The sequence below is a fragment of the Schistosoma haematobium genome, chromosome ZW (assembly GCF_000699445.3).
Source record: "Schistosoma haematobium chromosome ZW, whole genome shotgun sequence".
NCBI lineage: Eukaryota > Metazoa > Platyhelminthes > Trematoda > Strigeidida > Schistosomatidae > Schistosoma > Schistosoma haematobium.
Window position 1 is genome coordinate 68,352,619 of NC_067195.1, and position 288,358 is coordinate 68,640,976.

General features: G+C 35.8%; 10 protein-coding genes across 20 annotated transcripts; 6 read left to right on the forward strand and 4 right to left on the reverse strand.

Annotated features, from left to right (window-relative positions):
- Positions 1 to 1,590: 1,590 nt before the first annotated feature.
- Positions 1,591 to 32,960, reverse strand: KEAP1 (Kelch-like H-associated protein 1). Its single transcript, XM_051212123.1, has 7 exons — positions 32,919 to 32,960; positions 29,428 to 30,466; positions 18,629 to 18,975; positions 15,107 to 15,190; positions 9,804 to 9,925; positions 4,459 to 4,635; positions 1,591 to 3,612 (listed from the first exon to the last, which is right to left on the reverse strand). The coding sequence occupies exons 2-7, from the start codon at positions 30,409 to 30,411 to the stop codon at positions 3,476 to 3,478; spliced, it is 1,851 nt and encodes a 616-aa protein (XP_051072264.1). The 5' UTR covers positions 30,412 to 30,466; positions 32,919 to 32,960; the 3' UTR covers positions 1,591 to 3,475.
- Positions 32,961 to 38,090: 5,130 nt separating this feature from the next.
- MS3_00001248 (uncharacterized protein) lies at positions 38,091 to 44,366 on the forward strand. The gene is made up of 4 exons (XM_051208725.1): positions 38,091 to 38,254; positions 38,302 to 38,356; positions 38,393 to 43,792; positions 43,937 to 44,366. Exon 3 carries the CDS (start codon positions 39,016 to 39,018, stop codon positions 41,182 to 41,184), a length of 2,169 nt encoding a protein of 722 aa, XP_051072265.1. The 5' UTR covers positions 38,091 to 38,254; positions 38,302 to 38,356; positions 38,393 to 39,015; the 3' UTR covers positions 41,185 to 43,792; positions 43,937 to 44,366.
- A 13,489-nt stretch (positions 44,367 to 57,855) lies between these two features.
- Positions 57,856 to 74,879, forward strand: ASTE1_5 (Protein asteroid 1). The gene is made up of 3 exons (XM_051212124.1): positions 57,856 to 57,934; positions 63,617 to 63,904; positions 72,425 to 74,879. Exons 2-3 carry the CDS (start codon positions 63,899 to 63,901, stop codon positions 74,555 to 74,557), a joined length of 2,139 nt encoding a protein of 712 aa, XP_051072266.1. The 5' UTR covers positions 57,856 to 57,934; positions 63,617 to 63,898; the 3' UTR covers positions 74,558 to 74,879.
- Positions 74,880 to 92,090: 17,211 nt separating this feature from the next.
- Positions 92,091 to 127,637, reverse strand: B4GALT4_2 (Beta-1,4-galactosyltransferase 4). 5 transcript variants are annotated; one of them, XM_051218835.1, is made up of 9 exons: positions 122,567 to 122,707; positions 120,416 to 120,501; positions 109,857 to 110,031; positions 104,828 to 104,858; positions 103,360 to 103,760; positions 101,013 to 101,200; positions 96,395 to 96,622; positions 94,992 to 95,142; positions 92,304 to 93,133 (listed from the first exon to the last, which is right to left on the reverse strand). In XM_051218835.1, the coding sequence occupies exons 2-8, from the start codon at positions 120,481 to 120,483 to the stop codon at positions 94,998 to 95,000; spliced, it is 1,236 nt and encodes a 411-aa protein (XP_051072269.1). In that variant the 5' UTR covers positions 120,484 to 120,501; positions 122,567 to 122,707; the 3' UTR covers positions 92,304 to 93,133; positions 94,992 to 94,997. The 5 variants fall into 5 exon arrangements, with proteins under 5 accessions (XP_051072267.1, XP_051072268.1, XP_051072269.1 ...); XM_051218839.1 differs by lacking the exons at positions 92,304 to 93,133; positions 122,567 to 122,707 and adding exons at positions 124,826 to 124,880; positions 127,428 to 127,637 and having other exon boundaries at positions 94,835 to 95,142; XM_051218836.1 differs by lacking the exon at positions 94,992 to 95,142 and having other exon boundaries at positions 92,091 to 93,133.
- A 2,845-nt stretch (positions 127,638 to 130,482) lies between these two features.
- Positions 130,483 to 133,140, forward strand: MS3_00001249 (uncharacterized protein). The gene has a single exon (XM_051208726.1). It carries the CDS (start codon positions 131,390 to 131,392, stop codon positions 131,960 to 131,962), a length of 573 nt encoding a protein of 190 aa, XP_051072272.1. The 5' UTR covers positions 130,483 to 131,389; the 3' UTR covers positions 131,963 to 133,140.
- A 22,675-nt stretch (positions 133,141 to 155,815) lies between these two features.
- MS3_00004238 (uncharacterized protein) lies at positions 155,816 to 185,360 on the forward strand. The gene is made up of 16 exons (XM_051212125.1): positions 155,816 to 155,902; positions 157,811 to 158,007; positions 158,039 to 158,233; positions 159,667 to 159,769; positions 160,600 to 160,700; positions 161,809 to 162,110; positions 164,602 to 164,850; positions 165,510 to 165,660; positions 170,299 to 170,631; positions 171,402 to 171,576; positions 174,095 to 174,318; positions 175,605 to 175,955; positions 180,662 to 180,787; positions 181,577 to 181,738; positions 183,558 to 183,805; positions 184,766 to 185,360. The coding sequence occupies exons 2-16, from the start codon at positions 157,825 to 157,827 to the stop codon at positions 184,866 to 184,868; spliced, it is 3,006 nt and encodes a 1,001-aa protein (XP_051072273.1). The 5' UTR covers positions 155,816 to 155,902; positions 157,811 to 157,824; the 3' UTR covers positions 184,869 to 185,360.
- Positions 185,361 to 192,768: 7,408 nt separating this feature from the next.
- Positions 192,769 to 194,568, forward strand: MS3_00001250 (uncharacterized protein). The gene has a single exon (XM_051208727.1). The coding sequence runs from the start codon at positions 193,069 to 193,071 to the stop codon at positions 193,528 to 193,530; it is 462 nt and encodes a 153-aa protein (XP_051072274.1). The 5' UTR covers positions 192,769 to 193,068; the 3' UTR covers positions 193,531 to 194,568.
- An 892-nt stretch (positions 194,569 to 195,460) lies between these two features.
- On the forward strand, positions 195,461 to 235,167 carry MS3_00004239 (uncharacterized protein). 3 transcript variants are annotated; one of them, XM_012943911.2, is made up of 14 exons: positions 195,461 to 195,580; positions 195,616 to 195,708; positions 195,741 to 195,903; positions 199,176 to 199,326; positions 201,016 to 201,085; positions 202,507 to 202,649; positions 203,541 to 203,584; positions 205,219 to 205,585; positions 211,217 to 211,436; positions 219,245 to 219,466; positions 220,465 to 220,691; positions 221,142 to 221,301; positions 228,152 to 228,301; positions 234,884 to 235,167. In XM_012943911.2, the coding sequence occupies exons 1-14, from the start codon at positions 195,533 to 195,535 to the stop codon at positions 235,067 to 235,069; spliced, it is 2,244 nt and encodes a 747-aa protein (XP_012799365.2). In that variant the 5' UTR covers positions 195,461 to 195,532; the 3' UTR covers positions 235,070 to 235,167. The 3 variants fall into 3 exon arrangements, with proteins under 3 accessions (XP_012799365.2, XP_051072276.1, XP_051072275.1); XM_051212126.1 differs by lacking the exon at positions 203,541 to 203,584 and having other exon boundaries at positions 205,196 to 205,927; XM_051212127.1 differs by lacking the exons at positions 199,176 to 199,326; positions 201,016 to 201,085; positions 202,507 to 202,649; ... (6 more) ...; positions 228,152 to 228,301; positions 234,884 to 235,167 and adding an exon at positions 198,133 to 198,510.
- Positions 235,168 to 241,758: 6,591 nt separating this feature from the next.
- Positions 241,759 to 254,218, reverse strand: MS3_00004240 (uncharacterized protein). Of its 4 annotated transcripts, XM_051212131.1 has the most exons (5): positions 250,700 to 254,218; positions 249,452 to 249,555; positions 247,291 to 247,439; positions 245,929 to 245,995; positions 241,759 to 242,189 (listed from the first exon to the last, which is right to left on the reverse strand). In XM_051212131.1, the coding sequence occupies exons 2-5, from the start codon at positions 249,453 to 249,455 to the stop codon at positions 241,801 to 241,803; spliced, it is 609 nt and encodes a 202-aa protein (XP_051072280.1). In that variant the 5' UTR covers positions 249,456 to 249,555; positions 250,700 to 254,218; the 3' UTR covers positions 241,759 to 241,800. The 4 variants fall into 4 exon arrangements, with proteins under 4 accessions (XP_051072280.1, XP_051072278.1, XP_051072279.1 ...); XM_051212129.1 differs by lacking the exon at positions 249,452 to 249,555; XM_051212130.1 differs by lacking the exon at positions 249,452 to 249,555 and having other exon boundaries at positions 241,759 to 245,170.
- A 963-nt stretch (positions 254,219 to 255,181) lies between these two features.
- Positions 255,182 to 270,324, reverse strand: STX5_1 (Syntaxin-5; the record flags this gene model as incomplete). Of its 2 annotated transcripts, none has more annotated exons than XM_051212132.1 (6): positions 269,667 to 270,324; positions 261,427 to 262,234; positions 260,005 to 260,991; positions 258,358 to 258,459; positions 256,937 to 257,348; positions 255,182 to 255,563 (listed from the first exon to the last, which is right to left on the reverse strand). In XM_051212132.1, the coding sequence occupies exons 1-3, from the start codon at positions 269,774 to 269,776 to the stop codon at positions 260,641 to 260,643; spliced, it is 1,269 nt and encodes a 422-aa protein (XP_051072281.1). In that variant the 5' UTR covers positions 269,777 to 270,324. The 2 variants fall into 2 exon arrangements, with proteins under 2 accessions (XP_051072281.1, XP_035587426.1); XM_035732410.2 differs by lacking the exon at positions 255,182 to 255,563 and having other exon boundaries at positions 256,890 to 257,348; positions 260,005 to 260,358; positions 260,665 to 260,991.
- Positions 270,325 to 288,358: the final 18,034 nt, after the last annotated feature.

Here is a 288,358-nt window from a genome sequence, read left to right on the forward strand (position 1 = left end):
CTCCAATCTCTGGTTTCTTTAATCGCGCGGAAGCTAACCAGGTAATTTGCACCTATGTGAACGACTCAGTGCAATAGTCAATGACTTTATGATTTGGTTTCACGTACTGATTTCGTCATCCCATGTTTGGAATAGGACCAATAAAATAGCGGAGTGTATACATATATCATACAACTGTTTTTGAACCTAGTATACAACAGGAGTGTCATACACTGTTCCACCGGCCTTAAAAGCTTTAATAAATCTCTAATTTCCATTGAGATGTCGTGGAGTTTCCCTTTTCACGAAAATTAAGACAACAATCCACCAACGATATTGGATAATGATCAAGCCATACCACAAACAATTAAAAACCCGAACCATTGAATCTCAACTCGGTTATTTAGGAATATTATGTTTTCTGGAACTCTACATATTTCTGCGTTCAACTGCACATTATATCATGGTTGATATATTGTACAAAAGACATTTCGACTTCATTTTAAGAAACTAGATGCGTACATTTTTACTCTGAAATAGGTTGATTCGGTAAAGTCTAAAGACACTTGGTAGGTAGTTCGTTACTCCTTCTCAGTAAAAAGATAATAGGGATAAAGTTTTACTTAAGGAACGAATCGATTAGTGTATGAGGAGCAGAAAAATTACTTTCGTATACTTTTAAAAAACTATGAAAATGACAGCCGAAAATGTTTTCTCCACCATAAAGTAAAAATGAGTGTTCAAAGTATAAAATGACCAATTGTGTCTGTTTAGATTGTATATAATACGAAAATCGACTTTCCCATCCGTAAACTCTCAATTCTGAAACAAAATTTAATCTGATGGTACTAGATTTAATGGGTAAATCTATTCATTTATATAAATACCAAGTAATTTTACACAATAACTGATGTTAGTTCTTGATTAAAAACACAACCCTAACCCCCCAGCCCTTGTCATAAATACCTAACTCTAACTAGGAACATTATGGTAGCTTAAAAATTCGTACAGGTCCTTACAAAGATTTGAAAGGTTGAAAATCTATATTCATAAAAATGAGATTATATGTCGTTGTTTTCTTTCTCGATTTATAGGCAGAATAACCTATAGAGAATATCAATAGATTGACTGATTACTTAAAACTGTTTTACACACACATATGGCCATTATTTTCTCTTCTATAAAAAATCCATTTATATAAGCTATTTTCTGATTGACTGGAAATTCATCGCAGTTATGTTAAGATGGTCCTCAAAGTATATAAATATATATTTTTATCATTACAAGAATTATTTACTTTAAATATGTATAAATGGAGATCTTGTCCAACATTGGTGACCTCTTATATTAACTCCAAAATAAACACAGATTATATTGATATTAATTATCATTGTAGAGTGTAAACATTTAATTAACAGATAATTCATTGTAGGCAATTAGCCCAATAGGAAATTTACTATCCAACGAGATATTTCTCAACTTATCACTTATTATGTATTACTGATTTCATTTCTAACTTTTGTCATTCATTGAACAACAAAATCATAATACAGTATACATAGATGAGAACGATAAAAATACAGCCTCATACCAAGACATTTTACAATAAATCTTAAGTTAATAATAATGACAAGAAGAAATATGTGTGATGTAAAGATTCATGTGTTAAATATCTCGCTTACACAGTGATCTCAGGAAAGATATCCGACTGCAGGGTCAGTAGTAAAACTCGGTATAACAGATACATCGTGTCAACAAAATCGTTAAGTGGAGCGTTCCAAATCGTTTAGGTAGGACCACTTTCAGGATTGCAAGTACGCTTTTCTGATATTTAGCTCAAGACCTAAACCTGAGGTTTATTGCCCAGTTCTTTAAACTATCTATAATCACAGTGCAAATCAATATCGAGTCGTTCAAAGTGGTGGAGACTTCATTCCAATAAATTGATCATCATCAAAGAAGAGACAAACATGACATAGAATAACAATATTCAGTGAACATTTCCGGTAAATCTAAAAGTTATCCAGTATATCAGAACAAGAAAACGTATCATGGATAATTCAAAAGGAAAAAGCAACCAATCAAAAGTCGCCAGCAGTTTGAACAAACGGCATCAACCAATTTAACTGATCAACCAAATTTGAACCACGTAGAAAATAATTTCAAAACTCTAAAATATGCACTCACTAAATGTAGAATTACATTAAGCATAGTGGCTAGCTTAATTCGTCACTGAAACGAATGCAATTACCCAAACATACAAAGTACACTAATTAAAAATCACGGTATAGAATTACGAACACCAATCTAAAACAAAATCCATCATGTCAGGTCGATTGACATTTCCAAATTCAGAACAAACAAAGCAAAGTGCATATGTATCTTCTTGAACGTTTTTAAAAAGAAAGGGAAAAGCTATGAAATATTGAAAATATTTTTTATCATTTACATTCACAAATATTAACTGTTTATTCCAGAAAAGCAAAAACAGACGCCATTTTATGAGTAATAGTGTCAGTAGTAGTATCAAGTTAAAATCTTCCCCCAACAATTTAATGGATATATATATGACAGAAAACTACATTTTAAAGTTTCATATACACAATACTAATACTAGTAGTAGGTTGGGTTTAAAAAAAAGACTAACAAGATACACACACAAGACAAACAAAACAAACAATGCAATTAATGTACAACAGGTTCCAAAGAATACTTTAAAAAATCAAACAAATATCAATATAACATTTTTTATGTACAGAAAATGAGGAATTAGATCCCCTATACTATGAAGTCAAGAGAATGACGGAATAAACACAAGCACCTATGTGGATGCATGTACGGACAGAAAAGGGCAAAAGAGAGTGGATATATATAAGTACAATATGCAATATTATTACTATTGTTATGATTAATATTATTGGTAGACATGGGCATAGTAAATTTTTAAAACTGTAAAAAGGGCAAACAAGTTTGAACATATATTTTACAATGAGATAAATTTATGTAGGAGAATATCAGGAGTAGAACTAATGTACAATTTAGGTTAGTTTTCATTCGTTCAGTATCACATATAGACATATATACGGAAGAAACAGTGAAATCGCTAATTATATTCACAATCTTTATGACTATTATTCTGGATGAATAAAAAAGGAAGGAGAAAAACAGTATAAAACATAATTGGTTAGCATTGTTTTAGTATTTTTCATAGTGAAATTATCAATGAGTTTAATTATTACTACGACTAGTACCTTAATTACAGTATTTGGTAAGCATGATAGGGACTAGAAGGAGTAAGGACGAGCAGGGAGGGAATTGAAAGGTTGATAGTTATATATTGGCGCTGATAAACAGAAATAGACAAAAAAGTGGGTGAAAATCACAGAGTGTTCTAACGATCTTCTCTTTATCTCCTGTTTGTTTGTTTTCTCTGCACATCCCAATGTAAATGAGGAAATATCTCTTTTTTGACAAAAACAAAAGTTTACATTGTCAATCAAAATGATGGTCCGCGACTAACTACAACTGCATGCCCAGATTTACCACAATCCATAAAAGTTCGTTCAGTCCATTGATCTTTAATTGGATTATAAACTTCAACACTGGCTAGAAATTCGCTTCCATCGTAGCCACCTAAACATAAAAATGCGAACAACGAGAGCACTTAACATTAATAATAATGATCTTTAAGAGAACAAAGAATGCATCAATTTTGATAAACAGAGAATTTGCATTTGTCAATTTCAGGACAACTTATAGTACTGGATGAAACTCGATTTACATATCAGTCTTTTAGTTCAATCTGGAAAATGAGCCACGCTACTTACTCACTATAAATTGATAGACTCAGAAAATTCCTCGAAAAAATCTCAAAGGAGCCCTGAAAACTCTGAGAAACATTGTATCTAATCAGCATTGAATAAGAGTTTCTAGGATGCATCTAGAAAGTGAAGAGTCACGTGTCACATTTCTGAATGGATGATTACCTATCCCGTTACTATGTTTAGTAGGGTTCCAAAACTTTACAGAAGCCCGAGACCATCTGAAATGTTATAAATACCCCCAATTTTCTGTACACAAACTAAACTTGGAGTAGAGCATTCTTTCCGTATTTCGCACCTTCTATCTCGTGTTCAAGTTATCGTGTAGAGTTAGCCTGCAGTTGTTAGAAGAGTTTAGGAAACTGATTCAAACGTTCACTCCGAAGATTTATCAAAAATGATAGATGTAATATTACAAAGGAAGAAGAAAAAGGCATGACACTATTTCCTTGAAATGTAGATAACATGTAAGACACAAGTTATGCAGGACACTTAACGGTCTAAGACTTGACCATCGGACTTAATCCTCAGCCAAAACATTAAACATATAAATGAATGAGGAAATGTTATATAATAATAATGACAATAGTAACAATAAAATGTGATATTATTTTAAAAAACAAACTTTATTCATCTATTCACATATTCACCAACTCACCAAAAACCCATATTTCATTTCCCCATACTGAAGCACTTAACGCTGATCTTGGATGTAGCATAGATGCACAGTATTCCCAACAATTTCTTTTAGGATCATAACGTTCCATTGTATTTAGCTGACTACAGGAATCATATCCACCAATTGCATAAATGTATTCACCGAGTGCAACAACACCTTTAAAAATATTTCCCAAAATATATATATATATATATATATATATATATAGAGAGAGAGAGAGAGAGAGAGATAATATTACGCAATCACCTTCCAATGACAGTAGTGGGTATCTGTCTAACAATCAAGACACGGTTATCCTTGAAACGTAGAAGTCTGAAGGAAGTCTTTTACGAAATTTGAAGTAATTAGTGCCTTTGATGAATTTCGAAGACGAAGATTATCAGAACTATGTGATATATTAGCGCAACACATTTCGAACAATTTGATCATACATATACTTGTTAAGAACATTAATATATGAAAATAAAAGGTCAACTAGACTAGAAATTGAGGGTAAGAGAAGACGATGATAATAAAGAAAATAATGTGAAAACAATTTGAAACTTCATTACTCTGGATAATAATCTAATATTACCAGGGTAGGTTTAATGTGAGAACAAACTGCTTTTGAATACACAGAGGGGGTATGAATTTTCGTATGGCTAATGCTTCAATAAACCTTAGTATATGCACTTCTACACTTTCGTACAACACCACAAAACCGTATTAAGATTAATCTTACGACCCGTTTCAGATCGGATTGTTCGAAATGTATTGCCCTAACATATCACATAGTTCTGATAATATTTGTCTTCTTATTATGCCATCGAAAGTAGAAGTCTGCGTTAAGACCTGTTCTCAGAAAAACATTGTAGGAATACCTGAGTCCTAAGACTGTCGTTGTAGCTTCTGACTAGTACTCCGGAAGCTGTATTGTATTTTAATTCAAATTTCAAAGATATTACGTTAAAATTCACTGGTTCTTATCATCATTCATAATGACAACCTAGGTCAAGTTACAATAATCCCCCCCAAATGCCCTGGTACGGCCGAGAGTGGAGAGAGTCCGCTCTCCCTCAAAAAATGCTCTCACATGGCCACGCGTATATAGCCTCTACCAGGGAAGTTCTACTCAATGCCTTCTCGCGGCATTACTCTTGTTTACGTAATTGAGAGGAAGAAAAGCGAATGTCCAGTGCTTTAACCGGGTTGGTGGACATGGAGAGTCCACCTAGGGAAGTTCGAAAACCCTGATTCCGAACCAGTGGTGCACATGGGCTCCAGTATCCTGAGGAAACAAATGTCGTATGAAACAATTGTTGGTCACCGGCTACCATGTAACTGCACTCCTTACGATGCTCCACTGCCTTGTAGATCAGACCTTCAAGTCGAAGGCTCCGGGTGTGGCCCCGTAAAAAACCACCTGCTTCGATTTGGGCACTCGGGAAGTATCACAGCTCTCACACAAATCAAATGAGATTTGTGTAGTGCATATCTATTTGGTGCATTCTTGTACCAATATCTATGTGATAAAATAAATAAATAAATAAAACAATATCCAAAAATGACTAGACAACTGTTTAGTGTAGAGTAGTACATAGTTCTTTTTACAAATAATAGTCTTAACTTCTACACGAATATAATTCTTATTTTCTTCAAAAATTTCTAAAAATTCTCATCATCTAATTACTATGAAGTAGTCACTAATTCACCATCTGAGGAAACGTCATATAATAATAAACTATCATGGACTACATAATTGGCTGAACTTAGTTAAACAACCATTGGATAGCTAACTAACATCAGCTCATGATGTCATCGATGTAAATCTAACAATCTCCACAAATCCCGTATGCTGATAATAGTAATAATCCTGTTCCAGGAATTCTGAAGAGCTACGACTAATGGAGTTAAATCATATCAAGTAAAAGATAGTTATTCAACAATGATACTAGATGATCACAATATCATGAACTGATTGAAATTTGCAATGTACACTCTTGGATGGCAGCAAAGTGAACTAAAAATGATGTGCTCGTCGTATGTTTAATAGTAATAATAATCAGTTAGTTTGTTGATTTAAAATACATTGCCACAATGAACTAAACGCTTGACTATTAATATCCTAGAGTGGGTTGGGGATTATCAGATAAATACTGATGTTATCGTTGAAGATGTTTCTTGTTCTTCGACCCAACATTTTTTCTGGGACTCAGTCAATACTTTTAACTAGTGGGACCAAGCCATATTGAGGGTGTGAGGAAAGTACTGACCGAAGACATTGGAAGATAATCGTGTGCTGTCATTGACTGATTGAAGTTAGACTTGTACACACTAGACCTCAGTTCAGTAGTCTAGAGGCTAAGTTTTTGTGCCCAAGACCAAAGATTTTAAGTTCGGTTCCCGGTTGCGGAGTCGTGGATGCCCACTGTTGAGTCCCGTACTAAGACGAAACGGTTGTCCAGTGCTTCCATTTTTTCAATGGTGGACTAACTTTGATCGGATCATGGCTTCAATGAAATATTTTTAATTCTTCGAACAATGGATTTAATTGGAAAAATCCGCTAATTTCCATAGCTTTGACCAGTAAGTTTAAATAAAGACAAACTACTCATAGGAAAGCGGGATATATGAAATGCATATTGAACAAATAATAGTGATAATGACAATAATAATCAAAGTAAAAATAATAATATGAAAAATGTTTTTTACACAGTATTTTTTACGACAAAACCGTTAAACTGTCATCCTATTTTTTCTAAATAATAAACTGTATTTCGTTTATAACAGCCGAAATATTCCATATAAGCATTCTACTAAACTGTTACGTATGTTTTACACTACTAACGGTAGGGACCATATGATAATTAGACAAATCAATAAATAGACAGGGACTGGTATTATCAGACAGACATTAGTATTGTTAAAAAGAAGTTATGAAAAAGATAGGACAACGACAAGAGGAAAACCAGACAGAGAATACCAACATTGTTGATCTGGTGAGAAAAGAGAACAGATTGGCAACATACATAAAACAAAACGGGTTGATAATACCAATCTGGAATTGGACCCAGACACAGATGTGTATGTGTGTGTTTATGTATATGCATACATACATACATACGTACGTACAAGTAAACGATGTTGATAATGACTACAACAACGACGAAAAAACAATAATCATAACAACAACAAGTCTTTAGAGCACAAAACAACTGACAGTCTGTCTACGGATAATAGTTTTAATTATAATAAACCAAATACAGTCTACGATGATTTGGATGAAAAGAGAAGTTAATTATCACTATTAGGCGAAGTAGATAATTATTAAATGTAAATAACTGTTAGGTAGATAGACAGCTAGGCAAGTAGACGAGAGACCAAATGGATAAATAGATAGACAGGTAAAAAAAAAGTTAGACAATCTCTATTTTTTACTGATACACACAAGTGAATACGCACAGGATTTCTCACATTTTCTACTTCTTTACTACCTGCTGATATATAGATATACGTGTACACATACGATTGAAGATGTTGTGCTATTACAGATAAATGCATAACATAATAAGTTGATAAATTAACAAAAGTCAAAATCGACATGAATATCAAAATAATTTAGTGAGAGAAAAAAAGAAAAAACAAAATCTAGACAATTAGGCTACGTGTACCAGAAAATAATGAAGATTCTTTCTGAGATGTAGGCATAGACACACACGTGCATAGGAACGTAAAGATATACAAACAGAGAAGTCAAACTGCGTAAACGAATTATTCAACAGAAAGAAAATAACAAGTATCAGTAGAAAGAAGAATAGCAAACAAGATCAATGAGAAGCGAAGATTAAGTCGTGACGACGTGAAAAATGTGTATGAGTCAATGCATTTAGCTGAGTCATACTGTCTTGCTCTGTTGACTGGTTTAAACACAGTATGGTCAGAAATATTGATTTGGACATGTCTAATAAACAAAATGAGTATGCTGTCTAAAAATGAACAAACTATTGTGTTGGATAATAATAATGAAACGTGACTTATTATAATTCCCTATATACATATGACAGAAGCTCAGTGGTTATTCGAGAAACTTTATTCCAATCAAAAATCAGTTGACCCAATGAAACGTTATTCTATTCTTTTATTAAGAGGAAAAAACTCCGTTTTGATTGACATTGAACTGAATTTATTTATTTTCCTTCAATGTTATTCATTAAAAAGTTTATGATTATTATTAATAGTAATAATAAACTGAAATATACTTAACTATGAGATTCAAAAACACCAATGACACAGAACGCTTTCAGTAAGAAAGTTGACATTTTAGTTTTTCTTATTGTCAAATAACTTCTTGGTATGGTGAACGTAAAGAGGATCATCCTCGGTGTATTCATTATTGATGAGCTCCAAACTCTTTATGCTACCTTAATACGGAATATTCATCCAGTGATCAGAATAAAGTCATTTGTACAACAAACTGATCGACCAAAACAAAATCTGACATATCAGATAATGATATTTAAAAGTTTCATGTTAAGTTAAATGAAGAAGCGTGGGGTCAATTTATAATGAGTAAGTAGGTTAATCATTTAACCATAGCCACCGTCTACCTGTTCTCATATAGGGATTAACCTACCAACACAAATGTCTGAATGATTGATAAAAAAAATACTCTGTCCATTATCTAGAAATATATCCACCTACACAGTTTAATTTTCTTTATTTCTGCTGTGCTGATTATGACGTTTAAAAAGTTTGTATATTGTAACTGAATTGTAAACTATACTATAAACTGTTTAGTATACCTTTTACCAACATGATTTAATAAGTAAACCAACTGATTAACCAATTCCTAATCATGTAACACTTCAAATTAACCTTAGTGATAGCATGAAAAAAAGATATAACTGGGTAAGAAATGTCAAACTGATGGACACATGATTTACCATGTAGATGCTATTATACAAAAAAGCATTACCAACATACATACACCAGAGAGAGAGAGAGAGAGGTAAGAGAATTGTGCACAAGACAGTGAAGAAAGACAGAATGAGACAAAGCATTCAAAAGAATACTTTGTTAAAGATGGGAGGAAGGACAACAAAAAAGCGACGAAAATGGAACATATTGACGAGAAAACAAGTACACTTCAATGAGGAAAATCGAATTGTATACTAATATTTTACTAACGAAACACTTCTATCCCTCCCTCGCCCTTTCTTAAATCACTGACAGCTATTCGACTGACCTCATAAAATCAACATTTTAAAAACTTAGACAGGATTAAAGTCTAGTATAAAATACGTGAATCTTATATATACAAAGTAAATAAGTAACTCCAAACTTACCTGCACCAGATCTAGCTCGATTTAAACAAGCTAACTCTTCCCAATTATCTTTTTCCGGATCATAACGTTCAACTGTATTCAAACGTTTTTCACCATCAAAACCACCAACAGCGTATAATAAACTAAAAATATTTTTAAGAAATAATATGTAAATAACACCTACTCCGTTCAATAAATATGAGAGGAGATTTACATATTTCTTATTTCTGTACTAATTCTACTATTTTACAATCTAGAAATTGATAGTGCCTTAAAAAACTTTTAGACTCCTTACAAAGGTGGAGTAGAGATGTTTTCAGCCCTTGTCAACGATTTAGATTGATGAACAAATAGAATAGTGAATAAACACCAAATTTTGAGGAAAACTTTCAGAAAACTCATCAAATGTCGAGAGCCACTTATAAAACTTAACCTACCGAAGAAAAAACTCATTTTAAGTAGGTCAATAGTTTTAGTAGTGCCTAGTCCTACGTTGTAGCTGACTGGCTGGTGGGTGTTGATGAAAACTGGAAGGATAATGCAAGATTGAAGTGTTTGTTAAGAAGGCAACTTGAAAATCGAACTTCTGAAGATTTTCCAAGATGGTTTACGAAGTCAGAAAGGAGACAGTACAACTATGTAGTAACAAATAGGAAATATTTTAAAAGGTAAGGTTGGTGTATTTTATATTTCAGAACCATAATTCACGTTTTTAGTAGATAAGGTGTACATAATGACTTATCAGAAACCTTTATAGTTTCATCGATCCATCTCATTTTAGTTTTTAATTGGAGTACAATTTAAAAGAAATAATAATTAAACAAATAATATTAAATTTGATCTTCTAAATAAGATACTCATTGTTACGGTTTTTAAGCGCGAATCATCCTTTAATATAGCTCATTAATACCAATTAACAGCAAAAGACATATCTTGTACAATTTCAATGAATCGATTATTGTATTTGTCATTAATGAGAGAAAATTAGGAAGAAGAACAGACACAATGAAGCTCTATGTACATCCCAGCTTATTTCATACTTTTTAGCACATTCAGTAAAGATTATAACAATCATGAAAAAGTTCGAATAAAATATAAACCTCGAATTGTAAATAGATAAAATAAGTATGATAGAGATTGTGAATGATAAAATAATTCATATGTGATAATAACTTGAATCAAGTTAGAATGGCAATAATTTATTTTTCAAGTTAGTCAACATAGTTTAGTGCAACTTGAGAAAAAAAAATGATTGTTTCAATTAATAGATCATCAATATAATAAAAACGATTCACCTAAGAGAATCAGACTCTGAACTGATCAAACAATGATAGAAATAAGAATCTGGGTCATCCACACTGTATTATTGATTTAGGGAAGTAAGTTAATGTCTTTCGTTTACATTGATTACTTTAAAGTTTAATAACTTTTAAATAATCCCTGGTAAAGACTAAGTAATTTAAGTATCTTCCTAAATACGACAATTATCAAATCAACTTGATCTGATCTCTCTTATAATTGTTGTGAAATTACCTAGTCAAGTCAAGTAACTAAACTCATAATCATACATATCTATACACGTAATTCATTCCGCTAATACATTCACAAGGAACATTTCCCAGTAACAAAATCTCATCACTGATTATTAGCATTCTTGTTACGTACATTATAACCGTATGATTGATTATCTAGAATATGTAAAGTGTTACTCAAATAAATATTGTGAAATGTTTAGTTTAGAAATAAATACAAGTAGACCAGTGAAATTTACAATCAAATTAGTCAACATTTATTTTCGAGAAATACAAGTAAACAGAATGAGGAAATTCAACAATAAGTCATTATGTCTATCAATTCACTGATCCAATTCTAACAATCTATAAGTGACGTTTATCAGGAAAGATATATTTGTTACGAAACGCCCTGGTAATAATAGTGCATGTTTTTGTACAAGAAAAGTTGAGGTCAAATTCGATGTTTTTCGTTTTTCGTCCATACCCGTAAGAATTGATGAATTCAAATTATAGTTATTTAAAACTTATCTAATATGCCTAACACGTATTGTGCGATGTATTACCTATTACTAATTAGTTTATAGTTAATATTTTTGTTATATGGAAAGATTACAATGAATTTAGTCTTGTACATGTGGTTCTATGAATTTTCACAAATATACCAACAATTTTGCGAACATTTTTTTTATTGAATATGGTTTCTAGTTGAGTGTATCATATAGTTGTGTCTTTATTTGTATCAAATATGAGAATTAGATATATTCAGATTGTATTTTTGAAGCATATTACATACCTTAGATGCTATTTCACAATATTAACAGTACAATTCATTAGTTACTGACTACTTATGAACCTCTATAACAGAATAATTGAAGATAAATTAGTTAAATATGTTACGTTACGCTGGACAGCTTATGATATAAATACTAAATAATTTATCATAATACACTTGGAATCGGTCAGTCAGTCAGTGAGCTACAACGTAGGACTATGCACATATATGCATCGATCAAAGTTGCCACACCGCATTAGTACCATAAGATGAACACTGGATTCATAGGAGTAGTTAATTCAGTTGTGGTAATATATAAAAGAAGGATTGCATATAAGGATACAGTACAGGAAGAAAGATTTAGTACGTAGAAAGAAAAATATGAAGCGATTTTAATCTCTTAGTTTAAAGGAAGACAGAGAGTGTATACACCTACGCCATTGTGAACGATTCTCAGCCATGTCACTCACAGTCTCCTACCATTCGATACAATAGTCACACGGACCACAACCAAGTAGTCTGCATCTACCAACATGGCTCAGAACACAACTTGGTGACTTCAAGCATTGATGCCACGTTTTCGTTTGGCCGACCCTAACTTTCTTCCAACCATCCCCAACACCGGTTAGCATTGCACGTCGTGGTAATCGGTGTTCAGGCATACGTAACACGTGGCCCAACCATCTCAGTCGATGAAGATTAACGACCTCATCAACCGATTTACCATCATTCCCTAATACCCTGCGTCTAATTTCACTATTACTTACCCGGTGATCCCAGCAGACGCCAGCAATATTTCTAAGGCATCTGTGGTGGCGTAAGATGGCGAAAGCCAAACGAGTTTTTCGAATCCATCCTGAGATTTCGTCAGACACCAACCCATTAGGGCTGATCAGACTTCCAAGATAAGTGAAGCTGTCGACACGTTCGATTATTTCACTCTCTATCCTTAGTTCAGGTGTTAACGCAGACCAGTCCTGAAGCAACAACTTGCATTTAGAGGGAGAGAAGCGCATCCCAAACATTCTGGCATTGTTGCTCAGTGCTACCAAAATACTCTGAATTTTATCAGCGTCTTCACCAAACAGGACTATATCATCTGCGTATTCTAAGTCGATAAGTGGACCTCCTGGTAGGAGATCAATACCCGAGAATTCAGTCGATGAGAACGTTATTTCCATCAATAGGTCTATGATGAAATTGAACAAAAATGGAGATAGTGGACAGCTTTGCCGGACACCACTTGAGGTTGCAAAAGTAGATGACAGTTCGCCATAAGCTCTGACTCGACTAGTAGTGTTCGAGTAAAGAGCCTTTATAAGGTTTATGTAATTCTGAGGTACGCGTTTCAATGACAGACACTGCCACAGAATCTCGCGGTCTACCGAGTCAAATGCTGCTTCTAAGTCAAGAAAGACCACCATTGTCGGACGCCGATAAGTATGCCTGTGTTCTAGAAACTGACAAATGGTGAATATGTGGTCGATGCAGCCACGACCAGGTCTGAAGCCAGCTTGATTCTCTCGTGTTTGCAGTTCACGAGTCTTTGTCAGGTACCCAATAATCATTGAGGCTAGTATTTTAGATACTATATTAGTTAAAGTAATCCCTCTATGGTTGTCACAGGATGATTTCGACCCTTTCTTATATATTGGGACGATAAGTGGCTGTGACCAGTCAGATAGGATAACGTCCAACTCCCAGATCTTAGCCAAAATATTAGTCAACCTAATCGCTAAAATTAGACCACCATACTTAAAGACCTCTGGAGTCAATCCATCTGGATCAGCTGCCCTTCCTCGTTTCAGATTAACTATAGCCTTTTGAACTTCTGCTAGAGTTGGGGAACTACTTCAATGTTCCATTCACACTGTCTGGGGATGGAGGGTAGTTGTAGAGTAGCTGAAGGCCACCTGAACTGTTCTCTGAAATGTTCCGCCCATCGTTCTAAACGTCTGGACTGGGAGCAGATGAGAGTGTCGTCTTTTACCGAGATAGTCTCACTTACATTCGACTTATTATTTCCAGTTTTTTTATTAGCCTGTAGAGCTGTCTTGTGTTCCCTATAGCCGCCGCCTTTTCCATCTCTTTTGCTTTCGTTGTCCACCGCTGCTTACGGTCGTTCCTTAGACTTTTGGTTAACCTGGATCTGACTTATTTTCGCTCTTCATCGTGTTCAGAGCCTGATGGGATGAGTTTACGAGAATCCATCAGTGAAATAGACCTTGAGGAAATCCATTGGTTCTTTGTAACCCTGTGGTTTAAGTCACTAATAGGTGTCACTGCTGTTTCCACAGCTGATTGCATATCTTCCCGAGCAACATCCGGGTTAGCCTCGTTTTCAGAACTACCTAATTATGACCTCAGTTGTTCCTGGAACATACTTTTGGTTTTCTCGCTACTTAGTTCAGTTCTAATGGGTTTTTTAATGTGCCTTTTTCGCGTCCAGTGAGGCGCAAGCAGATGCATGCTCGTATTAGAGCATGGCCGGAGTCCAGACAGGTACTCCAGAATGAGCGACAATCTTCTATCAACCCTCTCCAACGATGACTGATGGCAATATGGTCTATTTGAGTCCATCGTTGGTTTGGTGTAGGGGTCGTCATGTTAGACGATGTCTCTCCTTATGCCTAAAATAAGTGTTTGCTAAAAATAAACGATTGTCTGAGCACAGTTGCAGCAGACGATTGCCATTACTTGTTCATTGAGCCGGAATATTAAAATACCCACCTAAATGTCTTTCTGTTTGGTTTAAGCTACCTATCTGGGTATTAAGGTCACCTGCTACGGGTACAACGTCTGAACGTTTAGCTTTCTGTAAAATTCATCTTTCACTTCATCCGAGCTGCAGTCAGTGGGAGCGTAGGCAGAAACGACAAAAAAGCAACGACCATTTGGAACCATTACTTGTATATAAAAAGTGTTCTGAAATTTCTATGTGGACAAAATATTACACTTAAAAGACAAAATAAAGGAACGAGAAACAGAAAAAAAGTTACATGAAATGTAAACAAAACTTGTAAAAATCATTTACTTACCGATTAAGTACAGCAACACCTAATCCAATCCGTCGACTATTCATAGAAGCTATCGGTATCCATTGATCCATATCTGGATCATATCTACAATACAGAATACAAGATTATATATATATGAAGAATATATCTGCCGTTTATCATAACAATACTGATAAATTCAATTATCACATACACTAAACTGTAGACCAAAACAAATCTATCTATTGTTGATCAGTATTATTGAGAAAGCTTACTGTAATTATTGGTAGTTTTAACTATCTTAGATTAAATTTTAGGAAAAGAACTAAGGTAGGTCAGCTGTGTACATTATAACACAAAATTTTTACCGTATGGGTTTATGTAATTAGCGATAATCTACTCTACGTGATAAGGTTTAGTTATACTACGCGGGTCTGTGGTTAGGGTTTATGGGCTAGAATTATGAATTATACATAGTATACATAAAACAACTTAAATTGTAAACCTGAATTCTAACAGTTACAAACGTAAAATATACTTGAAAATTTCATTAATTATGTAAAATCAACATATCATTGGTAAACTCAGATTCGCTGTTATTTCATTTAAATAAGAGTTAAAAATTCCAAGGTTGCTCAACAGGACAATTTGGGTTTATTATATTTATAAATATGATCAAGGAATATTTCCTCCTTATGCATACTGGTAGTACAGATCTACGCAGTCAACATTCAGTCACATTACTTTTTGTGAAGGGTAGTAAAACACAACCTAGCTGCTATCTGTACAAGCACAAGAGTAGGTTTTGTGGGTTTGGAATTTCTAATCTAGTCAAATGCTGGGCAAACGAGTCAAATTATTATTTATCATGAATCGATCGATGTTAGACTACCACTGGAAATCTGGAAGTACTGGTCGGCCGTTTCATCCTAGTATGAGACTCCTCAGCAGTTGGTATTCACGATCCCGCTCGCGGAATTCGAACCCAGGGCGTTTGGTCTCGCGAGCAAACGCTTAACCTCCAGGCCACTGAACAGGTATCCAACGATGTTAACGTCTAACTTCAACCAATCCACAAAATTGAGCGACCATCTATTGTTTGAGGTAGATACCTGTCTCTACCTGACATGGATTAACACCATTGGCCACGGCTTCTCGTTAGAACTCCGAGAATCCCCTCACAAATCTAGTCACTAGTGAGCACATGGTAATTATCAATTTAGGGTTGTGGGGATTGTTAGGTTTTTGATTGAGATCATGAATCGATTGATTTTAGTTTATCACATAGCTAGAATTTAGATGAAAACCATCACTACTGATCACTGTCATAACACAATATGCTTTACGCACGTTTTTATTAATTATACATAAACGCTCAAATGATTTATGTACATAGTACTTTGGAGTGTTAAATTCTGTTGTAAAATTCCTTCGCAAATCAACAGAAACACAATAAAAGAGAGCATATGTTCTGTAATCATCATTATATATACTTTAGATACATTCAAATTAAATGAGTAAACAAAAGATAATAGAGTGACTGTTATCAATAGGCCGCCAGTAAAATAATGTAGACTATATATACATAATTCAGAGATTGCATTGATAAAAAGAAGTCGAAACTACAAAGGTTGAGTATTTTATTTTTCATTGAATTAATTTGATCATATTTTAACGAATCATAAATTACAATATCATATTTTTTTTGTACAGAGTAGTTATAATCATGCACTTTTGACAAGGCGAAAAATATAGGTCGGTTTATCTATCTATTTATATTTATATAGGTCTAAACATGAAAAAAGTATCTGTTCAAGGTCAGCTGATCTAAACATGTATGGACTAGACAAAGTCAAACATATGAACCCAAAAGAATCAGACAATTGACAAATAAATGCATTTATTGGCATTCATTAGTAAAAAAATTTACAGTTTGTCTAGAAAATTAGAGGGAAAAAAATTTATTTATCTGAACACGTAAACATTGGAATAAAGGGGCACCAAATACATATACGCTACACAATAATACTGAGGCCAATAGTAGTTATCATTGATTTGCATGAGGGCTGTGATACTGTCCAAGTGCCTAAACCGAAGCAGGATGAGGGAAGAGAAGAACTACGGAAGTGACTACCGATATATTATATTAATAATGAGAACAAAAGTTGTTAAGACAATAAGTATAATCGCTAGTATATACTGTGACGAAGTTTCGCTAAATATATATATTGTATTTTATTGATTGATTGAAGGTGTAAAAACATGTAAATCAGGTAAGAAATATTTTTCATTTAATTAGTAATAGTAACTAACATTAAAGAATGAAATTCTAATAAGTTTCCAGTGTACATTTAAATTTTTTTAAAATTATATATAAACTCATTAAATCTTCATATTGAAATTATTATCCCTGATTTAATATGTCCAATTAATCTTATCTAACTGGAAAGAAAAATATGCACAAAGAACCACAATTCAATATTTTGAATACTAACCATAATGATATACAAATGTTAAAGTATGTTATTAATTTGAGCAAAAAAAAGTAATAACTTATGACAGAAATCTTACTACTAAAGGATAGTTTTCTGTAGATTGTCAAATTTCAGTTTTCCACCAATGACATAGAATGATGATTGAGTAATATTGCAGTTTGATCGAATATAGAAATCTAAACTATTGGATGACAACTTAGTAGCCGAAGGCCCCTAAATGCCCTGGTACGACCGAGAGTGGAGAGTCCGCTCTCCCTCAAAAAATGCTCTCACGTGGCCACGCGTATATAGCCCCTGACAGGGAAGTCCTACTCAATGCTTTCTCGCGGCATTACTCTTGTTTACGTAATTGAGAGGAAGAAAAGCGAATGTCCAGTGCTTTAACCGGGTTGGTGGACATGGAGAGTCCACCTAGGGAAGTTCGAAAACCCTGATTCCGAACCAGTGGTGCACATGGGCTCCAGTATCCTGAGGAAACAAATGTCGTATGAAACAATTGTTGGTCACCGGCTACCATGTAACTGCACTCCTTACGATGCTCCACTGCCTTGTAGATCAGACCTTCAAGTCGAAGGCTCCGGGTGTGGCCCCGTAAAAAACCACCTGCTTCGATTTGGGCACTCGGGAAGTATCACAGCTCTCACACAAATCAAATGAGATTTGTGTGGCGCATATGTATCTGGTGACCCCTTATACCAAACATCTATGTCTTCAAATAAATAAATAGTAGCCGAAGAGTTAAGTGCTTGTTGAGAAACCTGAAAGTCTTGGGTCTAGCGCCTGGTGTGGTTGCACACTGCTAAGTAGTTCATACAAGGACGAAGTAACTGTTCAATACTGCTTGGTTTTTAATGAATTTCTAATATCGGTAGTCCAAATTTCATGATATTAACATTAACAACTAATTGAGTCAAAAATATTTGAGTTATGTGTCACTTAACATGATTATGGTCATTTGAATAATTGTCAGGTTTGCGTTAAGATAGATAATATAATAATACAATAAACAATACACTATTAATTAGATGTAAAATTATCAGTTAGAAAACAAACCAAACCAAATACTTACTTTTCAGAGCTTTTATGGTGCATTGTATTGGTTGAACCACCAACAGCATAAATCATATCGTCGACAACACCAACAGCAACTCTGTTACGAGGCACTGACATAGGAGCACATGTAGTCCAACAATTTTTTCTTGGATCATAACAATCCATGTGAGGTGCATCTATATTTCCTTGTTCATTATTATTTCTGCCTCCTACAAGATAAACGCAACTACGTACAGAACAAGCAGACAGGCCACTACGTGGGCTAGGTATATCTGGTAGACGTCTCCATTTAGCTGTAACTGGATTGTAACATTCAAATGCACTTAGTGAATAACGCAGATAACCACCAGCTGAGTAAAGAATCTGCAAAATAAGATTGTGTAACTAACTAGTCATCAGAAAAGGAACTGGCGAAAAATGTCAAAAATAGAACTCAGTGATTAAGTACCAGTTTATGTAGTAGAAGGCAAAACAAAAATTAGAATTTTAAACTTACTGGTCAAACGTTTCAGATCAATAAACCACAATACTACCATTCATAATAACTAAGCGTGGGTTAATACTACTACTACTACCCAGTTCATGAAACTGAAGTCACGTTAAGTAAATATGAACATCGAATCTAATGGTTATAAAGTGAATTTGTGAGTCATCGAATCATAATATAATATCTATGAACGAATTTAACTCTTCTTAATTTATTCCACAGGGGACATAAACAATATATTTCACCTTAGATTACCTACAAAATTTAACTTTGATTTTCCTACAACTAAATCCCCTAAATAAAGTCAAACATTTAGTGCGAATCCGAGATTATCGAACAAAATCTTTTGTACTTTTACATACAAACATCTACGAGTTATTTTAGATGAACGTATAATCTAGACGTTGAAAGACGTTGTGCATATATCCGATGTTCAAAACGTTATGCTTGTAAGGTATGGGTCCAAAGAGTAACCCAACAAACGATACTATTAAACACCTACCAATATGATTAGCTTTTACTAAAGAACAACCTTAAAGAAAGCGGATGTGAATGTCGTTCTAACCCACCTAGGATAAACCATCAAGGCAGAGTGTGGGAGTGCATTATGAAATCAAGAAGATTTTTAAGAAACTTATCAACATTTCTGGCCAGGGCCGAAAAAAATACTGAACAACAGACCACTGGTGAAGATGACAGATGATTGCGTCGCCCTAGAGGCACTTACTCAAGATAAGTTGTCAGTTCAGAAAAGATTACGATTCGGTGAAGTCTCAGTCCAAAAAAAACTTTATAATACAATAAAAGATGGGATGAAGCGCAGACGTTAGCTACTGAATTTCGGGACAGACATGTGCGAAAATATTTACCTATCCTTCAAGCAATAGCTAAATGGTTGGAAATACGAAAATATCTGCAGCCAGGTGGTTAAGTCCCCATTGACTATGTCGAAGCAAGTAGGGATCGGTTATCTGAAGCCAATGTCGAGAAAGTAAGCTAAAGACCTGGATGGAAGGCCTAAAATAGTACCCTTAAAGACTCTTGATAACCAGTCGTCTCTCGCATCCAAAGAAGTTGATAAAGAAATTCACGTGTTATATTTTCGGTCGTACATCAAGGTCCAAAAGGTGTTGATGGTCGAAAGATTACCTTTAGTACTCAGGACCGTGTTAATGGCGCATTAGAATGTATCATGTTCCCACTTAAAAAACACGAATTTATCAAGAGTTGAAAACGAGAAGGTTAAGGTATTAATTGGTTGTAATGCACACTAGGACTATGTGCTCGACAACCTAGGGACCAGCTTAGAAATTCATCTGTAGGTAGTTAAATCCTATAAAGCCTTTGCCACAAAAAATATGACTTATAAGCCTAACTGACCGAGAGAAATTAACACAACGAGCAGAGAAGGGGGAAATGTTAACTACCATAGAAAGTTGAACACAGAAAATTTAGCTAACTAATGGCCATTGGAGTATTTTCTTCAAGACAATACAGTAGAGACGGGTTATTTTAAAGATAACACTCACAAAGGAGGAAATCAAGCTATTTGCAGTGGGAACTGTCTGACAAAATCTCAGAAAATGAGTACAGTTTAAGAGCCAGTCTCTTAGTTTGACTTCAATCTAAATTTCGGGATATGGCTCGATGCTTATTATCGCAGAAAAGATTTAATTACATATTGGCTAAACACAGCAATGGTTTAAAAATCTATTCTAGTGTCAAAAAATTTAAAATCAATTAGAGACAACAAGTTTGACAATTTCATCTTGACAAAATTTTTCACCGATTCCAATTTTAACGAAGCAGTAAGTGCTTTTAGAAAAAATATTAACCTGATAGTTACCAATTTTTAGTACTCGTCATTTAACTATTATTACTTTTATTATACAAACATATAAAATATGTTACAACAGAGCACCGAAAAATAGAGTGGGTCACATATAGTATGCAGAAAATATTGTGAATGAAAGGGAATACTATGTTTAAAGAGAAGTAAGAAATAAATGCACAAAATAATTAAATTATCTTATATAATCGGATAACTCCGCCTGTAGCTCTTCCAGAATTCCTGCCGGTCCCGAGCCCACACGAAGCAGAAGGGTTGGGCATGGGGTCGGCAACCTCGTCCCGTAGGAAAAAACCTTGCTAAAAAACCCTAACCAGAATAAACAAATTAAACCATTTAAACTCTATCCTCTGAATTGAAAGAAGAATTATGACGCCTCATGATAAAAGTTGAAATTCTTCAAACATCATGAGGCTGATGCCCATTCTAACAACCAGAGCAACCATTAATATAGTTAAATGGAATGTCCAGACAATGAAGGAGACTGAAAGGACCAGTCAAACAGCTATGGGAATGAGGAGATACAACTTGACGGTTCTCACGATAAGTGAAACCCATTGGACCCAAACTGGACAGGATAGATTAGATTCGAGAGAGATGCTGTACTACCTTGGTCATGAAGAAAATTCTCCTCACTCAGGGAGTTACTCTGATGCTGTTCAAAGAAGCACGTAAAGCATTCATAGGGAGTCACATGGATCTAGGATCACCAAACCATCCTTCAAAATGTAGAGGGAGGGAATCCCAATTAATGTCATCCAATTTTATACACCCATCAAAGATAGCAATGGCGACAATGAAGATCAGTTTTACGAGAGGCCGCAATCAATCATAGCGAAGTGCACAGGAAAAGATCTGACCATCCTGATGGGAGACCTAAACTCCAAAGTCGGAATGGAGAACATTAGCTATGAAGATATCATGGGACGACAAGGACTGACTACTGGGAGAAAGGAACGAGAATGGTGACAGATTTACAAATTTATGTGTACTCAACAAAATTCCCCCACAAACGCATACACAAAGCTAAATGGGTCTCACCGGATCACACTACAGTGAACCAGATTGATCATAATCGCATCACTAAGATTTTCAGAAGGACAATGGAAGACGTGAGAACCAGAAGAGAAGCTGACATAGCTTCAGGTCATCACAAACTGGTGGTTGACGAGATGAAACTGAAACTAAACAAACACTGGACAACTGGGGAAAAACCATTACAATGGTTCAATACATCCTTCCTTCGACATACTGACAAACTCAGAGAATTCAAAATAACTATCAACAGCAAGACTTACAAGATCTACTCAAAGCAGAGAAATCTACCAAGGAGAACAAGTGGAAAGGGATGAAAGAAGCACTGGCTTCAATGTGTAAGGAGGTTCTGGGCCTCAACAAGCATCATCATAAGGAATGGATCTTCATCTAAAACCTGGACAAGATTCAAGAAAAAAAGAACAAAAAGACAGCAATTAACAACAGTCAAACAAGAACAGAGAAAGTCAAGGCACAAGCTGAACACATTGAAGCTAACAAGCAAGTGAAGAGGAGTATTAGAGTCAACAAGCAGAAATACGTGGAAGACCTAGCAACAACAGCGGAAAATGCTATATGACACACGAAGAAACTGACAGGGAAATATTGTAAACCAGAAAACCCGGTCAAGGACAAACATGGCAAGCCAATCACTCAGATTCAAGAACAGAAGAACAGATGAGTAGAACACTTCGAAGAACTCTTCAATACACCAGCACCACTAAATCCACCAAACATCAAAGCAGCACACACACACCGTCCTATAGATGTCGCTCCACCAACGATCGAAGAATTCAGGATGGCCATCAGACAGATCAGGAGTGGGAAAGCAGCACGACCTGACAATATACCAGCTGAAGCACTGATGTCACACATAGAAGTAAATACAAAGATGCGTCACAACCTGTTCAGGAAAATCTGGGAAGAAAAATTGACGACAGTCTGGAAAGCATACCTCATCAAGAAAGGAGATCTGAGCAAATGTGAGAAGTACAGATTAGTTAAACTATTATTGGTACCAGGAAATGTTTCCAACAGTGTTGCTGAACTGCATGAAAGATTCAGTGGGCATCCAGATTCCAGATCAACAAACCGGATTCCGTGAGGATCGGTCGCGCACAGACCAAATCACGACCCTACAGATCATCGTTGAACAACGAATTGAATGGAACTCGTCACAATATATCACCTTCCTTGATTTTGAGAAAGCATTTGAAAGTGTGGATGGAACATTTTAGAAACATCTTCGACACTATGGAGTATCGGAGAAAACCGTCGATATCATACGGAACCCACACGTCGGACTACAGTGCAAAAACGTGCATAGAGGACGGCCGACAGATGCATTGCAAGTGAGGACCGCAGTCGGACATGGCTGCTTACTCTCTCTCCCTTTCTCTTTCTTCTCGTGGTTGTCTGGATTATGTAGACTTCCACATCTGAGGGGAAACACGGAATACAATGAACACCTTGGATCAAAACAGACGATTTGAACTTGGCAGATGATCCAACTCTTCAATCCCATACACACCAACAAATATAGGTGAAAAAAACAGTGTAGCCTCCTTAGCTAAAACTTTAGAATCTCGCGCCATCGATGTATGCTGCGTCTCCGAAACGCGCATACAGGATCCAAGTAGCGTCATTCATTTGACCTCACCATGCCAAAATAAAGAACCGACTGGATTTACGCTTCGTGTATCTGGAAGCCCTGATTCTGCTTCCCGTGGCATCGCCGGCGTAGGTATAGCATTGAGTCCTAGGGCAGAACTAGTCCTCTTAGACTGGATCCCAGTAGACAGTCGTTTGTGCGCTGTCCGACTGAACGGAACAGTAAGAATCCGGAAATATAGGGACACTCGTCGTTGCCTCTTCGTCGTCTCTGCCTATTCTCCCACTGACTGCAGCTCAGATTATGTAAAAGATGAGTTTTACAGAAAGCTTTCGGACCTTCTCCGAAAAGCTAAGCGCTCGGATGTAGTAATAGTGGCCGGTGACTTTAATGCTCAAGTAGGTAAACTAAGCGATAGGGAAAGACACCTAGGTGGATCTTATGGTTTCGTGGCTCAAAGAACAGATAATGGCGACTGTCTGTTGCAGCTATGCTCAGATAACCGCCTGTTCCTTGCACATACTAACTTTAAACATAAAGAAAAACATCTTTTAACATAGCGACCCCCTAATTCGTCCCAACGTTGGACCCAAATAGATCACATAGCTATCAGCCACCGATGGAGGGGCTCGATAGAAGACTGTCGCTCATTCTGGAGCACATGCCTAGATTCAGATCATGCTCTAGTGCGAGCGCGTATTTGCTTCCGTCTTACTGGACGAAGGAAAGACGCTGCAAGGAAACCTCTTAGGGCCCTACTTAATGATAGTCAAGCTAGGAGTATATTTCAGGAACAACTAGGAAAACAGTTAGGCAGCCATGTATGTGATGCCCACCCCGATGCAGCATGGAATGATATCCGAAAAGCTGCGGAAACAGCAGTGATATCTGCTAGTAAGGTAAACCAGAAGGTTAGGGAGCAACACTGGATCTCAGCAGCATCTATCTCACTGATAGATGCTCGGAAACTCATTCCACCTGGCTCTGAACATAATGAAGAGCGGAGTCAGCTTAAGCGCAGGCTGACAAGAAGCCTACGCAATGATCGCGAACAGTGGTGGGTGGCGAAAGCAAGAGAGATGGGAAAGGCAACAGAAATAGGTAACAGCAGACAATTGTTCAGACTCGTTAAGGAAACCGGAATTAGGAACCCGACCGTTAGCGAAACAATCTCAGAGAAAGATGGACATATTACTCATTCTCAATCCAGGAGATTGACTCGATGGGCAGAACACTTTAGGGATCAGTTCAACTGGCCTTCAGCCACACTTCGGTTTCCCACGATCTCCAGTCGACCTCATTGACAAGTTAATATAAGTCCTCCTAATCTTTATGAAGTTGAAAAAGCTATACGAAATCTGAAGCGAGGGAGAGCAGCAGGCCCTGACAGGTTTACCACCGAGATTTTTAAGGATGGTGGTCCAGTATTAGCAGCAAGATTGACTGAAGTCTTAGTTAGAATCCGGAAACTGGGCGTAATCCCATCTGACTGGTCTCAATCACTGATTGTGCCAGTCTATAAGAAAGGACGAAAGTCCTCTTGTGACAATCACAGAGGAACCAGTTTGACTAATATAGTGTCTAAAATATTAGCTTCAATAATACTTCGACGCCTAACCAAAGCTCGTGAAGAGCAGACTAGAGAAAACCAGGCTGGTTTTCGACCTGGACGTGGTTGTATAGACCAGATATTCACACTACGTCAGGTTCTAGAACACAGACACACATTCAGACGCCCCACAATGGTAGTATTTCTCGACCTTAAGGCGGCATTCGACTCTGTTGATCGTGAGGTTCTATGGCAGTGTTTGTCACTGAAAGGAGTACCAAAGAAGTACATTAACCTTATAAAGGCTCTCTACTCGAACACAACTGGTAGAGTGAGAGCTTATGGTGAACTGTCATCAGAATTGATTACCTCAGGTGGTGTTCGTCAGGGCTGTCCACTCTCTCCCCATTCTTGTTCAACTTTGTGGTCGACGTACTTTTAGAGATAACACTCTCCTCATCTAAATTTCCAGGGGTTGAACTTCTACCGGGAGGTTCACTTGTTGACTTAGAATATGCAGATGACATAGTTTTATTTGGTGAAGACGCTGACAAAATGCAGAGTCTTCTGACCACTCTAAGCAACAATGCAAGCATGTTCGGGATGCGATTCTCTCCCTCGAAATGCAAAATGTTGCTTCAGGACTGGGTTACATCGACACCCGAACTAGTGATAGGGAGTGAAGTAGTTGAGTGTGTCGACCGCTTCACTTATCTTGGAAGTCTCATCAGCCCTTGTGGTTTAGTGTGTGACGAAATCTCAGCACGGATACAGAAGGCTGGACTAGTTTTTGCCAACTTGCGTCATTTATGGCGTAGGCGAGATATCCGTCTATCAACCAAAGGACGTGTTTACTGCGCAGCAGTTCGTTCCGTCCTACTTTATGGCAGTGAAACATGGCCGGTAAGAGTAGAGGATATTCGTAGGTTACTAGTATTTGATCATAGGTGTCTTCGAAACATTACTCGTATATCCTGGGACCATCGAGTAAGTAATGCAGCTGTTAGGAAACGGGTACTAGGTGAGGATAGCAAATCAATTGATGACGTAGTGAAACTTCGTCAGTTGAGATGGCTTGGACACGTGTTACGTATGCCCAACCACCGACTACCTCGACGTGCTATGTTCAGTGTTATAGGAGTAGATTGGAAGAAAGCTAGGGGCGGCCAGACCAAAACATGGCACAAGTCCATGAAGTCACTGACAAGTGGACTGAGTCATATTGGTAGGTGTAGACTACCTGGTTGGGGACTGCGAGATGATAGCAACCGATGGTTAGAGACCCTAAATGACATGGCTCAAAATCGTTTGCAATGGCGCAGGTGCATCCACTCTCTGTGTTCTCCCAAATTCTAATCTTCTGAATTCTTCATGTCCCTTTTTTCCTCTTTCCAAATTTATTTCACTGTATTATACTCTTTAAATAACATCTCCAAACCCTAATCTTCCCGATTACTGCTTATGCATTTACTACCTCGACCATCATGGGATTTGAATCGACAACTGCATCTCTGTGCTAATGTGGTGTGGCAACTCGAACTGATGTACGTACGTACGAACGAAGTTCTACGTTGTTACTGACTGACTGACTGACAACATACACAGGGGAAAAACCAACATCTTCAAATACAACACAGAGAATACCAACACAATCACGCTTGATGGAGAAGCTCTGGGAGAGATGGAATCTTTCACGTACCTGGTTAGCAGCATCATCGACGAACGAGGAGGATCGGATGCAGATGTAAAGGCGAGGATTGGCAAAGCAAACACAGCATTCCTACAATTGAGGAGCATATGGAACTCAAAACAACTTTCAACCAATATCAAAGTCACAATCTTCAATACGAACGTCAAGTCAGTTCTACTGTATGGAGCTGGAACTTTCAGAACTACCACAACCATCATCAAAATGTTACAAGTGTTTATAAACAGTTATCTACGTAAGATACTCAATGTCCGTCGACCGGATACCATCAGCAACAACCTACGTTGGAGAGAACAAACCAACTTCCAGATGAACAGGAAATTAGGAAAAGAGGTTGGAGGTGGATAGGATATAAGTTACGGAAATCATCAAACTGTATCACGAGGTAAGCGCTTACCTGGAATCTAGAAGGGAAACGGAAACGAGGAAGGCCGAAGAACACACTACGTCAGGAATTGGAAATAAACATCAAAAGAATGAATAGCGACTGGAGACAACTGGAAAGGATTGTCCAGAACAGAGTTGGATGAAGAATGTTGGTGGTATGCCTATTCTCTTCCACGAGAGGTAACAGGTTAGGTAAGTATATATTCGGATAAAGTGTATGACCCATGCAAATACGCAAACATCGCTTTGGTAACTGAAGTTTAATTCAGCTGCAGCATATCTGTATGCGACACTTACTGATCCTGAAGTTAATACGCAACTTTTGATAGGCGGCTATCAATAATTATCATTAGGTCCTCAAGATTTGGCAAGAAAATGTAAATGAGATCAAATTGGTGAAGGATGAGAAAAATGTCAAGTTTCTAAACCAAAATATTTGTAATAATGCCTTTGTCTGTTTAAAGAGAATAGTATGTGCGGGGTGTATGATGATGCCTTTCAGTCTAGCAATAAATATCCGTATAAAAAGTAAAAATGTGTAGAGTATCGAAATAGAAAAATACGAAAGTTAATTTGGTAAGGTTGATGTCTTCCATCCGTCTATAAAAAGACGCAGATTATTTTCCTAAAGATTCCAGTGAACACGGTCCAAGATCATTCTTTCAGCAAAGGGGGAAGGGATTGAAAATGATATCTAACTTTCAAGCTTACTCCCTACAATAAACTCTACTCAATCGCATCTAAATTCAAAGGTGTAAGGAAGAAGCAAAAAATACAACTCGAAAATCTAGTCCTTGTTCTGTCTCAACAAGCACTAAGCAGCAGTTTTTCTGTAGTCATAACAAATAGCCGTACCATTAACATATCACTATTTTTCTTGAGATATGATAGCAGCTTCAAAGGAATAAATAAGATCAAAAAATAGATTTGTGGAACAATATTAAGCTTAAGATTTGGAAGAAGATAGATAATGATTGGATCTCCACCAATGAGATTGGTTTGTATCCATGTCATCCCCCACGTCTACAGAAATAGATTCTCGAAATACCATTTGAGCATGAACAGTGGCAAAATAATGTCAATACAACAAGTATATTACCATGAACACTTTCAATGAGAGAAGAGAAGATCTATACCGGCGGCCTGCTTGAATATCTGGGCTACCTGTTCCTTCCATCTAGATATTTCATCAAGTTATCTGTTTTGTTGTTTGTTTTAGCACATCACTATGTCTATTGTGCGATCAATCTATTCAGGCGCGTTTATGAAAAGTTTACAACCTTTCGCTATACGGGATACAAAAAGGTACAACCAGCGACATCATGGTGGCTGGCAATATGCATTGAAACGAATGAACAGTAATCAAATGTGGATTACCGAACTCCTAACATCTAACTGGTCATCATTCAAAATTTATCGTCACAATCGATCAAGGTATAAGAAAAGGAAACTTGTTAAAATACTTTATGCTGAGAATTCTATGTTGTACCAAAAATATAATGTTGAATAAAGCTTCTAATAATAATAATAACACGAATATAACAGATAGGTCCTAGCAGGAGGCAAGTCTTTCAACTCTAAAATAATAGAAAACACTTTAATAATGTCATTTATCTTTAAATAAGAGCATGGATTATTGACAAAGTAGTATTGTTTTAAATGCAAATGATTTAACAAGGCTAAGCTTATGTACACGACTATGAGCCATACATTTTATATGAATGTTAGTGAGATTACAAGACTGGGTAAACCGAAGTAGCCAGTGAGGGGAGTTTCGAACGTGAGACCTAACAACTGAAAATTGAACAGTCTAACTACTAAATTATCGCTTCAAAACGTTTATTCAATGGCCACTATACGTTTTATCAGCCACATACGAAGAATAAATATAAGAAAAAGTGTATTCATTTATATTTCTAATTATGCGAATCTATATGTATGTACATATTTAGTGAAGGGGTAAATTAGTGTTTAGCGAACTTGGAAGTAAACTATCGAGTTGGATTCGTTAACCACACTTCACCTACTTCGATTTTGGTGAGTTATTAGTAGCCCTTACACAACACGTGGCTAGAAGATAAGAACTTAAACCTTAACTTGATCAATAAGCTAGATCACAAATAAACATTTACATATAAAAATAAGTCGAAACAGCTAAACAGAATTATAATAACGATAACCAATTTACCTCCATTGACCCAGCTGTCCGTTTGTTTATTGAGATATGACGGTGTTTAATAAGATCATCTAGAATATTTTGCAAGTGAGATTTTGCAGGAGTGAAACCTGCAAGAAGACTACAATTTTTTATTTGCCCTTGTATAAATGTAGGAGGAAGTGTATAACATCTGACGGCAGACAAAGCTTCAAGCAGTGTAGATGATCTTGAATTTCTATTATGATTTACCCATCTGATAACAGCGTTATACACTTCCGCTTCAGTTCGTACATTTAATTCATCACGTTTAATTAAAGTTAAAAGTTGGTTAGGATGAAGTCCTAGAAACTCGTCATGTTTTACTATTTCGCTAAAATTTTGATCAATAAACTTTTGAGCAGCAAACGATAATTCGGAACAATTATTCGACTGCGCGAACTCTTGAATTCCAATAGCATTTGAAGGATGTAATTGCTGCTTTAAAAAACTACAACAAGCTTGGACAACATGAGACATTTGAATCATAGAAGCAGCTATGAGTAATTCACATACGTTCCGTTCACTTATTTGTATTCTACCTGTATATGCGAAATCGATTAGCTTTTTTAAAGCACTTGCCGATATGTAATGTAATTTAATTTCATGTAAAAGTGCTTCACGCATTTCACCAGTGAACATAGCTCGGAAATATGGTGAAGCACCAGCTAGAACAATTCGATGACATTGAATTGATTCTGAATTTACACATAATGTGACATCAGTTAATTTTCGAGACTGAAATAATTCATACATAGTATTCATGGCCTCTTTTAAGTAATGATTTGATTCGAAATTCATACAAATTAAATTATCATTTGATTCATCTGAAGAGCATGTAGGTAGAATGTAAGTAGGATGTGGGATAAACAATTCTGAATTGGCTAAATCAGGGAATGATGATGAAATATCACAGTTTGTAGATGATACAGAAAGTTCATCCATGGGAAAATCTTCGACATTTTCTTTCATTATCATTTTTTCTTACTATGACTGATTACTTCATACGAGATTAATCATTTAAAATTGATTCCTGTAAAATCAATGAAAAAGAAAAATCTGTCGAAAACAACCATTACAAAAGTCAAGAAACCAAACTATAGGTTAGAAAGAGGACATTTATAGATAGTAAAATGCTCGATTTGAAACCAGTACCCGTTATGTGCAGTTTGTTCCAGAAATAAAGGAAATAAAACGTTTTACAGAGTTGTACGACTAAAAACAGTCCACCAAGGCAAAACTATCGAGACAAATACATTAGTGCATTAGAAAATGGAAAATAAAATCGGATACAAAGAATACAGGTGTCAAACACCTAGATATTTACAAATCAATCGCCGATAAAGTAAAATATGCATTCTAAATTTTTCAAGACTTGATCCCCAATAGTAATTGAGAAGCCTCCTACAAGTATACGTACAAGTTGCAAACAACATGATATGTTGAGGTAATACACATTCCAGACACAAGGGTTGAAAGTTTTATAGTTGGATGCTCTTCTACAATAGTAAATACCAGAACAGTTTCATTCACCAAAAAATAATTACAACATTTATGATAACGCCCGTAGTTACACATGGTTCCTTAATACACGAAACTGAATTCATAGGACTATTTGCAAAGCCTTCCTCCCAAATGATATAATATTCTAGTTACATTCTACCGAAATGTTTTCCTGCTTCTTAAAATGACAGTAGTAAAAGCAATCAATATTGTTAGTAAATAAATCCAATCATTCACGTTCATAACAAGTAAAATACCCAACTGAAGCAATTTTAATCTCACGGTTTAAGGGAAGACAAAGGATGTACACACCTATACCATTGTGAACAATCCTCAGCCATGTCACTCACAGTCTCCAATCACTCGATACAATAGTCACACGGACCACAACCAAGTAGTCTGCATCTACCAACATGGCTCAGAACACAACTTGGTGACTTCAAGCATTGATGCCACGTTTTCGTTTGGCCGACCCTAACTTTCTTCCAACCATCCCCAACACCGGTTAGCATTGCACGTCGTGGTAATCGGTGTTCAGGCATACGTAACACGTGGCTCAACCATCTCAGTCGATAAAGATTAACAACCTCATCAACTGATTTACCATCATTCCCTAATACCCTACGTCTAATCTCACTATTACTTACCCGGTGATCCCAGCAGACGCCAGCAATATTTCTAAGGCATCTGTGGTCAAATACTAGTAGCTTACGAGTATCCTCAACTCTTAATGGCCACGTTTCGCAGCCATAAAGTAGGACAGAACGAACTAGTGCCCAATATTCTCGCCCCTTAATTGATAGACAGATGATCAAAGACAACAAAGAACCTAACACATATCCATCGGTCCAAGTTACCAAAATCCTTGAGCAAAAGGATAACTTTATCAAGAGAAATAATGAAGTAGTAGTATGCACAACTTTTCAGTGAAATTGCCTTTGTGCTTGTAAAACAATACGGTCACATACAAAATGTCAAAAACAAGAATAAACGTGACTATAAGCCATTTAACAGAGATTGTAAGTCTCAGGTTTTGTAGATCACTTACGTTTCGAAAAAGAAAAAGCTCATAAAGCTTTTGTCCTACTTCACGTCAAATATATTTCCTATTTGACAGTAATTGTACTGCCTTGCTGAAGAGACTTGCAGATTGCAAACGCTTGTGAAAAGAGGATAGTCACAGACAAAACATTGAAGTATGAATGACAAAAGAACTTTTTGTTCTATTGTAGAAAAAGTGCAGTGTGAGTGACACACGCAGTGTTAAAAAAAATTCGCTATCTTTTTAGAATCATAAATGTTATCGCGAACTAAGGACAGCAATTTTTGCATTATTCAACGAGTTGTTTGAGAAAAACTAAATTAAATTCAGTAAAACGACTCATAGAAATCCTGATACTAATTGTAAGACAAAGAACACTAACCAAAAATCTGAGGACTTGAACGGTGTTTGTAATGCTTATTCAGAATTTCTTAGCTTTATAGACAAATTTCATAGATAGGGACGAACGTTAAAATTTTATTTTCATGAACAGTAAAACCTTTGAGGGTGTGAAGTCATATTAAACAAGGACTTTGATGCTCGCCGAAATATGAGGCGTGATTTAGTATACATGTCGTTTTTCAGCGCTCAAAGATCCACAATAAGTATACAGGACACTGGAATTACTCAGTTGTGATTAGGAAGACGTTTTTACAATTCTCATAAGACCCGTCGAAAATAACGAACACTGCTGCGGGACAAGATGGCGAACAAATTTATTAAATATAATGTTGCAGTAGTAGTTTGTTCCCTGAGAACAAGGTCTAAAAGTGACATCATACCTAATTGAAGTCACGACATAATCAAAGTGAAGCTAAGACTGCTTACGAATCAACGTTCGTATTGAGACCAAACGAAGGATTTGTATTAACTCAATATTTCACATTTATTATTACGATAAAAGTAATTAAGAGTGAGTAACCCAGCAACACCAACATACCTCAAACCCCCGGCTTCAGCGCCACTACTAACTTGACCTTCACAAGGTTGCTTGAGACTTAGTTACAAAATTAAACAAGACTGGACACCATAGTACAAATATAGTGAACGGGATAAGAACCGTCATATCACATCAACGAGAAATATTTTAGCCTAAATTACTTCAATATTCTCTTGAATCAGAAACACTAAATGAAATTTACAACTGTATGTTGAATCAGACTTCCCTCTTCAGTAGTAAGGTTAAGAGGCCAATCAGCCTGTATTAATCGTACTGTTAATATTCAACATTGCTTGAATGTGTCAAGAGTGAGTGCTAATAATAATTATTCTGGTAGAAAGTCCCATTACTTCAACCAAGCAGTGAAAAATGGGAGTCCAGGCGCAAACACTTGGATCTCGGTTTTCGAAATTTCTTGGAACGTCATCTCAGGTGATCGGTGCTGGATATAAGGAAACAATAAAATGTGTTATTACCATGAATAATGTTCAGTATACGGTAAGCCAGTATTAGGTTGCCTTGTAACCTACGGTATGTCTTCATAATATGGTTCAGAGAGACCTTTCACCAATTTGTTCCCTCACCGTTGAACTCATTTTACAATATTCATCTCATGGCTAAAACGAGGACTTACTTCTTGAGCATCATATTCCAGATGCGGCCTCACGAAATTCGGGTCTAAATAATCAAATTAGTTACTAATAGAACATAAGACCCTGATGTATTTGGCAACGGTAGCTTGGCGCTTACTCCTAGTTATGAACTACCAGATCTTTGCGGGCTAAACAACTCTATGTGTTGTGTAATGATGTGAATTTTCGGAGTCATTCAGTTGCATTTCCATATTTTCGTTAGAATTGAATTCTAGCGACTAATTACCTATCCACTCAACCAGTAAATTTAGATCACCATGTCATATTATTTTATCTGGTATACTGAGTATGGTTCTTCAAATCTTCACGTCATCTACAAAATATGCAACAGACGACTTTGCTACGGCTAGTATGTCGTTTACGTACAATCAAAAGAGGAGGACAGAGGACTGTATCTTACGGGACTGCACTTTTTCAAGTTTTAGCATCAATAAAGCTCATTTACCAGTTCGCATTGCTTCCTATAATTGAGGGAGTCACTTATACAGTTTCTAATCCCATAACCTTCTAGTTTCAATTTACGACTAAGGTGAGAGGCCTTGAAAAATACATCCACTGAAATATTCCTATCTTTCGCTGCAGTTCATTCTTGTCTTGCAACGAGCAGATTTGTGCGTCTTCCTACACTTAACAAAATTTCTTGACCTGTTTACTCACCCACAGCGTGGTCTATGTGGCACCAAGTATGGTGTAAACGGGGGAAGTAACTAAACCAAGAGTGCCTTTAAATATACACCATACTTCTTCAATTGATGAGCTAGTATTTACTGACCAGTCCGTTGTTGCAGCACACTCCTGAATGGGCATTATTTTTTCTCCTCATACCTTTAAGCGAGGTTTAACATAATTGCATATTATGTCACAAGCTCTGAACACGAATGACAAAACAGCAAGATGGATATTTGCTAACCGTAGAAGAATATTTAAACAAGTGATATCCTTGGTCGCGTGAGTGATTACTAAGTCTAATAGCGGAGATTTTTGGTTCCATCCAAGACGTATGGGTACGGATACGTGCTGTACGAAAAAAATGCTCTATTCCGTCATCAAGAGCCTACTGTCGAAAGTCTTCAGATCCTGAGGTGGTCATCTATGTCTAACTAATATCATGTGCATTAAAGTTTCTTGATATCAGGCATTTCTTATTTTTACTCTATAGCTAAGCTGATCGAGCAACGACAGATAGGACCGAGTCTCAATGTACAACCTTCAAAAGTGAGTTCACAACTAGCGACTTTGAAAACCCTCTTTATGTATTCAAAAACAATTTGTTTTTACCTCATACCCACGCTGCTAATATTAGCTTTTTATCCAGTGATGGTTTTTCACATTGTCTCTTCGCAGCATTTACTTTATTATTACTTTTTCTCTCACCCTCCATTTCTAATCTAGTTGGCTCTTTGTTTTGCCTTAAACAAGTGTATGTGTGACTAGGTTTATTGAGGCAATGTGTTATACAGTGCTGATAATCTACGTCCTCTTATTAAACTATCCAAATTTACCAAAGGGTTTAATTGTTTTGAAAACTTTTCGCCATTTATGCAGTCATAAACTTATGACATTTCACCTGTTAAATACATTAGTCTGAACAAATAGAACGTACTAAGATAGCAAAAGTCGGACGTTCAAATATTATTTTCCTGTCGTTAAGAAGAACACGTTTTGACTAGGATCCTAAGGAGGGGCCGAGAGCTTGTTGAGTTTGCACCCTATAACACTCGACCACGTATTGTATTAGATGGAGACTATGTATTATCTAGAATCTGATCATAAGTATTAGAATTAATTACTGGAGTTGGAACAGACCCACCTGGTTCCTAGAATTTTATTTGGTCAACATGTCGGTTGTGTATATTCAAGTCATTGATATCTAGAATTCGCAGCATGAATTCCCCGACATTCTTCACCACAATATCCATGGCCAGTCAAAGATCATTCTCACGATAATATGTAACTTCTGCAGACTCCAAACACCCCATATTCGGACGGAGGATTCTTCCTTTTAATAGCTTTGGTGGAGTCAGTTTCGATGAAGAATTTCTAGCGTTTCCATATTTCCATATCTACTCTCCTATTCAGTTTATCACGTGTTGAAGCAGCAATGTAATTAGCGGCAGTTTTCAATGTCCTGGTGAACTTTCCAGCCTGAACATTGGAACAAGGGTGCGTGGTAGTAGTGAACAGGTGTTTGTACCCTATACCACTTAACCAGGTAGTGGCCGCGTCTGCAGCAAAATCAGAGCCATTATCAGTTGCTAATGCCTCGGGAACCCCTTCTCGACTAAACTCCTTTCTTAATGTTCGGATTGTGAAACCAGAATTTGGTGAAGCTGTGAAAAACATCCAGACCATTTCGAAAAGGAATCAATGACTACAAGTGCATAGTATTTGCTGAGAAATAGACTACAACAGTCTGCATGAATTCTCTGCCAGGCCTCAAACGATACTGGCCATGGAGTCCACTTCGAAGGTTGATTTTACAACTTATGTTATCCTTCACAATTGTTTGTTGTACGACACATGTCTGCATTTATTTCAATCCACCAACATGTGTGCTTTGCTAAGGATTTCATTTTCTCATCATCCAAACGTTCACTATGAAGATGTTGGAAGTAAGATTTACGTAATGAAGGAGAAACAACAACACTATTATTTAAACAGGAAATACCATCAGGAGTAGTGGATATCACATCTCACTCTGAAGAATAGACAGAAAATCTACGTTTCAGATTAGCATTCGTACACCACTGAATACACGTCCAAAGTATTGGCGAGTTTTTCAAAAAAGATGTGGAAGACTCGCTGGTAAATGCTGCTTTAAAAAATAGTATGTAATACTACTAGATTTATCTTGTAATGATCATCGATATATGTGATCAATATGTTGAATTCATTTGGAACTTCTTTACTGGATTGTACAGTTGTAGGTATTCACAGTAATACTCTATCGCTGAACCATAGAAGCTGAGGAACGTGCTAAGGATTGTTCAGGATGATAAGTGGGCTTTAAAGCCCCATGATCAGTAACAATAGTGAATTTCTTTCTAAATAAATATTTGCCAAGTCTTTTAGCAGCCCGAAACACAGCTAATGCTTCTCGCGGAGTTTGTGAATAACCTTGTTTAGCGACAGTAAGTTGGCGCGAAACACAGATAACTTGTCTACCTTCCTGCTCCAAAACTGCACCAATACCCACAGGTGATGCATCAGTAGTAAGTGCAGAATGTACATTGAGGAGCAAATTCGAAGAACAGCATTACTTTTAATAAACTCTAGCAAACTTCGTAAGCATGACTCTTGTTTCTCACTCCATTTAAGTGAATTGGATATCAAAATATCAAGTAAACAATTGGCATGACAAGGAAAATTAAGAATAAGCCGGGAATATTATTGAATGGTACCCACTAATGAACGTAGTTTTGTAAGAGTTTTTGGAGATGGCGCAACCGTTACCATCAACTAGGTATCCAAGACATCCAAAATTAGATACACAAAATGAACACTTATTTGGATTCACCGTAATATTCTTCTTGATTAAACAACGCAGTAAAGCAATAAGTCTCTGATCATGGACTACCTTATCAGAACGATGAACCATGAGACCATCTTGATAAACTTTAACACCCTCAAGATCACTGACCACATTGGTCATCACTTCCTGAAATATGGCTGGAGAACAACTTGAACCAAATGGACTGAAGTTGTTTTTGAACAGGCTAAAAGGAGTGTTAATTATTGTCAACGTAGATGAAGATTGATCTAAGGGTATTTTAGGATAAGCATCTTTTAGTTCAACTTTCGAGATCACTTTAGAACCCTGAAGTTGATCAAGAGTATCGTCATCCTTTACCGTGGTACACGTTTGCTTCAACAAATGGGGGTTCAGTGTTAATCAACAGTCACCACATACTCCAGAGGTCTTGCCATCCAACTTCAATGGTGTAACAATAGGAGTACCCCATGCTGAAGACTGAATCAATTCAATCATACCTTTCGCGCAAAAATCGTTCAGTTTCTTATTTACTGCTTCTCGATGACCATAAGAAATTATTCGTCTTTCAAGAGAGACTGGATCACACTGTACTTGAAGTTTTATAGGCACGCAGCTATCAAGTCTTTTACCGAATCGAAAAGACTAATAACCCTGTTACTATACTCTTAAGAGCTTCAACTTTTCCTTGGACTCCCTCCCACAAATGAGGCATTTTGTTATGGACCGCCTAATATCTAGACGGAACAAAAATATGACGATCCCCATTGTTATAATTATGAATATAACCAAATTACAGCACATATGATTTATCCTCTCCTATTATTCATTGACTGTTAATCATGGTCTTATGCTCTTTACCCTCATGTTCAGTTTCCAAATCCCTTTAATGGTTAAAGATACATTATTCTTTCTAAGTGTAAGATCCATTTTGAATGTTTTGTGTGTTTGTGAAAATCCCTCCATGTATATACTTGTACTTTGTTCCTATTGATTCCCCTAGTTGTACATTGTTGTATTTTGATTACATTTGAGTTGTTAATACTTGTATTTTTTATTATAGTTTTTGTTTTCTTACGCATTCACTAAGTTTGTGTTTCTTCCTGAACTGCATCTTAGCCATATTGAATTGTTCCTCCTGTTGTGTGTGATCTATCCAGCCAGGATAGAATAACGTTGATTTGTTGTGATTGGTAAATTTCTTGCATCCTTTATCAACTTTCTTATTTATTGTAATTAGATTTGATCAATTGAACAATTATTGGTTGGATAGCTGAGTGGTTATATTTGTTTAGGTAATAATGTACACTTAAATTTATGATAAATTATAGAACCGCTATCTTACCTAATTACTTTGTTTTGGTTTCAATCGGGCGAGGGCGCGTATCTAACTCATCCAGACAGCTGTCCAGCAGCCCAAACGTAGTTTGGATCTTACAGTTCTAAACAAATATTTGGTCGAATTCGTTTGGCTTTCGTTTCGTTGATTCCAATCATCGTCTCTGGGAATATCTGGTCGTTCGCTTGCGATGCCAAACAATCGTCGAAGGAAATTAAGTCCAAGGCTCGTGGATGTTAAAAGAGATGAACAAAAGGATGGATCCCCTCAGTCAAGGCAAGTGCCTTCTGATGCTTCTATGTGTCATGGTTCATATTCTAATAGGGACGATTGTAATTATAGTGAATCTAGTTGTGATATAATGGCAGATGGCATAGAAAACCTTAATTTAGACTTGAAGCAAGCAAAAAGCGTAAGGCCTACGGCGTTTTCATAGGTCCAGAGTTACCAAAGGTTGAGTTAAGTTATTTCGACGGTCAACCAAGAGGTTACTGGAAGTTTTTAAGGGAGTTTGAGACCTATGTGGAATCAAGGGTCAAGGATGATGGTCAACGCTTGCTTTATTTGATACATTATTGTAAGGGTAAAGCGAAAACAGCCATTGAGGGTTGTGTTATGTTGGAAGCCTTTTTTGGTTACAAGAAGGCCAAGGAAATTCTAAAACGGTTGTTCGGACAGGCGCATGTAATCGCTCGGGAGACTTTAGAGGACTTATTCAAAACTACAAATGTTGATTACAGTGATCCTGAGCAACTAACAAATCTAGCTATTAGGATGGAAAATTGTTCTATGGTTTTGAAACAGATGAAGTACACTGCCGACTTAAATTCTCTAATTACCTTAGAGAGAATAGTAGGACTCTTACCTCAAGTTATGCAAGCCCAGTGGGCGGACTGGGTGGATGAGTTGACTGAAGATAATAGAGAACCAACCTTTGACGAGCTTACTCAATTTATAGCATTCCGCGCGAGAGTAGCTAGTAGTAGGTTTGGACGGTTAGCGAATCGTCCGAGAAAGGGACACAACTTAAAGACAAATTGTCACTTGCAATTGGAGCGGGAGAATAATTCAAAAGAGAAAGCTAAATGCAGTGTGTGTTCCCTGGACCATGCTATTTATAAATGTCCAAAATTTTTAGCGCTTACCGTTCAAGAGAGATGGTCTCACGCGAAGGTTAATGGCATCTGTTTTGTCTGCCTTAGGCAAGGGCATAAAGTTAATGAATGTAAGCTGGAAAAACGTTGTAACGTTAATAGTTGTGAGAAGAAACACCATTCTTTGCTGCACAGCGAAAGTGATAAACCTGGTATCCCGAATTGTTGTGGATTTACTAAATCCCTAAGTAGCCAAGTGTGCTTAGGAATGATTCCTGTACGTTTGGTGTTGGGAAATGCCGAAATGGTGGGTTATGCTTTGTTGGATAACGGGTCTGATGTAACGTTGATAAAATCGAGCTGTTTGAGGTATCTCGGGTTGAAGGAAGACCGAGCGTCAGTGGTAGTAGAGACTGTGAGTGGTAATAGGACAATGACGGTCACAAAGACTCCTTTTGAGGTGTATTCTCTAGATCGGTCTGAACATGTTACGATCGAAGGGGCTCTGATTGTCGCAGATATTCCAGGTCATAAGCCAACAAGGTCGGCAGTGAACAACTTAGTTAAATGGCCACATTTAAGGGATGTACCAATAGGCAACCTAGACTCTGAAGAAGTTCTGCTGTTGATTGGTTGCGATGTACCAGAGGCACACTGGGTGTTAGACCAGAGGTTGGGTGGAAGAAAAGGCCCGTACGCTGTGAAGACGTTGTTGGGGTGGACGGTCTTCGGACCTGCGTCATATCCGGAATACAGGAAAAGAGTTGTCAATCATACCAGTAAGATACAGGCTTTGGAGAACGAAATACGTAAACTTTATGATGTAGAGTTCTCTGATGTTTATTCAAATGATAAATCAGTATCAATAGAAGATAAGACGGCACAAATATTCTCTGACGGTTATGATGGTTATGTCGTAGATGCTGTTAAGAATAATTTCTATGTTGATGACTGCTTGGTATCCTTTCCCACTTGTGATCAAGCAAAGAGTTTCGTTAAGCAGATAAGTGAATTATTATGTAGAGGAGGTTTTAAACTAAAGAAATGGGTTACTAACTCGGAGGAGGTAAGGACCATCTTGCCCGATGTATGTAAAGAAGAGTCCTTGATAGAAATGTCAGCGAGTTATGACACTACACATCGAACTCTAGGAGTAGAGTGGGATTTTAAACGAGATGTATTCAAGTTTTACTTCGATGCGCCTGAAAGGCCTCTGACTAGGAGAGGGATTCTATCTATAGTTTCTTCTCTGTTCGATCCTTTGGGTTTAATTGCTCCAGTCTGTCTTACTGCCAAGGTTCTCTTGCAAAAACTATGTAAGTCTCAATTAGGCTGGGATCAGCCTCTCAACGAGCCATACGTGTCGGCGTGGCTAAATTGGGTAAACTTTATGCGTCAAATAGGTCATGTTACGGTAGATAGGGGTATCAAGAAGAGAATTGACGAACCCGACGCGGAAGTAGAATTGCACCTGTTCAGTGACGCTTCGGAGATCGGTTACGGAGCAGTCGCGTACGCTCGAGTCAGTTATTTGAAGGAACAACCCTACTGTATTTTGTTATACAGCAAGTCTAGGGTAGCACCTATCAAACAGATCACTATACCGAGGCTAGAGATGGCAGCGGCAGTGTTAAGTGTGAGGCTTAGCGAAGTCTTACGGAGAAGTCTGCCTAATTTTTCTGTAAGGTAAACTTCCATACAGATTCCATGGTAGTATTGTACTACATCAAGAATATCGAGAATCGCTATAGCACCTATATAGCTAACCGTCTCGCCATTGTGCATCAGTATACGAAGATTGAACAATGGAGTTATGTAAGGTCGTCACAGAATCCAGCTGATTGGACCTCGAGAGGTATACAAAAATGTCAGATCTTGAGCTTTGGTTCAAATGTCCTACTTTACTGCATGGCGAATTTTGTACAGCAATCACTGACTGTCCGGAACCTACTCCTGACGATATTGAGTTTAGAAAAACTGCCGTGGTTAACTTGAGTAGTATAAAGTACAACATGTCACCTATTCTCGCTTATTATTCTGAGTGGTTGAAATTAGTCAGGGCCGTAGCCTGGCTTAGAAGGTTCATAGAATTTCTGATGGTGCTTCGTTCACCGAGTCATGAAGGATCCGTTCATCTAGGGTGTTTAAAGGTCGAAGAACTTGACGTCGCCAAGCGTAAAATTTTGTTGATGGTTCAGAAAGAAGTGTATGGAGAAATACTTAGTGGATTTAAAACCAATGGTAAGGTAGTTAGTCACAATGATCTGAAGGGCTTATCACCGATAATGCTTGATGGGTTACTCTGTGTTGGAGGCCGACTAAGCTACTCAGATTTCTCAAATGCCTTTAAACATCCAATAATATTGCCCAGTCGACACTTAGTGACAGAAATGATAATTAGACATTATCATAAGGAACAAGGGCACACAGGAACGTCACAAGTACTGGCCACGATTCGAAAAAGGTATTGGATAATAAAAGGAACCAGCACGGTTAAGAGAGTGATAGGAAAGTGTGTGACATGCCGGCGGTATACGATGGTTACAGGGCAACAATTGATGGCACCACTTCCAGCTTGTAGAGTGCAACAAGGATGGTATTGCTTCTCAGCCGTGGGAGTAGACTACTTTGGACCCCTTTTTGTCAAAAGAGGAAGATCACTAGAAAAAGATATGGGTGTGTATTTACTTGCTTGCAAACCCGAGCAGTTCATATTGAAATGACACATAGTTTGAATACTGATTCGTTTATAATGGCCTTGCTACGTTTCATTGGAAGAAGAGGGAAACCTGCAGAAATTTACAGTGACAATGGGTCGAATTTCGTGGGTGCGGTCTCTGAACTAAAGAGATTTGTGCAACAGTTGAATCAGCAAAGGATAGACAAGGAACTGTCAGCTAGGCAGATTCAGTGGCATTTTAACCCGCCCTCATCCAGCCACAGGGGTGGGGTTTGGGAAAGGATGATTAGGTCTATACGTAGACTGTTATTGTTGATAACTAGAGAACAGACTTTAACTGATGAGACCTCAAGCACTTATTTGATTGAAGTTGAAAGGATATTGAACGATCGACCCTTAACTCCAGTCGTCCAAGATGCTAACGATCAACTAGCCTTGTCGCCAAACAGTCTGTTATTATTGAGAGAATGTGACGGAATAGTCGAAGAAGGTAGCATCAGAGATAAATATGACAAACGTTGGAAACAGGTTAATCATCTTGCTAATGTGTTTTGGAAAAGGTGGTTAAGAGAGTATTTACCGTCTTTACAGAAGCGTCAAAAATGGTTAGTTGAACATCGCAATTTTCAGAAAGGTGATGTAGTGATCGTGGCTTCGGACATATCGACCCGTGGAAAGTGGCCCTTAGGAGTAGTTGAAGATTGTAAAATAGATGACGACGGAAGAGTTAGAACAGTGGTTGTTCGTACGAACGGTGGATTAGTCAGAAGAGATATACGTAGATTATGCCTCCTGGAAGGCACGAATTAATTCCTCGCGTATCAATGTAAGTAGGTCGAGTAGGCGTACTGTTGTAAGTCCTACTCGTTCCTGTAGTGCGATATGTTATATAATGAACCATGACCGTAGACATCAAGGTAGCTTGTGTGGTATGGAGGGATTTTGGGGGCCGGTGTAAGATCCATTTTGAATGTTTTGTGTGTTTGTGAAAATCCCTCCATGTATATACTTGTACTTTGTTCCTATTGATTCCCTTAGTTGTACATTGTTGTATTTTGATTACATTTGAGTTGTTAATACTTGTATTTTTTATTATAGTTTTTGTTTTCTTACGCATTCACTAAGTTTGTGTTTCTTCCTGAACTGCATCTGTGTTGTTTTACTTGACACTTGTTCTTGGCGGTAGCCATATTGAATTGTTCCTCCTGTTGTGTGTGATCTATCCAGCCAGGATAGAATAACGTTGATTTGTTGTGATTGGTAAATTTCTTGCATCCTTTATCAACTTTCTTATTTATTGTAATTAGATTTGATCAATTGAACAATTATTGGTTGGATAGCTGAGTGGTTATATTTGTTTAGGTAATAATGTACACTTAAATTTATGATAAATTATAGAACCGCTATCTTACCTAATTACTTTGTTTTGGTTTCAATCGGGCGAGGGCGCGTATCTAACTCATCCAGACAGCTGTCCAGCAGCCCAAACGTAGTTTGGATCTTACACTAAGTGTCATGCCTTTTTCTTTCTATTGCAAGTAGACAGAAAACTCAATGATCTTATGGATGCTGATCAACTAAGGCCGATAATAAAAAGCTTTAAATGTCCTAAGTTCTTGTGAGTTGCTCAATGTTTTATTTTTCTTGCCCTGAAAATTTTACAATCATATACTCTTTCACATCCTTTGATTTTATATTAGTCCTTACCATCTTTAAACCACATATAATCTAACATGTTTTCTTTTTAAACTTTTACCATTAGTTATCTTCAAAGCAGTGTGATATACTAAATAGATGTCTAACCCATAATACAATTGCTTTAACTACGTGATTTGCTTGTAACATGGAACTGGTAGAGACAATTTATTTCAACTATGGGCTTTGATTGAAGTAATATTCGTACTTACCACAAACGTGAGAGAGCCTAACTTCACAAAAAGAGGGAGGGTGGCGTTATTTACCAGCAAACATGATGGTGGGGAGATAACTTCAGTTGCACGTCACAATGCAACCTTCATAAAGCGCGCCAACCATGATACTGACAATACGATTCTTACTAAGAACATCTTTATTCATATCTTATAAAATATCAACCTAGTTGATTAATTTACTACGATGAAAATTATATCTTTTGTAACAATCTGCTCTTGTCTGTAAACTGGAATGACTCATGTAACAAACTGTCATTTGAGAATAGATTATTATTATTATTATTATTATTATTATTATTATTATTATTATTATTATTACATTATTTATCACTCCCTGAAATATGGCTGGAGAATTCAACGAAGAATATTTTTTTTCGAAAAAATCATTTGCTTAAGCTGTACATTCGTATATGTAGTTATGTGGAAAATATATGTCTATATGCGGATAGAAAAGATTGGATCATAAAATGGACTCGAGACTAAATAACAAATGAGGTTACGGACTAATCGAGGGGTAAGGAAGATATAGGAATATAAACGGAATTGGTAAGAAAATGACCTCATTAGATATCACTTCTCTTTTTACAAATGTTCCTCTCACAGAAACTACTTGCTTTTTATGTGACTATATTGAAAACGATAACCTTGATATGTGCATCCCAAAACATTATCTAGAAGAACCACTTCTATGATGTACGATGCAATTTAGATTTAATGATGATTTCTATGGAAAAACAGATGGAGTTGTAATGGGTTCTCCATTAGGCTCTCTCATGGTTGACTGTTTCATGGCCAATCTATAAAATTCAGTACTTCGACCAATAATTGAGAGATTTCATTTATATGAGAGATATATTGATGATACTTTCATTATTTGTGAAGAAGACATGGATCTCAATGAAATCTTGAATATTTTCAATAATTGCCACCCGTCAATTCAACTTAGCTTAGAAGCAGAGGCAAATGAATGATCTTCATTTTCTTGATGTCCGTTTAGAAGGAATGTCTGATGGTTTTTTACAGCGATCTCTATATATAGAAAACCTACCCGGAATGGACAATACACGAATTTTTATAGTTTGATCCCATTGAGTAGTAAGAGGAACTTGATTCACTATTTATCCTCCAGGATCAAGCGAATTTTTACCGATGACACAATAAATGAGGAACTATTTCAACTTCGGCAAACTCTCATTAGAAATGGTTATTCACTTAGATTCGTCGATAGCAACTTAACACCTAGACTTCATCAGGAAAAGCATTAACAGTACAGAAGGAAACTTTGTTTATTAATATGGAATTTAAAGGAGACACGGCTGCTGAAATCTTAAATAAACGGATTTCAAAATCGTTGAATAAAACGTTCTACGCAACCAAGCTCCGAATTGTTTTCTCTAGCCGGCCGACCATTCTAGGATGTGTTGAGGATAAACTTCCGCTTTCAGTTAGATCAATATGCATCTGTAAGCTTACTTGCTCATGTGGGGCACGTTACATAGGCCGCACAAAGCGATCACTGTCCCAACGCATCTCAGAACACTATCCGGCTTGGCTTTTAGAAGTGAAAAGTAAGACAAATACTAGTTCTATGCATGAGCATTTAATTAATTGTGGACACATTGTTCCAAAAGACTCTTCTTTTAAAGTAATCTATAGTCATGGGAACTGGATCGAAGGGGTGTCGAATCAATATTTTATGCACAGCTGAGGCACTGGCAATCCACGGACTCAAGCCTGAACTTTACGTGCAGAAACGATTCGTTCAACCTCTCATCTTTCCTTAGCCCTAATCCCCTTAATGAGTATGTTTCTGGTTGTTCTTTCGCATGTTTTTCTGTACTTTCATTTGATTATTATTGAATTTTTTTAATTTTTATATTGTTATTTTGCGATTTCAGACTCTGATCAATTATTGTTATCATTACCTTATACAAGTTTTCTTGAGTATTATTCACTTTACTATCGGGACCTTTTATTGTCATTTTTCTTCATATCTGTCAATTGGACAATTATCTGACCCGCGAATTATTTTCTTCCCTACCCTTGATTAGTACGTAACCTCATATGTTAGTTAGTTTCGAATCCATTTTATGATGCAATCTTTTCTATACTCCTATAGACATATACTTTCCATATTACTATATATACGAATGTACAGCTTAAGTAAATGATTTTGTCAGAAAGAAATTTTTCTTCACTGAATTCTACTTTTTTTATTCAATAACACTATGGATTATCTTAATTATCCAAATGGAAGGAACAGGCTTAAAGGTGTTGACTGTTGTCCAGGTAGACGAAGATTTACCTGAGGTGGTTTGAGAATAAGAATCTCTTCAGTCATTTTTCGAGAACACTTTAGAACCATGAGGTTGATTTACAATATCTTCAGCTTCCGCCGTCATGCATATATGCTTCAAAAAATGGGAGTTCAGTGACGACATGCTTCCGAATAAAACTATTCATTTGAAAATTAGTCATTCTGAAGGTATTCCACAAGATTACTCGACTGAACCTGAGTTAAACTTGAAACAACGAAAATTTCCAGCCGTGACAAAGAAGGGTAAGGAGGCAAAGTCCACAATACAGAATATGGAAACACGTAAGATTGAACCCAACTCTATTTCGGGTATCCCAACAACAGTGAACAAGTTATCTCTGCCGATGTTATATAACTTGCCGTCAACACCTCTATATAGCAAAACTGGTGGTTGGTTTGAGCGTAACAAAATGTTTTACTCGCGGATTAACAAAACCTATCAGAATACTGACTACTCCACTTACCCCCCAAACCTCAGAACCATTAATAAGTATGGTAACAATAGCCCACATAGTTTCTGCTGTCTTCTAGTCCACGAATGTGGTCTGCTTGAATGGTTCATGAAGATTAGAAATATTTTCCAGCAATATACATGACAACTAACAGGCCAAGTGATTAGTTTTGGATTATTTAACAGATAATACACTCTAGTATCGTTCTTCATTCTAATCCATCAAATGGTTACCTTAAGGGTTATATTTATTTGCCGCGACAAAGTAATCGTTGGCAGTGCATTCAAACATAGTAAAGCCGATTTAATAATTGGTTTCGGAAAAGTGTAAACCTATAAAATCAACAAATGTCTCAAATAATATACCAAAAGTATTATGGTGTATGTTACTTGTGTCCGTCGACATGAGTAGTATGTAACACCTATCCCAAGTGAAAGGCCTGGCAGCAGAAGGCCAAGATCTATTTGAAGGAAAGAGAAATGGAAATAGAAGGCAATTATCACTTGGAAGAACCATACAGAACGGGAAGGACAAACGATGAAATGTTACAAGTGAAGTATTCAATGTACGATTCTCATATTTTACCAAAAGATTCTGCAATTTGGTATTAATAATAAATTGGCTGTCCCAACATGATTGCTAGTTAATCTCAGCGTGAGTTTCGATTCCTTTTCCCTGCAACACATGCTCTTCAGGACCTCGAATTCCTTTTGGCATATCAACAGCTTAATCTGTGATCTTAGCTATATAATTTGTCATACGGCTATCAGGATTGCTTGTAAGTGGACTTCACGTAAGATGATTCCTTGTGCTGATAGAAAAACACTATAACTGACTGTTCATAGTAATATCACACAATTAAAACTATGCAAGCTACTGATTAATAACAACAGTATTGATGTATGATAGAAGCTCAGTCATTACTAGGCGCAGTTCATGATCTAACCTCAGAGCTTTACTTATCGTTAAATGTATTAACTTGTCCTCGTTAAGCGATCTAAATAGAAATCATGAGAGTAGTACTTTTCTCCTTCACAACTTTGTTAGTGAACATTAACATAGACTGTATTTATTTTGTAGGCAACGGCTTCTGGAATTGTTAGAATTTTGCCGGAGTTATAGGTGAAAGGTTAGCTGAAAATACTATCGAGGAATCCATTCTGGTATTTCAGTATAAAATACGTCATAGAATCCTCCCAACTATGTTCTCCCTATGTCTATTCTTCTGTTTTTTATTTGTATGCGTCGTTTCTTTCAGTGTAGTCTGTATTTGTGTGTTTGTTCCCCTTTTCGTTTGCCTGCATTTATTGTTAATACATTTTTAGAAACTCTGACTTATAACTAATTCATTAGTGTTATCAAGTTTTCAAACAGTTGTTTCATTCCTGCCCCTGCAGAAATATATTATATTAAAACTTCTGACCTCCATCCTACTGGGCGACTGTCTAGCTGATCGTCATTATTTGTTTTAGTTGTGTACAGGTATATGCCTTCTCGTTCGTAAGGAGGGTTTATAGTTTTGTACAGTCAACTGTTCACTTTGAAGCCATTTCGTCGGCGACATTTTTGCACTTTTGGACAGAAGGTTGTTTTTGAGTTGTTAGGAGTTCTTTTACTATTTATCAAGTAATTGTCGCATATTCTTTGTATCACTCATTTACTGCTTTTCCGTTGATCCTGCACGTTTTTTATTTTAATAGTAACTACGCCTTCTAGCGAAACCATTGTTAAGGTATATTCAACTCACTTCGCACACATATTCATCCATTTATTGCCATTCGTATACATTGCATCGTGTGACTTTACGCGTAACTGTACAAAGGTTGTCTTTCATGATCAGCCTTTCTGGTGTACTGAAATGGGGTGGGTCACTGCATTTTCTCCGGCCTGTGTCTGTTCGCACTATGGAGAACACTACAAACTATTTCATGTGTCTGTTGAATACATCTGAAGAGACGTAACACGTTAGTTTTTCAGTTTCTTTCGATATTATGGAGTTGGCACTTTCAGGTGTTTCGAGTTAGTAACTGTAGGATAACAACTCATCGATGAACTCAATGATCAACAGTGGAACTTCTGAGACGACATTCTGTTATTTTCAAGGGTTGAAATATTAGATTTCGATTGTTTTCTTATAAGCATCGGATTATTGGTCAGTTTATGTTCAGGTAGACGGTGAGGAATGATAACAATAGAACAATCTAAATCTAGTTAATGTAATATTTGTTGATTGCTCAGGTCTCCACATTTAGAGATAGCCTTTATTAAGGCTACTAAACAGTTGGGTCTATCACGCCGTGCTCATGAAAGTCAGCTTTTGAGTAGCAGAACCAGGCTTCAGCTGCTTAGGGCCAGAACGGTATGAATTGAATGATGGGGGCTAAGAGTCTTATTCTTGAACATTTCGGCTGTCTTTTGAGTCACGATTCAGACCAATGTATGAATAGACAAAAAAGTATCCAAAAATAGGAAAAAGTATAACCACACGTGAAAAGAAATAAAGAACTGATATATGCTACAACAACAGAGCGTACCTTTAGTTTGTCGTCTGATGCCCCAAATTACATCGAGCTCACTACTAAGAATGCCGCAGATATACAGGTTATGACGTCGCTTTTGTACGTGATACTTTTTTAATTGAAGAATATCAACCCAGTCAAGTCAGTGGTCAAAGATGAGGATATTTGAAGATATGCTTACGTTGTCGACGTGTTGAGAAGCGTTCGACCTGGGTTGGCTGGTACTTAAAAGCTATGCGTAGAGCGACGTATCTACTCGTGATCTGGTACGGATGCGTGACCGAGCGTTTTAGGCTAAGATATGTCCAGTAAGACTGATGCGGCCAGGTTCAATGTTGAAAGCCTAGGAAACTATTTATTTTGAGGATTTATTTACCGCTACATCATTTTACATCTGGTTGTTTCATGTGAACGGCGGAGCAACTCTTCAGTTTTAATTGATTTTATCTTTTCATTTTTTGTAAAACATAGATTCCTTATTTTTGACTTCAGAATGGCTAGAGAGGCAGGTGAATAAACACCTGATAGACGGACAGTGCAACAAAAACCGTGCTTCAACGACATGGTGTTGGTTAGCTCGCTCGTGGCACGTTCTCAGATATTCCTATTCATTTTCACCCTATTTCTCATCAGCTTTCTACTATCATGTATACTGTGTTGACCTACCATTAACTTCGTTTATTAACCAATCACCTTATCTATGACTAATGCATTCTCCACTTTTCCACCTAATTCGGTAAATATCGATCCTGCATTATACCTTTCTTAATATCTATTCTTTGGTTGGCAACCCAAACTTTATACTATAGTCCTTTAAAGCATTGTATCGATGCTTTAACTACAGCATATAATTTTTAAATACCTTATAAGTTTGTAAAGTGATACTTATAGAAATAGTGTTTTTCGACAGTATGTGAAACACAGAGCATTGTGTGAGATATAATTGACCTAAAAACAAACTTTAATGGGCCTGGCATCACAAAAGGAGGAAGGGTGGAGTTATTGACCATCAGGCATTAATGGTGAGGACGATGACTTCAATTCATCCATGTTTGTGGGGCAGAACATTTCGTTTGTATCAGGCTTATGTGATTGGGAGTGAGGTAATGAGTCAGTGATGCTGAGGTTGTTCTCCTACTCTCAACATTTAGACTCATGTTCCCCATTTTATGCTTGATTAGCTATTCTACGAAGGCAACCTGTAACATGCTAACTCGGACTTTTACATTAGGGTCTGGTTGCGGGCATCAGATGAAAATAAAACAAAATGCTCAAACAAAAGACACAGTTATTGGCCACAATATGTGAAAATTATATTTGAAAATAATCTCAGCGATTGAAATTTAAATTATCCCAACGTTTCGTTCAGCTAACTTGTCTGGACTACTTCAGTGTAATAATCAGATGCCTAATTTCTGTCAAATGATTCGTTCTCATCTTGACGGATATTCATGTATAGTTATTAGCGTTTCTTAACACGTGAGTTTCTTGATTCACTTTCCTGTCTTATTTATTTTAACTTCGGCTCTTCTTCCATCATCTGAACTCACTCTATCTTGTTATCTATTACTACATTCTCTGATCCGAAGACTGTAACCAAATTTCGCCCTAGCGACAGCAGCTAGTGTGAGCTTTATCTACTAATATACGATACTTTTGTCTACTTACCACAGACTGTTGAGAATTATCTAGTGTTTATATCGAAGTGCATTGCTACTCCTTTGTTACTATTTTTCGGCATTCCTCACTCAGAGTACAGTTGCGCAGCTTCTGACGCCTGGTACAAACTTGGCGTACTCGTCTTTTAAAGTTACAGCTCATATAAAGCGCCATCCAAATGTACTTGGCAAGAACTATGGACGGTATTGGATAAATACGCAGCACGACCAGAATTCTTACACAATAATGCCGTGTTCGAAAAAATATTTTAAGAACGGCACTCAATACAATACTAAAACATGAACCTAATAATTAACACTATGGGACAACTGCATAAATGTACTGTCTTTTATTTTTACTGAATTCATTTATTTAAAAACCCTACTTGAGAAGTACATTGTAAGCAAACCAGTGTTTTAACCTATGAACCATGCCTGTAAAAATGGCGTGTACTCGCCCTGAAAGAGACATATTATATTATATGTATTTGGCACGTGTATCTGTACATGTTCCCAAAGCTCCTCGGACCTTACACGAAACACTTCTCAATCTTCGTAAAATTTTTACTAGTTCTCATTGATACCTTCTGAGATATGACTTGGTGAATACTTTATCGCCCGCATTTTAATTTCGGACTTCGTCTGTGCCCGTCCACCATTTTAGGTTGCCACATAGCGTTTAAAACAGTCTGAAAAATAATCTTCGGCGGGAGACTTCACATCTGTGGTAGTAGAGTTGAGTGTGAACAATGTGTTCTACCTGTCCACTCGATTGAGGATGATAGGATGGAGAGTGTAGATGTGTTACTCTGTTTATACCACAGTTGTGCTTGAGTGAGTCAGAAATTAACTGTTAGTCATTTCCGATCATTAAGGTCCCTGGAACTCCTTGTGTGTATTCATCGTGAGACCTTTACTTCCATCGGCCACAAGAGTTTGTAACTACTTTTTGTTTGTCCTTCATGACATGGCGTTCCTCCTATTCCAACCTAGGAGGTCATCAGTCGTGACTCGGATTCAGATGTTTTCAGTCGAATGGCCCACTAGTTTTAGTGTCTCTATCATACCTAACGCCAATAAGTCGAGTGCTTGATTCTTTGTAGGGTATACTGTCGCATTCCTTGTTGCATCGTGTTTAGAAAAAATGCAGGGTACCTCTTTAACAATATTTAACCTTCCACAGGAAGCACTGTATGCTAGCTTTGTCGCCGAGCAAACTGTGGGTCTTCCAACGTTCATCCAAGTTTCTGGGCTGACAAGGGTAATGTCAGATGCTGTTAAAGACGAGTGCAGTGTTTATTGATGTCCACAGTTAAATGTTTTCGTCGGTGGTAAATTCCTGCTCAGTTAAGAACTATCAATGTCTTGTTAGTTGTCTTACCAGACCTCCATTTCTTAAAATAATGTTTCGATAGGTGAAATCGAGTTCTTATTCTGACTCTGGCTTCTTTGTACCCTTTAAAGTGCCATTTAGCACAACAGTGTTTTTTATATGGACAGAAAATTTTGTAATTCCAACCTCAACATGATCAGCATGGAGATGGGGGCTGGTTGTCTATGTGAGATGGTTTTTGTGAGCCGGAATCTTTCTGTTCGCTCGCATAGTGGTTGGTTATTGTTTTCGATCACGTAAGTATCATGTTTCAAGGACTCTAACCTCTGGTGTTTCGTGATTACTTTTGCATATTTATGTTCCGGTATTCCTCAATTTTACTCAAAATTTTGACTCTGATATCAGCATCATTAGGAGATTGGAGAGTGCATACAAACACAAGACAGTTAAACTGGTCTTCTGTCATTACTGATGTTTTAAATCGCTTGTACTCGCAAATAGCTAAACTTGCGTGTTTCGCCCATCCATCACCACCAGCTTTTGTCATCTTGATGCACTGGTAGCAGATGTCAAAGTAGGATATTTGTTCAGCCAAAGCTTGTGGTAAGATATCCCATGTTGCATCAAAAAATTTCCTGGGTTCTTTGGACGGACGAAGTTACAGTAACTTTCGCATCCAGGAGTGCCAAATTTCCTTAGGAGTGTAGATCACTAGTGCAGATAGTCTGTGTCTGATGTTTGCGGGCATGTTCGTGTTAGACGAGGTTATTGTAACAAGCCGACCAACATCAAAGTCATACCTCGCGACCAGCTTCTAAAGTAAATTACCCTTTCGACGTATCGAGATACTACGGCTGCTTTAAAGACCGTACAACACGAGAGATGTTATTGCAGAAATATATTAGTAAACGTAGGTACAAGAATGAGAGTGAGACGACCACTGCGTTGGCTAGTCCATGGCGCGCAATTAACTGGTGAGCGTTGATTATACTTGAACTTGACGAAGGTTAGTGAACTGTTCGACATTCAGTGACCCGACTACCGGATGATTTTGCTATGTTTCAGTGACATTTCACTGGCCCAACAATAGTATTCTGAACTTAGCGGCGTCATCACGTTTGTTGAGATCGACCTGAAACAAATCTTTTGTTTCTTGAACCAGAAATTTAGTGTTATGACAGCCAAACCACCAAAACGAAATTCATGGATAGAATCGGTGACAGGATCAGTATGTGGGTTATATGAATCATCAGTAAGCCCTACGCGATTAAGGTTCATTTGTTGAGTTAGGATGTCCAGGATACGAACTCAGAACTGTTCATATTGTTTGTCCCGACATTCAAACAAAGATTCTGTCTGTTAAAGAGTGATTACATTGTCCTCCATTTGATTACAGCAGAATGAGATGTACAACTAACGGCAATCAAACACTTGGAACCTCGCAAATCAAAAGACGGAAGAAGTAGGGGAAGTGATCAATTGTTAAGGGTCAAGGTGGTACGGCAAAACACGGATATTTATGGTCATTAGCGTTAGCTACAATATCATTATGATCCTGCCAATCTTCAAGGAGGCAAGTAATGTTTTCATCCAAGCGTAGCATGCCGAGCTGATATTCTATAAAGCTCAGTCATGTTCTGATTGACTGGAGTCTCTTTGGCCCCCTTAGAGCCTCAAGAAGGTTCGCCGTGCCTATCAAAGCTGTTCTAACAGTTGCAAAGAAAGATCACGGCCACCTGTGTATGAACAGGTATATTCGACATCTACTAAAAGGAGGAAATGAATGTTGGAACGTCGTCATCAGCCTTGAAACAGCAAGTAGGATGGAACGCTGCAGGTCATTGCTCAATAAATGTGCTAGTACAATTCGGGCAGCTCACAAAACATATGAAAAACAGTTAACCCAATCTGTTTCCTCACCGACTACGATACTTAATATGTTGCTTGGCCAAGGTGAGTTACCTACGAACTGGAAGGGTGAAATTGTTACTTTAAAACATAAAACAGGATCAAGACAACTTCTATCAAAATACAGACCTGTTAGCCTTGTTGAATTATGGTCTACTATGATATTAGTACTGCTCTAATAATAGACATAATCCTAAAATTGTACATTTCACATGATGCAACTACCTAATCTGTACGGTCTTGCGTGGAAGTCACATTATTATCCACACCAACTCACCGCGTCGTAACAATCATCAATATGTGATGGATAATGCACTTAGGCCAGAGACAGAACAATATATTTAATATGAATAAAAGGTATATAACAACATTCAATGATAGCCACGCTTGCAAGGCCGAGCCATGCCATCCGACCAATTCGAATTCACTCTATTCATTGTTACCGCCTTCTCCATCGCTGGGTTTTTCTCCGAATTAAATGTTGAATATCTATTTCCCCAACTGTCCCGTGTTCATCTCTGAAGATTGTGTAGTTAGGGCTCACTGCCACTACAACCCCACCAGTGTCCTATTTAACGTGGATGCTGCGACTGATGGGAAGTGAATAACGTGGAAACATTGAAGAGAGGGGAAGATAGCCAAAAGTAACATGCGTTTAGTTGGAAAGTTCATGGTGGACTCAAATTCTGCGTGTAAGATTATTCCGCCAAAGTCCCAAAGTAAGACAATATTTAACCCTACTGTAGATGGGAAAATTTCGGCCTCATCGAACATTGCCATGAGTCATTCGCTCAACTCCCATAACTCTGTTACAATGAAAACTAATCGTAAGATGCTAGTAGTTAATGGGCAAGATCTGACACCACGGTTGAAAGCCGTGAACACTACTTCAAAAGAAGTTAAATGCCTTCCTATTTTAATTATTTGGAATCTAGAGGAGTCGAAGGACAACGACCCTGCTAAAAGACATGCACACGATCTGCAGTTAGTGGAATCTGTGATCAGAAATGTACTACCTGAAGAGGTTTCAGGGGCACATATCACGAAAGTAATACGACTCGGTGAATGGGTTTGGGGCGAGACCAACCAAGAAGGATCTTGAAGTTGGTTCTCAGGAATTTCGAGGAAAGAGATATAATATTGAATAACGCACAAAGAACTCGTGATTCAAATATTCATATCCGACCAGATTGGCCGCTTGAGGATCGAATCAAGTGGAAGAGTGCTCTTACGGAGTTAAGGACTCGAAGGTTAAGTGGTGAAAATAACCTTACGATTAAGGGTTTTCGGGTAGTCAGGTCTTGGAAGTCAATGCTTCGGAGGCCTGTGTGGGTAGGACGAATGATTCCCAAAACACCTTAAATGTGTGCTACACGAACGCCCGTAGTCTTAGAAATAAAACGTCCGAGCTAAATCTGATGGTGGATGAATGAAGTCCCGATATATTTGTTGTTGCAGAAACTTGGTTCATCGTAGATATAGAATGTTCTCCCATCATTGCAGGCTATATCTGTATTATAAACGATAGAGTTTTACGTCGGAAGGGGGAGGCGTAAGGTTATACGTTAGGGATCACTTTCGCATACAATCAATCATATAGGAGACGCATGTTAATTGTACATGTGAGGTAGCATGTTGTAAAATTAAATCTGGAAATCGGTTGGTGACTATAGGAGTAGTATATCGTAGTCCGTGTTGTCACGCCGACGACCTTATCTTAAGACACAACTACTCTTAGAGTAAGGCAGAATGTTGTCTCATCACTGGGGTCTTCAACGCACCCCATATCAACTGGATAGAGCTTACAGCTCCAAGTGGAGGTTTCGATAGCGACCTTCTATCAACTGTTATTCAGAGTGCGCCCGTACGATGTATCACGAAACCAACACACATTGAATTGAAACATGATCCGTCACTGCTGGAGCTTGTCCTCACCCACTACTGTGAGGATGTCTTTGATATTCAGCACCTTCCCCCACTAATGAACAGTGATCACGTTGCACTTTACTTTAGGTTTACGACACATGGTATACAATTTATATCTGCTCCACCCCGTCCCAATATCTGGCGAGCTAATGTTCCGGCAATCAGGGACTGTGCTATCACGACCGATTGGTCGGTCGTCGCGGATGGATCGACGGAAGACGAATGGAATAAGTTTAAGGCTACATTGGAGTCCGTAACACCACTGTTTATCCCATGGCCAGCACGTACGCTATCACATTGCCCTCCATGGATTAATAACGAAATCTGGAAGCCTTTAAAGTGTAGGAAACACTTATGTGACTTATTCCTGTAGACGGGACATGAATAATTTAAGTGTGAATATAAAAAAATACGGAATATATGTAAAAAAGCCATAGGTAAATACTGAACGTTTTACGAAGACAGTGGCATATGATAGCTGTACTTGCCCGAAAGGATTGTTTTTGTATGTTAAAAAGCGAATAAAATGTATTGATGGTATTCCCCCGTTACTGTTGTACAAAATTTAGATTTACTAGCTGAATTTGATTTGGCAAGAGCTGAGACTTTTTCACACTGTTTTGACTAAGTTTACTCTATGTGTATAGTTATAAATACTTGTCCCAATCAAACGAAGATAGCAGCCATAGGATCTATACACGTGACTGAGGGAACTCTTTTATGTAGGAGCTCTCGCGCTTCAGAATAACAGGTGTTGTACAGGAATGGATAGGAAACTTCTTATGTGATCGCAGTCAAAGAGTGAGGGTCAGTGGAACGCTATCCGATTGGAAGCCGGTCAAAAGTTGTGTACCCCAAGGCACCATCTTAGGCTTTCTGCTATTCCTTCTCTACGTTAACGAATTATCGCTATTATTTAAGTCGTCGGCACTAATATTATCGCAGCGTGTAGGAAGAAAATTAGTGACGGAACTTTCTAAACATCCTTACGATGAGCGCTTAAAACGCCTAAACCTTTCGTATTGTAGGACGCGAGGTGACCTTATACTGGCATTTCATATCCTTAATTACGGTTCGTGTGTTAATATGTTTTATCTTTTTGCTCCCTTCAGCACTAATATTCTCTGAGGTCATAACAAGATTGTTCACAAGCTGCAATCTAATAAACTTAAAGTGGGGTTCCGTTTTTCTCATCGAGTGGTCGGTGACTGAAAAGCCTCACTCGAACAAGTGGTATCAGCGCCATCTGTGAATATTTCAAGGAGAAGCTGGACCTCCACCCGGAGGCAATCTATCAGGATTAACCTACTATCCTTATTACCGAAGACTAAAGAAGCTGGACCTCTTTACTCTGTCCTACCTGTCTGATTTTGGACGTGACAAATCCTCTCTTTTTTCCTAACAGGTCAGGACAACTCAGTGGACATGCCAGGCAAGTACAAAAGCCAAGAACGAACAAAATACTCGTGACATACAGGTTTTCACAACGAGTCAACAATTCCTGGAACCTGTCACCCGAAGAAATCGTGTCCGCCCCTTCAACTAACTCATTCATGAGAAGACTAGACACTCAGAAGTTTACTAGGATACGACTAAAACAGGCCGTGTGCCTTTCGTCCTCAATACACAAAGCTGGATCTGAATCTGATGAACCAATCGTTTTCCGTCAGTTTGACCTTCAGATGCTCGCAACCTCCACCATATCGTTGCGAAGAGGTAAGGTGTTTCCGTGCTTTTCATACATTATTGGGATACTTATTATAATAACTAGAAATTGTTTGTGGAGTAAATTTTCACAACCGAACTTTAATTTCTATGGCATGTACACCTGCCAACACTATGTATCAACCGGTCATACAGAAAATCGAGAACTACGACACTATCAGCGAGCTCATTTGTCAAAGAATGCATAGTGGGATCTGGTTTGTATATAGAAAAAAGTTGATTTTAAATTCTTAGCCGTTCATGATTTAAAAATATCACCATAGCTAAAGTTTCACATAAGCATGTTGTCTAAAGTAACTTGATTCGTACGTGCGGAATAACGTTATTCCGACAATCGGATTGAAGAAATTAATAAGTAATATAGATTCACACCTTCAGATAGGTGTGTTTTCACTGTTCAAAACGCCACATAATATTCTTGGACCAATGAAGAGCATATTTGTCCTATATTTCACCGCATCAACGTTTGACCTGCGCTACCCCTTCCAGTAAATGTTTCTGTAGCATTTATTCGAACAGAATATTAGATTGACCCATTCTTATTACTACACAGGATGTTCCTGAACCTGATGCTGCTTCAATCTAGTGGTGCTAAAGTTTCAGTTTGGAAAGGACAGGAGACTAGATGGCCTGGTTTAGTCCTGGCAATTGTGGTCTCTCAGTTGATCTTTCTTTTAAAAGCGTTGGCAGATAAAGCTTCAATCACTTGTTGAGGGAATCAATTTCATTCGATCATGGTTCGATTGGAAAGTCGATAGTCATCTGACCAGTAATTTGTTCTGGGTTTGTGTACTTTCTCAGTGTCCTCGTAAATTCTGTTTTAAAAGACAAAACGTGAGGGCATATCAAATACAAATTAACCTCTGGTTCTCCTATGTGACAATGGAAATATGTTTGATTTAGCCAGTCGATAATCGAACGGGAGCTTTGCTATCCTGAGAATCAGCTAAGTTGTGTGTTTTTTTAAATAGTAGTTTTGATACGTAATAAAAGATCAAAACAACAAACTTAAGATGGCTGTCTACTAATCCCGCTGTAAGAACAACACTAATGGTGTACCAATTGGTGACTCAGTAACGACAGAATCACAATTTCCATAGGGCTCTCTGCTGAACAGAAAATATACCTTCATCGTGCATCTGAGAATCAATTCTTACAAAGAGGTATCTCAGTATCAGACTGAACTCGATGTCGCTTAAAAATTCATGCAAACAGCTATGGAAAAAGCAGCAACATTCATTAGAGATTTGAACCAAAAGGGTCACGAGAAACCAGTGGATTTCTAATAAGTCTATTGCACTGATAGATTCTCGTCAACTCATTCCATCAGGCTCTAAGCATGATGAAAAGCGTAAGCAAATCAGTTCTAGGTTAACCAAAAGTCTAAGGAACGACAGTGAGCAGTGGAGAGCAACGAAAGCAAAAGAGAAGGAAAAGGAAGCGACTGTAGGTAACGCCCGATAGCTTTTCAGACTAATAAAAGAAATAGGAATTAAGAGGCCAAATGTGAGACGATCTCGGGAAAAGACTACACTTTTATCTGCTCTCAGCCTGCTATGTTAGGAGAGATTACGAGTTCACCTAATCTAAGAACGAACGACACAAAGATGGCTAAGTTAGCTATTGCGACGCGTCCCAGCCCAGCTAACTAGGGAGAGAAGTCCAAGTTTGGAAGAAAGAAGTATATTCCTCAAGGGGCCAGAAACACGAACAACCACGACAAGTCTACTCGGAAATACACTGATTTATATATCGATTCATACACCCGTTTTTGATTAATAATTAGAATAAAATCACATATATGAACAATACTTAGTTATAAGAGATCATATGCTGAGTATAGTTCATGTTAACGTAATAATATATATTTTAAAGAATAAAGTGTCATACGGGGAAACAAAAATACTATACTGAGTAATCATCACATTGAATTAAAACAGAATTAATTTTGAACAAAAATCATAATGAATAAATCAATCTAATTTTGACTTTTCATCCCGTCATATCGCAGCCCAGACGTTTAGAATGATGGGCGGAGCACTTTAAGGAGCAGTTAAGCTGGCTTTTAGCCACTCTACAGCTACCCACCATTCCCAAACAGCCTGATTGGAAAATTAAAGTAGGCCTCAAACTCTAATTGGATTTCAAAAAGCTATAGCTAATCTTAAACGAGGAAGAGCAGCTGGTCCAAATAAAATGTCTCCAGAGGTCTATAAATATGTTGGTTCAGTTTAAGCGAATTTTCAGTAATTGGTCTCCTACCAGGTGGTCTACTTATCGACTTATAATACGCAGATGACATAGTCTTGTTTGGTGAAGACGTTGATAAAATGCAGTCTTTTAGTAGCACTGAGCAACAATGCTAAAATGTTTGGGATGCATCTAAATGAAAATTGTTGCTTCAGGACTGGTCTGCATCAACACTTGAACTAAGGATAGGGAGTGAAGTAGTCAAACGCGTTTACAACTTCACTTATCTTGGAAGTTCGATGAGCCCTAGTGGATTGGTGTTTGACGGAATGTGTGCACGATTCAGAAAGCTCGTTTGGTTTTCGCCAACTTATGCCACCTATGGCGAAGGCGAGATATCCGTCTATCAATTAAAGGACGAGCAAACTGCTCAGTAGTTCGTTCTATTTTACGGCTGCGGAACGCGGCTGTTAAAGGTAGAGGATACTCGTAAGGTGCTATTATTTGATCACAGATGTCTTGGAAATATTGCTCGCATCTGCTGGGATCACTGGGTAATAGTGAGGTCAGACTCAGGGTATTAGGGAGTGATGGTTAGTCAGTTGATGAGGTTGTGAATCTTTATCGACTGAGATGGTTGAGCCACGTGTTACGGATGCCTGAACACCGATTACCACGACGTATAATGCTGACTAGTATTGGGGATGGTTGGAAGAAAGTTAGGGTCGGCCAAACAAAAACGTGGCATCAATGCTTGAAGTCACTAACTTCTAGTCTGAGCCATGTTGGTAGATGCAGACTACTTGGTTGGGGTCGTTGTGACTATCGTAACCAATGGTTGGAGACTCTTGGTGACATGGCTCAGAATCGATCGCAATGGCGTCGGTGTATACACTCCCTGTCTTCCCTTAAACTAAGAGATTAAAATCACTTCATATCTTTCTTTCTACGAACCAATTCTTTCTTCTTGTACTATATCTCTATATGCAATCTTTCTCCTACATATTACTACCTTTGACCTAACCACTGCTATGAATCCGGTGTTCATCTTGTTGTGCTGATGCGGTATGGTAACCTGGACCGATGCACATATGTGCCTGGTCCTACGTTGTAGCTGACTGACTGACTGGCTGACTGGATTGTTCACAATGGTATAGGTGTGTACATCCTTTGTCTTCCCTTAAACCGTGAAACTAAAATTGCTTTATACCTTTATTTCTACGAACTAATTATTTCTTCCTGTATTATATCCTTATACAATCTTTTATATATTAGTACCATTTAAGTAACTGCTTCGATGAATTTTTTGTTCATCTTGTTGTGCTAATGAGGTATGTAAACTTAGACCGATGTACTCATGTGACTGGTCGTAAGTTGTAGCTGACTGAATGAAGATCAGTGGATCTGTGTTGGACATATCTCCTAGGAAATGAAATCAAGTCTTTTTGTTTAAAGCTATTTAGCGATTGTGTAGTTTGTCGCTCATCTTTCCTGTGGGGTCGTTTTCAGGAGATGGTTTCCGGAATTTATAATGCTCACTAAGTAATGTATTTAACTTTCCTATATAGACTAGTTTATTGACGAGGAGTACGGATCCCATGTTTTTGATAATGGTTGAGTTTTCACTTTTTTAGTTTAAGGTTCTTTGTGTTTTTGTTTTTAAAAACCTACAAAAGTCGACTTAATCCTTTATTGACCCTCTTAGTCGGTGTGGTTGACCAAAAAACAATATATGATTAACGTTAATGTAATATGAATTTGCAATTATAGAGCGAAGTTGGTAGATACTGGACAATAAATACATTCGATTGTTGTAACAGAGCACTGATTAGGATAATGATTGAGGTACCAACTGAGATTTGAATAATAGGTTGTGTGACGGCGACTAGGGATTGAGAACAAAAGTACGCAAGGCAGCACATGTATCAAGTGAGCAGTAATCGTTATATTATTCAGGTGATGATGACGTTCTACATAATACCCGGAACAATATTTTGTATTGAATAACCATAATTGTACAATTAAAGCGAAATCATGAGAGATTTGGTCTACATTAACAGTTTCTACATAGCTTTCTCTTTGAGTTTCTAGATGGAACACTGATACAAACGTAAGTGGAAAGATACAAAATAAAACTCAAATATCGTAGTGCTCTTCTGTGAGAAAATTCTGTGTAAATATGTGGGTTTGGTGTGTGCGTACTATGCTAATGCACAGAATTATTGTGCATGTTGAGTATGGAGAAAGGGGAAAATTCAAATAATAATGTACAATAATAATAATAAACTCTAGTCATACATGCGAAAAATCGATGTGATACTTAACGATGAAAAATAACCAGAACTACGGACATGTTTAGCTAAGATGTATATATTTGAATTTAAATGATGGATAGCTAACCAAACAGAATATAAGTAATTCTATGACAATTGCGTATGGATAAAAAATTTGTTAGTCAGTGCAAAGAGAAAAAAGTTTAACGAATTTTACAAAATTAATCAGCAAAATAAGTACAACATTTAGGTCTGTTTATTACTCCACCAAAACGAGTTACATATGTAGGGTTTAGGGTTGGATTGTTGTTGGTTTCTGGCGTAAAGGTCCCCTAACTGAACCTTCATCCATCTAACTAACATTATTCTATCATAAAATTCAATATTAAGGGGTATTACTTGTAAATGAGTCATATCAAAATCAACACTCGACAAATTATGAATAGTAACAACTTAGACTTGTCGGGAGTTAAGGTCTTGGAGTTCGGTATTAAAGCTCTGAACTAACTAGATACGATCTTTGTCTTTGCTGACGTTCATTGCTTGGATCATTTATTCTGAAAATTTTCGCTCCTAGTATTTAGGGAGTTTCTCAACTGCTTAGGATCTCTCAGCAATATTCTTCGTCAATTTAATAATATACAATTTGATTGAGTCCCTCTGTTTCAGAGCTTAAATTTTTAATGTTCCTCCGTTTTGTCGGATTCTGTTTCGATATAGTGCTTTTCACCATGTTCTCGAATGTCGATTCTTTCCTATATATCTCTAAAATTTATAGACATCTTCGCTCAACTGAGTTTTGTGCTATATATCAAATATTCCTATCAAGATATACTTGTTTGTAAAACCTATACATCAGTTTCGAGCTATAACGAGGAACTAACTCAAAAGAAACATTTCTTCACCCGACTTGTATAAAAATAATGATTATATTGAGATCTCTTGATGTAGTAATCTAGTTTGGGATGAAGTATATGTTCTTTTTCCTGTCCTTGCCATCCTTTTTGGATTAAGTCATGTAAATCTGTATGGTTTTCCCATCCCATTTCTATCATCTATATTCAGTGCGTGTTAGTGATATTTTAGTAGTTATTTTCCATTGTGTTTCACATATCATTCATTTACTGAAATTATACAACTTTCAAAGCCATCGTTTTTTGATAAGGCTAAGGCTTTACTCAGAAGACTCAATTTCTAAAATACTTTTTAGATTATATATCGTTTTGCGCGGAATCCTTATAAATTGGCAATGACCGTACTGGGTCTAGATAAAATCCTTTTAAGGAGTTTCGCTCCATGGGAACCTTTATTTCTGAAAGATACTAAAGTTGTTGTGGACGCTGACGACTTAGTTGGTTTTCTACATGATAAATTTTCTACAGGACTGTATGGTGGTGAGAATCTTTCTTTTTACATGGTGGTACGTTCGTTCTTTTTGAATTTGCAATGTTCGAATGTGGAGCCGTACTTCATTCTAAGGGGTTGCTGTGACATGAAAGTAAGGGCTTTTTAACAAAAATTAACATAACTTCTAATCCTTACTTACACGTTGCAAATTGCTTTTATTTATACTGTGAACTTATATCGTTCTCCAGTATCCTGGATAAACATCTCAAGATTAATACAATTATTTGTTTAATTTGTGTAGTGTTCCCATACTGAAGTACTTGACAAGTTTGTTTTATTAAAACACATCAGCTGTGCCTTTCCTAAATCACAGTTAGGAATTTCAAGCTATCTTGGCCAATCTTCATGTAACATCTTCGAAACACCAGTCCGAAGAAGTATTTTTAAAATATTCACTTCTGTATATCGTCAGCAATTTAACTGGTATTAACGTCAGATACTTCTATGTAGCCTAAGACTGAGTAATCCGATTTGTCAGAAATCATCCAAACCATAAGTTCAGGATTATATAGGAACAGTGGTGTGATTTTTTTTATCATAAGCATAATTTCATAGTCACTTAATTTCAGAGATCTCTTTAGAATACAATAATAGTGGACGGTATATTTTTTCAAGTTCTCAATGTTTTAAGTGTAAGCAATTAAATGGGAACAAGTAAATTTAGGTGATTTAACGAGAAAAAGTTCATTAGGCTGTAGCATTTCCGCAGTCAACTAGGCTTGTTTTTGTCTGATCAAATATAAGAAGTCACACGACCTTTCTTGTTTAAGTCCTATGTTAGTGATTCGTCTACCATTCGTAAGTAGTACATTTATAAATGGTGTTCTGCCACCACATGAACTTAATGGCCTGACGAAATTGATAGAATTACTTAATCTCTAACTGATCAGTATTTTCTTTACAAAGGATGAGTGTGTCATTCATATATTGAGATTAAAATGAAGACTTTTTATCCAACTGTGCACGTGACCTGTTTTCTGGTTTATCTAAAAAGATATCCGTTAACGTGAGACCCTACACCAAACCCATTTCTACTGCATTCAGTTGTTTGTATATTCCTCTGGTAGACATGACGTTCACATTCATGGTTCATTTAAGCACATTTATTTAGGTTCCAATGTGTATTTCAGTCTCTCCAATTTGGCTTGATATATAAAAAAACTGTCCATAGTTGGAACATTTGTGTGTAATGATCTCACATTTAAAGATAGCAATAGTATGTCTTCTCATTCGGAGCTCGTTATATTCCGAAATACGGTGTATAAGGAAGGAAACTAATTTTAATTTCGCATATCGATGTAAGGTAATTTTTATTAAGTCAATTTCAATGCATTCTCGTTGAACTAGAGTAAATTCTACTCATTAACTTTCAATGTATTTCCAATTGTAATCAGTTATTTGACTCTCAATCAATTTTCTATATATTGGTTATCTTATATTAATTTTGTGCTTAGTGATAATTACTTGGTTGGTAAAATTCTGAAATTAATGGTCATTGGTTTGATATATAACTAAGTTAACTTGATTGTAAATCAGTCTTCTTTAGTCTCTTTCGATGAATTTTTCTTATCAAAAGTTTTCTTTTGGAATACTTACTTACTTACTTACGCCTGTTACCCCTAATTGAGCATAGGCCGCCGACCAGCATTCTCCAACCCACTCTGTCCTGAGCCTTCTTTTCCAATTCCATCCAATTCTTGTTCATTTTTCTCATGTCTATCTCCATTTCTCGGAGTAATGTGTTCTTTGGTCTTCCTCTTTTCCTTTGGCCCTGAGGATTCCATGTGAGGGCTTGTCTTGTGACGCAGTTCGGTGCTTTCCTCAATGTGTGTCCTATCCACTTCCAGCGCTTCTTCCTAATTTCTTCCTCCGCCGAAATCTGGTTTGTTCTTTCGCACAGTCGGTTGTTGTTAATAGTGTCCGGCCTACGGATCCAAAGTATTTTGCGTAGACAATTGTCAATAAACACCTGTATTTTCTGGATGATGGCTTTTGTAGTTCTCCAGGTTTCTGCCCCATACAGTAGAACTGTCTTGACATTTGTATTGAAAATCCTGACCTTGGTGTTGGTTGACAATTGCTTTGAGTTCCAGATGTTCCTCAGTTGTAAATATGCTGCTCTTGCTTTGCCGATCCGCGCCTTTACATTTGCATCAGATCCACCCTGTTCATCAATGGTGCTGCCCAGATATGTGAAGGTTTTTACATCTTCCAAATCTTCTCCGTCAATTGTGATTGGATTGGTGCATTCTGTGTTGTATCGGAGAATCTTGCTTTTCCCTTTGTGTATATTGAGACCTACTGCTACTGAGGCTGCTGCCACACTGTTCGTCTTCTCCTGCATCTGTTGTTGCGTTTGGGATAGAAGGGCCAGATCGTCTGCGAAGTCTAGATCATCCAACTGCATCTTAGATGTCCATTGTATCCCGCGCTTCCCTTCAGACGTTGACGTCTTCATGATCCAGTCGATCACCAGGAGAAAGAGAAAGGGTGAGAGTAAGCAACCTTGCCTAACACCGGTCTTCACTTCGAACGACTTTGTCAACTGTCCTCCATGCACGATTTTGCAGTGTAATCCATCATATGAGTTCTGTATGATATTGACTATCTTCTGAGGCACGCCGTAGTATCGAAGAAGCTTCCATAGTGTTCTTCTGTCCACGCTATCAAATGCCTTTTCGTAGTCAATGAAGTTTATGTAGAGTGATGAATTCCATTCAATTGATTGTTCCACAATGATCCGTAGAGTTGCGATTTGGTCTGTACACGATCTATCCTTACGGAATCCTGCCTGTTGGTCTCGAAGTTGGGCGTCTACGCAGTCCTTCATCCTGTTTAACAATACCCTGTTGAAGACTTTTCCCAGTATTGAGAGAAGAGTGATGCCCCTGTAGTTATCACAGTTGCTGAGATCGCCTTTCTTCGGTATTTTGACCAGAAATCCTTCTTTCCAGTCTGTTGGTACTTCTTCCTCATCCCAAATTTTGCTGAAGAGAATGTGGAGTATCCTTGCAGTTGCCGCTACGTCTGCTTTTAGTGCCTCTGCTGGGATGTTGTCGGGTCCTGCTGCTTTGCCACTCTTGATTTGTCTGGTGGCCATGCTGATTTCTTCAATTGTTGGTGGGCCAACATTGATTAGAAGGTCCGTGGGTGCTGCTTCGATGTTGGGTGGGTTCAGTGGGGCTGGTCGATTCAAGAGTTCTTTGAAGTGTTCTACCCACCTGTTTTGTTGCTCTTCAATGTTGGTGATTACCTTGCCTTCCTTGCTTTTTACTGGTCGTTCTGGTTTGCGGCGATTTCCAGAGAGTTTCTTTGTCGTGTCATACAATTGTCTCATGTTTCCTTCTCTTGCAGCCTTTTCCGCCGTCGTTGCTAAATCTTCCACATATTTACGTTTGTCGGTTCTGATGCTCCTCTTCACTTGTTTGTTTATTTCCGTGTATTCAGCTTGTGCCTTGGCTTTTTCTGCTCTTGTTCGACTGGTATTGATCGCTGCCTTCTTGTTCCTTCTTTCTTGAATCTTATCCAGTGTATCAACAGTGATCCATTCCTTGTGGTGGTGCTTCTTGTGACCCAGGACCTCATGACATGTTGAAGTGATTGCCTCTTTGATCCCCTTCCAGTTGCTCTCCATAGTAGTTCCTTCTCCATTGAATAGATCATGAAAGGCCTGGAACTTGTTGCTGAGGTCTATCTTGAATTTGTTGAGTTTGTTAGTATCCTGGAGAAAGGCCGTATTGAACTTTTGTGATACTGTCCGCCCCGTTGTCCAGTGCTTCTTGAGTTTCAATTTCATCTTAGCGACCAGTAAGTGATGATCTGATGCTATATCAGCTCCTCTCTTGGTTCTCACGTCCTCTGTAGTCCTCCTGAACGTTTTGTTGATGCAAATATGGTCGATTTGGTTTTGTGTAGTATGATCCGGTGAAGTCCATGTGGTTTTGTGTATGCGTTTATGTGGGAATATGGTGCCGCCTATGACCAGCTTATTGAAGGCACATAGATTTGCAAATCTCTCACTATTTTCGTTTCTTTCTCCCAGTCCGTGTCGTCCCATTATGTCTTCATATCCAGTGTTGTCCGTTCCAACCTTGGCGTTGAAATCTCCCATCAAAATGGTCAGGTCCTTTGTTGGGCACTTCTCGACGATTGACTGAAGCCTATTGTAGAATTGATCTTTAGCGTCTTCATTGTAGTCGTTGGTAGGCGCATAGCATTGGATGATGTTCATTGAAATGCCCTCTTTCTTTGTTTTGAAGGAGGCTTTGATGATCCTTGGTCCATGAGATTCCCATCCTATAAGTGCATTTTGCGCTTGTTTGGACAGCATCAATGCAACTCCTTGTGTATGTGGTGCATTTTCTTCTTCATGGCCGGAGTATAACGGGAGCTCTCCTGTAGTTAGTCGTTGTTGTCCAACTTGTGTCCAATGTGTTTCACTGATCCCAAGTACCTCTAGGTTGTATCTTCTCATTTCTGCAGCAATTTGGAAGGCTCTTCCGGTGTCCCACATTGTACGAACATTCCATGTACCTAAATAAATGGTCGCTCTGTTTGTCAGAAGGGGCATCGGCCTCGTAACTTCCGAAGGAATTCGGCTTTCATCATGAGGCGTCATAACTCTTCTAAATGAAGACCTTCTGACTCCCAGGGCAGAGTTTAAAAGGTTTGGGTAATTTTTTCTGGTTAGCGTTTTTTTAACGAGTTAGTTTTCTACGGGATGGGGACGCTAACCCCATGCCCAACCCTCCTCCTTTATCCGGGCTTGGGACCGGCAGTAGCCCCCGGAGGGACTCCAGGCGGAGTTTTCTTTTGGAATAGCTGTTGCATAATATGTCGAAATTATCACTGCTCTCACTCCATAACAATACCATACAATTCACTCTCCTCCGTCCTCTTTTTTCTTGGTCTATCTGTAGATTAGCGCGTTAAATGTATTTCATTCCCAAAATATTTCATGTTAGACTTCTAATATTGCTTTGTTGTCTTATTTACCACACAACTGTCTAGTCTAAGTATAATATGCTAAATTAATTCTGGGAGTATAATCACTACAGTCATTTGCATTTATAAGACCTATGCGACACTGGTTTAACTTGGATTCATGTTAATAAGAAGAGAATAAAAACATGGATTCTTTTAAATTACTAAACGTTTCAATGAGTAATGAACCCTATGGTTGATACACAAACGGTCTCCAGTTGTGCATGGTTATCGTTAAGGATGAGTAACTCGATGTGTCAGTGGTCTAACCATACAACAATGCAGCACAGATATATAGGTTAACGTTGTCCTTTTTCGTAAAACTTCAGGGAAAAATTGATCAGAGAAACCACACTTTCAGTGGGTCATCATCAACGCAGTACCTTAGATATCTAAGAAATAAAATTGTTATGATTAAAAGATAAACTAAATTCCAAGGTACCTAAACTCACTATATATAGAAGTAAACAAAACGAGTATTTCTCAAAAAGATGAGAAAAAAAATGTGTTTGTGGGTCATAAAGCCTGTCATCATTTATCAGAAGCATCTATCATTAGGATATACATCAAACAAATCAAGAGTGGGAAAGCAGAAAGATCAGATGACATACCACCTAAAGCACTGAAGTCAGACAGGGGTAACTGCAAACATGCTTCACGTTCTATTCAAGAAGATTTGGGAAGAAGAATAAGTGTCGATGGACTGGACAGAAGAATACCAGGTATACCAAGATATCAACGGGAGGTGATCACAGAAAGTGTGAGAAATACAGAGGCGTCACACCATTATTGGTATCAGGAAAAGTTCCCAACAGTGTTGTTGAATCGAATGAAAGATTCAGAAGACTCTCAACATCGTGATCGGCAGGCTGGATTCCGTAAGGATCGGTTGTGCACAGACCGAATCACGACACTACGGATCATCGTTGAACAATCAATTGAATGAACTCGTCACTATACATCGTCTTCCTTGACTACGAGAAAGCGTTTGACAGTGTGTATAGGAGAATTTTATGGACCCTTATTAAACACTGTGGTGTATCTGAGAAGATCGTAGATATCATACGGAATTCGTACGACAGACTACACTGTGGAGTCGTGCATGGAGGACGGCTGACAGATGCATTGCAAGTGAGGACCGGAATCAGACAAGGCTGTCTACACTCTTCCTTTCTCTTTCTTCTGATGGTTGATTGGATTATGAAGACCTCCACATTTCAGGCGAAGCACGGATTAAAATGGACAGGTTGGATGCAACCAAACGACTTGGACTTCGCAGACGACCTGGGTCTTCTATCCTATACATTTGAATAAATTCAGGTAAAGACAACTTGTGTAGCAACAGCCTCTGCAGCAGTAGGCCTCAGCATACACAAGGGAAATGCATGATCCTCAAATACGACATTTAGAACACTAACCCAATCATACTTGATGGAGAAGCTCTGGAAGAGGTGGCAACTTTCACGTATCTAGGTTGCATCATTGGTAATCTAGGAGGATCTGATGCGAATGTGAATGCAGGGATCGGCAAAGCAAGGGAAGTATCCCTACAATCAAAGGATATGTGCAACTCAAACAGTTGTCAGCCAATACCGAAGTCTCACTTTTCAACACAAACGTCAAGACATTTCTGTCATACGGAGCTGAAACTTGGATAACTACTACACACATTATCAACAGAGTATTTGTAAACAGTTGTCTATTCTAGATACTCACTGTCCGTTTGTCGTATGCCATCAACAACAAGCTACTGTGGGAGATAACAAACTTAACCCCATCTAAAGAGGAAATTAGGAGAAGGCGCTGGAGGCGGGATAGCTGGGTTGTAATAAGAGAACATTAGAACAGTGGCGACGAGAAAAAAGGAAAACAAATTCAAGGTGCCCATATCAGGTGACCAGCTCAACAGTATCCCATCCCCGTCGCCACTGTTATAATTATCTCTTATTACAACCCAGCTATTCCTATTGCTTAGTACTATCGGACACCAATTCACTAGACAAGTCCCCAAATCAGAACACAGTTGAACAGGAAAGAGATTATATTCCGAATAACAAGGTTAGATGACAGAAAGAAGCGCAGTAGGAAAAACCTTAGTATATTTATAGTTTTTACATTAGAAGATTCTAGAGTGTTCTCCAAGAATCTGCTAGCGCTGATTGGACAAGTGTCAGCCAATAAGCGTGCGCCAAAGCAATCGTACATTGAGCATGCTTTGATCCAATGTCCAGCTAACAATAGGACATACTTTGCGGAAATCACCAAACTACATCGCGATGCAATCCCTGACTCGGAATCGTGAAGGGAAAAGGAAAAAAAGACCAGAGGACAGACTGTGTTGGAAATTGGAGGAAGACATGAAGATAATGAATAGAAATTGGAAACAACTAGAGAGGAGAGTCCAAGACAGAGTTGGATGGAGAATGCTGGATGGTGGCTTACGCTACTTCATCAGGGTTATCAGGAGTTAGTAAGTACCTAGAATGAACATAACGAAGCCACTAAAAGCATCTACGAATCTGTTATGCAGAATGGGAAACAGAACTAACTATCTAGAAGATTCAGGTCGTTTGGTGTAACTCATTCACAATCTTTTGGTTTTATAATTGATTATACAATGTCACTTCCTAAATTGGATCGAGTAGATTCAAACTTGTTTTATAATGTTTTCTTAGCCTGTAATTTTTTGATATCTTTTGCTAGATCTTGCCATTTTAAAAAGACCCCTTACCTGTCCATAAGTATTCGACTTTTAGTTCGTAATTGACAATGCATATCAGGGGGCTATGATTATTGTGGATTGTAGTCTGTAGTGAGAAGCAGGTGATAATCTTAAAACTTATATTAATAAAAGTAATAACGATAATTATACTCGTAGTAATAATAATGGTAATTAATCAAAAGTACTTTATCGATGGGGTTTGTGGAGTTAGACCATGTTGTAAACGAGACACTAATTGACCAAAAGTATTGGATTATAGTTGGATTATAACGCAGAGTGATTAAAGTCAGGAGTCTGAATTCATTCTATTGTAATTATGTGGTCTAAAGATATTCTAACCGCCATCAAGTATTCGGCTCTATGCTTCTTTAGATCGTAGATACTAACTGTTGAGGAATTCCAAAAATTGATAAAATAGCTGGTCAATGCTTCATCGTTTTCAATAGTTTTCCAGCTTATATCAGTTCGCTAAAAAATAGTCAATTTCAGGATAAATCTCCATTCAAACACTTAATTAGTACGGAAAAAACGCTCGTCATTGGAAGGTAAATTGAAGTATCTTATGTCATTACTAAACTAAAGCTTATGACTAATGTTGTGTGGAATGAAGTTATTTCAAAGACTTCCTATATTGTATGGCGAGAAAATTGATTTTTTAACCAGAAATTGTTGAAAGTTACATTTCCTTAGTCACAATAAATCAATCCAAACTGTGTTTTCTTATTGATTAAGCATACTTACTCTCTTATTATACTACATAATGTTTAACTGACAACGGTAAAAAGGTCTTTTCAGCGAGAATGAAATGTTTTAAAAAGATTACTATTATTAATAAAAATGAAACGAAATTCTTGTTATTGTTAATCATATAAATAATTCTATTTGTTATTCATTTCTTATTAACAGAATCAAAAATTAAAGCATAAACAGAAGAAAGAATTTAACGTGTTATCACAACTTATCACAGCCGTAAAATTAAATGCACTTGATAAAATCCCCAAAGTACTCAATTTATCAGCTAGGGATGTATTTTTGTATGCTTTAAATGAATTCCCATGGAAGTGTATTAGAGTTAAATCTTTTCCTACAACTGTTTGTACCGCTATTGCTATAATTTTACAATGTCCAGTTATTGGTTTATCATCTGATTATTATATACTTATGTCAAAGAGACAAAATATTCGTAATAGTTTGATTTCTCAACCATATTCGAGTCCGACATTTCTTACACTTCATTTGGCCAATCTAAATTTGAGTGGTTCTAGTAAAAGTAGTGGTGAAAAAGAAATGTTGTTTCACAAATTTATTCCTAAACTTTCAATTTTAGCGAGATCTTCAGATTTTCACTTGCCTCTTTTAGCTGTGTTAGTTGGTACAGATGTTGTGTCTAATGTAAGACTTCCATTAGAATTACAAGAAAAATTACAAACAAACAATTCGACAATAAATTACTCACAACATCGATTATCTGTACTCCTTGAATGGTTTTCACAGTTCGATTCAAATTCAATTAAACCATTAGAAGATGTTATTAACTGTTATCCAGTTGAACAGCGCACTTCTATAATAAACGATATGATACACGGCATTTCTCGTTTTGTTTGCCCTCTAGAAGAAACTAAAAGTGTTATGAGTCTATTGAGTGATAAAAGTTACTTTAATGATACTTCAACAAATACATTTACAACTATTAAATCATCATTCAGATCTAGTGGAAGTGTTGAGGATGTGATTAATTCACTAAAAGGTACCATTGTAGCATACTTATGGCATGAAGACTACACAAATGGGTGGCCTCCTCGTCTTCTTTATAATTTCAGGAAGGGAATATTATTTTCAAAACCATCTATTTATTCATCTCGAGGTGTTTTTCTTCTCACCGCAGTTGAAGATCCAAAATGCCCATTCTCAGTGCATGAAACGTCATTCTTAATTCGAAGACTACACTATCAAATTTATGTGTCATTGGAACGCAGTTTAAGTATGGAAAATAAACTTGTCGGATTAAATCCTGATGTTATTGAATATATGAGACAAAATGATAAATTAGTGATGTATCAAATCCCAGTCAAATATATTCCTTTAGATTTCAACAAAGTTAGCACAGATGAAGTTATTAAAGAAAATCTGGGTTTCGTCAAACTACCGGAAAACAATTTAATCCCTAAGTTACTTTACAGTTTAGCAGTAGTCTTATCATTTTGGTTTCAACAATTAAAGTATACCTCTATTGAGATCCCTTCTGTGTTTAGTGAGTCGTCTGTTGGACTTGCTGTAGCTTCTTGTGCTGTCGCAAATATATACAACGATGGTTCGTCTATTAGTGAATTATGTGAATTTTATAATAATCTAAGCAGAATGCCTGATCAGTTGTCGATTTCAGGTAGCAATTCTACTAATTTCAGAATTGATATTGTACACGGCTTTAATGCTATACAGTCAACTTTTAACAGTTTTAAAGATTTGGTTACAACTCTCAACTGTCTTGTGCTAGAGAATAAACAGTCAAATTATTTCACTTTTGGACAGTCTTGGATACTGTTTCCCTCTGGAAAGCTGGTACATTTTTTAGCTACTCAGTTAGCTTCTTTAGAGCCCTGTGATAGACGTTATTCAGTCATAAGAGTATGGCTTCCGAAACTTCTCTTTATTAAACAAAGAAATCCCGACGCAACATCTAGGCTGACCAAAGCGATAAATACTTTGATCACTTTTATTGATCTTTGTGATATGATTAAAATTAGTCTTCCATCATCTTTAGATTCATTTTATAGCATCCATGAATTAGAAAGCAATTATGTCCGTGAAACGATGCATACGGTTCCTAACCTATGTGATCGAAACAATACGAATCTAGTTAATAAACCAAGTAATTCAACATTTAATGTAATATTTCCTCGTGGCTGTCGAGAAAGAAGAGAAAACAGAACGAGTAACAAAAGGATTTATAACAAACCTTCAGCTGAAAATATTGTGCATAGTGCTCAAGTACGTTGTCTTTTCCAAAGTAATTTCCATTCAACATATGGAAAAACCTAGAACAGCGACTTACAAATCATCTAGAAACATAATCTGTTAAGAATATTTTAGAAATCCTAATCCTGTTCACATGTAACAAGTTGTAGTACACTGATTTTTAATTGAGTAAGTACATTCTTTTTTGTGTTTGGATTATTAACAGATGTATCCATACTATCGAAGAACAGAATATCTCTATTTTTTACCTCATACTTTTCTAATCTTCATTTATTATGTATTCATGAGTCCATTTGACCGCTATACCGGTTGCTCTTTTTATATCTAATTTCATATATATCAGATATGATTTTTTTCAAAGAATTTAATTTAATACTATTTCCTATCTTCACTTGACTTTTCAGTCGGTTGATTTCAAGCAGTTTGGTATTTAGTACAAATATATATGGATCAGAGTCGCCGGACCTCAAATTAGCAAGATAAGGAACAGTAGAGTAGAAGTAATAATATCCATTTTATTAGAAATCGAAATATGAAAATATAAATAATAGGAAGGAACGTGCCTAAATATGAAAAATAATGGAATGACACTAGACTAAAAACTTATGAGATAAAAAATGAATGCGACTGTGTTACTACGGTCAGTTTCCTTATCGTGACTCAGTTACCTGGCTTCGATTTGATCATATGGTATGATTACAACGAAATAGATATCCCACCAACCCCTTTTTATATCTGCTGTCTTAATTCGCGTTAGTGAGTAACGGAAGAAGTAAAATACGAGAATGGCTTTTGGTATGTATATTTCATGCACTATTTACCGCAGATAGACAACGGGGGAAACGAGACGTAGAAGGCAAGGATTTCAACTCGATTTGATAAGGCAACATTCACCGTTTGCAGTCGGACAGAAAAAATAAGCTAAAAATGGGTTGTGAGCAGAATAAGTGGTAAACACAAAGTACGCTCATATAAGGACAGTCGACGTTATAAGCGAATAACTGACAAGGTCGAAATCTGTGTAGATAATGACTCAAAACGAATGAATTATTTGGTCTGTTCAAAAGCCCGAATAGCACATGTAGGCGTGTCACAGTGCTAAACGATATATGCGCCCATGTTACCCAACATGTAAAATTGTAATTTACAGTTATAGCACAGCCCCCCCATTATGTGGCTCAGGATAGTAGCCTATAAGTTCGTGGAATAATATCTTATATTGCTTTGACTGCTCTGATATTATTTCGAGATAATTCCTTTGGCTTCTCATATCAATTATCCTGATTCCGTTATAAAATAGATACTTACTTACGCCTGTTACTCCTCGTGAAGGAGCATAGGCCGCTCACCAGAATTCTCCATCCAACCCTGTCCTGGGCAATCCTTTCCAGCTCCTTCCAGTTGTTATTCATCCTTTTCATATCTGCTTCTATTTCCCGACGTAATGTGTTCTTTGGCCTTCCTCTTTTCCGCTTCCCTTCAGGAGTCCAAGTTAGGGCTTGTCTCGTGATGCAGTTTGACGATTTGCGTAGTGTATGTCCTATCCATTTCCATCGTCTTTTCCTAATTTCCTCTTCAGCTGGAAGCTGGTTTGTTCTCTCCCACAGAAGGCTGTTGCTGATGGTATCCGGCCAATGGATGTTGAGTATCTTGCGTAGACAACCATTCATAAATACTTGCACCTTCTTGATGGTGGTTGTTGTAGTTCTCCAAGTTTCAGCTCCATACAGTAGGACTGTCTTGACGTTCGTATTGAAGATTCTCACTTTGATATTGGTTGAAAGTTGTTTTGAGTTCCATATGTTCTTCAACTGTAGGAATGCTGTCCTTGCTTTGTCAATCCTCGCCTTTACGTCTGCACCTGAACCTCCTTGTTCATCGATGATGCTTCCCAGGTATGTGAAGGATTCTACATCGTCCAGAGTTTCGCCATCAAGAGTGATTGGATTGCATTTCTGCGTTTTGAATTTGAGGACCTTGGTTTTCCCCTTGTGTATTTTGAGGCCTACTGATGCAGAGACTGCTGCTACACTGGCTGTCTTTATCTGCATTTGTTCATGTGTATGCGATAGGAGGGCTAGGTCATCTGAGAAATCCTAATCGTCTAATTGATTCTGAGCTGTCCATTGTATTCCGTGTTTTCCTTCAGATGTCGTGGTCTTCATAATCCAGTCGACCACCAGAAGAAAGAGGAAGGGAGAGAGTAGACAGCCTTGTCTGACTCCGGTTCCTACTTAGAATGCGTCTGTCAGCTGTCCTCCATGCACTACTTTGCACTGTAGTCCGTCGTATGAGTTCCGGATAATATTGACAATCTTCTCAGGAACTCCGTAGTGTCGAAGAAGTTTCCATAACGTTCTCCCATCTACACTGTCAAATGCCTTTTCATAATCAATGAAGTTGGTGTACAATGACGAGTTCCACTCAATTGATTGTTCGACCATGATCCGTAGTGTCGTGATTCGGTCTGTGCACGACCTGTCCTTACGGAATCCAGCTTGTTGATCTCGAAGTTGGGCGTCTACTGCACCTTTCATCCGGTTCAGCATGACTCTGTTAAAGACTTTCCCTGGCATTGACAGTAGTGTAATGCCTCTGTAGATTTTCCATTTGCCCAGATCTCCTTTCTTTAAAATATTGATGAGGTGTCCTTCTTTCCAGTCCATCGGCACTTGTTCCTCCTCCCAAATCTTTTTGAATAGAAGGTAAATCATTCTTGTAGTTACTTCGATGTCTGACTACAGTGCTTCAGCTGGTATATTGTCGGAAAATAGATACTAATGATGTGAGATTTTTAGAAGACAATATGAAGCATCGACTACAGTTTATAATTGAACAGCGTAGATCACTAAGCCACAAGCAAAAAAACGTATTCGAGCAGTGATTTAGGCAACTAACATTTAAGTTAGAAAAAGGGATGTGTGCGTAGGCTGTCATATGTGATCAAGCATATATTTTCATACAGACATGATAATAATAATAACAATACCAACATATCAAATTGTTACTGTTTTTATTAAAAGTTTTCCAAATAAGTTAACTGAAGGGCTTGACAAAATTAAACAAATTTAAGTGTGGCAGTGGTGCTATAAGGATATTATAGTTCCAAGACTAACTTATTTGTAACTACTACATGTTCAAACGAAGCATTCTATGCTTCTGAGTCGTAAAAATCTTGTCTCAAGTGAATACTTTGGAAATATCATTGGTGGAAGGTTGACTTGTGTACCACTGTACCCTGGCTCAATGGTCTCTAGGTTGCGCGTTCGCATACGAGACCGTAGGACCTCGGTGCAATTCCTGGTTTCTTGAAACTGGATACCTATTACTTATTATCCCGTACCCAAACAAGACGACGGTCCATCACCCTCTGGTTTTCAACGAACTTTTAACATATACTTCGGTTCGTGATCTTAGTAGTACTGTTTCCAATTAGATCTTTGTCAGGCTTTACTCTAATGTACTGTTGATAGTCTATAAGTTAATGATAAGAACAAAATGAATTAGATTGATAGTGTAATGACAGATATATCTAGTATACTTATTATGTAATTATCAGTTTTAAATTTTTACTTACTTTGTTTAGTCATATACTCTATTTTGCTGTTATCACAGATTCATAAACTACCTTCACTTGTATAGTGTTTTCATATAAATATTACTGTATATTATAGTTAAACCTGTTAACGATCTAATTGAAAACTGTACTGTTCCCTTATATATAATGCTCTGATTTATACTATGGGATTTTTTAAAATGTTTTTTTTCTTCACGTAGAACTTTCTATAAGTACTTAATGTTACCAAGCATTACATTTTATTGATTGTATACAGCTGCTTAACAGTTGTATCCTTATTTTGAGAGAAAATTTAGTGCTCGTTTTTCGGAGTCATTCTAGTATGCTACTGAATTAGTAATTTAAAAGAACTATTCCTTTTCAAGAGTATAATTTAAAATACGAAAGGGAAAAGTAAAGAGGCACAAAAATGAATGCAACTGTAGGAACGAAATGCACTCCTTTTATGTGGTGTTTTAACTCTATATCTGTTCGGATTTGATGAGACATTTTTGAACAAAACTTACCATCTGTTAATTAACACAGTACTTTAAGGCCAATCTTATTGTAATCAGAAAATATTGGACACTAAGTTACTTGCTTGACTCTATAACTAACAACTTTCACATTTTATTTGGGTATATTGAATCATGTTCAGTTGATTCCTCAGCAGTTTTACTTGTTACACTGACAGAATTAATATACTTGCTGAAGCTGACCTAGGTATATTACTATATGAACCAAAGCATTGTTTATTGACACCATTACAAGAAGCATGGCAAACCTAGCTTGCGAACTTTACTTTCCCTCAACAAGCAGGTGATATTGTTAGAAATGTTTCGGATAATTTGGCCAAAGGACTAAAGCTATCATACCACTCATATTTTGTCTGCTTCTAAACATACTCTTGATTACTAATTCATTGTCACATTGCTGAATGGTTTGGAATGAGGATAGTTATGACCGCGAAGCAATCTGTGTTCAAATTTAAGAATCAATTGATGACTAAATCACGAGCAAGATTAAGGCATTTAAACTGGTTTTGAATAAACGATACTCGGTAAAAATGGTTTGTGTGCAGACTAGTTTACCATCATTATTACGTTGTTTGAATCGTTTAAGCCAACTGTAACGAATACTGGAAAGTGACGACTTAAGAAATATTATTTTACTTTTTATTTTTTGGTGAAGCAAATAAGGTTTTTTAAACATATTAAATGCTATAAATCTGTTAAATATCTTCCTCTTATGTAGGGCATAAATAATTGATGCATGTAATATTTACTTATTTGCTCATCGCTGCTCAGTTTCCATATAGACTAATTAACAGTTATCATCAAGTTCTTGACACTAATTTATGCAAATGACAGCAACATATGTCGATACGTAGTAGAGAATAACCATCTAGAAGTGTTTTAAGTTGATCTCAGCACTCAAGCATCTAGTCTCGGTTAGCAACAACACTTAACAATTAAGCTAAGTATCACCATACCCAGCGAGCATAAAAATGGGAACAATTATCTATCTGGAGAGACATCTCAACCGTTGGTTCTTACGCATAAATACTTAAGAGCCCTAGTAAGTCATGATTTGAAAACTGATACCTAATGTTTGTTTGCGATTACAGATTTTAGAACAGTTTTGGCGTCAAGAAGAACGCTTTAGTAGGTTGAATAACAAGATGCTTATCAAGCTTTATCAGACACTGGTAAGATCACAAGACCTTACGTTAAGTAATGGGCAGGCAGATGAGGGTTATTGTAAGTAGGTCATACACTTCACCAAATCTACCATCTGCACGTCGCGATATCGGTCGATTTAACTACTTGTAACAAAGTAGTATGATGGGGATCATTAAACGAACAAAGTAATAATTTTAAAGATAGCAAGAACAAAGATCGGTGCAGAATAATATGGATTCATTTTATTTCGTTAGATTCTCATCAGCTGCTTACAACGTAAAATATTTGAAATTCAACATTATTACATATATTGACATACTTATACATAAGAGGGTGATTAAGGAAGAATAAATGTATCATGGTGTAGCGAAGATTCCGATAGAGTTAATGAGGTCATAAAATTTTGTCTCGAATAAATAAAGTTTGAGAGGGAAAGTTCCGGAACATTGAAATAGTGATTAGAACTCATGAAAATAGATTAACGGTAATAAAGAAAATATGAATTGAAATTAGTCATTTATGTATGATGTAAATTAAACTTCACAAAGAGCTGGAATAATGACGCAATAAATCAAGAGAAGTAAATGAGTAGAAAGGGGGGGTATTGTTACCAGGGTAAAGAAAGATTTATTACTGTCTCTTTTTGTATACACAGGCCTGGTTTTAGACGTCTGATTACCAACACTTCAGCAAATTTCAGAAGGTTGGAGCTTGATTGTTTATTATTCACCTTGAAGGACTTCAGTGTGTCGACTTCGTGTCCTGTGTCAAGGAGATGTCTTGCGATGGCACTGTTGAATGCTTTCAATCCATTTGATGTTAAACTTTTCGGAATATGTTCTTTGAGTCGGACGTAGGCTCTCCTTTCTGTTCCACCAATGTAACTGCTTTGGCAGATACATATGAATTTGTATACACAGTTGGTGGTAACATGAAAGGGATACTTGTCGACCTTTGATTGTGTAAAAGAACATGTCGTTTTGGACAGGATAATCAATTTTGCTGCAGGATAAGTTCTTGTCAATGCAGTTTTCAGTCTCATATTGATTGATCCTGTGACATTATCACCTTTGAATTTAAGTTGAATAAAAACAGGTTTTTTATTTACTGTAGTTTCTTTGGGTATTTTATCTTCACGTTTTCCATATTTCTCAATAGGTTTCAGTGGGTATCCGTTATTCTTTAAACATTTTTTAACATTCATAACTTCCTTTTCTACTGTATCGGCAATACATATTCTTTCTGTTCTGTGAAACAGTGTTTTGACCAGTGCCCTTTTGTAACTGATTGGACAAAAGCTATTGGAATTGAGATAACTTCCATTCCATGTGTCTTTTTTATAAACTGAACGTTGAACTGTACCATCCTTTCTTCGTTTTATCGCGATATCGAGAAAATGGAACTTGTTTTCTTTTTCATGTTCCATAGTGAAATGGATATTTGAATGGGCTTCGTTGAAAAACTTTAGCAGATTTGTTGCACGTTGTTGATTATTACATACGACGAAGGTATCATCAACATACCTCGAATAATACATCATTTCATCAATTGCTCCTTTGAAATTGGTTCTTTCGAGGTTAGCCATGAAAATATCTGCTAGGACAGGACCTAAAGGACTTCCCATTGCTACACCGTCAGTTTGTCTGTATTTGATATCGTTGAACTGGAACTGAACATCTTTTGTAACAGTCGTTTGAATACTGTTGCTGGTAGAGGTAGGATGTCAAAATGCTGACAAATTATGTCTATGGTTTCAAGAAGTGGTATTTTTGTAAACAATGATGTCACATAAAAAGAAACCATTAACTTATCAGCAATATTTATGTGATTCATGCTGTCAGCAAATACAAATGAGTCCTTTAGTGTATAAGTGGCTAATCGTTGACGCACTGATTCTAAGAGGATAACCTTGTTTATGTATTTTTGGTAATCCATACATATGGGGCATCTTTGTTTATAATGCTTGTAGATTAAGGCAATATCGAGGCAGTACGCACAGTATGCACATATGCTAATAAGAGACTGATCAATTTAAGTCCTAAACATTAATGGGAAGATTCAAGTAAAACAATACCAAGTGAATTAAACTTCACCCCGTCGCACAAGCAAGTGGTTATCAGGACTCAATAGCTAAGTGGATAACGCGATGGCGTTTGAAGTGAACGGTACTGGGTTCGAGTCCTAGAGTGTAGGCACGTCCAGCTGAAGAGTCCCAAATAGGATGAAACGCGCGTCCTATGCTAGCCACTATCCATCTTTGCTTATAATCATTGGACAAAGTAATAGTTGTAATTTGGGAATACATGCCCTCATGGAATTTTTATTTTCTCCCCATGCACAGTTAAGTTAGTCAAGTGTTGTGAGTCTGCATGATAACTGAGTTGGGCGATAGATAATAAAATGCCAGTGATTTCTGAAATGCTCGGTCAACATTACAACGGAAGCTTATGAAGTCTTACTGTAGGTCGGAAGTATCTTCATTTTGATGTATGGCAAGTTAAGAAATGAGTCTAGATCTGATATACCTTATCCCTTCAGTTCAGTTGTGTCAGAAAAACTGAGGAAATCCATTAGACAAGCCCAAAAGTGAAGAACGAATCACTATCCCTAGTAATACAGGTTTCCCGATTGAATAATCAACTTATGGTACTTAATTCTAGAAATAGTGTTCGCACTTTCAAAGAACCTATTCAAGAGACAAAAAAAAGTAGAAAAACACTAGAGATGACTTAGAACTTTGGTCTTCTGCCATCAAAACAAAAATATCTGAAAGTCTTAGCAAATGTACAAACACAAAGCGAAATAAGATTACATCTCAAAACACTAATATAAATTTAGGTAGTACTAGAAAGTTATTTCTTCCTGCTATGAAGCATTTTAGATGTATGCATACGTATATTTCATGCACTCGTTGATCCAGATATACAATCAAGGAAATGAAAAGCAGAAGCAGACGGGATAAGGCAAGCCTGCCAACTCTATTCGATCAAGCGTAACCCAATATTGAAAGCCAAACGAAACTAATCTACGTGGTGTATAGGTGTAAGGGATGCGCAGAATGATTGACAAGGTTAAAATGTGACTAGAAGAAAAAATAAATTTATTTGTCCGTAAGCTGGAACAAACCATGTGTTAGGGACGATAGATCCCCAAACTCATATTTTTAAATTTTATCTTATCGATCAACTTATAGATTAAATGTTTGAATGGCAGTCAGTTGATGAACCTATCGATTAGATGTGCAAATAGGTCAGTTGATGAACTATCGATTAAATGTTAAATAGCGGTCAATTGATGAACTCATTGATTAATGTTTAAAAATTTTCCATGACAATATCGATTGTAAATACTTGTATAAATACGCTTGATTGTGTGCTTGACCTGACTTGTTATCTGCTGTTGTCTGTAGAATACACTTTCTACACCTTACCCAGACTTCTTGATCGAGTTAGCAGAGTCGGGGACAACGAACCAGAATAGCTATCGAGTCGCTGAATCACTGATCCTTCGTTCCGTTCGAGTAAGACGCATCAGTAATAGCATTCAAGCAATAACGAAACATAACACCATGTGAGCTTGATGTGGTATTAGACATTACAAAATCATATGCGACAAATATCAGCAATGGTAGTGAACGTTAGTCACGTAGTTAACTTTGAATTTTTGTTGTTTGTGTTTTGTGCAAAGAAAGGTTTTATTGAAATAGCATATTCATACCTGTTTGAAGTATTTCGTTCCAGTAGAAATGTCCATTTATTATTTGTATCAATGAAAGCGAAGTACAGCATATAATAACATCCTGGTTGACGCATAAAAGAAAAAAATGTCGAATTTTCTTTACTTAGTACACCTGATTCATTTAATTGTGTACGTGTTTTACGTAAAGTTCACTAAAATACCTAGTATCTTTTTAAGCAAACAGAAGTTACTTAGAAAGTTTTTATTACAAACTGAAAATGTCAAAGTACAATGACATTAAATTATGTGTATAGTGTATAGAAATAACAATACATACATTAAATGTAAATATATGATAAGAAGTAATTTATGTAGATTATTACTGGATCACTACTGAAAAGGTGATCGTCTTGTGATAGTGATATTAGCCGTGTTGTACTAATAATAGATAGCTTTATCGTTACAAACCAGTTAACAATACAATATAAATACTTGCTTCGTTTCAAAAGAAAACTGCAGTCTTTGTTCTTCACAAAGTAAATAGGTTATGGAAGGTATATGTGGTATTTGTATGAACTAATGATTTCTTTGTACTTGATGGCTGCTTGATTTCGAATTACAAATACAATATATTCGTTCGTGCTCATGTAGTACTTCTTGGTTAAATTGCGTTATTTCTTGGATTCCTAGTTTGTAATTTAATTTAAATACTCCTAATTATCACAGTTGGTTCATTTTGTCAGTATCTACATTTCAATCACTCAAGTTGATCTCAGATACTATTAGGGGCTTTCAGCTCGAATACATCTCCTCAATCTAAAATTCCATTTCAACGTCTCATTTGTCGTTGATTGGTTCAAAGTTCAGAAACTTAGGCATAGTCATTATATGTGATAATTATATTTGAAATAATCTCAGCGATTGAAATGTAAAATAATTTCATCCAGCTAACTTATCCTGAACTTCTTCAGGGTAAAAATCAAAATCATCAAAGAAATGTGTAGCGTCTTAACAATCAAATCAGATCAAATGTATACTATGCTTACTTACTTACGCTTGTTACCCCTAATTGAGCATAGGCCGCCGACCAGCATTCTCCAACCCACTCTGTCCTGAGCCTTCTTTTCCAATTCCATCCAATTCTTGTTCATTTTTCTCATGTCTATCTCCATTTCTCGGAGTAATGTGTTCTTTGGTCTTCCTCTTTTCCTTTGGCCCTGAGGATTCCATGTGAGGGCTTGTCTTGTGACGCAGTTCGGTGCTTTCCTCAATGTGTGTCCTATCCACTTCCAGCGCTTCTTCCTAATTTCTTCCTCCGCCGAAATCTGGTTTGTTCTTTCGCACAGTCGGTTGTTGTTAATAGTGTCCGGCCTACGGATCCAAAGTATTTTGCGTAGACAACTGTTAATAAACACCTGTATCTTCTGGATGATGGCTTTTGTAGTTCTCCAGGTTTCTGCCCCATACAGTAGAACTGTCTTGACATTTGTATTGAAAATCCTGACCTTGGTGTTGGTTGACAATTGCTTTGAGTTCCAGATGTTCCTCAGTTGTAAATATGCTGCTCTTGCTTTGCCGATCCGCGCCTTCACATCTGCATCAGATCCACCCTGTTCATCAATGATGCTGCCCAGATATGTGAAGGTTTTTACATCTTCCAAATCTTCTCCGTCAATTGTGATTGGATTGGTGCATTCTGTGTTGTATCGGAGAATCTTGCTTTTCCCTTTGTGTATATTGAGACCTACTGCTACTGAGGCTGCTGCCACACTGTTCGTCTTCTCCTGCATTTGTTGTTGCGTGTGTAATGGAAGAGCCAAAGTGTAGATCGTCTAACTGCATCCTAGATGTCTGTTGTATCCCGTGTTTCCCTTCAGACGTTGACGTCTTCATGATCCAGTCGATCACCAGGAGAAAGAGAAAGGGTGAGAGTAAGCAACCTTGCCTAGCACCGGTCTTTACCTCGAACGAGTCTGTCAGTTGTCCTCCATGCACAATTTTGCGGTTTAATCCATCATAGGAATTCTGCATGATAATGACTATCTTCTGAGGCACGCCGTAGTATCGAAGAAGCTTCCATAGTGTTCTTCTGTCCACGCTATCAAATGCCTTTTCGTAGTCAATGAAGTTTATGTAGAGTGATGAATTCCATTCAATTGATTGTTCCACAATGATCCGTAGAGTTGCGATTTGGTCTGTACACGATCTATCCTTACGGAATCCTGCCTGTTGGTCTCGAAGTTGGGCGTCTACGCAGTCCTTCATCCTGTTTAACAATACCCTGTTGAAGACTTTTCCCAGTATTGAGAGAAGAGTGATGCCCCTGTAGTTATCACAGTTGCTGAGATCGCCTTTCTTCGGTATTTTGACCAGAAGTCCTTCTTTCCAGTCTGTTGATACTTGTTCCTCATCCCAAATTTTGCTGAAGAGAATGTGGAGTATCCTTGCAGTTGCCGCTACGTCTGCTTTTAGTGCCTCTGTTGGGATGTTGTCGGGTCCTGCTGCTTTGCCACTCTTGATTTGTCTGGTGGTCATGTTGATTTCTTCAATTGTTGGTGGGTCAACATTGATTGGGAGGTCCGTGGGTGCTGCTTCGATGCTGGGTGGGTTCAGTGGGGCTGGTCCATTTAAGAATTCTTTGAAGTGTTCTACCCACCTGTTATTGTTGTTCTTCAATGTAGGTGATTACTTTGCCCTCTTTGCTTTTCACCGGTCGTTCTGGTTTACGATAATTTCCAGCGAGTTTCATTGATGTGTCATATAGTTGTCTCATGTTTCCTTCTCTTGCAGCCTTTTCCGCCGTCAGTGTTAAATCTTCTACATATTTACGTTTGTAAGTTCTGATGCTCCTCCGCACTTGCTTGCTTTCTTCTGTGTATTCAGCTTGTGCCTTGACTTTCTCTGCTCTTGTTTGGCTGGTATTGATTGCTGCCTTCTTGTTCCTCCTTTCTTGAATCTTGTCCAGTGTATCAACAGTGATCCATTCCTTGTGATGATGCTCCTCGTGGCCCGTAACCTCATGACATGTTGAAGTGATTGCCTCTTTGATCCCCTTCCAGTTGCTCTCCATAGTAGTTCCTTCTCCATTGAATAGATCATGAAAGGCCTGGAACTTATTGCTGAGGATTATCTTGAATTTGTTGAGTTTGTCAATATCACGAAGTAGAGCTGTATCGAACTTTTGTGATATTTTCCGCCTCATTCTCCAGTACTTCTCGAGTTTCAATTTCATCCTGGCGCCCATTAAGTGATGATCTGATGCTATATCAACTCCTCTCTTGGTTCTTACGTCTTCCATCGTCCTCCTGAACTTTTTGTTGATGCAGATATGGTCGATTTGGTTTTGCGTGGTATGATCCAGTGAAGTTCATGTGATTTTGTGAATGCGTTTATGTGGGAATATTGTGTCGCCTGTAGCTCTTATAGGGTTACTGCCGGTCCCAAGCCCGGGTAAAGGAGGAGGGTTGGGCATGGGGTTAGCGTCCCCATCCCGTAGAAAACTATCTCGCTAAAAAAACGCTTGCCAGAAAAAAATAATCCAAACCATTTTAACTCTGCCCTGGGAGTTAGAAGGTCTTCATTTAGAAGAATTATGACGCTTCATGGTGAAAGCCGAGTTCCTTCGGAAGCCACGAGGCCGATGCCCCTTCTAACAACCAGAGCAAAAATTTTTATAGGTACATGGAACGTTCGAACAATGTAGGAAACCGGGAAGACCAGTCAAATATCAATGGAAATGAGGAGATACAACTTGGCAGTACTGGGAATCAGCGAAACCCACTGGACCCAAGCTGGACAGAAAAAGCTAGCTACGGGAGAGATGCTGCTATACTCCGGTCACGAAGAGGACGATGCTCCACACACTCAGGGAGTCGCTCTTATGCTGTCCAAAGTAGCACGAAATGCACTTGTAGGATGGGAATCTCACGGATCCAGAATCATCAAAGCATCATTCAAAACAAAGAAGGAGGGGATCTTAATGAATATTATCCAATGTTATGCACCCACCAATGATAGCAACGACGAAATTAAAGATCAGTTCTACGAGCGGCTGCAGTCAATCATTGAGAAATGCCCAAGAAAGGACCTAACTATTCTGATGGGAGATCTAAATGCCAAGGTCGGAATAGACAACACTGGATATGAAGATATTATGGGACGACATGGACTGGGAGAGAGGAACGAAAATGGAGAAAGATTTGCAAATTTGTGTGCATTCGACAAATTAGTCATAGGAGGCACAATATTTCCACACAAACGTATACACAAGGCTACATGGATCTCACCGGACCACACTACAGAGAACCAGATAGACCATATTTGCATCAAAAAAAAATTCCGAAGGACAGTGGAAGATGTGAGAACCAGGAGAGGAGCTGACGTAGCTTCAGATCACCACCTAGTTGTAGCCAATTTAAAACTGAAGCTAAAAAAGAACTGGACAAGTGGACAAACAGCAATACAAAGGTTCAATACAGCCTTCCTTCGAGATACTGACAAACTCAATGAATTCAAGATAGCTCTCAACAACAGGTTCCAAGCCTTACAAGATCTACTGAAAGAAGAAGAAACTACTATGGAGGACAACTGGAAAGGCATCAAGGAAGCATTAACTTCAACGTGTCAAGAGGTTCTGGGTCTAAAGAAATACCATCATAAGGAATGGATCTCTACAGAAACACTGGACAAGATCAAAGAAAGGAAGAACAAGAAGGCAGCAATAAACAACAGCCGAACACGAGCAGAGAAAGTCCAAGCACAAGCTGAATACATAGAAGCAAATAAGCAAGTGAAGAGGAGCATTAGAGCCGACAAGAAGAAATACGTGGAAGAACTAGCAACGACGGCAGAAAAAGCTGCTAGAGAAGGACATATGAAACAGCTTCACGATACAACGAAGAAACTAGCAGGGAAATACAGTGAACCAGAGAGGCCGGTCAAAGACAAAGAAGGCAAGCCAATCACCGAAATTCAACAACAGCGTAACAGATGGGTAGAATATTTCGAGGGACTCCTGAATAGGCCGGCTCCAATGAATCCACCGGACATCGAAGCAGCACACATAGATCTTCCTATAGATGTCAACCCACCAACGACGGAAGAAATTAGAATGGCCATCAGACAAATCAAGAGCGGTAAAGCAGCAGGACCCGACAACATACCAGTTGAAGCACTGTAGTCAGACATCGAAGTAACTACAAGAATGATTTACCTTCTATTCAAAAAGATTTGGGAGGAGGAACAAGTGCCGATGGACTGGAAAGAAGGACACCTCATCAATATTTTAAAGAAAGGAGATCTGGGCAAATGGAAAATCTACAGAGGCATTACACTACTGTCAATGCCAGGGAAAGTCTTTAACAGAGTCATGCTGAACCGGATGAAAGGTGCAGTAGACGCCCAACTTCGAGATCAACAAGCTGGATTCCGTAAGGACAGGTCGTGCACAGACCGAATCACGACACTACGGATCATGGTCGAACAATCAATTGAGTGGAACTCGTCATTGTACACCAACTTCATTGATTATGAAAAGGCATTTGACAGTGTAGATGGGAGAACGTTATGGAAACTTCTTCGACACTACGGAGTTCCTGAGAAGATTGTCAATATTATCCGGAACTCATACGACGGACTACAGTGCAAAGTAGTGCATGGAGGACAGCTGACAGACGCATTCTAAGTAGGAACCGGAGTCAGACAAGGCTGTCTACTCTCTCCCTTCCTCTTTCTTCTGGTGGTCGACTGGATTATGAAGACCACGACATCTGAAGGAAAACACGGAATACAATGGACAGCTCAGAATCAATTAGACGATTAGGATTTCTCAGATGACCTAGCCCTCCTATCGCATACACATGAACAAATGCAGATAAAGACAGCCAGTGTAGCAGCAGTCTCTGCATCAGTAGGCCTCAAAATACACAAGGGGAAAACCAAGGTCCTCAAATTCAAAACGCAGAAATGCAATCCAATCACTCTTGATGGCGAAACTCTGGACGATGTAGAATCCTTCACATACCTGGGAAGCATCATCGATGAACAAGGAGGTTCAGGTGCAGACGTAAAGGCGAGGATTGACAAAGCAAGGACAGCATTCCTACAGTTGAAGAACATATGGAACTCAAAACAACTTTCAACCAATATCAAAGTGAGAATCTTCAATACGAACGTCAAGACAGTCCTACTGTATGGAGCTGAAACTTGGAGAACTACAACAACCACCATCAAGAAGGTGCAAGTATTTATGAATGGTTGTCTACGCAAGATACTCAACATCCATTGGCCGGATACCATCAGCAACAGCCTTCTGTGGGAGAGAACAAACCAGCTTCCAGCTGAAGAGGAAATTAGGAAAAGACGATGGAAATGGATAGGACATACACTACGCAAATCGTCAAACTGCATCACGAGACAAGCCCTAACTTGGACTCCTGAAGGGAAGCGGAAAAGAGGAAGGCCAAAGAACACATTACGTCGGGAAATAGAAGCAGATATGAAAAGGATGAATAACAACTGGAAGGAGCTGGAAAGGATTGCCCAGGACAGGGTTGGATGGAGAATTCTGGTGAGCGGCCTATGCTCCTTCACGAGGAGTAACAGGCGTAAGTAATGTAAGTAAGTATGACCAGTTTATTGAAGGCACACAGGTTTGCAAATCTCTCACCATTTTCGTTCCATTCTCCCAGTCTGTGTCGTCCCATGATGTTCTCATATCCGGTGTTGTCCATTCCAATCTTGGCATTGAAATCTCCCATCAGAATGGTCAGTTCCTTTGTTGGGCACTATTCGATGACTGACTGCAGCCTATTGTAGAATTGATCTTTAGCGTCTTCATTGTAGTCGTTGGTAGGCGCATAGCATTGGATGATGTTCATTGAAATGCCCTCTTTCTTTGTTTTGAAGGAGGCTTTGATGATCCTTGGTCCATGAGATTCCCATCCTATAAGTGCATTTTGCGCTTGTTTGGACAGCATCAATGCAACTCCTTGTGTATGTGGTGCATTTTCTTCTTCATGGCCGGAGTATAACGGGAGCTCTCCTGTAGTTAGTCGTTGTTGTCCGACTTGCGTCCAACGTGTTTCATTGGTCCTAAGCACCTCTAGGTTGTATCTACTCATTTCTGCATCAATTTGGAAGACTCTCCCGGTCTCCCACATTGTACGAGCATTCCATGTACCTAAATAAATGGTCGTTCTGGTTGTCAGAAGGGGCATCGGCCTTGTGACTTTTGAAGGAACTCGGCTTTCATCATGAGGCGTCATAACTCTTCTAAATGAAGACCTTCTGACTCCCAGGGCAGAGTTTAAAAGGTTTGGGTAATTTTTTCTGGTTAGCGTTTTTTTAACGAGTTAGTTTTCTACGGGATGGGGTCGTTAACCCCATGCCCAACCCTCCTCCTTTATCCGGGCTTGGGACCGACAGTAGCCTCCAGAGTGACTCCAGGCTTAGTTTATACTGTGCTAATCCAGTAATATTTAGATGGTGACTTTAATAAATAGGATAACATGAGTCAGTTAAATGAGAATCATGTGAAAAGTTCACGATGTGAAAATAAATGACTGAATGAATTGTGTGTATGTATGTGTAAGATTGAGTTATTAACAGTTGATAAAAGTGCAAGTTGGAGATTGAGAAACTGTTTCTGAATGATCAATGAGTATGTAAAGTGAAAATCACCAAATACATAATTGTATTGCTAAAATAATCCACATTAATTTCGGTTATAATAACGATGCATGTGAAATAAATAGGTTGGATAGAGAAAGGGTCTAATTACTTGTTAACGAATATTTGCCAAGTAGTTGCTAGCTGAATACCATCCTTTCTGTTCAGGCTGTTCTTGTTCGCACATATATACAGCACTTCTGTTGTCAATGTTTCTGTGTGTGTTAAAACCTTTCTGTAGTATTTTGGTCCTCTCAAAATTGATCTTGTGTCCTGTTTCCAACGCATGTGACGATATCGCAAACTTATTCTCAAGTTTCTTTAGATCAACAGAGGATTTGGGAACATTTTTCAAACACTGTTTATGTTCCTCCAACCTTACATTTAATTGTCTGGAAGTCTCTCCTACATAAGCTGCATTACAATCATGACATTCGATCTCATAGGTAATATTTTATTGTTCTTCTTTTACTATTCTCAATATTATTTATATTTAAGCCAGTACAATTGTAGCATTTTTCCTTAACTTATTTGTTATATGATGTATTTGTCTTCTGTTAAATAATACTTTTGTGGGAAAATGATATCTGAAATAATCTCGGTGATTGAAATTTAAAGTAATTCGAACGTTGAGATCGCTGAGATTATTTCAAATGTAATTTCCACATATAATGACTAATCTATACTCGGCGCCCAATTTTTGCCAAACTAACTATAATGACTGTCCTAATTTAACCTTTATCGACTGTAAGATTTTACTGGTTTCAGCCCTAAGTTTATTAAGCGCTGTCTTACTTTTCGTTTCCTTAATTAGTTCATATCGGTCCTCTTGTAGATGTTCCCTGGCTTTTTTCTCGTAGTCTGATTTGTTCATAATAACTGTCGTATTCCCTTTTATTTATAATCCAAAATAAGACTTTTATTTATAGATCCGATGACTTGTTTATTAGCTGTTAATTCAAGAGTATATCTTACATAGATACCTTCCAAAAGCCAATACAATAATTAATTTCTAATAAGAAAACAGTTTTATTTATTTTAAGCGACGATTATGATCATTATAATCAATTAAATCAGTAATCTTACATAAAAATATATACATTCATTCTCATCTTATTATTTGAAAGAACAATCATCTATTCCATTCGAATTATACACAAGAACTCTTAAAACAAGTTCAATGAAATGCTAACTAAAGTTAACATAAAGCAAACAATCTATTTTACAGATTATATAGTATATTTTGATTCATACTCTCCAATAAACACTAAACATATTTGCATAGTATTATTAAATGTTTAGAATTCTTTGATAGTAACTTTATTCTGAATAGGTAATCAAAAACTCAGTTACTAAAGAACATAAACATGATATTACCACTTCTCAACAATTATCATTTCCTGAAATGCATAAAATCACATGAAATAATAGATGTTAAAATTATTATTATTATCACCCTGTAAAAATAAGTATATATATTTGCGATTGTACAGCTTTGAAAATGAATTCGCCGAAAAGACAACTCTTCGCTGAACTAATCTTTCTTTCTTATTTAATGTCATAATGGGTGTATTCCGTTTGTTAAAATAATCGTCTTCGTACAAAAGTTGTAAAGATAATAAAATATGTATATATGGTAATATATGAAACAAGTAATCATCACTACCATAATTTGTTAAAATATAAAGTGAGAAATGTGTAACAAAATTCTTAATTTCAGCAGTCAATATTAAAAGAACACAAAACAAAAGATTATAAAGGAAATGAATAGATTACATTGAAATATCACAAAAATTTTAATAATGATATGTACATTATATTAGATGATGTGAAATATTTAACGAAAGTTTATTACAGATTGAATTGTACGATTAGAAGAAATTATTTAGATATTACTCAAGCGATGGTGTTTCCAAGATACTTTACTTTAACGATAAAAGATAAACAGGTTCTATTATTATTATTATTATTATTATTATTATTATTATTATTATTATTATTATTTTACATGTGCTTGTAACAAAAAACAAACGTATTTTTCTATTTATTCTCAACCTGTGAATGAAATGGCAATATATAATTAATCGTGTTATTGTGTGTTATTTGTCATGTAATTGACAATTTACTCATAACATTAAATTAATAGAAATAATTAACCATTAAGTAAGTTCAAAAGCAGTGAAATAGATGCTTTAGTAAATACATTTTGGTGAAAAAATGTACTTGTTGAATGACCACTGGTAAAAATTTTCACAGTCAGTAAATGTATCAGGGTTATCGACAAACTTCGGTATCAAATGTTTCTTATATCCTAATTTTGTTTATTCTCTTTCTTTCAAGTGTACAGAAAAGTTTCCGAATCTTTTGAAAAAAAAATGATGAACTCATTTTCGATAAACACACTTCGTTTGAATTTGAAAATCAATGTGATTGTATAAAATTATTAAAATCACGGTTCAAATATTGAACTGTTTAACAAAATCATATCAATGTGGTTTATTTCAAATGAGTAACATTAATACAATGTATTTTTGCAAACATTCCAAAGTGTTGATAAAAGCATGCTCAATATACAAATCATTTGAAATTATCACATTGTTCCTTTCTAGTCACATTGATAAATCCTCATAAACAGTTTGGATCTATCGGGACAAACAACTGAATAGGACTAGTAGTTAATTTGTATATCAATAGAGGTATAACGTTTAACAATATCAGAATTGTATAAAAGCAGTGCCAAACGTTTGGAAATCCTTCTATTAACTCAGATTTTAATCTAATAAACTTGCTCGATAGAATTCGGTCAGTATGAAGAAGTACATATAAACTAATACTTAGTTATAAGAACCACTGTACGTACCTCAGTCTTAAAGAAAGCCAATCGTGATACAGATAACTCATTATTAACATTTCTGACTGTAACAATGTTTAACACGTCTAAATTTTATTGAGTACAAAAATTCCTTCCGACTAACGACACACCATACTGATAAGCGAAAAGTAGTATATATGTATATATATATGTACTACTACCACTGTCGTGTATGTTACTTATGCTTACAGATATAAGTTGTATGTATCAACATTCGGAAGTGAAATGCCTGAGAGCAGAACGTTGAGGAAATTGAAATGAAAAGAAGAGTGAAGAAAACTAAAAGCAATCAGAATAATAGCAGGAATGAATGAACGATGAATTTTATAAGAGACGACTTATGGTAGATGTGCATATGATGTATTTAATGAATGATTTTCATGTTTTTGCTAGGTAACTGTGTAATTGTGCATTAAACAATAAATCTGCTTTCCCTACCAAATCTCGCTCGTTACTGTGCTACCAATACTACTCTATATTAACCAATCACTTAAAATATGTATGAACATCAGTGCAATACATGGAGGAAGCAAACATGTATTTATCACACTAATTTTTTTGAAATCAGACAGTCAAATAAACACACATTACTTCTTAGTGATACTCAAGAACTATCTATCTATAAAGTATTTCTATGATCTTTAACTTCAGAAATAAATTAAATTAGCTTTTTACTATTCATAGTTTCCTGTGAGAATACAAAATGACAATTCTCACTACTTCTAGAAAAAACACAAGCCATCTGAAAAACACGTATTTAACAATATAGTCAGTAACTCAATTGTCTTTTTTAATCTATCCTCCAGTTTGTTCTTACTTCGATCAATAAATTCCTAATTTTTTCATATGCTTACAACCACTTTATTTTTTATATGAAGATTTGATTTTCTTTCCAATGTTTCTTTTTTGATTTTCATATATTAATTTAAATGAAGAAATAGGCTGTCAATTTAACAGGGATTCAAATGTGATATAATAAAAATTTTCCCAAACAACAAAAAATATCATGTTTATGAAAGCTTAGATACAAGCTACTTTTACATCAAATTAATTCTGGTTGTTGGGATGTATATAAATGGAAATCCAATAAAGTAGACCATTGTACATTGATTTCGACTGAGTTACATTATATTTCAAGCTGTTCAATCCATCGCTTTTAAATCGACGCTCTGAAGTTTCCAACAACTTGAAACTAGATGCATTTGAATGTTGGAACATTTGTTAAAAACAAAAAACGTAAGTTCATTACTTCAGTTACTATGTTTAGATTTTAATAGTTGAAAACTATATATAATAAATCTGATGAGCTAAACTAACCATAATCTTTAAATCTTAGTCATTACGGTAACCATTGATAATTAATTCCTGAAAAGTATTCAATCTTCATTTAAAATATATAATTGCGTTATTACCTCTTACCAGAGAAATCTTATTAGTGAACTGAAAGAGAAAAAGTCACTGCTATTTTTAATTTCACAACTTAAACAAGTTTTTCGATTTATTTAGTCAACTTGCACAAAACTAATGATTTTTGCATGTATAACCAGTGGATTTCGAATAGTTAACCAAAAATGCATCATTAAGTTAAAAGAAAACAAATAATCCTAGAATCATGCTACTCAATTTATCATATAACAAAATATTAGTTGACTTTACTTCTAAAACTAAGCTCTACAACATTCTAGTCTCTCATTTTACATGCATTGACAGGTATTTCTCTGTTTCAAAATAAATAGGTTAGTGCCAAGTAGGATTAATTCAAACGGAAGATGTCGAATAAGGTATATACCTTAGGTAATTTAATACGTAGTCACAGCAAAAATGGATGCAGTTAGGAAACAAACACAATGAAGTTAAATTGTAATCCAATGAACCATAATAATATTATCAGATAAACATTAACTATCTAACTCAAGAGATGAGGACTTGCATCGAGTAAGAAACTATGCAGCATTTAGAAGAAGAAAAGCAAGGATTGTATCTGTGTTACTGTAATTGATTACAAATCATATCAGTTACATATTGACTTCAGTAATCAATGCTTTTTTAACCTAAAAGAATTCATTCACCATGTTTGAAACTCTATATCAGATTGAATATAATGGTTCTATGAAATCTAGATAAAAGGCTAATCCCAAAAACTTTAAGCTAAAAACAATTATCTCTGACAATAAACTAATGATAATATCAAACATAATTGGTTATGATTAATCTTGTTGATGAATGATAGTTAGTAGAGCGTCTAATGAATATCCATGATCTTGATAAATCCAATTTATTAAATTCGATGTTTTCTTACAATTTCAATTATCACATAATTATTAGTTTATATGAAAAATATTATGCCTATTTTAACTATATGACTCAGAGAACATGACAATGTCAGCAACAAAAAAAATCGATTATATGTATATACCCAAAAATAAAATTTATTAACAACACACCGATCTAGATTCTTTTCATTTAATTCATCTGTCTTATGACTCATTGCATAATAACGACCAATCAATAAATTGATTCGACTTAAATTATAACCAGATTGTTCAACACGTAATAAAAGATCATCATCTTCACCACCCCATCCTTCATATAAATTTGAAAAACCATTAATTTTAAGATATTGATCACGAGTGAATGTAACAACACCACCAAAAAATCTTTGATAAATTAATCTGTAATTAAAAAAATAATTCATAACTCATAAAAATGAAAACTTAAAATAAAAATAGTAAATTTACATTTTATGAGTTAGACTTTATGCATTTTAACAGTGAAATTAACATACATCTTTAAATTGTTGTATAAACCTCCTCTTGTAGCTCATCTAGGGTTATGATTAATTCTAAGCACAGATAAGCAAGGAGAACTAGTCTTGTGATCAGCAACTCTACCCCGTAGAAAACAACCATACCAATACACTTCTAACCAAAGAAAACAATTTGTACAATTCAACCTCTAACCTGGAAGTTGAAGGATTTTCATTTACAAGAATTATAACATCTCATGGTGAAAGTCGAAATTATTTGGAAATCACAAGGCTGTTCACCTTTCTTCTAAACAAAGTAACGATTAACATCGGTAAATGCAATGTCCGGATAATGTAAGAAACTGGGGTGGTGGTGGTCAAATAGCTGTGTAAATGAAAAGATACAAATTAATGATTCTCTCAATGAGTGAAAACTATTGGACACAAACTGGCTAGAATAGATTATATTCAGGGGAGATGCTGTAGCACACGGGCACACACAGAAGCAAACAAGAGAGTGAAGAGGAGCATTAGAGCTGACAAGTAAAAGTACGTGGAAGAGCTAGCAACGATAGCGGAAAATACTTCAAGAGAAGGAAATATGGAAAAATATGTGATACAACAAACAAACATGTAAGAAAATATAGTAAACCAAAAAGATCAGTAAAAGACAAAGAAGTCAAGACAATCATTGAGATTGAAAAGCAATTGGACAGGTGAGCAGAGCAATTTGCAGAACTCTTAAAAAGATCAACACTACTGAACCTATTGAACATCGAAGCAGAACATACAGACCTTCTTATAGATGTCACTCCACCAACGATCGAATGAATCAGGTTGGCTATGAGACAGATCAAGAATGGGAAAGCAACAGGATCAGATGACATGCCAGATAAAGCACTGAAGTCAGACACAGGGGTAACTACAAACATGCTTCACTTTCTAATCAAGAAGACTTGGTAGGAAGAAGAAGTACCGACAGATTGGAAAGAAGAATAACAGGCATATTATTATACCAACAAAGGGGGATCACAGAAAGTGTGAGAAATACAGAGGCATCACACCATTATCGGTATAAGGACGAGTTTCCAACAGAGTATTGTTGAAGTGAATGAAAGACTTAGTAGACTCTCAACTTCGAGATCAATAGAGTGAATTTCGAAGGGATCGATCGTGTACATACCGAATCACGACACTACGGATGATTGTTGAGCGATCAGTTGAGTGGAGTTTGTCACTATACTTCGGCTCTCTGGACTACGAGAAAGCGTTTGACAGTGTGGATAGGAGAATTTTATGGACCCTTATTCGACACTGTGGTGTACATAAGAATATTGTAGATATCATCCGGAAATCGCACGACAGACTACACTGCGAAGTGGTGCATCTAGGACAACCGACAGATGCATTGGAATTGAGGACTGGTGTCAGACAAAGCTGTCTGTTCTCCCCCTTTCTTTTTCTTCTGGTGGTTGATTGAATTATGAAGACCTACACATTTCAGCTGAAGCACGGAATACAATGATCAACTTGGATGAAACTAGATGGATGGACTTGACAGTTGATCCAATTTTTCTATCCGAAACACACCAACAAATGCAGGTTAAGACAACTAGTGTAGCGGCAGCTTCTGTAGCAGTAAGCCTCAGCATACACGAAGGAATAAATGAGTTCCTCAAATATATCACAGAGGACAGAAACCCAGTCACACATGATGGAAAAGCTCTGACATATGTGGAATCTTTCACGTATCTGGTCAACAGTATAATCGATGAAGGAGGAAGATCGGATGCAGACGTAAAGACGAGGATTGGCAAATCAATGGCCAATGGTGCATGGAGGACAGCTGACTGATGCATTGCAAGTGAGGACTGTATTCTAACACGACTAACTACTCTCTCCCTTTCTCCATCTTCTTGTGATCGACTGGACTACGAAAACCTTTATATTTCAGGGGAAACACGGAATACAATGGACATCTTGGATGAGACTAGACGATTTGGACTTGACAGATTACTCGACCCTTCTATCCCAAACACACCAAGAACTACAGGTGAAGACTGCCAGTGTAGCACCAACCTCTATAGCAGTAGGCCTCAGCATACACAAGGGAAAATGCAAGATCCTCAAATACGAAACTGAGAACACTAACCCAATCATACTTGATGGGGAAGCTCTGAAAGAGGTGTAAACTTTCACGTCCCTGGTCAGCATCATTATCAATGAAAAAGAAGGATCCGATGTCAATGTAAGGGCACGGATCGGCAAAGCATCGATAGCTTCACTACAATCAAAGAACATGTGCAACTCAAACAACTGTCAGCCAACAAGGAAGTCTCACTCCAATACATACGTCATGTCAGTTCTATTGTGCGGAGCTGACATTTGGAGAACTAATACAACCATCTGATCAATCCAGTTGCCAAGTCAGATCTGTTTTACAAACTGATACTGATACAGATTTTTTTCAAATTATAAAAGGTAGTCACTAAATAAACATTTAAATGACTGTTATCATTTTTATTATGTTTCGATTTCTTTCAACTGAGGAATATAATGAGACATATTGACTTCTCAGTCTTGCTGGTCGATTTCTTTCTCGACTGATGTGGAGAATGGTAGACTGTTGAATACCCTCATTACATAGCTTAATGATATAAAGCAAATGAATGAAGATAAATCAAAACTAAAAGCAATTGTTCAGCCAAGAATTATAGTTTTTTTAGTGAGGTAACATAAAGAAGTCTTAATAAATTTGGAGCATGAATAACAGTGAAATACAGTAAGTGAGTTTAATCCCATTTGGAACTCATCAACAGTATATAACTGGATCGTGATGTTCATCCAAATCCTTACAATCAAATTCATTTTATTTATTTACTTATTTGAACACATAAATATTGATACAAAGGAGCACCAAATACATATGTGCTACACAAGAACAATGAGAATGTGAAGAAATGGAAAATGTAAAGTGCGTGTAAGAAAAAAGAAGCAGCTTTCTTTATGTCTAACAGAACTATATCTTTAGAGTAAATTGTACCTAAATGGCAATAGTATATGTTGCTTTAGCAATATCACCAGAGCTAATGAACTGAAATTATAGCTTTATTGAGAGGATATACTGATAAAATAGCATGGAAGTCAGTAGCAAATGGTTTGATTGAAAGTGTTGTCCTTAAATTTATCTGTATCACTACATGATTTACACAAGAAAGAATTTTACGAATCATTTTATATGAGATACTTAAACACTTTAAGAAAGCGGCATGAATTCCTTCCTTTAAGAATAAACTATATACATATTTGAACTTTTATACTTGGCTTTCTTTGGAGCCTGAGTCCCAAAATCTCAAATCATTTTTATATGATTTATCCTTTCTATTATTACTGATACTTTTACTACTTCTAATACACTGAGACTTGTCTTGATAATTTATTTCGCTGTGCTAAATCGCTATGTCACATTGAACTGATGCACATATCTGTCAGGTTTTATGTTGAAGATGATTACTGACTAATTGAATTTTCACACGCATGCCAACTTGTTTAGAAAATGATCAGTAAATCGTGTCCTAAAAATCAGCCAAATAAACAATATAGCTTATTAATCTTTTATTGTAAAACAACCACTGTTGACTTTAACTAGGAAATACGCAAATGGTATTCATTATATATTTCTGAGCTTCCTTACATCACGTTGAGCTGAATAAAAGCCTTATTGTTTAAAAGCGACAGGTCGGGTAGAAATGAAAATGTGGACAAGGGATTAATTGAGTAACAAGAGTAAATATATTTAGTTAACTGTAAACGTGAATAGTGAACAGCAGCTAACAGTGTGCCAGAAAGTAGATTCTGTAGGTTGCGTAGATGAGTGCAGCGTACATCCTGATTGATCAATCAGTTTTATACAATCCAATATTTGTATAAGTCTAACTGCATCCCATCCATCAATTTGCAATGTAGCAACGTTTCTAACTGGTTTGACTTTGAATTCATCACGTCTAAAAGTTTAATGATCACTGAAGTTAATCAGAACTTTTATTTGGTGCTTTTAGTCTTACTATTATACAAATGACCTATCTGACATAGCGGAACGTCAAATATCAAGTGTTCCAGGCATTGTAGATCGATTTAGCCGTCAGAATAGACGGACTTGACTATAATTATCAACGTAGTTTCGAGTGAATACAACCTAAAACCAATTATTTCTAATTATCTTCAACCATCTGAAACGCATGCATCAGTATTTTTTTAATTTCACACATGTTCTTACAACAGAATATTGAAAAGAAATTATTCAAAATAGAACTAACTTGTAGTTAAAAGTACTTAATGAAGCTGACAAATGTGTTGGATTTGGTCCACATGTATAAATAATTCGATCATCTTCTGGTAGTTTATCTACATCATGTAAAATGAAACAGTCATATTCTTTGAATTTGGAAACTTCAAGAAAACCAGCATTTAATAAAGCACCACGATTAAATTTCGTTTCACCGGTCTGAAAAGTCAATAATATGTATGTCTTTAGTTTAAAGATTGTTAGTAACTAACAGACGAAGGAATTATAATGTAGCTTTTGAAAAGCTGTTTAGAAAATTACTTGATCTAGGCACTTGTGATCAGATAAACAATGAGTCCCTGTATATTTTGGAAACGGGACATAGGCTTTCTGAGTCGATAAATCATTTGTAACAGACTTACTGATATATTTTATTAATATCTAAACTGATTGGTGATTGAATACTTTTCTCAACTTTTGAAAGAAAACTAGTTTCATGTCTAACAACCAAAGTAGCTCGTACGTTACAAAATAATAAAGTTCATTTAACTTTAGTGATTTAACTAAAATCTAGAAAATGAATATATTTGCACTCAGTAAGAACGACAATACTTGCAAAATACAGTGAATTCAATGTATTCCATTGCTTTCTATTTAACTATATGTAGGTCAATATTATTTAATTATTTATAATCATTAACAAAATTTTCAATCTGATAAATGAATTGTCAATAATGAATGGATTATTTTAAATATAGAAAGATTAAGATCTAAACGTTCCAACTTTTTACTCCGAAAAGAAACAGGTTTTTGTTCATCTGCTACCAAATCATGAATAAAATTAACCAGACTAAGAACAGAATTAAAAAACGTATTCTCCACTGAGAAACCGATCTCATTGTACACAACATGATACTCAGTAACGCAAACGAAAGAAGGCGAGTATCGAATATCTGCCACCTTTAAATGAATATGACGTATATGCTCATACAAAAGCATACACCTCGGATGAACATAAAAGCAGGGCTCAATTCGTCTTACTGAACATATTCCTGGTAATCTTATCCTTCAAGGACAAAACAGTTTTCATAGTTAGATAGCATATCACCTTCAAGACACGGAGCATAACGCTGACGAAATTAATGTATTATATTAAAATTCACGGAGGCCATAGCAATCAGTTGGTTTAATTCTGGCCTCTGTATTAAAAGTCAGTGGTTAACTTTCAACTGTTTTAATAAAAGAATCGAAATAAGCATTTCGCCACTTATTTCCTGCTTTTAACTGATTGTAATCATAAACGAGTGATGTACACTTTCATGAACAAATCCTTCTCGTTTTACATAATACTGTCTCAATTATTCTAGAACTGTCACTTCAAATAATGATGAAAAACCTGTTGTGAAAGTTTTATTCTTAATTATTTTTTTACATTTAGAATAATCTATTCAATTAAAGACAATTCATTTATGAGATTGAACACTTTGTTAATGATTATAAATAATTATATAATATTAACCTTTTTATAGTTAAATAGTAAGCAATGGAATACATTGAATTCACTATATTTTATGGGTCTTACCATTCTTACTTTGTTCGAATATTGTACGACAAATAAATTGTGTGTAAATATACTGTTGACTTAGTTTTGTAAAATATGTAGATTTTTTTAGTGGCCCTTAATCTGCTGACTCCAGGTTGATCATGTAAATGATTGTTATCGAAACAATACATATCGCCAATCCCTGTATATTATTATCGTCTTCACTCGCGTTAGTGAATAACAGAATTAAATAAGTAAAATACGAGAATGGATTTTGATTATGTATATTTCATGTACTCAGTGATTTGAATAGGTAATCAGGGTGATGAAAAGAAGAACGAAGAAGATTGGAGAAGGCTTGTGAGCCAACTCAACAGAGTGTAAATCAATATTTATTGTCAGAACAAAAATAAGCTACAGACATATAATGAGTGGGATAAGCAATCAACACATATACGATCATGTAAAAACAGATAAAGTTAACAAGCGAATAATAAACGAGGTCAAAGTATGACTCAAGAAGAATGAATACATTGGCCTGTCCAGAAGCTAGAATAAGCTATGTGGGCTTAACATAGCAGCCGACACTACAATTTGTAAGGACATGTGTAGCATTTAGAAGTTCGAAACAAATAATCCTAAGTCATAAGCTTGTCCATGGACTAGTTTTCATATAGAATTCGCTTTATTTGAAATCTTGTCATCAAAAGTACTTGTTTAGACTTTAAAATACCTTGACAATGATAACATAAACAATATGGACGCCTTTCATGTATTAAACAAAACTCAAAAGACAGATCCTATAAAATATAGTATCTGAGTCTTTACCACTTACCTGTTCAATAATAAAAATGGTATATGGTATTCTTTGATGTCGTAAAAATCCATGTAAATGATCTGTTAACACTCGTAAATGTTGTTCTCTTTTACGATAAGGAATAATTATAGCCGATGACAGGCTAGGTAAACAACCTAATGGAGACCATATAATTGGTAAGGTATAATTGATAGTGTGATTTTTCTTATCAATAATATATCTTAAACTATTACTTGATACAGCATAACTATTTATTTTTGTGGCATTATACTTAGTGTAAAGTGATCCAAATATTTGTTGTGGAATGAAATTTTTCAGTGACGAATTCGGTGAAATAAAATCTATTGATTGAGATAATGTATATTTATATTGTATCTGTGGCCAAAATAATGCTTTATTAGGCGTTTTCACGTGACCAACTGAAATATAAAAAATACAAAGTGAAATCGAAAAAACTTTTATTTTTTCGAAAATTTAAACTTCAATTATGTTTGTTATTTGAAAAATTTATTCAACATGAATTGGTCATGTCAACTAAGAAGAAAACACTACCCAATGTTCACTTGCATAAACTACCATTCCAGATGAATTCGTTCTATGATAAAAACCAATCTCCAGATTATGAATATTTTTCAAGATCAGGAATTGTCATTTACAAATATCTATACAATATGATAGTAATCTACGTTGTCAACATTTTATTGCTGTAGGTAACTTATGAAATGACTATTTCTTCTTAAAACTACCTACGCATTACTGAAGCACGTATGTAATCACTGAACAAAATGATTAGTGTTCAATCAATTTATTAATGTTCATTCAAGTTAATGTTAGGTCTGTTGTACGTTCTCTATCCTTGTTCAATCCCTATCGACTCTTTTGTGTATTGTTTTATACTACTTATTAATATTGAGTAAACAATTGTTTTCCCAAAAACTACGCGTATGTTGTAACGCAAGTTTGTCGTGTAATATTCTAAAATATTTACATATGCTTATAACATTTATTGTGTTTATCATTAAAATTACTTTCTCTCAATCCTTGTAGCAGTTATTTGCAATTTTGTGCAATCACTGTTTAAACGCAACAGTTTCCATATTGTTTGCTATCGGTTCAGCTTTTTCCTGTTGCTAAACTCTTACCAAGTTTAGACACAGCTAACAGCTGTCATTTGCACTATCGTATGTTATAATTATTCTTTATGTAATTAATGGAAGAAGCCTTTTTTCCAGACTTACAGATCCGGTAAGCGCCACAGATACCTCACAAATTAAGGTTTGTAACTAATTTATGTATATTATTCAATAAAACATCGCTTTTTTTTAGACAACTTGTTGATTTGTGAATTTCGATTTCACGTGTATCTCAATTGGGTGGACCAGACGCTTAGATAGATTTAACAGTTAAACTAATAAAAATGTGAAAACATTTGAAAGTAAGGGGTTTTTAAGATAATAATTTGAAAATACCTATGAAAACAACTTGCCTTGTGTATATTTTAATCTGCGACATCGTAACTACAAATCAAAAATAAAGTGAGGTAATTCGACATGTGCTACAAAGATGGTTGATTCAAATGCTTTTCTATATAAAAATCGTATGTCGAATACACTGAACTTTAGAATATGACCATAATTTTAAGATTACCAAATTCATTTTAAACAATTGCTAATGAGATTTTCCCTAACTTACTTAAATACATACTTACTTACGCCTGTTACCTTTCGTGGAGGAGCATAGGTCGCCAACCAGGATTCTTCATCCAACTCTGCCCTGGACAATCCTTCTCAATTGTTTCCAGTTGCTAATCATCCTTTTGATGTTTACATCCAATTTTCGGCACAGTGTATTCTTTGGTCTTCCTCTCTTACACTTTCCTTCGCGATTCCAAGTTAGCACTCGCCTCGTAATATAGTGAGGTAATTTCCTCAATATGTGTCCTATCAACTTGCAAAATCTTTTCTTAATTCCCACTTCAGCTGGAACCTGGTTTGTTCTCTCTCAAAGTTGCTTGTTGCTGATGGTATCTCGTCAAAGGGCAATGAGTATCTTACGTAGACAATTGTTTATAAATACCTGTACTTTATTGATGATGGTCGTACAATAGAACTATCTGGACGTTAGTATTGAAGTTTCTGACTTTAACATTAGTTGATAGTTGTTTCTATTTCCATATGTTCTTCAGCTGTAGGAATTCTATCTTTGCTTTGCTAATCCTCGCCTTTACGGCTGCATCAGATTCTTCACGTACATCGTTGATACTGACCAGATATGTGAATGTTTCCACCTCTTCCAGAGCTTCTCCATCAAGTGTGATTGTGTTGGTGTTCTCTGTGTTGTATTTCATCATCTTGTTTTATCCCTTGTGTATGTTGAGGCCTACTGCTATAGAGGTTGGTGCTACAATGACAGTCTTCACCTGCATTTGTTTATGTGTACGAGATAGAAGGGCCAGGTCATCTGATTTTTTTAAAAAAAACTTTTCAAAAAAACTATGTCTGCACGATTATTAATTAATCGTATTTTAATAAAAAACACACATGACATAATTCCTTACTGATGTGTTCATTATCTTTTCAAAAAAGAACAAACTGAATTGTTATCATGAAACGTTTAACAGGCTGTGTGAAATTCATATTTTACTTTAATGTGTAACCGTTTATTCACTTTGAAAATTACTGTTTAAATTTATAAATCAGTGCATAATTTGATGTGTTTCTTCAAGTAGCCAAATACAAATAAGCCATACAGAATGTCATTCAAAAAATTGTCAACCACTTACATGGTTATAAATCACCTGGACGAAACAGTCAACAGAAACATGCTACAAAACCTGAAAAGTCATACAGTCAGAAGAAGAGTCATTAGATGTGACTAACTTAACCCTTGTGTAATATTTAGAAAGAGCTAATAATACTGTTCATAATGACAACGATAGCTTTGTAATTCAAACCATTTAGGTTATAGAATTTAAAACTACCAATAGCATTTACTTTAACCTCTGCTTCATGTTGGAAATCTATATCTTTATTATTATGCATTCGTCACTTGGATATCATCTATGTGTCCAGATGGTAAAGGATCATTAAAAAATTAATAGGACTTAAACTTGTAGAAAAAATCTTTAATCACATATTGCTGTTAATTAGTTGAAAACTATCGATAAAAACTTTAATTGAACTCAGTTTTATGTTAGTTAAAACTCTTCATCATCTGCGATATTGAGAAAAGTGTCAGTTTCTGTGACAATCAATCATGTTTCACTTAAATTCACAAGCAAACCCGTTACAACCAAGCAGTTTCGGACACGACTGAGATTTTACTGCTTATTCATCACTGAAGTACATTCATTATTACGCCTATCCAATCTTTACATCAGCCTTAAACACAAGTGCCTACATATTTATGATTATCTCATTTCCTTGTTTTGGTTAGAAGACATGAAGAAGCAAATGAAGAATGAAGAAGATTATTACATTGTTAACAGTTCGGCTTTCCAGATGTTGAGTACAAACATTAAATCCTAGTAGGAGTTATTATTTGATTTATGAGTTTAAAACAAAGAAAATATTGGAATCGACTCCATAGATTAGTTATTTCAGAATATATATATATCTCTGGTAAAACTTATTTTTAATCAGAATCAACTATAAGTTTATAATGTCAGGATCGTTCGTTTGATTTCAGAAGATAGATCACCCCATCAAAGTAGGGTTTAATTTGTTGGTTCAAAGTGACTGGATGGAAAACTTGGACCTACGTTTCTACCGTGGTCCATATAATTCGATAATACTCATTTACTAGTCATTGTATATAATTTAGTCCAAAAGAAGGTCATTTGCAACCGGAACAGCTAGGTAGTGATGTCTCTGATTATGACAGTGGGTGAACTCAAATTGCACGAGATATATCATTTCTTCAAGATTGCAAATACCTTTTGCTGTCAAGTGTCAACTCGGATGAAACCTGTGTTCAAACCATCAGCTAATATCTAAACACGATCCACATGATGTTGGGTCACTCAAACTAGTGGTCGGTCACATTGTAACTTGATTTATGAAATCTGACCAGAACTATAGTATAGGTAAACCACTGTGCAATCAATTGGCATGAAAAGTGAAGTGTCGTTGTAAATTTGATAGCTTGTGTTACACACTTTATCATTTTACATCTCAATAATATCACATATCTAAAGAAAAAGAGAACTACAAAAATGTGATGATTATAATGATCTTAACATAATTTATCGAATATGATTCACTAAACTCATCCACAAATGACAAAGACTCAAGGTATTGCCATTTTTTCTTTATCTAAATTTATCAAGAGATCAGGATATATGAGGATTACTTATTCCTGTAAATTTTTCGATATGAAAATCATAATATTTGTATGCTGAAAAAAGAATGGATAGTTAGATTGGAATACTTTTTAAAATACATAGAATATTAGCCAGTTTAGTAAGGGGTAGGTCATACGCTTTATATATGATAATTGACTGATTGCACCATCACGGTTTATTAAAATGATATATTATTGTGTCACTATAATCCTATTATCTTTTAAATCAAACTAATCAGGGTGAATGGAGTTTCAGAAGATAATTCATTTTTGAAAGTATAGTTTCAGGTTAATCTGTCGTTTAACTTTAAAAACTGAATGATATTTTTTAGTATTTGTAAAGACCCGAAATAGTACAATCAATTTTTTATGCTATAGATAACTTAAGAATAACACGTACAATCAAAGCAATTGTTTCATGTTAAAAATCACTAGTTAATAATTAAATTGATTCATTAACAGTTTCGTACAATTTAAAGAGAACATTATGATTTGATTATAAAAGGCTAAATTTAAACTGTCGAATTAATGATCCCAAAAGTTAAGACATCTAGTTTTATGACTCATGATCTCAACCATTGAAATTACTCTATTATCCACAAAACTCCTTCTGATAGTAATCAACATGTGCTCACTAGTGACTGGCTTCAAGAGGTATATCCTGGAGTTCTAATGAGAAACAGTGACCAGTGGAGTTCAACTGTGTCTGTTGTGAGACAGTAACCCAATGAAGAAAATGGTGGATGTGTCGCTCAATTTCGTGGATTAGTTGAAGTTAGACATTAACACCGTTGGATGCCGGCCGACTCAGTGGTCTAGTGGTTAAGCATTCGCGCGCGAGACTGTTAGGTGATGGATTCGAATCTCGCGACGAGAGGCGGTATCGTGGATGCGTAGTGCTGAGAATTCGCACAATAGGACGAAACGGCATGCAGTGTTTCTAGGCTTTCCATGGTGGTCCAGCTTCAGTTGACTCATGATCTCAGCCATTAAAATCACTATAATATCCACATAACCCCTTTTGATATCTAGTTTTATCTAGTAATAAGTAGTTATATGTGGACCGATGAATCCTTGAGATAATGAAGACTTTTTATGAGACTTCAAGTTTCATAGTAAGCTGACTGTATACTATTATCCGTCAATAATCCCAATCATTTACTTAGTCTATGAAAATGATAATTTTAATCAAATACTATAGTATGCCATTGGTTGTAAATTTCGATACATCATTTATCGTTATAGGCGTGATATAGTTTTACCCTAACTCCACTAAACGTTTTAATAAATGCTTTCGTAATTGTTTTTTTTACAGTCATGTGATTGTGTTGGATACAGTTTTGGGAGAGTCACATTCTTTCATACTTGGGACCAAGAAAAAAACATGAATTCTTTTTAGGGATCATAAAAATTAACACTTTTCTGTTTGTTTGTTTTTTATTAAGATCTTTTAAGGTCTTACTTCATTTTCTATTAAATTAACGTTTTAAAATTTATCCTGATAATAATCAATTCGTCTATATTCATTTTTTGTATGCCTAAAACTTGAACTGATTAAAAGATAACAAGTTTCTCTTGTAACGAAATCTCAGTCAGCGTTTTCATTCTATTTGATTGATATTTGAGTGCATAGAGAGCCACAGTTCAACTTTATATCAATATATTTGAAAGAAATTTATAACATTCGACATGTAAATTGACTAGTGACTACATCGAATAGTAAAATGAATTGTCTGTTGTTGTATTTTTCTTTGAATAATCCAATGAATAATTTGTGAAATGATTTGGTAATCATCTATTTGCTTACCTTCAAACTATGGATTAATCTACAATCATCATTCATAAAAGTTATTCTATACTTATTATCATAACAAATCAATGAACTGATTTTAATCATCAACTCAATATACTCATAGAGATACCAGTATAAAGATGTCATGTTTAAATATTATGAATAATTTCTGTAAAATTCAACTACAATCTATGCAAATCCATAAGATGTATTCAAATAATAATAATAATAATAATAATAATAATAATAATAATAACAATATTAACTACATTACTGAAACAAAAATCAATAAAAAGGAACAGGGACAAAAAATAGAATTTTAATCAATAATAATAATAACAGATAAAATAATACAAACAAACAAAAAATTACCCAAATATACCTCATTGAATGGATTATCAATAGATGCATAATTAATAACAAATACTGGATTATTTGTTTCATTAAGTTTTGCACTCCATAAATAGCATACATAGGTAGCACCAATTAAAAATAATATCATGAATAAACATTTTAACGGTGAATTGATGAATGATGAGAATAACATTTCGAAAATTCTAAAATGATGAAATATTGAAAAATAAAGATAAATTATATTTGATTGTATTTGTTCTTTTTTGAAAAAAAAAACAAACAATAATCAATCCAACATAAAAGAATACCTAAATGCTATGTGTCATATTACAGGCATCGGTGAATAAATCGATTGATAAAATCATTTATTAGTAATTTTAGCTAATCTATGTCGGGTAGAGACAGGTATCTACCTCAATACAATGAAAGATGGTTGTATAATTTCGTGGATTGGTTGAGGTTAGACATTAACAGCGTTGGATGCTAGCTCAGTGGTCTAGATGTTAAGCGTTTGCCAGCGAGACCAAAGGCCTTGAATTCGAATCGCACGTGAGGGATAGTGGATGTGCACTTCTGAGGAGTCCCATACTAGAATGAAATGGTCATCCAATGCATCCACATTTTCAATGGTGGTCTAACATCAATCGGTTCATAATCTCAATCAAAAAGTAATTTTAGTATTGACACATTTTGTATTTATGTTGATAAGGCTTATTAAACTGGTTCATCAGGTAATAAGTTGATATACATGCATTGTTTTACAAAACAAAAAATCATAAAGGTCGTAGTTACTATAATGTCGTGTTTTATTTTATGAGATAAATATTATTTTATTAGGAAAGCATAAACGTGTATCTCAGTAATTTAATTGGATTTGTTTGATAAAACCATATTTTTAATATTATTGATAATCAGTTCCTGAATTTTATAGTTGATGCATAATATAGTCTTAATCTTCAGTCTTATATTGGTTAGTGAGGATATCCGTAATGCATTTAATGGTGAATTAATATGTTGCTACCCCGTCAGAAGCCTCAATAAAGCAGGAGAATATGACGTGTGGTTAGCAACCACATATCGTAGAAAAGAACTTTACCAACAAAACACCAACCTTATAAAATCATTTCAGCCACTTCAACTCTCTTCGAAGTCGAATGATCTTCATATAGAACTTTTATAAGACCTCGTGACAAAAGCATAAATTCTTGGGAAGTAGCAATGTCGAGGCTTATCTTGACAACAAGAATAACAACCAACATAGTTACATGAAATGTCTGGACAAAGTGAGAAATTAAGTGAGTAGCTGCAGGAATAAGAAAATACAACCTGACCGTCTTTCAGGTAGGTGAAACTCGTTGGACACAGGCAGGAAAGAGAAGCTTAGTTTCTAGAGAAACGTTGTTAAATTCGTGTCATGAAGAATAAAATACGGAAAAACGTGCTAGCACTTGCGGTGAAGATGTCTGGGAAAATATAAAAATCGTTTATAGAGTGGGGGTTTCACCACTTCACGATTACCAAAGTATCCTTCAAAACAGAGAAGGAAAAAAGACTGAAACGAATGTCAGCCGGTTCAACAGGCTTATCAGTGATAGAGAGCGAGAGTACAAAGACCAATTTTCTGACAGGCTAGAGTTCATCGTCGGAAAGTGTTCAGCGAGAAAGCTGACCGTTCCGATGGGAAACCTGAAAGGCGAGACCACTGGCGGTGACGGACTGTGGGAGCATAAGAAACAGCCTCCAGATTGAGAGGAAATTACGATATGATGTTGGGGATGGATTAAAAACACTTTATTGCACCCATCAGACTGTATTGCAAAGCAATCTCTAACCTGAAATATTCAAGTTAAAAAGGAAGGAAATAGACTGAACAACACGCGGAGCTGGTAATTGCACGCTGAGATGTAACAGATTTATGTAAGTAATTATCAGATATTTTATCCGGAGCTGTTGACCATTTTTCTACTTATTCACTGGCTAGATAGTTCAGAACTTCGCCTGCAGCCCTTCTAAAATTACTGCTAGTCCTAAGCCCGGATAAAGAAGGAGGATTGGTCAAGTGGTCAGCATCTCCATCTAGTAGAAAACAACTCTAAGGAAAAAAGCGCTAACCAGAAAAAATTAATTCAGCCATTTAAACTGTGACCTGGAAATCGAATTGTGAAGCCTCATTGTGACAGTCGAGATTCTTTAAAAATGACAATGAAGAGAGGTGCTGATATACTGCCACATCACTAGCTGGTTGTGGTCAAGATGAAACTGAAACTTATGAAACAATGAACGGTTGGGGAAACAGCATTAAAAAGGTTTAATACGGTCTCCCATTCATATACTGACAAACTCATAGAATTCAAGATAACTCTCAACAACAAGTTCGAAGTCATACAAGATCTGATGAAGGAAGAAAAAACTACTATAAAGGACAACTGGTAGGAAATCAAAGAAGCACTGAATTCAATGTGTCAGGAGGTTCTAGGCTGCAAGAGCCATCATCATAAGGAATGGATCTTCATGGAAAACCTAGACAGCATTCAAGAAAGGAAGAACAAGAAGACGGTAATTAGCAACAGTGGAACAAGAACAGGGGAAGTGAAGGCACAAGCTGAATACACTGGCCCAAACAAGCAAGTAAAGCGGAGCATTCGAGCTTACAAGTAGAAGTATATGGAAGAGCAAGCATTGACAGCTTAAAACACTGCAAGAGAAGGAAATATGAAAGAACTATGTCAGACAACGAAGAAACTAGTAGGAAAATTTAGTAACCAAAAAGATCGGTAAAAGACAAAGAAGTCAAGACAATCATTGAGATTGAAAAGCAATTGGACAGGTGAGCAGAGCAATTTGCAGAACTCTTAAAAAGATCAGCACTACTGAACCTATTGAACATCGAAGCAGAACATACAGACCTTCTTATAGATGTCACTCCACCAACGATCGAATGAATCAGGTTGGCTATGAGACAGATCAAGAATGGGAAAGCAACAGGATCAGATGACATGCCAGATAAAGCACTGAAGTCAGACACAGGGGTAACTACAAACATGCTTCACTTTCTAATCAAGAAGACTTGGTAGGAAGAAGAAGTACCGACAGATTGGAAAGAAGAATAACAGGCATATTATTATACCAACAAAGGGGGATCACAGAAAGTGTGAGAAATACAGAGGCATCACACCATTATCGGTATAAGGACGAGTTTCCAACAGAGTATTGTTGAAGTGAATGAAAGACTTAGTAGACTCTCAACTTCGAGATCAATAGAGTGAATTTCGAAGGGATCGATCGTGTACATACCGAATCACGACACTACGGATGATTGTTGAGCGATCAGTTGAGTGGAGTTTGTCACTATACTTCGGCTCTCTGGACTACGAGAAAGCGTTTGACAGTGTGGATAGGAGAATTTTATGGACCCTTATTCGACACTGTGGTGTACATAAGAATATTGTAGATATCATCCGGAAATCGCACGACAGACTACACTGCGAAGTGGTGCATCTAGGACAACCGACAGATGCATTGGAATTGAGGACTGGTGTCAGACAAAGCTGTCTGTTCTCCCCCTTTCTTTTTCTTCTGGTGGTTGATTGAATTATGAAGACCTACACATTTCAGCTGAAGCACGGAATACAATGATCAACTTGGATGAAACTAGATGGATGGACTTGACAGTTGATCCAATTTTTCTATCCGAAACACACCAACAAATGCAGGTTAAGACAACTAGTGTAGCGGCAGCTTCTGTAGCAGTAAGCCTCAGCATACACGAAGGAATAAATGAGTTCCTCAAATATATCACAGAGGACAGAAACCCAGTCACACATGATGGAAAAGCTCTGACATATGTGGAATCTTTCACGTATCTGGTCAACAGTATAATCGATGAAGGAGGAAGATCGGATGCAGGCGTAAAGACGAGGATTGGCAAATCAGTGGCAGCATTCCTACATTTGAAGAACATATGGAACTCAAAACAACTGTCAACCACTAGTCTTCCAATCTACCGTCTGCTATACTTACATTGGTTCATAAAATAAATTTATTATGCAAAAGTAAATAATGTTAATCTACAAGTCGCTTGAAGTCGAATTTCGTAGAATCATTAAAATGCATTTGAATTGTATTGAGCATTATCGGTGTACATCATACGTAAAAATGAACCCAAGGGTTCCAAAATCTAGCAGTTGAATTTCTTGTCATTCGCTGACATAAGCATCTGCTGTTGAGCTATTGTAATCATTACGAGTAATCAAGTAATAGCTGGGTAAAAATTTATCATCCTTTCCTGAATCTATTGACATAAAAAATGATGTCAAAGTCAATATATATATGTATATATCGTTGAGAGGTTTAGTGACATTACTATAATGTTATGATAACTTTCGTCAAAGGTTAACCCCACTTTGAATACTAGTCAAATGAAAGAGCACCGGGCAGATTTCCCTTTCCAGTTTGCTATTCTTTGGTTTCCAAGTTCTGCATATTTCACGCATATATTTTTAAAAATTTTTTATTTCTCTATCTCTTTCTTAATTTTGCTGGTCTTACGCCTCGTGAGTTTGTTTTCAGTTGTAATTACATCATTAGTAACAGTTAATTCTTTTACTTTTAGCCAGTCTAACTGATGAACATTTTACTGTAATAGCAGATATGTGATAATAATTATAAAGTTCTGATACTGGTGAGCACGAATATCCGAAACACATTTCGTTGTAGTGGATTACAAATTAAATCACAATACCTATGATGAATCGAATGATAAAAATAAATATAGTGTATCAGAGTCTACAAAAAACGTTTAATACAAAGCCATGATTCGGCTTTACAAAGTGTCTTCTAACTACAAATAACTGTCAGATCTATCCACACTTTAAGAAATATGATAAAATTTCTCGAAGAGATATAGCCTGATATTAAGAAGTATTATTGAAGCATTATCAAAAAATGTTTTGGTGCTAGAAATTATCTAGTGAAGATATAAAGACTTGCTTTTTCAATCAAATAGTTTGTTATGAATCTGTGAAATAACGTAGTAAACTAATCACACTACTCTAAGTTACCCACCTTTTCTTACATCAAGTGCAAAAACCATTCTTATCAAGCTATGATAAACATAGTTTATTCACTCGCAATTACCACCAGAGGTCAATAACAAATATAAGGCATTGAAACAGTTAACCTTATTTACATCACAAAAATTATGTTACTACTTTTTTTAAACACTGCATCCTAAATGTAGTTAGCTTTAAATAATAGGAATTACTCAAGATAGTACTTCAAACAGTTTGTGAAGCCAAGTTAAAGAGTGGTTGTAAATCCTAGAATCTATCTACTATCCATTATTAAATCACATCGAATTACATGGTTTTCTTGTTACATTTAGTTATTCAAATCGTAATAAGTATGTTTATTTATCGGGAAGAAAATTACTATATTGGAAAAGTAAGTACCAAACACAAGAACTAATTAATGTGTTATTAGTTATTCAGTCTTAGTAGGTTGTAACAACCTCATTAAAATATAGAGATATAGTATTTGTTAAACACTTAACATAGTGTTTTATCTATCTAATTATGCATAGAAATAGGCATTTTATCAGTGATTAATAAATCACACAGTGAAATGAAATTGTAACAGTAGTTAAAAAGTATTTAAAATGAAATTGATCGACTGAAATCGTGAGCCGATCAATGTCGCAATATCATTGATAACCTGGAAGCACTCGAAGAACGTTTCGTTTTAATATAGCACTCCTTAACACCGAACACTCATGAAATCGAACTCTGTAATACAACACTAATCATTCCATCTCCTCTGTGAATACTTAAACTCTAAACCACTATGTCGGTATCCAACAGTGTCCTCATGTTTAACGTTAATCAATCCACCATATTGCATCACCATCTCACATAATCTTCAATGGATGACTGACTCACACTCGACATGGATTAGTTCCTCTGATCATGGATTCCCACTAGAACCCTAAAATTACTATCAATTCTTTTAAATTACTTTACGAGTATATGACTTTATTATCACTTACATCTTTCCTGAAATAACGTGTTTGATTCATAATATGAATAAAATTTAAAAAAGGGTGTAACATGATATATATATATGGTGTTTTTGTTGTGACGACTGAAAATGGTATTGTTTGCATTATCGATTTCGATGGAATTTGTCTAAGTGCAATTTTAATGAGTCAATAAACAGATAAATTAGTTTTTCAATACAATTATTCTACTTATCCTGTATTTAGGCCTATAGATTAATTTATGTTTTTTTATTGTATATTGTTATTATTAAACTAAAAATTAACATAACTTTAGTAAATTTAAGTATAACACTTAATACGTGTCGAACGTACATGTAAGACCTTTTACTTTTTTCAAGTGCATGATTTTGTGCGATTAACATTAGGTTTTGTAGTACGGATCCGATTCAATTAAACATATTCATATCCTCTAAGTTTTGGGTGATCGATTATTTATGCCCCTTAGAATGTAGAATCTCATATACTATAGTGAGTGAATCAAAATTTACATAAAGTATACTAAGATGCTTAAGCAACCATTTACGATAGATGTGTGTGTCTCCAACAGTAGTTAGCATTGCGCATCGTGGTAAACGGTGTTCAGGCATACGCAACACCCGGCCCAACCATCTCGATCGATGAACAGTCACAACCTCATCGAATGATTTATCATCATTTCCGAATATCTTTCATCTAACCTCACTATTACTTACCCGGTGATACCAGCAGATGCAAACAACATTTATAAGACATCTATCATCAAACACAGGCAGATTACGAGTATCTTCTACTCCTAATGGTCACATTTCTCAGACGTAAATTAGAACAGAACGAGCTGCCGCACAGTATACTCGTCCCTTAATTGATAGACGGATATCTCCCTTCGCCAAACGTGACGTAAGTTGGCAAAATCCAAACGAGCTTTCTGAGTCGTGCACACATTTCATCAGACACCAACCCACTACGGCTGATCGAACTTCCAATATAAGTGAAGTTGTCAACGCGTTCGACTACTTCACTTTCTATCCTTAGTTCAAGTGTTGATGCAGGCCGGTCCTGAAGCAACAACTTGCTTCCCAAGCATCCTGAAATTGTTTCCCTATGTTTTCAAAAGACTGCATTTAATCAGCATTTTCACCAGACGAGAATATGTCATCTGCGTATTATAAGTCGATAAGTTCACCTCCTGGTAAGAGATCAATGCCCGAAAATTCAAATGACTGAATTGTTATTTTCATCAGTATGTCTATAATGAAGCTGAACAAATATGGAGATAGTGGACAGCTTTGCCGGACACCACTTCAGGTTGCAAAATTAGATAACAGTTCGCCAAAAGCTCTGACTCGACTAGTGGTGTTCGATTAAAGAGCCGTCACAAGGTTTATGTACTTCTGATGTACGCCTTCCAATGACAGACGCTGCCACAGAACCTCTCAGTCAATAGAGTCAAATGCTGGTTTTATGTCAAGAAAAATTATCACTGTCGGACGCCGACAAACATGACCACGTTCTAAAATCTTCGATAGAGCCACGACAAGTTCTGAATACAGCCTGATTTTCTCGTGTTGTCAATTCACGAGATTTTGTTTGGCGTCCGATAATTATTGAGGCTAGTATTATAGAAGCTATATCGGTCAAACTAATCCGTCTATGATTATCACAGGATGATTTTAACTCATTCTTATATATTGGGACAATCAGTGATTGTGACTAGTCAGATGGTATTGCATCTAGTCACCAGATTCTAGATAAAATATTGGTCAACTTCATCGCTAAAACTGAACCAACATACATAATGGACCCGCTGCTCTTCCTCGTTTCAGATTATCGTATCTGTAGCATTTTGAACTTCAGTTAGAGTTGTGGGGACTCCTTTAATGTTTCATTCAGGCTGTTTGGGAACGGTGGGTAGTTGTAGAATGGCTGAAGGTCAGCTGAACTACTCCTTAAAGTGTTCCGCCCATCATTCTAAACATCTGGATTGAGAACAGAAAATAGTGTCGTATTTTTCCAAGATCATCTCACACTTGACCTATTAATTCCAGTTTCTTTTATTAGTATAAAACGCTGTCTGGTGTTAACTACAGTTGCTGAAATTCCCATCTATTTCGCTTTCTTTGCTCATCATTACTCACACTCGCAAACTGTTGAGTATTTATTTATTATTTCAAACCTGAAACACCGTCATCCTGTATTAAAACGTGTTCAAACATAACAACAATACAAAACATTTAATTATTAAGCAATAATGGAAAATGTTTGTAATAATTCTCTGTATGAGAATTTACCAGTGCAAGAGACTTAGTAGAAATCCACTGGTTTTTCGTGACCCTTCAATTCATATCACTGATAGATATCGCTGCTGTTTCCACAACTGTTCGAACTTCTCTCCAAGCAACATCTGAGTCAGCCTCGTTTTCAGAACTACCTAAGTGTGACCTCAGTCGTTCCTGGAATCTACTTTTCGCTTCCTCGTCAATGAGTTCGACTCCAATGCGATTTCTTAATGTTGTTTACCTGTGTCCAGAGAGGTGTCACCGAACGTGTGCTCGTATTAGAGCATAGTCAGAGTCTAGACATGTATTCCAGAACGAGCGACAGTCTTCTATCGACCCTCTCCAACAATGACTGATGGTAATATGGTCCACTTGAGTCCATCGTTGGTTTGATGCAGGGGGTCTCCATGTTAAACAATGTCTCTTCTCATTGCCTAAAATTGGTGATTTCAGAAATGAACGATTGTCTGAGCACAGTTGCAGCAGACGGACACCACTGATTGTTCACTGAATCGGAATACCAAAATACCCACCCAAATATCTTTGTGTTCGGTTTAAACTACCTACCTGAGCATTAAAGTCACACGTTATGAGTACTATGTCTGAGTGTTTAGCTTTCTGAAGAAACTCAGAAAGCTTTCTGTGAAAGTCATCTTTCACTTCATCCACTCTACAGTCAGTGGGAGTGTAGGCAGAAACGACAAACAGGCAACGACGTGTCTCGCTATCTTTCCGAGTTCCTAACGAGCAGTTTAGCCGTTTACCACATAGGCGTCTGTTAACGGGAATTCATTCCAATAGTGCTTGTTCTGCCCTCGTACTCAGTGCTATGCCTACATCTGTCAGTACACGACAATTGCCCATCGGGTCATCAGAAACACGCGGTGTGTAACTCATCGACCTTCCGTTTTGGAGAGATGAGGTCAAGTGAGTGACCACATTAGGATTCTCTACATATGTGTTTCGGAGACACAGAGTATATCAATCGTACGAGATTCTAGGGTTTTAGTTAAGGAGACGTACCGGCCAATTCGATATAGGGTGAGCACATTGAAGGCTCCAATGTGTAGTTTGGAGCGAGGTTTCAGTAGACCTGGGAGTGGTTCGCGCACAATAATCACTGGCCATGGTGACTCATGAGGAGAATGTCAAAAGAGGAAGTTCGGTGTTGAAACTAGAGGTCGGAGGAATAATAGGAATTGAAGAGGGAGATTGATTATGAATGAAGTGGTCTTGAGTGCTGTTAGAGTTATGAAGGCGGTTATCACTTCCCTGTCACCCTCTCCATGGAAGGGTTCGTCTACAAGAGCCTGGAAAGGAAATTACTTTATGGGTGGTCTAAGTGATCTGAGAGCGTGACCGCAGTGCCCGACGGACAACTTCCTTAGTTCGGTCACATATGACCTTTTTGTGAGAAAATTTCGTGTTGACTATGTACGTGTTGAGACTTTACCACCGGATACGGATATTCATGGGTTAAGGCGAGATGTGTATTTTTAGAGTCCGTCTATTCATCCCCACCCCCCACTTGTGGGAAGGCAGCATCGCTGTTATGCTGGCTATCTGACGGAAACACCTTACTTCCGTCACAACTTTGTACAGTCAGCTGTACGACTTCTGTCCTCGAACCTTGGGATTGCCGTTTTTAGTTCCACCGCTCCTCAACCGACCTGTCTGCTATAGTAGAACCTTGGGAAATGAATGTTTCAGGCAGTATAGCTCGATTGGTTTGTTTTGATAGGCAATCTCGACAACTTCGTTAAAGTAGCAGAAACGGTCATAGATTTTAGTCATACATAATGAAATCAATAATGTACAACTGTTAAGTACCTCAAACCCAAAAATTTTCAAAATTTCGACGAAACAACTTTCCTATTAAGTGGTTGAAGGTATCCAACAGGAAATCCCAAACCTAGATTTTGTGCTAACTAGCACTCATTAACAAAATGTACTTGTCAACATGAGGTAAGTTAAGCTCCTAATCTGATTCAAATTTGGATCACTCAATTTCACAGTCTTAAATGTTATGACTGAGTTGTTTGGTTCGTTAATCAATTAAATTAGTTACACTGTAATTCAATGAAATTTGGTCAGTATTAAAAACAGTAGACAAAACTTGGAATTGTTCCATTCTCAATGATCAATAAATTGTGATTGAAATAAACCGAAATGTACATAGTTCAATTTTTCATTCTACTCAAAATTCTATGATTGAATTAAATTATTTTTTAATCACTAATTCATCAAGCTATTTGGTTAAAAATAGAAATAACTCACTTTTTAAAATTGAACAAATAAGAATTAGAAGAAAAATGAGTGAATATTCCTAACCATCGTTTTGACATGATGTTTTAGGATTATTTCTACAATAAATAGAAAATGTATATTTAGATAGGTATCATTACCAAGGTTTGATTTGATAATTTCGAATAAATTGAGCACTGGGTAGATTGTTATAGATAAATTAATATATTTGTAATATCCCAATGAGTAGAAAAATTAGATTTTCTGACGTTTCGTGACTAAGTGTAAGTCATTTCTTCAGAGTATAAATAAATAACCAAATTAAAATTAATACAAGTTTAAATAGTACGACGGAACAATAAGAATATTATGTGATCAATCCAAAAACAGGTCTGAACAAATCAATGTCATGTTCCGTTTTTCCGTTGTACGATTTAAACTTGGATTAATTTTAATTTGGTTATTTATTCTCTGAAGAAGTGACTTACACTTAGTCACGAAACGTCAGAAAATCTAATTTTCTACTCATTGGGATATTACAAATATATTATTTATTTATGTATATTTATACAGTTTTAAAAATTCTTATAGATTACCGTAAAAAAGAATAGTGAATATTTAAGTCAGTAGTTGTTATGAGATGATACATTATCAAAAGCTTTACAACAGTAAATGAATAATAGATGATTAAGTCATAAATAATGCAAAACCTTCACTCGTTTTTAGTTAACTAATATTATCTAATTAGAAGACGAAGATTATCAGAACTATGTGATATATTAGCACAATACATTCCGAACAATCTGATCACATATATACTTGTTAAGAACATTTATGATGGTATTGTATAAAAGTGTAAAACGGCGTTTACTAAGGTTTATTGAAGCCTTAGCCATACGACAATTCAAACCCTCTTTGTATGTTCAAAAACAGTTTGTTCTTACCTTAAACCTACCCTGGTAATATTGACTTACTATCCAGAGTGATTAGGTTTCGAATTGTGTTCATATTATTATTTCGATAGAACAATGAGAAGACGGGGTTGATCTGAAAAATGTAATGTATTTGCGCTATACATTTCGAACAATCTGGTCACACATATACTTGTCAGGGCATTTTTATATGAAAATACTAAATAAGAACTTTCGTCTAAATTTGAACGAATAGTTTCACAATATTTGGGTGCCGAGTTAATGTGAGACTGGCTTTTCCTTGAAAAAGCTTGGACCAGATTGCCAGGCGAAACGTTGGATTTACTTAAAAATTCATTCGCTGAGATTTTACAAATATATTCTTCTTTTTAATGAAAATACTAAAGGTCAAACAAATAAAAGTTCAATTAAAATAACTAAGGGGAGAGAAAGAATAAGAAATTGTCGCGTTATCCTAGGCCATAGAATGACTTAAGGATTACCAAGGTAAAATCAAGGTTACGACAAATTATTTTTGTACACATAAGGGGGGTTTAAATTTACAAATTATTATTATTACTCTTATCATCATTATCCTTATCTCCTCTTACCCCGTTTCCAGTCTAGTCGACCTTTTATTTTTATATATAAATGCTTTTAACAAATATATGTGTGATCAGATTGTTCGAAAAGTATTGCGCTAATATATCACATAGTTCTGATAATCTTCGTCTTCTAATTACATTGTCGAAATTTATCAAAGGGGCTAATTGTTTTAACATTATCTAATTGATTTATTTTTTGTATGAATGATCTATCAATCCATGTAGTACAATGATTATGAATTTACAGCTTTAAAGTAACTAATCTATAAGTCATAACTTATTATTATTGTTATTATTATTGAAAGATTCTTATTTAATGCTCAAATTATTCTCATTTTGAATAGTTATACTTTGAGTTAATAATTTAAATAATATTAATAATATAGTAAAAATTATCTATATGTTATGTCATAATAAAAAATTTGTAATTTATTAAGGATATACATTTGATTTAGATGGAGTTTTGTTCTCTGAGCTAGATGATTTAGTCGTGGAGATTTCATCATTCTATTGAATAATATCATGAGTACAAATTTTACTTAGAACAAATCTTCTCCATCATCTCAGCATTTGATTTAATTATATAATATAAAAGAATGAATTATAATAAGTCAATTTAATACATCCTTAATGTATATATGTATTCATTGTAAAATATTTAAACTCACATTACTTTTCCATTTACCCTTGGTTTCAAGTATTAAAAATCAATTAGATTTGAATTAATAAAATTCTCCTTTATCATTTTATATTATAATTTTTATATGATCAACTATATATTAATCTTATTAATTAGTCAATTAATTATTATTTGTATTCTACCATTAAACATTAATAGACACAATTTATATGTCACGTACAACTAACTACATGCAACAATATTTTTGACGAATAGAAAATCTAATTATAATCTACTTTGTCTTTTTCTCAGTAAAATATATGTGTCTATGAGTAGGAACTTACATTGAGTACATTGGAAATATATATATATATTGTTTGTTCAGTTTGAATTAAATCTTAATCCCAGAAGGGCTTTTTTTGGATATTTTAGTAATTTTAATAGTTGAGATCATGAGTCAATTGAAGCCAGACCAGTGGAGTTCAACTCGGTCTGTTGTGAGATAATAACCCACTGAAGACAATGGTGGATGTGTCGCTCAATTTCGTGGATTAGTTGAAGTTAGACATTAACACCGTTGGATGCCGGACGACTCAGTGGTCTAGTGGTTAAGCGTTCGCGGGCGAGACTGATAGGTGATGGGTTCGAATCTTGCGAGGGAGGTGGTATCGTGGATGCGCACTACTGAGGAGTCGCACAATAGGAAGAAACGGCCATACAGTGCTTCCAGGTTTTTCATAATGGTCTAAATTCAATTGACTCATGATCTCAACTAATAAAATAAAATCTTAGTCATAAAAACACCATTACTTAGGAAGATTAAACAGAAGGCCCCCATAAGTGCGTTTATAAAAAGAAATAAATTATCGACAATTGTTTGTCTGTCAATAAGGTATTTTCATATATATATATATATATATATATATATATATATATATATATTATTATTATTATTATTATTATTAGATGGTAACCTGTTTAACTCAAGATACAAACATCTTGAATCCAATCTTTATTGAGGCAGTAGTTATTCACTAATATAGAGTTTTAAACTAAAGGAAAACTACTGTTCACTGTTTCCTGGTTTTCCATAGTTTCCAACCAACACGAGCTTGCGTGAATCCATGACAAAAATCTATTTATCTGTTCAAAAGTTAATTTTTACAATCTGTTAAACTCAACTAAATTTTGTTTAGATTTTATTCCTTAAAATTCATAATTTTTTTGAAAAAGATATTTTGAGTTGTAGAGTGAATTTATATATGGTCAGACATTTTATTATTTACTTGAGTAAAGGTGAATTTCAATTAGACTTTTCAAACGGTGAATTTGTTTGTTGATTAATCAGCATTTTCATTTGTTTTACATTTACAGAGATTGAATTTTATCTGTTACATTTAATTTATCTAGTTGATCATTACTTTGACTAGGAGATGCATTTGGAGACAGAACTTCTAATCAATCTCCATAACCCAGTAGTGATAGTTTTCACGTGCTCACTAGTAATTAGTTTCGAGAGAAGTTATAGGGTTCTAGTGAGAATCCATGATCAGAGGAACTAACCCTTGTCGAGTGTGAGTCAGTCATCCATTGAAGATTATGTGAGATGGTGATGCAATATGGTGGATTGATTAACGTTAAACATGAGGACACTGTTGGATACCGACATAGTGGTTTAGAGTTTAAGTATTCACAGAGGAGATGGAATGATTAGTGTTGTATTACAGAGTTCGATTTCATGAGTGTTCGGTGTTAAGGAGTGCTATATTAAAACGAAACGTTCTTCGAGTGCTTCCAGGTTATCAATGATATTGCGACATTGATCGGTTCATGATTTCAATGAAACTTCTGACTAAAAGATTTTCTGATGACGTTCTTTTTATCTTATTATAATATCTTTTCTAAGAGGTAACTACGTAGTCAATAAAGTCGTTGGACAATAAATTTAGTTCATCAGTACCAGTGATGTTACTGAAGCAACTTATAATATCGTTATTTAGGTACAATTTATGAAGAAAATTCAGTACTACCAGACAGATCAGAAATTGTTTGAACAGTACCGTGGAATTAGAATAAAAGTCATTGTAAACTTGAGAATACCCTTGAACGTGTTCATGAGATATTAAGAGTTGTTTATGAAGAAAACGCATTGGGAATATAGCTCTTAAAGTTACTTTGCCATTCTAGTTAGGCTAGTGAAATAGTGAAAGGTGAATCAAACGTAAAATATCAATCATGCGCGAACTTGTTTGCCTACCGATTGCTAAAGATTGGCAGTTGCTTGAGTTTAAGAAAATCGTTTACTTACGTGGTTGTGGTTAGTCATCGGTAAATGAAAGCATCGTGTGAAACGATGTGATAACCTAAGCACATAAATTCAGAAAAATTCTAGTAATTTTCCAAATAGTGAAAATTGATGTTGGACAAGTGTATTATGAAAAGTAATAAAAGCAATAAGATTGGTGTACCCTAAACTATTTAAAATACAGGTTTGATAATTTCAGCTCTCGTATTCATTAAAAACTACGTAGTTAAAACAAAATCTACATTTATGCACATTTCATTTCGATTATTAACTATGCACCCTATTAATATTCAGTGTTAAATACGTCAATCTATGCTCATTGGGTAGCCAATATCTTACAATTCCACTGAATCTATTGTCATTTTTGAAGATCGTAGTAGTAATTATTCAATTTGACTGAATACACGGAGTGAGACCGAAGCATGGTTATTGAACTGCACTGGTAACCACTGTGAAGTCAGATAATCGTCAGCCTATATTCTATCGAAGCACCCGTTCACGAGGTCCAGATTCTATTAGACTGTTCGGTCAAGTATCGATAATTTAAATCTTTCTAACAAATCAAATCAACATCATTTTCGTGTTACTTATAAATAAAGTAATCCATTCTTCATTATTAATAATTAATAAAATGGAAAGTTTTGTTTTAATTAACATTATTATGTACAAACAGATTATTATAATTATTATTAGATGTTTGTAATACAGTATGCCTTTAGTTAAAAATGTTTCTCAGTTGACAAGAAAATAAGGTGTTGCGACAAAAATAGAATGGAGGTAAAATAAAGGTCTGGAGCGTTTGTTATTTGATGAGAATTGTCATAGTCCTGTCACATGAACCGGAATGATAGTAGTATCCATCCAGTCTACAGGTAACATTTTTAGGGGGTCAGTAAAATCCTGAATGAAGTTTTGAGCGAAGTAGCAATTTATATTATGGACTGTTTCAGGGTTTTAAAATATAGTTCATCCAGTTCTGTTGATTTTTCTAGTTCTAGAGAACTTAATGCCTTTTGTACGTCAACTCGGCTGAAGTTGACAGTGAGTAACTGACTTGGTGACATTGCTTCTGGTCCTCAATTTTTTTGTTTAGAAGAGGCTCGTGAATGAGGACCGTCCCGAGGAAAAGTCTCATACTACGAAGAAACGCCACTCGAATGCATACAGGTTTTCAATGGTTGTTAAGTTAAGATCAGTTCTTGATTCAAACTGAAAATATAGAACTATCAGAAAATAAAACTAAGGCAAATTCAGAGAGGAAGATGTTCTTGTTGACAAAATCATGTGCTTAAACTTTATATTCGTATTCGTGGTTATTTGATAAATATATGTTTTCATAAAAGGATAGAAGAGACTTCATCATAAAGTGACCCAAGATTTCAGACATTAAAAAAGGTTGCGCATTAATCGAGAGGTTAGAGAGGAATATGGAGATGAAAATAAGTTACGGGTTAGAAAAATATTGGATAACTGTTCACTCAACAGATATGAAGAAAAAAATGAAAAATAAGCCATATCATACACATAGTTCATTTACCAAGAAGAGAGGAAGAGAGGTAGAACATCTCCTGGACATAGGATTTGAAGTCGTTATGTTGCAAATTTTCAAGGTTATTGGTAAACAGTTAAGCTCCAGTATTCTGAAGTTTCATAAAGCAATTTCTACCAGGCATCAGAAACGTGGTCGAATGTAATTTAATATTTGATTGTTCCCATTGTTGTTCTCATTCACTACAGTATGCCAAGAACAATCTTTTTAAAAAATACTTAGAAGTATAGACACCTCATGAAATAATGTATCTAATCTACTTCCCCAGCAATTCCATGTATAGTGCTCTTACTTCATTATTTATCAACAATAAGCCATGTAATGAAATATTAAAGAATCAGGTAAATATCATATTCAAACTCAAAATATGACAAATTAAGTTTTTTATTAAGATTCAATCTTTATTAATAGTCGATATAATGAATATTGACCAAATATTTCTGATCTGCTAAAACAACATTAAATCTATACGGAATGACAATTTCTAAATTGTACATAATTAACAAGTACAAATGAAAATTTTCCAATTATTCTCAAATAATCAGTATAAGGTTGTAGAGATTATTAAGTTTTTGATTGAGATCATGAATCGATCGATGTTAGACCACCATTGAAAACCTCGAAGCACTGGACGGCCGTTTCGTCCTTTTGTGGGACTCTCCGGCAGTGTGAATCCACGATCCCAATCGCATGATTTGAACCCAGGACCTTCAGTCTCATGTGTGAATGCCTAAACTCTAGACCACTGAGCCGGCCAGCATCAACTAATCCACGAAATCGTGCAACCATCTTTCATTTTACTGAGGTAGATACTTGTCGCTATCCGACGCGGATGAACTCCACTGGTAACGGCTTCTCACCTGAACTCCGAAAATTCCCTCAAAAAGTTAGTCACTAGTAAGCACATGATCATTATCAGTATAAGGTTGTGGGGAATATTAAGTTTTTGATTGAGATCATGAACTGATTGATGTCCGACGAAATAAATTTAGTTTATAATTGAACATTTAATGATAATAATAAATACATTAAAATACATTAAAAAAAAATACTAACCTTTGATTCATTCCGAAAATCTTTATCTTTTTTAATGATAAACTGATTTAATTACTTTAATCAAGATTATAAATTAACTATTACATAAGTTATACATATATTTGTAGTCTAGATTATCAGTATAAAAATAGATCTAATTTATGTTTATATATCTAATATTCAAATGTATTTATTAGTATTCGATCCTATTGATATGCTAAACATAAAAACAACAACGATAACAACAACCTTATTGTTTGTTTGTTTTACTTTTTATAATTCGAAGTTGAAATTAATTAATAATTGTAAATTATTATTTTTTTTTTCGCTTTTTTTCTCTATTTCATTGGAATTATTATTTTTATATTCAATATTATATAAAATCAATAAGAATAATTATTAGTAATTGATAGAAATATACATGATATATGTATATGTATAAGCTTGTTTACTTCACACTTATATAATTTTATAACTGAATTCTGTTATTATCTAAATGAACTTTGTTTAATGGTTAAATGTATGAAATTATTTTCCATAAAATCCATAATAGGAAATTCAACCTTTGTTCACATAGTTTTTATTTTTCTTAATCATTGAATAGAATAAAATTTATAAATTATTACTTATTATATAATTTTTTTTTAAATTGAAGTAAATAGTTTAACAGTTATATCATTCCCTTTTCTTTTTAACTATTAGATTGTATATCTTTGAACTAGATTAGATTTGTAGACAAGACTATAATTTATGGACGAACCAATTCGGGTATAAGATGACAAATCTGGGATTTTATCACGAAATTCACTCATCCATTTTATTCAAATGGATTTTTGGCATTATAACTGATGTCATTTCGTGTTGAAAACGTTAAATTTAATTTCTAACTTTAACCATCAACTGAACATTATCATTCTAATCCACCATAATGTTTCATAACCTTCATTTGGTTCTAGTTATTAGATGGACACACTCAAGGTCACTTCAGTGTCGCTCAAAGGTCATCCATAAATTATAGTCCCATCGATTTGTATTATTATTTTAAAATCTTTAACCTCCATATTAACAGTATAATTCAAAATGGGATACTTGGTACATGAATTATATTGAATAAACTTACAGAAAAAAAAAGTTTTCTAAAGTTAAGATTCTATGAATTATTAATTTCATTTATAAATATCACTACTTACTATATAAAATTATACAGTAAATCATTTATGAATAATTACACATCATATTATAAGTAGATCTTCTGTAATTTAAGTGTAGAGAATACTTGTAAAATCAAGGAATAAAACTTTTCCAATATGATATTAGACGTAAAATTGTGTATTAATAATGTTAATTGAACGTTTCCACATCTCTTCTATCATTTACTGTTGAGTATAATGAAAATATACAATAATAAATAAAATAAATTTAATACCAGTTGGAAATTTATTGCATACATCTATGACCTAGCTGATCTACGTTAAATAGCTTAGAATGGTATTGATTAACATTCAGTAGAGATGGTGGAGAATTCTCAACTACAACAGCAACAACCCAAGAGCCCACAAAATCAACTGCGTACACACATTGTTCAAGAGGGCGAGGACACACTGCAGCACGCTGGCAGCACTAAAAAATGAAGAGAAATACCTGAAGGACATATTTCAAAAGAACGGCTACCCAATTAACTTCATCAAAAAACACCAACCGCACAAAGCAACAGAACCCAAGCCAAACGCAAAAATCAACAAAAGGATCACCCTACCGTACATACAAGGAATATCAGAAACCGCAACGAGACTGCTGAAAACCTTTGGGGATAGGTGTGGCACACAAGCCGAAAAAATCACTACAATCAATCCTATGCAAACCAAAAGATGAAATAACAAAGGAGAACAAATCAAACATCATCTACAAAATAAATTGTACCAACTGCGACAAACACTACATCGGACAAAGCGGACGCCCTCTCCACCTTCGCCTACATGAACATCAATTAGCGGTCAAACGCCATGATATCTCGTCACTTATATCAATACACGTGGATAACTACGGACACTCATCCGATTGGAAAAATGTAGAAATCTTAGACAGAGGAAACTCCAAAAATACCAGAGAATTTTTAGAAGCCTGGCACTCAGGTCAATCAGCAATCAACAAACATATTGAAATCAATCCAATTTATCAACCAATCAGGAAAATCATGCATAAATATAGGAACAAAAACCAAACCAATGGGAGACACAACCGAAACAAAGAAGTAAACAATGATAAATTTCAGGTCAATAAGAACCAATCAATATCGAGGTGCACAGAACGAGCTGTGAAACACATATGGAGAAATTCGAACACTTCACTTCTATCTGAAGTTTGTGCTGTTGATGTCGTTCAGAAGGACGATGAAAGCTCCACGGCCAAACTATCCAGCTCAGAGAACAAAACTCCACCTAAAACATTCAGTAGAGTTTGATTTTGTCTAAAAACTAATTTTAACATCAAAATAAACGTTGTTCAGTTCAGATTCATAGAATCCAGCATATATATGTATACTCGGGTTAATAATGAAGTCGATGGTAAAAATGAACTGGGCTTCTCAGTGTGAATGATCTTGAAAACAATTTAATGATTCTCACTATAATTAACAATCATATTGATCAGTTGAATTCATTGTGAAAAAAGCAACATATGAAAACAAATCACAAACTGATTGATGAGAAGTTTACTACATGTGACTGATGAGGCATAATTTAACAGAGTGAAAATATGCTACATAACAACAATTAATTTCTACTAGAAATGGTTTGCTATGCAATTTGACTATCATTAACGTAATGTAAAATTAGGACAGATAAAATTGTTAACATTTCAAAGCAACTATTCTAGGCAAACAGAATTATAAGAATCAATGACAGTGATCTAAAATAATTAAAATAATGTTCAAACTTTTATTGATTACTTGGTGTACTTTTGATTGTATTATATTTTAGTCTAATCAACCTACGTTTAACGGAGTGAAAAAAAAAATCACATTTCATTTCGATAATATGATTATCGTATTCACTAAATCTTTAGCATGATTATTTTTGTTATTTGATATAATTTCACCGGTTAGCATTTATGTGATGATCGAAAAACACAGTGAAATCAAACATTCAAAAGTAGTAATGATGAAATAGGTAATAATTTCCAATGTAAAAACTTTCCATTTAAATGAATTTCAGCGACTTCAAGGTAGAACTCTGGACAATGAAAAAATTAACTAACTAGAATTACCAAACACAGCAGACGATGTTCAAGCGAGATGATAACAAAAATAATACGTAGTTGATAACAATATTTCACATATTGTACTAAACAAATGATTATTTAAGTCGTTATAAAAAATGATAGAAAAGGATGGTTTAAAAATGTGAGTAACAAATCAGTTCTGGAATAAAAATGTGGTAGACTATTTTATTTAATACGGATAAATAAAAAAGGAATCAGTTATTATCAGTTAACACATGAATCAGCTCGATTCTGAAGCGTATAAACATATATATCTAACAACCAGATCAACAATTCTCATAGGTACGTGGAAAGTCCGGACAATGTGATAGACCTGGTGGACCAGCCAAACAGCAACGGATATCAGGAGACACAACTTGGCAGTACTCAGAATCAGCAAAACCCATAGGACACAAGCTGGACAGCAAAGGCTAAATGCGATAGAGATGCTGCTGTACTCCGTTCACGAATAGGAAAATGCTCCACACACTCAGGCAGTTGCTCTGATACTGTCCAGAGAAACACGTAATTCACTCACAGAATGGGAATCTCACGGATCCAGGATCATCATAGGATCCTTCAGAACAAAGAAGGAGGGAATCACAACGAATGTTATCCAATGTTATGTACACACTAATGTTAACAACGACGACAATAAAGATCAGTTTTACGAAAGGCCGCAATCAATCATAACGAAGTGCCCAAGAAGCGATCTGACCATCCTGATGGGAGATCTAAACTCCAAAACCGGAATGGACACTACCGAATATGTGGATATCATGGAACGACATCGAGTGGGAGAAAAGAATGAAAATGACGACGGATTTTCAAATTTATGTGTATTCAACAAATCGGTTATAGGTGGTACAATATTCCTCCATGAACGCATACACAAAGATAACTGGGTCTCAACGGATCACACTACACTGAACCACATTGATCATATTCACATCAATAAGATTTCCAGAATGTCGATGGAAGACGTGAGAAACAGGAGAGAAGCTGACATAGCTTCAGATAACCAACAACTGGTGGTTGTCGATATGAAACTGATACTAAACAAACACTGGATAACTAAAGAAACAGCATTACAAAGGTTCAATACAGTCTCCCATTCATATACTGACAAACTTATCGAATTCAAGATAACTCTCAACAACAGATTCCAAGTCATACAAGATCTACTGAAGGAAGAGAGAAAAGCTATTATGGAGGACAACTGGAAGGAAATCACAGAAGCACTGACTTCAATGTGTCAGGAGGTTCTAGGCTGCACGAAGCATCGTCATAAGGAATGAATCATCATGGAAAACCTAGACAGCATTCAAGAAAGGAAGAACAAGAAGAAAACAATGGGCAACAGTGGAACAAGAACAGAGAAACTGAAGGCACAAGCTGAATACACTGAAGCAGACAAGTAAGTGAAGAGGAGCATTCGAGCTGACAAGTAGAAGTACATGGGAGAGCAAGCAATGACAGCGGAAAATACTGCAAGAGAAGGAAATATGAAAGAATTATGTCAGACAGCGAAGAAACCATCAGGGAAATATAGTAAACCAGAGAGACCGGTCAGGGACAAAGAAGGAATATCAATCACTGAAATTCAAGAACAGAGTGTGAGATGGCTAGAACACTTCGAAAACCTATTGATTCGACCAGCTCCATTGAATCCACCCGACATCGAAGCAGTACAAACAGACCTTTCAATATATTCAGGATGACCATCAGACTTATCAATTGTGGGAAAGCATGACGACTTGACAATATACCAACCGAAGCACTGCATTCAGACATTGAAGCAACTGCAAACATGCTCTATATTCTATTCAAGAAGATTTAGGAGGACGATTAGAAGCAAGTGCCGATAGACTAGAATGAAGGGCGCATCATCAAGATTCCAATGAAAGGAGATCTGAGCAAATGTGAGAACCACAGATGAATCACACTTCTGTCAGTATCAGGAAACGTTTCCAACAGAGTGTTTCTGAAAACAGATGACAGACGCAGTAGACGCCCAACATCGAGACCAACAATTTGGATTCCGTAAGGATCGGTCGTGCACAGACCAAATTGCGACACCACGGATCATCGATGAACAGTTGAGTGGAACTCGTCACTACACAATTTCCGATTTATCGTACAAATATGGTGTCGTCCACCCATTAATTTTATGAACAAGAACTTTAATCTGACTGATCGTCTAACCATTGGCAGTTATTTAAAATCATGGTTAGCTGATGTGTTTATATCATACATATATGTCAAACTAAAATATATCTTTATGGGTATTGGATGGATAACGCGATAGTTGAATATTATCAAACCAGAAGATCTACATTAAATAAAAATATCGTAATCAGAACTAAGAATAAAATTGAAATGATAATTAGAAAATAGTTCCCACACCATGGTTTAAATATATAGGCAAGCATAAAATTAATTTAGCAATCCATTATTCTAAATTCCAACCACTACAACAACTTTATTTGTAATTTCAATTCAGATCGGCTTACACACTCGATAACTATTTAGAATCTATTAAGATAAACTTTTATAATCTTTGTATTTTATAAGTTCGTTACCATGCCTATGATAAGTGTTCTCCATTATTATTTTGATATGCGTGTATTGATGAGAACAATAGTGAAAGATAATTGTATTCATTTACAATTAATGAAGTAAAGGTTCTACAATTATTCTTCACCTGACTTGTTGTTTTTCATATTTTAAGTTCATAAATCAAAAATTAATTTAAGTAACTTAGAATCTACAATAGTAAATACTTTTAGGGTGATATAATATTCGAGAAGAACATTATACGCTGAATAACACATTGAATATTTCCCAGTTTATATTTAAGAGTTAGATCCATTGTAGTAATCGAATTTTTATAAATTTAATTCTTGTCTAGTTGTTTTTTTCATTAGTTTAATCTTCATCTTCGAAATTATATAAAATCTCATAATTACAAAACTGTCAAAATATTAGTTCAATAAAGAACAGAGATTCATATTGACCTATGTGAAGGAATATGATTGTTTTCTATTATTTGCTTGTTGAATTATCCAGAAGAACTGTAGAAGTTAGAAAGTATAATACTAATAATAACCAGAGAATTAGAATAAAAGCATACAAATGAACTGCTTTGAATTAGTCTGGAACCATATTCTTTATAAATCTAATATTTAACATGTTAATGTTCTGTAGTCTATCATATACTATCACTAGACCCACTGAATTGTATTGATTTGAAGTCTAAAAATCAGTTGTCTTAAAATTAATTTTTGTTAAGTCACAAAACAAAAAACGGTTTCGTTTACATTATCACTGTACCAGCGTTGAAAATGTGTATCCTGTTTGACTCAATGGACCAAACACGGAAACGTGTATTGAAAAAGGCACAACTTTATATCATTGTTTGTTATTCAACTGCAAATACCAGACAAACTAAGTAGTTGAAAAGTAATAAATTTCAAAAACATGTAGTCAATGTAAATGTATAATCGAATATTTATCACTGAGCAATTATCGAGTAAATAATGCTGTCAATTTCTTTTAATGAACAATTAATAATCGACGTTATTGTGAAAAGTTTACATTTTGATCCATTAGGCATACGAAATAAAACTTTATTCTCGTACTGTTAGGTTTGAAGCGGTTACGAGTTCACTTAGACTGCGAACTGAACAAAAAATCGGTGACCAAAAACCAATAAGCTAGCTATTCGTTGCGTCACAGCCCCGCTAAACTAGAGGAAGAAGTCCAAGTTTGAAATGGGTAAGTATATTCCGCAAAAGCCAGAAACCAGTGATAACAACAGACACAAATCAAAACGTATATATACAGCACAAAACCGTCCTTGGGGAGAGTTACGAAATAGCATGCTAAAAGACACAACGGATCAATAGCATTCAAGATTCTCCCGAGTGGGAAATACTACATGAAGGTGAGAAGAGCGCTTTTGGCGCGAAAACAAAGAAATTCAGACTTTCCAAATAAAATTACAAAATTAGGCCCCTTTCCAAGTGAGTTCTGGGGATCTAACATCTCCAACACGTACTAAACTACATTTAAAAATGCAAACAAAAGTGGTAAATTTTATTAAACATTTTAAATAATAGATTCAATCTTTTTTTAGGGGAAGGGAGTGGGGCGGTGAAATAAACACAAGATAAATAATAAAGTTGAAATGTTCGCAAATTTATACTACTTCAAGTCTCAATAATTTTTGAACGACCAAATGTTTCAGAAGACAATTATTTAATAAATCCATCCTAAGATTAGTTTCATTTAAATATCACTTTCAGTGTATTGTCCGTACGGGAATAAATTGAACATAGTGATTGGTGGCTAATAATCGAAATATAAACAGTAGTAATGTCTACTGTGATGAATAATTTAGGCGTATTTTACTTAACATTAATACCGCCTGCCTTAATAATCAATTGCTGGGTATCTTGTACATGAAATACTTTACTATTAAATTTTACTTAGTCATCTTATATCCATATTTCAAATCCTGATCGTTGATGAACGGATTACATTTTTAAAAAAGATGGATGGTGGCTAGCAGTGGAATCCAGGACGCTCATTTTGTCCTGTTCGGAATTCATCAGCTGGATGTACCTGCATCCTAGAGTTGATATTCACCCCGGGACTCGAACCCAGCACTGTTCGCTTCAAACACCATCGCGTTGTCCATTTAGTTACTGAGTCTTGATAGCCACCTGCTTTTGAAATGAGAAGATACATGCAAGCAACACCAAGTGAATTTAAATTTCACTCCATTGGACAAGCGAGTGGCTATCAGAACTTAGTAGCTAAGTGAATAACGCGATGGCGTTTGAAGCGAACGGTTCTGGGTTCGAGTTTCGGAGTGAACATCAACAGTGGAATGCGGGTTTTAGGTAATTAATTGATACACGAAAGTAATTCAAGGTTTATTCTTAAAAGCTAAGATATAATTGATGAATTCAAAAAATCACTAAATTAATATTTTGAATAATTTAGTCTGTATAAAATTAGATTAACAGTGTACGTTTATAATCATTTAATTATATTTTTCAGGCAAGAATATTGAAGATAAAAACTGATACTGAATAAAAATGTACTACTTCTAAACACAAATTGACCATCATCATAATGAAACTAATAAAAAGAAAGGGGTTTTGCGGATATTGTAGTATCTTAATAGCTGAAGTCATGAGTCATTTGAAGCCTGACCTTGAAGCACTAGACGGTCGTTTGGTCCTCGTATGTGTTAATGTCTAACTTCAACCAATCTACGAAATCGTGCCACCGTCCACCATTGTCTTTAGTGAGTTACTATCTCACAACAGACACGGTTGAACTCCAGTGATCACGGCTTCTCACTAGAACTTCAAGAAATACCTCTTGAAGTCAGTCATTACTGAGCACATGATGATTATTATTATCGGAAGTGCTTCCAGGTTTTTCATGGTGGTCTAGCTTCAATTGACCATTGAATTCAACTATTAAATTATTATTCTTATTATTGTTATTATTATTACTATTATTATTATTATTATTATTATTGAGTACTCTAACAATGGGTAAAATAACACACAAATTATCGAGACTAATGTTATGTTCCGATACATGTAATTCAAGTTAATAAAACAAACTCAACCTATATGGGCTTTGCTTTTATTTTTAATTCAACACTAATATGCACTATGATTTTAAATTGAATAATCTACCGAATTCGACAAAATATATTCGACTTTTACCAAGTGCACTAATCATAAAAATGAAGTTAATAAGAAAAATATTTCATCAATTTTTATCTGAACATTGAAAAATAATAAACAAAACGAATGTTCACTCATTCGTTATATCATGATTGAATCAACTAACACATTTACGTACAATGAGTACAATAATAAATAATGCACTCATGATGATCTATCTGCAATATATATTAAATGAAATGAAATGAAATATAGATAGTTATTCATTTTAATATAAGCTTTTTAAAAGTCATCTATTGAAATTAATGAATCTATTTTTTATTGTATTCAATAATTGTCATTGATTCAGTCAGTGAGTTACAACGTAGGACTAAGCATATATACCCCTTCTAACAACCAGAGCAACAATTCTCATAGGTACGTGGAAAGTCCGGACAATGTGATAGACCTGGTGGACCAGCCAAACAGCAACGGATATCAGGAGACACAACTTGGCAGTACTCAGAATCAGCAAAACCCATAGGACACAAGCTGGACAACAAAGGCTAAATGCGATAGAGATGCTGCTGTACTCCGTTCACGAATAGGAAAATGCTCCACACACTCAGGCAGTTGCTCTGATACTGTCCAGAGAAACACGTAATTCACTCACAGAATGGGAATCTCACGGATCCAGGATCATCATAGGATCCTTCAGAACAAAGAAGGAGGGAATCACAACGAATGTTATCCAATGTTATGTACACACCAATGTTAACAACGACGACAATAAAGATCAGTTTTACGAAAGGCCGCAATCAATCATAACGAAGTGCCCAAGAAGCGATCTGACCATCCTGATGGGAGATCTAAACTCCAAAACCGGAATGGACACTACCGAATATGTGGATATCATGGAACGACATCGAGTGGGAGAAAAGAATGAAAATGACGACGGATTTTCAAATTTATGTGTATTCAACAAATCGGTTATAGGTGGTACAATATTCCTCCATGAACGCATACACAAAGATAACTGGGTCTCAACGGATCACACTACACTGAACCACATTGATCATATTCACATCAATAAGATTTCCAGAATGTATAATTACATATCAGTGATAGATGGCATTCAGTGCAGGGTAATTTCAACTTGTGTACCGTTCATTATTATAATGTAATGGATAACTGACCTAATATTTTTTAATAGTTAAGCATTCACCTTGTTACTTATAAATTTATAGGTTATATCTCTGATAATTTCATGAATACTTTCTGCTGAATTATCTCATATTACAATAAAATATCTATATAATACTTGTTGATTTACAACATTATCTTAACGGATACAAATCTATACTAAATATAACTGATATATTAAATTCATCTTAACCTAAATCATTTAATTAACTTAAAATTGTTTTATTTAGGATCACGTTTTTTTTTAATATTTTATTTCTATTGATTGATGAATGAATTTCAAGATCATTATTTAATAATAATGAATATGTAATTTATCAAAATAAATTATGATCATGATTAGAAATTATAATTCATTTTAACTTATTATTAATCTTATAAACGTCATTTAAAAGGAGAAAAAAAAACATTTTTTTTATTTATCATTGTTGTATCCATAGCTAATATCATGTTACAGATAGTTTCAAATTGATGAAAAATGAAATATTGAATTACACTATAAATTGTTCATTTATAAAAATAGATTTTTAAAATGTTTATAAAAAAAAACATTGAGGAATTTTTATAAATAAATACAAACTATTCATCTGGTTACATCAATGTAGAATACAACAAAACAAAAACAAACGAACAAAACAAACAACAGAATATAAAAATAAGAACTATTATGATTGATTTAAATAAAGTAAATTGTACTGAACTTACTTACTTACATCCAACTTGTCCTATCCATTTCCATCGTCTTTTCCTAATTTCTTCTTCAGCTAGAAGCTGGTTTGTTCTCTCCCACAAAAGGCTGTTGCTGATGGTGTCCAGCCAGTGGATGTTGAGTATCATGCGTAGACAGCTATTTATAAATACTTGTACCTTCTTGATTGTGGTTGTTGTAGTTTTCCAAATTGGCGTACGTAATTAAAATATTATAATGTAAGCATAATGAACCGTATAGAGGATTATTCGGTTCTGGGTTTAAGAAACATTTTAAAAAAGAATAGTGTCTAATTCAACTTCTGGTTAGCGTTTTTTTTTCTAGCGAGTTAGTCTTCTACGGGATGGAGTCGTTAACCCCATGCCAAACCGTCCTCCTTTATTCAGGCTTGTGATCGGCAGTAGCCACAGAAGGGCTCCGGGCGGAGTTTCTAATTCAATTTGTAAATTTTATTATATTTGTGTTTTTTTTAATTTGATATGGCTTTCGTATACTAGACAAATCTTAAGCTATGGTGGAGTAGATTTGTAGGTCAGATGGATGATTTTGATGGAGTTTTGTTCTATGAACTGGATGGTTTAGTTATGGAGCTTCTACCTGAAGTTTGTGCTGATGATGTTGTTCAGAAGAACGATGAAAGCTCCACGACGTAACATTCCAGCTCAGAGAATAAAACTCCATCAAAATCTTAAGCTAGTTAATATTGAATTTGATTACTTATAGGTTGTAAATGATATATATTTCGATTTGTATAAGTGTCTTTTGTTTCTGATTAGCAGTTTGATATGTTTTGAAGTGATGTCTTGTTAAGTTAGATCTATGCAATGAAAAAAATGTCAACCAAATGAAGGTATTTAAACATTCTTAAGCAGTGTATACTTTCCTTAGCCTATTGAATAAAATAATGAAACCATGAAAAAAGTTATTAAGAATATAGTGTTACTTTATTCTCCCAGTCTTCTTGAGAACAAATTTCTTCTTTTCATATTTTACACAAAGCTTATGTTACTTCCGATATAACTATGTTACAACTGACTTCATAAACTTAAAGGTTATAAAAGGATTTGTGACACATCATAAATTTCCTATCTTTCGGTTATTGCTAATTTATTTTCACAATTTATATTTGCTAACATATCACTAACGAAGGCTAAAAGCTGGGTTGTTATAATATTCGAGTTAACAACCAAAGTGTCTGTATGGACAAAATCTTTGTATGAATTTATCTCGGTACCGCTAAAATTAGTTTATTTATATTACTTACTTACTTACGATTGTTACTCCTCGTGAAGGAGCATAGGCCGCTCACCAGCATTCTCCGTCCAACCCTGTCCTGAGCAATCTTTTTCAGCTCCTTCCAGTTGTTATTCATCCTTTTCATATCTGCTTTTATTATCCGACGTAATGTGTTCTTTGGCCTTCCTCTTTTCCGCTTCCCTTCAGGAGTCCAAGTTAGAGCTTGTCTCGTGATGTAGTTTGACGATTTGCGTAATGTATGTCCTATCAATTTCCATCGTCTTTTCCTAATTTCTTCTTCAGCTGTAAGGTGGTTTGTTCTCTTCCACAAAAGGCTGTTGCTGATGGTATCAGGTAATAAATATTTTCTGTGGTTTACACATCAGAAGCTTTAAGGTAAGATTCCACTGTTTTAATGAACGTAATTTGTTTACTTATGAACCAAAGTCTATTTATATAATTAAGAGCTTACACGCACATAACGTAGTGGGAACCAAATTATACGAAAATCACCTTTGAAATAATTGGTCACAAGTTTTTGAGGTTATTTAAAGGATCGAGAAATAAACTCATTTTTTTCTACTTAACAGATACTTAGACCTAACTTGTTGATATACGAAAATGGGATTCATATTTTATATTGGTATTCTTAGCAATCTGTACGCGTTCCATAATATTTGGTCGCCCGAAATTTCAACCGCTTAGCTTTATGTTGCATACATCAGGTAAATACAAGATGTTTCTGTTTTATCTATCATGTGTAGCTATATAGCTATTCATTACTTTGTTCTGTTTGATGAAAGGTTTACCATGCTCCGTCGTTCAGATTATGTGGTTATTTGTCAAGTTGCACAGTTTCAATTCAATAAATCTTGTGTGGTCAGATTTTATAAGATTTTATACATACGTACATCACAACACTAACAGTATAAACGTGGTGTAAATAAGTATAATTAAATCAATTAAAACATAAAGAGTTTTAGCGAAATTGTATACTAAACTGGACAACATTTATAGCTAAATTTAGTATCCATCATTTCTGACATATAGGGAGGAAATAACACACATCTCACCACTAGAACATTAATCCGATTAATTGTTATGATGGATGGAGGCAGATTTAAACTAAGGTGTGGACTATTTCCAATCCATAAATTGAATTAGTGTATAATTATTTCATGTAACTGATTGTATTATGTGTATGTATGGTTGCACGCCTTGATAATAGTGCTTAGATTATTTCAAATTATTAATTAAGATAACATTTGAATTGATTTTAGGAATATGAGCAAAATTTACTAAGTGTAAAGCTCTTAATACTTGTGAACTGAGATAAAATGACTTTACTGTTACCTACTAATTTTCATTTTAGTATTGATATACAAATTCAAATAAATGGTTCATTTGACTAATTTCATACAACAGTAATATAAATGTCTAATATTGTTCAGAATAAATTCCTAATTGACAAACATTGTTTATTATCAGTAAACTGATTGTTCTGATAAATTACATGATATATTTCTTTATTAGTAATAATAATAACAACTTTTAGTTATCATTACCAAGGTTTGACTTGATCATTTCGAATAAATTGAGCATTGGGTTATAAAAAAATAATATATTTGTAATATCCCAACGAGTAGAAAAATTAGATGTGTTGACGTTTCGTGACCTAGTGTAAGCTACTTCTTCAGAGGATTCATTCTCTAAGTCATGAGACGTGAGAACATCTAATTTTTCTACTCATTGGGATATTACAAATATATTATTTGTTTATAATAATAACAATTATTATTATTGGTCATTAGTTATATTTTGTTAATTTTTAGTTTGTTTTATTTCTTTTTCATTACCGAATTCTTATTTTATGTATATTTAAACCATCGTACTTCACACATACATTTCCACTCACTCAATTCTCTTAAATTATGTGAACTCATCAAATCTTGTTTAATCATTACGCAAACTATCTTACCAGTTTTTTTTATTCTAGAAATCTTGTGCAAACCCTTCATTACCTCTAAAATTATCACACAATTGATTTTATTTGTTTCTGAACTTCACTCAATTATTACATCACCCACCCCTCATGTTTCTTGATTCTAACACCAAATGACCTCCGACCTGTTTCTGAACACATATATATAGTTAGTGTTGGTGACCTTTGTCATTCCAATTCTTTTCATTTACTTATGTTAATTATTTCACACTATATCTTACCTCAATGTAAAATCTTAATACATATTTGGTTGTAAGCAGCTGATGGAAAGCCTCAAAATATTATTCTGCGTCCATGTTCGTTCTGGCTTTATATGATTATTTTTATTATTACCAGTATTATCATCACAATAACCATGATACAAAATTCTGTTTTCAATTAGTCGTTTTAATAGACGATTTTGATCTATTAATTAAAACTTATCACCTTAAAGGCATATTAATTTTCTTGCTTCTTCCTGTAATACTTTTTTTCAACTTTACGAGTGACCTTTAAATTCACTTGGTATTGTTAACGTGAAACATTCCGTTGATCTTTAGGATTTCAATCGACCAGTCTCTTATTGGTATATGTGCATACTGGGCATATTGCCTCGATATTGCCTTAATTCACAATCATTCTAAGCAAAGATAGATGAATAACATATATTGTTAACATTTAAAATGTAGTAGATGTACATTTCACTATTTTCAAATTATAATATTGATAAGTACAAACAGGACGTTTTCTTCGCAAATTTTAATATTTTGTTTTATGTTCTACAGTGATCATAAATTTGTAGTGGTGAAGATTTATAACTCGCGTCGATGATTTAATAAGGGTTCTTTCTCTGAACTGGGTGTTTTCATCATCTAGCTTTCATTGTCTTTCTGAACAATATCATCAGTACAAACTTCAGATAGAACTGAGTTGTACGAACAATAGCAATCAATCAAGATCAAGATTGACAAAATAAGCTATCAAGCATATATGAAGAAATTCGAACAGCTCACTTCTATCTAAAGTTTGTGCTAATTATGTCGTCTGTAAGAATGATGCAAGCTTCAGGACTAAATTACTTAATTTAAAAATGAGACGTCACGAACATTTTGAATTTGTGACATTAGAAACTAAATTTATCGAAAAACAATTATTCACTCTAATATTCTTCGTCTTTTGAATATTCTATGAGGATTTCGCAATTACCAAAAAAGGTAATGTGAATTGGTAATTTATCTAATGAAATATCTTTTTTATTAAACTAGCAATTATGATATAATTACAATACCTTAATTGATGTCCCAAGTATTGACTTGCTTATAACACTATTGGATACTCCAATACAATAATTGGCCTAAATATTTACTCACAGTATCATATAAACTGAATTGTTAATTACTGTTTGTCAAAACAATTTTTTAGATTACGTAAACGTTCAACAACGTCATTATACTTAAAAAAATAATCCTTCTGTTTCCATGTATCATATATCAAGCAGGAAAGTAATTAGTCAATAGAATTTATCCCAAGAATTTCGTTTTCTCTGATATATTCAAGAAAATGATGGTATAGGGTGGAACTGAACTTTTTTATGAAGACATTTTACCAAGGAATGATAGAAATTATTTTAATAAGTTAGGATCTCTTTTCAATGAATTTATTATCAAACTGTACAATCATATATATGAAACTTTTTTGTTAAAGTACTAGTTCCGTTAGGAAATGTGAACAAAGAATAACCAAGATGATGTAATAGAAAGATTATAATGCTAGACCACGTAATATGAGTAGTAATAATAATAAGCTTGTATTTACAAGCTTTTGCCTTTGAGATACAATTGTTGAAATCGACCATTGCTGCCACATTGACGTCGTGGTCAGACTTGCCTATCGTGACAAACAATCGAGCTATACTGCCTGAAACATTCATTTCCCAAGGTTCTACTATAGCAGACAGGTCGGTTGAGGAGCGGTGGAACTAAAAACGGCAATCCCAAGGTTCGAGGACAGAAGTCGTACAGCTGACTGTACAAAGTTGTGACGGAAGTAAGGTGTTTCCGTCAGATAGCCAGCATAACAGCGATGCTGCCTTCCCACAAGTGGGGGGTGGGGATGAATAGACGGACTCTAAAAATACACATCTCGCCTTAACCCATGAATATCCGTATCCGGTGGTAAAGTCTCAACACGTACATAGTCAACACGAAATTTTCTCACAAAAAGGTCATATGTGACCGAACTAAGGAAGTTGTCCGTCGGGCACTGCGGTCACGCTCTCAGATCACTTAGACCACCCATAAAGTAATTTCCTTTCCAGGCTCTTGTAGACGAACCCTTCCATGGAGAGGGTGACAGGGAAGTGATAACCGCCTTCATAACTCTAACAGCACTCAAGACCACTTCATTCATAATCAATCTCCCTCTTCAATTCCTATTATTCCTCCGACCTCTAGTTTCAACACCGAACTTCCTCTTTTGACATTCTCCTCATGAGTCACCATGGCCAGTGATTATTGTGCGCGAACCACTCCCAGGTCTACTGAAACCTCGCTCCAAACTACACATTGGAGCCTTCAATGTGCTCACCCTATATCGAATTGGCCGGCACGTCTCCTTGACTAAAACCCTAGAATCTCGTACGATTGATATACTCTGTGTCTCCGAAACACATATGTAGAGAATCCTAATGTGGTCACTCACTTGACCTCATCTCTCCAAAACGGAAGGTCGATGAGTTACACACTGCGTGTTTCTGATGACCCGATGGGCAATTGTCGTGTACTGACAGATGTAGGCATAGCACTGAGTACGAGGGCAGAACAAGCACTATTGGAATGAATTCCCGTTAACAGACGCCTATGTAGTAAACGGCTAAACTGCTCGTTAGGAACTCGGAAAGATAGCGAGACACGTCGTTGCCTGTTTGTCGTTTCTGCCTACACTCCCACTGACTGTAGAGTGGATGAAGTGAAAGATGACTTTCACAGAAAGCTTTCTGAGTTTCTTCAGAAAGCTAAACACTCAGACATAGTACTCATAACGTGTGACTTTAATGCTCAGGTAGGTAGTTTAAACCGAACACAAAGATATTTGGGTGGGTATTTTGGTATTCCGATTCAGTGAACAATCAGTGGTGTCCGTCTGCTGCAACTGTGCTCAGACAATCGTTCATTTCTGAAATCACCAATTTTAGGCAATGAGAAGAGACATTGTTTAACATGGAGACCCCTGCATCAAACCAACGATGGACTCAAGTGGACCATATTACCATCAGTCATTGTTGGAGAGGGTCGATAGAAGACTGTCGCTCGTTCTGGAATACATGTCTAGACTCTGACTATGCTCTAATACGAGCACACGTTCGGTGACACCTCTCTGGACACAGGTAAACAACATTAAGAAATCGCATTGGAGTCGAACTCATTGACGAGGAAGCGAAAAGTAGATTCCAGGAACGACTGAGGTCACACTTAGGTAGTTCTGAAAACGAGGCTGACTCAGATGTTGCTTGGAGAGAAGTTCGAACAGTTGTGGAAACAGCAGCGATATCTATCAGTGATATGAATTGAAGGGTCACGAAAACCAGTGGATTTCTACTAAGTCTCTTGCACTGGTAAATTCTCATACAGAGAATTATTACAAACATTTTCCATTATTGCTTAATAATTAAATGTTTTGTATTGTTGTTATGTTTGAACACGTTTTAATACAGGATGACGGTGTTTCAGGTTTGAAATAATAAATAAATACTCAACAGTTTGCGAGTGTGAGTAATGATGAGCAAAGAAAGCGAAATAGATGGGAATTTCAGCAACTGTAGTTAACACCAGACAGCGTTTTATACTAATAAAAGAAACTGGAATTAATAGGTCAAGTGTGAGATGATCTTGGAAAAATACGACACTATTTTCTGTTCTCAATCCAGATGTTTAGAATGATGGGCGGAACACTTTAAGGAGTAGTTCAGCTGACCTTCAGCCATTCTACAACTACCCACCGTTCCCAAACAGCCTGAATGAAACATTAAAGGAGTCCCCACAACTCTAACTGAAGTTCAAAATGCTACAGATACGATAATCTGAAACGAGGAAGAGCAGCGGGTCCATTATGTATGTTGGTTCAGTTTTAGCGATGAAGTTGACCAATATTTTATCTAGAATCTGGTGACTAGATGCAATACCATCTGACTAGTCACAATCACTGATTGTCCCAATATATAAGAATGAGTTAAAATCATCCTGTGATAATCATAGACGGATTAGTTTGACCGATATAGCTTCTATAATACTAGCCTCAATAATTATCGGACGCCAAACAAAATCTCGTGAATTGACAACACGAGAAAATCAGGTTGTATTCAGAACTTGTCGTGGCTCTATCGAAGATTTTAGAACGTGGTCATGTTTGTCGGCGTCCGACAGTGATAATTTTTCTTGACATAAAACCAGCATTTGACTCTATTGACTGAGAGGTTCTGTGGCAGCGTCTGTCATTGGAAGGCGTACATCAGAAGTACATAAACCTTGTGACGGCTCTTTAATCGAACACCACTAGTCGAGTCAGAGCTTTTGGCGAACTGTTATCTAATTTTGCAACCTGAAGTGGTGTCCGGCAAAGTCGTCCACTATCTCCATATTTGTTCAGCTTCATTATAGACATACTGATGAAAATAACAATTCAGTCATTTGAATTTTCGGGCATTGATCTCTTACCAGGAGGTGAACTTATCGACTTATAATACGCAGATGACATATTCTCGTCTGGTGAAAATGCTGATTAAATGCAGTCTTTTGAAAACATAGGGAAACAATTTCAGGATGCTTGGGAAGCAAGTTGTTGCTTCAGGACCGGCCTGCATCAACACTTGAACTAAGGATAGAAAGTGAAGTAGTCGAACGCGTTGACAACTTCACTTATATTGGAAGTTCGATCAGCCGTAGTGGGTTGGTGTCTGATGAAATGTGTGCACGACTCAGAAAGCTCGTTTGGATTTTGCCAACTTACGTCACGTTTGGCGAAGGGAGATATCCGTCTATCAATTAAGGGACGAGTATACTGTGCGGCAGCTCGTTCTGTTCTAATTTACGTCTGAGAAATGTGACCATTAGGAGTAGAAGATACTCGTAATCTGCCTGTGTTTGATGATAGATGTCTTATAAATGTTGTTTGCATCTGCTGGTATCACCGGGTAAGTAATAGTGAGGTTAGATGAAAGATATTCGGAAATGATGGTAAATCAGTCGATGAGGTTGTGACTGTTCATCGATCGAGATGGTTGGACTAGGTGTTACGTATGCCTGAACACCGATTACCGCGATGCGCAGCGCTGACCAGTGTTGGAGACCGATGGAAAAAGTTGGGAGCGGCCAAACGAAAACGTGGTATCAGCTACTGAAGTCACTAACTTTGTTCTGAGCCATGTTGGTGGATGCAGAATACTTGGTTATTCCGCGTCACTATCGTATCGAATGGTTGGGGACTGTGAGTGACAGGGCTGGCGTAGTTGTATACATTTTGTCTTCCCTCAAACTGTGAAATTAAAATTACTTTATACCTTTGTTTCTAATTATTTCTTCCTGTATTATATCCTTAAATAATCTGTCTTTTATATATTACTACCATTGAAATAACTGCTTCTATCAATTTGGTGTTAATCGCGTTGTGCTAACGAGGTATGGCAACTCAGACCGATCCATATATATATATATACTTGGTCCTACGTTGTAACTCACTGACTGAATCAATGACAATTATTGAATACAATAAAAAATAGATTCATTAATTTCAATAGATGACTTTTAAAAAGCTTATATTAAAATGAATAACTATCTATATTTCATTTCATTTCATTTAATATATATTGCAGATAGATCATCATGAGTGCATTATTTATTATTGTACTCATTGTACGTAAATGTGTTAGTTGATTCAATCATGATATAACGAATGAGTGAACATTCGTTTTGTTTATTATTTTTCAATGTTCAGATAAAAATTGATGAAATATTTTTCTTATTAACTTCATTTTTATGATTAGTGCACTTGGTAAAAGTCGAATATATTTTGTCGAATTCGGTAGATTATTCAATTTAAAATCATAGTGCATATTAGTGTTGAATTAAAAATAAAAGCAAAGCCCATATAGGTTGAGTTTGTTTTATTAACTTGAATTACATGTATCGGAACATAACATTAGTCTCGATAATTTGTGTGTTATTTTATCCATTGTTAGAGTACTTAATAATAATAACAATAATAATAATAATAATAATTTAATAGTTGAATTCAATGGTCAATTGAAGCGAGACCACCATGAAAAACCTGGAAGCACTTCCGATAATAATAATCATCATGTGCTCAGTAATGACTGACTTCAAGAGGTATTTCTTGAAGTTCTAGTGAGAAGCCGTGATCACTGGAGTTCAACCGGGTCTGTGTTATTCAGCGTATAATGTTCTTCTTGAATATTATATCACCCTAAAAGTATTTACTATTGTAGATTCTAAGTTACTTAAATTAATTTTTGATTTATGAACTTAAAATATGAAAAACAACAAGTCAGGTGAAGAATAATTGTAGAACCTTTACTTCATTAATTGTAAATGAATACAATTATCTTTCACTATTGTTCTCATCAATACACGCATATCAAAATAATAATGGAGAACACTTATCATAGGCATGGTAACGAACTTATAAAATACAAAGATTATAAAAGTTTATCTTAATAGATTCTAAATAGTTATCGAGTGTGTAAGCCGATCTGAATTGAAATTACAAATAAAGTTGTTGTAGTGGTTGGAATTTAGAATAATGGATTGCTAAATTAATTTTATGCTTGCCTATATATTTAAACCATGGTGTGGGAACTATTTTCTAATTATCATTTCAATTTTATTCTTAGTTCTGATTACGATATTTTTATTTAATGTAGATCTTCTGGTTTGATAATATTCAACTATCGCGTTATCCATCCAATACCCATAAAGATATATTTTAGTTTGACATATATGTATGATATAAACACATCAGCTAACCATGATTTTAAATAACTGCCAATGGTTAGACGATCAGTCAGATTAAAGTTCTTGTTCATAAAATTAATGGGTGGACGACACCATATTTGTACGATAAATCGGAAATTGTGTAGTGACGAGTTCCACTCAACTGTTCATCGATGATCCGTGGTGTCGCAATTTGGTCTGTGCACGACCGATCCTTACGGAATCCAAATTGTTGGTCTCGATGTTGGGCGTCTACTGCGTCTGTCATCTGTTTTCAGAAACACTCTGTTGGAAACGTTTCCTGATACTGACAGAAGTGTGATTCATCTGTGGTTCTCACATTTGCTCAGATCTCCTTTCATTGGAATCTTGATGATGCGCCCTTCATTCTAGTCTATCGGCACTTGCTTCTAATCGTCCTCCTAAATCTTCTTGAATAGAATATAGAGCATGTTTGCAGTTGCTTCAATGTCTGAATGCAGTGCTTCGGTTGGTATATTGTCAAGTCGTCATGCTTTCCCACAATTGATAAGTCTGATGGTCATCCTGAATATATTGAAAGGTCTGTTTGTACTGCTTCGATGTCGGGTGGATTCAATGGAGCTGGTCGAATCAATAGGTTTTCGAAGTGTTCTAGCCATCTCACACTCTGTTCTTGAATTTCAGTGATTGATATTCCTTCTTTGTCCCTGACCGGTCTCTCTGGTTTACTATATTTCCCTGATGGTTTCTTCGCTGTCTGACATAATTCTTTCATATTTCCTTCTCTTGCAGTATTTTCCGCTGTCATTGCTTGCTCTCCCATGTACTTCTACTTGTCAGCTCGAATGCTCCTCTTCACTTACTTGTCTGCTTCAGTGTATTCAGCTTGTGCCTTCAGTTTCTCTGTTCTTGTTCCACTGTTGCCCATTGTTTTCTTCTTGTTCTTCCTTTCTTGAATGCTGTCTAGGTTTTCCATGATGATTCATTCCTTATGACGATGCTTCGTGCAGCCTAGAACCTCCTGACACATTGAAGTCAGTGCTTCTGTGATTTCCTTCCAGTTGTCCTCCATAATAGCTTTTCTCTCTTCCTTCAGCAGATCTTGTATGACTTGGAATCTGTTGTTGAGAGTTATCTTGAATTCGATGAGTTTGTCAGTATATGAATGGGAGACTGTATTGAACCTTTGTAATGCTGTTTCTTTAGTTATCCAGTGTTTGTTTAGTATCAGTTTCATATCGACAACCACCAGTTGTTGGTTATCTGAAGCTATGTCAGCTTCTCTCCTGTTTCTCACGTCTTCCATCGACATTCTGGAAATCTTATTGATGTGAATATGATCAATGTGGTTCAGTGTAGTGTGATCCGTTGAGACCCAGTTATCTTTGTGTATGCGTTCATGGAGGAATATTGTACCACCTATAACCGATTTGTTGAATACACATAAATTTGAAAATCCGTCGTCATTTTCATTCTTTTCTCCCACTCGATGTCGTTCCATGATATCCACATATTCGGTAGTGTCCATTCCGGTTTTGGAGTTTAGATCTCCCATCAGGATGGTCAGATCGCTTCTTGGGCACTTCGTTATGATTGATTGCGGCCTTTCGTAAAACTGATCTTTATTGTCGTCGTTGTTAACATTAGTGTGTACATAACATTGGATAACATTCGTTGTGATTCCCTCCTTCTTTGTTCTGAAGGATCCTATGATGATCCTGGATCCGTGAGATTCCCATTCTGTGAGTGAATTACGTGTTTCTCTGGACAGTATCAGAGCAACTGCCTGAGTGTGTGGAGCATTTTCCTATTCGTGAACGGAGTACAGCAGCATCTCTATCGCATTTAGCCTTTGCTGTCCAGCTTGTGTCCTATGGGTTCTGCTGATTCTGAGTACTGCCAAGTTGTGTCTCCTGATTTCCGTTGCTGTTTGGCTGGTCCACCAGGTCTATCACATTGTCCGGACTTTCCACGTACCTATGAGAATTGTTGCTCTGGTTATTCGAAGGCTATCGGCGTCGTGACTTTTGAAGAATCTCGTCTTACATCATGATGTGTTATAATTCTTCCTTCAACTCCTAGGGTAGATTCTACATTGTTTATCTTGTTTAATGTGGTTGTCGTTTATTAACAAGATTTTTTCTATGGGATGAGTTTGCTGCGTCACGCTCATTCTTCCTCCTTTACTCGGCTTGGGATCAGCAGTAACTTCAAGGGAGCTATATGAGAAGTTTTCCTTGATTCAGTGAACTAAATATGTCGTTATCATTGATGAATGACATTACCGTCATTGCATTTTTATTTGTATTTCTCTATTATTCATTAACATATATTTGTGATTGATCACACAATGTAGCGGAGCCTGATAGCGAACTGCTTGACTTACCACTTAAAAATTTCTACGAAACTACTTTATTTGGTTTTATGATATATGATACTTTTCTATTACTTTTTACATGAATAAAGCTTCAGATTTACTCATGAACTCATAATTATCATTAACATGAACTGTTGTTTGATCACAACTTGTTGCATCTTAAAAAAATGATTAGGTTAAATCCTTCACATTTAGCATTTATGTTAAAGGTTTATTACCATTTTGCCTGTGATTGCTTCTTTTTTAAACAATCAGTCGAGTGACCAGCAATCTATACTACTGCTAACCAATATTGGTTATTATACTACATAAATATAATAAGTACATTGTCTGTTCAAATGATTTCGAATTCAAATTCTTTATTTGTTTACTTCACAACTTTTGTTTAACCAACATTTTAAAGTACAACCATCACTCGGTTGAGTTAAAAGACTTCATTAGACCTATGTGGCAGAATAATTATGATAGATGATCTTTTGTCATGATAAATGACCCCCCTACAAATATGTTTCTGACGACACATTTTCATTTTTCACAACAATCTTTAGCTCATCAGAGAAGCTTAAATTTCATGTTCATAGTAAGCATTTGTTGAATTTCGCTTTGTGCTCAACATTGATAAGTATATACCTATTCTTCTAAGAAAAAGCAATACACAAATACCTGTTAAAATGTAAATTGTTATGATTTACTTTATAATGAAATAGTAGGAACATTGTGGTTCTAATATAATCATAGTTTTTTAAAAAACAATTTGAGTGCGTACTACACTCTTGTTCCTACAGATACTGGTTTCAAAAACAATTTACCTATATAGAATTGTTAGAATGAAACCATCATCCAATGCTTCCTGGTTTTCAGTGGTGGTCCAACACTGTTCCGTTCATCATCTCATTTGAAAATCAGCAACCTTCAAAATTCCATACTCATACTTTATTTTTGCTCACGATATCGGAAACACATTACTCAAACTTTTGAGCATACGCAGTAACATTATCTAGATAAATAAGATATTGGACAGAGAGTAACTCTACTGCTCATAATGCTCATTAAATTGTTGTAAGTGGAATGTTCGGTGTGAATAGCAGTGCGTCTAACAATAAAATAAAAGCTGCTCTATTTTATCTTGCAGTCGCATTTCTACAAGATAATACATAGAAGTTAGACCGAGTACTGAAACTACTCTGTACTACCCAATGCGTCCGGCGTGGTATGTGTACGGCATATTGGAAAGAAACCTTACCAGGGAAGTGCGTTAAGTCAAAGGTAGTTAACACGGAATCGAGATGAATTATCCTTTCAACTTATTCATCCAATCAGAGATTTTCGTAAATTGTTTTTGTTCACCCATTTTTCAACATATCATTACCCAAAATTTTTTATTGGGGTTGATAATGAATTAGCGTCCTCTAATAATGCTATTTGTCAGGCTCGTGGCCATATGTTTCAATCTCATAATGGACAGTCTCAGTTTCTCTAGATCCAGCCTCCTTTCGGAGACTTTCTCAAACTAATGCTCTAGAAACAAAGCATTACTTCCAGCCTGACCGTCTTGCTTTTAATTAAATAGAATCAAACTTTTTATGAAAGGTAGCAGACCATACAAGGAAGGAGATGAGAGTAAAAAGAGTAAGAAAAGTTATTGTGGAGCACTAGCTCCAGCAAGTATGGAGGTAGAATCACTTTCAGTAAGTGCAGTATATTCGAGCAGGTTACTTATTACGGGAAAGGGGTGCAAATCACTCATGTCTGACCACTCCTTGGACGTAGATAACTATGTTCTCTTTTGAGCTGACAGACTACATGGAATAGGAGGCGGTAAGATTATCCACGTTCTGTCGAATATTCAAGCGTTTAAATTTGAAAATAAATGTCTTGACGCTACAGATGACTCCACTTGATCTGCCGTCAATTGTGGACTGCAAAAGTATCTACTGGTGGTATGCATATACAGACAACCGCATTCGAAAGCTAACTTTGACAAGATTCCGGCAACAAGTATTATCACCAGATGCCAACAACGGAAGTTAGAACCTCTCTGGGTCAGGTGCATTAAATTAAACCTTGTCTTTATACACCAGCTTGTAAATGACATTTTCTATTCTTCGGTATCCTGTGACGGAGTAACAAAGGGAAAGGTATTGCCTTAAAATACGCATCTAACATATTTTTCACCTTTTCCCCAACTAATCATGATGTCATAATGCAGGATAGCAGCATCGTACAATGAACTTCTTTCTCATTTATGAGCAAACTACTATGAATAGGTAACTTTCTTTAGTTCAGGCTGAAATGAAAGCAGCTATGCTCCCTCCATCGTTATGAGAAAAAATATGGTTACTGATGTAATCCTAAAGTTTACATAATTATTACTTGACATATCGCTTATTTTTTCCGCAATATTGATAAAAAACTGGTTGTGAGAGACTTTCTAGGGATGTACGTTAAAGAACGACATAACACACCAGCGAATTTTTTAGAGAGTTTGAATTGCTGTTTTCCTTGAAAAACTCCGTTTATGAGCCAGTAGTTTGTTCAAGTGTTATTGAGGTCACTTTACTGGAACGAAAAACAGCAAAACAGAATTTAAGATATTTTATGACATCATTTGTGTCTAATAATGAGTCACTTGTTTATTAATCTTTTCTAATCATTCAGAAAATGTTGTTGGATCCTGTGTGTTTAACACTGAGAGGTTTGTGCATTTGGCTGCCATCTGGGAAAAGCATGTACTCCAATTGAGCTTCTCATATATTTAGGATGAATCCGAATCATGCGATAATCAGAATTCAGCAGAGGATCACCTTTGCCGCTGTTCTCAATTTTCAAAAGCAAACAACATGTAAGCATTTGACGTTGACATCAGCCATACTGGTTTTCAGTATGGGGGTTGTGGAGATTGTTAAGTTTTTGGTTGAGATCATGAATTAATTGATGTTAGACCACCGTTGGAAACCTGGAAGCACTGGACGGCCGTTTCGTCCTAGTATGGGACTCCTCAGCAGTGCGTATCCACGATCCCGCACCCCGCGGGATTCGAACCCAGGACCTACTGGCTTCGCGCCTGAGCACTTAACCATTAGACCACTGAGCCGGCATCCAATGGTGTTAGTGTCTAACATCAATCAATCCACGAAATTGCGCGACCACCTTCCATTGTACTGAGGTAGATACCTGTCTCTACCCGACACGGATTAGCTCCACTGGTCACGACTTCTCACTAGAACTCCGAGAATTCCCTCACGAAGCTAGTCACTAGTGAGCACATGTTAATTATCAGTATGGGGGTTGTGGAGATTATTAAGTTTTTGGTTGGTAGGTCCTGGGTTCGAATCCCGCGGGGTGTGGGATCGTGGATGCGCACTGCTGATCTCAACCATACTGGTTTTAATGAACACATCAGTTGATTAATACGCTCGATCAAGCATTCTTGCCAAATCACGATTGAGTTCTTGGTTTAACTTACTCTGAAAATTAGACAGCTTAGAAGTTAGACACTAAGATACCCATGATCTCAATATACATATTATAACCTCCATTACTTTCTCTTCTAGTTGTCCGATGAATGTTTCATCAGGAAGGAGAAAAAAATTTGTATCAAGTATGATGTTGACTTATTTAAAGGTCCGCTCATACAAATCATCCCTCACGATATGACTGGTGTCACCGTGTTTAAAGGTGGGTGACTAAAGGAACTCGTAGACTTTGTCGCAGATTCAACTGAAAGCGAGCTATGTTAAGTCCTGCCTTCACTATAAGTACGAGATGTAAACCATAGAATTGTTTTCTCATAAGCTTAACCGGAAAAGTTGTCAAGATTCTGGAGAAAACTATTCGCAAGTAGTTCTTTAAGTATCTAGATAAAAATACGATTTATTTAGAAGAGCAACACAGCTTTAGAGAATGGTGTTTATGTATCACGAACTCATTGGTAACTCGAGAAATATGCTGTGTCAATAAAAGTTAAAAGTTAACCGTACATACAGTGTTCATTGACCATAGTGTGGCTTTTTATAAAATTCCACACGGCTGGCCGTTATCTATGTTGAGTGACATCTAAATTTGGCATGACATACTCATGTGGATAAACGGTTTTTAGATGTACGGAAACAAAGAGTACACATTAACTGTAATTTGCTTAGTGAAGTGTCCCAAGATACAGCCTCAAGACCAGTATGCAAATGGACTGCCTAGTCAGCTTTCCAGCTGGCTTGTTCACATTATTGTTAATGATGAACTTTCGTCCCAAATGCCATCCGTTTTCTTGTCTTCCGAAGAGAGAATTTATGAGGCGTACTAGAAAAGTAAAGATGCCACAGGTATTCGGAGTTTGACAACGCCTTGACCAGTAACACCTTTTGTAATCAAAATATGCCAACCCAGCCAGATCGGAAGTCAGAAGCGAAGATGTTCGAAGATATATTTGATAGGCTATCGACCTATCGAGAAATGATCAATCTAAGCTGGTTAGCGCCTGCAGGAGATGTGAAGCACGGCGTACCCACTCGTGATCTGGTGTGGATGCCTAACCATGAGCCCTCAGCCATGTGAGTCAAATAAAACTCATGTGGTCAACATCAAATGTCGTGGACTCACAGAACTCTTCGTTTTGGGGATTTATTTACCACTACTTAAGTTCACAAGACCAGAGTCAGTTGCTTACCAATTGACTATCGACTTTATGATAAATCATCAATGAATAAAACCCATTTTCTCAAAACCTGATTAGAGCCTCTTCCATCAACGCGCTCAAGCAAAATTCAGAAGAACTTCTGGATTCCAATCAGTGGGTTATAACAGACCACCCAAACTTCTGTCCTTACCAAACTGAAACTGAACACTGATTTACAAGCACTTCTTTAGAGTTTGTTTCATATGCCTAAACCGATATGTGCAGAGAATAGCGAATAAATGTTACTAGACTCGTTTGATGAAAACCACTTCAACGCTGCCCACCACCACTTGAACTATTTTTATAGCCAGTACAACGACCCGCGTCTTTCAACCAAATACCTTTCGGCCTTGTCGGTCGTGGGGCATTTCTGCTCATTTCGAGGTGATTGGAATGCTAAAAGATTTGTACCTGATATAAGAATACCTTAGACTTGTTAAAAAGCATTTTATTATTTTTTCGCCAACTTAACCAATATTTACGAGTCTTGTTTCACATGTTTCCAAAAGTGAAATCTATTACGGTTAAGGCAATACATATTTGTATCTGAAGTTACATTGAGTATGTTTTCTTTTTTACGGCTTCCTGTGCTTGTTCCTAGCTCTTGACTTCAGGCGGGACAACTTTGGGTTTAACGCTAAGTTGTAGAATTCTAATCAACGTTGATCACTGGGAATTCGAGTTGTAAGCCGACTGAAGTTTAACGTATTTTCGACGTATCAGTAAGAACATCTAAAATCCTCAGGTTTCAATGTTGGAACTATGTTTATAAGAGGCAAATATGTTTCATTTGTCTTTTGACGAGGAAACGTTTTGAATTTTATATCCTATGTATGTAAGACCACATTTAGAGTACTGTATCCAAGCAGCTAGCCCGTGTCTGGTAAAAGATACTAACTCCCTTGAGCATGTCCAGCGTGTGGGAACGAAATTAGTGAAGGGTCTTTCTAGACTCCCTCACGATGAGCGTTTAAAACGCCTAAATCTTTTCCCCTTGTCGTATCGTAGGACGTGAGGTGACCTTATACTGGCATTTCGTATCTTTAATTATGATTTGGGTGTTAATATGTCTTATCTTTTTGCTCCCTCCAGCACTAGTAATCTCCGAGGTCATAGCAAGAAGGTTCATAAACCACGATCTTATGAACTTAAAGTGGGATCCCGTTTTTCTCATCGAGTAGTCAATGTCTGGAACGCCTTACCCGAACAAGTAGTATCAGCCTCATCAGTGAATACTTTCAAGGAGAAGCTGGACCTTCACTGGAAAGCAATGTGTCAGGATTAATACAGGTTCATCAACCTACTATCCTTATTACTGAAGACTGAAGGTCCTTCCAGTGATGTATAACATGTAGAAAGTTACTCATCCCCGTTACTTACCATAATTTTGAATAGCATTCTAGAAGCGATGTCGTACAGGATATTCGTTAACTTATGTTAATCAGTGACTTGCTTACACTGTTCCAGCACAGACTAAATAAAATGTAAATGTAGAACATTACCGGATGTTGTGCTTATGTTCCCCACTGGAAAATGTGTTTATGAACAAGCATATTGGTAGTTGATAGAATTTCGATAGATAGAATCTTTTTGTAAGGGTACAACTTATTTTTGGACTCAGAATCACTGCATAAATCCAGCTGTATAAAGTCGTGATAAGTTCAGTTATGTTCTGCCAGCCTAAACTGTGATGTGCTTAATGGCTGTGCCCGACAACTATTCCCGTAGCATTCATAAAATCTGGTAAAAATAATCAAATTGTGGTTATATGTTCATGACAGGCCACTTTTCAAGTGAATTTGGTGAGTCGGATTTATCATCTAATCAGTTTAAGTCACTGTGTTTGTAACCCTGACAAAAATATGATTCGAAATTCAGAAAACAGATAAGTTGGTTTAAATTAACTTCATATCTACTGGCATAAACATACTCCTGTGTCTTTCATATAGCGGCTTTTGAAATATTTTGGAAAATACAAATCATGTGATACTAAATACAACATATCAAATCGGTACATCCGAGTAAAAAGGAATTGTCACGATCTAAAGCTCGAATAAGTTGATAGTTCGCTTGGGCAGTTTAGCTGAGAAGGTTGGTTCAGTACTCAACGATTTTTGTTCATTCGTTTTGTGTGCTAAGAATTGTAACTGATTAAGTGCGTTTGCATCTTACAGTTTATTGCCTTCTCAAGTCATCCTCTCCCGTCTATTAATCAAAGGATAACCTTTTATGTGCGTGTTCACTTTCCTGCCCGTAATCCTCATATTTTGTACGTTTATCCTGTGTATATAGTTCAACGTTGCAGTATGCTGTCCTTACGAGCTTTGAAGACTTTGCGACTTCAGTACATCACTCGGAAGTGTTTATATACTTCAGCATTACGCTATCAAAACCCTACCTCCAGTGAACCGTTTTTAAATGGAACTTCATCCAATTATTTAGAAGACATATATGAAGCATGGCTTCGAAACCCTGATAGTGTGCACAAGGTATTTATTCAAGCTTATTGGTGACAGTTAGTCATGGGACATTTATTTTAAATGTTTAGCTTCTGGAGCTACCCCAGGAAATGCTTACGTTCAACCACCTACTTTGGGTAAAGAAGGTTTGAAATTGGCACAGTTAGCCCCACAAATCGCTGCACAGGCAGTGACACCGAGTCTTAAAGCTATTGAAGACCACCTCTGTGTTCAGGCCATAATCCGTTCGTATCAAGTGAGTCCCGTAGCTTAAATTTTATTGTTGTATATATTTAGGATATTTTTTACGCTGATTCATTAGTATCTCACATTCTGTGAATGCGAACAGTTTTGTGTTGGCATTCAGTAAGTGCAGTATGTAAAAAAATTTTCATTGCATATGATAGTTCACCAATAATCGTATTATTTACGGTCACCTTATTGAGTTTTAAACCTACACCTCTAGTGTTATTACAAAAGTCATTACAGAAGCAAATGTTTTTTGTTTTACATTTTGAAGTCCTACTTACAAAAATGAATCCAGAACGATACGACGCTTAATTTTTAGTACCAATTTAGTTGTTTTTGTTACTGCTTCCAATTATCTCTGGTAAACTATCAAAACTTTGATGTAATTCTAATTGGAATTACTCAACGTCTATCATTCCTTACCACAGTCATCGGCTACCATGGGACTGCATCTCCTGACGTTGCTCCATTGCCTTGTGGATCGAACCTTTAGGTCGAAGGCTCCGGGTGTGCCCCGTAAGGAAACCACTTGCTTCAGTTTGGGCACCTGGGCAGTACCACAGCCCACATACAAATCAAGTGGCGTGTTTTGAGCATATGTATTCGATGCCCCTTTGTACCAATATTCAAGTGTTCAAATAAATAAAACACTGAGATAAGCAATCAGATAACAGGTAAGTAAACACTACATCATCGTTTTTTACAAACGTGGTTAATGATGTAGGATAAGAAGACTAATTATCTTCAGTTTCAGATTACTGCTTTTAACTAACTAAACTATCTTAATTAACACCCATCCCCCCCCAAAGGATGCATATAGCTAGATTTTCTTACTTTTGTTCAAAGAAAATGTGTACAGTCAGTCTGCGCGCTTTGTGAAGAAATATAGGGGACCTCATCTGATAAAATGTGCGACAGTGTTAAGAATAACTAGGAAAAGGGAAGTAGAAGGATTCGGTTTAAGAAAACACAGATATTTACCTACACATTTAAGCAGGTCACTGGATAACCTTGTACTTAAACTAGGAAAAAACCTATGATTTGATCCTTAAAGCTCTATTGTCACAAGTGTTTAGAAATCATCTGTGTTTCTTCTGATAGCTACAATAGTTTGTTTAGATTTCTAGCAAACAGAACACTTGTTCTAATCGCTAAATCAATCTTTTAAAATGTGTAAATATTATGGCTTGTAGAGATGAATTGTTGTTGAGGCTTGAAGATCGCTACGATAGTCACTTTAGACATTAATTCACTTCGAGCCTTTAGGGTGACGGCTTTTACCCCTTTTAATATTATGAACATCTGGTTTCATCTATTCACCTATACTTTGTGAAATGTAACGAAGTAAGATATATTTTACTGGATCAAATCAATTTTGGTAAGTCCACAAATATCGTATATTGTGTTGATGCTTGACTAAACGTTTGAAGCGTTGTTCAGTCTCTAGGTCATCGCATCGCCGATCTTGACCCATTGGAGATATTGTCTGCCGATCTGGATGATTCTATACCCCCCGAGTTGTCGTTGAGTTTCTACAACCTTGGTAGGTTGATCTTAAGAGCGGTTTTATTTATCTTTGAACAGTTTTATTTTTGCCATGTTTTATATTGATTTTTCACGTGTCTCGTATGTATTAGATGCGTGGTCATCTTGCTGCGCATCTAGATCCTTTAGGTATTACGTCTCCAGAACCCGGCATAGCCAGACACATTGTTTATCAAAGGTACCTAGGTGATAAAAGTAAGTCTGTTAGATATGTTAGGTCAGCGTTGTTCAGTCTTAGCTTGTAAATTTGTTTAAAGTTGTTTTGTGTCCGTATGATCTCTTATTAATGAAAACGATAATATTGCATACGGTTCGACTGTTTACAATTATCATACATGTTGTTTTAAATATCGCCGGATATTATAAAAAGCATGCTTTTTCTTTACAGTAAAGATGCAGCATCCTGATAAATGCTAAGCAAAGACTGTAATTTTAGGTATTTCAACTGCCTAATTTCAACTATTTAAATAAGCATCCCGAATTTGTTTGTATGAAAGCTTATTATTACTGTTCACACATACCAAAACTTTGGAATCTAGGTTTGTGTTTCGGGTTGGGTTTTGTAGATCGTCTCCATTGGATCTAATTCTGTTGTGTTTTTTTTTTAACGATAAATAGTTTAATTTGACTTTCAAAATACACTTCATGAGTTCAGAAGTGAAGACTAGTATTCAAAATCGTCAGCTTGTTGTACTTTCGTCTAGATGTTGTAATATCGGTGCATGCTGTGAATGGAAGTTTATTTTGTTTGTTTTCTTATGGGTAATTGTTTTAACGATTATTATTCGTAATTGTCACCAATTTTAATCAGTCTTTTGTTGTTTACAGGCGAGCCCGACCTGGATAAGACGTTTAGGCTTCCACCTACCACACACATCGGAGGTGATAAGCAGGAACTTACTCTACGAGAAATCATTAGGCGTTTAGAGGTAAATTTTCGGTAACAACATTATTTTGATGTAGAGTAATAACTTTTAATTCTGGATTGGTATTTTTATTATATATTGGTAGTTCGGTAACTAATAGACGTAAGTTTTGTTGTTCAAACGAGAATCTTTTTCGAGTTACATATAATTACGATAAAAGCCAACTTGAAAACTGTCGACTATTAACGAATTTTTGAGTAGATGTATAATAATTTTGGTTCATTTCATCAAAATTCGTCTACGATTCGAAAAAATTATTGGTTTCTATTTATGGTAAGTCTAATAATATAGCTTTGAGTTTGTTGGGAATGAAATGGACTTTTACAATCATTAATATTATCAAGTGCAACATTTGTTGTACGATAATCCAATTGGTGTCACCATCTTGAAACATCGACTTCGGTGGCTTGGACATGTTCTACGAATGTCGTCCCAGAGAATTCCACGTCGTGCATTATTGGCCGACGCTAGGACTGGTTGGGTAAAACGGAGAGGTGGTCAGTGTATGACATGGTGTCGTGGTATGAAAGAAGTCTGCAAAGGGCTGGCTTCTGTTGGTCCTTCACGACTCCCTGGCTGGAATCCGAGAGATGGTGCAGTGGCTAGAGACGTTATCAGATATGGCTCATAATAGAAGCCAGTGGGGACCCTGCTGTAACCTTCTCTTACTTTCTTCATAAAAAGTGGTTGTATCTTCCTTAACTGAAAGAATTCTTCTGGTTATACCTTTCCGTTTCCCCCATTATTATTATTATTATATTACTTTACACTAATCTGTGGTTGTTGTTGTTCTTCTTTCCCCTATACGCACCTTACCCTCTTTTCTCTTCGAATTCTCATTGTTTTGTGTGGCGCATATATATTTGGTGCTCCCTTGTACCAATATTTATGTGTCCAAATAAATAAATATTAACAAGTTCATTTGTCATTGATTTTCTTAATTTTCTCCAGTTTTGATATATCATGATGGGACTGTTGAACCATTGAACTGTTAACATTTTAAGCTTATATTTAAGATAATGTTTAAATTTAATGAAGATTGAATTTTGAGAAGTCATTCCTCTTATACTAGTTTTATTTTGTTTTTGAAATATTTTCATATTAATTTCAGAATGTTTACTGCAAACATATTGGTATTGAGTATATGTTTATTAATAGTTTAAATAAATGTGATTGGATAAGACGTAAATTTGAAACACCCGGTTCAATGGATTTATCAATTGAAGAGAAACGTTTAATATTAGCTCGTCTTGTTCGTTCAACGCGTTTCGAATCATTTTTAGCAAAGAAATGGAGTTCAGAAAAACGTTTTGGACTTGAGGGATGTGAAGTTTTAATACCAGCAATGAAAGCTGTCATTGACTCTTCGTCTGCGCTTGGTGTTGAAAGTTTTGTAATTGGAATACCACATCGGTTAGTCTTGTTCTTTTACTATTTTGTTAGATTGTCTTTGAAGACTGCTGATTACGTGTATATTTCTCAAGAAAATTATATTATTAGTTGTTACTGTTTATTGGTCCTCATCAAGGAAATGAATTACTCTCAATGTTTTGATCAAACTACAATAATTAGTTATTGGTTATTGTGACACACTAGTTACTACCGTGTCATGCTCATGACTACGTGACAGTACTTATGTATTTAGGTCATATTGGCTTGAATACTTCAGTTTTCATCAGGTTGTTTAAAAAAGCATTTTATGCCATTCAGCATTCACTGTTACAGTATTAATAAGTATTCTATTGTGGTGGAGATTCATACCGTTAACATACATCTACATGGAAGATGATTAGCTTACTGGTTATTTTTTTAGTAATCGTCACTTGTGAATGCTCAAATCTATTAGTTTATTGCAACTTATTGGATATACATCAGAATTTTGTACTAAAACTAATTGTCGGTTGTATACAAATATTGTATACCAATGCCAAATATCAGTCTAACTTTTTTAATGATTATTTCAAATCTCAACTTTATTATTAACCATGAGGTGTTCTATTTGAAACTCATGAAATTAACAATTTATTAATAAATTTGTAAAATTTGATGGAGTTGTGGACAAATGACATTAGTTCAAATGTTGGAAACTAATTGACACAGGTATCTTTTCTAATTTAGTATATTTCATTATCCATAGACGTTCAAGTTTGTAACTGAGCATATGATAGCAATGAAATTTGTATTCCTATGATTATGAACTTATATAAATGTTATGAAAAAGTTATAAACAGCTAGAAGCAATTAGTCCCTCTGATAAATTTGGATAGTGCAATAAGAAGACATGGTTCTGGTAATCTTTGTTTTCTTATCACACTATAAACAGTTTATGAACTTTATGACGTGTCGATACATTTTTTCTCTTTACTATTCTCAATATTATTTATATTTAAGCCAGTACAATCGTAGCATTTTTCCTTATTTGTTATGTCACTGGTTGAAATCATGAGTCAATTGAAGGTAGACCACCATGGGAAACCTGGAAGCACTGGACGGCCGTTTCGTCCTAGTATGGGACTCCCCGGCAGTGCGTATTCACGATCCCGCTCCCCGCGAGATTCGAACCCAGGGCCTGTCAGTCTCGCGCCAGGCGCTTAACCAACTAGACCACTGAGCCGGCATCTAACGGTGTTAATGTCTAACTTCAACCAATTTAATGTATTTGTCTTTTATTGAATAATACTTTTATGTGTGAAACTTATATTTGAAACAATCTCAGCGATTGAAATTTAGAATAATTTGAACATTTCATCCAGCTAACTTATCTGAACTTCTTCAGGGTAATAATCAAAATCATCAAAGAAATATCTAGCGTTTTAACAATCAAATCAGATCAAATCTATACTGTGCTAATCCAATCATATTTAGATTCTGACTTTAGTAAATAGGATAACATGAGTCAATTAAATGCGAATCATGTGAAAAGTTCACGATGTGAAAATAAATGACTGAATGAATTGTGTGTGCATGTATAAGATTGAGTTATTAATGAATGATATTCGGTGTTAATGTTTTTATATGAAGGAAAAATAAAAGTGCAATTTGAAGGTTAAAAAATCATTGATGTGCATGTGAAATGAAAATAATCAAATACATAATTGTATTGCTAAAATAATCCACATTAATTTCGGTTGGAATAACGATGCATGTGAAATAAATAGGTTGGATAGAGAAAGGGTCTAATTACTTGTTAACGAATATTTGCCAAGTAGTTGCTAGCTGAATACCATCCTTTCTGTTCAGGCTGTTCTTGTTCGCCCATATACACAGCGCTTCGGCTGTCGATCTTACTTTATGAGTGCTAAAACCTTTCTGAAGTATTTCGGTCCTCCCAAAATTGATCTTGTGTCCTGTTTCCAACGCATATGACGCCATCGCAAACTTATTCTCAAGTTTCTTTAGATCAACAGAGGATTTGGGAACATTTTTCAAACACTGTTTATGTTCCTCCAACCTTACATTTAATTGTCTGGAAGTTTCTCCCACATAAACTGCATTACAATCATGACAGTTGATCTCAAAGGTAATATTTTATTGTTCTTCTTTTACTATTCTCAATATTATTTATATTTAAGCCAGTACAATTGTAGCATTTTTCCTTAACTTATTTGTTATATGATGTATTTGTCTTCTGTTAAATAATACTTTTGTGGGAAAATGATATCTGAAATAATCTCGGTGATTGAAATTTAAAGTAATTCGAACGTTGAGATCGCTGAGATTATTTCAAATGTAATTTTCACATATAATGACTAAACTATACTCGGCGCCTAATTTTGATGAATATTAGTATAAAATACAACTTTTGCTTTATGCTTTTCTCAAGATTTATTGCATTTATGTAAACAGTTGTGAATAATCGTTTAGATATTTTCATTAGTTTATCAATACTCTCGGTTTTTTTCAGTGGAAGGTTAAACGTTCTAGCCAACGTTTGTCGTAAACCTTTGGATGATATATTTTGTCAGTTCGACTCTAAATTGGAAGCTTGTGACGAAGGTAGTGGTGATGTGAAATATCATTTAGGCATGAGTCATCAACGATTAAATCATATGACAGGCAAGATGATTAATCTTGCAGTATGTGCTAATCCAAGTCACTTAGAAGCTGTTTGTCCGGTCGCTCAAGGTAAAACCAAGGCTGAACAATTTTATCGGTAAGATTTTACTGTCATTTTGTTGCAATTTATTTTTATGAGAGATGTGTAAATCTATTTTTATTTGTGTGATGTAGAAAATAAGATACCGCATAGTAATATCATCATCATTATGATCTGAATTTGATACGGCAATTCGGATATTTATTTTTAGATTGTATGAAAGTAACTAGCTTATTAACGTGACTGCAAAATGAAGGTTAACTTTATCAGGTTAAGATCCGTCAGTTAGTCACAACTCATTCAGATCACTGATCATGCAACTTTATGATTTGAGACTTGATCAAATATAGATTACTCTTGAAGTCAACGATAGTTTTCTAGGATCGTTCACGAAAACACTTGCAGGCTTCTTTGAAACAAATTAAATCTCCATTTATTCTGTTCTTATCTGAATATTGTTTTCTCTTCGAGTTTTTGCTATTAGTACTGTATTGATTTTTTCATGTTCATTTTATAATCTCATTATTTTTTGTGTGGCGTTTTCTATTAAACCAAGTATTTGTACTGCTCAATGTTAGTTTTTACATGAGATCGCTTCACATATAGAGGTTCTAGTTTATTTCTTTTTTTATTTGGCTTGTAAATAGGAAATAACAATTTTTCTAAAAAGTGATACTTTAGCAATATGTATTCATTGTTTTTTTTTCATACTTTAGGGGTGATAGTGATGGAAAGAAAGTTATGTCGATTTTAATTCATGGAGATGCAGCATTCAGTGGTCAAGGTGTTGTTTATGAAACTTTCCATCTTAGTGATCTACCTTCTTATACAACTAAAGGTACCATTCATATTGTCGTTAATAATCAGGTAAATTGTATTTAATGATAAATACAATTTTAAATTATCTTCAGTTATTTGTAACACTACATCACCCTTACAAGATATAAAAAAAATTTGATTTTTTATTTTAACTGACCTAATTAATTATGTGATCCATCAAATCTTGTCTGATTCATCTCACACTACTTTTTTTATCTTAAAGAAGATTTCAGCCAACCACTACTGTTTCATTGTTCTTCTTCAGTGCTTTTTTTTACTATTATCAAAGTAGGTAAATATACACGTTTCAATTATGATGAATATTCCTTCAATTAATATCTAAAGTTTAGGAATAGTTCTCACAATTTTTATCAGGTATTCAGTATCCTGTTAATGTAATGATCAATGTATTGATTACTTTAAATATATCATCCTATGTAATAATGACAAGTGTAGGTTGAAACATTTGACAATTTCACTGGTTGAAATCATGAGTCAATTGAAGCTAGACTACCATGGAAAACCTGGAAGCACTGGACGGCCGTTTCGTCCTAGTATGGGACTCCCTGGTAGTGCGTATTCACGATCTCGCTCCCCGCGAGATTCGAACCCAGCGCCCGTCAGTCTCGCGCCAGGCGCTTAACCAACTAGACCACTGAGCCGGCATCTAACGGTGTTAATGTCTAACAATTATTTGATTTATTATTGTGGTAATATTTAGGGTAAATTTCTGTAGTTATAACTAATGGGAATCAATAAAATGTTATGAAGATCAAAATTGACTAAACTGATTGAATTCATTCAACACTTTACTACATAATTATCTATTAATATTAGTTTAGTCAGTCTAAGTATGTTGGTTATAAATGACTCATGATTTAATCTACTGACCTGTTTAATCAATGGAATTTTTGTTTAGAATATCAGAAAAGATCATCTCATTTCTATACTTTTTTCTCACATACAATATAATTTGTTTCTATTTTGAAAACAAGACAACAACAACAAAAAATCAAATTTCAGTCTTTTTTTGTAGGTCAAGGGTAAATTTATAAAAATGTACTTTACTTTATCAACTTATAACTATTTATTATGAATTCTCAGTTTTTTATTTATTTATTGGTGACCGTCTGTTGCAGCTATGCTCAGATAACTGCCTGTTTCTTGTAAATACTAACTTTAAGCATAAGGACAAACATCTTTTGATATGGCGACCCCTGGATTCGTCCCAACGTTGGACCCTAATAGATCACATCGCTATCAACCACCGATGGAGGAACTCGATAGAAGACTGTCGCTCATTCTGGGGCTCATGCTTAGACTCAGATCATGCTCTAGTGCGAGCACGTATTTGCCTGCGTCTTACTGGATGTAGGAAAGACGCTGCAAGGAAACCCCTTAGGGGCCTACTTAATGATAGCCAAGCTAAGGATATATTTCAGGAACAAGTAGGAAAACGGTTATGCAGCTATGTAAGTGATGCTCACCCTGAGGGAGCGTGGAATGATATCCGAAAAGCTGTGGAAACAGCAATGATATCTGCTAGTACGGTAAACCGTAAGGTTAGGGAGTAACAATGGATCTCAGCAACATCTACCGCACTGATAGATGCTCGAAAACTCATTCAATCTGGCTCTGAATATAACAAAGAGCGGAGTCAGCTTAATTGCAGACTGATAAGAAGCCTACGCAATGATCGTGAACAGTGGTGGGCAGCGAAAGCAAGAGAGATGGGAAAGGCAACAGAAATAGGTAACAGCAGACAACTGTTCAGACTTGTTAAGGAAACCGGAATTAGGAACCCAACTGTTAGCGAGACTATATCAGAAAAAGACGGAAATATTATTCATTCTCAATCCAGGAGATTGACTCGATGGGCAGAACACTTTAGGGATCAGTTCAACTGGCCTTCAGCCACACTTCGGTTTCCCACGATCTCCAGTCGACCTCATTGACAAGTTAATATAAGTCCTCCAACTCTTTATGAAGTTGAAAAAGCTATAGGAAATCTGAAGCGAGGGAGAGCAGCAGGCCCTGACAGGTTTACCACCGAGATTTTTAAGGATGGTGGTCCAGTATTAGCAGCAAGATTGACTGAAGTCTTAGTTAGAATCCGGAAACTGGGCGTAATCCCATCTGACTGGTCTCAATCGCTGATCGTACCAATCTATAAGAAGGGACAGAAGTCCTCTTGTGACAATCACAGAGGGGTCAGTTTGACTAATATGGTGTCTAAAATATTAGCTTAACTAAAGCTCGTGAAGAGCAGACTAGAGAAAACCAGGCTGGTTTTCGACCTGGACGTGGTTGTATAGACCAGATATTCATACTGCGTCAGGTCCTAGAACACAGACACACGTTCAGACGCCCCACAATCGTAGTATTTCTTGACCTTAAGGCGGCATTCGACTCTGTTGGTCGGGAGGTCCTATGGCAGTGTTTTTCACTGAAAGGAGTACCAAAGAAGTACAATAACCTTAGAAAGGCTCTCTACTCGAACACAACTAGCCGAGTGAGAGCTTATGGCGAACTGTCATCAGAATTAATTACCTCAAGTGGTGTTCGTCAGGGCTGTTCACTCTCTCCATTCTTGTTTAATTTTGTCTTTGACGTGCTTTCAAAGATAACACTTTCTTCATCTAAATTTCTAGAAGTTGAACTTTTACCGGGAGATTCACTTGTTGACTTAGAATATGCCGATGACATAGTGCTATTTGGTGAAGACGCTGACAAATTGCAGAGTCTTCTGACCACCATAAGCAACAATGCAAGCATGTTCGGGATGCGATTCCCCCCCCTCGAAATGCAAAATGTTACTTCAGGATTGGGTTGCATCGACACCTGTACTAATGATAGGAAGTGAATTAGTAGGGCGTGTGTTTTAATCTCTCTTCTTACAGTATGACCCAGCTATTCTTATTGCTTAGTATTCTTGGACACCGAATCACTCGACAAGTCCCCAAATCAGAACACGGTTGAACAGGAAAGAGATTATATTCCAAATAACAAGGTTAGATGGAAGTAAGAAGCACAATAGGGAAAACGTTAGTACATTTATAGTTTTTACATGAGAAAACTCTAGAGTATTCTCCAACTATCGACTAGTGCTGATTGGCTAATTCTTATCCAATCAGCGTACAGCAAGGCAATCGTGAATTGAGCATGCTTTAATCCAGTCTTTGTCCCGTTAACAGCGTGTCGACCACTTCAGCTATCTAGGTAGTCTCATCAGTCCTTGTGGTCTGGTGTGTGACGAAATCTCAGCACGGATACAGAAGGCTGGACTAGCTTTTGTCAACTTGCGTCATTTAAGCGTAGGCGAGATATCCGTCTACCAACCAAAGGACGGGTTTACTGCGCAGCAGTTCGTTCCGTCCTACTTTATGGCAGTGAAACATGGCCGGTAAGAGTAGAGGATATTCGTAGGTTACTAGTATTTGATCATAGGTATCTTCGAAATATTGCTCGTATATCCTGGGACCACCGAGTAAGTAATGCAGTTGTTAGGAAACGAGTACTAGGTAAGGATGGCAAATCAATTGATGACGTAGTGAAACTTCATCAGTTGAGATGGCTTGGACACGTGTTACGTATGCCCAACGACCGACTTCCTCGACGTGCGGTGTTCAGTAGTGTAGGAGTAGGTTGGGAGAAAGCTAGGGGCGGCCAGACCAAAACATGGCACAAATCCGTGAAGTCACTGACGAGTGGACTGAGCCATGTTAGGTGTAGGTGTTGACTACCTGGTTGGGATCCGCGAGACGATAGCAACCGATGGTTACAGATTTTCAATAACATGGCTCAAAATCGTTTGCAATGGTACAGGTGCATCCACTCTTTGTGTTCTCTCGAATTCTAATCTGAATTCTTTGTCCTTTTTTTCTCTTTCCAAATTTATTTCACTGGATTATACTCTTTGAATAACATCTTCGAACCCTAGTCTTACCGATTACTGCTTATACTTTTACTACCTCTATCACTACGGTATTTGAATTGATAATTGTATCTTTGTGCTAATGTGGTGTGGCAACTCGAACTGATGTACGTACGTACGAATTTCTGCGTTGCTTCTGACTAAATGTATTCATTAAATAATGTAGTTTACAATAATTAATTACTTAATACAATTTAAGCATTAATTTTCTTCTCTTATTAGTAGTTTATTGAAATCAAAGTGATTTTTTACTTTTGGGAATTTATACTTTCTATTTACAAACAACCTAATAAATTTCGTTAAGGGTTTTGTCTAATTTAGTTCAATTTAAAGATAGTTTTCATCATGTTGTACTAGTTCCAGCTAAAGAACTACTAAAAATTAAGGTGATAGTGAATAGCTGTTTCATTTTTATTTGGTATTCTTCAGCAGTTCATAATCATGAACCAATACAGATTGAATTCAGTTCTTGTGATAAACAAACCATCTGCAAACCAATAATTTTTACCATATGATCTATATTTACAAATTTGATGAATTCGTGATATAGCGCCATCCAATTTAATAAACTAAAAAAGATACAGATAATATATTGCTTAGAAAATATGATTTTTATGGACTTTCTACCTCCGGCTTGCTTTATAATCTATGTAGTAGAATAGGTCAATAGTTAACATCATTACTTATCAATTTAGATTATGACAAAATGAATGCTTTAAATTTTTACTCTTTTAATGGGATATATTTTACAGATTGGTTTTACCACTGACCCTCGTATGGCTCGTTCATCACCATACTGTACTGATGTTGCTCGGGTAACGAATTCACTTATTCTTCATGCAAATGCTGATGATCCTGAATCAGTCATGCATGTTGCAAAAGTTGCTGCTGAATGGCGATCTGAATTCGGAAAAGATGTTGTAATTGACCTTGTCTGTTATCGCCGTTCGGGTCATAATGAAATGGATGAGCCAATGTTTACTCAACCACTTATGTATAAACGTATTCGTGAACAACCAACTGTATTAGAACAATATAGTAAGAAGTTAATTGATAGTGGAATTGTCACTGAACAGGAATTTAAGGTAAATTAATATCAATTTAACATATTTATTTGAATAGTTTAATTATTACCAATGTTTAATTTTGTATACAGAGTTGTTCCCATTATTCATATTAAGTCATATAATTATAAATCACCGATCGTAGTTAATGTGAATAATTCAGATATTGGTTTAAACAATAGTGTAATGATGCACCTTATGTTTCCAGAAAACATCAAATTACTTTGTACTACTCATTTTCATAAAAGGGATGATCTTGTTCATATTATAATATCTGGTTATGAGGTTCTCTTCTGATATGTGTTAGTGAAAGTAAAATATGATGATTGGTCACTGATTGTAAACAGACAGGCACTAAGCCTACTGACCATTAAATATGTGATTTCTCTTCCGAACTCATTGAGTGTGCTTGTAATCGTCATTGAATAAAGTATTGTCTACTAAAATTTTAGTTTTCTATTCTGGGTCGTAAATTCTGGTTCTGATATGACGTGACTAATCTTATTAACCTTATTAAAATAATCAATTTATTGTACTGTCCAGTTAATAAACTTGTTCACTTCCTCAATCATGTATTAACAGAGTAATTAATCTGTACGAAACTTGTCTCCCAAGTCATAATTTTGTGTTTAAGAGTAAATTATTGACCAATAAACCAACCTGCACCCCCCCCAAAAAAATGAGAACACTAGCAATAGTGAGAAATATAGCTTAATAAAACATTCATTTCTACATAGATTTTTCTATATTTATCGGAAAACATTTCATTTATTTCCTACATTATATTTCAGGACGAAGTGGCTAAATATGATCAGATATGCGAAGATGCTTATGAATTAGCTAAAAAACGGACAGTTACACATAATCGTGCTTGGATTGATTCTCCATGGCATAATTTCTTCGAAAATAAAAATCCAATGTATTTACCTAATACAGGAGTCGAAAACGATGTCTTAGAACATATTGGTAGGTTTCCATGGGGATTTTACTGGAATGTTATCGTTTACAACATTATTTTCCACCTTATTCATTATTTCCGTCCCGGTGCCAAGCCCGGATAAAGAAGGAGGTTTGATGATAGGAACAGCAACCCTACTCCGTAGTAAACAATCCTGCCAAAAAACGCTGATTAGAAAAACACAATTTAAACCATTCAAACTCTGGCCTGGGAGTTGAAGAATCTCCACTTGCAAGAATTATAATGTCTCATTGTGAAAGCCGAGAATTTTCAGAAATCACGTGGTCTTTAACTATTCCAACAATCAAAGTAACAATTAATATCGGTAAATAAAATGTCCAGACAATATAGGAAATAGGAGGACCGACCAAATAGCTGTGGAAATGAAGCGGTACAACTTAACGGTCCTCGCATTAAGTGAAATCTGTTGGACCAAGGCTGGACAGAAAAGGATAGATTCGAGAGAGATATTGTTGTACTCTGATCACGAAGACCCAAAAAGAACGCAATGCACTTATAGGATGGGAATCTCATGGATCCAGGATCATCAAAGGATCCTTCAAAACGAAGGAGGGATTCACAACGAATGTTATCCAGTGCTATGCACCCACCAACGATAGCAATGAAGACGATAAGAATCGGTTTTATCAGACGCTACAGGTGATCTTAGAGAAGTGCTCAGTGAAGGACCTGATCATCCTGATTGGAGATCTAAACTTTGAAGCCGGAATGGATAACACCCAATATGAAGATATCATGGGACGACATCGAGTCAGAGAAAGGAATGAAAATGCTAAAGGATTCACAAATTTATGTGCATTCAACAAAGTAGTTATAGGTGGTACAAAATTCCTCCACAAACGCATACACAAAGTTACATGGGTCTCACTGAATCACACCACGGAGATCCAGATTGGTCATATTTAGATCACTGAAACATTCAGAAGGTTAGTGAAAGTCGTGAGGACCAGGAGAGGAGCTGACATCACCACCAACTGGTGGTTGCCAAGCTAAAAAGGCACTGGACAACAAGAGAAACAGTATTACAAATGTTTAATACAGCCTTCCTTCGACATACTGCCAAACTCATCGAATTCAAGATAATTCTCAACAACTGGTTACAAGCCTTACAAGATCTACTGAAAGAAGAAGAAACTACTATGGAGGACAACTGGAAAGGGATCAAAGAAGCACTAATTTCAGTGTGTCAGGAGGTTCTAGGCCTCAAGAACCATCATCATTAGGAATAGATGTCTATGGAAATACTGGATATGATTCAAGAAAGGAAAACATGAAGGCGGTAATCAGGAACAGTCGAACAAAACAGAAAAAGGCAAGTCTTTTGGAATTGCTGGGACTAGAAAAGAATAAAGCTGTCGTATACTGTTTCGAAACTGCCGTCAGAATTATCACTGCCTTCACTCCGTAACAATACCATACAATTCATTCTCCTTCGCTCTCTTTGTCTTTGGTTTATCTGCATGTTAGTGCACGTTAAATGTATCTCGTTCCCAATGTATTTCATGTTAGACTTCTAATATTGCTTTGTTGTCTTATTTGCCACACAACTATCTAGCCTAAGTATATCACGCTAAATTCATTCTGGAAGTATAATCACTACAGTCATTTGCATTTCTTAGACCTATGTGACATTGGCTTAACTTGAATTCATATTAATAAGAAGAGAATACAAACATGGATTCTTTTAAATTACTGGACGTTTCAATGAGTAATGAACCATATGATTGGTCTAAAAACGGTCTGCAGTTGTGCGTGGTCATCGTTACGGATGAATAACTCGATGTGTCAATGGTCTAACCATACAACAATGCAGCACAGATATATAGGTTAAAGTTGTCATTATATTCCAAACTTATCGTATAACGAAGGGTAATTTTATGTAGATTTAGATAATAAATAGATTACCGCCATAGTATTCACTCAGTTGAATAAATAAGAAAGCCATTTCAAACGAACATGATCTACTAAACATATAGCACTTTGATGATCAATGCTAGACAAGTATTTTGAAAGTTGTATGCAATATCATCAGACGGACTACTTACTGCTAATATTTATTTATATATTGAGAAATCAGTACTGAACTGAAATAGTCCAAAATGCTAAATTTCTTTATTGCATTATATTTAAGCTACGTAATTGTTGAAATTTTTGTTCAAAAGGAGATGTTTTTGACTCACTATAAAAAGATTACAATACAATTATATTTTGTTTTTTTGAAATTGTATCTGATGGATAGCAAAAATGACTCAAGAGAATAATCATAGACTAATTAAAATGTGCACAATATTAACCCATATTATGTGTGTGAAACAATGAGGTATAGTCTCCTTATCACTTATCTAGAACTCAAGTTAGGTTGAGGTAATCGAGGCAGCACAAAAAGTGGTTGTATAGTCTCCTTATTATTATTATTATTATTATTATTATTATTATTATTCCGTCTTGAATCTAATGTTTCATTAAACTAGATTTTAATAGTAATATAAGTATCCTCTTTTTTAGGTCATGCAATTAGTGAACCTCCTGAAGGTATGATTATTCATCCAGGTTTGAAACGTGCACTCAAGGAGCGCAAAGATTTATTAGAACAGAAAACAGCTAATTGGGCTCTTGGTGAATTGTTCGCTTATGGATCATTGCTAAGAGAGGGTGTTCATGTTAGACTATCAGGTCAAGATGTGGAACGTGGAACGTTTTCACATCGACATTGTGTTTTACACGATCAGGTATATTGTTCATTTTTAATATGAATATAATGTATTTTATGATGACGGGGAAATAGAAACGATTTGTTGACTATGAATTACAGTATGATACAATAATATCCTAGGTTTGAGATCATTAGACCACCAGGCTATATCGCCTTGTATACGGATATATAACCAACAAGTGAAAATCAGATTATAGGCTACAAGCAATCCGTACGTGATGAAACCCAGAGTAGAAATCAATAATAGAAAGGAATTCAAATAGTGAAGAGAGGTTAGAGATCTCTGTCTTCGCCAACTGCCCGAAGATCAGTTTATTTTTTCAAGTTAGTATCCATTGTAAGGCCCCAGCATAATGATAGTAAACGTTTATATATATATATATATATATATATATATATATATATATATATATATATAGGGTTTTAATATTCTATTTCTAAGTATAATCTGGCAGTCGACAAGTGATCCTAAACCTATTTTTCATGCCGTTTCAGATTCATCAACACGGTATACCTGTAATCTTAAGGGAACTGATGCACCCTGGTGTATTCGACCCCGTATCACTCAGTTCCAGTCACAGACGTTATCACCAGGTTATTTGCCCAGCGAATAACCTGTTGGACTGAGGTACATTTACAACTGATTTATCACTGAATAGTGACTAATCGCCAGAAAATGTTTTAGGTATTTTTAGTGTTTTGAAGGCAACAACCTGTCCTACTACTTTCCTCTTTTGTCAGCAGCATAGTTTTCTGGTATTAGTTTCTGTAATAGTAGTTGAAATGTCGATCTGATAGAACAGCAGCAATTTCATGAAAACTGTACAGATCTAAGAAATAGGATGAATGATTTTTTACTCGAATTTGCATTCTACCCACCTAATATTCCACTGCGTTGTTTAATAGTTAGCAAATATTCACTTTAATAAGTTTGGTTGTTTTGAACAATTTATTGAACCAAATCCCCCAGATAGTCCATTTTTACATCTTGCATTCAAGAACAAACCATTAATTTCTTCACATCATGTATGGTTGTTCAAATCGTGCTTATCAGCAATTTTCTAGTCTTAATCCCCAAACTAGCATATTTAACTAAATGATGGACTTCATCATAGTTGTCTTACAAGTTTTCCAAACAAATTATTTATTTTGATGTTAGCACACTGTAAAGCTATCATTTTCGTATGCTGATTTTACCTTGGCTTATCTACTAAAATTTTGAAATTCGTGCCTAATTTCAATATATATTGCAAAGTATATCTAATGTTAGAACGCTTGCCACATTAAACCTTTTCTTTTCAGGAAGTCGATAAGAAAACATATGTTCCGCTTAACCATCTCTATCCTACACAAGCACCATTTACTGTATGCAACTCGAGTTTATCTGAATACGCAGTAATGGGCTTTGAGTTGGGTTACTCATTGACAAACCCTGAAGCTCTCGTTATATGGGAAGCTCAGTTTGGTGATTTTAACAACACTGCTCAATGTATAATTGATCAGTTTATTTCTTCTGGTCAACAAAAATGGGTACGTCAATCAGGAATAGTTCTTTTGCTTCCACATGGTTATGAAGGTATGGGTCCAGAACATTCTAGTGCACGTATCGAACGATTCTTGCAGATGAGTAATGATGAGGAAAATCATGTCCCTGTAAGTATATTGTTTCCCATGTTTGTTTTCTAGTTATGACTTGTACAGCGCATAGGTTTGATACTTATTCACAATTGTTTATCATTTTATATATTGGTTTCCAACATCAAATTAATAGAGCGATTTTTGTATACTGTCCGATGTTTACGATAGGTATGTGTTTACCAGTTTATTCTAACCTACCTGAAATATATAGTGCCTTAACCTAGAGGCACTTAAAATTCATCATCATTCAAGTGTGTTGCTTCCGTTTGCATGGTTCAGTGAGTTGTCCATACGTTGTCTGACATTATTTCAAATTGTATCACATTCTTTCGTGTATCAGCTTGTGTTATCAGAAGACCGTGTTATCTTCGGAAGCGCTAAATAAAGTATTTCACTGTCATCTGAGCAGACGTGAGACATCTAGAAAGCTGGAACTATCACTTATTACTAGCGCTTTGTTGATTGACGTTGTTTTGTTAATACTTTACTGTTATCTTTCTTTTCCCATTTATATCATTGTATTCAGTCGCCGTCAATGGTAAGCAAATTTAATGGGTCCATATGGCTAATCATTTTCTGCGTACATGTATTTTCTTTTCTGAATTCTACCGTATCATCAACAACTATTATAAAAGACTAATTGCAAGCTGCATCTCCTAAAACAAATATTAGAATGTCAACTGTATTTTGATGAGATCATATGTATATCTGGACGGTACTAAATGCAAAAGCAGTCGTCCAATTTCAGCTTCATAATAAAAATGTCAAAAAAGTTTTTTTTAGAAAAATTGACTGACAACTTATTGAATCATGAATGAGATTTTTTATCCCGAAATGGCCTTAGATAATCTTTTTACTGTAAACATAGCGGTTAGATTAGATAAGAATAGATTAAGAAAGGTCTAAAGGTTGTTTGACCAAGCGAAAGCATTAGTCCATGACTCCATAGATTGTTGATTTTAGCTTTGTTGGGGAATACAGCCTTTCATCGTTTATGCTCCTGTTATTGATACCCTAGTACGACCGAGGGTGGAGAGAGTCCGCTCTTTCTCTCAGTATGCTCTCAAATGACCACGTGTATACAGACACTGCTAGAGAGGTCCAACTCACTGTCTTCCCGCGGTGGGGTTCACCTAGGGGAGTTGTGAAAACCCTGATTCCAAACCAATAGTGCACATGGGCTCCAGCATCCTAAAGTAACAAATGGCGTATGAACCTATTGTTAGTCACCGGCTACTATGGGACTGCATTTCTTAAGGTTGCTCCACTGTCTTATGTAATAGACCTCTAGGTTAAAGGCTCGGGGAGTGGCTCCCTAAGAAAACCACCTGCTTCAGTTTTGGCACCCGGGCAGTATCCTCGCCTTCACACAAGTCGAATGAAGTGTACGCATATGTATTTGGTGCCTCCTTTTAGCAATATTTATGTGTTTAAATTAATAGAAATAAATTTTAATTGCTTTATACTATCTTGTTGTGGATTGTGATAACAAACGATTTCTGCTGTCTTAACTTTTTATATATTCTTTTCTACCAAAACTACTGTTTTGGCATTTAGTTGTTAGTAGATAACCAGTGTGAGAATATTAAGGACTTTTCTACGCTTATTTATACATACTGTACTTGTTCTCATATAGTGCTATCATTTTGTATTCCTTTATTGTGTATTAGCGCGCAAATATATTTGGAGATTGTTGTACACTTTTAGAATGGACAACTCGAATGCTCAATTTTGTGTATAGACTTGTACAAGTGATTATTCCGTCCATAAATCCGTATAGAGATAAACTATATACAAATTTATAAATAAATAATATATTTGTAATATCCCAATGAGTAGAAAAATTAGATTTGTTGACGTTTCGTGACTTATTGTAAGCCACTTTTTCAGAGAATAAATAAATAACCAAATCAAAAGTTTAAATGATATGCAAATTTATGGTATGTGCATAGTCGTTATAAAAAGTCAGGCATTATTCTACTTTTTATCGCTCAAACAGTAACGTTGTTATTGTCGACTTATTTTAGCCATTTTTATTGCATGTTGGAAAGAGCCAGAATATTTTTCGAAAGAAGCCCAGAGAGGCTTTTAAACGCTTGGAAACATTTTATTTATTCAGCACTAAATAGAAGTTTCTCAAAAGCATCTAGAAAGTGGAGCCACATGTCACATTTCTAATTGGATGATTACTTATCCTGCTACTTTGTTTAGTTGGGCTCCAGAAGCCCAAAGCCATCTAATATGCTATAAATACATGCTGCTAAAATAGTCAATAATTATAATCAAAAATCACATATTTTTTCTGTTTACAACTGTGTCTTTTTATAATATATCTCATCTTTGGACGAATTAATTCTAGTGCAACATTATGTGTTATGACGGACATAAAATTGAACCCAATAGTTGGGATATTATTCATTGGAGGGTGAAGAATCTACAAAATTGTTCAGTCGGTTTATGTCATTTGATCATACTTATTCTTCAGTTAGTATTCCGTACATAAATTTGTTATTTTTTACAAGAAGAAATTCTTCTGGCTAGTTTTATCGTTGATTCCAAATCATTTGGGGACTTACGTCAACAAAACCGTCTCGTTAGTAGCCATCATTTAATCATATCATCTGTCAATCAGTATTCTTTTCTTTCATTTTCGACGATAGAAAATTCGTTCATTAGATTATAAAAATTCTCCTTCATGACGTCTGTGGAGATGTATTTTATTGTAAAAAACAAAGGAGGAAAATTGCTTGAATAAGATACAGATTAGTCAATGTAGTTCAGGTCTGTGCTATTCGAAGTAATAATATGCAGAAAAATCGTTTCACCATAGAAAGTAACATTTGTTTAGTGTTTTTTTTTGCAAGGACTGTGTATCTCATAATTTATTCCTCTAATGGTGTTTTTATTTATTTATTTATTTGAACACATAAATATTGGTACAAGAGAGCGCCAATATATATGCGCCACACAAAACAATGAGAATGCGAAGAGAAATAGAAAAAAAAACTAAGGAGCGCAAAAGAAAAAGAGAACAATAACGAAGAGATTGATGTAAGGTAGTGTGGTAGTAACGAGGTACAATCAGAAGAAATCTTTCAGGTAAGGGAGACACAACCACTTTTTATGAAGAAAGTAAAAGAAGGTTACATCAGGATCGCCACTGGCTTCTATTCTGAGTCATATCTGATAACGTCTCTAGCCACTGTGTAGCATCATCTCTCGGACCCCAACCAGGGAGTCGAGAAGGACGCCATTTGTTCCCGCAGGATACTGGAGCCCATGTGCACCATTGGTTTGGAATCCGGTTAAAGCGCCGGACATTCGCTTTTCGTCTTCTCATTTTCGTAAACAACACCCCCGCCACGAGAAGGCAATGAGTAGGACTTCCCTGGCAGAGGCTGTATACGCGCGGTCGTGTGAGTATTTCGAGAGGGAGAGCGGACTCTCCCCACTCTCGGCCGTACCAGGGCATTCGGGGGGCACTAATGGTGTAGTAAAATCGTTATTCTTATTCTTATTCTTTTTATTAGAAGCCTCAACATTCTCTCTTGTCAATGATTTTCCTTATATGTTTATATGGTTTACTGTTGACACTGAAACTAGTAATCATTTTTGTTCCAAGTAGTTGCTGCCGAAGGTGTTGATTGTATGCCGCTTAGTCTTTAGTATTACTAGCACTGGACATAGTTACCAAGTTATGGATCTATCGTCTTACAATGCATTATCAGATTCATAGGAGATAAATTCCTTTGCGTATAAGTATCAATTGTTTGTAATTTCAATTAGCTATATATCTTCATTGATTTGTGTTTAGGAAAATGAGTTAAACCTTGAATGAAATGTGAAGTTGTCATGTGTGTTATTTATCTATATGATGGAAAAAGTGGGTCTTTACCTGTCTTGATCACAGTATCCAGTGAAAAATCCTCTCTTTAGTTATTCAGTCATTGAATTCAGTAAACAAGAAATTCATATCTGGGTAGCTGCGTTTATTTAGAAATGAGTTATTTCTGGGTAATCTTTCTGTTTGAATTGGAATACCTTTTTTACGGTGAATATTCACTATAGTAATTACTATCTCTCATCAATTCTCAAAATTTACATTCACAAATCAACTTTGCTTGTTTGTTTTTTTAAAAATCTAATTAAATTTATTTCTATAGAACATTAGAAAAAGCTGTAAAAACGATTATGTTAAAATAATCTTGTTCAGAATACAAAATGTGACTTATTAATTTCTGTAGCTAATCTGTATATTTTAAAGAATGTTTTGTTAGTTAAACTGGATAATCAGGCGATTCTTTTTTCTTATCATTTTGCAAAATAATTTCTTTCATACTTCTTTCGTATAAACTAACAAAATATCAGCTTATCTGTATTTTTAGTAGAATTTCAATGTTATCATTTATATGAGTACATTTTTTGATAATCACGCTAGTGTGTATGTGTGTGTTCTTAATCTTGTTTTTGTGTTTTGATTAACAATTTTTCACTAAAGCCGTAGCGTTGCACGGACAATTTTATTCTGTTTTACTTCTGGTACTAGAGTCTAGTAGAATACATCATCTCGTATACAATCAAAACATATTCATTAGCCAAATACTTTATACAATATAATCAGGTTTTAATGATTTTCATCATCGCAAAGAAAGAAATTCAATTATTTACACCTCAATCTTATCAAATATGTTTTTTTTATTTTCAAAAAATTTTTATTCTAGGTTTATAGTGATAATTTTGTCATGCAACAGTTACATGATACAAATTGGATTATTGCAAACTGTACTACACCAGCGAATTTCTTCCATATTTTACGACGACAAATTCTGCTACCGTTCCGTAAACCAGTAAGTGATTTGGGGTTTGTTGTAAAGTTCTTCATTCAACTTTTAAAGAGCGCTAGCCTAATAGTTAGGTCACCAATAGACCTCTGATTCAAACCTCCTTCAGTCGGGGTAATAATGTAGTATCACTAGTCCTCTACATCTAGAATGTGACTTAAAGCCGATTGATTACACAACTCACGAAGTAAAGATTCGTGTACTTGGCTTAGAACTACACTATATGTATGACAGATTTTGGTGAAGTTTCGTTCTCTGAACCTAGAGGATGAAACTTCACAAAAATCATCCACTTGGACCTCGAATCCTTACCATCTCAATGACGATACTACCCGATTGCCAAAACAGAATTAGGTAAAACGGCAATCATACCCAGAATTTATTGTTTGAACGTCTAATCCTCTAATCACTAAATAACCACTACAAAAAATAAATCTCTGAAGTTAATCCTCTGATCATTAAGAAACGAGCGTGCATTCTAAGTGAACACAACCCATGATCTTGTATTTGTAAGTTCTATAAAACATCACTTCTAGATGATTATTAGGCCATAATGTATCAAATGTTTCCACCATGATTTATCAATTTGTTTACTCAATGCTTTTGCTAAACAATAGTCGTCTTTGAGTGGTATAGATGAATTTAACCCGTTCATATATTTCAAAAATAAAAAAACTACTTAAGCAAGAATATGGTGGTTAGATAAATATCATTGCTTTTATTTTGTACAACAATATTCTTCCACTTTTATGTTCTTAATGACCTTCATGTGTGACTTTCGCAATTTTGTTTTAGCTGATTGTCTTCACTCCCAAGTCATTATTACGCCATCCGGATGCAAGATCGCCGTTCTGTGATATGCTTCCAGGCTCAGAGTTCCAACGCTATATTCCTGACAGTGGTCCAGCTTCACACAAACCTGAAAATGTGAAAAAATTAATTATTTGCAGCGGCAAAGTAAGTTTTATCATGTAATTTAAGTGAAATGTGATACATAACAAAATTTATTTGCTTCATTTGTCTTACGTTTCGAAGTGATCGTTTGCTGATTACACAACCAGGTTGTACTTACTGGATTATATGGGCGTATTATACTTATTCAAGTGTATGTTCGGTTCTTCACCGTGTATTTTCAAATCAGTATATTTTCGCCACTGATTATTGATACCCAGACTCCTTATCATTATCGACTTATTTACAAAACACTTTTCGAACATATTAGTTTTATTTTTGTATTTGCAAGAATAATTCTATGTTTATTTAAGAGCTTTACCAATTCTGCCATGCAAAATATTTTTCTACACTCTGTCGATCTTATTATCACTCCTAAACTGCAAGTATGTGGTAGTGTTACTTGGTTTATACAAGATTTCCAAAATATCAAACATGTTCACAATTGTTAATCCTACACCGTTGACCTATAATGTTTCAATTTATCTGGGACTGAGTACTTATATTTTATTTGCAGGTTTAATTGGATAAGTGTCAATGTCTTTCAAGTCATAAAATGTCCAAATGCTTGATTAGATGTTTGGTTTCGTTCTGTCGTTTCAAACCATATTCTCAATGTTCAGTCTTTCTTAACATCATTTCTGCTATGCTATTTTGATTCATTTGCTTTCCATCTTTTTAAATTTACCTCTTGGTAATAATTTAACTCATCTACCAGTTAGTTAGATATGATGAGCCACACTCCAAATGTGAGGAGTAATGGCACTAAACGACTACCCAAACTTATATTAAGTGGAACGGGGCTCGGGGCCGGAAGTTGGTAGTCGAAAGTCAGACGCTTTAACCACTATGCCATTGCTAGTGTGCCATTGGCAACTTAGAGCGGCGTGTGTATATATGCCTGAAGCTCTGCGTAGATTTTATTTCATTGGTATAACCAGTAATCTAGAAATGTGCTTTTAATTGACTTTTATTTTTATATTACCTAGTGCACATTGACTTTAGTAATCTATTTAGTCATACTACTATGCAAAATGACATTCAATAATTAACACTATTTCTTCATAGAGAAATATCTTTCCCGGTCCTTCTTTCCTCATTGAAATAAATAAGTTATAATCAATGAGATGTATACTTGTTTAATTTTCCTTGATTATTTAGGAAAAAAAGCCAAATTGTCTACTTCCCGTCTGTGATTATTCACTAACTTTTAGTTTTGTATACATAGAATATTCTTGTCAGCGTTTCAGTCGAAAACTATCAGTAGTTCCTTAGGATTGATTCTCATCAGGTTTCTCTATCTATGAAATTATATCTATTCCTAGTATCTTTTGTGACTGGACTTGTCCTGTGACCACCAGGATTTTAAATAGTTTCTCGTAAAACCATATCGTTTTTCAACTTTGTTGTTAGCTGTTCTAAGATTAATTCTATTTGTATTTCAAATAATAAAACCCATAATAATCGTTGATATATACATAATTTAATGTTAGTGAGAAGAAATAGATAGGACCGCAATCTATTCACAGCCCAAGTGATTAGAACATTGAGAAGGACACTTCAGAGAACAATTCATTTATTTTTCAGTTATCTGCTACTCTAAAAAAGTTAGAATTTGAGATTAAAATAAACTTCTGTCTGATTCTTTCTACTTTTTAATAATTTTTTAACCAACGTCACTTTATGGTGTTAATCTTTGTCAAATTCTTTTCATGATTACACATAAAAAATCGTAATTTCACATTTCATTAATACAATCACTTTAAAGCACTACTACAGTGAATATTCATGAGGCAGTGTTGTTTATATTCGTTTTATTTTTCAGATTTATTATGAATTAGATAAAGAACGCAGATCGATTAATCGGGAGGCAGATATAGCTATTAGCCGAGTAGAACAATTGACTCCTTTTCCATATGATTTGATTCAACAAGATTTAGAACGTTATCCAAATGCTGTTATTCAGTGGGTACAAGAGGAGCATAAAAATATGGGACCATGGAGTTATGTACAACCAAGAGTTAATCATTTAATATTTAGAACAATGCCTAATCGTCTTCACAATAAAATTTTGTAAGTTGACATATTTCCTTCTATTCAAATTATGATTTCTTTTCACTCATTTTTTTTCTGTTTCCCGCAACAACAATTAATAAACTTTTGTTTACTAAGTTTTCAAATTATGTGAACGTCTTTGTTTCTAAATTCTATATTAAAATGTTTATCGAAGTCATTAGTTGTATGGCGGTAAAACAATAGTGAGCTACTATGCCATCTTCATGAACTTATTGCAATATGAATAAATTCATGTCTAAATTGCTCATAAAATGCTCATTTGTGGTCATATATATATATAAGTAATATTTTATACAGCTAAATATGAACTATCTTTACAAATATTCATAATATTGTTACATTTTGCTGGTTAATGGTATAACTTTTTTGATATTTCACACAATCAAAAGTGAGCGAAAGGATCTACAATGACCAAACTGATTGTAAAACTATCAGCAATGATTTTGTATATTGTTATCTATCAGTTTACTCATATTAACCAAGAAAACCTTTTATAACCGGTTTCTTTATATCTATGAAACAACTGTATGGTATTTTCTAGCTTTCTTTTTCGTTTATATTACATTGTTTTTCTACAGACAACTGTTACTTTTGTAGCAAAAACTAGGGATTAAAATCTCATAGCTCTACTGTTTACATGATTATTATTATTGTACAATCAACCTTATTTTTACGGAACACTATATATACCACTTGTGAGTCATCTTGTTACATTAGTAATTCTCAAATATTAATTAGTAAAGCTGAATTCGAACATATTAAATCGTATATGAACATCTCGGCGGACCAGGCACAGTTTTACTTTTTCATATATGTAGGTTATATATCAAGCATTATATCGGATTAGATATGCTGTTTTATTTATTTGTATCACTTTAATCGTTACAATTACGTTGTTGTTTAGTTTTATTAAACTTTAATTTTATTAAATCCTCACTGTTTTTAATTTTATTTTAGATATGCCGGTCGACAACCTAGTGCTGCTACAGCTGCTGGGAATAAAGCAATGCACTTGATGGAGATCTCTCATTATTTGAAAAATGCCCTGTCATTATCTTAGTTTTGACAGTTCCGTAAAGATTTATTTCGTTCTTATATAAAGTTTATTAATTAACTGATTCTCTGAGAGACTTCTTTTAATTGTCTTTTAGTTTACCCTATTCGTCATTTTGTCTCAATTTCATCATTATTTATCTTAACACTTGTTGTTGTACGTGTAGTTGATTAGAATTTATCGCACTGAATTGAATGAAGATATTTCAACTATATGTAATATTGAATTTCTCTGCTGTTAATTAGTTGCTTTGTGTAGTTGATTCCTTTCATAAGTAGTTAACACACCATTCATTTTCCTAAATTTAATAATGTCCTTCAAGTTCATTAACAAATTAGAAAGTATCGACGTCCTTCTTGGTTTTCTATTGTTTGTCAAATTTATCATCGGAAATGAGCCTGTTCTATTAATTGTGTAAAGCAATGGTTAGCAGTTTCAAATAGTACTAGTCTGCATGCATTTTTAACGATCGTAAATGCTGCAGTTTTATTTATTTCATCATGTATCTTTATAACTACTTTTAGTACATTTGGTTATCTCAACCGTTGCTGCTACCTTAAGTTGATGATCAACCTATCGTAACGAACCAATCGAGCTATACTGGCTGAAACAATCGTTCCTCGATGTCCTACCATGCCAGACAGGTCGATTGAGGAGCGGTAAGACTAAAAGCAATAAACCCAAGGTCCGAGGGTGAAAGTCGTACAACTGACTGTACAAAGTTGTGACGGCAGTAAGGTGTTTCCTTCAGATAACCAGCATAACAGCGGTGCTGCCTTCCCACAAGAAGGGGTGGGGTTAGAAAAGGTCGACCCTAAAAATGCACACCACACCTTATCCCACGATATCCATCTCTGGCGATAAAATCCCAGCAAGTACGGAAAAGTACTCACAAAAAAAGTCGTATGGGTCTGACCTCAGTTGTCCGTTAGGCACTGCGGTCACGCTCTCATGTCACTAAGACCACTCCTAACCTAATTTCCTTTTCAGGTACCGCCAGACGGACGCTTCACGGTGTGAATGACCGCCTCATACCTCTAAAAGCAGGCAATATTGACCACTGGTTATATGTTTGCGATCATTATTTTGTAAAGGCTTACAGACCTACTGTAATCCTTAGTATGATTGATAACATCATTAACTCTTCGCACCACCTATCTCTAGATCTTCACATAAGTGTCAATATAGTGGTTTGTTACGTAACCACTCTTATTACATCCCATGTCTCTGTGAAACCATAGGTCTTGGTTTCCTAACAGTGATGAGTTTGTCACCATGTAATCTAGAACTATTTTCAGCTATTCCTGATTATACTGTTTAGTTTCCTATCGCATGGTAGCGTGTAGCCAGGGGTGAGAAAACGGGCGGGTATCTGTTTGATATCAGTATATGAACCATTATTTCGACCTTCAGCTCTTGACTCATTTATTTCGGTGACAGTCCACTTGTCGTGTATATTATGACTTCACGTACGTTGTACTTAAACTTTTGGCATACTCAAGTGTTGTCTTGTAATGTGATTCCCTTCAATACTTTGTTGAATCTATATAGAAAGTGGACTACATCAAAACACTCATTGTTTGCGGTTGAGGAATTTTACTCGAACTAAGCGGCTAAACTCGAGTCACGAAAATACTGAGAACCAAACTCAGTCAGAAACTAGATGTTGAGAAAAAAAAGTGCTCTCTTCACGTAGCTGAACTGTTTCATCAATTTTCTGAACATCATCAGAACGAACTTCCACTCGTAGTTCAGAAAAGCGATTAAAGATCCACAATAAAACTTCATAAAAATCACTCATTTGAACTAGATGACTTCACCACCTGGCAAACAATACTGTGATATTTGTACTAAGTACTGGTTCGTTTGTACTTGTCTAAGCGTTCATTACAAATTCCAAACATAATGAGACTATTTGTGCACATCTGGTTTTACCTGACTTATTATTCTGGGAATTCCGAATTAGTACACCTATTCGGAGAGTTCTAATTGTCATATTTACCATATTTGGAGGGTTTCTCAACTTGTAAACCAAGGAATTTATCCACCTGAATGAAAATCACCATTCTTCGTTAAGCATAATACGAGCTGGAATAGTTTAGCCATATTTACATTCTCCAATCTTTGAGTATGATGTCTTTCATGAGTGAAAATCTCAACTCAGGACAATTTTAGTCTGTGGAGATATGACTGACAAGCTTATTTTGTAAATAGTTTTTAATATTACTTGTATTTACTCTACTCATAAGCATGTTAAGTAATCCGTTGATTGGACACAATTTCAGAATAAATTATAAGGGTTGTATGCTCTAAGATATTTCATACTTTCAAAATAACTTCCGAATGTCCCCATCTCAAATCTAGACCTGTACAATAGCTGGATGCAAATATTTCATCTTGAAATTTCTGATATTTCTCTGAAGCTAACTCGTGATCAACTCCCTACACATAAACGATGAGCAAGCTGATTTCAACTTCGTTAACTTTCATACAATTAATTTTAGTATTCTGTAGGGATCTATTGTCTTCGTCAATTTTCTTTCGAACAAAATGTTTTGGTGTGATTTGCACACTTTTCGTGTTGGAGTTTTTGGAGATTCAAACTAAGGTTTCTCACAAGCTACCATGGCAACCCATCAAGTGTACATGTTCGATTTTTCTGTAACCATTTTTGCCGTTGCCTCGAGTAATTTTCAGCATGTTTTCTGGGTCTTTCAAAGACTATGATAAACTTTTAAAGAATATATATTCTCTCGTTCATTGCTATACTTTATACTCATCATGACCGAAAACTTACAACATGGCTCAGCAACAATCATGTTAATGTGACTGAGAGGTCAACGAACTTTTGACGAAGGATTGTTTAGACAACATTTTTTGTCTAAGCTTCCTAAATTGATGCAGTCAGTGCTTGCCTCATTTCAAAACAATGCCGTGTACGAGCTGGCTGCATCTGCGACTGAATTCTAGAGATCACCAGAACTTCAAACGCTGAGGCCTATTCAGTCAAAAAAAACATCGAACGACACGAAATAACGTTACGGCGCATTGACAAGCTGCCTTAATGTTTGTGGTGACTGTAAACTCTCACATACTCTTCAGAAGTGTACTTCACGAAAACGATCTGTCTCTAGATCACATGAGACATAAAACTGATTGGTTCTGGTACCGCCCGACATGAAAAACGTTTCGGGAAACTTCCCAGCCAGCACGCGTTAACGCCAACCGTAGCCGGCTACCTCGTCAACACCGACGTTAGCGTTCTTTCGGCCAATTCTATCGACTCCTTGAAGCAGATTTGAACGTACAGGCGTCAAATGGGAAACCGATCACCGCATACAGTTGGCGATATGTTCATCTTTACGTGGGCTTACAAAAACACATCCACTGGATCTTCGTTGTTGCAGATATTTATATGCCGATCACTGGTATATGCCTGCTACATCGTTATTTACTCATCAACACGTGCAAACGGAGGTTAGTAGACGGAATTAATAAGCTATCTGTTTGTGAAACTTCTTTATCCGGTTGTAGATTATCCCCAGTCATAGTAAGGCAAACGATTTGTCCATACTACCAATGAATACGCGTTTAGTGCTCTGTAACGTACCAAACACAACCGAAATTACAGCGTGTACCCAGCGATGTTAAACATGACATAACAACTACAGAACCATATGTATTCTCGAAAGCGCGACGACCAGCTCCCGTAAAGCTGAGGTTGACTAAAATCGGATTCGATCACATGATAGATTTAGGGGTCATTCGACCGTCAAACAGCTCATAGTCATCTCACTTGAATATGGTCCATACAAAGGACAAGAACGACTGGAGTCCATCTGGTGACTACCGGCGATTGAATGCGGAAGCCATTCCTGATCGTCACCCGTTGCCCCACATTAACGATTTTATAGATATCTTAAAAGGTACAGCTGTTTGTTTGAAAATCGACTTAATCAAAGCATATAACCGAATTCCCATGGCTGCTGACCACATTCCTAGAACCGCTATCATCACACATTTCGCTTTCAACGACTTCATACGCACGCATTTCGGTTTAAGAAATGTTGCACAAACTTTCCAGAGATTCATCGATGACATTTTTCGAGATACCATCTTTGTACATGCGTTGTATATGACTGCTTGAATGAAAGTTCGGGCACATAATCTCTTCTCTAGTGCTTAGAAATTGACTTCAAACGAATGCAAAACACGTCATTCCCGTAAACATTCAGAAGTGTTGAGTCGGAACCGACTTCCGAAAATTTTCAGGACATATTATTGGTGACCGAAGCATCTGACCTATAAAAAACAAGGTTGCGGCCATTAAGGGCTATCTAGAACTGACCAAATTCAAGAAATTACGTTAGTTTAATGTATTAGTAATTTTCTATCGACAACTCTAACGAATTTGTGCGTATCCTACGAGACTTCTAACCAACTAATTTCGTGGATATGCGAAATCCATCATTCTGAACGATGCTGAGAAAGAAGCATTTTCAACGGTTTAGAAACTTACTACCGAAGCAACAATACTTGCACACAGCAGGACACCAAAGCACCAATTAGTATTTCAGTACACGCATCCCTTTCGTCGATCGGAGAAATCTTACAACAACGTGTTAACTACACAGGGCAACCTTTGGAATTCTTCTAGAGACGGTTGCTAGACACCGAATTGAGGTATATCACACACGGTAGGGAACTCCCAGCTTTGTATTCTTTCCGCATGTCACTTGCAACACTTTTTTGAAGGCCGGAAATTTGTTACAACCTTGGACATATATAACAGCGCTACCTCTTTTACTTTTCATAGCTAATATCCGAATCAATGCTATTCACAAATTGTTTATCAACATCGCCATAAAGCCTTGTTACGATTTGACAAGCACGCAATATGGTCGATTTAAGCAAAAAAATTTAGAATTGAATTGATAAATAACCTGACTAATAACTATTTACACGTATAGTGTTGTTTTATCCCCTTGATTAAAACATATGCTCTCATGGTTTGCACTCAATTTATCGGTTTACGAACAGTTAATTAGTTGAAGATACTGTTCAGTACATTGCCTGTGGGTTACTATATTAGCTGTATTGATTTACGTACCTAATTTCACATTCAGTCTACAAGTGATCCATTAGGTAATCAGAACTGTGAGTTTACGACATGACTCTCACTGTTACGCCGGCTTTAAACCAACTAATGTCAATGGCCCAGTGTTGTGACTGCAGTATTTCCCTACATTGATCAATTATTCGTAGTACTCATGACAAATAGAACTTGCACAGTTGAAATGTGCAGACCAACTCGTTAGCTAAGTGACTTTAGGAGACATAGCTACAATATAACGTACATACCTACATCAACCTATGAGATGGTTAATCTGCAATATTCCGATTACGTCTCTAACCATCAAAAAACTGTTCAATCATCCTACTCTTAGTAATTTACTTTTTCTCCTTAACCGTATATTCTACTTTTCCTATTCAGGATGTACTGCTATGAGTCCGCGAGGCAAGGTAAAAACGGTAATCCCCTTCAAATCTGTCCGCCGTTTGGTTTCAACGATCTTGAACGGCCTGACTAGAGGCAATCATTCCGCATTTCAAATGCCGTGGGCGTGTTGGGTCGTATGAGCACTAAGTTTTTCCATAATTAAGTCATCTTTTGCTACATGAAAAAGCACAGAATGACTTCTAAGAGCATTAATTTAGCATTCTCTGTTTTGTAGTGTACACGTTAGCTCTGTTGTTCCCTCGTAACTTGATCTGTGGTCCCAACTTCTGTAGTAAACGTCAACACCTTTATATAATTTGTTGATAAGGTCCATAAAGTAACGTAAGAAAGATAACTTGAAAAGTCATAGATACCTAGAGTTTTTGTGAGTCTCTGTTAAACAAAGAGGTTAAGACGAAATGGCAACTCAACGGTAAGTCCTAAATATTTGTTGCACTTCTTTCGGTTGTTTTTTTTCAAGGAATAACTTTTTTTAATAACTAATGCGTGTTGTCTGAAGCGCTTCATGTTCAAGTGAAATTTCAGTGGACGTCAGCGAGGCGTTTCAAAGTATTATGCTGAACAAGCGTTTCGGAAGCTGGATTGAATTTGGTAATGCGCTAAAGGATTTCCATAAAGTAATATGTTACATGTGTAAAATCCAAACTACGGTTTGGACTGCTGAATAGCCTTCCGGGTACGTTAGACACGCGCCCTTCCCCGTCGAAATCATAACAAATAATCGGGTAAATAGCGGTTCTATAATTCATCATAAATTGACATATAAATCGTTACCTAAACAAATATTACCACCCGGCTATTCAACCAATAGTTGTCCAATCAATAAAATCTAAATTACAATAAATAAAGTAGTTGATGAGAGATGAGGGAAAATTACCAGTCACAACAAATGAACGTTATTCCATCCTGACTGGATAGAACACACAAAAGGAGGAGTAAATCAATATGGCTACCGCCAAGAACAAGTGTCAAGTAAAACAACACAGTTGCAGTTCGGGAAGAAACACAAACTTAGTGAATGCGTAAGAAAAACAAAAACTACAATAAAAAAATACAAGTATTAACAATTTAAATGTAATCAAAAGACAACAATGTACAACTAAGGGGATCAATAGGAACAAAGTGCAAGTATATACATGGAGGGATTTTCACAAACACATGTACGCGAAAACCCATGGCTGATCTCCACCATTGTTTTTTAAGTAGATTCTTCTTTATTTTTTTAATTGAGGGCGACTCAAAAAGCAGGTGGTTAAACATCTGATAGCTGGATAGAGCGTGGAAACATTGTGCCTAACCAACATAGTATTGACTAGCCCCCTTGCAGCATTTCTTCCTGCACTCTTGTTTCATTTCCTCACCCCCTCTTCAATACTGTGAGATAAGATAACAAGCTAGTAAAGGGAGAGACATCCATGGGTTATCGTCGAATGCTGATGGAGTTGGTCGTCATTGATTGGTATTCAAACACTGAACAAGTTAGTAATTCTCCCTTTGGCCGAGGACACAGAACGGAGGTTTTCATGGTTGATAGCTTGATCGAACCGACGTTCCTATCTAAGTCGATTCTAGGAGAAAGCTAATGTGACAACGTAGGTTTACTAGTTAGGAGTTGACAGCAAACAACTAAGTGTATGTCGAAGCAATAGAGCGTAATTATTCATTAACTCCCTTACTTCGTATACGCATTATATTTCCTATTATCTTACGTTGGATGTTGAAAAGCTTTGCGTGTTTGTACAGGTAACCTCCGCTCTACTGTATCTATTCTACGAGATAAATAAAGACCTGTTCACTGCTAGTCTGTTTTCTTCTATCAGTAGAACGAATGTTACCTACATGCGCGAAAAACTCATTCTGTTTACCTTTGTCATTTTTCTCGAGACGGTTGTTGGACACGGAATCGAGGTATTGAATTTTCGGTAGAGAACTCTCAGCCATATATTGTTTCTGTACGGTACTTTCAACACTATGTTGAAGGCCGAGAATTCACTCATTTTATCGATCACAAACCTCTAACCTCCTTTTTAGGCTCATCTTTACAAAAACATTTTCCTCGAGAGTTTCGACAACTGGAATACGTTCCACAGTTTACTTGAGATAATAATAATGACTTATATATGACATATTTCTCGGGCGAACAGTGTAGTTTCAGACGCTTTGTCTCGTATAACTTCCTTGAACGATTTCCGAGGAAATGGTCTTCTCAAACTCGCTCAACTTCGTAAAGCAGATACTGATCTTCAGCATGAGTTATCTTAACCCTGAGACTGCGTATTAAACAGATGAGAACAGGCAATTTAACGTCATTATGTGACAGAGCTTAGTCCATTTGTGCTGAAACACTATCGACGCAACGTCTTCAATACGTTGCACGATCTTCATCATCCAAGTGTTCGTGCAACCATCAAGCCCATAGCAGAACAATTTCACTGGTCTAATATGAAAAAAGACGTAAGGGAGTGGGCACGCCCCTTTATAGGATGCCAAGAATCCAGAATGATTAGACAGAAAAGATGACCCACAGGCTCTTTCAAAACTTCGGAAGCTCGTTTCGACAATGTTCATCCGGATTTGGTGGAACCTTTACCAGATCCAAATGGATACTATTACATCTTAACCTGCGTAAACCGTTTCACTCTATAGCCGAAAGCACAACCCATCTAGGAAATTACCGCTGGAACGATGGTCTGCACTTTCGTCAAACGGTGGATAGCAAACATCGGCTGCACTTCAACTATTACTACAGATCGTGGACGCCAGTTCAAATCCGGAGTTCTCTGTTGTCTGACTGCAATATTAGGAATAACGCGATACCGGACAACTGCCTACCACCCACAAGCAAACGGGTTGGTAGAACGCTTTCAGCAACAGCTTAAAGCTTTGCTCTCGGTTGCATGCGTTTTGCAGTGGACCAATGCTCTTCCACTCGTTTTACTCAGTATCCGCAACTCAGCAATAACTGACGATGAACACATTACAGTTCATCTCGTTTATGTAACGACACTACGACTTCCAGCAGATTTCGTAGGTCCTTCATCTTCACCAAGAAATATGGATCTATGCCGTTACGCAAGCTGGCATAAAAACGTGATGCGTTCAGTTAAACCAGTTTCCACTCAACCACAGTCAACTATTGTTGGTTGATTGATCCCTACCACACATTACACACGCCTTTGCGCGTCGTGAATCACTTCAACAAACTCATGAAATGGAACACGAAGGACACTTTAAAGTTCTTCAGCGTGAACCCAAGTGCCACATAATCTACAAGAACAGAATTAACGGTAGTATCAGAGTCGATCGCCTCAAAGTCACAAATTTAGAAAGAAACACCATTTATACCGGTTTTCTTTCAGTACAATTGAAAGACACAAGTCTCACAGTTACGATAACTTACCCAATAGTCAACAATCACGATAACACCTCGGTGGTGTCTGACAAAGGACTCAAAACAACTCGTTCTGGAAGAAGAGTAAGGTTTCTACGACATCTGTGCGATCACTGCACGTAAGACACTACATAACATTTTGCTTCGTCTCGACGTTTCAGTATTGTGTCCAATAAAACCACAAATATTTTTGTTGCTAATATGCTTACTCACATGTGCATATTTGTATTTTACTTTAAAAATGCCCAAAGACATCATTCTACAAAAATCGTCTTCGCGCTTTTGAGTATTTACGAAACGCATGCATATGATTTTATTTTCTTTTTTCGCCAGATTTATTTCATTATGCACGTATCAGTGTAATTCCACGTAGACTTACATATTCTTTCTTTTTCTTTTCCAAGACGGCTGCAAAAGACGAAAAAATGACGAAGTTTACGATGAATCAAAGTTTTCACTGTACTCGTTTCTTTATTCCTATATTGTACCACATAGGCCCTTATAATATGGAAAGACAACCTGACGCTTCTGAGCATAGCAAACTATCAGAAGAGTGCTCCCTAACAACAAATTTGTTTGGCTTAAAGTTCTGGCTGGCCACGTCTTGGGGTCATCATCACCCCAGTGGAGGAGTGGTCTGCAGCTGAACATAAATCCCCAAAATAAATAGCTTTGTACGCCTTCGACATTTGGTGCTGAGCACATTAGTTTTATTGGACTCACCCAGCTGGGGGCGCTTGGTCACGCAACCTCACCAGATCACGAATGGTTATGCCGTGCTTCCCTTCTCCCACAACTGCTAGACAGATTCGTCACTTCTCAATATATCGATATTTTATCAAATAGATCTTTGAGCTTCTTATCTCCCAAATCCTGATTCCACTGGGTTGGCACGTTTCGAATAAAAAAGAAGATTCTGGTTAAGGTGTTGTTACAATCCGAATATTCGTGATATTTTAATTATGAAAACAATAATTCATGAGAATGAAAATTGTACATGTACAGGGCTATTCATCAGGTTTAAGAATATGTGTAAGGCGACAAATCGGATTAAATATTAATTTAGTCGTAAAATTATGACTTTCCTATTTCTTGTCCAAACCGGGACGGAAATACTTATCCACTTTGCATCGGACTTCTGTTAGCTTGTAATATCGTTAAATTACCTTCATCGTCATCGGTCGGTAACTGTCACATACGTAGCATGGTTGAACTCTGGTTATTCCGTTAAAATTTTCTGCCTACACTTCATGTCAACAGAAACTGCATGATCACAATCGTTCAGTGGTTAAAATTAGTCAAATTAGTTCTAGTGAGATATTTTGACAAACACGGTTGATTTATGCTCGTCAATGCCTGAGAAAGATACAAAATACCACATTCCTTATACATTAGACGATTCGATAGCCCGAAAATAAACCAATAATTTCTGGTTAGTGGTTTTTGGCGAGTTAGTTTTCTAAGGGATGGGGTCACAAACCTCATGCCCGACACTCCTCCTTTACCCTGGCTTGGAACCGGCAGTAGCCCCCGGAGGGACTCCAGGAGGAGTTAAACTAATAATTAGCTTACTGATATTAAATTCACAATTCTTATTGCTTAAACAACAAGGCACGCTAAGTCCGGTGCTAAGTTACATTCTGTGTAGACAAGTGTGATATTATCATCTTCATGTACAGGAATGCAGTTTTTCATATTGGACGTATGAAGTGTAACCTCGATTGTCATAGCAGTATCCGAGTACTAATTTAAATAGTGATGGTTAGTGTGCTAAATTATCCCATAAGTCAACTGGTCATTGGAGAGGTTTGTTCGGCGTATGCTAGTGACCATTTTCATAGGAATCGCTTGCAAAAATTGTTAACTATCTGGAAAATAAAGCTCTCAGCGGCAGTATAAAAAATACAGACACAATCTGCACAATATTTTTGCAAGTAAAGTTGTTTAACATTGATATTTATTAAAGAAACTTAAAAATGTGATTGACATATTTGAAGAAGTGGAATTGGACTTGGTCCATACAGAGAATAAAATAGATGAAATTCGTAGAACTGTGTATATGCTTGGAAATCAGTTTGACAGAATAGGTCGATTCTGCATGAACGAAATTCCATTTGTAGTACAGAAAGGTAATTATTACATTTTAATTCGCAAAAACGCATCTTATTTTCCCGCGAAATGTCCTGGATTGTTATTTGAAGAATATGTGTTAGTGATTTTCTTTCTGTTGCGTTTTAATTCACCTTGAGCACACAAATTCCTTCAATAAAACAGTATTGTGTTTGTCCTTGTCATATGATTTCCAAGTAATAAATAAACCGACTCATCGAGCGATTTCTGTGGGTATATTATACTCATTTACCGTTCAACCTTGTATAACTATTAGAATTTGCCACGACTCCTATCTTTTAGACATTAAGTAATAAAACAATGAAGGTAGAAATCAGTAAAGTTTGTATGCATGACAACATGGAGTTTCAGAGTTAGCGGAAATTTATTTTTATCATTCCGAAGTTCTTCACATAATGTTAACTTTCAAACTTCTCTTTACTATTCAAATGTATTTCAAATTTAAATTTCTAACTTATTTGGACCGATTTACAAATCTGAACTAATGTAATCACTTGGCACCTTAGAAGTTACCTTGTACGCTTATTGTGCATATGTGTACATTCACAAGTGACAGATTATATTATACTCATGTAAAATACCATTATGAAAAACCAGTGTCTTAGCTGTTCATCGTTTGCACATTATAACGTTTTTATTATCCGAATACTATACATTTTCACAATGGTATAGCTCGACCAATAGAAGTTTTATCATGTGCTTATTACAGAAGACAGCCACTCATGCATGTTTATTTAGTTGGAAATTCAAAGAAACATTTTTCAGAGTGCGGTCAAGTACTGTCGCTTTTTAGTTAGAAGTGACTGGCTTTCATAATTTGAGAGTGGAAATATTTGGAATGCAATTAAAAAAACTGAGTTGACAACAGTTTTAAAGCCACACGGTTCTTAAAACAACTTTACATATAAACCCTATTACCTTTCAGCTACTATGTGCTGAATTAAATATATTTGTACAGAAATTATAATCTTGAAAGTGAGGAAAATCTTCACATATATTTCTGTATTACTGATACATCTAGGTGAAATTTCACCTGATAATAATTTTAGAGCTTATTGAGTGGGCAAACTATGAATTTAAGTGACGAATTTTACCCGCATGAGTTTATTTTAACCAGTGAATTCAAGGGTTAATAAGTTATGTATATCAAGATGTAAGATGGTGGTTGGAGGTAGTCGAGAGGTAAGTTAGGATCAAGGTTTTGTGCTTTGTGGGACTCCTCAGCACAGTACTGTCCTTGGAGTGTCGAAAAGCCCAAAATTTGGATCCAGGGTCTCTTGTTAATCACTTCTAACCACCACCCTACATCTCAAACTAGTGCAAGCGATATCGAATCGCCTTCACTGGTGGCCACATTGCAACATGATGGATAGGATTCAATCTACACTAAGAAGAGCACGATATACGTCAAATTGATCATCACCTAGTGACCAATCGATTAAAACTTGTCCACATTGTTAGTTACCTAGTATAGCAGAACATAAGCAAAAAAAATATTACCAGTTCAGTAAAAAGCAAAATGCTGAATACTGATGATTGAAATGGGTAATCATAGGCACCGAGTATCATAGTGGAATTTGATGATAATAAGCTTCTTCGTGCTTTTCTCCGTAAGGAAAGCATTTAATGTTAGTCACGGCTGAAACATAACTTAAAAATCGTTCGTTGGTTTATTTGTTTATTTTTACTTCGGGACTTGAACCCGGTGATTGTCGCTTCAAACTCCATCGCGTTATCCACTTGGTTACTGAGTCTAGGTAACCGCTAGCTTGTTCAATGAGATCCTAGAGTCCTATATTTCACTGCTAGTCACCATCATCTCTGCATACAATGCTTGTAGATAAAGGAGTTACTGAGACAATCCGTACAGGATGCACATATGACAATAAGAGACTAATCACTTCGCAGTCCTAAATATCAATAAGAAAATTCAATCAATCAGTACGAAAGTGAACTTTTTGTTCTATTTCAATTTGTTGAGAATCTTAGGATAATATGTATTGCATCGATTGCTTAGGCATATCGTACTTGAAAAACTTGACCTATGTTTCTAGAAAGGAAATCAATTGAATTTATAGTTGTTTGCTATCACAGAACTTGGTTTTTGACAACATTAAAGGAGGATATTTAATATTTACACCAGTTAACAGCGTTGTAGTTGCAATCATTAATAAGCATTTCGGACAACATTTTCTCATATGAAAACCCTTGTGTACTTTATTTTATAGAAGAGTCAACAAGCCTTGAACATTTCAAAACAAAAATCCTAACAGTGTCAAAAATAACCATTGTTCTGAGCTTAAATATGATTAAAAACAAGGTAGCTGACAAGACAATGGAAGATAATTAGTTATTCACTATTAAAAGCAACATAAACAGGAATATCAATATCCTTGGATTTTGAACATATAGACAGACCTTCAACAGTACAAACAACAAAGGAATTTAGTACCAATTCTCTCTAGCTGTAATATATTTGTATTCAAGTAATAAAAAATTTTTAGGAACTAAAAGTTAACCGTGTACTCAAAAGTAACCAGCTTTAAGACGTTCTAGTGAGTAATCATGATCTGTTGAATTAGACTTGTGATGCGTGAGGTAGTATCTGTTTACTATTTACTAAGTTGACCGAAGTTTAAATTACGAACCGTTAAAGTGAATGCAAATCCACTGATTTTTCATCAGGATTACAAATGAGATTCAAAACATATGGTTTGGTACGAGATTATTTACTACCATGGTTTCAGAGCATATAAGCTTTTCAGCCAACTATTCATCATAATGGATTTTTGGGTTTGAGGGTGGGGTAATGCATACTATAAATCGGACCTAAAAGCATATTTTCGTTTTGTTTTTTGATGTTGAAAAACACATCATAGATCCTCATGTGTGGGTGAATAGAACATTACTTTAACCTATGCAACATCACGCAGCCTTAATTAAGCATAATTCTTGTTAAAAAAAGATTAAAGCAACCCATGGATTTTAGATAGCGTTCATTACAACAGTGAAATGATTGTAAACAGCGAACTAAGTGCATCTAAGTACTACTTAGTTAACAAAGTCAGGTTAACATAAAAGTAATATATGCATATATATAATAGTCTGTATGCTTTCTGACGACTTTAACTAACCTGCTGATCGATCAATCTGTAATTAACCCGACTACTAATTTTAGGATCGTTACTAACAATGGTTGCTTACTTTGTTCAAGTGTATTTATGATTCTTGACAAGTAAATCAAATGTCGATTTATTTTTGTAAAATCTAGAACATGATCAGGCTTCTAATAATCTAACTGCTTTAAAATGGAATATCAAAAAAACTCAAGAAGAATACAATAAAGTATTTAATAGACTGAAATCGCTAACCGCATCAAAAAAGTATATTGAAAGTGAGATTTCACAACTGACTGGATGCACGTAAGCCCTCACTGTTTATTGTAGAAATTAATAAAAACTTATATATATACATATATATATATATATATATATATATATATATATAAACAATCCGTTTTCACGAGTACTTACCACGCTCTTTCATGGAAAGTTATCAAAACGTAAACTGATATATTGATAAGTGGCTTCATATTAAGATTATCAAAATAACCCTTGGAAAAAATACAAGCTGGCTAGAAACCATATTCGAATGTTTGATGACATTTTCTTCTGACATGAGCTCATATTCGGAAAAACTTACTTTGTATTTTAATCAAGATGATCCTTATATTTTTCAAAACGGATTGTCTAGATTTACAGATGTATTTAAGAGACTTTCTTAAAAGTCTGTTGCATTCGAAGAGGCTTGTATCTTATTCAATAAGAAGGTATATGACTAACGTGCAGCTTGCTGTCGAAATCCTGAACCACCTTAAACCAAATAACCATTGTAAACCCGAAGCTTCCAATAATTTTCATCCTTGATGGAGACTCTTCATCAGTGCTTATTCATTAATCCATCAGGGGCCGAGTTCAGGGAATCAATATGTCGTTTTGAGCACTGCTTTCAGACTACTGAATCAGCATCCCGCAGATTGAATCGATAACATCAACCGATTTATGATTTTACACGATCACCATCAACTGTTATCAGTGTGATTAGTTTAAAGTCCGACCAATTACTTTCGGCCATCTCGATTGCTAAACACTGATCATATTTAATTGAAAATCAACGTTAATCCATATCGTTTACGAAGAAAAGATCGAAGTATTATATTTGTAGTTCTATGCTGATATTAACCATTACTAAGCCTTAAAAAACTTACTGCGCCGTTGTTTCTCAAGTAAAAATCCCAATTTACAAAGCTTTATTTCTAATTTTATCCTTATGAACAAAAAGATTTACATACTGTGACTTTCAAGAGTATAATTGGAAAATTACTTTAAAACTGCTAATACATTTTAAATTGTACCTAATGTTTATACAGTCTACATTTTAAATGGAATGATGTTACAATTTTGATATTAAGTTCTAAATTCAGTAACAACTTTGGAAGGTGTAAACCATAAATTAACTTCTTTTTTAGCGTTAATAGTTTAATAGCAGCAGATTGGGACAAAGGAGAATTACTTACATTTTTTGGTTACTTAGTTTCTACTTACTGAAACACAGATGTCATAAATATTAATTTACAAGTGTGAGATTAGTAACTGATGAATTGGTTATATGTTTAAAAAACACAATTTTAAAAAAGTAATTATAAAAATCCTCAGATCCAGTTATTCTTGTCATTTATTAATAAAATTTGATTTTATAAATGAATAACTGGATGATATATTCCCACAACAACCGATACACATTTGATTCCAAAGAAAGAGACTAATTATACAAGTGGTGTTGATATTCCAGGTAATTCTAGACCGAATAGATTCTACTTCAAACCCTGAAAAATCATATGACACTGCAAGACCACCTAGTAGGTGAAGGATACAAGTCTTTCATGCCTATTGTAAGTGAATTATTCGTGTGGTTAAGGTCATCAATCATATATATGTGGTTGGGTCAAATGCAAAGACATACAGTTGCATTAGTTCGGCGTTGATAATACAGAGTCCTGAGAAATAGCATATAGATTGTGGTATATAAATGTGTATAAATTCTCATTTTAGAAATCTGGTGAATGAAAAATCTTTAATTACAGAGGCAGAACTTAAGGGAATTATCGATCGAACAACTAAAGTAAGTTAACCTGTGTTAATCAAATTCTAATTTACTGCGTTTATGTTACTTCATAAAGATAATAAGAGCAATTTTAAACAATAAATTACGTAAGCCTATATATATATATATATATATATATATATATATATATATACTATTTTGTTGTTAAGGTTTATCAGTGTATGCTACTATTTGAACAGCACTGAATAGTTGGATAAAGATAACTTATAAGAAAAGTGGAGTTCTTAACAAGCGCTTTATTTCTTACTTAATATTAATAAACATAAATTTAATAAGTCAAGTTTTACGATAAACTTTTTTTATCCAACAACAAAAAATATTGTGTGATGAAGTGATTTTATTTCATCTTGTTTGCTCTAAATCCCTCACGTACACGCTTATCTCTAATACTGAATAAAGTGTTTTTCAAATGTGAATTGTAAGATCCGTAAATTAATTTAGCATATTAATAATAATGATAGTCGAGGCACGTATGCAATGACTTTGACAACTAAATTGATTTACAGGTTCAAGCGTTTCATTGAACAGTGTTAAAAATGACTAGACAAATGATAATAAATTAACTGTGCATTAGAAATAAAAATTTGACTAACACTATAATTTTCTAACGTTCACTAATTTACGTCTAGTCACTGTGATGTTTTTAACATTCTAACATGCTCGTTATATTTGTAAAGGTTAGAGGTAGCATCTAACCTGAAGGCAAGTTGTATACTGGAGATGTGTGAAGATCGGCGTGTTCGTGAAAGTCTGGAAGAAAGAAATACAAGATAAAATATGGTCCGACAACTCTGTAAGCATGTAAAATCAACTTTTAATAATGAAAGCAATTAAACATTACAAACATCGACTCAAGCACAAAATCGAGACGACCTGATAAACCAAACTATAATCTTATAGTGTGAGATTTTGAATGAATTACAAAATGGACAATAAAGATGTTAATACAATTAAATAAAATGTGGTATGAGGGGTGAATTATGTTTTAAAAGTTATAAGTTAAATAAACAAAAGTTGATATAAATCTTAAACAATATTTGGAAAGGGGGATAGGATAACAATAGATCAATCACCATGGTAATACCATTAGATTATTTAACTATTATTATTATTTTAATAGTAGTAAGAATTTAGGAGTTTGTGTCCAGGTTGTATTCTTACGCTAAGAATTGGTTTTAGTTAAACAACCACTGAAAACCAGAAAGCACTGAACAGCTGGTTTTTTTAGTATGTGACTCTACAATAGAACCGGTGCAGGATTTTGTCAACGATTGGACCTCATAACATTCAAAAACCAATAAGTTGGGATCCAGTAGTACAAATTTAAAATCTTAACCAGTTATTTTTATTTTTTCTCATAGATTTTGTAAATGTTATTGATCCGGACTTTATTTCTTTTAATTATTAATAAATTTAAGGCATTAGAAACACTCGCAAAAGCGAATGCTAAGCTAAACGAAACACAAATACATTATAATGCTGTGAAACAAAAATCTGAAGAGATTCGAGGGAATTTAGCTAACGATGTTCGCAAAGCTGAACAAAATTTAACTGATGCTCAGTAAGTTATGTATTATACTTTTTGGTGTTAGGCTAAATTGATACAAAAGGTTCCTACTATTTGGTATAAGAAATGTAATTGACTAGAAAGGTAACCTTTATATGTGTCCACCAGTTCAGATACTACTGTGGAACTGTTGATATAAATCCCAAAAGCTATGTTTTTTCAAACCGATTTCTAAAGATTAATATATCCACTTATCTAGACGATAATTAACAATTACATTCTCTGTTGAAAAGCATAGTTTGATCATCATCTCATCAGAATCATAAACAATGTCTTAATATCCTATTTTCGTATTGCAAGTTTCCTTCTTTATTTACTATTTAATGACGTCGAGCCGTGTGAAAGTGTACACTTTCCTCGTCACCGAAATTGGTCTGCTTATTGTCATTCTATTTCGTTCTGTTTACAAGATGATAATGTACTATGCCTCACTAACCCATTTTCTCATGACTCAAAATCGTTCAATTATTAATAATATTTTGATTCGTCGAAATAAACACAAAAGTATAACTTTGGAAAGTAGTGTTGTAGTGAAGGAGAACACAGGTGAAGACAACCGAATTATATTCGCACACGATTACAGAGCTACTTTATAAAATAGAAAAACCATACTATAATACTTAATTTGCAAAATGTTCAATAATTATCTCGAACTTCGTTGTTCTTGCATTTCCATACTAATTGCTTTCTATTTCCGCTCTTTCTTTCTTGATTTTCCCCATCTTCTGCCGCCAGACATTACATTCCTGACTTGCGTCATATACTACTTATATCAATATAAGTAGCACGCACCACGGTGTCATTAAAAAGCGAATCTTACTTTCATGAATTGTCCTTAACTTTCGCTTTATTAATCCTACATATTTTTCTTGGATTGTTGGATAGATCCCCTGAAGATCAAATAATATCTGTTTTGATCGTCGTTTTGTGTATGTTCTTATTGTTTGTGGTGAATATTTAGAGGCTTAATGTTAAGAAGATAAATAAATACAATCTAGAACGATGGAGAGTAGCAGGTCACAACATATTAATTCTTGAGATCTTTGAGGATGGTGATCCAATTATAGCTATTAGATTGACCGAGATATTAGCTAGAGTCTGGGAACTGAACTTAATTCTATTTTCCTAGTCTTGATTTTGATTTATGTATTTAGATATGATGATGAAACTTCCTCTATTTCTAACTTCTTTGAATTGGCATTCACTGATGTATAGATCTGTAGAACTGCTAACTTGAGCTAAGCTGCTTAGGTTTCTTTATATTTAAAAATTGGTCTTTGAAATAACGACATAATTTTAAGTCAAAACAAACCATGAAAAATCATTAACTGTAAAATACGAATCACAGAATTCAGTTGACTATTTGAAAAATATTCAACCAAAATTCCATATAGTAGTTAATATTTTTAACTTCTTACGAGTTTATTATTAATATTATTTATATGAAATGATAAGATATTGGTAACCAAATGTGTACAGGTAAGTGAATTCATACAGATCATCAATTCCAAAACAAATTTACAAATAACAGTAGCTATCTATTAATTATGTACATTACAAACCCATTACAAAAGTGTATGGTTATTTAAACTAATTAGCTCAGATGTATATTTGAAGCGAAAGGCAATGGTTTTCCAGTATCGATTACAACATCAATCAGTCAGTCAGTCAGTAACAACGTAGAACTTCGTACGTACGTATTGGTGTTACAACATCAATACATGAATGCAAGTATTTTCAGTTGGAAAGCGCCAATCAACGAAAAAAAAACACATGGCCTCTACTTTCCATTACTAATCACAAATCCATCTACTCTATAAATTACTAACTTTATATACATTTCTTTAGTTAAAATATTTAGAGAATTTCGCAATTAGATTTATGTTTATTTTCAACATATTTTTATTATTTTAGATAATTAAAGTTTCGGCGTTTCGATTTCTTCACTTTTTTTATTGATAATATCATTCATATCAGAAGCGGTTTTTGTGGGTATTATAGTAATTTTCTAATAGTTGAGCTCATGAGTCAGTTAAAGCTAGATCACCATGAAAAAACCTGGAGGCACTGCACGGCCGTCTCGTCCTTTGGTGGGACTCCTAAGCAGTGCACATCTACGACTTCGCTCCCGCGGGATTCGAACCCAGGAACTATCAGTCTCAAACGCGAGCGCTTAACCACTAGACCACTGAGCTAGCCGGCATCCAATGGTGTTAATGTCTGTCTCCAACTAATCCACAAAATTGGGCGATACATCCACCGTTGTCTTCAGTGAGTTACTATCTTACAACAGAACTGGTTAAACTCCACTGGTAAGTGCTTCTCATTAGAACTCCAAGATATCCATCATGAAGCCATTCACTAGTGAGCATATGTTGATTAATATTATAGTAATTTTTTTTTAATAATTGAGATCATGAGTCAATTGAAGCTAAATCACCATGGAAAACCTGAAAGCACTAGATGACCATTCCATTTCATTGATTTTATTTTTCATTATTGATCATAATTGTTTTATTCCCTCTCTCTTCATTGAATAGAACTAAATTAAAAGAAGCTATAGATATTGAACCGATACTTATACAAGAAACAATAAATCTGAAAAATAAAATTGAATCATTAAAATTACAAATTCAAACATTAACTGAAACATTAAAACAACATCAACAAATTATGAATGAATTAAAACAACAATTAATTGAATTAGATAAAAATTCTATAAATAAACAATATATATTAGATAATTTATTATTATGGATTAAAAAAAATGAAGAAAATTTAATTAGTCAATTTAATGGTAAATTAAATAATGATTATAATATATTAAATCAATTATTCAATGAAAAATCAGAACAGTTTTATAAAATTAAAATGAATGAAACACAATTAAAAGTTGATAATGATCATTATGAAAAACGTATTATAGATTAGTAAGTATTATTATTATGATTATGATTATCAAGATTTGATTTGAACATTTAAACATTAAAATTAAAACACGAAGTTCAGAGAAGGGATCTCTTTTCAACGAATTTATTATCAAGCTGTACAATCGTATATGTATGAAAAATTTATTTTGTTTTTTGTAAAAGTACTAATTCTATACTTGAACACCTAATCGACTGTAATCATTCTACGGATCCACAGTTTGATTTTAAGGTTGTTTATATGATTCGTTCAAATCTACCCAGATTTATTCGTATCCAACTCTTAAAAATAGCCGAACCTCTTACCATCCGGGAGGTTAAACCAGAACTATGTGCACAAAAGAAGTACGTCTTATCGTTATCGTTAACTTAGCCTTAATTATTTTGATTATCCCATTATTATTATTATTATTATTACTGCACTCCCCCTTTACTTATGTCTGATATTCTCATTATTTTATTTGTAAATGCTCATCATATCACCTTATTTATTTCTTACACCTCTGTGACCTTTATTCATTGTAATAAAAACATTTTAATCATCTTATTACATTCACTAAATCTAAATCTATTGTTATTATTCGTATTACATAATCTAGTATCATAATCTTTTTATTACGTCATGGTTAATTGTGTTCACATTTCCTCACGGAATTAGTACCTTAATAAAACATTTTCATACATATACGATTGTACAGTTTGATAATAAATTTGTGGAAAAAGAGATCCCTTCGCTGAACTTCGTGTTTTAATATTTTTAATATCCAAATGAGTAGAAAAATTAAAATTTCTGACGTTTTGTCACTTAGTGTAAGCTACGTCTTCAGAGAATAAATGACAGATAATATAAAATATTAATAACAGATAAATAATAGAAGGGGTGTTGTGGAGATTTTTTAGAAATTTCGATAGTTAAAATCGTGAGTTAATTGAAGCTAGATCACCATGGAAAACCTGGAAGAACTGGACGGCTGTTTCGTCCTATTGTGGAACTCCTCAGCAGTGCGTATACACAATCCCGCCCTCCGCGGTATTCGTGAATTCGTTGAAGTTAGATATTAACATCGTTGGATGCCGGGTCAATGGTCTAATAGTTAAGCGCTCGCGCGAGAGACTGATAGGTCCTGGGTTCGAATTTCGCGGGGGGCGGGATCGTGGATGCGCACTGTCGAGAATTCTCATACTAGGACGAAACGGCCGTCCAGTGCTTCCAGGTTTTCCATGATGGTCTAGCTTCAATTAACTCATGATTTCAACTATTGAAATAAATAATAGTTAATATTCTTGCTGTTGCGTTGTACTATTTAAACTTGGATTAATTTTGATTTAGTTATTTAATCTTTGAAGAAATGGCTTATAATCAGTGACGAAACGTCAGACAATCTGATTTTTCTACTTTTTGGGATATTACAAATATATAGTTTTTATTTCTTAGATTAGTCAGTTTCATGTCCAATTTTTTTATTTTTCACTTCGTATTTAGTTGTTTATAGTTTTATTGAAAAACAAAATATTGAATTTTCATTACCTGTTTATCTCTTGTCTCTGACTATTTAAAATCATAGAACAATGAATAGCTGTTTAATTTTAATTTTGAACTCAAATACAGAATATTCCTATTTCACATTGGATGAAGCATAAAATCTTTAGATGACAAAGGTTTTAAGATAAATTTCGATTATTGAGTCATAATTCAATGTATGTAGTTGTTAATTCCTGTTAGTTTATTCATTTTTATTGATAGATTGTTGTCTTCCTCAGTATATGAGAGACTTGATAAGTAATATGGTTGTGGATAGATATCCAAAGTTTTGCAAACTCCTGGTAGGTGTTATCTTATCAGATACTAACCATTCGCTTCACTCATATCCTTCACCTTGTATATCTTCTGGTAGAACGAGAGGTAATTACATTAAAATTCATGCACGCAAGCAAAAGTATAGAAGTTCAGTATTACCTCTTCTAAGAAATATACTCTGTGACGAACAGGTTGTTAGAGTTAACCTAGTCAGTAACCTGTATTCTTAAACATGTCTGTAATTTGAAATGTTGTACAGATTTGAATTTTTTTTTCACCATTTTCTTTTCTTTTTTGTTGTTTTTCTAAGAGAAAATTGTCGAAGTACTTCGTGCTGAGAATCCTATATTGTACCAAAATATAATATAGAATGAAACTATCAATAATAAAGATATTAACAATTACTTATCAAAATTTAATTTAGTAAATAGTTCATTAAAAATGTTGTATCACTAAGTATGATGGCCTGCTTGAACATCTCGGCTACCTGTTCCTGCCATCTAGATATATTAACAATTTATCTAATTTCGTTTGTCTTAATACATCATTATGGTTACTAATCGCATAACCTATTCAGGTGCCTTTCTGAAAAGTGTACAACTTTTCGTCGTAAAATTTACAAAAAGCTTAATCAGAGATATTGTGGTTGCTGGGAGTATGTAGCGAAAAGAATATACATTATTTAGATGTTGATTTACTGGACTGCTAATATCTAAGTTGCGACCACTCAGGATAGACCACGAAGTAAGAAACGGAAACCTGCTGAAATACTTTGTGCTGAGAATTCTATATTGTATCCTGTATTCTATATTGAATAAAGCTAATAATAATAACAATAATAATAATAATAATAATATAAACAAAGATGGATAGTGGCTAACAGTGGAGTCTAGAACGCGCGTTTCGTCCCACCTGGGGCTCATCAGCTGGATGTACCTGCGTCTCAGAGTTGATATCCACTCCTGGACTCGAACCCACTACCGTCCGCTTCAAACGCCATCGTGTTATCCACATAGCTACTGAGTCCTGATAGCCACTTGCTTGTGCAATGGGGTGAAGTTTAATTTCACTTGGTATTATTTACTTGAATCTTTCCATTGATGTTTAGGACTGTAAATGATCAGTCTCAGGCAATATAGAGGCAATACGCACAGTATGTACATATGCCAATAGGAGACTGATCAATTTCAGTCCTAAACATCTATGGTAAGATTCAAGTAAATAATACCAAGTGAATTTAATAATAAGAATAATATTTCTATTAATTGACCATTAATTTCACCATACCATACGTCATATAAAATTATGTTATGATATTGACTTTTCATGGATTCCATTAAGTATGATTAGTTTATTCATGTTTCTAGGTGTTGTATATCTACTTTGATTTATTACAGGTATTCAAAAAATTATGCAAATCTCTTGAGATTGAACAAATGAACTCAACTAATATTTTAGGTACATTCTAATCAAATAGTAATATTTTTAATATTTTTATTACTGGGCATCTTGAAGTTAGTCAGTTTAAAAGATGTAAAGAATGGTACTGAGGTTGAACCCATAAGTGTACTAAAACGTTTTAATAGGTAACCATTTTACTTTGATGTCAGTGTTAATTTATTGATTAGTTATTCAAAGTAATGATGAAGCATTAAACCTATTGTTGTGCTTCCTGTGATTTATCAATAAGATGTACTCGAAGTCTTGGGAAGATAAACACTCCCAAACTGATCTTGTATTACATTTAAATATGTTATTCAGACTTTATTTTCGTTGTTTTCATCACTCAAACATCAAATTAACCGTAATACTGTATTAAACATAATCAGTTTTCAGGGTAGTCGATGGGATTTATTCAGCTTCCAAAAGTAACTAACTGTAACATAAGTTATCATACAATTATCCATTGACGTATGTTAATTTCTTCAATACTATCATGGTCATACAAATAATATCTCCATAACATTTTGCGAATGATAATTTTTTAACTCAGTTGGTTGGTAGATATCTTTCTATAAGACTAAAAAGTGTTCGACATTTTAGATTTCCGTGTTCAAAATTTGTTTGACCAGTGAGTTTATAGAAACGAAATTTGTACTTCGTGAACGAAGTTAAAAAGCCTTAATATAGCTTAACTTCTATTTCTAAATAAGCTCTCTACATTATTGTCGCCCATTAATACAAATTCATGCACGCTCAAGACAACCTTTAGTTTTTACAGGGTAATTTTATGTAATAAGAAAGGATGCTTGAATCAAATTTTCATTATTAATTATTCTAGATGTCGTTGAAGCATTGATCACATATGGTGTTACGATCTATTGAGCAGTACTGAGGTAAAACACAGGGTGACAGTAAACCCATTGATAAAACTGTGAAGTTACATCAACTGAGGTATCTGAGATATGTATTACGTATGCCTAAACACCACTTGAGTTGACAAGTAATGCTGAGTAAAATTGGAGTAGTTTGAAAGGAATCCGGGGGCTACCAAAGCCAGAACCTGGCATCAAATCATCAGGTATCAGAGTTATATTGGTAGATGAAGACTACCTTGATAGAAGCGCATGACTAAATGTTAGGGAAATTAAATAACATTGATTTAAACCAGCCACACTTGCGAAGGCTCATGTACCCCTCATCTCCACCTAGATATTTGGGTCTAATATTATTTTGTGTTTTTCATTCCCCTAATTTATTCTTTCTCACCAAATTATATTTCCCTTTTAATCCATTTCTATTATCACTGAAACTACTATTACTCCTCCGACTGCAATATCCATAGCGACAATTTAATCTAGATTTGTTAGTGTGGTAATGACAACTCATACCGATGCATAAGCATATCAAATTCCTATATTGCTCTTCATTTACTGGCTGACTGGGCGAGACTCTAATTTATGGACGACCTTTGAACGAACCTTAAGTAACGTTGAGAAATATTAGCCAATCAGCAAACAGTCAGTATAAAGTAAAAATATGTTATAAAATACCAAGGAAATAAAGTGGATACACTTCCAATACGTGGTTCAAAAACTTGTCAAGGTTAGAAAGAGGTTCAGAGATTCTAAAATCCTAATGCGTGCAGTAGAAAAAATCGTCCATATGGCTACAGAATAGTCGGCCTCTGGTGCCATGATAAAGTCTCAAAAACTCTTTTAGCCTCGACCACCTAGCTTCAATACTGTTTATGTGCATTCCGGTTGTTGAGTGCACAAAATGCTACTTAGGAATAACGACACGATGCACATAAACAAGCATATGTAGGAGTCTGTACGCTCTCCATACATCCTGGCTGCAGCCAGTGTTACTGGTACTTTTATTATCCAGTTCGCAATAATTGTCATAATTTGCCTGAGTTAGGTATTATATATGGGGTTTTCATCACGAACTGACATCAGCTATAATGCCAGAAATTTATTTAGCCAAATGGATGGAAGGCTTTCGCGTTAAAATCCCAGATCTATTATCTTATATCTGACTGATTCGTCCACAAATTATAGTCCCGCCGTTTTATTTGTTATAGCCGCTCAATTATCACGTTTTGTACAAAATTCCCTGTGAACTGATCGTACATTAGCATCAAGCACTAAAATTGGAATCTCTGAAACGCCTCTGATTGGCTCGTCCACAAATTACAGTCTCACCGCTGACTGAAAAATGAAATTTCATAAGTTGTTACTTAAACATCTATTTGCTTATCGATTTGTTAATATTTTACTGCTATTTTTTTGGTTAATAACTTGTATTATCAGTCTGTTTTGTATTTGGTTTTGATATCATTTTTCTTGTTTTTACTTCCATATCTACAACATAATAATTAATCTACATATCAGTCAAAATGAAATAGGTAAATTAAGAAAATCTATTGAATTACTTGAATCACGTTTACTTACTGCACAAGATTTATTACAAGTTTCAAATACTGATTATAATCGTATACAATTAAAACATTCATCAGTTAAAGATGATTTAGAATTAACTAAATCTCGAACAAGAACAGAACAAGATGAGAAACAAAATATGTTAAAATATTTACAACACAAAATAAAAGAGGTTAGTCAATAATTACCGATATAAGTTTTAAAACAGTAGTATATATTGATTTATTTCATGAGTAATTTTTTTTTTGGAACCATAGGTAAGAATGAGTTGTGACAAGTTTATCTAAATTGAATAAACTTTACACTGAATACACTTTACTGTTTGATAGATATTTGATTAATTTAAATTATTTAACTGATATGACACTATCTCGCTTGATAGAGTTCTTGTACAGTTTAGTACAGTAAATAGTTTCATTAATTGCAAAGTCAATTCATGATCTATTCTTATCATGTTTCCAATGTCATACAGGGTGAAATAAATGAAATATACAAATGATCGGAAACGCTTACTCATCGTTTGGTCCCTTTTTAGTCCATATTTCTATTTCTATACTTTTAAAAAGGTACTTCTGTAAGATATATATTTGATTTTATTAGGCAGTAACTATTATAATTCACTTGATATTGTTTTACTTGAATCTTTACATTGACGTTTAAGGACTGAAATTGATCAATCTCTTATTGGCATATGTGCATACTGTGCGTATGCCTCGTCCCAAACAGGACGAAACGCGCGTCCTGGATTCCACTGCTAGCCACTATCCATCTTTGCTTATAATGCTTGTAAATTAAGGCAATATCGAGGCAAACTCACAGTATGCACATATGCCAATAAGGGAATGATCAATTTCAGTCCTAAAACATCAATGGTAAGATTCAAGTAAAACAATATCAAGTGAATTAAACTTCACCCCATTGCACAAGCAAGTGGCTATCAGGACTCAGTAGCTATGTGGATAACACGATGGCGTTTGAAGCGAACGGTAGTGGGTTCGAGTCCAGGAATGGACATCAACTCTGAGACGCAGGTACATCCAGCTGACGAGTCCCAAACAGGACGAAACGCGCGTCCTGGATTCCACTGATAGCCACCACCCATCTTTGCTTATAGTGACTATTATAGTTTGAATATTGATACCTTTTATGTTTTTGTAGTAAATACTCTTTTCAACTACAATTAATATTTCATATCAAACAAATAAGAATCGTTAGTCTAACTTTATCGTTCATTAGGCTTTAGATTGTATAATTTGTGTTGTGGCATTGCAGAATATTTGAAGCAATTATCCTACCTGGTAAGGACTTTCAGTATAAATAGAATAAGATGCGCCTATCTCAACAATGTTATTTACAGTGATTCGTCCTAGGTGTGAGGTAAATATGCATTTTTTATGAGCTGCAAAACCTATATAAGAACAAATTTGGTGTTCTGAGTTTCACAGTTATATGAATAAAGCATTCGAAGCCCAGTATCATTATTATGACATTTTCTCATGTTTGCTTAGATTTTCCTATTATACTGTAAATAATAATGAGAACTTGAATATTTACAGTATGATATTAAGTCCTATATAGCTCACATCAGTCACTTACTTTATACTTAGCAGAATAGCTTGAATCTCAATTAGAAACTAATTAGCAATGTATATTAAACATGTTTAATAAAACTGCATATCAGTGTTGAGCAGGTATAATTATTTGCTAATGTTTTCCGATACAGATGAGTCAGTAAATGTAACAATTTATTTATTTGTTTAGGGTAAATTCTGAAAAAAGTATTTACTTGTAGATCTCTTACTTTGCATTACGATCAAACTGATTTTTAAGTTCATATAAACATGTTTAGACGCGTGACTTATGCTTTCATTTCGCTTGTTCATCAAAGATTTCAGTTATTGGAATAGTTTCACTACAATCATTGTTAAAACATGATTTATTTTTATAGTTTACTATATTACTAATCTCATTGCCATTCCAGTCCCATGACAGATCATATTAGAAGAGATTTAAATGGAATCTATGAGCTAATTCTCGATACTTCATTGTCAAGTCATCGAGGCAATTCAACAAATTTATGAAAGCATTATCATTAAGTGAATAAATAGATTTGGTCAACAAGGTGGTCTGCATTTTATGACTCATACGATATTAAATTTTAAAGATAAATGGGATAACAGTGATCATGTTAGGTCCCGATAAACATAATGAGTGGTAACTTTGGGATCGTTTTATGAACTAATACTAAACGTATATTTCTATTGTATAATTATTAAGTAACTAAACTCTGCATATTCATATTCCTCTTATTATAAGCTTTATTTTGACCCATAAACTATTATTATAAGTTTTACCATTCTTGAGTTATACCCAGTATATTAATTACTACCTCCCTCATTCACAGCCACATCTGGCTAATTCTTGCACAAATGTTGTTTCATATTTTATTGGTACGTTGTGGTCTGTTTGATTGGTATATAAACTCAGTATGTTTGAAATATGATGATTCATATCGCAGAGGCTCGAATTGGTGTTCTGGACTTAACTGGCTGGGCTAGGTGGAAAGCAGGGTCAATCAAGACTCTAGACTGCTCGCGCGGGTTTTTCGCGTCCTTGGTTCGATCGATAAGTCACTGCTCTCCAATCGGCAGTCACAAGTTATAACGGATCGTGCTGTTGTGAAAGATATAGGAAATGTGTTACCGTTGTTTGCTCATGAATTTATCTTTCAACATGATTGAAGCTATTTCATATTTCTTTAAAATGGATTTAAAATACTACTAACAAATTTAAATGTGGTTTTTAAAATTTCTTCTCATGAATAAAATAACATTAAAAAACAACTTTCATAATTCGATTTCTAAAACATATCAGATGATGAGCTGACAATAAATAAGCATGAAAAATTCCATCTATTATTCAAATTAAGAATTTTTGATGAACTAAAATTATCTATCAGTATAGCGTTGTGGAGTTTGTTGAGATCAATGTTAGACCACCATTGGAAACATGAAAGCACTGGACGACCATTCTGTCCTAGTATGGGATTAGTTGAAATTAGATATTAAAACCATTAGATGCCGGCTGAGTGGTCTAGGGGTTAGGCGTTCGTATGCGAGACCGAAGGTCCTAGGTTCGGGTCCAACGTGTAGAGTAATGATTAGGCACTTCTGAGGAGTCCCACACAAGGACAAAATGGTTTTCCAGTGCTCCCAGGTTCTCAGTGGTAATCTAACATTGGTTGATCCATGGCTTCAACTAAAATTATTTAAAAGCTTTGATGACGAATTCAATCATAAATTGAAACGTGAATAAACATTCATAAACGTGAATTTCAGAGTTACATTTATAACGAAAATTCCCATTTTGCCATTTGGTAAATAAAGAAGGAACGAATTGAGCGAAGAAATTTCTTTTCAATTAGTTTTTCATCATGGCTCTACACTAATATATATACGATTTACAATAATAATATAATACTCATCGAGTGGATATGTTACGTAATAATTACATAATGACATTTAAATTAACATTCAGTAATTGGAAGAGAGAGGATTATTAATATTCAAAGTAATCAAGAAGTTGCTATGTTGCGTAATATAAGAAACAAAGAAGGAATAGAATTTTACCGGATGGTCAATAGGATAGTAGTTACATAAGAATCAAGAGATGAATGTTGAGAAGTTATAAGGCTCAAAAGCGATAGAAACAAAATTACAAAAGTTAAAAAAAACAAGTGGAAGAAGTATGAAAAATAGTTCTTTTGAAGGAAATCTTAAACTGATGGTCAGGGCAGAGAAAGTGGTTGTACGAATCTCTTTTGAATGCAAAGGTCAGGTTTGTGAACATGGATTGCGATGGCTTCCCCAATGTGCAAGAGACGCACTCGTAAACCATGTGGCAAATTAGATGGGATATTGTAGATAACCTTAAAAGCTTTATTCAATTCGACTTGATGACCTGTGTCAACCAAGTGAGAGAGAATAGAACTTTTAATCACTTTTACCTGTCCTTTGTTTAACCACGACGGATGATGTTCAGTAATGCGATGACGGACTTGCCGAATTGTACGCCCAATATAACTGGCTCCGCAGGAGCAGTTGAAACGATAGATACACATAGATTTGGCGAATTCAGGCAGTCTGTCTTTGTTGGCTGTTCTTATTTTGGGATAGTTATAGAAGATGGCATTTAATCTGGCAGCATTAAATGTTTTTTGTACGGCTCTTCTTAGTTTCTGAGTCAAGATTTCTTCAATGGTGTCATTTATGAATTGTAGTTTTATGAATAGTACCTTCTTATGGAAGGTGGGTATCTTTGTCCTTGTTTTCTTCTCCATCATATGTTTGTCTATGAATTTCATGGGATACCCATTCATACTAAGTAAGTTCCGAATATTATTCAATTCTTCTTCAATGGTGTCTTCAGAGCAAATCATTCTAGCCCGATGTGTCAAGATCTTTATCAAGTTCCTTTTGTATCTGATTGGAACTGCACTATGGAAATGAGTGTATTGTCCTGCTGCAGACTTTCTGCGTACCCCTCTTTTTAAAGTTCCGTCTGCTCTTCTTTTTAGTTAGACATCTAGAAATGATATGCTGTCGTTCTGTTCATCTTCTGATGTAAAATTAATTGATGGATGAACGTTATTAAATGTATTAAATAAATTGTCCTTATCATTTTCTTTTTCTAGTACTATGAAGGTGTCGTCTATATAGCGATAATAAGCTGGTAAATGGCTAATTATGCTTTTATGTGGTCCGTTTTCCAGTTTTGCAAGGAAAATATCAGCCAGTAGAGGGCCCAATGGTGATCCCATGGCAACTCCATCTAGATGTCTATAGTATTCGTTGTCAAATCTGAATTGTACTTTCATTGTGCATCTAAGAATTAACTGTTTTATCGCGGATGCTGGAATCGGGGTTTCTATGCGCCTCTCTGTTAGTTCATTGCAAATAAAATCAACTGTTTCTAGTAGTGGAATGTTAGTGAATAAATATGATACATCAAGTGATAACATGAAATTATTCTTGACTGATAGATTTTCTATGTTCTCAACAAATTCAAAGGAATCCTTGACACTATGCTTGACAATTTCTTTGTGTAATGGTTTAAGAATTTGCACCAACAATTTCGCTATAGCATGATACGCTGAGTTATTCATATCTAAAATTGATTGAGGGGGTAAGCCACTTTTGTGTATTTTTGGTAGGCCATATAGCCTTGGTGTCATCGTTCCTGTAGGTTTCAACATTTCGAACACCTTTTCTGAAATAAGACGTTGTTTAATTTCTTTCAGTGAACCTGTTAATTGCTTTTCAATCTTATCTGCTATGTCGTTCTTCACAGCCAGTTTCTGAAATTTGCTTTTATCATTTAGAAGGGCTTTCATTTTGTTTATTTAGTCATTTTTATCCATGAGTACTATCCCATGTCCTTTGTCCGGTTTCATGATTAATAAATTGTCATTAGTTTTAAGTTTTCTTAAAGCTCTTGTATGTTTTTTCGTCAGAATCCCTTTCGTGTTGTGTCTATGATTTAAATATTTAAAACAACAGTCGACCAGTGTTGATTTAAATCTTTCTACATTATCTTTTGATGAAGTTACTAGTTCTGTCGTTTGAGCATAAAGATTTTCGAATTGAATTTCAACGTCCATTTTATTTACTGTTTTCTTGAAGTCACAAAACTTAGGGCCTAATGATAACGCTTCTAACGCAGTTTTATCCAGCATAACACTAGAGAAATTGTGTACGTTCTGACCTGGATTGGATGTAAATTTCATTTCTGGAATCTGTTTGTCTAGATTTTTCTTAAGTTTCATTCTTTTCTTTTCCTTTCTTGAGTTAACAACCATCTCCACATAGTCCAGATACTGATCTGTTAATTTATCAGGGAGATCATCTACAGCATAAATTCTCTCGTTGATATTTTTCACCATCTCGGCAATGTATGAGTTTAGAGAATCGATTTGGTTAAGGGCGTAGCGTTTGAGAGTCCTTCCATTTGGTCGAACTCGAGAGCGACGTAAAGATTTCCAATACAACTTTGGAAACCTGACCTTTGCATTCAAAAGAGATTCGTACAACCACTTTCTCTGCCCTGACCATCAGTTTAAGATTTCCTTCAAAAGAACTATTTTTCATACTTCTTCCACTTGTTTTTTTTAACTTTTGTAATTTTGTTTCTATCGCTTTTGAGCCTTATAACTTCTCAACATTCATCTCTTGATTCTTATGTAACTACTATCCTATTGACCATCCGGTAAAATTCTATTCCTTCTTTGTTTCTTATATTACGCAACATAGCAACTTCTTGATTACTTTGAATATTAATAATCCTCTCTCTTCCAATTACTGAATGTTAATTTAAATGTCATTATGTAATTATTACGTAACATATCCACTCGATGAGTATTATATTATTATTGTAAATCGTATATATATTAGTGTAGAGCCATGATGAAAAACTAATTGAAAAGAAATTTCTTCGCTCAATTCGTTCCTTCTACATTTATAACAATCTAGCTCTCCTGTTAAACGGGATTGAGCTGTACTGTTTGGGTTGTCACGTGAAAGTCTGGATAGTTTCCGGTTCTCCTGAAAACCAATGTAAAATTACCCTGACCCACAAGGGTATATTATATATCTATAACACTTTTACTTGAAAATAATATGAACAATATTATGTATGCGACTTCAATGAATAATTGGGTGGTAAGGGTTAATGAAGTTCACAGTATGATTTTCATCTTCTTTAACATTAGGTGGATAAAAATACCTAGATACACGTTACGGTGTTTCTTGTCAGCCGAAATATAGAGTTTGTATAGTCACTCTTCGTTACAGTACAAGTATCAAATGAATTTCCATTTATTTAATTCATTACTTTGATCCATATACAAAATATTATACTTGTATACAAATAAATATATATACACCTATTTCTGTAATTTAACATAAATCTTTTTCCTTTAATTCAACAGATTTGCTAAGTGTATTTCATTTTTACCAAAGTACAATAAATAATACATTAAAACAAAATTATCTACTTCACTGTGTTACTTTGAGTGTATTCCATAGCTTCTGAAATAACTAGAAAAATGTATGTAAACAACATTGAAACTAGGATATCCTAATGAGTATCACTGTTATAGTACAGTACTTGTTGATATTTCTGTTTCCCAGTTTATTCACGAAATACTGATACTGTAGTGAACACGAACACCAGTGGGGACAATTCAACTATATTTAGCACACGATTACAGAGCTACTTTATAAAATAGAAAAACCATACTATAATACTTAATTTGCAAAATGTTCAATAATTATCTCGAACTTCGTTGTTCTTGCATTTCCATACTAATTGCTTTCTATTCCCGCCCTTCCTTTTTTTATTTTTCCCATCTTCTGCCGCCAGACATTACATTCCTGACTTGCGTCATATACTACTTATATCAATATAAGTAGCACGCACCACAATACTATTGTTTCTAGATTGTGAATGGTTTTTACTATTCAGATACAATAAACTAAACTCATGAATAAACATATATGATTACTTCTATATTGCTAACTATCTGATAATCGTCACTTAATTGTCAGTTGAAAGTCAGAATTTTTTTCAAACAAGCTCAGAAAAACTAAGAGATGATCACTGAGCATTATGTTCAAACCGATACATCTTGTTTGATTTTGGAATTCATTAGGCTTTAATAGATATAAATTCTTGCATAAATATTTCATATCAATTGATGATTAAGTAATAATGTTAACAATACACTTCTATTGAGTAATGTTTTTAATTCTAGTAATCTGAAACTGAATGCAATTGAAAAATTACCCTAATCAGGTAAACAGTTTATTCACAAGTCCTAAATTTCAGATAATCAAATTACTTTTGGTACATTTTATTACATTTCTCTTGTTAATTAATCTCTAATAGTTGAATACATGTTATATCATTTAATTAAAACAACAGGAATGTGAAATTAAATCTAAACTGATGATAGATTTAGAAAATAATCTTACAGAATTCGAGAGAATTAAACAAGATGGTTATCAAAAACGTTTAGAATTAGAAGCAACAGCTAAGCAATTAGAAAATAACTATGAAAATGTTAAATCAGAATTAGAAGCTATTCAATTGAATCATAATTATTATTCAGAACAATTGGATATTATACAAAACGAATATAAACAAGTAAATGAATTTTTTATACATTTTTAAGTTTATATATTAAACAAGAAATTAATATACTACTATCATTGTACAAATGAATGTAAATTAAACTCGATTGACTCAAATGTTCTCAAACATAGAGCAGGTAATATAATGGAAACTAATGAAATACATGGAATACCGTTAAACTCAAAGTTAAGTTGAGAAATTTAAAAAAAGATTCAAAATATTGGGTGAACTCTGAATATGTTTATCTATTCATGAGTTTTTTCCCATTTACTCTCAGGTTAACCACTATTGCTTGTTGATTTGAAGGGATACTTGGAAATGTATCATATGTACTCTAACTATTTCAGATGATAAAGTTTTACATTTTCACCAACTGACGAACCATATTTATCTAGTACCATACTCCTAACTTCATCATTAGTCACTTGATGATACGTGAGTAATGTTTAGAAAAAGCCTGTCATTTAATACTAAGGATCTGTTTTTCCATATCAATTATTGAATCGATAATTATACCAATATTTCTGGTTTTATCAGTGTGTCATGTGCAATGTTAGACTATACTAAGCATTTCATCTATATATAGTCTATGTATTTTCGAAGTCCAACTCATGTCTACAACTATTTCAATAGATTAATGTGGAGTAAGGTCGATTGTAACATTTTAATCCTACTTCGCATGTAGGCAAACAAAGTTTAAAAAATGTAACCATTCTATCTACTTTAGTGTTTTTCTATGTATTATTGCCTAATGTTATTGGGTCTTTTGTTTGATGCAGTATGAAGAACAATAATTATATAAGCATTTGAAACTGTAAATAAATGTAATAATCCATTTACTATCTCTAAGAGGTTCTTCCTATATGAAGTGACTTAAGCGGTCAGTACCTCCCCCCCCCAAAAAAAGACCAAAGCTGAATTTTGGTTTCGATTGACCGTTTTTCTTTTAAAAAAACATAGTAATCAATCATACAATTTTTCTTATTATTATTTAATTTGTATCCAACAAGTTTGAAAATGAATGGAATCAAGAATATTCTACAATGTGTAATAAAGTTCAAACACTAGATGATTCTCTACTGAAATCTAAAACACAATTCAGTGAATTAAAAACAAGATTAGAAGGAATGACAAATGAGAAGAATTTTCTACAGGAGAAACAAAATAAACTTAGACTATCATTATTAGCATTAATGAAAGTGAAACTACGAGGAACTACAAAATTAAGTCAGTTGAGGTGAATTTATTATTATTCTGTTTCATAAGTTATAAGTCTTTTCTGAGTTTAAATATATTTTGTGAGTCCATTTTTTATGATATTCAATCGGAAGCACACTACAAAATACTCTAAACTTATGGTTTTGTGTCAGCTGACATTCGTAAGGAAGGTGTGTTTTAAATCATCATGAAACCGATACTACTCCTCGGGATTTGCCTCTGTACAAGTAATGTTGGAGTTAAGTCCGTTACCACTGAGGTACCTGACCTATATATCATGACTGAAATTTGCGCACTCATTGATCATTGGTTAGTTGACCTTTACTTATGTTTTTCACCAGAGAAAACCGGGTACGCTACACTACACTAATCTATAACAGGGAGTTGCGGATAACTCGATCCCTTCCTTTTAGTTTTAAATTATTTTGTTCCTTTAGTTAAACTTTTCTCATACTGTTCAAATTTTTAGATGTACGATTGCTGATCTTACTAAAACAAACAAAACATTGGTCTCAGAAATAAACATTTTGAAAAGGCAAACTGAAGAAATGAATCAACTTCAAACTAAACGTGAATTACAACTGTCTAACTTAATGAAAACTCGTGATTCAGTATTGAAAAAACTAAAGGTAATACTTATCGAAGATTCTTTGATTTCAAAACACTTCATATATCACATAGTACTAGGTGTATAATTTGCTTTACCCATAATTATCTCATTTGAATACTTAGCGTAATGCTTTTTACATGAAGCCATTATAAAATAATTACAGATAAGCCTTTAATACTGTGTCTAATTCTCAAACAAAATGGACTATAAACTTGTCATTTTTAGTTTATAACATGGATTAGTTCAGCTTTAGTAATTTTTCTGTTGAAGCACAATTATAATTTCGGATTTTTACCTGTAGAGTTTGATGAAAATGCCACCAAGTAAAGAAAGCACGTACAATAGATTTTGTATCGTTACGTGAGAAGTTGGAAGCCCAGAATGGGCATCTAGGCATAGAGGACAGAAGCTCGGATGGCCTACGTCAGTTCGTCGATCAGATAGCGGTGATTCTGTCCTGTAACTATGTGGAGACTGTATCCTTTTTCTGTGCACGATCAGCTTCCGACACAGCTATTGCCTATGTGCCACCTGACGTTTTCGCTCCGCAACTTAAATTTGGACTTGGATTGATTACATTGCGACCAGCTACCAACGAGGTGATTGTGTACAAGAACAGCGCTCCGTTTGGAGTACCCACATTAACTCAAAGCACACTCTAGTATGAGCCAAAACTATCTTGGTCTCTGAGGTTGAGCAAACTTATTGTCCTAAATGGGTTAATATGAGCAAATCGACTATACCTACTGTCACAGCCAAATAATAAACCGGCTTAGGTTCGGTGGTAGCTATCAGTTCACTGAGAATTCTAGACGAGCAATGAGTATATCTGCACGATGTCATAGAAATGGCAAGTTGCTTGTGCTTTTGAAAGACACCCCAATTATAACCTTTGGATTAATCCAAGCTCTCCAAAACTCCCTTGGTCATGTCAGTCTGATTTAGTTAAACTCGAGTCCGATGATGGGCGTAGGTACTTGGCTCACGATATTTCATAAACCTTACGTAAGGACTGGGCTACATCGTGGTTGTAATGTGTTGACACCTTGGCAGCAGTAAATACGTCTAGTAACTGCCGGAAGCTGTTTTAGCATACTCAAGACAGCAGGAACACTATATTTTGTCTTGATTTGTGCAGAGCATTTTTTCCTGTGGTAGTTTGTAACAGAATTTATGTGTTTTAAATAGAATGAACAAAAGTGTGGGTTACACTTATTTAAAAATATAAAACTTTTATATGTTGGATTAGAGTTGTTTTGGTAGGAAAATTGTATACATATTGTCTCTGGTCGAGTTATTCAGTAATATAGATGGAAAGCCGTTAAGGAGACTAACATAGTAAATTAAGAACTGTATTCTAATATATTTCTAATATACTAAGTTAACGTGTAATTGTGTCAAACAAATCTGGACCATACACTTCGTATGGTTTTAATAACTTATTCAATCATGTTTATTATGAAAACAATAATAACAGATGGGATTTATAAGTTACGGATAACAGTCACACTTATAAAATTTGATGTTCATTATGAAACAGACCTCGCTGAAACAAGACTAAGTCAAAGTAGTGAATGTTTAAAGTACCAGCTTGGTTTATTGATAAAAGTGTAGTATAAGGACGAGCCAATCAAAGTCAAGAACCTGAATTTAACACGTTAAGTGAAATTCGAACATTACAAATTACGAGAAGTACAAATACCTTCGTATATTGGTCAACACATTTAAAATGATAACAGAAAAAGTCATCATTGTCATTACATAGTAAAAATGATAGTTCTTAATATATCAAACTCTCAACTGTCTCTGTAGATTTTATCTAACCAACAAAAGGACACCATCTCGGTGTAAGCAAAGTATATGGACAACCTTGAACTACTTTTTAACCAACGACGAGATGGTATTTAGTTTTAAAAATGATTCATAGTCAAACAAAAATACAGCTATAATTATCAAGTTTCGACATGAATAATGAATAATAAGGGTTTTCTTTATTAAATGATATCAATAGAGCAAAAATTAACTTTACTCCGAAGTTTGATTATTTCAACAAAATATTTCATTTCTACCACTATCTCCACATCTCAACCATAAACTCTTAATCCTGCTTGAAAGATATTCTTCCGTATGATTACAGAGCATTTTTATATGATAGCTAATGCAAGTTCATGATGAAAACTATAATCCTAACCTCCTAACCTTAGCCCTAATTAGGAACAATGTGGGGACTATTAAGAATACATTAGGGTTTTTCAAGGGTTTGAGGAGACAGACGACCTATATGCGATGAATTTACGTCACTTTTTTCGATGTAAATGCAAAGTAAGTTGTAGAAAACACTAATCGATCCACTGAATAAGTAGAATCTGTTTATGCTTTATAATATTATTGTTTTCTTTTCTGTGAACTATCAGTTTACGAAAGCTGTTTTCTGATCAGCTAGAAACTAACAGAAAATTCGTATTCAGTTGTTTTAATCTCGTTCCAATCACGTAGTTTTACCCGCATATTAGCTAAGACTTATTTTTTGCCAAAGTCAAAACCAGATGTTGGAATGCCAAATAACAATAAGTTACTTATTAACTGTATAATTTGTTAACTAGAAATTCAGAATTATAATTTTTCTTCTGTGCATAACTCGCTTGATTACATGGCTTAATAGTTATATCCATTTAAAGAGTGTTTTCTTCATTGAGCTGGATGATTTAATTGCGGAGCCATAATTTTCGTTCTGAACAACATCACCAGCCACTTCAGACTGAGAACTTTTTTTAAATTAGTGAGAGACAGTGAACACTGAAGAATATGTTTCGGAACGAAGAAATGAAGTATACATAGAAGCATACTGAAACTCAAGATTTACTGGAAGATATATAGTAAGTGCAGATGCATCATCACGTTAGACTTTTAACTCAGTTATTGCCCAGATTCACAACTAGGTTATGTTGATATTACCGACAAGGGGCAGCTCAATAGTCTATGATTTCATGGACTGATGGTTTAACCGTCCTCTTTCAAATTCAGTTCTGCTCCGAAAAGTATTGCTCATAGAAGCACTTATTTACTTACTTACTTACGCCTGTTACTCCCAATGGAGCATAGGCCGCCGACCAGCATTCTCCAACCCACTCTGTCCTGGGCCTTCCTTTCTAATTCTGTCCAATTCTTGTTCATTTTTCTCATGTCTATTTCCATTTCTCGGCGTAATGTGTTCTTTGGTCTTCCTCTTTTCCTTTGGCCTTGAGGATTCCATGTGAGGGCTTGTCTTGTGACGCAGTTGGGTGCTTTCCTCAATGTGTGTCTTATCCACTTCCAGCGATTCTTCCTGATTTCTTCCTCCGCTGGGATCTGGTTTGTTCTCTCCCACAGTACGTTGTTGCTAATAGTGTCCGGCCAACGGATCCGAAGTATTTTGCTTAAACAACTGTTAATAACCACCTGTATCTTCCGAATGATGTCTTTCGTAGTTCTCCAGGTCTCCGCCCCATACAGTCGAACTGTCTTGACATTTGTATTGAAAATCCTGACCTTGGTGTTGATTGACAGTTGCTTTGAGTTCCAGATGTTCCACAGTTGTAAATATCCTGCTCTTGCTTTGCCAATCCGCGCCTTCACATTTGCATCAGATCCACAGTGCTCATCAATGATGCTGCCCAAATACGTAAAGGTTTTTACATCTTCCAAATCTTCTCCGTCAATTGTGATTGGATTGGTGCATTCTGTGTTGTATCGGAGAATCCTGCTTTTCCCTTTGTGTATATTGAGACCTACTGCTGCTGAGGCTGCTGCCACACTGTTCGTCTTCTCCTGCATCTGTTGTTGCGTTTGGGATAGAAGGGCCAGATCATCTGCGAAGTTTAGATCGTCCAGCTGCATCCGAGACGTCCACTGTATTCCGTGTTTCCCTTCAGATGTTGACGTCTTCATGACCCAGTCGATCACCAGGAGAAAGAGAAAGGGTGAGAGTAAGCAACCTTGTCTAGCACCGGTCTTTACCTCGAACGAGTCTGTCAATTGTCCTCCATGCACAATTTCGCAGTCTAATCCATCATAGGAATTCTGTATTATAATGACTACCTTCTGAGGCACGCCGTAATATCGAAGAAGCTTCCATAGTGTTGTTCTGTCCACGCTATCAAATGCCTTTTCGTAGTCAATGAAGTTGATGTAGAGTGATGAATTCCATTCAATTGATTGTTCCACAATGATCCGTAGAGTTGCGATTTGCTCTGTACAAGATCTATCCTCACGGAATCCTGCCTGTTGGTCACGAAGTTGGGCATCTACGCAGTCTTTCATCCTGTTTAACAATACCCTGTTGAAGACTTTTCCCAGTATTGAGAGAAGAGTGATGCCCCTGTAGTTATCACACTTGCTGAGATCGCCTTTCTTCGGTATTTTGACCAGAAGTCCTTCTTTCCAGTCTGTTGGTACTTCTTCCTCATCCCAAATCTTATTGAAGAGAATGTGGAGTATCCTTGCAGTTGCCGCTACGTCTGCTTTTAGTGCCTCTGCCGGAATGTTGTCTGATCCTGCTGCTTTGTCACTCTTGATTTGTCTGATGGCCATGCTGATTTCTTCAATTGTTGGTGGGCCAACATTGATTGGGAGGTCCGTGGGTGCTGCTTCGATGTTGGGTGGGTTCAGTGGAGCTGGTCGATTCAAGAGTTCTTTGAAGTGTTCTACCCACCTGTTTTGTTGCTCTTCAATGTTGGTGATTACCTTGCCTTCTTTGCTTTTCACTGGTTGTTCTGGTTTGCGGCGATTTCCAGAGAGTTTCTTTGTCGTGTCATACAATTGTCTTATGTTTCCTTCTCTTGCAGACTTTTCCGCCGTCATTGCTAAATCCTCCACATATTTACGTTCGTCAGTTCTGATGCCTCTCCTCACTTGCTTGTCTACTTCTGTGTATTCAGCTTATGCCTTGGCTTTTTCTGCTCTTGTTCGGCTGGTATTGATTGCTGCCTTCTTGTTCCTTCTTTCTTGAATCTTATCCAGTGTATCAACAGTGATCCATTCCTTATGATGTTGCTTCTTGTGACCCAGGACCTCATGACATGTTGAAGTGATTGCCTCTTTGATCCCCTTCCAGTTGCTCTCCACAGTAGTTCCTTCTCCATTGAGTAGATCATGAAAGGCCTGGAACTTGTTGCTGAGGACTATCTTGAATTTGTTGAGTTTGCTAGTATCCTGAAGAAAGGCTATATTGAACTTTTGTGATATTGTCCGCCCCATTGTCCAGTGCTTCTTGAGTTTCAATTTCATCTTGGCGACCAGCAAGTGCTATATCAGCTCTTCTCTTGGTTCTCACGTCCTCTATAGTCCTCCTGAACGTTTTGTTGATGCAAATATGGTCGATTTGGTTTTGCGTGGTGTGATCCGGTTAAGTCCATGTGGTTTTGTGAATGCGTTTATGTGGGAATATGGTGCCGCCTATGACCAGTTTATTGAAGGCACATAGGTTTGCAAATCTCCCACCATTTTCGTTTCTGTCTCCCAGTCCGTGTCGTCCCATTATGTCTTCATATCCAGTGTTGTCCGTTCCAACCTTGGCATTGAAATCTCCCATCAGAATGGTCAGGTCCTTTGTTGGGCACTTCTCGATGATTGACTGCAGCCTATCGTAGAATTGATCTTTAGCTTCTTCATTGTAGTCGTTGGTAGGCGCATAGCATTGGATGATGTTCATTGAAATGCCCTCTTTCTTTGTTTTGAAGGAGGCTCTGATGATCCTTGGTCCATGAGATTCCCATCCTATAAGTGCCTTTTGTGCTTGTTTGGACAGTATCAATGCAACTCCTTGTGTATGTGGAGCATTTTTTCATCATGGCCGGAGTATAACAGAAGCTCCTCTGAAGCTAGTCGTTGTTGTCCAACTTGCGTCCAATGTGTTTTACAGATCCTAAGCACCTCCAGGTTGTATCTCCTCATTTCTGCGGCAATTTGGAAGGCTCTCCCGGTGTCCCACATTGTACGAACATTCCATGTACCTAAATAAATGGTCGCTCTGTTTGTCATAAGGGGCATCGGCCTCGTAACTTCCGAAGGAATTCGGCTTTCATCATGAGGCGTCATAGTTCTTCTAAATGAAGACCTTCTGACTCCCAGGGCAGAGTTTAAAAGATTTGAGTAATTGTTTCTGGTTAGCGTTTTCTTAGCCAGTAAGTTTTCTACGGGATGGGGACGCTAACCCCATGCCCAACCCTCCTCCTTTATCCGGGCTTGGGACCGGCAGTAGCCCCCGGAGGGACTTCTGGCGGGGTTGCTCATAGAAGTAGGGTGTGGTTAAACGTACGTCAGAAATGCTCCGGACACTTAGCACAATAACGATTCAGAGCCCCAGTAACTGACTTCTTAATTTCTTTAAATATCATACGTCTGACTTCAATATTGTCCACTCTATTGTTCCACAACATTCGAACGATCCTTTGAGGTCAGCATCTACAATTAACCAAAAATCATTCATTCAAATGATCTAGAACTTTCTTGCATAAAGTCAAGTTGGTGCAATAGTAAACCGTCTAAATTTTTGACCAACTAATAATATTCCTTAATAAAACTCAATGACTTTACATTTACTTTATTTATACTCCAACCATAATTCAAAAGTTATTAACTAAACCCTTAATTAAATCATGTATATAAAGAAAAACACGAAACATTTATAAATTTTAAGTGCTATAGTTTATTCGATAACACTGATTTATAGTGGAAGATCCATCTTCATGAAAAGTTGGAAGACCGTTTTTTTTCTTACTTATTCATTAATTTGAAATGTTTTCTTCCGTTTACCAAAAAAAAAAGAAATTAAACTGAATAATAAAAAAAACTTCTCTTCTATTTGATTATTATCATACCAATCATATCAGGAGGATTTAAGTGAGAAACTCTCTCTTAATATAAAATTATCTGATCAATATATTAAAATGCAAGAAGAACAAAGCAAATTGTTATCATTATTTTACTTAGCTGTAACAAATTCCGTATTAGATCAAAATCAATTATTCAATGCAGAACAAGTGAGTATCAGTAATGTGATGTAATACCTTAGTTACTATGATTATTTATTATTATCATTTTCACTGATTGAAATCATGAGTCAATTGAAGCTAGACCACCATGGAAAGCCTGGAAGCACTGGACGGCCGTTTCGTCCTAGCATGGGACTCCTCAGCAGTGCGCATTCACAATCTCACCCCCCCGCGAGATTCGAACCCAGGACCTATCAGTCTCGCTCCAGGCACTTAACCAACTAGACCACTGAGCTGGCTGGTATCCAACGGTTTTAATGTCTAACTTCACTGCTGAGGAGTCCCATGCTAGGACGAAACGGCCATCCAGTGCTTCCAGGTTTCCCATGGTGGTCTAGCTTCAATTGACTCATGATTTCAATCAGTGAACTTCCTAAAATCTCCACAAAACCCATTCTGACATTATCATTTTATCAATAATATGAAGAGTTATTGAACATATAATCGATTTTAACAAGCAAATTTCATTCTTTAATAACTAAGCTGATAGTTGATTAATTTAAAACTGCAAAATATCAATAATAAGTAATAATATGGGTCCTTTTTATACAGTACGCTCTTATCTCACTATCAGAAAATAAATATATTCAGTTAGTTTATTTTAAATGATCTATTTATAAGGAAGTGACAATTTATTGCGATACAAAATCACACATATTCATAAGACATGTAAATACATTATATAGTTAATGATATAATACTTAATAGGTTCACAAAGATTAACCAGTCGACTACATCATTACGGAAATCACTGGGTCTTTTTTCAATCATGTGCATATACAAACTATATCTCTCTATTCGTTGAATCGACAGTATTCATATAATATTACAAGTGAAAAGTTATTACCAGTGGAGTTCAACCAGGTCTGTTGTGAGATAGGAACTCACTGAAGACAATGGTGTACGGTGGCGCAACTTCGTGGATTGGTTTTTAGTTAGACATTACCAAGTTGGATGCCGGCTCAGTGGTCTAGTTGGTTAAGTGCCTGGAGCGAGACTGACAGGTCCTGGGTTCGAATCTCGCGGGGGGTGAGATTGTGAATGCGCACTGCTGAGGAGTCCCATGCTAGGACGAAACGGCCATCCAGTGCTTCCAGGTTTTTTATAGTGGTCTAGCTTCAGTTCACTCATGATTTCAATCAGTGAAATATTACAAGTACCATATTACCTAACAAATAATAAGGTACCTTTCAATGGGATTAATAATTAATTTAAGCTGTAAAACGGACTAAATTATTGAGTAACCCATAAATATCATTAGTTGTAACAATGATAATTCTAATCTTTAGTACAAATATTCAACGAATTTACCAGCCTATTAAATCAAAATTTCAAACAATTGAAGAAGTGAAATATGTAGTTTGATTCCATACAAAATTGTAAGTCTATGCTTGCAGAATGTACACATACATACATGCATAATCCATTTATCAGATTAACTGTTTACTTGAAACACAAAAATTATTTTAAACAATATATGCATGGGCATAATATGAATAATGTATCCATACTTCGACCTAAAAGTAGTATGTATTTGGGTGATCATTGTTATGCATCATTATTGATTCAAAAAAGCGTCATCAATGTTTATAAAGTGATATAATTCAATATAGTATTTGATCATTTGTTTATTAAATTAAAACGTGTGTATTGTGAATGTTTTCATATACACAATGTTATCAGTGATATGTTTCTACCAAATTTTATTGACAAATGTATCTATATCGGTTATGATTAGCGATATCTACTCAGAAAACCCAATAAACTAATTTTAGCGCTGCTTGTTCACAGTACCTCCACATCACTAATGTAAACTACATATTCAACAATCTCTACACACTTCTATACTTACGATAATCATCTAACTAACTTTAAAGTAATTGCCGGAGTTCAGTAAGAAGCTGTAACCAATAGAGTTTAACTATGACGGTCGTGAGACAGATATCACAAAAGGACACTGGGAGATGGTTGCTTAAGATTGCTAATTGACTGAAGTTAGAAATGTAAACCACTAGATGCTGGGTCAGTGGTCTGAGGAGTAAAAGCTCGTCACGGGGTCTAAGAGTCTAGGGTTCAGCTCCTAGAGAGATGTTGACGAGTCTCATGCTAAGACAAAACAGCTGCACAAAGATCCTTGGTTTTGAAAGGTTTTTATATCTCAAGTCAATTCGCAGAGTAAACGACGGATACAATAATCTCCACAATTTCCTCCATACAAGATAATCTCACATATCATTATATGTAAAAATTATATTTGAAATAATCTCAGCGATTGAAATTTAAATAATTCCAACATTTCGTCCAGCTAACTTGTCTGGACTTCTTCAGGGTAATAATCAAAGTTTTCACATATAATGGTTTCTTTATACTCGGCGCCCAATTTCTGTCAAACTATTCGTTCTAATCTTGACGAATATTTGTATAAATAATCTCACATAGTTTTCAGTAGACACATGGGCTATTTGAATGGTACTTTACAAAACAAGAAAATATTAATTATCTCTTATTATTATTGTAGAAATATTATAAAATAACCGTGTTAATAAATAAACTTCGAATAGAAAGTTTGTGTTTTAAGCAATGAAACAAATTTATTATACAACAGTGAAACCGAGTTATATTGCATAGTCATTTAGTAGGAAAAAAAGCTGGGTGTTCAGTCTGCACTATAAAACACAACATCATATTGTTACCCTTCGAACATTATTGAATATAAATCAAAATTACTCTTTATTACAGAAATGTATGGTTATACAAACCACCATAATATGATATAAAGTAGATTACTTACCAGTTATGATTAGGATAGCTGAGTCCAGTCTAAAATCAAAAATACAGTTGTATTTTAAGTATATGGTTTGCATAACATTGTAATGATATAATAACGTACTTTTATACGACTCAGCATCAAGTTCTGTATTCCCATTCCTAGAACCCGTTACACCGATTCGGAGTGAAATTTCGGGTTAGGATAAACTCCAGTTTCGTTCACAATTTTAAACTTGAACATGACAACCAACCAAGATGGAATGGAAATTATTATTTACACTATCTTAATTCATGATGGTGGACATGTTTCGTTCTGTTATTTTAACTGGCTTATATGAAAAATGTAAAGTCCCTTACGATGAAAATACCACTCTATCATACTACGGACGTGTCAAGTTCAGCTCACTCAGTCATGATGGAAGAAAAATCACAACACGGCAATAGTCATACTTCCAATTAATTTTGTACTTGAAATCATTCCGAAATATCTACAACTGAATGACTGTATGAATGAAAACATGACCGTATTTACTGACTACGATACACCTAGATGACTTGATAATGTCGAGTTTATCACAAGCTGGTCGTATATATTCGTATTTATTATGTTCATCAATTAATATTTTAGTCTGAATAATTTGCTCATATTTTCATATATATGTATCTTCCCGATTGTACAGATGAGTATGTGTAGTTGGCAACCTACGCATTTATTGCTCATACTCGCTCAAATGTTAATTACTTATTACTTGATGACTCATTCGTATAAACTTGAATATATATTTGGTTAAATGATATTCATTAATATATCTTTCTCACTGTGTGCTTACTAGTCGTTTAACTTGAGATGTGCCTAAATTAAATTGTTGAGACAACTTCGTCTCACCATTTGAAACTTTTTTATGGTATTAACGGTTGTCAAGTTGATTAATATAAGAATTCAAGGGATAATATTGTAGGTGTGTCACAGCAATCTGAAGACTATGGTATACTAGGTAGTCGTGGTCATTCAAAAGTGCTTGCACTATAGCTCTTTCTGAGATATCGTCTAAGAAAGTTATCATTAAGATTTGTCGGTTTGATCTTTAAAAAATCGGTAATTTCTAAAAGTAAAATTTCGAGTTGAAATTAGACTTCAAATAAATTCAAAGAATAGGATGAACGCATTCTACTTTGAATACCTCTTCCAGATGCATACAAGCATGTCCGGGATGCGATTCTCGCCTTCGAAATGTAAAATGTTGCTTCAGGATTGGGTCGCATCGACACCCGTACTAATGTTAGGGAGTGGAGTAGTTGAGCGTGTCGACCACTTCACTTATCATGGGAGTTTCATCAGCCCTTGTGGTCTGGTGTGTGACAAAATCTCAGCACGGATACGGAAGGCTCGACTAGCTTTTGCCAACTTGCGTCATTTATGGCAGTGAAACATTGCCGGTAAGAGTAGAGTATATTCGCAGGTTACTAGTATTCGATCATAGGTGTCTTCGAAATATTGCTCGTGTATCCTGGGACCACCGAGTAAGTAATGCAGTTGTTAGGAAACGGGTACTAGGTAAGGATGGCAAACCAATGGATGAAGTAGTAGAACTTCATCAGTTGAGATGGCTGGGACACGCGTTACGTATGTCCAATCACCGACTGCCTCGACGTGCGATGTTCAGTAGTGTAGGAGTAGGTTGGGAGAAAGCTAGGGGCGGCCAGACCAAAACATGGCACAAATCCGTGAAGTCACTGACGAGTGGACTGAGCCATATTATTAGGTGTAGACTACCTGGTTAGGATCCGCGAGACAATAGCAACCGATGATTAGAGACCTTGAATGATATGACTGAAAATCGTTTGCGATAGTGCAAGTGCATCCACTCCTTTTGTTCTCTTAAATTCTAATCTTCTGAATTCTTCATGTCCCTTTTTTCCTCTTTCCAAATTTATTTCACTGTATTATACTCTTTAAATAACATCTCCAAACCCTAATCTTCCCGATTACTGCTTATGCATTTACTACCTCGACCATCATGGGATTTGAATCGACAACTGCATCTCTGTGCTAATGTGGTATGGCAACTTGAACTGATGTACGTACGTACGAAGTTCTACGTTGTTAATGGCTGACAAAATGACATACAAGCAATATAACAATCTTGATACATAATAAACGAAAAAGAATTAACAAAGCATATCGATGGAAGAAAGGGTTGTAAAATACCTTCGTCTATCAAAATTATTATATAAAATATTTTGAAAACTTTATCAACGATGGGGTATAAAACAATATCATTAATGAAGGATACAAGTTTTACTTATAAATTCAGTATATGAGAACATTAGACTATGAAAGGACTAGCAAAATTAGTCTTTAAATCATCGACTGAGAGAAAAAGACTTGTGGTTATAAAAAAGGTTGACAAAATCAATTAGTCACAATCAGCTCACAGTAATACTACAAATATACATTTGTAGCACGTAATATTAGCAGGAGCTATCTGAAACAACAAAACAACAGTTAGGAGTGGTAGATGCCTCTGAAGTAAGAACGTACAACATATATATGTGAAAATTGAAAGATGCGGTTCTAGTACAAAATAGTTTTATCCATTGTTCTGCAGATTCAGCTTACGTAGGGGTTGTTCCTCTTCTTCCAGTACGTTTACTCTTTGTTACCTTGCAATGAGAAAAACAGGCTAGTGTCAGTAACGTCACATGTAATGATTTTTGCTACTGTTACACATTGACCCAAGCTGCCTATACCACATCAACATAATATTGCATTACCATAATGAGCATTTAAAACGTAGAAATAATTTCAGTAGAAATAATAATGAGAGACAAAATATTAAGAGAATATAATTCGAGAAAACAAAGTGGTAAGTTTTACACTAAAGATGACAAATTAAATTCATCATTAAAACACAAAATCAAACTCGAAAGTATGAAAAAAAACACGTCATAGTGGATTAATGTCTTAATTTAACACTTGAATTTATTATTCAAGTGAAGATAGACTACTATGGGAAACCTATAAGCACTAGACGGCCGTTTCATCTTAGTATGGGACTTCTCAGCAGTGCACATTCACGATCATGCCTCGCGAGATTCGAACCCAGGACCTGTCAGTATTGTTATATCCGAGAGAAGATTAAATCACGAGTAACTTCTGAGACATATTAATTCACTAATATTATCTATACATTCTTATGGTATAATTATTCAATAATTAGATTATGTATATTTATATCCCTCTTATTATAAGCTTTATTTTGACCTATATATTATTATTGTACGATTTACTGTTCTTAAGCTATGTTCAGTTTATTGACTACTGACTCCCACGTTCACAGTTACTTTTTGGCTTTATTGTGTACAAATGTTATTTCCTATTTTATGGTGCGTTGTGGTCTGTTTGATTGATATATAAACTCAGTATGTCTGAAATAAATGATTCGATTCGACTCGATTCGCATATTGGAAGCTGGTATTGGTGTTCTGGACTCAAGTGGATGGGCTAGGTGGACATAGGACCAATAAGGACGCTAGGCTGATCATACTGGTCGAAAGTCATTGATTTGGCACAGTGCTAAGATTGTATAAGTCGTATTTTGATTCGTGGATAAATCATGTGATAAAAAGACAGACAAGGTCACAACAAGTCTCACACGCGAACGCTTAACCTTTAGACCACTGAGCTGGCCGGCATCCAATGGTGTTAATGTCTAATATCAACCTATCTTTTATTTATTTTTTCTTAAAATTATCCATTTATATATTTTAATTAAATTAATTACATGATTATTTTGACAGCTTTTAGCATTGTGGGCAAGAATTTTACGTCAACGTAATTATTGGGAATTGAAACAGAAAGCAAAACAAGAAATAGAAGTGAATGAATTATTAAATCAAAATGATCAAATTAATCAACAAATTAATAAAATTAATGAAATCAATATGAATATGAAACCAATACTCTCTATAGAGTATAAAACATGAACTTTTTATTATGTTTATTTAGTCTAAAACAATCAGAGAAATTATCATGTCAATTAGACATAAATAAGATGAATCAATTAAAACTGTATATTATGAAGTAATAATCATTCTATTAATGATAAATCAGATGGGGCTAAAAAACAAAAAGAATCGTGGTATAAATGTTATTATATGAATAATAAGTATGCAAATACTCTAATCGTACATTTTACTCTCCCAACAGGTCAACTGTTATTGTAGGGAATTTAAATGGATAGAAAATTTAATTCATTCGCCATGTGCAGGTAGTCAGGTTTTGGTCATACACAAGTTGTTTTGTGTAACGCCTAGAGATACTGTAGTGAAATTGAACTAGGTGGAGATAACCAATTTATTACTTCATACAATAATTACAGAATATCTTAATAAAATATGAGAACCGTACATTGAATAATTCATTTACGGAATTCCATCATTTGTCCTCCATATTTTATATGATTCTTCCAAATCACAATTCCTTTCCATTTCTGTTTCTGTTCTCTCCAAGTCGACATTCATAGCCTTCTGCTGCCAGGTTTTCCACTTCCGATTGGTGTTACATACTACTTATGTATGTCGACATTAGTAACATACACCACAGTAATATTCTCTGAGAATCCATACCAAAGTAAGTGAAACGGGATTCGAACCTGTAGTCTACAGGTTGAAAGTTAAGTGATTTAACGAATAAGCACACAAATACCGATAAATAGAAAAAAGACAGCGATTTTGACATAACTCTTGAAACTAGAATAAAAATCACTCAAAAATGATTAGGATAAACGTCGAAACTGAGCATTTCTATCGCAAGATTGTTGTATGAAAAATGTTATCAAACATATTTACACACTGCTGGAGATTGATATTAATTCAATCGCCGACCTAAATAGAAATCAAATTAATGAAAATACCAATAATAACATTGGTGAATAACGTAAAAATAAACTAATTGTAACTGAAGACGAAATGATGTAAGTGATTTTTAAGAACATAAACAATGAACTTACCTGAATTTATTAAACTCTGTTTAGCAGTAATATCACTGAAGTGCTTAGACACTTGATTCCAGCTATTTTTTAAAAAATATTACCCATCAAGCTTTGTGGCGGTACTTGTAATGAAGCCTCATATTCTATGAATTGATTCTGTGTTTCAAGAGTAATAACTCTAGTTGCAATCACTTACGTTAAATACATCACATTTGTGTAAACAATTGAGCAAACTAAACCGGATCTGAAGGCTTATTGATCTTATACGGTTCCCTGGCTACCAAGTAACTTCATCTCCTGACATCGATACAATATCTTGAGGATTAAACCGTAATATGAATGGCGCATACATTAGCCCTTTGATTTGAGTGCTTGGGTAGTACCCCAGTTCATACATATATGATTATCAATAAAGAAAATAATCTGCCTCTCGATTGTTATCCAAGCAAGCGATATTTACAGATACATAATACAACCAAAGTTATTTTATTCTACCTTATATCTCTATTCCGTTTTATGTCTACTTTTATTTTTAAACTCGCTCAACAGCTCTGTCGTGTCTAAACCATCTCAAGCCGCTGACTGGTTGAATCTATGAATGCCTACACGGAATATGACTCATGATACGTTCACACGCTGATGAAGATCAGAAGACAGACAATTTCGGCTGTGGCTTTGGAAAGTCTTGACATGTTTGTATAAAAATCTGAGACTCGTTTCCAAAACTCCAGGGAATTACCAAAAATTTGTTCGCCATCTGACGATTGGGAAAGTTTTTTGAGAACTTCTGGTCAGCGAACTGACTGAGTTGTTTGAAAAGATCTGGGAAGTAATTTGTTCCAACACCTTTGAGAGTGGCTTTCGTCTCCATCTTTGAGAAGGGTCTATGTCATCAATCAAACAATTACAGGACGGTATCTGTAGTCGATTGCATCCTCACTATTGCACAAAACCCGCGAAAGACTAAGGAGGAGCAAACTATTTTTCAATCGGGTCGTGGATGTATTAATCACACTTCTACCCCCTAACAAATGTTGGAGCAAAGTTTCATTCATTCCTGATCAACAATCGTTGTCTAATGATATTAGAGACATCTTCAAATCGTTAGGCATGAGTGTGCTCTGGCATTGTCTGTCGAATGAGTGTGCCTGAAAATTTTTCAATTTCGAAGGGTCTATAGAAAATAACTCCGAGAAAAATAAGAGCATACGGTCACTTCTCTCTAATGCAAAGCGTCCGGGAGCTTATGCCTGTACCTCTTCTTTGTGGTGTGTCATTACAAGTAGTCAGAAATGTTGTGTACCTGGATAGTTGTGTGTGCTTATGTCAAGACGGATTATGCCAGCCTGGGCTATTTTGGAACTGATATGATAGTAATTTGGGTGTAAAATCTCAGGTCTACGATGCACTGGTGAGAGCACTTCTATATACGCATACAAAACCTGACCTCTCAGGGATATGTCAGACGACTGTGTTCGAACATCGAAGAAATGTTGACATCCAGTGGCTGAATTTTGGCAATGTGTGCTCGGGAGCAGTGATGATAACTTATTTGGTGTCATCATCTTGAAAAAATTGCTTCAATAGTTTAGGTATACTTAACGAATGTCGTGCCAGCAAATTCCACACTAAGCATGAACTGCCAAATTTGCGGCTGGTTTAAAAATGTGGAGAGGTGTTCAGCTTATGGCATAGTATCGGGGTATGAAAGAAAACAGTATACGATTACCACCTGTCGACCAATCGCGAAATCCTAGTTTAGGTTTCGGAGATGTCACAACTCAGTGTATTGAGACATTAGATATGTATCAGAAGAAAAGCCAATGGGGATCCGACTATGAACCTTTTTTAATCTTTATAAAAAACCCCTTTAATGAAAAAGATCTTTATTGATTATATTATTTTTCGAATGAATTGTTATACATTAATCATGTACATTTATTTGTTTCTTTATCTTCAAAAATATTTTGATTTCCTTTTCTTATTCACAATATTATTTCCCTATTTTCTGTGGAGGATTCTATTTTTCGGGTCCAGTTGTATGATATTTTACTTACTTGAGCCTGTTACCCTTCGTGGAGCAGTATGCACCAAGCTGGCGCTTACCTCGTGATGCAGTTTAGTGATTTACGTAATGTATGTCCCATCCACTTCTAATGTCTTTTCCTCCTCAGTCGGAAGCTAGTTTATTTTCTTCTACAGTAGGCTGTTGCTGATGGTATCTGGCCAAAGGATATTCAGTATCTTGCGTAAACAAATTTATAAATACTTGTATTTTTTGATGGTTGTAGTAGTTCTCCAGGTTTCAATTCCGTACAGTAGAACTGTCTTGGCGTTCGTATCAAAAAATCTGACTTTGACACTAATTGACAGTTGTTTTGAGTTCCATATGTTCTCCAGTTGTAGGAATGCTTTCCTTGCTTCGTCAATCCTCGCCTTTACGTCTTCATCAGATCCTCCTTGTTCATCGATGATACTGCTTTCCAGGTATGTGAAAGTTTCCACATCTTCCAGAGCTTATCCGTCAAATGTGATTGTGTTGGTGTTCTCAGTGTTGTATATGAGGATCTTGCATTTTACCTTGTGTATATTGAGGTCTACTGCTGCAGAAGCTGCTGCTACACTAAATGTCTTCAGCTGCATTTACTAGAATGTATGGGATAGAAGATCCGGGTCGTCTGCGAAGTCCAAATCGTCTAGTTGCATCCAACCTTTCCATTTTAATCCGTGCTTCGCCTGAAATGTTGAGGTCTTCATAATTTAATCGACCACCAGAAGAGAAAGGAAGAGAGTAGACAGTCTTGACGGACACTAGTCTTCACTTGCAATGCATCTGTCAGATGTCCTCCAAGCACCACTTTGCACTGTAGTCGGTCGTATGAATTCAGGATGGTGTTGACGATCTTCTCATATAAGGGCCCGTAAAATTCTCCTATCCACACTACCAAACGCTTTCTCATAGTCAAGGAAGCTGATGTATAATGACAAATTCCACTCATTTGATTACCCAACATTCATCCGTATTGTCGTAATTTAGTCTATATATGATCGATCATTTCGGAATCCGCCCTGTCGATATCGACGTTGGGAGTCTTCTAAAACTCTCATCCGCTTCAGTAATGCTCTGTTGGAAACTCGTCCTGGTACCGATGGTAGTGTGATTCCTCTGTAGTTCTAACATTTGCTCAGACCTCCTTTCTTTGATACCATGATATACGTGGTATTCTTCTTTCCAGTCCATCGGCATTTATTCTTCCTCCAAAGTCTTCTTGATTAGAAAGTAAAGCATGTTTGCAGTTACCCCTGTGTCTGAGTTCAGTACTTCAGCTGCTATGTCACTTGATCCCGCTGCTTTCCTACTCTTGATTTGTTTGATGCACATGCTGATGAAAAATGTTTCTAATAAATGGTGGCAGGCTTTATGACCAACAAACATATCTCTCATCTTTTGGAGCAATACCCGTTTGTGTTTACTGCTATACAGAGTGAGCTTAGGTACTTTGGAATTTATTCCATCTTTTAGTCATTAACAACTTTATTTCTTTGATATCTCAGGTACTGCGTTGACGATGACCCACTAAAAGTGTGGTTTCTCCGACCAATTTTTCCCTGCAGTTTTACGAAAAATGAAAACTTTAATCTACATATCAGTGCTGCATTGTTGTATGACCAGATCCTTGACACACCGAATTATTCACCAATAACGACGACCACGCACAACTGGAGACCGTTTTTAGACCAATCATATGGTTCATTACTCATTGAAACGTCTAGTAATTTAAAAGAATCCATGTTTGTATTCTCTTTTTACTAACATGAATTCAAGTTAAACCAATGTCACATAGGTCTAAGAAATGCAAATGACTGTAGTGATTATACTTCCAGAATGAATTTAGCGTGATATACTTAGGCTAGATAGTTGTGTGGCAAATAAGACAACAAAGCAATATTAGAAGTCTAACATGAAATACATTGGGAACGAGATACATTTAACGTGCACTAACATGCAGATAAACCAAAGACAAAGAGAGCGAAGGAGAATGAATTGTATGGTATTGTTACGGAGTGAAGGCAGTGATAATTCTGACGGCAGTTTCGAAACAGTATACGACAGCTTTATTCTTTTCTAGTCCCAGCAATTCCAAAAGACGTGCCTTTTTCTGCTTTGTTCGACTGTTCCTAATTACTGTCTTCATGTTTTCCTTTCTTGAATCGTATCCAGTATTCCCATAGATATCTGTTTCTAATGATGATGGTTCTTGAGGCCTAGAACCTCCTGACACATTGAAGTTAGTACTTCCTTGATCCCTTTCCAGTTGTCCTCCATAGTAGTTTCTTCTTCTTTCAGTAGATCTTGTAAGGCTTGTAACCAGTTGTTGAGAGTTATCTTGAATTCGATGAGTTTGGCAGTATGTCGAAGGAAGGCTGTATTAAACATTTGTAATACTGTTTCTCTAGTTGTCCAGTGCTTCTTTAGCTTCAGTTTCATCTTGGCAACCTCTCGTAAAACTGATCTTTAGTGTCGTCGTTGCTATCATCGGTAGGTGCATAACACCGGATAATATTAATTGTAATTCCCTCCTTCTTGGTTTTGAAGGATCCTGAATCTATGAGATTCCGACCCAATAAGTGCATTTCGTACATTTTTGGACAACATCAGATCAACCCCGTGAGTCTGTGGAGCATTTTCCTCTTCGCGACCGGAGTACAGCAGAATCTCTCGTATCTAACCTTTGCTGTCCCCAACTTGGGTCCAATGGGTTTCGCTAATTCTGAGCAATGCCAAGGTGTACTTCTTCATTTCTGTAGCTATTTGACTGGTCCTTTCGGTCTCCCACATTGTTCTGTTTTTTCATGTACCTACAATAATGGTTGCTCTGGTTATGAGAAGTGGTAACGACCTCGTGACTTCCGAAGACTCTCAGCTTTCATTATGAAGCGTCATAATTCTTTCTTCAACTCGTAGGACAGAGTTTAAATGGTTTAATTTGTTTAATCTGGTTAGTGTTTTTTTAGCAAGGTTGTTTTCTACGGGATGAGGTTGCCGACCCCATTGCCCAACTCTCTTCCTTTGTGTGAGCTTGCGACCGGCGGTAACTCTAGGATAGTTACAGGCAGGTTTAGATTTTATTTGGGTTCAGCAAAAAAATAAATACCTATAAACTTGGCATGGGCTTTAAATTTAGATGAAAACGTTCTAAAATTATGAAGCATATTAGAGGTATTTGGTTTGCACCTGAATATCTCGTTGGGTTTATATGTAACAAGGATCTGTAAAATTTGAGTTAACTAGTGTAACCAAGTAACAAAGCCATAAGTACATATCGAGAGACATTTCTGCTCTTCTGATAAACAAATTTATGATACAATATTCAGTAATAGGGTTTTCTCAGCACTAACTATGGGAAATCACAACTTTAATCCCTATTGACATAAAATTAATGACTCGATAACAATACGAAATGATTGTGTGGTATTCATTTGGCCACATTCATTATGTATGGGTTAGCAATATTACTCAGACAGAATGGGAGCATATTTTGAAACTGTAGTCCAACGGTTGGAAGTGGCACATTTAGACCAATGAGTAACAATTATTTACTAGTGACATATCATCAGCATGTATATCATAGAATATATTATCTTCACGTGACGGTCAATAAAGAAAGCAATACAGCACTGTAATTAAACAAAGCGATGTATTATATAAGTTTTGAAAAGGTATCACATCGGTTCCGGAAAATAAATATTATTTGAACATTTTCTAAATGGGGAATGAGAGTTTATCATAAAATTCGTGGAGGGGCTGTTGAAATGTGGAGATAAAGCAATTACAACATATTTTCCATGTTCTGAGCTATTGTTATCTTGAGTATTACTCATCAATGGTAAGTTAGGAGCAAAAGCAGCCTCGAGGTAGTTTCCATTTGGTAGATCTAAATGTATCTGGCTAAATGTTGATAATTCTACACGAGAATCAGGCGTTTCCGTGACAGAATCAAAAGTAAGCGTATTGTTTTCAGGTATATTGCGTGGTAGAAGATAGTCATCTGGACCGCAAATAAACACTACAGATGATGGAGACCGGAGAGATTCAATCGAATGAGATTTTTCTAAAACGAAACAGAAAAACATATTGATCAACACTTTTTCAGCACTCAAAACGCATAGCAAAATAATATCGTCAAACTATAACAACATATTCAATTTTTACCATTAGATCATTCAACTTGAATACCAATGCTAACTGTTTACATGACGAAAATTCGCAGTCAGTCAGTCGGCTGCAACGTAGAACCAGGTACATATATACATCGGTCCAATTTCGCATACCTCATCAGCACAACAAGATGAATACCAAATTCATAGAAGCAGTTACTTCAATAGTAGTAAAAAAACATTTCATATGAGGATATGATACAGGAAATTATTTCGTATAAAAAAAGGTATAAAGCAATTTTAATCTCATGCTTTAAGGGAAGACAAAGAATGTATACATCTACACGACTATGATCGATTCTAAGTCGTCACCCACAGTCTCCAACCATTGGTTACGATAGTCGCGCGGATCCGAACGAAGTAGTCTGCATCAACCAATATGGCTCAGATCAGATGTTAGTGACGTTATGAACTGATGTCATGTTTTGGTTTGGCCGCCCCTAACTTTTTTGCATCGGTCTCCAATACTAGTTAGCATTGCGCACCGTCGTAACCGGTGATTGGGCATGAATAATACGTGGCCCAACAATCTAAGTCGATGTAGATTCCCAACCTCATTAGCTGATTTACCGTCTAACCTCACTCACTAAATATTAGTCAACCTAATCGCTAAAACTGGACCAACATACTTAGAGACCTCTGAAGACAATCCATCTGGACCAGCTGCTCTTCCTCGTTTAAGATTAGCTATAGCTTTATAAACTTCAATTAGAGTTGACGGACCTACTTTAATGTATCATTCAGGCTGTTTGGGAATGGTGGTTAGTTGTAGAATGGCTGAAGGCCAGCTGAACTACTCCTTAGTGTTCCGCCTATCATTCTAAACATCTGGGCTGAGAACAGAAAATGGTGTCGTCTTCTTCCAAGATCGTTTCACACTTGACTTCTTATTTCCAGTTCATTTTATTAGTCTGAAAAGCTGTCTGGTGTTAGCTATAGTCTGTGCCTTTTTTTATCCCTTTTGTCTTCGTTGTCCACCGCTGCTTACGGTCGTTCCTTAGACTTTTGGTTAACCTGGATCTGACTTATTTTCGCTCTTCATCGTGTTCAGAGCCTGATGGGATGAGTTTACGAGAATCCATCAGTGCAATAGACCTTGAGGAAATCCATTGGTTCTTTGTAACCCTGTGGTTTAAGTCACTAATAGATGTCACTGCTGTTTCCACAGCTGATTGCATATCTTCCCAAGCAACATCCGGGTTAGCCTCGTTTTCAGAACTACCTAATTGTGACCTCAGTTGTTCCTGGAATCTACTTTTGGTTTTCTCGCTACGTAGTTCAGTTCTAATGGGTTTTTTAATGTGCCTTTTTCGCGTCCAGTGAGGCGCAAGCAGATGCATGCTCGTATTTGAGCATGGTTGGAGTCCAAACAGGTACTCCAGAATGAGCGACAATCTTCCATCGACCTTTTCCAACGATGACTGATGGCAATATGGTCTATTTGAGTCCATCGTTGGTTTGGTGTAGGGGGTCGTCATGTTAGAAGATGTCTCTCCTTATGCCTAAAATAAGTTTGCTAAAAATAAACGATTGTCTGAGCACAGTTGCAGCAGACGATTGTCATTACTTGTTCACTGAGCCGGAATATTAAAATACCCACCTAAATGTCTTTCTGTTTGGTTTAAGCTACCTATCTGGGTATTAAAGTCACCTGCTACGAGTACTATGTCTAAGTGTTCAGGTTTTTGAAGAACTCTGGAAAGTTTCCTGTAAAGGTGATCTTTCACTTCACCCGGGCTGCAGTCAGTGGAAGCGTAGGCAGAAACGACGAAAATGCAACGACGTGTCTCCCTATCTTTCCGAGTCCCCAAGGAGCAGTTTAGCCGTTTAGCACGTAGGCATCTGTTAACGCGGATCCATTCTAATAGTGCATACATTAATGGTACGAGATTCCAGGGTTTTAGTCAAGGAGATCTGCTGACCGATTTGACATAGGGTGCGTACGTTGAAGGCTCCATCGTGTAGTTTGGAGCGCGGTTTTAGTAGACCTGGGACATTGTTTCGTGCACTAGAATCGTTGGCCATGGTGACATTTGTGGATGGAGTTGAAAGTCGAAGTATGAGAAATAATAGGAACTGAAGAGGAAGATCGATTATGAATATAGTGATCTGTGTTGGGATTGTTGCTTTTAGTCTTACCGCTCTTTAGCAGACCTGTTTGGCATAGTGGGACCTTGAGGAACGAATGTTCCAGCCAGTATAACCTGAGCAATTCATCACGATAGGCAAGCCGGACAACGTCAAGGTAGCAGCGACAGTAGAGGAAAACCCGAAGAATATAGATAAAAGGTTCAACATGAACTCTTGTGTACCTGGTAAACGTTTTAATTGTAATTTGGTGTATGATGAGTCAGGACATCATAAGAAATATAAGATCGTTTGTTTTATATGGTTTATTCATCAATCCCATTTAATTTCAGTACCCCTCTTTGAACAGTGGCTACTAAGTTACTTATCCGTATTTTAATAAGTCATGTAAATTTACACTTTAAATCGCTCCTACATCATATATATTTAAACGATTGAAACTCATTTATGCAGGATGTTTATAACAAGTAGTCCCGAACTAATAAAAGTATATATCTGGATCATGTACTCTATTTGATAAAGAAATAATAGCAAAATAATTAATAATCATATAATCTCGGTTTGTTCATATCAATATCACGATATTAAATGAAATTCAGATGAAACATGAGGTATTAACTTAGCAGTCCAAAGGTAGTGAACAGGGGTACTAGGCCATAGGGTGTTTCTGAGCAAATGTATGTCAGTTCCGAATGTGACAAAAACTACAGACTGAACAATCTCAAAGATCTTTCTGCACTAATAAAAAGACGAGTGAGTCAGAAACAGTGATTCCATAGTTGATTGCCTGAAAAAATTGCAGTTACAAACTGAATAGATAGTTTATGAATAGTAATTATGGAATAATATGACTAATACATTACATTTTAATCATTACATTCTAACCATAAATGAAAAATGTTTGAAAATAGATAGTTCGATATTACAATGAATTATTAGGCGAGAAATAGTGAGTTTCAACTTCACAAGGTAGTTTTAAGCTAAACACAAGATACTAATTATTGATATTAGAAAAATATGAAAATACATTTATCACATTGTCATACTATTAAGGAACGATATTTAAATATTAGAAAGCATCGTGCATTAAGCATAAGCCTACAAAACAATATTACCACCACCTCACAGAACAGAAGTGAGTTGTCGACATAGTATTAAGTGCATTATATTTATATTTACAAATTCAAAACAGAGTTTATATGTATCCAAATGAATGAATTATGCATAGCCAATAGCTTAATTTTATTTACTCCGTAAATTAGGCGAAATTATAAACATACTTATTATTTGCAAGGGTTTGTGTTATCATGGTATTGATATTCAGTATTGAAAATTTTCAGTTTTTGTTAGGATATGATCTACTCAGTGTTGTATTGTACTTCATAGTCAATCATAATCAGCACACAATTTAGAGGCAAAATATGTATTAGTTCAAGTTTTTATACCATATCAGCAAGATGAGATGAAATTAACAATATGAAATGCAAAACAATCGAAATAGTAATAGTATCAATGTTAGTAAGTTAGATTACATGTATAATATACCTGCATTTTCTTTGTCTAATGACTTGGAAAAACCAATTGATCTTATTTTGAGTTCTGATCTTGTTTTCTAAAAAACAGAACAAGTGGTTAAGCTATACAAATAAATTATATATATAATGTTTTGGTCGGTTATTGGAGATGATTAACTGTTTTCGTCAGTAGTCGACACCAATTGGGAGGATTGTTAAGACAATGTGAGGTACATACAGTTACTACACTTGTAAACTGGACCTTGAATACATTGCATTTTAACAAATTGTATTCCAAAATTCATCTATTATGCTAGTTAGCTTGTAACTAAGTTAAAATACATCCGAGTCATTCACATTGTATATTTATTACTATTGCGGAAGTCAAGTGTTAATTTTAACCACATGATTATCTCAGTTATATCAAAATATCAATATAACATACAACCATATAAGAAGCAAATTGGGACGAACTACTTTACATATTTCCTTTTATTTCATTTCACATACAGTCGAGAACATTTTGATAATCATAATTCTATTTTCATGGGAATTTTGATTTTAATTATAAGAGTTGATCAAAAATGAGAGGATCAGTATTATGCGTTACACAACAAACTGAATGATTCCTAATCATAACACATTAGTGGGAAAAAATCTGTAGATTTGCAATTACCTTACTGGCAAAGCAATACTGCTAACAGTGGTAAATGCGAAAGTTCCATATATTTTAATTTTTTAAAACTTGGGAATTTTATATATTCCATTTTTAGATGCAGTATAGCAGTACATGGGTCTTTAATTAAAAAGTTTGGTTACCTTCGGTATAGACATAAGTCACCAATGTTTGTCATTAGTGACGATTAGCTTCTAAGCAATTATAAACAGGACGGAACACATTTTACAAGTTTCAGAACACCGAAAAATGACATACGACTCTAAAGATGCCGTTGTGTTTACAGCACTACTTACGAATACATTTTAATGTCTTTAAGAAATGTAATTAAAATTTATAAAAAGGTATTTAGGAAATAAAAGCACAGGAAGGACTAAGTGACTGCGAAATAAGACCCACAATTCTGTAAAGAAAGCTATGAACCTAAAATGTCTTTACTATTCCAACCATGTGTCTGAGGAAAACACAAAAATATCTGTTAAGTAACATTTAATCACATGACAGCTGACCATTGATAACTTTTTTCCTAACAAATCATGCCAATCCCGTTCATCGCACAACAGTTTTTTGTTTATAACTTCTTTGTCTCTGAAGAAAATACATATGAAGCTGACAGTCAGTGAAGTAATTTTAGTACAGGATAACAGTCACTTTTAAGTAATGATTATCAATTAATCTACGAAGACAAACAAAGAAATAGTAATGGTAAAAACTTACGCGATCTATACACGATTCTCGTATTGGATGCAGATATTTTATGACAGACGTCATATTTCGATAAAGATGCAAGAGAGAATTTATTCGTTTTTCAACGCAGGAAACCAGTCTTTTAGGATGTTTACATTTAAATATGAAAAGTGCTGGACCTGAAAAATCATTAGGTTTTGTAAAACACTATTTGAAAACATCTAAAAATATCAATGATAAAAGTAGCTAATAAACTTATATCCAATAAGTACCATACTGAATAAGTTCCAATGGAATTACGTTAGTGAGAAAATTGATTTTCGAATGAGCGATATATACACAGACAATCAGAATATAAGATATTAGTGAACTGGTTAAAAGTGATGTGTATTGCAAAGGATAAAGGTATTAGCATGCATAAGAAAGATAAGAGTGGATAGTGTACATATGAATATGTAAAGTAATAAAATGTTCAAGAACTACATGAAGATAACGACTATATCGGCACTATGATCGTCTGTCTATTTTAAGATATTTCACCCAGAGCCTGTGAACATTTCAGAGACAATATTTATATCATGAATAGGATGTACGTGAATCATACCAAAAATCGGTGGTTTAACAAACTGATAACCTATTTTAATCTAAATATCCTTAGTATTCTTCTTATTTAATCTTACATCAACTGATGTATTAAGGCATAGGAAGACAGGGATTTTAGCTCATGAAAGTTCAAAACCCAATTTATTAATTCGTTACAAAAAGCATAACGCCAGCACCATCTTTAGGATTTGTATTTAAAACTTTAGGGAAAAACTGCTAATTCGCTTTCTGTCGATTTCAAAGGTACCCTTAATATGTACTTTGCAGAAAGTCATCAACTGACAGAAATTTGACTGCATCGGATATCAAACTGAGCAAGAATGAAAACTAGTTACCAATCCATTAGAAAACTTATAAGTACCAAAGTACTTAATAAACACATTGAAAATATGTGTAGGTTCATTAACGGAAATAGTTCATAAAAGCCATTTATGGTATGTAAAACTAGGTGATTTAAACGCATTACCAAGATGGAAACTGCAGCTGCATCAGACACTTGTAACGAATGATTCCAGTTTGTCAGGATCATCGACAACAAGTTTAGATATCAGAGATATCATCTTAGGTGCTGGTTGTAAGTTTGTTTACATTTAAAATCAATTATTGTGAGCTTAATACTTCAAAATATAATTTAGTTGAACCATTTTTCCTACCTTTTCGACCATGTTGTCTTGTTTCATCATCAGTGAACATCAAGTCACCTAACGAAGCGGGGTTCTGAGAACTACAATCACTAAAACACCAAAGCACTAATCTAGAACGAGGATGAATCTCACAACTACAAGGTAAGAAAAACTGAAACTACTTCACCAATCTGGAATACATTGATAGTTGTATTTATTCTTTTAAAAAAGATTTATAAGTGACAATTGTTATACACAAGCTAAAGTATTGGGTCCAATCATTCAGTGCAGGTTATGAAACTGGCTCGCATGGAGTAGAAGAATTTGGTGAATGAAATAGGTGAATTGATTGGTCCTTCACCACTCATCATAGTACCGATCGCAATTCAATGAGAAATACCTTTTTTAAACAACGCTTTTGGGAGATCGGACACATTTTATGTACGTTATGCTTGACAACGCATAACCTCGGTGGAAAAAGCGAAGAGAAGACCAATATACGATAAATAGCTACAAAATTAGGGATAGTTAAGTTGGGTTAATATCTACTGACACATTACAACTCCACTGACATCACTTGGGTTAGTGATTAGCGTTAATGGAGATACTTAGAGCAGAAAATTAGTTTTGACTTTATCTCGAGCGTGAACATGAACACTTTCTACCTATTTGTTTCCTTCGCATTTATATTCTTCTTGATCACTTTCATATCTTCAATCAGTACTGATGACCTTCCTAAAATCTCACGTAGTGTGGTCACAAAAATGGACAAATAATTGTACGAGAATCTACATTATTTTGTTTATTTATGCTTATCAGTATATTTTAAAATAAAGCTACACCACTTAATACATTACTAGTTGCTCTTAGTCATGTTGGTTTAATCGACATACTGCAGATTATAAATTAAGAGATAAGTGTACACTCATATTGAAAGCATGAAAATTAAAAAGAAATAAAATCACCCATTTTCAATAATTGGCCTTTAATAAATTATTCTGATGCTCAAATTAAAGGTTATTCGTTTAGCAAACCAGAGCTTTCTCTTAAAGTAGCGATAAAAACTTACCTGCAAATCAAAATAAACAAGAGTTCATGAAAAAATCTTACGATAGTTAGATATTAGTCAGGATCTCACACATAAAAAATAGTAAGTGTTAATCAACAAACCAGATAGACGAAATTCCACTTACACATAATAGGAAATGGTTAGATGTTGAGTTTGTGTTTCATCATTTTTTAAGTGAAAATAATTGGTCAAGGAGGTAGAATAATGCAAAGAACTGTGGCTAGAGGTTAGGATACAGTAGTAACAATATTTAATTAGTGATCACAGGATTCCCACTTCAAATTTTAAGCTAAACTTCTTGTTCTCAAGAGATGAGTGTTATTTTTCATCATTATACCATATGAATGGATAACTTATCAATATTCAAACCTGCACATGAATTATAAATGCATTTGTTTATTTAATTTTTAATCAGATGGAATTAACCGAAATAGCAGATCTGATTGAAAGTCATAATAAAAAATGTCTAGATTTAAAACCGTAGTTCATAGTAGAAAATACCACTTGATATACTAAACACATAAACGAAACTGAGCTTAGAAACTACCCAAAACAGTAAGTTGTGACATTTATAAAACGTATAGGCTTTAAAATAATCGGTTGTATGGCTCTTTCTGATATTCATTTGTGACCAAGCATAAAGTAAAAGGTTTTAAATATCTGGCCACTCGTATTGAATAGTAATCGCCACAGATTTATATTTAACATGTGCTGAAGAATAAAAAAACCCATTATATTTATCGAACCAAAAGACAACACTAATGAATCTATTAAACTTTTGCTTTCATGTCCAAATTTTGAGAAACAGAAGTAACTTGATTAGAGATCAGCACTCAAATCCTATAAACTGATGGCAATCAAGCATATGCACTTCCATCTACCGTTAAGTATTGAACACAGAGTTTACTATTCTATATCAGTTTAGTATTAAACCCGTCTATTTCTTCTTACCACAACAATTTTTAGCAAACTGGTTATTATATATTGTCCCGAGGTCCATAAAATTGAAACAGTTCTCTATAGTATCAAATGCCGTCTTTGTAGATAAATAGTTATTCAACTTATCCTTTCATGAGATTTACAATATATGCGATTTGTTATAAACAAAACATAGTAGGATGGTATGAAGTTAAACGAAACTTACCTAATTTGCATCGACTGCCAGACTGAAATAAAAATAAGGATTTATTCCTTCCATACCATCGTAAACCGTGGAGTGGCCAAAGTAGAACAACAGTTTGGTTATTATGGACATATTGAAACTTAATATCGTAAACTCTTACTGTTATCAGGCCTTGACGAATCTCTTTGAAATCATGATCTAAAAGACTAGCACTAAAGCATATAGGTTTTCGTTTGTCGAATATGGATTCACCGACTGATTGTAGAAACTGGATCAAAGGCTTAAGTGGATTAGAAGGTAGATGAGATTTTGCTTTAATTCTCGTCTTGTATTCGTCGAACAAACATTGGAGGTCATCTGATTTATTAACACTATTAATGAGACCCATTTCGATGAGAGTCATAAGATTAGCGATTGGTTAAATGCATATGTTGAAAATGTTTTTTCTACTATGGAACAGAAGTCTGGAGAAGAAAATAATCACTATGAGAAACATTTATTTGCTTTGGAAAAATGAAAACTAGATCAACAGGTACCTACAGGAATAATAAAATCCAAAATTTTCCACAACAAAAAGCAGTCAAACGCTCGACCACTACTAGTAATGTAATGTAAAAATTTAGAGGGATTTACAGAAGTTCTAGGTTTCAGAACATTTAACTAAAACCGTAAAGGAAATTGAACTATGTTGCGTGTCTACTTAAACTTTGTAGATGTGAGTTTAAATTAATCACCAGCAGGGAAGCACGATAACAACGAATTTTCTCTTTGTTATTCTTAGGGATTTTTAACTTCATCATAATTTAGTATATAATCATTTTAGTTACAACTCCACCTGAAGTTTTAAGTATTTCAAATTAAGTTTGCACAGTCCTTGCTGACATTGTTAGTTCTAACGTACATCACTGTTCATAGGTGCTCAGTCAAGAATCTCACAACATTGATGTAGTCGACCTACAATTTTTACATTATTCTACCGATTTCTAATCAAATACAGTTCCTTTCGACTATCGTAGTCGTTCAAAACAGCTTAACAAAGGAACCATCTGATTCTGTTGTATCAAAACTTTTAGTAACAAGGTTGCTGATAAAGCTGAACTGTAAGGGTGAGCCACATGAAAATGCAAATCACAGTGCATGTAGCAAGATAGAATGTAATTTTCGGGTGGCAAAACAGTCTACCAGAGAAATTTTCGCCCACTGGCTGTATTACGAATATTTTGACTCGGAAAATAGCTTAAGGTTCACATTATAATTTACGAACAATCTTGAGCAATGCTAGATGACAACTCGAAATTTCAACAGTTGATTAAGAACGCTTTGTGCCATGTGTATCAAGGCTGATATTAGTTTGTGAGGAAAGCTGCAACTCAAACTCTGAATCCTAGTACTAACATTATGAGTCATTAATTGATACTTGCTGTTCTGAGAACAACTGAATGAATCAAGATTTCGTCATCGATGTTTGGGGAGTTATTTAAACCCGCTTTTATAGTTCAGATTTGCCAAGTTACGGCATGCCTAACTTGATGCTAAGATACTAAAGAAGAGGTTCCTGAAATATATGATAATTTTATGTTGAAATTAAGCAGTAGTATTAAAGTGTACATATCTGACGTTAATTATGGTTCGCAGAACTATAAAACTCAGTCATGGATGCTGATAAATATTAGGCTTGTTTACATTGTGGTACTCCTTTTTTGCACTACATATCATAATTATCTCTTGAGTTCTATACACTTTCTAATAACTCCATCTATAAAGTAACTATTTGTAGGTATCTATTTTAAAGTATTCAAACTAGATCTCGTAACTACAGCTTTTAGCTCGTAGGGACTTTTATGAATCTTCGACTGAAAAATGAGTTACATACTACTGATTGATTAACGATCTACGTAACCTTGAACTTTTAGCCCCAAATGCCCTGGTAAGACCGAGGGTGGAAAAAATCAGCCCTCACTTCCGAAATGCTCTCACGTGGTCACGCGTATCCGGCCACTCTTATGAAAGTCCTACTCACTTCCTTTTAGCGGTGGAGAAATTGTTTACGAAATTGAGAGGATGAAAAAGCGAATGGCCAACGCTTTAACCGAGTTGGTGGATATGAAGGAATCATCTAGGGAAGTTGGAAAACTCTGATTCCAAACCAACAGTGCATATGGGCTCCAGGATCCTGAGGGAACAAATGGGGTATGGAACTACGGTTGGTCAACGGATAACATGGGACTGTATCTACTTGCGCCAATCCACTGCCCTGTGGATTAGACCTCTAGGTTAAAGGCTCATAAGTAAACCACCTGCTTTAGTTTGAGCACCCGGACAATATTCCATCCCTCAAACAAATCGAATGATTTGCGTGGTACATATGCGTTTGGTACCTCCTTGTACCAATGCTTGTGTTTAAATAAATAAATAAATGGTACTATATGACTGATTTATACAGGGAAAACAGAGTGATTTTGCCAAGGTAATGGGCGCTAGGTTAGACACCATTGAGGAGATAGTCTAAGAAAGCAAAACCTCATTGTCAAATGATGACTTTTAGTTGCATAACACTGAAATACAAGAGTATGAGTAACTGCAGTAAGTTGTGAAAAGACAAATAATGGAGATATAACTAAGGGAACCCTCGAAGTTTTATCATTGCTTAGCAGTTTATATAGATACACTAGAGAAAGCTTTATAGTAGAGATGTTTTTACTAACTGAAAACCACTAAGGAACAAATAATTTACGATGAACAATACGGTACAGTGAATGAACTTTCATACTGACGTTAGTGACAGTGAAAAAGACTGCATCTCTTAGAATATTTATCTAAACATATACCCAATTTGCAGCATATGTGTGCACACACAGCTTTAGAGAATTAACTAGGTTGAAAATCTCAATAATGTGGAAATATTCTACTGACACTGAGAAAACAGTATTACAAAACACCGCTTGGAGAAAATTAAACGATTTTTTAATCAATAACTTGAAGTAAGATTTCCCGATTTCTGAATTTGGAGGAAATTTTAGAAGTTACGACAGCGTCATACGGAAATTCGCACTTCTCCACAAAGTCTAGGGGAATTTTCAGTCTTTGGTACTAAGGATAGGAGGTCAATCGACCTATAATAGTACTTGCAGTTTGTAATATTATGGAGGTCCAATCTTGCTTTGAATCCCAAACAATTGATTGGAATTGGTTAACCAATAAATATATTGGGAAAACCCATAAGTCCCCCAAGCGTTTTAGGGATTTTTCAGGAATTTCGCCTCATTTTGCACAATGCCCCAGACCATGGAAAATCTTGGGGTTTTTCGAGCATTTCCCCAAAATTTTCGACTGCAGTTTCTCCAAAGTCGGTAGATTGGGTTGTCAGCAGATAAGGGAGATTTAAACCGACTTTTCATCCAATATGACACAGGAAATGCTTTTAAAAGAGGTGGCCCCCAAAAGTATGGAAAATCTCCCAAACAACTGGAAAGGTGAACCACCAACACAAGAAAAAAAACCAAATTTGAATAAGCCAGAAGGTCAAGGCCAAGGACGAACTTCGCGCTCTTTCATAAACTTATGTAAGGACAATTCAGTCAATCAGCATTTTTATATTATTTGTAAAAAGCTATATCCCATTATTTCCTTACCGTGATGAAGTTTATTTGAGAAAAGTTTTCAACTTATTTCACCTCAATTTTTTGTATAGGTCTGTGTATCTTTGAGTTTGGAGAGAACCTGGGCATCACTATGTGTAATACTCTAAATACCTCTTTACACTGGCATTCTGCAGTCAGCAAAGCATGTTTTCTTGATGTTTCAATCTTGAATATGAAGCCACCTGACTCCGGAACCATTCGAAACTCTTTTTAATGTTTAATTAAGACATTCGGAGCCTGTGTCTAAATCAAGTTTGCCATTCACGTGTCCTATATTAAATTTGTTAGTCAGCCGTTGCCAACTCACGTTGTTAAAATATCAAGACAAAATAGAAAAATACGAGATGCGATGAAGATATGCTTATTTTATGCACTCAGCTATAAGTAAATACTCATGCAAATAAAAAACGAGAAGGCACAGCATGAAATTACTACACTAGTTAATTCATCCTAAATAACGTGACTCATCGTATGTATAACAAGACATCTGAATGCTTGGTTAGGTCAAATGTAAATGTACAGAATATCTGAAGTGGTTAGTATATTTTGTCTGACCAGAATAAATCGCGTGAGTGCTACGATGGAGAGATTATTATAGACCTCACCAGGAAACAACTCTTGCACTATGTGCTCTTCCGTTCTTGAAGATCTCTTCCAGTATGTTATTAGGTATACAGTTACTCCCTCCTAAGCCTTCTTGAAAGCTCTAAACTTATAAGCCCCGTAATTTTGTACAGTCGGAGAGACATGAACCACATCAATCGTGTCTTTCGTAAATTTTTCGATCCTAATAGATATATGATTCACCTACGAAGTGTCGACTCGAGAATCCCCCAGTCTGAGAAAGTTGGCTTTCTAAAGTACCCAAAATACGGAGAATAATTACTTCGATTGCTAGTCTGAAATCACTCCAAGTGATAATATATTATTTCTTTCACCAATCTGTTTCAGAGGGAAACCAAAAAAGATACATTTCCACAATTAAAGACCTATCCAACAGACCAGAAGCAGATTACAAGAAAAGAGTTCATTGATTCCTTTAAGAACAGTTTTGAGAATACAGTTAACTCAAAAACACGCTACAAAGTTACTAGTGAAACATTTACTATGAAGGCATTATCAAGAAAGTTTAAGTGTCAAAACCACCGATGTTTGTTCATCCATATCGAAACAGGATTTATAGAGATTTTTCGTCTGTAGTGTTGGGTCGTCCACTTTAAGTTCCAGTCTACGCTGATTGTAGCCTAAAAAGGGTAAAAGGAACATTATCCAGAAATAAAGATATGGTTTGTACTAACAATCATTTGTAGACCTTATGTAGCATGTTTCCTGGTGGTCAGGTGCGGCTCATGGGAATCGTGAGCACCTCCACAACTATTTTTAAGCAGAATGACTAAATGAAGACGGTCTTATGAGCTTCTGCTAAGCATCTTTCCTACTACTTTTATGGTAAATTGGGCCAAAGGGACTCGAATACCGATACACGAGTATAATGTTCATAAGTGTTCGAATTATCGTATGAACTAGGAATCCCAGCAATAACGTAATAGGATCAAGAACTACTAGATAACCACAAACGAATGTGTTGTATTTAGAATTCGAAACCGAGCATTCAACAAGTACAAAGAAATCATTAATTCATTCAAACACCACAACGACCCACCTCTGAACACTGAATTCTTGTTATTGATGGGCATGAGTTGAAACACGACACTTAAATATGTCAGGACATGAAGTCATATTGGACAGGATTTATTTAAAGCAAACGCGTTCCCGGTCGAAACGGTCAGTTAGAGTTATTGAGTGGATATGTGCATAAGAATACACACAGTATAACGAACTGCATCACAACTAGGAATGGAGAAGTCAGATATGGCTGCTCTGGTTTGTTCTAGTCTGTCATCCTCACTCACTATACGGTTGGAGCGCAAATGGGTCTCCGCAGAAAGATATTCCTTTAGTCCCCGACACTAGACTCCATATAGCCACTTATAAAGTTCGAATTGCTTTCTCAACAAAACATCGTTACAGATGCTTCTCACTCACAGCTTGTCATCTAGGTATTCAACCTAGTCATGTGCTGTTATCTAAGTAGCGCAATGTGAGGAGAAAGATTATGAAGACCATTTATATTACGTCTCTGACCGTGCCAAAAGGATTGGGTCGCAACATCCTAGACAAGTTGCACAAAATACGTACACAGTGCATCTGGGCTACCACTAAGGTCATTGCTCAATCATGTAACTGGCTCGTCAGCATATAGAATATCCGGCTGATTCTTGGTCAAAATTCATTAGTGGCAGTAAATGACAAAAACATTCCGATTCACTTTGAATTATTCAACATCAGTCTTAGTTGTTAACACTTAGTGGATGGGATTATACACATACTTACGAATGCCGACTGTTTTAAACAATGGGCACACAGTTTGTATCAACGATATTTTTGATGAAACCCTCGCCTACCGAAATCAAAAAATTAATTGAGGACTTCTGTTGTTCAACAATGATTACAACTGTCTGCTAATGATATACTTTATTAGAGTAAGAAGAACGGTCATTTATATACACTTAAGGGTTAGAGATACGTTCGTATACAATTAGAAATGTTTCCCGACCTTCTCTACAGGCTTTGTGAGCTTCTTCTGTACAACCTTGTTCCAATAATTTCAATACCGGGTCTGATTCTTTAAGTATCTGGAAGGATTCGGAATCTTTGACAAAATGAGAATTTTCTTCAAATATATCCGGATAAGTAGATATCTTTAGTAGTTCATTGGCACCTTGTATTTTCTCAACTGCTGGACTGAGATGAACATGACAAACTGGACGGAATAGTGGGTGTGCACATAAACAATCCACAATCCATTTACCAAGATCAGGTACATCAGTGGTCGAATATATTTTTCCCCCAGGAGTCAACAGATAAGCGTATATATCCAATAAAGTAGGAGAAATAATGCGCCATTTATGCTTAACACGTTTAAAATGAGGGTCTGGATAAAGAAAGAATATTTTATGCAATTGTTCCTGTATTTAAAAACAAAAAAAGTGACATACTAATGTATTAATCAATTACAACAAACAAATGTGAAAACGTGGAGAGTAAAACAGAAGTCATATTATATACCAGTATCTTAACAGCTTAAAAACTTAGCATCGAATCACAGGGTTGTCGGTTTGAAATCTGTTTCAACTGTTTCAGTTTGTCTGATCTAGCCCTTTAGGCAAATAAATGTGACTTGAATTTCAGTATTCAGTATACTCGAGAAATGGTGAAACACAACACGATTAATTAATTTTAAACCTGAATGGTTGTTTCTGCACATGAGTTGAAAATAAGTACGTTATGTGAATTTCGGAACGAAACGGTCAAACAGTGGAAGGTGTGATGCTTGACACAAGTTACTTTGTATTTTTAACAAAACTATGGATTATAAGCAAAGATGGATAGTGGCTAGCAGTGGAATCCAGAACGCGCGTTTCGTCCTGTTTGGGACTCGCCAGCTGGATGTACCTGCAACTCAGAGTTGATGTTCACTCTGGGACTCGAACTCAGTACCGTTCGCTTCAAACGCCATCGCATTATCCACTTAGCTACTGAGTCCTGATAGCCACTTGCTTGTGCAATAGGGTCCAGAGTGAACATCAATTCTGAGATGCAGGTACATTCAGCTGACGAGTCCCAAACAGGACGAAACGCGCGTCCTGGATTCCACTGCTAGCCACTATCCATCTTTGCTTATAATGCTTGTAAATTAAGGCAATATCGAGGCATACGCACAGTATGCACATATGCCAATAAGAGACTGATCAATTTCAGTCCTAAAACATCAATGGGAAGATTCAAGTAAAACAATATCAAGTGAATTAAAACTATGGATTGTTTGAGTGATAATTAGTAAGTTTACAGAAAACAACTCGAGGTCAGCGAGTAATTCAGTTGACAATTAGTATTAAATTGACACTAACCCTACAATATTAGTGTTCATAACTATGGTGCTAGATACATGTGTTACATATAAGTAATAAAACTTACTTTATGAAAAAAGTTCGGCAAAAACTTCATCGCATTTGTACGAATACAAGCTATATTATTATACTGACCAGAATGCTTCGCGCGCAATGCTTTAATTTTTTCCTGTTTAAAAAAATAAATAACAGTGTTAAAATAATTTTTGGACACAATAATGAGTACAGATCTAAAATTAACATAAATTATTGTGGTTGTGAAGTAATTTCATAACACAAGGATATGAAGACGCAACTTGTGAATTCAAATCAAGACAGTAAGTGTTTGTGTAAGTGGGGGTATGAAATAAGATATGTTCTGATTCTTGACCACATTGACAACAATTGTCTACCTAGATTAATAAATATGAAAAGCTGTTTTATTGAAACAAAACCAATAGTTGGTTCAGACAGCTATTAAACTATGGTCAGGTTTCCCTACATTACGTCCTACTTTAAACTGGATTCAAAATTCTGTACTTGGTTACTAAGTAGAATTATTAATAAAGGAAGCTTAACAAACAATCGCCTGATATCGATTATTTTAAAACTGTACTTTAAAATACCAGTATTATCTTTAGTGTAAATGTACAATGTAATAGGAAAATATCTAGACAGTTGTCTCACATAAATTAGTTTACCTTTTTTTAAAGGAGGTAATTAGTTTGAGTTCAGAATCCTCGATAACACAATTATTGCAAGTAGACAACATAAGGGGCTAGAGATCCATAATTACAGGTAGTATACTAAGTTCACAAATTGTACTCTATACACAAGTTACCAAATAAATGGGTGTTGATAACTTTTGCATCTGTTTCGCAAAACAGTGTGAAAGATGAAATGCTACATTTACATGTAATGCAAGTACATTTCACAAATTGCGATACGATAGAAAAGTAACATAAATCACAATCAAATGATTAGTTTAGAACTTATGTATAACTAAAGGACAATATAGTAATAAAAGTTGGTCTGCCGATATAGAACAGTAACCCAATTTACTTGATTCACAATATATAACCAAGTATATGGCAAATTAAAGAGCACATCAACTGTGTATCGTCTTAAAAGTGAACAATTCAACGTCACTTCAGTGATATTTATTTATCTATACGACGTAATCATAATACTTTTTTTGAAAAACATGGGTCCATTTAACTTAGATTTTATTTTAATCCAAGCTCACTAGTGTAAATAAATATGTTATCCACCCTTAATGAATCTATTTAATCTCTAAGTAAATAGTAAACTTGAATATATTTTTTTAAATGAACAGTTGAAAAATGTAACAAAGCCATATAACTTTTCCTCTAAAAGCACATCTGACATTTCAGTATTTTCAACGATATTTCAAAAGTTTATTAATTTTATTTTGAAACTAAAAATAATTTCACTTTATAACACATAAAGTCACCACACGTTTATAACTCCCTGGTAAAATCACTTTTCCTAATGACGTTCAAGGGAAGTTAAACCAACACACATATCTCGTGCCAAACCGTTTCCACAGAAAATGAATACCTTTTTTTCAAAATATAAATTAACTGATAATCCACAGAACTTTTTCTCTTCATTTAGATAATGAATTTGATTGAGAGGAAAATTGAAACTTATAGTACATTTTCATTAAAACTGATTACATACATAAATACAGAAATTAATGAAGTCAACCTACCTGAACAAAGTCACAAACTTTCAAACGTATTTCTAAGCCTACACTTCGGGTAAATGGATAAAAAGTAGATAAATTAAACAACAATCCACCATAGCCGCAACCCACATCTAAAAATCGAACAATAGGATCAAAAGAGTTGTTGTTTACAGACAATGAAGATGCTGGGTCCCCTCCAAATAACTTCTCCCAATCCATCAATTCCGGTTTTAAGGGATAATCAAGTGTATGATCTGACCAGGGATTACAATGAGCTCTTTGACGGTAATGACGTTTTGAAGGTAAGCGGATATTTTTATCAGTACGACATTTTTCGCAGGAATCAACAGAATCAAGAACCATTGCACATTCAGACATCTGTGAAAATATCCAAAACTGTGAAACTACCTTGAAAATGATAATTAGGAATGAGAATACTTATTTTCCTTTAATATTTCTTTTTTTCGCGAAAACTAACAATGTACAAAACTGGTCAAGAATTCAATGACACGTAACAAAAGAGATAAAAACATAGAGAAGCAATAACAGATTTTGTTATTCAATTAAAAGTAAATTGGGAAGATAAAACGCTCAACAATTTAATAAATCAATACTACTGAAAGACTGGATTGATATGGTTTTCAAAAATACTGAGCAAATTTATTTCACTATCCATGCAAATACCACAAAACATAAAATAAGAGTTATGAAAACTTTAATTAATAATCCTCTTTGTGCAGATATTCGTCGCATAAACACTAGTAATTGTGCATGAGCTCCACTGATATTCATTTCCACATTATCTGTTTGACTATCTATTCGTAAAACTAAATCATTTTGTTCTTGTACTAAAGTAGAAAATTGTTGGTAAATCTCTCCAAGTTGAACAATAGTTGATTCCACTCGCCGAATTGCAGCATCACGTTGACGAACTTCCTGGTCAATGAGAGAAACATGCGGATTACTAGCAAATATTTGAAGTTGTTCCGGTGTTCGACTAGTTTTTTCCGCCTGATAAAGAAATTAAAAGGACATTCTATTTATAATGAATAGAATATACAATAAAGAAACTCATATACACTGTCAAATGAAAAGCAAACATTTAGAATGGTATTTTAACAAGAAATTGTAAACTTACTACAACCTACTACTCCTACGAAAAATACAACTGTTCTTGTAAATGGGGAACATAAACACACTATGATGTACGCCGCTTAATCAGAAGATTGAGGAGTTAGACATGAACGAAATAAAAATATAATAATATGTTTTGACAGTGTCTATATGCCACTTTTCACTTCAGGTATCTAAAAGATGAGACCTAATGATTATAAAACTGTAGACAAAAATAGTATTTACCAAGTGAATGATTGTACATATTACAGTATTCAACTATTTTTCAGTCATAGCACATTCGGTATATATATATATATATGATTTACTCACCTGAAATGAGTTATAAACTTCGGATCGATTAACTATGGGAGTGCCATTTAATTTTGAGATGGGCATTACAGATGGTACGCTTGAAGTTGAATGTGAGTGAGATACAGGTGTTAAGAGTGACATAGTGGGATTCGAAGGGTTACTTGAACATTGTTGCTTCTTGTTTCCTTGTAACTGGTCATTTATAGGGTGAGTGTTCGGAATAGAATTGTCTGAAGTAGGGTTGATTGGGGAGGGCTCATTAGTTTTCATAATCCTTGAGTGTGAAGCATATTCTGTCAATGGATTTAGATCATTATTCATCTGAATATTAGCGTCTGACTTTCTAGAGTCCACCGAAAGAGAAGTTTTATGTTCCTCCAATACAACACGAAACTCAGATACAAGAAATGAGAGATGATATTCTAATCCAATAACAATAAGATCTATGTGTTTTAGGTGCTGAACACCAGCAGTTGAATGCTCTTTAACTTCGGATACACTGGCTTTTAATTGAAGTTTAGTTTTGTTTAAATCCATTATATCATACTGTATTACTTCAATCAGTTTACTAAGGGCTTCAGGGGATGAATGTGATGGTTCCTGAAACAAAATTCTTAATTTAGTCATCTTTGAAACAGTCATTTTCAGTTCCTCAGACATTTGCTTCGACTTAGCTATGAGATTAGCAGTGTAAGTATTATCAACTGAGTGCAAGTACTTAGGGTGAGGGGGCTTGAGGCGTAGACGACCAGAAAGCAGTCGATCATGAAGTGATTGAGTACAGGCTCGAAATTCCCCAGTTCTGTCAAAGGCCCCAATCATGATCCTAAAATACAAATTACAATTTCAAGAAAATTTATTGGTCACAAGGAATATGTAAAGACGACAACAGTAGCATTAAAAAAGTAAAACAGTGACGAGAAAACTATTCCTTTCGGATGAAATGACACTGATTATAAACGTTGAAATGATCCACAAAAATGTGATAACAAGATAATCAAAATCATATCATCGGCATTTCAACTTGAAGATATAAGATGACAACAACTGAGATGAACTTAGCGTATATATATATATATATATATATATATATATATGGGTTAAAAGCTGTGATATTTATTTAACGCTGCATAAAAGAGAATGAAATCCCAGAGTAATCATACGTTACTAATGAAAAAATATGTCACCTCAACACCTACTAACTCCGCCTGTAGCTCTTCTAGAGTTACTGCTGGTCCCAAGCCAGGGTTAAGGAGGAGGGTTGGGCATGGAGTTAGCGACCCCATCCTGTAGAAAACCAACTCGCTAAAAATACGCTAACCAGAAAAAATAATTCAAACCATTTAAACTCTGCCCTGGGAGTTAGGTCTTTATTTAGAAGAATTATGACGCTTCATAGTGAAAGCTGAGTTCCTTCGAAAGCCACGAGGCCGATGCTCCTTCTAACAACCAGAGCAACAATTTTTATAAGTACATGGAACGTCCGAACAATGTGGGAGACCGGGAAAACCAGTCAAATAGCAACGGAAATGAGGAGATACAAATTGGCAGTACTGGGAATCAGCGAAACCCATCGGACCCAAGCTGGAAAACAAAGGCTAAATACGGGAGAGATGCTGCTATACTCCGGTCACGAAGAGGGAAATGCTCCACACACTCAGGGAGTTGCTCTGATGCCGTCTAAAGTAGCACGAAATGCACCTGTAGGATGTGAATCTCACGGATCCAGAATCATCAAAGCATCATTAAAAACAAAGAAGGAGGGGATCACAATGAATATTATCTAATGTTATGCACCCACCAATGATAGCAACGACGACATTAAAGATCAATTCTACGAGCGGCTGCAGTCAATCATAGAGAAGTGCCCAACAAAGGACCTCACCATTCTGATGGGAGATCTAAACGCCAAAGTCGGAATAGACAACACTGGATATGAAGATATTATGGGACGACATGGACTGGGAGAAAGAAACAAAAATGGAGAAAGATTCGCAAATCTGTGTTCATTCAACAAATTGGTCATAGGAGGCACAGTATTTCCACACAAACGTATACACAAGGCTACATGGATCTCACCGAACCACACCACAGAGAACCAGATAGATCATATCTGCATCAATAAAAAATTCCGAAGGACAATAGATGTGAGAACCAGGAGAGGTGCTGACGTAGCTTCAGATCACCACCTAGTTGTAGCCAATTTAAAACTGAAGCTAAAAAAGTACTGGACAAGTGGACAAACAGCACTACAAAGGTTCAATACAGCCTTCCTTCGAGATACTGACAAAATCAACGAATTCAAGATATCTCACAACAACAGGTTCCAAGCCTTACAGGATCTACTGAAGGAAGAAGAAACTACTATGGAGGACAACTGGAAAAGTATCAAGGAAGCATTAACTTCAACTTGTCAAGAGGTTCTAGGATGCAAGAAGCATCATCACAAGGAATGGATCTCTATAGAAACACTGGACAAGTTCAAACAAAGGAAGAACAAGAAGACAGCAATTAACAACAGCCGAACACAAACAGAGAAAGTCCAAGCACAAGCTGAATACATAGAAGTAAACAAGCAACTGAAGAAAAGCATTAGAGCCGACAAGCAGAAATACGCGGAAGAACTAGCAACGACGGCCGAAAAGGCTGCAAGGGAAGGAAATATGAAACAACTTTACGATACAACGAAGAAACTATCAGGGAAATACAGTAAAACAGAGAGACCGGTCAAAGACAAAGAAGGCAGGCCAATCACTGAAATTCAACAACAGTGGAACAGATGGGTAGAATACTTCGAGGAACTCCTGAATAGGCTGGCTCCAATGAATCTAGTGGACATCGAAGCAGCACACACAGATCTTCCTATAGATGTCAATCCACCAACGACGGAAGAAATCAGAATGGCCATCAGACAAATCAAGAACGGGAAAGCAGCAGGACCTGACAACATACCAGCAGAAGCACTGAAGTCAGACATCGAAGTAACTACAAACATGCTTTACCTTCTGTTCAAAAAGATTTGGGAGGAGGAACAAGTGCTGATGGACTGGAAAGAAGGACACCTCATCAAGATTCCAAAGAAAGATCTGAGCAAATGTGAAAACTACAGAGGCATTACGCTACTGTCAATACCAGGGAAAGTCTTTAACAGAGTGTTGCTGAACCGGATGAAAGACGCAGTAGACGCCCAACTTCGAGATCAACAAGCTGGATTCTGTAAGGATCGGTCGTGCACAGACCAAATTGCAACACTATGGATCATCGTCGAACAATCAGTTGAGTGGAACTCATCACTATACATCAACTTCATTGATTATGAAAACGCATTAGACAATGTAGATAGAACGTTATGGAAACTTCTTCGACACTACGAAGTTCCTGAGAAGATTGTCAATATTAACCGGAACTCATACGACGGATTACAGTGCAAGGTCGTGTATAGACGACAACTGACAGATGCATTCCACGTAAGAACCGGAGTCAGACATGGCTGTCTACTCTCTCCCTTCCTCTTTCTTTTCATGGTCGACTGGATTATGAAGACCTCGACATCTGGAGGAAAACACGGAATACAATGGACAGCCCAGAATCAATTACACGATTTGGACTTCGCAGATGACTAATGAGAGCCAGTGTAGCACCAGTCTCTGCATCAGTAGGCCTCAAAATACACAAGGGGAAAACCAAGGTCCTCAAATTCAAAACGCAGAACAGCAATCCATTCACTCTTGATGGCGAAACTCTGGACGATGTGGAATCCTTCACATACCTGGGAAGCATCATCGATGAACAAGGAGGTTCAGATGCAGACGTAAAGGCGAGGATTGGCAAAGCAAGGGACGCATTCCTACAATTGAAGAACATATGCAACTCAAAACAACTTTCAACCAATATCAAATTCAGAATCTTCAATACCAACGTCAAGGCAGTTTTACTGTATGGAGCTGAAACTTGGAGAACTACAACAACCACCATCAAGAAGGTACAAGTATTTATAAATAGCTGTCTACGCAAGATACTCAACATCCATTGGCCGGATACCATCAGCAACAGCCTTCTCTGAGAGAGAACAAACCAGCTTCCAGCTGAAGAAATGAGGAAAAGACGATGGAAATGAATAGGACATACATTACGGAAATCATCAAACTGCATCACGAAGCAAGCCCTGACTTGGGATCCTGGAGGGAAACGGAAAAGAGGACGGCCGAAGAACACATTACTTTGAGAAATAGGAGATATGAAAAGGATGAATAACAACTGGAAAGGAATGCCCAGGACAGGGTTGGATGGCGAATGCTGGTGATCAGCCTATGCTTCTTCACGAGAAGTAACAGGCGTAAGTATGTATGTAGGTAGGAATAACTTACATTGCACATTTTAAATGCAAATCACTTCTGCAAAACTGGCAAGAGCCTGTACCGCCACTCACTTTTTGTGGCGAAATATTAGAAGCACTCGCGAAGTTTGTGTACCTGAATAGTTGAGAGTGTCAATGGTAACGTGACTGATGAAATTGACCTACGTCTGATGAGATTTATGCTAATCTGGACTATTTTTCGAACTGTCGTGGTAATCTGGGTGTGAAATTTATTTATTTGAACACATAAATGTTGGTACAAGGGGGCTCCAGATATATATACGCCACATACAAATAAAATGAAATGATAATATTTAGTAGAAGTACTGTTCTGAGTGTGAAAGGTCAGGTCTACAACGCGTCGGTGAGAGCAGTTCTACTCTAGGCGTACGAAGCCTGGAAACTCAAAGTTGATGATCTCAAGCAACTTAGTTTTGGATCAACGTTGTGTTTCCTAAGAATTGTTGACGTTCAGTGACAGCACTATGTTAACAGTGCTGAATTTCGGTATATTATGCTCGAAGGCAGTGACGATAGCTCACTATTTTTAAACATTGGCTCCAGTGGTTTACAGGAATTTCATATACGCGAATTCCACACTAAGAAATAATTCCCGACTCTGGAACTGGTCGGAAAAAGTGGAAGATGGAGTGAAAGCAGTATAGGATAGTCATCCATCGATTTACCGCAACTCACTGGTTGGGACTGGAGGTGGTGCAATTCATTAGCCGGAGATGTTATCAGACATGAAGTGAAACAAAACCAAAGAGGATGAGGCTATACATATATTTTACATTTTAGTGAAAATGAAAGAAACTCGTTTAAGAGAATTTTTTTCTTTTATTGTATACTACTCTCGTTCACTTAACTTTATTCATTCATCTGCTTCTGTGTATACTTCCTCTCCTTTTTCTATTTCTCTATAATTTAATCCTACTATTCATGTGGTATAAATATATTCTGTTGCCCAGTTGTATGAGAATGTAAGAGTATCAAATAACTCATTGGCGAGCTATTGACCTATGAAATTTATATCCCCCAATTATTCACATCTAGTCAAGCATATTTCCTTGTGAATTTGTATATAATTCCGTTCTATTATTAGGAAGAAAACTTTATTTTCCTGGTCAAAAGTCTACTGCATTAGATCATCTGAAGGTTTTGAGTTATTAATCCGGTCTCATGAGTAGATATTCACTGATCATATCGCATCATTGAACTTCATCTATCAGTTAGAATTTTGTCCATTCCCTTTGAAAATCAAAAACCTGGTTCATTATTTATCATCAATCCCTTCTATATAACAACTTTAAATGATAGACTCGAATTAAAAATTTTGTGTGTAACATTAGCAAACAAAAGAGCAATTACTGGGTAGATGTTCTTTTGTATCGGGCAAAGTAGATTAGATCTAATCAAATACAACACCGAAATTCGACTTGGGAGGTAAAAAAAGTTTTAAATATAAATTAATTAGCCTGAAATTACTTTTACTGGTAAAAACATGTACAAGAAAGTCATGATTAATTTGAAAGCCAGAAGTGAAATAAAATCACAGTCAAGACCTTAAAATCAATAGTTTGCTACAACGGATATACTTTACGAGACATTCAAACGTTAAATGAAACTAGTGAATGGACAACACTGAACATAAGGACCAGTCAAGTTGTATTTTAGTGATGGCAAATTTCAATTTAATATAAAGCGATTATAAATAGATCGAAACGCTGAATAACTTTTTTCCGAGACGGCTTTCGGCGGAAACTATTGCTGTTTAGCAAACTATTTTTAGAAGTACGTGACACTGACGAAAAAACAAAGACGGTTTAAAAACCATAAGCATGAATAAACTAGCAATGTATCCAACTTTATAGTTTATTTTGGGATATTAAATCGAGAATATGGTTAGTATTATTACAATTACACGGGATAATTAATCGAGAAGGGTTCCAAAACAAAGATTATATTTTATAATAACATAAAATTTGTACGCCTACTAGGAATAAGCATTTAAGACCTAAATTACTCAGTTATCCTACAAATTAAGATGACAACTACTTTTAGAGCGCTCAGGGAAAAGATGTCATCCTCTAGTTAATGTTTACTTGTACCTGGTTTATTTTATTTTATTTTAACACACATATTGGTACAAGGAGGCACCAAATACATATGTGCCACACAGATCTCATTTGATATGTGTGAAGGCTGTGATACTGCCCGGGTGCCCAAACCGAAGCAGGTGGTTTTCTTAGGGGGCCATATCTGGAGCCTTCGGCTTGAAGGTCTGATCCACAAGATGGAGCATCGTAAGGAGATGCAGTCCCATGGTAGACAGTGACCAATAATTGGTTCATACGCTATTTGTTCCTTCAGGGTACTGGAGCTTATGTGCACCATTGGTTTGGAATCAGGGTTTTCCAACTCCCCTAGGTGGACTCTTCATGTCCACCAACCCGGGTAAAGCGCTGGACATTCGCTTTTTTTCCTTTCAATTTCGTAAACAACAGTAATGCCACGAGAAGGCAGTGAGTAGGACTTCCCTGGCAGAGGCTATATACGCGTGGCCATGTGAGAGCATCTTTTGAGGGAGAGCGGACTCTCCCCACTCTCGGCCGTACCAGGGCATTTGGGGGCTAGACAGACCACAAAACGATTTACTTCGACGGAATTGTCATGAACAAAAGCTAACTAATCTTTTATTAAAGCGTCTAAATAAAAAACAGAGACAGTAGGAAAACTATCAGCTGGACGACTGAGCACCGAAAGACTGTTCGAATAACCGTACTGGTTTTCTAAAAAAAAAAAGCTGAAATCTAGTGTGGATTTCATGTAGAGAATAATAACTTATAAAAAATGAGTAAATCTAACCGGTGAAACAAAATGGATGAGCTACGGAGCCCCACCGAAGCTGTCTTCTCTTGTCAAGGAGCCCTAGTTGATTGCGAGGTTGCTAACTCTAAAAAAAGCGCTTGGATTCGGTTTATTTTGGATTATAATATAACTAGCAAAGAGAATGGCTGAATATTTTTCAATGCCTCTACTGTACTAAAGTAGGGGTGTGGTCATGATGACATTTACATTTGATCTTCGTTTATTTTCGAAGTCTAAGTGACTCACTTAGACCACTCCCAAGTGGCGTTAGGACTTTTAGATTTTATATGCATAGGACCTCAAACAAATGGGCTGAAGTCAGGTTAGTTTTTGTTGTGCAAACACTAATATTACTGACCTAGATTCACCTAGTCTTTATCTTCCATTAAATCTTGTTTTTCTAATAATCTTATACTTTTTATTCTGTGGACTCATTCTTTCTTCGTTAACCAAACAGCTTGTGTTTAATCTTTTCTACTAACGTTAATGCTGTTGTTAATTCTACTACTCTGATATTTGTCGAAACGTGGTACACACAATTTGCTTATGATAATCAGTCTTTACATAAATGAAATCTCAAAAACCACATAACAGCTGACCGCGTCAGTGTCATTAATGTTAATTAACCATCGGAAATAATCGAGACGAATCATCCACTTAACTTTCCGTTTTATTCAGTTATCTACTTTTAAGCTTCCCAAAAACCTATAGGGTATTTGTTGTCTCAGACAAAACTAGACATGTATTAGATTATTAAAATAAGTTTGAAAAGCATTAGTAAATAAAAAAGTATTAATTGAAGCATCCACTACGACTCTAGAAACAAATAAGTTAAATGGGATTCTCAAGGTGATGTTAGCTAACGATACTGTTGACGACGTTCTATGTACAAGTAACGTACACGTGGACCGATCGTGTTAAAGTGGGTCAAAAATGTTCTAGATGACGCCAAAAAATTTAAAAATGCTTCATCTGTAAAGAAGAATGTGATTACCACAACCCATGACAATAATGGGTAGTCAGAAATTACCAGTTATAGTCACGAACCAATCTTGATGACAAACCAAACACCTCGACCTTGACGGATTCAAAAAGCACCTCTTCCAATATCCAATGCGTTAGTGATGGGGTGGCATTCATCAACTGACTTCCTTGAGTTCACTTCTTATTGTTTCGGTACTGTTTCAAGTATACGATACTGCCTCATGACCAATAACATTCGTGAAACTTAAGTGGTTTGGAGCTAACACATAACATAAACGGACTTCAGCGTTCACAAATAAGGATAGGAGGTCTATCGACCTATATTAATCCTTTCAGTTTGTTACACTGTAGAGGTTCAATGTCGTTTTAAATATATCAACAGAAAGTGCTGATATCACGTGTTCCGGTAGAGAATTCCAGTAATTCACTACTCGGTGCGAGAAACCAAACTCCATAAGTAGACGATTTGATCTTGGTTTTTGAACATTTTTCGAATGACCTCTCAAATGATCAGTCCTAGACGGAAGTAGAAGATGAGACATGTTAATAGCAAGGTTATCGTTCAGTATACGATAAGCCAATATTAGATCACCCCGTATTCTACGGTAAGATAACGGAAATAATTCAACGTGTCTCAGTCTGTCTTCATAAGATAGGCCAGATAGACCTTGTACCATTTTAGTACCTGGTCATTGGATTCGTTCCAGTATATCCGACTCATAATTGAAACAAGGACCCACTGCTTGAATCCCATATGCTAAATGTAGTCGTACGTAAATCGAGTATAATAATCTAAGTATTTCGTCATCTAAATACTGGAAAGACCTACGAATAGACCATAATACCTATAGCCTTTCGCAGAAGCAGCCATACAGTGACGAGTGGTTTTGAGATCACTGCTTGATATGACTCCCAAATCTTTTAGTTTCTTACTTTGGGTAGCACGAATCCACATATTGTGTAGTGATACGAATCATCATAGTTATTTAATTGCATCACAACACTCTTGTTAGGGTTCACTTCTATTGACCATTCATCCATCCATACCACCAGTCAATTGAGATCATCCTGCAGTACTATTCTATCTGAAAAACTGTGTTTGGGTCTACAAATTTTCATGTCATCAGCGAAGAGTAGAACGGATGATTTCGCTACAGTTGGTAGTTCATTTACATAAAGTAAAAAGAGAAGAGGACCGAGGATTGTACCTTGGGGAACTCCACTTTTACAGGTACATGTCAAACAGCATCGCCAAAGTTTCAGCAACTACATCCGATATGGCTTTCATAATCCTAGGATGGATATCATCAGGACCACTGGATTTATCAGGTTTGAGATGCTAAAGTAGCCCTAAAACAGTGTCTTTCTCAATGACTACAGGGTCCATCAACGAGCTGCCACAATAACAATGAATCGTTTGTCGTTCTTCATTACTGATAGAAAACACCTTACTGAAATATCCCGATAAAGCTCCAGCTTTTTCGGTATCATTTCTTGCCAAGATTAACGGATTTTCTTTGTAGATCAAAAGTGATGGAATTCCATCGCTTCTCTGAGTTCGCCTTTTTATATACTAGAATAACTGTTTCGGACTATATCTAGAATCCCTAACCAATCGTTTTTCGTATGATCGTCTGGTCTTACTTATCAACGCTTTACAGGTATTCCTAATCTTACAATAACTGGATCTGTATTGTTCTAAGCCAGTAGAGATGAACATATTCCAGTGCTTCTTCCTTTTCCTAAGAAGTTTCCTGACTGGTTTAGTTATCCATGGTGGACCGTTATTCGGTCTACGCGGTACCAGGTATGGTATGAACGAGGACGTAACTAAACTAAACTTACCTTTAAATATAGACCATGCTTCTTCAACTGATAAGCCGGTATCTACAAACCAATCTGTGTTGGCAGCGCACTCCTGAATGGCTGATATGTTAGCGCTCTATGCATTTGGGCGAGGCTTAACCTGATCGCATATCACGTCACCAGCTCTAAACGTGACTGACAAAACAGCGTGATCGCTATTCACTAACGATGGAAGAATATTTAGGTTGGCCATATCATCAATCGCATGAGCGATTACTAAGTCCAACGAAGGAGAACCTTGGTTTGCACCAAAACGCGTGGGTTTGGATACATGCTGTACGGATGCATGCTCCGTTTCCGTTATCAGGAACCTACTATCAAAGGAGTTTATAGATCTTACGGAGGCCATCTCATCCCAATTAATATTAGGTCCATAAAAGTCTCTCAGTATCGAGCATCTGTCATTTGCACTCCATTACTGAATATGTTATAAAATGGAGTCATCAGCTAAGCAGATTGGGCTGCGATAGATGACACCTGTAACAGCTCAGGTTGGTTGGTTAAGAGTTGACCCCAAACAACCAAGCTTATGCCGAAACAGTATTGTTCAAGTATTCATTCACTTCCTTATTTTTTATAAGCGTTATATTCCCTATTATCTTGAATGTTGAGAGCCTTTGTTTGTCTGAACAGATAATCCCACGCTCCACTGTGACTGCGCGAAGATCGAAATAAAGACATATTCACTACTTCTCTGGTTTCTTCTATCAATAGCACGAGGGTTACCTTAAGGCACGAAATTGGTGAGCCCTTTTGAACACAAATTTAACCTCATTTCTGTTATTAACATTTTTTTTTTACTCAATCGTAAAAGTAGACCTGATTATCCGTAAACTGATTTGAGTATATAACTAGTTTATTCCGTATTATCTTAAGTTATTCGTGTCATAGTAACCACTTTTTGTGCTAACTTTATTGCTATATTTGTCACATACCTCATGTCAGACTCAATAGAAACCCATAATCTGGAGGATTTGTCACCAGTGGAGATAGACACTGTTATGACTACGAAATCCCGACTTCCAGAATTTGATCGTAGTGATCCTGAGTTGTGGTTTGCTCAACTAGAGCATTATTTTACGAGACACAATATCAAATCTGAAGGGATTCGCTATAGAGACTTGTGTTCTATCCTTCCTCCTTCAGTCGCCAAAGAAGTCCGTGACTTGATTTTAAGTCCACCATCACCACAACCATACACCATCTTAAGACGAGAGATAATGAACCGTTTATCATTATCAGATAGTCAAAGAATCCAAAGACTTTTTCAAGGTGAAACACTAGGTGATCGGTCGCCGTCACAGTTTTTACGTCACCTCCAAGTCTTAGTGGGTGATAACACAGTGGGTGAAACAGTCCTAAAACAAGGATGGATACAAGCTCTCCCATGCTACGTCCAACACTGTTTGGATGCACAAGATCCTGAAACCTCATTATCTCACTTAGCGCGTATAGCCGACAGAATAATGGAAAGAGGTCCTCCAACTGGATCAGGCACAATAAATCACACACAAAAAGTAGAATCAGCAAAAGACCCCGTAATAGAAGGACTCATTGCGAGTGTTAAGAGTCTCACTGAGGCTGTCACCAGAATGCAAATGGGTCATAGAAACAGGAGCAGGTCACCACAACGACCACGATCCAAGTCACAAAACAGGTCACAAATGTCCAGACAATCTGGGCAGTTTTGTTGGTACCACTGGAAGTTTGGTGTCAACTCAACCAAGTGCATGCAACCATGCGCCTGGCCTAAGCATAATTCTAAGGCAGCGGGAAACGAGTAACCCCTCCCCAGGTCGCGACGACTGAGGAGGGGCGCCTAAACAGTCGCTTGTTTTATGTTAGAGACAGAAACTCGGGCTTGAATTTCTTGGTGGATACTGGCGCTGCTCTTAGCATCATCCCTCGAAATAAAACTGAGATTAGTCGAGAAACATCATCAATTACACTTCAAGCTGCAAATAAAACTAAAATTGCGACATTTGGGCAGAAAACTTTAACCCTAGATTTGGGGTTCAGGAGGCAATTCCCTTGGGTTTTCACGGTAGCCGACTTAGATCTGGCAACACTGGGGATGGACTTTCTAGAGAGATACGAATTTCTAGTTGACACCAAGAAACGGCGATTAACACTAAAAGAAACTTCGTATTACACAAAAGGCAAAGAAAGTCACATCAGCTCTCTTAACTTGATTCAAACTCCCCAGTAACAACAGCGAAATTCCAAGATATACTCGCGGAATTTCCAAACTTAACTAAACCAAACCCACAGCCTTCTAAAGACAAACTAAAAGTAAGTCACACTATCAAAACCGAAGGTGCACCGGTTTTTGCAAAACCCAGGAGACTAGCACCAGATAAGCTCAAAATCGCTAGGGCCGAGTTTGATTATATGCTACAACTGGGTATTATCCGTCCCTCTGATAGTCAATGGGCATCCCCTTTGCATATGGTCCCAAAGAAGAATGAAGGTGACTGGCGACCGTGCGGGGATTACAGAGCCCTAAACCGTCAAACCGTACCTGATAGGTACCCAATACCTCATATCCAAGATTTCACCAACGGTTTACAGGGTATGAACATATTCACTAAAATTGATTTAGTCAGGGCATATCACAATATCCCGGTGGCTGATGAAGATATTCCCAAGACAGCTATTACTACACCCTTTGGCTTATTCGAGTTTGTACGCATGCCATTCGGCCTGAGAAATGCGGCACAGACATTTCAAAGATTCATAGATAACCTACTTCGAGATATGCCATTTGCGCAGGGGTATATAGACGACTTGTTAATTGCCAGCCCCGATTTGCAATCACACGAACAGCATGTACAAGCAGTGTTGAAAAGACTGGATGAACATGGAATAAACATACATCAAAGTAAGTGTGTTTTCGGTGTTCAAACTTTAGAATTTCTCGGTCACACAATAAGCCCAGAAGGGATTAAACCTATAAAAAAAGAAGTGGATACTATCAAACAATACCCCGTACCTAGTTCTCTAACACAACTGAGAAGTTTTCTAGGCCTAATTAACTTTTATCGCAGATTCATACCAGGTTGTGCACAATTAATGCAACCTTTGACAGATTCACTTAAAGGAAAACCAAAAGAATTCAAACTGTCTTCTGACGCCATCGAAGCTATTAAACAGCTTAAAGATAAACTGGCTCAAGCAACTACGTTGATATATCCGAATTCTCTTTCCCCACTTGCTTTGATGGTGGATGCTTCAGATAAAGCAGTAGGCGGTACCCTTAACCAACTGGTTAAAAACGCCTGGAAACCAATTGCTTTCTTCTCGAAAAGACTCGCTCCAGCCGAAACAAGGTATTCTACCTTCGGGCGAGAACTTCTTGCAATCTACCTGACCATTAAACACTTCCGACACATGTTAGAAGGTAGGGAATTTATAGTCTTTACGGATCACAAACCTCTGACGAATGCTTTAAAAGCGAGAGCCGATAAATACTCACCTCGAGAAGTCCGACACCTTGACTATATATCACAGTTCACAAGCGATATCCGACATGTCAAAGGTCAGGACAATCAGGCGGCAGATGCTTTATCCAGACTAGAAATGAACGTGCTACAGCAGTCTACAGTAAACTTCGAGACGTTAAGACACGAACAAGAGCAGGACCTAGAATTGCAAAACCTACTTAAAACAAACAATTCAAGTCTTAATTTAAAACAATTCCCATCACCTATCGATGGTATTCTAATTTATTGTGACACGACCAAGGCAATGCCGCGACCTTTCGTTCCCAAAAATATGCGAAAGTTGATATATAATAACTTTCATTCTTTGTCTCATCCTGGCGCGAAAGCTTCAACAAAACTAATCAATGCCAGATATATATGGCCGAATTTACAGAAGGATGTACACAAATGGGTTAGAGAGTGTTCAGCATGTCAACAATCAAAGATTAATCGTCACACAAATTCACCCATAGGTGTTTTCTCGCAACCAGATGCACGTTTTGCCCATGTGCATATCGACTTGGTAGGTCCTTTACCACGTTCAAACGGTTTCAATTATCTTTTTACATGCATAGATCGATTTACCAGATTCCCTATAGCCATCCCGATAGCGGACATCACAGCGGAAACAGTAGCCAAAGTTTTCATGCAGAACTGGGTAACCATTTTTGGTACACCCATAACAATAACGACGGATAGAGGAGCGCAATTCGAATCCGAACTATTTAATAACTTGGCTAAACTTCTAGGCTCCAATAGGATACGCTGCACTGCATATCATCCTCAGGCTAATGGGATGGTAGAACGTTTTCACCGTCAGCTAAAAACCGCCCTTATATCTCACTCAAACCCCAATCAGTGGACAGAATTCCTACCATTAGTTATGTTGGGAATACGAACATCTGTCAAAACTGACGCACAGTGTTCAGCTGCGGAACTGGTTTTCGGAACAACTCTGAGACTACCAGGTGAATTTATTAACCCTAATACTAACAGTCAAAAACTTAATTTAGAAAATTATGTAGATCAACTACGGGACCACATGTCTAAAATTAAGCCGATTAATACTCGTGAACAATCGCGTGCCGTATATGTACCTAAAGACCTAAGCAATTGCACGCACGTCTGGATAAGATGTGACAAAATAAAAGCACCACTTAGCCCTCCATTTGAAGGTCCTTTCAAAGTCGTCTCAAGAAAATCTAAATATTTCGTGATAGAAAAACACGGAAACATCGACACAGTAAGTATTGATAGGCTAAAGCCGGCTTATCTAGATCATGAACCACCATACGTGTCGTTAGATCGTTTAACTGACAAATCCATTACGGAATCGAAATGCAAAAACGATAAATCTTTACAAATGACTAAAATGGTTCGCTGGGCACATCCGATTAGCCAATCAAGGATGTTGACAGTTTCAGCTGCAGGATAAAATCTAACCACGTAGCTAATCAGACCCTGCATCTACTTAAAAATAACTTTTCTCCTCATTCCGCCTCACCTACAACTCCCCAGACCTTTTGCCTTTGATATATAAGTGTTATGTTAAATTTTTTTTAAATACTGGACACAAGCTAGGTATTCCGAAACGATGGCTGCGGATTTTAATCAAATTCATACAACTAACACTGGCAAATACAACGAATTCAAAAAGCAACCCAGGCGAGTTTTATAATTTCTTTTTCTGGTTAATTAACTATGTTGGCTGTACTTCTTATATATCTATATACATTTTTCACGTAGACTGGCTATACATATATACCATATGAACTAATTCTAAAAGTTTTCGGTCGAAGATGTGTTCAGTAGCTTGATACGCTTAATACTACTATTATTAAGTGGTTTTCTAGACAAAACATTTTGGATTAAACCATGGTCAAATACTTATTAAAGTTCTCATCATTTTTTTCATGTTTAGGAAACTTACATAATGACTTAACCAGTTTTCCTACAGCATGCTTTTTAGTGTGATCATATAACCCATCATTATTGGCAATATTCAAATTTTTTTTTTAAATTTCTGACATTTAAGAATCAATAACCGTGAAGATATAGTACAGTGCGTTATTGTAAGGTTACTATGTTAGCCGCATTGATTCCACATACCTAATTTTAAACACAACTTATAAGGGAACTGTTAAGTAATCACAACATTGAACTAATATGAATATCACAGCTATGCTAACGTTAAACCAATTATTATTAGTGGTCCATACAAAATCCTGGAACTTAACACTAGCGTTATAAAAAAACATGTTATGTCAATAACTTATATATATATATATATACCTTTTTTTTCTCGTTGGTTTAATTATAACGTAAAATGGAAATCTACCACACTTGTAGTTTTTTTTCTATAGCATTATTATTAATAAAAACAAAGAACTTGTACTATTCCAATATGGCACTTTGACATATCAATCCGTCCTCCTGTTATCTTTCTCTCATATCTGAGCAACATATGGCCAACAAACATCGTATTGAAGGGGTTTTGGTGAACGAAAACACTAGCCCCACACGCACTCGAACCTCTGCCCTCCTGGATGCTAGACCGTGTGCCTAGCCATTAGACCACATCAAACCACGGGCGATAACTGCAATCTTTCCTTTTACCGATTAATCATATATAATACTAACGAGTAATAGGACTTACACATTTCTAAGGTGCAGACAAAGTCGTTACTTGGATGAATTGACGAAATATTGCTTCAATATATCATACATACTTAGATCAAACCAGAAAGGAGTACTTGACACAATTGTACTTAATCCTCATAATCTACACAATTTTTTCTCCTCCTTAACCGTATATTCTTTTCCGTTTTGTGGAGTACAACTATGCACCCTTGGTTACGTACCTGGTTATAAAAGGCGGTCGTCATAGGCCCAAGGTCATACATTTGATCGGGTTTGACAATGAGTCCAACTTCTAGCAAGTTTACACTTTTACATATATGCATTATAAAAAATTTTTTTTGTGTTCATACCTTTTCGTACATAAGATGGCTACACTATGTCTATTTTCTTCCAGAATACCAATCCTTTCTGGAGACCAATCACTTACGTGGAACCGAACAATTATAAATTATATTTTTGTATTTCCATTTTGTATCTTATTATTTTTATGCAGGCAGTGGAGCAGTTCTTCAGGTGTGATTGGTTTTCACCATTACCTTTGAAGTAGATTCTTCTTTACTTTTTACTTGAGGGCGACTAAAGAGGCAGGTGAGTAAACACCTGATAGCCGGTCTGAGCATGGAAAAATCGTACCTCACCAACATGGTGTTGGGTAGCCCGCTCGCGGCACTTCCTCAGATATTCTTATTCCACATTCTCACACTCTTTCTCTTGAAAGCACGCAGTAAACCGTCAGCGATAGTTGTAGAATAGATCACATGCTACAAAATAAGATGACAAGCTAGTAAATGAGGAGACATCCATGGACTATCGTTGACAGCGTTAGTCGTCACTGATTGTAAGTCAAATAGTGAGCGAGTTGATAATTTTCCCTTGGGATGAGAAATAGAACTAAGGTGTTTTCGATAGATAGGTTAATCGAACCGACGTTCCTACGGAAGTCGATTCTAGGGGAAGCTAATGTAACAGCTCAGGTTGGTTGGTTAAGAGTTGACCCCAAACAACCAAGCTTATGCCGAAACAGTATTGTTCAAGTATTCATTCACTTCCTTATTTTTTATAAGCGTTATATTCCCTATTATCTTGAATGTTGAGAGACTTTGTTTGTCTGAACAGATAATCCCACGCTCCACTGTGACTGCGCGAAGATCGAAATAAAGACATATTCACTACTTCTCTGGTTTCTTCTATCAATAGCACGAGGGTTACCTTAAGGCACGAAATTGGTGAGCCCTTTTGAACACAAATTTAACCTCATTTCTGTTATTAACATTTTTTTTTTACTCAATCGTAAAAGTAGACCTGATTATCCGTAAACTGATTTGAGTATATAACTAGTTTATTCCGTATTATCTTAAGTTATTCGTGTCATAGTAACCACTTTTTGTGCTAACTTTATTGCTATATTTGTCACATACCTCATGTCAGACTCAATAGAAACCCATAATCTGGAGGATTTGTCACCAGTGGAGATAGACACTGTTATGACTACGAAATCCCGACTTCCAGAATTTGATCGTAGTGATCCTGAGTTGTGGTTTGCTCAACTAGAGCATTATTTTACGAGACACAATATCAAATCTGAAGGGATTCGCTATAGAGACTTGTGTTCTATCCTTCCTCCTTCAGTCGCCAAAGAAGTCCGTGACTTGATTTTAAGTCCACCATCACCACAACCATACACCATCTTAAGACGAGAGATAATGAACCGTTTATCATTATCAGATAGTCAAAGAATCCAAAGACTTTTTCAAGGTGAAACACTAGGTGATCGGTCGCCGTCACAGTTTTTACGTCACCTCCAAGTCTTAGTGGGTGATAACACAGTGGGTGAAACAGTCCTAAAACAAGGATGGATACAAGCTCTCCCATGCTACGTCCAACACTGTTTGGATGCACAAGATCCTGAAACCTCATTATCTCACTTAGCGCGTATAGCCGACAGAATAATGGAAAGAGGTCCTCCAACTGGATCAGGCACAATAAATCACACACAAAAAGTAGAATCAGCAAAAGACCCCGTAATAGAAGGACTCATTGCGAGTGTTAAGAGTCTCATTGAGGCTGTCACCAGAATGCAAATGGGTCATAGAAACAGGAGCAGGTCGCCACAACGACCACGATCCAAGTCACAAAACAGGTCACAAATGTCCAGACAATCTGGGCAGTTTTGTTGGTACCACTGGAAGTTTGGTGTCAACTCAACCAAGTGCATGCAACCATGCGCCTGGCCTAAGCATAATTCTAAGGCAGCGGGAAACGAGTAACCCCTCCCCAGGTCGCGACGACTGAGGAGGGGCGCCTAAACAGTCGCTTGTTTTATGTTAGAGACAGAAACTCGGGCTTGAATTTCTTGGTGGATACTGGCGCTGCTCTTAGCATCATCCCTCGAAATAAAACTGAGATTAGTCGAGAAACATCATCAATTACACTTCAAGCTGCAAATAAAACTAAAATTGCGACATTTGGGCAGAAAACTTTAACCCTAGATTTGGGGTTCAGGAGGCAATTCCCTTGGGTTTTCACGGTAGCCGACTTAGATCTGGCAATACTGGGGATGGACTTTCTAGAGAGATACGAATTTCTAGTTGACACCAAGAAACGGCGATTAACACTAAAAGAAACTTCGTATTACACAAAAGGCAAAGAAAGTCACATCAGCTCTCTTAACTTGATTCAAACTCCCCCAGTAACAACAGCGAAATTCCAAGATATACTCGCGGAATTTCCAAACTTAACTAAACCAAACCCACAGCCTTCTAAAGACAAACTAAAAGTAAGTCACACTATCAAAACCGAAGGTGCACCGGTTTTTGCAAAACCCAGGAGACTAGCACCAGATAAGCTCAAAATCGCTAGGGCCGAGTTTGATTATATGCTACAACTGGGTATTATCCGTCCCTCTGATAGTCAATGGGCATCCCCTTTGCATATGGTCCCAAAGAAGAATGAAGGTGACTGGCGACCGTGCGGGGATTACAGAGCCCTAAACCGTCAAACCATACCTGATAGGTACCCAATACCTCATATCCAAGATTTCACCAACGGTTTACAGGGTATGAACATATTCACTAAAATTGATTTAGTCAGGGCATATCACAATATCCCGGTGGCTGATGAAGATAGTCCCAAGACAGCTATTACTACACCCTTTGGCTTATTCGAGTTTGTACGCATGCCATTCGGCCTGAGAAATGCGGCACAGACATTTCAAAGATTCATAGATAACCTACTTCGAGATATGCCATTTGCGCAGGGGTATATAGACGACTTGTTAATTGCCAGCCCCGATTTGCAATCACACGAACAGCATGTACAAGCAGTGTTGAAAAGACTGGATGAACATGGAATAAACATACATCAAAGTAAGTGTGTTTTCGGTGTTCAAACTTTAGAATTTCTCGGTCACACAATAAGCCCAGAAGGGATTAAACCTATAAAAAAAGAAGTGGATACTATCAAACAATACCCCGTACCTAGTTCTCTAACACAACTGAGAAGTTTTCTAGGCCTAATTAACTTTTATCGCAGATTCATACCAGGTTGTGCACAATTAATGCAACCTTTGACAGATTCACTTAAAGGAAAACCAAAAGAATTCAAACTGTCTTCTGACGCCATCGAAGCTATTAAACAGCTTAAAGATAAACTGGCTCAAGCAACTACGTTGATATATCCGAATTCTCTTTCCCCACTTGCTTTGATGGTGGATGCTTCAGATAAAGCAGTAGGCGGTACCCTTAACCAACTGGTTAAAAACGCCTGGAAACCAATTGCTTTCTTCTCGAAAAGACTCGCTCCAGCCGAAACAAGGTATTCTACCTTCGGGCGAGAACTTCTTGCAATCTACCTGACCATTAAACACTTCCGACACATGTTAGAAGGTAGGGAATTTATAGTCTTTACGGATCACAAACCTCTGACGAATGCTTTAAAAGCGAGAGCCGATAAATACTCACCTCGAGAAGTCCGACACCTTGACTATATATCACAGTTCACAAGCGATATCCGACATGTCAAAGGTCAGGACAATCAGGCGGCAGATGCTTTATCCAGACTAGAAATGAACGTGCTACAGCAGTCTACAGTAAACTTCGAGACGTTAAGACACGAACAAGAGCAGGACCTAGAATTGCAAAACCTACTTAAAACAAACAATTCAAGTCTTAATTTAAAACAATTCCCATCACCTATCGATGGTATTCTAATTTATTGTGACACGACCAAGGCAATGCCGCGACCTTTCGTTCCCAAAAATATGCGAAAGTTGATATATAATAACTTTCATTCTTTGTCTCATCCTGGCGCGAAAGCTTCAACAAAACTAATCAATGCCAGATATATATGGCCGAATTTACAGAAGGATGTACACAAATGGGTTAGAGAGTGTTCAGCATGTCAACAATCAAAGATTAATCGTCACACAAATTCACCCATAGGTGTTTTCTCGCAACCAGATGCACGTTTTGCCCATGTGCATATCGACTTGGTAGGTCCTTTACCACGTTCAAACGGTTTCAATTATCTTTTTACATGCATAGATCGATTTACCAGATTCCCTATAGCCATCCCGATAGCGGACATCACAGCGGAAACAGTAGCCAAAGTTTTCATGCAGAACTGGGTAACCATTTTTGGTACACCCATAACAATAACGACGGATAGAGGAGCGCAATTCGAATCCGAACTATTTAATAACTTGGCTAAACTTCTAGGCTCCAATAGGATACGCTGCACTGCATATCATCCTCAGGCTAATGGGATGGTAGAACGTTTTCACCGTCAGCTAAAAACCGCCCTTATATCTCACTCAAACCCCAATCAGTGGACAGAATTCCTACCATTAGTTATGTTGGGAATACGAACATCTGTCAAAACTGACGCACAGTGTTCAGCTGCGGAACTGGTTTTCGGAACAACTCTGAGACTACCAGGTGAATTTATTAACCCTAATACTAACAGTCAAAAACTTAATTTAGAAAATTATGTAGATCAACTACGGGACCACATGTCTAAAATTAAGCCGATTAATACTCGTGAACAATCGCGTGCCGTATATGTACCTAAAGACCTAAGCAATTGCACGCACGTCTGGATAAGATGTGACAAAATAAAAGCACCACTTAGCCCTCCATTTGAAGGTCCTTTCAAAGTCGTCTCAAGAAAATCTAAATATTTCGTGATAGAAAAACACGGAAACATCGACACAGTAAGTATTGATAGGCTAAAGCCGGCTTATCTAGATCATGAACCACCATACGTGTCGTTAGATCGTTTAACTGACAAATCCATTACGGAATCGAAATGCAAAAACGATAAATCTTTACAAATGACTAAAATGGTTCGCTGGGCACATCCGATTAGCCAATCAAGGATGTTGACAGTTTCAGCTGCAGGATAAAATCTAACCACGTAGCTAATCAGACCCTGCATCTACTTAAAAATAACTTTTCTCCTCATTCCGCCTCACCTACAACTCCCCAGACCTTTTGCCTTTGATATATAAGTGTTATGTTAAATTTTTTTAAATACTGGACACAAGCTAGGTATTCCGAAACGATGGCTGCGGATTTTAATCAAATTCATACAACTAACACTGGCAAATACAACGAATTCAAAAAGCAACCCAGGCGAGTTTTATAATTTCTTTTTCTGGTTAATTAACTATGTTGGCTGTACTTCTTATATATCTATATACATTTTTCACGTAGACTGGCTATACATATATACCATATGAACTAATTCTAAAAGTTTTCGGTCGAAGATGTGTTCAGTAGCTTGATACGCTTAATACTACTATTATTAAGTGGTTTTCTAGACAAAACATTTTGGATTAAACCATGGTCAAATACTTATTAAAGTTCTCATCATTTTTTTCATGTTTAGGAAACTTACATAATGACTTAACCAGTTTTCCTACAGCATGCTTTTTAGTGTGATCATATAACCCATCATTATTGGCAATATTCAAATTTTTTTTTAAATTTCTGACATTTAAGAATCAATAACCGTGAAGATATAGTACAGTGCGTTATTGTAAGGTTACTATGTTAGCCGCATTGATTCCACATACCTAATTTTAAACACAACTTATAAGGGAACTGTTAAGTAATCACAACATTGAACTAATATGAATATCACAGCTATGCTAACGTTAAACCAATTATTATTAGTGGTCCATACAAAATCCTGGAACTTAACACTAGCGTTATAAAAAAACATGTTATGTCAATAACTTATATATATATATATACCTTTTTTTTCTCGTTGGTTTAATTATAACGTAAAATGGAAATCTACCACACTTGTAGTTTTTTTTCTATAGCATTATTATTAATAAAAACAAAGAACTTGTACTATTCCAATATGGCACTTTGACATATCAATCCGTCCTCCTGTTATCTTTCTCTCATATCTGAGCAACATATGGCCAACAAACATCGTATTGAAGGGGGTTTTGGTGAACGAAAACACTAGCCCCACACGCACTCGAACCTCTGCCCTCCTGGATGCTAGACCGTGTGCCTAGCCATTAGACCACATCAAACCACGGGCGATAACTGCAATCTTTCCTTTTACCGATTAATCATATATAATACTAACGAGTAATAGGACTTACACATTTCTAAGGTGCAGACAAAGTCGTTACTTGGATGAATTGACGAAATATTGCTTCAATATATCATACATACTTAGATCAAACCAGAAAGGAGTACTTGACACAATTGTACTTAATCCTCATAATCTACACAATTTTTTCTCCTCCTTAACCGTATATTCTTTTCCGTTTTGTGGAGTACAACTATGCACCCTTGGTTACGTACCTGGTTATAAAAGGCGGTCGTCATAGGCCCAAGGTCATACATTTGATCGGGTTTGACAATGAGTCCAACTTCTAGCAAGTTTACACTTTTACATATATGCATTATAAAAAATTTTTTTTGTGTTCATACCTTTTCGTACATAAGATGGCTACACTATGTCTATTTTCTTCCAGAATACCAATCCTTTCTGGAGACCAATCACTTACGTGGAACCGAACAATTATAAATTATATTTTTGTATTTCCATTTTGTATCTTATTATTTTTATGCAGGCAGTGGAGCAGTTCTTCAGGTGTGATTGGTTTTCACCATTACCTTTGAAGTAGATTCTTCTTTACTTTTTACTTGAGGGCGACTCAAGAGGCAGGTGAGTAAACACCTGATAGCCGGTCTGAGCATGGAAAAATCGTACCTCACCAACATGGTGTTGGGTAGCCCGCTCGCGGCACTTCCTCAGATATTCTTATTCCACATTCTCACACTCTTTCTCTTGAAAGCACGCAGTAAACCGTCAGCGATAGTTGTAGAATAGATCACATGCTACAAAATAAGATGACAAGCTAGTAAATGAGGAGACATCCATGGACTATCGTTGACAGCGTTAGTCGTCACTGATTGTAAGTCAAATAGTGAGCGAGTTGATAATTTTCCCTTGGGATGAGAAATAGAACTAAGGTGTTTTCGATAGATAGGTTAATCGAACCGACGTTCCTACGGAAGTCGATTCTAGGGGGAAGCTAATGTAACAGCTCAGGTTGGTTGGTTAAGAGTTGACCCCAAACAACCAAGCTTATGCCGAAACAGTATTGTTCAAGTATTCATTCACTTCCTTATTTTTTATAAGCGTTATATTCCCTATTATCTTGAATGTTGAGAGACTTTGTTTGTCTGAACAGATAATCCCACGCTCCACTGTGACTGCGCGAAGATCGAAATAAAGACATATTCACTACTTCTCTGGTTTCTTCTATCAATAGCACGAGGGTTACCTTAAGGCACGAAATTGGTGAGCCCTTTTGAACACAAATTTAACCTCATTTCTGTTATTAACATTTTTTTTACTCAATCGTAAAAGTAGACCTGATTATCCGTAAACTGATTTGAGTATATAACTAGTTTATTCCGTATTATCTTAAGTTATTCGTGTCATAGTAACCACTTTTTGTGCTAACTTTATTGCTATATTTGTCACATACCTCATGTCAGACTCAATAGAAACCCATAATCTGGAGGATTTGTCACCAGTGGAGATAGACACTGTTATGACTACGAAATCCCGACTTCCAGAATTTGATCGTAGTGATCCTGAGTTGTGGTTTGCTCAACTAGAGCATTATTTTACGAGACACAATATCAAATCTGAAGGGATTCGCTATAGAGACTTGTGTTCTATCCTTCCTCCTTCAGTCGCCAAAGAAGTCCGTGACTTGATTTTAAGTCCACCATCACCACAACCATACACCATCTTAAGACGAGAGATAATGAACCGTTTATCATTATCAGATAGTCAAAGAATCCAAAGACTTTTTCAAGGTGAAACACTAGGTGATCGGTCGCCGTCACAGTTTTTACGTCACCTCCAAGTCTTAGTGGGTGATAACACAGTGGGTGAAACAGTCCTAAAACAAGGATGGATACAAGCTCTCCCATGCTACGTCCAACACTGTTTGGATGCACAAGATCCTGAAACCTCATTATCTCACTTAGCGCGTATAGCCGACAGAATAATGGAAAGAGGTCCTCCAACTGGATCAGGCACAATAAATCACACACAAAAAGTAGAATCAGCAAAAGACCCCGTAATAGAAGGACTCATTGCGAGTGTTAAGAGTCTCACTGAGGCTGTCACCAGAATGCAAATGGGTCATAGAAACAGGAGCAGGTCACCACAACGACCACGATCCAAGTCACAAAACAGGTCACAAATGTCCAGACAATCTGGGCAGTTTTGTTGGTACCACTGGAAGTTTGGTGTCAACTCAACCAAGTGCATGCAACCATGCGCCTGGCCTAAGCATAATTCTAAGGCAGCGGGAAACGAGTAACCCCTCCCCAGGTCGCGACGACTGAGGAGGGGCGCCTAAACAGTCGCTTGTTTTATGTTAGAGACAGAAACTCGGGCTTGAATTTCTTGGTGGATACTGGCGCTGCTCTTAGCATCATCCCTCGAAATAAAACTGAGATTAGTCGAGAAACATCATCAATTACACTTCAAGCTGCAAATAAAACTAAAATTGCGACATTTGGGCAGAAAACTTTAACCCTAGATTTGGGGTTCAGGAGGCAATTCCCTTGGGTTTTCACGGTAGCCGACTTAGATCTGGCAATACTGGGGATGGACTTTCTAGAGAGATACGAATTTCTAGTTGACACCAAGAAACGGCGATTAACACTAAAAGAAACTTCGTATTACACAAAAGGCAAAGAAAGTCACATCAGCTCTCTTAACTTGATTCAAACTCCCCCAGTAACAACAGCGAAATTCCAAGATATACTCGCGGAATTTCCAAACTTAACTAAACCAAACCCACAGCCTTCTAAAGACAAACTAAAAGTAAGTCACACTATCAAAACCGAAGGTGCACCGGTTTTTGCAAAACCCAGGAGACTAGCACCAGATAAGCTCAAAATCGCTAGGGCCGAGTTTGATTATATGCTACAACTGGGTATTATCCGTCCCTCTGATAGTCAATGGGCATCCCCTTTGCATATGGTCCCAAAGAAGAATGAAGGTGACTGGCGACCGTGCGGGGATTACAGAGCCCTAAACCGTCAAACCGTACCTGATAGGTACCCAATACCTCATATCCAAGATTTCACCAACGGTTTACAGGGTATGAACATATTCACTAAAATTGATTTAGTCAGGGCATATCACAATATCCCGGTGGCTGATGAAGATATTCCCAAGACAGCTATTACTACACCCTTTGGCTTATTCGAGTTTGTACGCATGCCATTCGGCCTGAGAAATGCGGCACAGACATTTCAAAGATTCATAGATAACCTACTTCGAGATATGCCATTTGCGCAGGGGTATATAGACGACTTGTTAATTGCCAGCCCCGATTTGCAATCACACGAACAGCATGTACAAGCAGTGTTGAAAAGACTGGATGAACATGGAATAAACATACATCAAAGTAAGTGTGTTTTCGGTGTTCAAACTTTAGAATTTCTCGGTCACACAATAAGCCCAGAAGGGATTAAACCTATAAAAAAAGAAGTGGATACTATCAAACAATACCCCGTACCTAGTTCTCTAACACAACTGAGAAGTTTTCTAGGCCTAATTAACTTTTATCGCAGATTCATACCAGGTTGTGCACAATTAATGCAACCTTTGACAGATTCACTTAAAGGAAAACCAAAAGAATTCAAACTGTCTTCTGACGCCATCGAAGCTATTAAACAGCTTAAAGATAAACTGGCTCAAGCAACTACGTTGATATATCCGAATTCTCTTTCCCCACTTGCTTTGATGGTGGATGCTTCAGATAAAGCAGTAGGCGGTACCCTTAACCAACTGGTTAAAAACGCCTGGAAACCAATTGCTTTCTTCTCGAAAAGACTCGCTCCAGCCGAAACAAGGTATTCTACCTTCGGGCGAGAACTTCTTGCAATCTACCTGACCATTAAACACTTCCGACACATGTTAGAAGGTAGGGAATTTATAGTCTTTACGGATCACAAACCTCTGACGAATGCTTTAAAAGCGAGAGCCGATAAATACTCACCTCGAGAAGTCCGACACCTTGACTATATATCACAGTTCACAAGCGATATCCGACATGTCAAAGGTCAGGACAATCAGGCGGCAGATGCTTTATCCAGACTAGAAATGAACGTGCTACAGCAGTCTACAGTAAACTTCGAGACGTTAAGACACGAACAAGAGCAGGACCTAGAATTGCAAAACCTACTTA

Coding starts and splice junctions, on each gene's coding strand:
- MS3_00004238 (XM_051212125.1), top strand. CDS start 157,825: ATGCTGTCCTTACGAGCTTTGAAGACTTTGCGACTTCAGTACATCACT. Junction 162,111..164,601: donor GTAATTGGAATACCACATCG/GTTAGTCTTGTT, acceptor GGTTTTTTTCAG/TGGAAGGTTAAACGTTCTAG. Junction 165,661..170,298: donor ATATTGTCGTTAATAATCAG/GTAAATTGTATT, acceptor TATATTTTACAG/ATTGGTTTTACCACTGACCC.
- MS3_00004239 (XM_012943911.2), top strand. CDS start 195,533: ATGGTTAGTGTGCTAAATTATCCCATAAGTCAACTGGTCATTGGAGAG. Junction 195,709..195,740: donor TCTGCACAATATTTTTGCAA/GTAAAGTTGTTT, acceptor TATTTATTAAAG/AAACTTAAAAATGTGATTGA. Junction 220,692..221,141: donor ACAAAATTAAGTCAGTTGAG/GTGAATTTATTA, acceptor TCAAATTTTTAG/ATGTACGATTGCTGATCTTA.
- KEAP1 (XM_051212123.1), bottom strand. CDS start 30,411: ATGATAATGAAAGAAAATGTCGAAGATTTTCCCATGGATGAACTTTCT. Junction 9,926..15,106: donor GGTGTTGCTGTACTTAATCG/GTAAGTAAATGA, acceptor AAATATTTTTAG/TTTATTATACGCTGTTGGTG. Junction 3,613..4,458: donor AAATGAAATATGGGTTTTTG/GTGAGTTGGTGA, acceptor TTTTATGTTTAG/GTGGCTACGATGGAAGCGAA.
- MS3_00001248 (XM_051208725.1), top strand. CDS start 39,016: ATGTTGGAAGCCTTTTTTGGTTACAAGAAGGCCAAGGAAATTCTAAAA.
- MS3_00001249 (XM_051208726.1), top strand. CDS start 131,390: ATGGGAGATCTAAACTCCAAAACCGGAATGGACACTACCGAATATGTG.
- B4GALT4_2 (XM_051218835.1), bottom strand. CDS start 120,483: ATGTCAAAACGATGGTTAGGAATATTCACTCATTTTTCTTCTAATTCT. Junction 104,859..109,856: donor TTGATAATCCATTCAATGAG/GTATATTTGGGT, acceptor TTTGATTTGTAG/TTACGATGTCGCAGATTAAA. Junction 95,143..96,394: donor AATGAAAAGAATCTAGATCG/GTGTGTTGTTAA, acceptor AAATGCATCTAG/TTTCAAGTTGTTGGAAACTT.
- MS3_00001250 (XM_051208727.1), top strand. CDS start 193,069: ATGGTCTGCACTTTCGTCAAACGGTGGATAGCAAACATCGGCTGCACT.
- MS3_00004240 (XM_051212129.1), bottom strand. CDS start 251,081: ATGACTCTCATCGAAATGGGTCTCATTAATAGTGTTAATAAATCAGAT. Junction 247,440..250,699: donor TGGCAGTCGATGCAAATTAG/GTAAGTTTCGTT, acceptor ATGATTTTTCAG/GTCCAGCACTTTTCATATTT. Junction 242,190..245,928: donor ATTAGACAAAGAAAATGCAG/GTATATTATACA, acceptor GTTTCGTTTTAG/AAAAATCTCATTCGATTGAA.